General features: G+C 40.9%; 4 protein-coding genes and 1 long non-coding RNA gene across 26 annotated transcripts in view; all 5 read right to left on the bottom strand.

Moving 5' to 3' along the window:
• Window positions 1-27,527, bottom strand: part of HTRA1 (HtrA serine peptidase 1) — a 34,092-nt gene extending 6,565 nt beyond the window's left edge. The window contains exons 1-4 of one of the 2 annotated variants that reach the window (XM_052799392.1): window positions 27,022-27,527; window positions 10,672-10,771; window positions 10,136-10,340; window positions 26-220 (exon numbers count right to left, since the gene is read on the bottom strand). In XM_052799392.1, the coding sequence (XP_052655352.1) occupies window positions 26-220; window positions 10,136-10,340; window positions 10,672-10,771; window positions 27,022-27,487 (966 nt within the window). In that variant the 5' untranslated portion in view covers window positions 27,488-27,527. The remainder of the gene's footprint in view (window positions 1-25; window positions 221-10,135; window positions 10,341-10,671; window positions 10,772-27,021) is intronic. The other variant, XM_052799393.1, reaches the window with a different exon arrangement.
• A 7,803-nt stretch (window positions 27,528-35,330) lies between these two features.
• Window positions 35,331-76,337, bottom strand: PLEKHA1 (pleckstrin homology domain containing A1). 9 transcript variants are annotated; one of them, XM_052798724.1, is made up of 13 exons: window positions 76,150-76,336; window positions 60,371-60,531; window positions 56,929-56,985; window positions 55,373-55,418; window positions 53,210-53,307; window positions 50,470-50,601; window positions 48,651-48,794; window positions 47,569-47,637; window positions 44,333-44,397; window positions 43,442-43,505; window positions 40,990-41,079; window positions 39,808-39,882; window positions 35,331-37,663 (listed from the first exon to the last, which is right to left on the bottom strand). In XM_052798724.1, exons 2-13 carry the CDS (start codon window positions 60,509-60,511, stop codon window positions 37,334-37,336), a joined length of 1,311 nt encoding a protein of 436 aa, XP_052654684.1. In that variant the 5' UTR covers window positions 60,512-60,531; window positions 76,150-76,336; the 3' UTR covers window positions 35,331-37,333. The 9 variants fall into 9 exon arrangements, with proteins under 9 accessions (XP_052654684.1, XP_052654688.1, XP_052654689.1 ...); XM_052798728.1 differs by having other exon boundaries at window positions 39,778-39,848; window positions 76,150-76,335; XM_052798729.1 differs by having other exon boundaries at window positions 39,808-39,848; window positions 76,150-76,334.
• A 23,119-nt stretch (window positions 76,338-99,456) lies between these two features.
• Window positions 99,457-111,541, bottom strand: LOC128146860 (uncharacterized). Of its 3 annotated transcripts, XR_008236869.1 has the most exons (5): window positions 111,482-111,541; window positions 110,243-110,392; window positions 107,259-107,979; window positions 101,886-104,680; window positions 99,457-99,891 (listed from the first exon to the last, which is right to left on the bottom strand). It is a non-coding gene; the product is annotated as an uncharacterized LOC128146860 (long non-coding RNA). The 3 variants fall into 3 exon arrangements; XR_008236870.1 differs by lacking the exon at window positions 99,457-99,891 and having other exon boundaries at window positions 110,243-110,341; XR_008236868.1 differs by lacking the exon at window positions 99,457-99,891 and having other exon boundaries at window positions 110,243-111,535.
• A 9,043-nt stretch (window positions 111,542-120,584) lies between these two features.
• LOC128146794 (CD59 glycoprotein-like) lies at window positions 120,585-124,668 on the bottom strand. Its single transcript, XM_052798566.1, has 3 exons — window positions 124,434-124,668; window positions 123,458-123,574; window positions 120,585-122,840 (listed from the first exon to the last, which is right to left on the bottom strand). Exons 1-3 carry the CDS (start codon window positions 124,486-124,488, stop codon window positions 122,635-122,637), a joined length of 378 nt encoding a protein of 125 aa, XP_052654526.1. The 5' UTR covers window positions 124,489-124,668; the 3' UTR covers window positions 120,585-122,634.
• A 769-nt stretch (window positions 124,669-125,437) lies between these two features.
• Window positions 125,438-280,935, bottom strand: TACC2 (transforming acidic coiled-coil containing protein 2). Of its 11 annotated transcripts, none has more exons than XM_052798555.1 (25): window positions 280,802-280,935; window positions 269,507-269,637; window positions 264,513-264,590; window positions 262,895-262,954; window positions 251,746-251,918; window positions 235,290-241,079; window positions 217,235-217,360; window positions 209,947-210,078; window positions 177,639-177,802; window positions 168,647-169,967; window positions 165,241-165,276; window positions 163,711-163,771; window positions 162,457-162,664; window positions 158,540-158,601; window positions 157,580-157,695; window positions 156,687-156,858; window positions 155,136-155,276; window positions 154,179-154,259; window positions 146,744-146,887; window positions 145,743-145,819; window positions 134,854-134,897; window positions 128,580-128,740; window positions 127,878-127,984; window positions 126,632-126,752; window positions 125,438-125,657 (listed from the first exon to the last, which is right to left on the bottom strand). In XM_052798555.1, the coding sequence occupies exons 3-25, from the start codon at window positions 264,543-264,545 to the stop codon at window positions 125,592-125,594; spliced, it is 9,396 nt and encodes a 3,131-aa protein (XP_052654515.1). In that variant the 5' UTR covers window positions 264,546-264,590; window positions 269,507-269,637; window positions 280,802-280,935; the 3' UTR covers window positions 125,438-125,591. The 11 variants fall into 11 exon arrangements, with proteins under 11 accessions (XP_052654515.1, XP_052654517.1, XP_052654516.1 ...); XM_052798557.1 differs by lacking the exon at window positions 280,802-280,935 and adding an exon at window positions 264,254-264,332; XM_052798556.1 differs by lacking the exon at window positions 280,802-280,935 and having other exon boundaries at window positions 157,580-157,692.
• Window positions 280,936-288,358: the final 7,423 nt, after the last annotated feature.

Below are 288,358 nucleotides of genomic sequence, written 5' to 3'. Positions count from 1 at the left end.
GGACAAGGCTCAGAGCGGGACATACGTTGATGATGGCATCAGTCTGAATATAGTCCATATCGGAGTTGCGGAGCCCCAGCTCCTTCCCTCCACGCTGAGTGGTACTAACGATCCCTGTAGTCACTGTGTTTTGAAGCGAAAATGGACTTCCAATCGCGACCACAAATTCTCCTGGCCTCAAGTCTGCAGACTGACCAAGCAGAAGAACTGGCAATTTACCCTACAAATAAAAATAAAATAAATTAAAAAAAAAAAAAAGTTGTTAAGACACTTCTACATCCATAGAACAAATTCAACAGAAACATGAATATGTTAATAGAGCAGAGGAAAAAAAGAGAGGCTTTTATCCCTTGGGGATTTTGCTCGCTCTGTTTCCTTTCAGTATTTCATGTGGCTCTGTACAGAAACATCTCAATTAACTTCTCCTCCAAAGAGTGGGCTCTTTAGACTGTAGTACTTTTTCCACAACAGGTATCCATTAATCAAAAACAATTAAAAGACCAAAGGAATATTTATGCTCTGCCGTACAAAGCAAACATCTGATGATACTAGGAATGAGTTGTTTCCAACAGCTTCTTGAAATAATTAGCCAACAGCTGCTGAAATAAAAATATAATAAGAGTGAACACTAAAGACTCACGAAAGCAACAAAGTGTATCAAACATACATATGTATAGTTAAAAGTCTTTTATATTCTCAAAAGACACCAGCTAATGTTTCATCTTACTTTTTTTTTTTTTCAATGGAGTATCCTTCTAAATAATTATATTGCCTCCTACATACACTGATGTCTTCTAAAGGTGTTAGGATTTAAAGACTTTATGGGATTTTTCTGTTATGACAGTAAGGGATACCATTATAGTTTCCTTTCAAGATCTTATCTCTAAACATATTAACTATCACATTATTGAAGACATTCCCACTAAGACACAAAACATTCTTAAAATCCAGCATCAATAGAGATCACTGCAATTTACAGCAATTAAAAAAAAAAGAAGAGGGAAGGTTGGATCCACACACCCTTGCCAATGCAATGGATCAAGGGAACCGAGTATGGTTTCTCCAAGACATGTTGTATCTGCACAGGCACTGAACTGGCTGGATAACAGATGATTCAACTGGACCAATAACCTCCCCGCCGCAGCAATCTGAAAACAGCCGGGAAGTTCTTAAGGTCTGCTACTCACCAAGTAATTAAGGGTGTTCTGAAACAGATCATATTTCAAATAAATACTTTGCCTTTATTTATCACCTGCCTGCAAAATACGCATTGAGCTCCACTTCTTTGCTTCATATTTTTAAAAATCAGTCTTTACCCTGCCAGTGATGTTACAAATTTTCTAAACCTCTTACGTTTAACCTGTTGTCCAAATGATCCTGACCCTCTCCAGGTATTTAATCATGTCACTAGACTATTTCTATTAGCATCAACAGACCTGGACATGTATAAATTCAGGTTTCAACTTAAGGATTTGGAGGATTAGGATGTTACTCAACCCTAAATCAAAACAGAGGAAGTCTCAAGGGACGTATCTTTCGCTTGGCAAACCTAACTGTAACACAGCTTTCCTCCAAGCTTGCCCCACGTCAAAAATTCTTTCCTTTGCTCAACAAACCTGGCCCCAAAAGGAAAAAGGCATTAGTGTAAACTTTCAGAACAGGCCAGTGATTCTAGATGCAGCGGAAGCCCCACCTAGAGATTCACTTAAACCAATTTCCAAGGACTGGGTAACATAGTCACTTTATTAAAAATCAGGGTACCTTCAAGGTATTCTTGAGCTGTGTACCTAAAATGGAGGTACAAATTGGCTTAATGCTCCTTCTTGTAATTCATTCCTTCCAGAAAACTTGTAAAGATGCCTTTTTCATCCCATACCTGTTCCAAAGCACACAGATTTATGCACCTCTACTTGACGGGATCCAAAAGGTATATACTGTGTGCTCACGCAGCAAAGAAACAAGGTAATATTTAGTATGCCCTGATTATTTGTATATATTGCCAAGTTAGTGATAACTTTGCTTCAGAAGTTAGTAAGAGCTGAATCATTATTAAATTTTGGCAAAAAAGGGAAATACTACGTGTTTAAATTTGAAATCAGGAGCTAGCTCTTTAGGGGTCTTTTGTCATCAGCTGTTTGAAAGCCTGTATTGATAAGTCACCCTTAGGGACAAAAATCCAGTAACATAAACTAACCCAAATGCCCATCACTTTGTATTTTTTCACCTACAGTTTTATTTCAAATGTCCTAGAAGATATGCAGTGTCTATAAAGTAGAAAGTAAAAAATAAAGGCATCGGTCATCACTATGTGCTGCTGCAAATACAGAAGTTATGGTTTTAATATTTAACAAGCCTGGTCCTGTGTATCCTTTATCCAACTTTGTTACAATTCCACCAGCAAAATTTTACTCAGATGAACAGATTGTTTCGATAAAACTCATTGCCAAATATCAGACAGGATAAGATGCTCAATGGAAACTTATCTTTCAGTCTCCAGACAGCAAGAAAATAATTAACCAACTGCTTGTTAAACAGAATCAGTTGGAAGAGCAACAGAATAGGCAATACAGTAAGGAGAAAAACATTTCCCTTTCTAATTATCTTTCAGAGGAAAGTTTTGTCAACCAGCAATGCCCAAATAACTACTAAATAATAACTATCCCTGGTCCCTATCAGTGCCACAGCCATCGATAAACCCAACCAAGGCTGTGGCTTAATTCTGGGAAGGATCGAACGGTGATACCCAGTTTCCCCATCGCGTTGCAGCGCAGCAGACAAGCAGCAACATCCCAAGGCAACACTGATGAGCGGTTCATCGTCTCAGACCACAGCCCTGACTCCAAGGGACCTCTCCAGTACAGCGGGGAAGAGGCAGCTACGATTAGCTGTGCTGGGAAGCATGCAGTATATGCAACACAAACAGCCCCATATGGGTATTGTTTGGATAGAGGGAGCACGCTGGCCCTTCCTTCTCTCGCCAGATGCTATTAAGCTTACGTAGCACGTGTTTACAAGATGTTGTTGGTCAAGAAGCGCATCTCTTTTTGGCACTGCTTTTCCTTATTTAAAAAAAAAACCACAACCAAAACAACACAAAAAGTGGCTTTTGTTTGTATCCCTGTGCACTTAAAACGGATACTTCATAGAGAAAGAGGACATTTATCAGAAATGAAACATGGACAAGCAAAAGAAAACAGAATTAATTTTTTTTCCCATTAATAGAAAAAAAAAAGACTGGTCGTGTACAAGTTAAAGATTTATACAATGTTCCTGAGTTATAAAAACAGTCACGAAGCCAAAATCGCATTTGGCAGCAGAAAGAAAATACATGAACAATCTCTGACTAATACAATTACTTTTGATTGTGCTGAGTTTTCAAGCCTATGCCTATACTAGCTAGGCTTCAGTTCAAAGTCTAACGCTGTATGGATTGGCTGTGGGTCATCCATGTGATTCAACATGCCTTCTGCAAAGAGTTTGGCTAACCTTCCTTTTCCTAGGAACAAGGATCAATAGCTAAAATTGCCTTGTTCTGCACATATTATGAAACATAGCTTTGGAAAATGTGTTCTCTGTTCCTTATGATTTTGCAGTGTGGTGCAGAGCACACTAACAGCACTGCATGTAAACACTCTCGTTAGCGCCTCTGCAAGTAAATGCCATGAAGAATTGGTCATGATGAGTATATGCATTGTAGTGCCTTTAAATTTGGGGTTTTCTCTCTAAAAAAGCTTAAAAATAACATTGCCACATTCAGAACTAAACTTTCCATTATCAAAAAACCCCAAGCATTTATTTAAATTGTAGAGGTGGTTGTCAAGTGAAATCAGTATAAAACCAGTCAAAATCCCTGGGCATCAAGTGATCGAGCGGGAAGTATGTCCTTCTGCAGTCCACAAGAGGAGCGCTGGAAACGCAGGGCAAGCACTTACAGCAGCGTTGTAACCAGAATCGTAACACCTTGCCTGTGCCCTCACACCCTTCCACTGGCAAGCTCTTGCCTAGGATGTTAAGACAGTCCTTGTAAACTAAGCTTAAGTGCTTGGGTCTAGGGCCCTTAATAACTATACTTAACAAAATGGGCATTCTTCAATTTTTACATAACATCTGGTGGTCATCAGGACGATGTAACTACTGTCACAACTCATGATTCTCTTCGGTTAACTATAGATTTGCCACAACAGTTAATTAAAATCCCAGGCAAACGAGCATGCCTTGCAGCACAATGAACGGGGAGCCAGAAACACCCAGCACCTAACCCCAGCTTTCGCAGTGACTCACTGCATGACCTTGGGCAACACATAACATCTCTTCTTTCCCTCCGATTTTCATTTGATGAAGCCTCAGGGCTCTGCTGGGATCCGTGTTTACTCAATAAAACAAATCTGCAAGCAGGCATTCTGCGAGTACACAGAAATAGGACTAAACATGCAAAACCATAAGTGGCACATGACTCACTGTTTACACCCAGCCAGAGAAGGAGCCATTAATTAGCGTTAATATTTTAAGCCTTTCTCATCCCAAAGAGCTTCAGACATTTTTATACATGGATTTGACTCAAACCCTGGATAAACATCACTCCCACAAAATGGAGCGCTGCACACCACCACAAGAAACAGCTTCATCCAACAGTAAGATGCAGCTATCGTTGCACGAGAGATTAGGACAAGTATAGAAGAAAAGCATCATCAGCTGGGAGCTGGATGTTCATCTGATGTACATTACCAGCGTAGCTCGAGTCAGGTAAAATAAGTGGAGCCTGGATGAATCAGCTCTGAAACTAGAAGAGGCAGGCAGCATGCAACCACCAGCAGGCATGGCCAGCGCCAGAGAGAAATAAAAACCAAGAGACAGACGGCCATAACCAGTAAGTGTTTCAGTTGGAACTTTTTCATCCATGAAACAAGTGAATCTGTCTCTATGTTGGCACAGAAAGCAAGTAAATCCCTTCTCTGCACTGTAATCCCCTTCGTTTGTGGAAGGAAGATCACGAATATGCAGGAAGCAGTTTGCAATCCAATCATTCTTCTGATGAAGAGGAGACAAATGTTCTGTTCCAAGTTCAATTCGTGTTAAATAGCGACAGATTTCCTTCATACTTTTTATTTTTAGGTGGAAAAGAAACAGATGCTTGTATAGTACGGTAATTCAGCTGTAAGAACTCTGGCAAGACATGTAACTTCCCCAGGAACTGCATTTCTGTTCTCATTAATGGAACTATTTAACTTTCAGAATACGTTATGGCAAAATAAAAACGCAGGCCATGAGCATACAAAAATGTAGAGTATCATCTACAATCTAGAAACTGCTTGACAAAACGCCAAAGAAAATTAAAAACCCAAGCTGAATGCATTACAAGCCTCCAAAAGTATTTCATCTATAGTTAGAAAAACAAAACTGACTCTCCTTATCTAAATATGGAGCATGGGAAGCTTGCAGAAAAAAAGAAAAAAGGATGAAGTGTTGTTTTGCTATGTCACCACGATTTCAATTACCTGGCAAGATATTGCTGTTCTCCTTTAAAATAAAATAAAATACCCTGGTGCTGGCAGACCCACCCTGGAGGTGTGTGAGCATTTTGCTGCGTGGGGAGCTGGACCAGCGCATCGTCCCCACAGCGAGGGCTACTAGGAGATGAGGATTGCAGGAAACGACTGCTGCCTAAACTGATGAGTAAACAGGAGTTAACATCCAAGCTTTTTACAAGCTATTTCATTTCTATGGGTCCTGAAGACTTCTGGAACCAATATGTGGGCTTCCTCAGGCTCTCAAGAGGAAGCAACGCAATATCCAGTGACAGATTTCAAAGTAAAATAGCATTTTAGAAAAGCCACTTACATCTGGAATTCAAGTAGTTTGGTTTTTCAAAATGTGGGCTATTAAAATATTGATACATAAACAGGAAAGTTTGCTTTCCTGCTTCCTCCAGTTTGTACACACACGGGAAAAAAAAGCAAATCCCCTCTGACCACAAAGATACAGACGCTGCATTGCCTCACGAAACCACCGAAGGAATGAGGGCAGAAGGTCTTGTTGATTTAAAAGCATCAAACTAAGTGGTTATTACTAAGATGCAGGGAAAACCTTAAGCAAAAGGGTGAAATACCACCGCAAATTAGAGACTGGTCACAAACCCACTACTGCTGTACCATGTAGATGCCAAATCCTGCCTGGGATACAGAAGGCAGTAACTGGTCACGCTGAGGAACAAAAATCTTCAGACCCTGGCATGCCTTCTGTGACATAGGTGCTATTTCAGAGTCGGTGAGAAGTGTCTCATGGCTGGTTTTTAAGCATGTAGGAAGAAGATACACCTCAAAATAAAGCCGTTCACCATGCTCCCCTCTTCTGTACTCACTGTCAAAACATAGGCACCTGCCACAGAGATCATCTCTGCAGGCAGATTCCAATTTCCAGGGGTGAAAGGGGTCTCCAGGCAAAACCCACCTCCATCTTCCACTATTTTTGGCTTCCAGCTCAATTTGGGTGAGGGCACAGGGCTCTTTCATAATTCTGCCTTCCATTAACCCCGACATTGTCCATTAAACCATCCTAAAATTTTCTTTCCTCCTCCTGGTGTTTTCAGCAGCTGCATCACACGTTCTCATTTAACAAGGTAGTTACTTGTCTTGAGATGAATTTCATAAGCAAGCTCTGCCAGCTCAAAAGCATCTGCTAGCTTTGGAGTGTTGTGCAATACTTTTGATGGATTTCAGGCTCACTGCAGTATCACGCGTGCCACACAGGGTGGATTATTTCACCAGCCTCTGCCTATGCTGCCAAAGTCCAAATATTTCTAGGGAAGTTTTATAAGTTTTGCATGTTCATATCCAAATTGTCTGCAACTGCACTGTTTCTTTCTAGTATTGCCGTCTCCTCAAAGCTGTTTCCATTTGGAAGGATAGTTATATTGCATTCACGTTTACCACACTTGACTCCAGTCTTACTTCCTACTTTCAACACTTCAGCAAACTGTTGTGTCTCACTACGGACACAAGAAATACAGTTTCTCTCCTTTACAGACTGTAAAATTAAGCGTATTTTCGGATTAGAAGAACAACTCCAAGATTTCCGCTCCTCACTGACTGCAACATGTTTTTCCATGGAGAAGAATTTAATCAGGGAAACAGTTCATCCTTACTGGTGCCCAGATTTTACCACCCTCTTTCATTTCCTATTGCACTCAGCAAAGCCAAATTAGTTCTAGTAATGTCTTTGGCCGGATGTTCACACCTTAAAGAAAAACAGCATGCAAGCTGCTGCAAAATCTTAACAGTTTTAGGAATACCAGCTGACAGCCTAAACTCGTACTTCAAGCCCAGCTCTGCTCTTAACCACAGAGGCATTCTTCAGCCTTCAGATCCTGCCTTAACATGCCACAGAAAAACAGAAGAAAAAAAAATTTCTGCATCTTTGATATCACCTTCAAATAATTTATTCAAAAAGAACTTCACCTCTTACTTCAGAAAAATTCTTAGGGATGGTTTTCATGCTATACCCAGATTTTTAAAGGGTTATTTGTACCGCCAAATTGACTTCTTTAGTCATCAAATACATTTCAACTTCAACAAGTTACTACCTCTGTGATTTTAAAAAGCCTTTTATGAATCTGGATGATTGCAAGGCATTCCAGTACAAAAAGGAAAGCTCAAACACTGAACTTGAATGGATAAATAAAAACGTCACATGAAAGTTCAGTCTGAAAATCAACTTTTCAGCTGACCGCATTTCCATTTTAACTTTTTGTGAACACTTAAAATTTTGCATTTCTAAGTCTCCAAGTGCAACGCATCATCTGTCCTGCAAACAGAGGTGCCTCAGGACTCACCTTGGATTGGCATTTGCCAGTGCCACGTCACTAGAGCTAACTGGAAAACTGGTCTCCCATCCCCAAAAACCCCCAAGCGATACTTTCCCCAAGTCTTCTCAATATTATCCTGAGATCCAACAGGCAGGGGCCAGGGCGGAACAACATACGAGGTACTGGGTTGTACAACTGACAGGACACTTACCAAGGATATGTCAGACCCAAGTTTATATCCATATTCTACCTAATTTAGAGCAGAGATGGGAAATTTGATCTCCTGCTACCCAGACGGATGTGCTAAGCTGACATTATGCGAGGAAGACAGCAGGGGACCTGCTCACCTCCTTCAGCAAGAGCTCAGCCTCCAGGCACTGAGGCACTTCCCAAAGTTTCATTAAAACCAAGACTTTTTCTCATAGACAACTGAATATTATTAACAGGTCAATCCCTTCCCTCTCCACCTCCAAAAAGAAAAATGTAGCTGATTTGGCTCTAGATAGCTCTAAGATAGAAAAAGTGCTCCTGCCTTAAAGAATTTGCAAGTATATATAAACAAATTAGGTTGCAATGCTGATGTGCTGTTAGCAAAACAGGGTCACAACCACGTTCAAAAATTAAATTGCTGGAAGAAGATGACTATCATTTAATTACACAGCAGTAATTTTTAAAAAAGAAGAGTATCTGCCATCTCGCAAGTCATAACTAGAATCGCCAATTCCAGTCCTGTTTAGCAGTGGTTTCCACTACAGGCAACTCATCTGGCTGCATTCTCTTTTTTCCAAGCTGCTTCCAGTCTTCCACGTTCTCTCTTCCCGCAAGCCACTTACCAGGGAAATTTTGGAGCCGTTTCTTTAGGGTATCAAGTAACATAAAACTCTACATCTGCTCTCTTCTTAAGTCCTCAAAATGATCTGTCACATCAGTTCAATGTCTCCTCTCTTTGACACACCAGCTTCTCTCTTCTCTGAAGCTCACCTTCTATTGCTTGAAGTCCTTTCCTTCTCACCATCGTTTTCCAGTCTACTTTCCCCACCATGTTGTGCAGAATTCCAATTTTAAATCACTCTTCCAGCTGCCCTTCACTCCCTGCCACATCCTACTCAGCCTAATGCTGTCAGTTCTCATCCTGGGGATCTTTCTCTTTGCTTTGTTACTGCAGATCTGCTTTTGCTTATTTTAAGATAACATTGAGAAAAGAAGCAATTGGTAAATGTGTACATAGGTTACCTCAGGAAAACGGAGGTAAAAACAACATGGCAAAAACCATTCTTGGTATCGTTAAGGTTTTCTGCCATGTTGCTGTTAAGAAGCTTTTAAATAAGAAAAAAAGAGAGAGTTTTTAAATGACAAAGGTGGCAAGGGAGCAGCAGGAGCACTTTATATCTTGGGTCATCCAAGAGTTCTGCATTAGATGTCTGGTTTAGTCATGAACTCTGGCACAAACACTTTTGACCTCACTGGGGAATAGGTCTGAACTAAAACAACACTGCAAGATCTACACATTTTTGAGTCATGTGTTTCAAATGAGACATTCTTGCCTGTTAAATTTGGAGGTGATTAACTAATAGTCCAAACAAGGGAAACCAATATGAGCAGCACCCCAAGCAATCACATGCATCTAATTGCATCTACATTACGCAGTATTTCAACACAATATTCCACTTGCGCTACATTGTCGACGTGCGCAGAACCGCATGACAGCTTTTCTGCTGTTGCAGGAGGCAGAGTAACGCTGACAGCCATATGTTTGAGATGGAGTGAGACTACAGACGGGAAGTTGCATTCCCATTTGTTCAGAAAGCCACTTGCAGTGCCACTTGCAGCATCTTTCCAAGCTGGCTTTAATTTGCAAGTTCAAGATACTTCCTAAGATATTTTCCATTTTAGTATCTACATAAGCATAGTACTTCAGAGGGACAAACGCATCCTCTAAAAGCAATTTGTGACTTCAGTATAGGCACACAAGAAAGACTAATACGTCCCTCTACCAACCACAAGGGAACATCCACATTTCTTCTCAGAGGGAGAGTTATATTAGCCGATGCGTGTGTAAAGCAGCCAGCAAACCACGTTGTTGGTTTTTATTTTGAGGACGCGTACCAAAGTGCTACATACTTGCTTGCACTACACTGAGAGGTGATAAAATTAACCAGTACCAACCCCAAACTTGGCTTTTGAAAATGTGTATCCACCTAGCTCAAATATTCTCTGTATACTTAGACCACTAAACTACCAGCCTTTCCTTCAAACATGAAAATTAGCAATAGCTTTTGGAAAAGAGGATACTAAATTAAGAGGATTAAAATGTGTCTTACTTTAACGACTCACCTGAGAATCTATTTTAATTAGTGCAATGTCAGCTTTTTCATCAACATCTTTAATTTTAGCTTCATATGTTTCACCATTCTTCAGCTCCACCTTCACGCGGTTTTTGTTGGTGACGACATGGGCGTTTGTCACTATCAGTCCGTCTTCTGAGACAATGAACCCTGAACCACTGGCAACAGGAATCTCCCTCTTCGAATAAGGAAGTCTAGAAGACATGGGAAAGAAACATTTATCGCTGCAGAAAGTTGAAAGATCACAAATCACTCCAAATAACACGCAGCCAAAAAGAGTTTGGTGGGTTTTAATGCTTTAGGATATCTACTGTTACTTACTATCATTAACAAGACAATGCACATGCATTAGTTTAACTTTTTTTTTTTTTTGCCAGAACTCTTAAATTATCTTTAATTCTTAAGCATGACAAATATTTATCATCTCAAAAACCTCTTTGCTATTACATAGCATCAGTCAACGTTTCTGGCACACTGGCAGCTGTTTTCAAGAATACAAAAATCAAAACTAGGCGTCTTGTTTACTTGCGAAATAATTCAATGTGAACCACAGCAGGAGCTATCTTCTCCACCACATCTGCAATAAAGTTGTATTTGTGCCGCAGGCTATTAGGATGTTCTTGGCCTGAAATAGAAACAGAAAACATGTCATGAGTTCTTCAAGTGACAGGAGAAGGGTCATTGCAAAACACCTGAATCAAAAAAAGCCCCGCTCCTCCCTTAGTGAAAGGCATCTTGTACTTGGATCCCTCCGTTACCGCTCTCGTCGCTTTTCTGGAGCTTTTCTGGATGGCCTATTTAGCCTGTATGGTCTTCTCAGATCAAACAAACGGGGTCTGTTCCTCTGCCAAAACAGGCCCGCTCGGGATTTTTGAAGTCCTACGCTGCTGCGTTTGTAAGATGCCGAGGACAACGAGGTCCCGACCCCGGCGTAAGCCTACAGCAGCCGCTGTGGAAGTTTTAACTCGGGTACGAGGTTTGCGCAGCCTCTCCCACCGGTGTGCCCGCACGGCTTGAACCACCAGCCTCTGCCCGGCACCTAACGGTGGACGCACACTACGTACGCTCTACGCAACCCTGCTCAAGGCATCCTTTCCACTGATACCACCCGTGGTCCATCAACTCCACTCAGGAGCCGATCCCATGTACTTTGGAGCTACCGAACCCCCCTCAAGGCTATAAAATAGATACGCGCAGGAAAACAATGCAACCACAAAGCTCTGCATTCCTGGGCAGTGCTGTAACACAAAAGCTCGTGGTCACTGAGTATTCAAGGGAGGTCAGTGGGATTTTCAAAAGCAACTGGATACCAAACTCCTATTGTGGCCATCAGAAAACCTGTCTGCACCATCAGATGTCTAAAATTTCTGGAAAAAAACTCACAATTCTGACACAGCTTCCCTTTCTCAAGTAGTTTGGGGGCATTTCTTTTTTTTCCAAATTGGGAGCAACTAAGCAATTGGAACACCCCAAAGAGTTCTTTTGTATTTCCCTAGAGGCAAGAAACACCCTTTGTTTTCATTAGTCTTCCCATTTTATCTGATGCTTCCATCTCGTGTTATAAAAGCAAAAGCCAAACGTGCAATTGACTTTCAGATGAGTATTAATGTGCTGTGCTGCTCCCATCCATCCTTGCCATTTGGCTTCTAAATCCGTCCAGAGATTAAAGCAGTAAGCAGCTTGTGGATGCTGTAAGTGCCTGTGATGGTGTAACAGGACGATTGATTTGCAGAATTGTAGGAGACGCAGGACTATCCTATAAAAATATTCCCAACACTGATACCTGAATGACCTTCACTATCTGAAAACCAGACTGGAAAACTATGCAAAGTTTTAAGTACATACTGGAGGCAAAAAGAGATTCAGAGGAACGACTTGGGAACAAAACATTGCTGCTTTTAATACTAATCAGATACCAGTTTGATTCACTGGTGAACAACTGGTTTCAGGTGACTTACCAATGCCAGCTAGCATACACTGCCTTCATGAGAGGGGCGGATGCTCAACCCAAACACTATCTGATCACTCAAGAACATGTTTTATTCCCATTATACCCTGTGAAGCATCTCAAGGGCTTTTAAATGCAATCAGTCATGAACAGCAGCTACAGCAGTAACCACGTAATCCGCTATGCAGTTTCAGATCACAGTTCGGAGACGTTAATCTGCTTTATGAAGCAGGAACGTTGTTGATCAGGAAACTTGTGTCCTCACCTACTCTTCTCCTCAAAAGCATTCTGTGCTTTCTCTGATTTATGCATAAGCTGTTGTCCTTGGACTTTTATGCCAGAAAGGCAAAAGGCCTTGCCGAATGACAAACATCAATTTACCAAAGGATTTACGTTCTCTTTATTAGAAATATTTGGTATCAAATGAACGATGCCATTGCTATAAAGCTGACAATCGTAAGGGGAGTGTTTTGGAAAACTGGTAGGAGAATGGGAACTGCAGCTTGGAAGTATTCCCTCGCATTAAATAGGAGCTTTGACAGATTATCAGATTGGATTAACGCGATGTTGGGATAAAACGCCACAGGGCACTACTGTATCCATCAATATGCTTTTTGATCACTGCTTATAAAATGATTTCATCTCACTTACAATGCTGTAGACATTCAAAGGTCACATCCTGCCCTTGAAAAAGAAAGCTCCCACGGATGAGGGAACTGCACAGGAAACACACAGCTTTTTTTAATGCCTTCAATCTTTTTTGCATTTAGCTATTCAAGAAGAGAAAGGATGCCTAAGCTGTACATGGTAAGACTACTAATACTTGATCTCAGAGAGCTGCCTTCACTTTGAGTGGGAGGCTACAAACGCCAAGATTGCAGAAGTGACAGTATTTTGCATATAATCTCCTTGCGCAGTCCCGAACCAAGCTGCACAGTTAAAAGGTCAAAATTTTATAGTCTGAAAAAGTTAGATAATAAATACTGATTCATGGCATACTGACCTAAAAAGCTTACAACAGCTTGCCACGCCTGTCTATTGCTTATGTATTAGGAATTCTTGCATTGTGTAACACAGTTTTGCAACAGGTCTTGAACAACTGCCCATTTAAATGGAAAACATACCTTTTTAAAGCAAATAAACAAAAGTCAAACTACCATTCAGACAAATTCATTGATGAATGCTAACAAAAAAAAAATCCTACCAACTGTTCTTTACCATCATGGGATGACACAAAATCTGAAGGCTATAGTAAAAGTATTAATATGTTGAAAATTTCTCCTATCAAAAAATGAGACCAAAATGGACACATGTGCACGCATAGCATTTGCCCATTACGTACATACTTAATGCTCACCATAGCTAATTGCTCTTTGGGATTACTGAGCAACGCACATGGGAGCCGAGAGGTGCGCTTACCTTTCCTATAAGCAACCACCACCATGTAAAATTTTATCTTAGAATTGAATTACTATGTGGAAGCCTAAATTGCCATAAAACCGCCAATAATACAAACCTAATATGAGCAGATGCTCATTCCTCAACCACCATATGGTAGCTTCCAGCCATCACCAGCCACTGCAGAAAGCGGTGAAATTCAGAACTTCTCAGGAGATACTTTCCTCTTCAACACATGTATTTTCCACCTGTACTGATAGTTCAGGGTCTTAGTAGAAAATACAGTTTTAAGAGTGGAATGGGTATCATGCAACATCCTCCAAGTTTCCAGGTTTGAAAAGCTGGAGACTGCAGTGGTTTAGTGGACTGTGCTTGACTATTAAGCAACAAAAAAGCAATAGCTTTAAGTTTTGATTGATGATATGGTTTTGACTATTTAATCCCCAGTACCTGTGTATTCTCATACACACATCTAACCACAACATTCACCCTGACTAACAGGCACCCCACAAGCAGGTGGCCAGCTCTTTACTTCCGTGCTTAAATTGGTCCCAAAAATGTAGTTTTCTCAGCTCAAGAATGCTTCTTTGGTTATACTGGTTTGGTATAACCTGTGTTGAATTCATGAGAATAAAGTTTCCCCAATTTTCTGGCCTTTTTCTTTAAACCACACCCTTCTAGAGCTTTGTTCTTAGTAGAGTATTTTCTTTTTTTTTTTTTTTTGTTTTATATTTGGTGTTGGAGATTTTTGTGGGGTTTTTTTGTTTGTTTTGGGTTTTGTTTTTTTTAAATTTTAAATCATTGAGAGGTGGCCTTGAATAAAGCTCTAGCACCTAAATACCATCAGGCTTCAATGTTCAGATCTTTGCAGACTGTTCCTCTTTCTATTTATATGCTGTGATCATTGTGTTTTGTAATGTTTTTACTGAACTATTGCACAATGCCCTAAATGCCCATGAGCATGGTTAAGAAAACTTTATTAATGACATTATAAAGATGATGGTTGTGAATTCAGTTGATGATCAAAAACTGACTTAAAAAAAACATAAATAGGTTACAGCATGAAAAATTCCTGAGGCAACTAATTCTTCAGGGACTTCAAAGGTGTGCTGGCTGTCAGCCCTTGAATGAAAAGGAAAATCTCTGCCAACTGACATTAAGAGGGCTAGTATCAGTAAACAAACTGCTAGGAGGCAAGATGGAATACCAAGCCATGGAAAAAAAGCACACCCGGCTGTAAACAACTGAAATAATTTGGTTTCACAAAGATGAGCCAAAAAGCATATTAAGATCTAGGTGTTGATTAGGTCATTACTCAAAGTGGCATTGATGCTTTAATGCTTACAACTCATACATGCTGCTTTTGGTAATATTTTGAGCTAAACTGACAAGATGCTTTGGAGATAGACATCTCATAAAAGTAACCTCTCCCCTTCAGTTGTGAGAACTGTATCTGCTGTTCTGGAAGGTCTTCTCTCAGCGTAGGTCCACCTCTCATGAGAACAGATCTTCACACAAAGCTTTAGGTACATCTTGGTCAGAAATGGATCTTTTTCCCATCCAGTTTTCTTATGTTTTCCCCCTTTCAAGCAAGGGGGTTCTGCTCCCATCCATCGGGACCAGCTCAGCTCCCTGCCCATTCTCCTCTGCTTCCCAACTGCATCCAACACTCCTGTGTCTCCTTTCCAGGGTCTGAAGTTAGAACCAACACGGTTATCATCGCATTCAATGGGACTTTTTGTCTTAGACACAGGGAGGGGAAAAAAAAGGGACACCCTAGTAAACACCAGCAAGTCTCTCCCTCCCACCCTCACTTGGTGTGACCAGCCCAGATATCCTCAATTCCTAAGTCAAAAAGCTCAGATTCAGTCTGGAATCAAGCCTTCGATTTCTTTAAAAACAGCAAGAAACTTTCACTCCCATTAAGATTAAAAAAAAAAAAACCAAACAAAAAAACAACTTCCCATGAAACAGTAATCATCCAAGACAGCTGCAACTATCAGTATTTGTAATTTTATAACTGTTAAAGAGGATGCTCCTATGCAAATTGCAGGGAGGGTGGAGCACCACCTCCAGGTTCATCATTAAAGATGCTTCATATTGGAAAAGCGCAACGCCCCTGTCCTTCCAGGGGAACGAAATTAAAATACCCTTTGGGTTTGCTTCATGCTTGTACCTGAGCAGCAGCACGCTCGGCCGGGAGGGCTGTTTCACCCCTGCCCCGTTCATCAGACCCAGCGTTACCATCTCAACTGGTGGGGTCCCATGGTCTGCTAACATCAGGCTGATGCCAGTGGAAGAAAATGGGGCTTGGATCCACGATCTATGGTTAATCTAACTTTTCCCGTTAACTCCATAATGATCACAAGCGTGTCTATGAAATCCTTGCCCAGTAACACAGAGTACAAGCAGAGCCGACGCAACCTGCTGAAGTTTATGGGCTAACTAAATGTATTAAGCTACCCAGGTTGCTGAAAATAGATAATTGCTTCCTCCTGTACTTGCTGCTTAACGTTATATTCAGATACACAATCCCAGGTGCATACGCAGACTAGAGTCTGAAAGAACAGCTTGGGTTTGGGTTTCTCTGCAGAATGAAACCAGAAGGGCTTAAGTACTCACGAAACCTCTGGGCTGGCAGAACCAGTGACTACTAACCCAAACCACAAGACTGTAAAGTTTTACTTGGAAAACTTCCACCCTCCCAAATAAAACTCCAACCGCTGGTGTTTGTACAAACTCCTGTTCATGTCATACAGGAAAACGTTAAAACCTCTGACGCTACTATGGAAACAAAAACTGCAGCAAATGTGCTTAGCTCACACTGAAAATGGTGGTATCAGCAAGCTCCACTGGAGAGACACAAGGAAAAAGTGATGTATGGGGATCTGCTGCCACGCTTTTTTTTTTTTAAATTACATAAAACTGCAAGCCTAAATATTCCGCTTCCTATTCAAGGATAAATTGTGTAATACACCAAAAAAGGATATTACGCAATGAAAACACTTAAGAAAACAAGAAACATTCTACGTATCGTAGACGATTTGCTTAAGAACAACTTTTAGGTCAATGGAGGGAATTTTGAGAGGTCTAAACCACAGCATCTTGCTCATAAAGCTATTGCATCAGTTATTTTATCCCTGTATAATCCAAGGAGAAACTAAACACACTTCACAGATTTCTGAGAAGAAAATCTGTATTACTGTGACATGCCTAAAAGCAAAAATATTTTCATAGCACTAAATAATGGAGAGACTTTGAGCATTTTATTCTACCAAATAGTAAACTGCACAAATCTGGTATTCACTTAAAATATTTCCTGCAGCAAGAACCACTGCAAGATTAAAGTGAGGATTTAAAGTAAAATTGCTTTTTGGCAGGAATGCAAACTTGCAAAGGGAAAATAAAGTCCATTTTCGTCATTATAATATTTAGATGACCAACTCTTTCTTGACAACCTTTAACAAGGACTGTCATATACACCAGAGATTTTGCAAATAGCAGGCTTTGAAATTTGTATTTTCCCTGCTAATCCAAAAGCCTGAAGCCATTCATTTTAATCACTGATTTTAAACAAACAAACAAACAGGCTGCCAAGCTAAACAAAATAGAGAATCTATACAAAGTTTGTAGAACAAAACAGCTCTCAAATTAATGATAACACAAAACAGTTTTCAGACCAGCGTGTGGTCGCTCATATAACATAGCACATTTGAGTACAGAAATGAAGGTGAATAAATTGCACGTTTTAGTTAATATTCCCAAGAACAAAAGCTGACTTTACTGATTTTCAGGGAAAAGGGTGTGAAAGAGCAGACAAACCCCAACCAAGCAGCAGGATGGTCCTGCCGGTGGTGCAGAGGCTGCTGCTTGGTCTCTGCACGCATCTTGTTCCCAACTACTGGCCACAAATTAATGCTTACCCTGCTCCGAGTTTAAGAGGGTAAAGTATTAAAAATGCAAATGTGTGAATAAGTAAAAGCAGATATTGGTAACACATGAATGGCCATGCTACATGAACACTATGACACATACAGAGCTCTTCTGCACTTACAAAACAAGAAAACAACAACAACAACAACAAAGTATTTCAAGATAACTAAATTGTAAAACACAGAGTCTTCAGGAAACTTTAGTCCAACCTCTTTGGTCCAGCTTCTTTCTTAGTATGAAACAGACCTCTGGCACCCAGTCCCAACGTAATTCAAGATTTTCTTGTCACTGAAAACGGTCAATGTACTTGGGCAATGTGCCTCCAGCTTCCTTGCAGCAAGCTCCTATACAACTTCAGATATAAAACTTAACATTTTAGTGGAACAGCAACTGTTCCTACCACTTGTCTACGAGGCAGAATAAGGAGTAAATGAATCGGATACAGAGCATCTTCTATTGCAACTCAACTACTGAATTGCTAGACAGATGTCAAATGGTTGGAACATTGCGCAGAAGGAGGAAGACCCAGGAAAGATGCGTGCATCTTGGCGTTACTCGGTCTCTACGCAACTTGTGAAAAGAAATTGGAATCCTCAAGTGTCTTAGATTTACCTTTAAAATGGGCATAACCCCTGTTTCATCTCGTGGGACTAGTCTCGGGCTTTAGCAACCCTTGAAGAACCTCACAGGGAGAAAATATGTACATAAAAACGCTCAGAAATGCCAGAAATTCTTCTATAAACCAAGCGCACTGGCTGCCCCTGCAAAAAAGTCTCACAATTATAGTAGTAGCAAGCAAAAGCAAGAGACTTTCAAGCTGATGAGGATAAAAAGCAATTCGGTGTAAGCAGGGAGGGCAGGAATCCAGAGCGGAGCGACAGCTCCATCTAACACAACAGGAAACTGCGATTCCTTCTGTAAACACCAGCGGTGAGGTGGGAGGAAACCCAACTTCTACATAAACAGCCAGGCTGGAGCCCCGGCCCGGAGGAACGCAGCCCTGCGAGGAGGAACACGCTGTTCCCGGAGCAGCATTGCCATATTAATACAATACCGAGCCCAGGCTCATTGGAGGAGGTGACAAATTAATGGCAAGTCAGCAGCCCTCTGACAAAGATGCTCGGCTCGGGGTGGTCGTGCCAGCAGCGCTCCCCACGCTTGTACTGGTCTGTCTGGGGGATGAGGAGGGAAGGCAGGGTGCAGGCAGATAGATGCTCAGACACACGCACAAAAAAAAAAAAAAAAAAAAAAAGGTGAAGAGCAATTCAGGACAAGGGCAAAGAGTGCTGAGCTCGAAAACATCATTATCAGTAGTCCTGTCTGAACTGGAAACATCAAGAAATGTAAGTCAGGTAGTTATGGAAAAGAGTCTGCCTGATTTCCTGCAGACAGATGAAAAGAATATTTCAGTCAACAGGTTAAAGCAGACACGGTATTCTCTTCCCTGCAGAAGGCTGAAAATACAACAGATGAGTCAGGAATAATTTCTCCTCTCCTTTTTCCAGCCCTGCTCAGTTTACGTCCCCTCCGACTCAGGTCATTACCCTGCTCTACCTCCCAGCTCCGCTCATCACAGGCAGAGAACCAGCAAAACAACCTCAAAACGTCTATTAAGTAACAAGGACGTGGTAATTCCTATATCCTTCGTGTAACCAACAGCTGTCTGATCTTGAAAATTCCTCTTAACATTATAAAGCCATTAAGGTCTCATTTTAAGTATGTGAGAAACTTTAGCACTGCATCTTTAGAAGAAATCCCTGCTTAAGAGAGACTTAGTTTCAACTTCCAGGAACCCTGGTATGAAGACACCAGGGAATAAAAACAAGTTCTTGTTTTCATGCTGCTTAAACATTTTTTTCTCTAACGAGAAACCTAAAAAAAGCCTCTTAAGATGCAAGCCTAAAAAAAGCCTCCGAAGATGCCGCTTCTCTGCAGCTGGAGAAGGCATTGATTTCACCACTTGGCTGTGGCAGGACTCTTCTTACAGTGACACAGAGATGATACGCAAAAAGACCAAATCTATAGGAAAAACTTCAAAACCGTAATAAAACACAAACCTCCCTCCTACTCTGGAGCTTTGTAACTGTGCAATACATAAATCCAGCATAACTATATCGCTAAAGCCACAATATCTACATATTGAAGAAATCCCTCAGCCTCTGACAGTATTTTCTACAGCCATCTTAAGAATCGCTCTAAGACCATCCAGATTTGTTTTAATGTAGACATCAGAAATCAATGAGTGTGTGGGAAACGAACCTGGAGTAATGCAGACGGTACTTCCATCATCCTATTTTGGGAACTACAGAAAGGAGGCGGCACTGCCACTGGTGAGACAGACACCGTCACACAGCGCCCTGCCCCACTGCATCTATAGTTTCTCCCTAAAGGTTAAAAGAAGAGCAGGTTTCTATTTCACTCTCTCAAATAAGCATATTTTTATGCTATTTAGAGTTCTAATTATCATATTCACAGCTCCCCTATCATCATTAGCTATTTACATAGTGGCTTTTTTACCTGCACATCTATTCTTCTTTATTTTATGGATCATCTGAATATTTTTCGTATTTTATTTATAAGTGCTCTCTGCTTGCCCACTTTTACTGTCTGAATACAAAAGAAAACAAGGGTCAGCCAAGCTTTACCTTTATAAATAGAGGTCTACACACAGATCTCTGATACAGAATGGGCAGACATATCAAACGGTGCATATCTTGTCCTGGAAAACAGCAATGAATCGTCCCTTTAGCACCACAAATGTTGAAGTATGAGATTCCTGGGGCGGGGGGGGGGGGGGCGTATTTTGGGGGTGGGATGGCAGGAGGGGAGAGAGTAGTTTGGGTTTCTCTTTCTTATTAGTGCTCCTCGGTCCACCCACTTCTCTCCGTCTCCAAAATTACTGTCTGCAGATTGACAGATCATCGATGCTGTTTGCAGAATGAAGCCAAAACTACAGTCTGCAAGTTTAAGAAATAGAGTAATGGAAAAGAAAAGTAATGGAAAATGGAGCGGCAATGCTGGCAAGGGGCAGAAAAAATGAGCAGGGACTCATAAAACCTCACTTTGCTCTCAGCTCCGCTACTGGCGTACCGGCTGACCTTGAGCAAAGCGCTTTATCTTCCCCTGCCCTAGATTCACTATCTGTAAAATGGCGTAATGACGTTGGCCTCTGGAAAAACGTTGTGAGCTTCTCCTAATGCTCTGCTATGTAAACCATTTCAAATTTTAGACCATTGGATAACTTCTATGCACAGTTACTAGATTTAATGTGCATTTTCAGGAAAAATACGTGCAAATCCAATTGCTATCAGAAATGTGAAGTGTTTCTTTAATTTGATGAGCTCCATCTCATCAATATTTCTGATAAGAAGCCTGTAAAACTAGCTATAGGAACTATTCACTGCATACCCATCTCTCCCATCGCACCAAAAAGGCAGCTTTACAAGAGCGGGGAGATGGAAAGACTGAGAAACCCTGATAGAACTTGATGGGAAAAAATGACGGACACAAGAACAAGGTTTGGTTAACTAGTAACACAGAAAATTTTAACGGGGTGCCTATAGCATAGCTATGCCATGACACTCAGCACAGCCCCAGCACTGGTGCCATTAACACGCCGCTGCTCGCACTGACAGGACCAGCTACCGTCCTGGTGCCAGCCTGCGGAGTTAGTGTGCAATAAAAGCAGAGGCTAATGGATCTACTTGCACGTTACACACACGTATGTATTTCTTTTTTCGCAGTGTGTGTGCCTACACGTGCGCAGGTTTTTGTCTCCAGAAACAAGCTCCAGGCAGAGCACTCGCAACAAACTGCACAACCCAACTGGCTTCCAGCCTTGTGCTTCATCTTATCAGCGCCCCAGCGTACCTGATATTAACCCAGAAATTCAAGAGCTACTCCGCCTGGCTGCCTAATTCATCTCCAGTCACTAAAATATGGTAGCCAAGATCTTCTCAATTCACTAAACTTTAAAAGAAAATAACTAGTCACCAGTGTTCTGTCTTCCAAGTTTAAGATACAAGCGCTTCCTGTTACCTACAGAAAGGAGGTCAACATCATCAGTTAGTGTAAGATCAACGCATTCTTTTATAGCCTTTTGATATAGGGGAGTTGAGACTTACTTTTTAGTCATATTCTTCTCTTTGAGGCAGGCGAACCGATTTGGGAATCACAATGACCTGTATGTATCCAGAAGGCAAAATAAAGTCTTTCTTTTTTTCTATATCCGGAACACAGCCTCCAAAATAATACTAGATATTCATTTGGGCCCAGTTATAAACGCTGTAGGGACTTGCTGCCAAGTCCAGCCAGGGATCCTAGAGGCCCCAGCAGTTTATGGGAGTGAGGAATGACTTTATTTACAACAAAAGTTAAGTTCCACAGTACCCCAGTTTCTATTTCTAACGTTGCTTTCTTTCACTCCAAGCGCACGTAAATTCACATTTGAAAAATATTTTCCAGCTTCTCCTATTTCTTGGACAGCAGAGTCTTTCCTTTAACTGCTCAGGATAGGCTGCCTCCATCACATCCAAACTCTACTTAATAGGACTCCTTCTGCTTACTCATGGCTTTAAGTATTCCTGTCCAGTCCACAGGTACCTTTAAATTTCAAAGCCCAGAAGATGAAAGGACTGAATCCTTCCTTGTTCCAAATCTGTATTTACTGACTTGACTGTTTGAAGTCTAGAGACTACACAGAATTACTGCCGGCTCCCCGGGAAGGAAATCTAGATGCGGAGAGGGGAAAAGGTGAGCTTCTTCAGACAAACCACTTCTTACAGTTCCCTCTTCTCAGAGCTGAATACTTGGCTTTGGAAGCGCTTTTTAATCCCACACTTGGGGATTGGTTCTCTTCTGGAAATATGTTGCTCTTTATTTCCATTGCCTTCAGCTGCCTCTTCCCTCCCTCCCTCCCTCCTCTTCTCCTGCTGCTGCAAAAGAGACTGAGGAAAGTCAGAAGATAATGACTTTCAGACCACCCAAACACAGCAACTGAGGGAGATGAAGGCAGCTAAAAAAAATTAACGGCACCGGAGTGCTCATTTGTACATCCAGTTCCTCAACACCTGGTCCTCCCAGGTCATTTTTAATAGACTCGACACGTGCCAAGTAACCTGCGAAGGTCTCCCAACGTTTCTTCAGCGCACTAACCATCACCACGTGCCCGTTGTTATCTTTCGGGAAACAGCTGAAAGCCTAGTTCATAACAACAGTATCAACTTCCCTCTTGATAAATACCTGGCTCAGTTCCTGACCTTCCCAAATTTCTCAGCTGAGTTTTTCTTCCTGCCCTGATTATTCATTACTGCAAGGCTTAGCGCTGCCAGCCCGTTAGCCCTATCTGTACTATAGCCAAAGGAATTCAGGCAGGTCCACCTACTGCTCTCTCCCATCCTCTGCTGCACGGCTCTCTCATTCTTACGCTGTTTTTAAAGGACTCAATGACAAATGGTTTATTGACCGCGGAGGTCCTTCTCTTCTGCCAGATAATTACACAGAGTCACTTGGATGCAATTCCACCTGGTGCATTTCAAAATACAAAGTCAGCCATTCTGCAAGAAACTGAGTTCGAGGGATGGATTTTTTTTTTCTTCCCTCCCCTCCATCTCTGGAACAATGAAATGATAATGTGATGAAGAGAAATAGCAAAGTCTGTATCTGTTAGTGATACCCACCTTTCCAGAACTGAGAGTTACCCCTAAACTCACCTCCGCCTTCCCCCAAAGCAAGCAGTAATGACCTGCTTAATCTAAACCAGAAGAGCTCACATCAAACTCCAGATACGACATCATGGTGCGAGCACGCCTGTGACAGAGAAGCGTGAACCGCCTGTGACAGATGCTAGCGTGCTGAGGACGGCTGAGGTTACTGGGATACCACATTAGACATGGTGAGCCTCATAAAAATATGAAAACATAAAAATCCGGTTCAAAAAGGGGCAGAGGAAAGTTAGGAACTGAGAGCAACCACGAGGAACTTTGTTATTCTTACTCTGGTTAAAGGCGAAAGGACAAATCCAGGTTAGTTTGTATTTTACAGTGTGAAGAGCACAACGTGGAGAGAAGGGCACACTGTCCTAAAACGCCTGCCAGCATCTGCCGGGGGAAGCGAGGAAGGGAAGGAAGGCTGGTTTAAGTTGTGTGTTGAACATCCCAAGACTTCTTCCCTTGGTCAGCGGGAGGGATTCAAGAGGACCAAAAACATATTTGCAGAAGAAAAAAGAAAACATCCTCCCAGCACACTGAACCTCATCACACAGAATACTGAGGTCTCGTCACACTGACCTCACTCCTGGGTGTGGGATGCTCTTTACACAAGTCATGGTTTCTGCTCAGAGGACGTTCACCTCCTTTCTTCATATTTTCATCAGTACCAACCCACGCCGCACTGCCCCGGCACGCACTTTGCAGGCCCAAACGCCTTCTACCAACATCTCCCACGTCCTTCACGGAAAGGGAAGATTTCTTTTGTGAAAGCTGCAGCTCGGCAGCCCTGCCCAGGCTGGTGCAGAAACAGCTCGCTGGTGCTGCAAGCGCTCATCTGCCAGAGGTTTTGATACGAAAAGCAGGGCTACGTCACCCGCCAGAGGCAGAGGGAAGATCTGCCCAGGGCACCCTGGGGAGGCCGCCCACCACCGCGGCAGGACGGGTACCACCAGTTACACCACCGGTTACACCACCAGTTACTGGTTACGCAGGAGGGGAGAGCTGGAAAGGACGCATCGCCCCAGACGGGGACACAGCACTAATGAAAGGGGTCGATCGGCCGCCGCACGGTGTGTCACCCTGCTCATCGCCTGACTCCAACAGAGGTGAGCCCAAGCAGGGCGCGATTCAGCCCTGCTCCCATCCCGCGCACTCACCGTACTAGTTTAACCGATGTTATTTCCCGGCTAAAAAACACAGCCGGGCTTTCCCCTCTCCCCTCGCTGCTCCTGGGGTTTCTCCAAATAGAGCCTGTTTTGTCCTTTCTGCGTGTCTGGCTCGCAGGGCGAGCTGCGGGACGATCCTGCACCCTGGAGCACATCACCACGGTGCAGGAGACCGGCTCAGCACCTGGGTGCCACACGGCTGCACCCTGCCAGCACCCGTCCTTCTCACCAGTGTTCAGGGCCGAGGCTAGAGTAAGCTCCGAGGCGTGTGAAGTTTTTCTTGATTTTTTTAAGACTCACAAATCCCATTTTCCATAGGAAGACATCCCTCTTATGCATACACAGAGCTAGAGCAACCTTCCCCTGCCTCTCCCGCATCCTCTCATAAACACGCCCGGTATTTGAACAAACGTACAGAGAATCACTGAAGGACAAAAGCAGCACCGGGAGAGGACTGTAGAGGATGAAAATTGAAAAAGACAGAAAGTTTTACTTTATCCAAGATACACAATATCGTACTTGACCAGCTACTAAAACGACGTGAAACTTAACAACAAAAAAGTGCTTTCCAAACACTTTCCCTACATCCCCATTCCCTCGTTTCCCTAGGCCATTGCACCGTATTCACCGATTTATATAGATATGTTGCTATGAAAGCATAAAAATATTTTACCAAAGGTAACTCCATCTCTAGGTAGCAAAAGCACTCCTGGAAATGAACTCAAAATAAAATTAAAAATTAACGACTCTAAGAAGTCACATATTAGGCGGTGGCTTTTCAAAACAGTGGTTCAATCTGCCTCCAGGGAAGAGCGCTTTACAGCCTACTCTCCATTTCTTTTTATTTTAGGTTCTTTACATATGAAAAAAAGCTTTGCTTTCAGCAATGTTTGCTCTGGTCTGGGGATAAACATGTGCTCCTGGTCAGCTTCTCTAGCACCTTCCTTTTGTCCCTAGCGATACAGAAAATAAGCATCATTCCAACCAGAGGTGCAACAGGGCAAAACGATTGTCTGGACGTACACATGATGTATCCACTACAGTGGAGTTTTCCTATACAAGACCTATATGCAGCCTATGCATTTTCTGTACAACCTACCGGAGGCACGTTTTACCCTCCACCTCAAACACAGCCCGAATTCTGCAAATGTTCAGCAGAGAAGACTGAGAGAACAGTATTGGTTTCGTGAACTGAGAATAAAAATCACAAGGCATTATATTATACTGGAGATCAGGAAACCGCAGCGTGAAAGCTTTAATTGTCTCCAACGTCAGTAAATGCCAGCAATGTTCCACAGAGCACAACGCAGCTTTGAAACTGAGGGGAAAAGCAGCGGTACAAAAAATCGATTGTATTGATACCAAAGTTGTAAGTTTGATCTGTAATGCAGGATCAGTATTTTGCCCAAGCTGAACATACAGTCGCTCTGCATCAGAATGTTCTTCTGCTGGAGAGATGACGACTAGATCTAGAAAAAGATTTGCTTTCAAAGAAAGAAGTGCAGAAACGGTGCAACCTAAACCAAAAAAAAACAATCCTCAGTGACACAGCACTGACTTACTATTAACTTCAGAATAAAGGCTTAATTCACGCTCATTTTTACATATTACCCCCTAAACGTGCCAAATGGCTTGGAAACAATATGCAGCCTTAGCTTAGAAGAAGGTTTAAGCCAGCCTGTGTCAGGGGCTGCATCTTGTACAGGTCATCCCCCTGTTCATCCCCCAGCACGGTTTTGCCTTGAGGTGCCACATCCCGCCCTCATCATTCCTGCAAGACTGAACACTTCAGCGGGCTGTTCACTCCGGCAACTCCATCTGCAGAGCCACAGTTTCATAACCCAGCAATGTGTCTTTACATGGTTTACAAATAATTAGCATCCGTCCTGCGCCTCCGAGTACACTCCGGTTACGCCCGACTCGACCAAAACAACTAAATAATAATAATAATACTGAAGGAAAAATACTACTAGCTATATTGTTACCTCTCGACGGCCACTCCCATCCTCCTCCTCAAAAAAAAAAAAATCCTCACCAAAACCCAAACAAACCCCAAAGTCAGCTGAACACGCTGTTTAGTTACAAGCACCCCCCTCTCCAGCGAATCTATTATTAATAATCAGAGCGCATCTGCTCAAACGGGCAAAGGCGGCCAGCTGCCTGCTCTGCCGACACGGACACGCCGCACTCATTTGCTGCCGTCGGGTTTTAACAGCTTCTTACATTCCTGGCTTTATTTCCCGGGGCATTTCTCCGTGACAAAGCGCCTGGGTGGGAGGGAGCGCGCTCATATATTTCTCCAAACTTTGCCGGACCCGGGTCCTCGTCCCTACCGGCTTCTGGAGCTTTGCAACCAGTTCCCCCCCCCCCCCCCCAGTTTGCACGGCTTCTGGGGGGGGGGGGGGGGGGCGTTTAAAGTTGGCTATAGGGCTGTTTTTCCCCTGCCGCTGGGCAGACGAAGACAAACAGCGCATTCTTGCTCTAGTTTCTCACTGGACTCGGAATACCAAACCGGAGCCAAGGCCAGCCCTTTTCTTCGGTCCTCACCAACCGGGAGCTGTTCGCTCCCTTCCCCTCTCCCGAAAAAGGACGCACCGGCGAGGGGAACCCCGGACCGAGGGTCCTCACCCGGGACGACGGGACCAAACCCCGGGGGCCGGGACCGCACACAACCCCCCCCCCTCCCGTCCCCGTCCCGCTCCCAGCCCGGTCCTGCCCTTACCCTGCCCGCAGGCTCCGCGCTGGATGGCGATGACGGGCGGCTGGCGGAGCCGCTCGGCGCGGCGGCTGGCGGCCCGCAGCTGGCAAGGGCTGGCGTAGGTAACGGCGTCGCTACCGCAAACCGGCTCGCTGCTGGAGCACAGGCAGCGCCCGGCGGCCGCCCGTTTGCGGACGGTGGCCGAAGCCGGCACGCCGCCGCCGGGGGTCACGACGCACTCAAGCCCCTCACCGCAAGGCGGTCCCCCCCCGCCCCCGCCGGGCCCGCCGCAGGGTTCGCCCTCCTCGGCCCCGCAGACGCGGCAACAACCGCAGCCGTCCAGCACGGCCCCGCCGGGGCAGGAGGAGGGCAGAGGCGGGCAGCGGGACCGCTCGCAGCGCTCCGGGCAGGCGGGCGGCGGCGGGGGGGCGGCTGTGGCGGCGGCGGGCAGCAGTGCCGCCAGCAGCAGGCTCCAGCCCCACAGCGGCATGGCGGCGAGGCGAGGCGAGGAGCGGGGCCGGTGAGGGCGGCGAGGCGGGCGGGCGGCTTTTAGTGGGGCGGAGGAGGGGAGGGGGACGACGACGACGGGACGTGAGGGGCGGGCGGCGGGGCGGGGCGGCGGGAACGGCCTCCCCCGGGCCGTGACACCCACCCCCGGCCGTGACAACCCCCCCGGGGCCGTGACACCCACCCCGGGCCGTAACACCCACCCCGGGCCGTGACAACCCCCCCCGCACCGCCGGCAGCCAGACCCACTCTCCCCGCCCCCCCCCCCCCTCCGTCGCCTTTTTGGGGCAAATTGAAGGGAGCTGTTAAAACTTGGCCGCGGGTGAAGCCGCGGAAAGGGGGATAACAAGGGGGGGGGGGGGGGTCGAGCACTCTTCCCCACTTCAGGAATTACGAGAAAGGGGCATCGAAAGAAGGAAGGGCCGGTGATTTCTCTGGCTGATAAGAAGGTGGGTGGAAGAGCAGATAAGGAGGGCAGGGCCGCCAGGCGGTCCCCCGGTAGGAAAAGTGAAACGGTCCATGCAAATGTATGCAAATGCCCGGCATCCCCGCCGGGAACGCCCGGTAGTCCCGCCTGCGGCGGCCTGAGAAGTTCCCGGCCCGGGGAGGAGGAGGAGGAGGAGGAGGAGGAGGAAGGCAGCTCCTGCCGGGTCGCTTCTGCTCGCCCCTCGCTGCTCCGGAGGTTCTCGGAGCCTCAGGGCAAGGTGGGTGCTAGCAATTAGCAGAAGGTTAATCAGCCGGCAGGGAAAAAAAAAAAAAAGAAAAAAAAAACCCCAACCTATAGACAGAGGCCTTCTCGCCATATGCTCTTTTAGCACGCACAAGGCAGTTTAATCACACGCAAGCACCTTCCTAGAAAAAAAGACATCATTTCCAAAGCTAGTAGGGAAAGGTATAACAAGAACTAATAGCTGGAAATCGAGCACGGCCGATTTTTCAATTACGAGCCGATTAAACTTTTGAACAGACTACCAACCTGTAATTATTTAAGTGTATCTTTATCAGGCACCCGATAACCAAGGGCCTAACAAACTTTACAAACCATTAGGCAAGATGAAATGCTGTTAACTGTTAAGATGAGCTGCGACTAAGAAACTGAGGGTGCCACTGACTACATTAATACAGAAGGATACAAAGTCTTTTCACCTAGGAAAAGTGGAATAATCTTTAGCAACGAGCCACCCAAGCAGGTGGAAGCACAGCATCCCAAGTGTCAGAATGCAAACCTAATTGTTCCAGGGAACAATATAAAATCTTATCCAACTGTGACCACAAACCCACAAATGTGCAAAACTTACTTAACTGCTTGGTTTAGTACCTGAGGGTGGGAAACCACGTAGACTCCAACGTTGCCAATAAAAGATCCAGTACCAACCCCTTACATCTGCTGTTTTCCAGTAACTCCTATGCTGTGCAAGAAAAGAGATTTCAGGAGAATTACTTCACTTCTGAAGTGACCAAAATAGTAAAGTAGTAATCTGGAACAACTCACAGCGAAAATTCCTTAGTATTAAAATCATTACAGTGTTAAAAAGTCCAAGAAAAAGTTCAAAAATGTTTACAATTTTAAATATTTTTAAAATATTTGTGTGTGTGTATGTGCGTGTGTATATATATATATATAAAATATGGATAGATACCATGGTAGTGTTTCCAAATTATTTATTGTTTATCCATTATTTATTGGCTACTTTTAATGAGCTTCGGGGTTTCATTTCCCCCCCCCCCTTTTAAAAAAAGACAAGTCTTTAAGGAAAGATGAATAGTTTATAGGAAAAAAAATGTATAGGTTCAGAAAAGATCTTATAAGCTCCTATTTAGAAGCAGAAGCAAAATATTCAAAGACCAGTGAATTACTGTGGGGTTTAGTCCTACCCCGCCCAGAAAGGCTATCTGCTTTTCTGTCACATTGCCTTTGTCAGATAACTTACTGTTTGAAGCCATTGCAGCCTTATCTCCCTAGGTAGGAAAAAAATCACAGGTAGTGGGAAAGCTCCTTGTTCAGTCTTCCTCTCTCCATGGATGTTTGTGTCTTTTTTAGCTTGGTATCCTTTGACATCAGTCATTCCAGGGAGCAAAGGCAAGGCATGAAGAGAGGCTCAAAATAGATTAACAAAAGCCCTGTTGACAGAACCCCCCTCGGAATAGTTAAAATTTAGTAAGTCAGTACCCTAGTTCAAAACCTAAATAAAGTGAATGCATCCTTGCCTCAAGAAAGGAGTTTTTAATCCATGAAAGTATAAAGTGGTTACTTAACTGTTCATCTTACAAAGTTTGCAAATCTTCAGCTACATATATAACTACTTCAAGAACTACTGCAAGTTTATGGTGTTCTCGCACAGAAGCTTGAAAGTATATTTATCTTTTCTGTGATGTATGATTATTTTTTTGCACAAATCAGCCAGCACTATCAGCTTCAACCTCTTTGACAGACTACTGAAGACCTGTGATACACTAGCCAATATTTTTTCTTAAATAAACAGAACAGAAAAGGGAAGTACATTTGTTGATAGACAGACAAGGGTTAAACACTGCAAAGGAAATAAAATATATCCCAAGGTCTTAAGTGAAAACCGTCAATTAGCAGTTGACTTCTAATTAATTAGCAGAGACTAGTATTGAGGACCTTCTGCTGTTATGTTTTTTGTTTCTTAAACCAGGTAAGGATGTGAATCGTAATCTGAGTATTAAAATATAATTTTTTTTATAATACTAATTTTATAGGTTTCACACGGGCGCGCACACAACTGAAAATAAACACCTCACTTTCCAGAATAACCGAGATAAGTCTTTGAGGGTTTCATAACTTAATTTACTGACAAATATATTTGTTAATTACCCATCTAATCTGCGTAGAAGTGCGTTACACCTGAAAGGCGCTGTAAACCCAGAAATAATTATTTCTGCCCCATCGTAACGTTTTCACACAGAATGGCTGTCCACGCCAGCAGACATTTATCAATACTCAGAGACACCAAAACCGTGGTCTGAAAAATACTTAACACTTGAGAGACTTACTAGTAAAATATTTCATCTCCTACTTTTCAAAGGGAACTCGATGATAGGAGGCTGCGTCTAGAGATCACATGCTACAAATTCTTCTGAAGGTATGAAAAGTTTGGCTACTGCTGTCGGCGATCCAGAATTTGCCCCGACATTCAGCCTCAGCCTTACTCTCAGTAGGGGTCAGGACAGAAGAGATCAGCCTTTCCTGCAGCGTGACCGTATGCTTTATATTACCTATTACGAAAACAAGTTTTCCTGGATGCCCATGAAGATGATCGCCACGTCACCCAAGATGTATCATTTACTGCCTTTGAAATTTCAGTTTCAGAAAGCAGCAAAACACCTTGTGTTAAGAGCTGCTACCTCCAGTGGTTTCCTTTCTTACGTTGCTACCGCACAGGGGGGTGCCGAGGAGGTGGCTTTGGAGTAAGCACCTGGGAAGGGTGGGAAGCAAGGAGCAAGTAAAGGATGGAAAGAAAAGAGTACACTTGGCAGGAGAATAAGGGGTTAACGTTACAGTCTGGGGCTAGAAGGGTCCTGGCCAGAAAAGAGGATTGGGGAAGTTTGAGATGACCAGAATGCCTATATTCTGAGCAAACTTAAAACAGCTTGGACTTCGCAGAAAGCTTTTCTAGGTTTATTATGACTGCGTTATCGTTTTGCTTCGTTCATTAATGGCTTTCTCCCAGATTTTCTAGGGGAAAATTTATGCTGTCCTAAATACTTTTGGCCAGGGTGTAACACCCCTACCCCCACCTCCCAAAACCCCAGGACTTCTCTACTTTGCAGGACTTCTCTGTTTTGTTAAACAAATATTTACTTTTTTTTTTAATTAAAAAATAAAAGCTTTTAAAAAAAACATATGCTGGATTCATCGCTACATACAGAAAAAGTGCCATTACTTTGAAAGAGAATGGCTGCAAACCAGGGAGTTTAAAACTACATACTCTTTTCCAGATATGAATTCAGCCCTGGTGCTTGACAAGCATAGCTGCTGGCATAATTTACAAAATAAATGAACGATCAGGGTGTCTTCTGTAAAGCCTCACAGGACACCAAGCAACTGCCCCAAGAAACAATTGCTAATCTGAACAAATTAAATATGTATTTGTATACACGTGTTTTTTTCCCCTCCATGTCAGAGGGCAACCTTACAACTAGGAGTACAAGTATTACACTACAGGCAGGGACTGTAGAACAAGCGTTGAAGCTTCATAAATTACTTAATTTATAGAAAACGAATGCACTGCTATGAAAACATGCAGTTGACACCCACCTGTTGAGAAAAGATATTACTTAGGTCTCCTGATGTGCCTAGTTATCATCAGGAGAATGGGGGCATTAGGAATGTAGTCCAACAGAGAGGTTTAAATTCTTAAAAGATGTGTTCACTATGCATAGATATGCAAAATTACAGTGTTGTTTTAAATGTAAATCCCTAATTACAGTGTCAAAAGGTACCACTTAGAAGAGCAATATTCGACTACTACTACACCATTACACAGTGCCTTTACAAATGAGTACCAGGTTCTTTTTCTCAGAGAGGTTGCACAGAAAATCTGAAGCGAAAAAACAAGGCAGACATTTGGGACATGATTCAGTTAGAATAGGACTCAACGCTTAATTTTTCCAGACAGTAGCCTTCGTTACTTCAATGAAAGATCTCAGAACACTTTTAGCAGCTTACTGGCTTGAAGCATCAAATAGTTATATAGATTGTGGTCCAAAATACAGATGAAGATACTAAATAAAACTGATAAAAGGTAAAACTATACATAGCACAGAGAGCTTCTATTTTTTTATTTCATTTTAACTTTTAGACTAAAAATGCTCTGTCCAAATTTCCCCTTTCATTTCTTCCCTCTCCCCCACCTCAGATTAATATGGAATCCTTATAAGAACAGTAATATTTCTGACCCACACCTTCAGAGTGCACCTTTTTGGTGTGCTCACTAATTTCTCCATCCATTATAATATAGACTTCCTATAAAGCCTAAAAAAATTAGCCTTTGAATATCAACATTTTCTACTAATACAGCCATTTTTATGACGGGCGATACTCTGCGATGCCGCATGCACTTTAACTCATTTCTGTATAGAATTTTGACTTCTGAACATATATATGCAATTGTAAAACCTCAAAGCCAAAAAGTAAAATTATTAAAATGGCAGCTCAGTAAAGAACAAAGTTTCAAACTGGTTTAGTCCCCTTCAAACTGTAGACCCAATTACCCTGCTCTACCTCCAAACTCTTTGTCTCGCATTACTTTGCCTACCAAAAGCAGAGACAGTTCCTTTCCAGTCCAGTAGTTGAAGAGACTGTACTCCCATTTTAAAGGTCCTTCTGACCAGCTGCATCGCTCTAGTTAACCAGTTTCCCAGGTACGTTCCAGAAATTTTAAACTGCAGTAATTGAAAGTCAGCTAGCTCAGCTCCAAACCTCTTAGTACAGAAAGTTACTGCCTTCCACTGCTAGACATAGGCACGTCTTTCAAGCAATAATTAATATTTTCAGCCAGCGCATTTTATACAATCATCTAACATACATATATACACATAGATACTTGCTTCTCATTCAAAAAAGGCTACTCTTATGAGACTGAATTACTATCTAGCTATCAGCAATAGGTTTCTCTTGTACTGGTTCATCATAGGAAAACATCAGAAATGTCATTGGTTTATTTTGTTAATGCTGGGGTTTGAGTTTTGCTACTTCGGAGAATTTTCATACTACAAAGTGTCAGTTCTTCAATTTCTTCCGTTTCAACTATTTTTTACTATCCTCTGATTGCCTGCAATTGCTTTCCACAGTCAGTAGCATCACAAGAAGCTTCACACTTGCATTATTCACTGGACAAGCTAACAGATTATTCACTTTTTTCTTATAACATCATCGCTTCCTCAGGAGTAAATCAGTATTGTAAACAAAAGCTGCAGGGAGAAAGGGATGTTTGGTTTTGTCTTCAACCAATTTGCTGCCACTGTTATTCAAAGCTTACAAGGAGCAAGAGTTTAAAACAAACAAACAAACAAACAAACAACCCAACTTTGAGTAGCCCTGCGACTTAAAAACTGCAGTTTCAAGATGGATTTTTAAGATTCAGAAATATACTTAAAAGTAAATGCCTGACTTGAGTAAGTTTTAAAGCTAGAGCACGACCTCTAGGTGGTGCTGACATCCTGTTATTCCATGAGGTTAAGGCACATGCCCGTTTATTAAACTATGTTCTGCCCTTTGGCAGTTACCTTTGGGCACGTGGACTGCAGAATTAGCAGTTACAATTTCTGTAAATTTCTTATTCTAACACAGTGGGTTTAAATCTATAACCATAAAGAATAACTCAATCCCCTCTTCAGTAAAGGGGCAACAGCAAGCACACAGCAAATGAAAACATGCAAGACAGCAGGGAGTAAGACAGAGCACCCAAGTCATTTCAGTGACCACAGTTTAGGTCTCAACTGGCTGGGAAAGGTAACTAAGATTTTTAGGAAAATAATTAGAGGATCAAAAAGTTGAAAGCTAAACAGCAGAGATGCATGCGGTAAGATAGAACTAGAAACGGTATTTTCAGCTCCTTTAAATGAGTTTGAGTTGCAGCCAGTAATTGCATTTTATTCTCACATTTATTACTAGGAAGAATAAACTGTATTGCTGTACATGGATTAGTATCTAACTTGGCGTACCAAGGACCTTACTGAAACTTCAACTCCATACTGCCGCAATTGGGCTGCTTTTGGAACTTAGTGATGTTAGGATAAAACTGAAAATGTCTAGTTTAAATGGAGATGGGCTACCAAAGGTACAATTGTATACACATTTCATACCAACTCTGGCCTGTGGTGCAACTGGTTAAAATGGAAGCTTCAAGACACTCAGTGCAGTGACTCCTCTAGAAGTCGTATGTTACAGAGTAAAAAGTTGGGGACAACGGCATGCACATTTTGATACTAGCTTAACTGGAGATGTGTACATACCTGGAATAATTCACAGTCAGAAGATGTCGCAGTCCAACTGGAATTTGGGTAACTGTGTACAGCCTATATAAAATACCTTATTCAATTACTGTTCTTTATCTGAAGCTTGCGTCCCGTTGAGACAGACCGATTAAACGTGCTGCTTCACAAAAGGGAAAAACGGACTTGAGAAATGCAGTCACTCAAGTGTGATGACGTCACACTGTCTACCATACAGACAGTGAGGTGCTTCCAGATGTCATATAGGTGCCGTTATTTCAGGAAAGCATTTTTGAGGGAGAACCTTTCTTATGCAATGGTATAAAACCAGAAGAGTGCATGTTACATTTTGTCCTCCTGGGGTGTTTTTTTTACCCTTTCAGATGGTGCCTGAGTGTTTCCAAATGGTTAACTTGACATTACTATGCATCACCTCTTCCCTTCCATTGATGCAAAAGAAACCTGATCGATTTCCCTTGCACAACATGTAAAAATTCCACAGAAGAAACTGAGAACAGTAAAAGAAAGACAGCTCATTCTGTTAAATTTCTTAGGCTACACAATCTGATCGGATTTGAAGAATTAAAAAGATGTTAGAGCTGGATAAAAGATAATCTGACCTCTTATATGCTAAAAAGGAATATATTGTTCTGATAAAATATTTAACACGGTGCAAGGAAACTCAGTCAGATGTTATTTTAAGTTACCCAAACTGATTTATTGACAATTTAAATGTGACATATTTACAGCACTGTTTCTAAAATAATTTAACAATTTTCATAGATTTATAAAAGTACTGATAAATAGGAGACCCTGACAATTACCAACCACAAATATTTCCCTGTGCTACTGAACTACAACAGTAGTTCTTTTCTTTTTTCTTTTTTTTTTTTTCCTCTTTTTGTAAGTCCCATAATGGAGCTGCTTTACCTCCACCCAATGTGTAAAACTGCCAATACCAAAATATAATAAAATGAACATGCAGTGTGAAAGCTGTACCAGAGCAAGTGATTTCAGATGTTAGACTACAGTAAAAATATTTCAATGCAAAGTGTCTTCCACACAGAATGTATTTATGAAAAAATAAGCTTTTGAAGAGCTATTGTTTTATCTTTATAGAAGTTAAAACCTACAATACTAGTACAGACATTTACAGTAACTTCCAATTCTGTGGTAGTTTTCACATATATCTAAAGAGTCAAACAAAACCAGTAATTTACAAACACCACTGCCTTAAGACAGTGGTTAGTTAGCTTATGGATAAAAAAAAAAAAAAAAAGGTGCTGATATAATTTAAAGTTTTGAAATTAGATGGTATCTCATTCTTATATGACACCAATTATTCTATCCTTGGATCAACAAATTATTGTGGTAAAGCCATCCATACCTCTCAAGCAGGAAGTCAGTTTGGAAGTTGGAGAGAAGATGGACTTATACGGTATCTATCTTAGGTTCCAGTAGACAAAAAGAAAAAAGTATCGCAAAGCTGGACAATCTGAATCACAATAAGCAGCAGCATGAGATATTTGTGGGGTTTTGATTAAAGCAAACATTTTTCAAAAATGATGAAAAGTACACAATCTAATCCAATACTTGAAATGTAAAGGTTTTCATTTGCATCACTGAAGCCCCATAACACAGTGTACACAAACAACTATTCATTTTTTAAAAACATATTGCACAGCTAGTAGGTGCAATACCAGAACACTGGTATCCCTAGCATAAGTCTTCTATTTTAAATAGCTGTTTCGAACTATGCTATTTAGAACAACTCCAAGCCAACGTTCAAAACCATTAAGAATGGTTTGTGTACATAACTAATTCAAAAGTGTTTCAACAATGTGAGAAAAAACACAGGCACTTAAGATTATTAGTGCACCAAAAGTTATAGGCCACAATTGCATGACTATGAACAGTTCAGTACCAATAATGACAAGACTAAACGAGGAGGTCTTCCACTGATCAATACAGAAACAAGAACTGTTCACAAAGCACTGATAAGAAAACCATTCTCAAAACAGTAATCAAATGATACGTTTAGACATTTAAAAAAAAGATTGCTGCAAAGCCTAATGTAACACAATATAAACCCTTACTTGGTTCAAAAGATCTAAAGTGTCCAAATTTGAAAGTCCAATTTCTCTTCTCCCCCCTCCAAAACACCATTACATGCAGTCCATTAAAATCCAAATGTGCAAAAAGTTATAACCCACCTTTAGGAGTGCATCAAAAATAGGCTGACTATTCAAAATATTATTTTAGTGGAAATTTTACAGCACCATAATTAGAATTCCAAGGGAGTTCAGAATTCTTGTTCTGGTAACAAATCAGTTGACACTGTTGATCCTAAAGAACAGAAGAAACATTTTCTGCATTTCCTGGTATCTGAAAGTCATGGAGAGAAACAATTCTCATCTATGCCTAAAATCTTACTGTAGTTCAAAATGAAATTAAATAATCACATTTGTTGGCAGTAAGTTCTCCACAATATAACATTAGTTGTAAATTTAGTAAATTTGCCAGATTAGGAATGACAAATTGCTGGTACCTTGCTTACTTGCAGAAGTACTTTTTTGTTTTTGTCTTTTTTTTTTTTTTTTCCTAAATTGTGCAGTTTGGCCCCTCCCTAGTAAGTGATTTACTGTCAGGCTTTGAGAAAACGCATAAGGTCCATTTCTGACCGTCAGCTGAAAGGCAATATACAAACATATTATATATACACATGTGTGCACAGAAACACACACATACATATATAAAAATCAGTGTTCCGGTTTTTTGTTCTCATTTCCTATAATTTTCTTTGGTTAAAAGTCCGAGCAAGGAAATCAGAGGACCGAACAAATGGATCATTCTCCAAACACTTCCATCACTACACATCACTAACTGGAAGGCTTGCATCATCCAGATCCACAGGGCCAGAATCCTGTTCCTGAGTGCCATTTTTACTTTGGGGTTCCAAGAGGCCCCGTTCAGTCACTTTGGGAGCTGATTCTCTTGGAGCGACAACCTGGATCTTGTAGCTCCCTGGCTTGGCCTTGGTAAAAGATTCGTGAAATCCTCGCTTCTCCAAGGCAGGGTATTTGGCGTGAGGGTTTGGGACCAGAGGGCTGCCGTGAGTGGCTGTGGAATGTGAGGTGGCTGGGGCTGGGACGGCAGAACGGAGAGCATGGTTGGGTTCGGAAGAAGACTCGGTATGCTCCTGGAAAAGAAAAGCACATGTCAGAAGAAGTAACTGACGTCATGTTGGAAAGATGCAATTTGAGATTTCACTCAGAAAAAAAATTCAAGGCAGAAAATACACAAAGCGAAGCATCAGCCACAGCAGCAGGAGGCAGGTGCTTTCTCAAGGTGGTGTATTATTAAATGTGAGCTTACAGCAGTATGTGACAGCAACATCAGTTTCTTCATTTGAGGAAATTAAATTTCTCAAATCAAGCTCAGCATCTCTTTAGACTTTATAATATAGTCCAGCAAATTGAGGCTTCTCATTTTACTAAGATGCTAAGTAACCTTTTGAAGATAACACTTTAAAGGCCATTGAAAGTGACATCTTTCCAAGAGAAAAATGTATTCAAAGGTATTCATATACATCAGGCACTCGTATCCTAAATCCTGAAGTAATGCACATGTTACAGTTCCCTCTTCTTGGGGTACCAATCTCCCGAATTGTTCCAGGGACCAAACAAAAATAGTAACTATTTTATGCTATCGAGACTATGTAACAATTTCCAAAGTTAATGGAAACTGATCTTTAAGCTATTCCTTCTAATTGTCAAGTTATTTTCTTGTGTTTATTATTAACTGCCATTCTGTTGACCTTTACATAACTCTATTAGATTGATACTGTAAAAATTATCTTCCACCATTTACTTAGTGATAGAAAGAAGTTCCCAGACTACCTAGGAATGATTTAGATGTCTAAAGCATAGGTACAGAGTGCCATTTTAGATGTCCTAGGATATCCTCCCTGACCTCCAGCTGTATCTCCTGAACAAAAAATTCCTCAGGTTCTTCATCATATCTATCAGCTCTGTAAGGATGTATCACATACCTAAGGATATCTAAACCAGCGCTGGATACAGTGTTAAATGATATGATCAAAATGATGTGTGATGATGCAGTAAATACTTCCCTCTGCATGCATTAGGAGCTGCAGCTGCTGCCACTTCTGCCATCACCAGTGTTAGTACGTGAACTAAAGAAATCCGCGAACCCATGTGCGTACACAAATCAAGTCACTTTTCAAGCACATTTGTTAGCAAAAAAACCATCACAGATGTGTGTCCAAGATGCAAATATACATCCTAAATGAAACACTTATTTTTTCACAGCAGTTTTCCAAGTTTCTTTTCGAATGCTATGACATGCATTCAGAAATTTAATCATAATGGATTCCGCTAAGTACTACTGTATTTCTTTTTGTAAATTAACTAATATCATTGGGTGAAGGAGCTGTGCAACTTTTTTTGGACTTCAGTTTTGTGTTCAATCTCAGTGAAGTATTTCACATTTTTTACATTGCCTTATTTCATACTTGACCTGATACTCCACTTTAAGAAAAATATTTGATTTAGGAGAACATATGATTCAGCGATTTCCCTACTATTCTTCTTAGTATTAATAATTTTAGTACAACAAATAGGACAAAAATAAGGGATATTAGGACAAGGTCTCTATAATAAACTTTTTGCTAAATTGAACTGAAGGATGCTCAGATTTTACTACCCACACTGACTGTAATTTCACAGTTAAGAGACTATGCTGCTGCATTACTCCTAAGGTGTACTGCTTCGAACAGCGTACCGATTATACATTATAATGCTTCTATGTTTGAACTAATAATTTCATGCAGAGACTTATAAGCCATGCAAATCAGGCTACAACATTATCCTTCCAATTACTGGAGTTACGACGTGCATTTTTTGTGTGCACGCATCTGTATTAGTTTGTGGGTAGCTTAAATTTAATTTTGCTTTTGCGCAGTTTCAAAAAAATGTAAAGTAAAATGGAAATATGAACTCTCATGCAAATTAGGTTTAATACTTTCCTATTAAAATGACATCACATAACTTACGTTTAAACATATAGTATGCTTTGAAGTATAAATACATGTTTTTGCCATTTTTAATTTCCAATTATTTTAAAAGTAAGAAAAAACAGTGCAAACCTGTAAGTGAATGATATAATTTATGAGTTAGTTTTCAGTAATGGTAATGGCAACAGGTAGCATTATTTTTAGTTTTTTATAGTGCAAATTAGTCTCTAGTCCTAGCCCTCCGTTAAGAAGGCAAGTTTACATGAGAGCCCACATACGTGCTGCATTCACCAGTTCTTGATGTATACCTCTGTATACAAGGATTCGACAGCCTTCTGGCCTGCCGCATCTGGAACACAGTGCAAAGCTAAGATTAGAGTAACCTATACTTGGGGAAAGAAGAGAAGAGAGGGGAAAAAGAAGTGATGCAGACAGTAACAGCTAGATTGCTCAGTTAGCCCCACAAAAAAAGCATATACAAGGAAGAGTTATCTGCATATTTTCATTCCCCCAAAAAGAAACAAAATTTCCGATAGGAAATTTTATTTAAAAGCATGAAGCAGCTCCCAGCTGCAAAAAATAATTGAGAGCTTAGATTGAATTAACAGAAACACAGCACCAATGCAAATGTGTAGTCAAAAGCCAGATTTCAATTATCAGATTTTAGATTATGGGGGTAATGATATATTCAGCTTATTACAAAACATCCCACAGCCAGAAAATGAAAACCATAGCTTGCAACATCTGAACTGTAAAGTATTCCATGTTAAATCTGGACATACTTGGAGACACTGTGACACTACAGTAACATTCACTGTTCACAAGTTAATGTACTTTGTACTGAACATCTAATACAGTTTAAATGCAAGTATGTATGAAATGTTAGCATCCACATGGCTTCACAAATATTAAGATTTGTCACAGTGCCTCAGTTCAGTAATGCTAGATGGTATTCACACTACGTTTCCAACAGCAAAAACTAATTCATGCGAGCAGAGATCTCTTAGAGAAGTTACTTTAAATTTGAATCTGTATCTGCAACAGAATAAATTATCGACAACAGAGAATGACAATTTAGTAGCTAAGAGCTGTTAAAAACAAATCAGGATATTGTCATTTGATTGCAAAATTCAGCAATTAGCAGGAACACCTCGCAGGAATTAGAAAGTTTCAATTTTACTCCCAAACTAGTAGTAGTGACAAAGATCACACTGAACTCAGAAGATTTTTTTTTTCTAGGTTAGCACTTGCATTATCCATGTGTTCAAGACAATACAATGCACATAAAGTTACATACAGGTAAGACTAAGATAAGTGGTCAATTAAAAACGCAAAGTATTTTATGCCAGGCTGTATGAAAGTTCATGCAAAGGTGCTGCATTACTACAGGACAGGATAGAGGACAGGCAAAAGGAAAAAACAGCTAGAACTTCATGTGCACAAATGAATATCAACTAATCACATTTTCTCTGAGGTTCAGAATAACATACGGAAGCTGCTGATCTTCCAGGTCCCCGCTGTGCTACAATGGCCCCAGAAATTGCTTTTATCCAACTGTGCATGTCTTCTGGACTGTCCGCCTGGATCAAACAATATGCATTACCTTTAACATAATCAACTCTCAACTTTCCCGGTGTCCTGACCATCTGCATAAAAATGACAGCCTTACCCTACTTTAGTAGTCTGTTATTTAAAGCCATAGGGACTTCCATTTTTTAAACCAGACATTTCTTAAAATCTTACCCTGAATTTACTATTATATGTATATGGTTCTATAAAATAATAAGCAAGAAATAAGTATTTTCATACTATTTGCATATTCTACACTCAAATTTTTACTTTCAGCAAAATAAAAATCAAATGCCCACAGAAATTCTTACAGGAGATCTGCCGACCCCTCGTAGCAGACTTTGGTCAATGACATAACTTCTGTACTTCTCAGTCACTGCTGCACTTCACTTCTACGAGGTATTTACTGAAGAGTTACAGTCAAATAAAAATCAGTCTCTGTCAGGGGTCAGCTGAACATTTACTTAGAACAACAATCCAACAAAGATGCAATAGATTAACAGTGAATACCAAGGGTGTACGTATCTGGGATAAAGACAGATAAAAAGCTAAAGCTATCTCCTAATTAGGTTGCAGCTTTAATAAAGTAGCACATCCACCCAGCAAGATATATCTGCAACATGTCACTCAATTACGTTCTGCTATAGGACAGCTCAAACTCAGCATCTGGCACCACTGCTTGTATTGGTGTATTGGGCTTGCATGGCAAGGTTTTGGTAGCGGGGGGGCTACAGAGGTGGCTGCTGTGAGAAGCTGCTAGAAGCTTCCCCCATGTCCAACAGAGCCAACGCCAGCCGGCTCCAAGACAGACCCGCCGCTGGCCAAGGCCGAGCCCATCAGCAATGGGGGTAACTCCTCTGGGAGAATGTATTTAAAAAGGGGGAAAAAAACCTGTGCAACTGCAGCCAGAGAGGGGAGTGAGAAGATGCAAGAGCCCCAGCCCTGCAGACCCCCAGGTCAGTGCAGAAGGAGGGGAGGAGATGCTCCAGGCGCCGGAGCAGATTCCCCTGCAGCCCCTGAGGAAGACCACGGTGAGGCAGGCTGTCCCCCTGCAGCCCAGGGAGGTCCACGGTGGAGCAGATATCCACCTGCAGCCCGGGGAGGACCCCACGCCAGAGCAGGGGGATGCCCGAAGGAGGCTGGGACCCCGTGGGAAGCCCACGCTGGAGCAGGCTCCTGGCAGGACCTGTGGCCCCGTGGAGAGAGGAGCCCACGCTGGAGCAGGTTTGCTGGCAGGACTTGTGACCCTGTGGGGGACCCACGCTGGAGCAGTCTGTGCCTCAAGGACTGCAGCCCATGGGAAGGGCTCACATTGGAGAAGTTCCTGAAGAACTGCAGCCTGTGGGAAGGACCCACATTGGAGAAGTTCATGGAGGACTTCCTCCCGTGGGAGGGACCCCACGCTGGAACAGGGGAAGATTGAGGAGTCCTCCTGCTGAGGAGGAAGGAGCAGCAGAGACAACGTGTGATGAACTGACCACAACCCCCATTCCCCTGCACCGCTGGATGGAAGGAGGTGGAGAAATCGGGAGTGGAGTTAAGCCTAGGAAGAAGGGAGGGGTGGGGGGAAGGTGTTTTAAGATGTGGTTTTATTTCTCATTACCCTACTCTGGTTTGATTGGCAATAAATTAATTTTCCCCAAGTCAAGTCTGTTTTGCCCATGATGGTAATTGCTGAGTGATCTCTCCCTGTCCTTTTCTCGACCCATGAGCATTTAGTTGTATTTTCTCTCCCCTGTCCAGCTGAGGAGGTGAGTGAGCAAGTGGCTTTGGTGGGCACCTAGCACCCAGCCAGCATCAGCCCACCATAATTGGACTATACAGGCCTTTCCGATCCTACAAGAGAAACTCAAAACTTATTTCCAGTACTATAAGCATCCCATTCCCACATAGCTAGGAAAAGCAAGTCTGTGTGATTTGTATGATATCCAAACATTTAGAAGGTGACATGGTTAAGGATGCAGTGAATAAAGTACATATGGATACATATTACCAAATAGGTACTGAAATCTAAATGTTGCTGTGCTTTAGGAGATATTTTAATGTGGCAACTAACTGGAATCTGAGAACGCAATTACTATACGTAAAAATTCAGTACGACAAAATATTGAGTTGATCCTACAGAATCTGAAGACCCAAATGCCAACAAAATCCCATTAGGGTTTATTGTTTATTGTTTTCATACACTACCAACATAACACTTGCTGTTATGTGGAATATTTCTTACATGCATCTTTCTGAAATACGAGGATCACATTCCCTCTGAAAATCATGGCATAGTTAAATGCCACTTTAAAAGCAAAATAGCAGCACTTCTTTGTTTTGATTATAGTAGTCTCTTGTTTTTGCCCAAAGTTTAAAAAAAGAAATTACCTGTACATAAAAGGTTCGAGAAGTTGTTACAATTTCAAAGAGATTGTCTCTCATCATTATATCACTGTAAATGAAACACACAAAAATACTTCAACAGCAAGTACGACTTTCTATTTTAAAAAGACTCTAGGATATGTGGAGAACTAGAGCATTTGTTGTCTGAAGACCTTTGTATTTCTTTATCACTCTACTGTTGTTTTTTTGGTAAATATCAACTAGAAAAAGAAAACCAGCATCTCTTACTCATTTTAGTCCTAAGACTGAATTTATCAGTAGCATGCATGCTACTATATATATTTCTAATTGGAACATTCTAAACCATATCATGTTAAGTTTAAAAATATTTAATGTTCTAGTCAAATTTCTGCTGAATTTCACATTTATATTTTTTTATGTCTTCGCAAAGTATTAGTCCTAAGCAGTAGCCTGCTAAAAACAAGAAAATCTACTATGAAGGCCATTAACTCCTTAGTATATTGCCATTTGGTGGGAGGGAAACAGCAGGAAGAAGAGCATTCTGATCTAAATTCAGACATTTAACATAAGGTAATGTCCTCTAAAGGTTTAGAGATTATATAAGCAGAATAGAGACTCCTAAAATTGCTGCCTCAGATCAGACAGCACCCATGCATCTCTAACTCATGATTGCATGATACTCCTTTGTTCCACCCTTATCCAATGCATTTACATTCTACTGAATGTTACAAGTTGAAACACACACTAGTGCAGAACCCTCAAAACCAGTTTTATACACAAAACTACTTGCGCATCACACATGTATACATTAACTGAAGTTATTAAAAAGTTCTCCATTGTTTCCAATGAGCAGTCTGGCCATGACAAAGCAGTGTACTACATCCCATGTAACCACATCGGTGCTTCTGTCCTCACCTTTGCTTGCATTCCTGAACTTTATGGACCTCCTTAAGTGGTATAACCCTGAGAGGTTCCTTTTCCTGGAGAAAAAAAAAAAAAAAAGCAGAAATATTTCAGTAGAGCATATCTAACAACTAGAATATAGTCAAAAAGCCAGAGTTTAAGACAGTTGATGGGACCAGACTTACATAAATGAGACTTTCAAGGCAGTCACTTATGCAAAAGGTGATGTTAACCAAAATTTAATTTGCTTCTGTAAGTATTAAACCAGCCATGGCACTTGCAACGAAGAAGAGGCAAAATCAAGACGTAAAAAACCCAAAAGCATTCATTCACCTTACCATAACGGAGACAACCAGCCCTGTCCCCTTCCCCTAACCAGATCAGAAAATTCAATCTGGTCTCAAGCAGCTTATTTCAGTAAAATCGTGATTATATTAATTTACTATGAAATGCTACAATACAAGATGCTTTGTTAATTGTACTGCGTGACATGGCTTTAAATAAGATGAATTGTATCCTATACTTAATACAATTAAAAATAATCAAAGAAATCAATCGTACCAAAGCCTGTAAAAGAGCAAGTATTCTTAAAGCATATGAAAATTCTGTTACCGTAACAAAAATAAGTGTTACAATTCTGTCAAAGTTTCACAGAACAGGAAAAAAAGTGAGAACATTCAAACAGAAATACTTTCACTTTTGCCATGACAACGTAATGTCATACATACTATTATTTTCCTGTGGTTGTTGCAGTAAAACACAAACAACAACTTACTTTACCTCCTAATGTGTTTTATTTAAGCAATGTTACAATGGACTACTTCAGCTGGCTTCAGCTTATAGACAAAACAAAAGCTGTCAACTCTGGAATGATTACTTTCTCTACAATTTCTATTACATATACTTAAGAGATTTATGTTGTTATAGCAAACAGCGAATGTCACCCAAATATAACCATCCTCAAATGTCAGTTTTCATTAGATCACTTGTCTCTATAGCAGATCAGATGTACAGAGTTTAAAACTCAATGTTTTCAGTTATTTTGCCCCTCTTCCCCCTTTCCCCTCCCTGGTCTTCCTACATTCACTCATCCATTACAACAGTTTTCAAAGTAATACATCAAATGTGAATGGCAAGATCATCCTTGGAATACAGACACCTGTTGCAGGGAAGACCTCAGCTCAGAAATTATAATTTTCGGAGTCTGATATTGCCTGTATTCCACTATGCTCCACCTGAAGACTGACAGGGGTTCTTCCTCAAACTGAAAAGAGGAGATCATTGACAGGAAGGGACGGGCCACGACACCAAACCACCACAACAAAAAAATGCCCAGAATCTACACATTTTTCAATTTTAAAAAAAAACAACCAAAAACCCCAAACAGTTTTTACATTTTTGAGAGCAGAGAACTCAAATTTCCACAAATGCAAAACAACAGCACCTCAAGAGTCACTTGAAGTACTGGTGAGCAGGCTGGCTGTCAAGACAAACTAACTTCAAGAAAGAGCCATACTTGACTGAAGTCTGCAGCTATTGGGAACTGAAGTCCAACAGGAAGAATTTTTCCAGAATTAAATGTCTGATGCTACACTAGCTGAATATGACCTCCATGCCATAGCCACCTTAACCACAAATGCATGACAAACAATCACTCTTGAACTTTTTTCATATCTTTATATTAGTCTCATTAGGAACAGGAGGTCCTACACATTCCTGAAAGAAATCGTTCACCACTTGAAATCTTCAGAAGAGACAACTTTATGCTTTTTGTGTTTGTAGGACATAAATAAAAGTCTGATGGACATACAGTTAAGTTGTTGCAGGTGTTTTCTTCTTGGTGGGCTGCATCCTGTGAAAGTTTTGCTCTTTCCAGTATGGATTAAATGTCTCTCCAACATGTATGTTTCAGAGAAGGCAGATGCTAATTGTTTAAAAAACTATATGAAACATGATTATCATTATTAGGTTTCCTAACCATGGAATTCTTTGGTTAACCAATAAAAGGACACTATATTCTCTATCTATTCAGTACGTATTTCCCTGAAGAGGGATGACTCTCTTAAAATGGAAAAAAAATAATTTCAGTAAAAACTGTGAAGCAGGATCTACTTCCCTGTTGTCTGACAGCTGCTCAGTCCAGTACCTTCCTCAAACTGCAGCAAGGGGATATTAGCCTGAAGACTAGAGGACACTACAAGACTTTATATTGTTCAAAACAGTTAAACTGGAAAGGAGCACGATGAAATTCTAAAAGTGTACGCATTTCTACCATCTTTCTAGTATACTCTCACACAGTACAATTCTTCACTGAATTAGAATTTGCTTGCAAGCAATCTGCACTCAGATTTTTTTTTAATAAAAATAGAAGGTTTATTATAGGCAATGAGTCAGAATTGTGTTATGCTGACAGTTTAACAAAGATAATGATGCAAGATCAAACTCCTGCTATTGTTGTATACTCCCTCATTAAAAGTAAAGCAAAAGTTCTCTTCAGAAACAGCCTGAAATTCAGCTTCTTGACATTTTACATCTTACAGTTTGCCTGTAAACTCAATTTTCCTTAATTTATAATACTCTACAACTCAGACTTCATTCCTTAGGTAGATCTTCTCGTGTTTGTTAAGTGTGGGATTCCTTTTGGGGGAAAATAGACTGTCTCCAGTACCAGCCACTTCATTTTTAAATGAAGCCTGAAGGCACTTAACATTTGGTCAAAATTGGTCAAAAGGTTGATGAGTGATGACTGGGGAAGAAAGATCATGAAACCAAAACAAACTCTGTAAGCGTTGCTTCTGAACAGCAGAGTTCTTTGCCTGCCTTGGCTGCCCTGGTGAAACAAGTGTGTGGGAAAAGATCCCATCATTTGTATGACAAAACACCCCATAATTCTAACTTTAAATTAAGAATTGCAAGATTAGTTTTGTCTCTGCACATAATGATCAGCTGTTTCAAGAACACAATTCATTATATGTGAGTACAAAGTGACATAAGATACTAATACAAAAATCAGGGTGATTGTAGAATATAACCTGTTACTGTTCTTCAGTGCCCTACAGACAGGCTTCCAAACAGAAGATTGAAGTCCGAATTAGCAGCCACCCTATTAATTTTTTGTTCTTCCCAATCATGAAAAGTTATTACAGCACAGAGTTAAGAGTTGCACAGCACATTTTTCAAATACAAGCATATTTCTTTATATTTTCTCACAACTATCACCAGAAAATAACACATATTTGGAAACTTACCAGTTCAGACTTGAAATATCCTATTGTGTTTTCATCTAACTGAAAGTATCTTCTCTTCCAGTTCTTCATCTGTTAAAGGAAAATAAAGAAATATTTATGTATTTTACACATAAAATAAAAATATACTTACATGTTATATATTATTCATGTATTTATATAATTCTAGTTTACATGTATAATATTATATTGTATAATTCCTATTTATTTATGATTATTCATCTATAATATTTATAATTTATATATATTATATATATTTGTCATGTGTATATAGATATATCTAGTGCCCCGAAAAGAATTCTGCAAGACTCTGCCCAGTGAATTTTTTTTTTTTTTTTAAACTGCAAAAATTAAAAATTCTGGAAGCTACTCTTTTCTATTATAAGAATTTTTCAACAATCTCCACCAAAACTGTAGCAACTCAGCAGCACAAATACCCCACAAGAAATGTTAAAAGACAGTACATTAAAGGTTTCTAGTTTATTTTTAACTAATAAAAGGTATGTTACAAAAAGAAGCTTCATAATCCAAGATAAAATGAGTCTGAGAACTCACGAAGCGTGCATATCTTCCTTAATCTGAACTATCTGTTCCTGCTTTTAGCAAGGCATCACGTGAACAGTTCCACTTGTGTTAATCAGTCTGACAAGTTGTATAATTCTTCCTCTGAACTGAAAAATTAGCTTTTTCTAAACATTTTAGTGATTTAAAAAGCATGTAGACACTGAACTTCTGCCTTAATTTAGATGCTTCTAGCAAGTGAAGTAAGGATCTCTACATCAGCATAGAGCAGAATTCCTAGTTGCATGCAGTAACCATAATGTGAAAGTCTGTGCACACAACTTTTCCTCTCCAAAACATCTCCAACAACATAACACTGAAGAAAAGTCATGAAAAGAAGTAATACAGACATAAATTACATGCTACTGGATGATAAGTTTTATCTTTAGCCATCCTTAATATTGTCAGTAGTGCTAAAGTTATTGGTAATTATGTCTTTTTTTTTTAAATCATCTACTTGATAAGTATAACTATCACCATAGAACCTTTGTTCTTGATTAAACACATCGATCTCAAACACTTACCACTGCTCCTTGTTTTACACAGTAGCCAGCTTTGATGATAGCATTATCTGGGGGATGCTTAGCAGTGAAATAAGGAAGGTGACTTTGTGACCGTTTCAGGTAATTCCTATCAGCCCCGTCACTGCACTCACTGATTTCTTCTTTCTAGAAAAAAAGCAGGGAAGTTCAGAATACTCTCAGTTTTTTCTAAAGGTCAAAGAATAACTGTACTAGTTATAATAGGAAATAATTGCATCATCCCATGCTTACAAATCCCATTTCCAATTTGCTTGAAAGGATAAAAAATTTCAACTGATTTCCAGAGACAACTCATGAGACTCTCCAAGGGCTCTGGCTGAGTACTTGCAAGCTCCATTTAGAAACTAAACTAAGAAAGTGCTGAGTATTCTCAAACAATATTGACAGACACTCAATGAAGAATGCTACAGGCCTAAAACCAAGATATATGCATGTATTTAGTGCAAACTTGTTCTGTGTTTTTAAGGGCAAAACACTAGAGGTGGCTACAGCAAAGAAAAAGCTATTTCTAGGACCGTAAAACACACCAGAATTCACCAACTTTTTAAATGCAGTTCAGGTGTATACATGTCATTTACATGGTATTAATCCCATCTGTAACTCTCTTCAGCTCAAGGAACTTCCAGAAACAGATACAGGTCTATATCTTTAATGCTGCATAGATTCTTCTTCCATGAACTTGTCCAATCTCTCAAACTCAGGAAAGTTTCTTGCATCCATACCACCTTTTGGCAAGCACTACCTTATGTTTTATTATGCATGGAAAGAAGAACTTGTTCCCTTTGTTTCACCTGATTACACCATTAGCTTTGTTTAAAAGCCCATAGCTCTCAAACTGGAAAAGACAGTTTATACCATCCACTCCTGCCAATTGTGATTTTGTAGAGCTCTTATAGCCTCCTTTAGTTATTTCTTTAGCACACGGAAGAGTACTAGCCTAGTCAATTGTTCCTCATATGGAGCTCATTCCACATGGACCAATCATGCTTGAAATTTTTCTCTGAACCATTCCAGTTCTAGTTTAAGATGAGAACAAAACTGGACACAGTAATCAAGGTCTGGTCAAAGACAGCATTTATACAGCAACGAAGTTTTTTCTGTTTTGCTCCTTATTCTTTCTCTAGTAACTCCTAATATTTGTGGGGTTTTTCCTTCACTGTTACCAAACACCAAGATGATGTTTTCATAGTATGACTGTAACTCTTACCTCTCACTCAAGTGGAAATAGTTATTTCACAATCTAGTTTTTTCTATAAAAACTAGGATTGTTTTTTCCAGAATCCCTTACATCACATTTATTTTCACTGAATTTCACTTGCTATCTTATTTGTCCACACATGCTATTTCATAAGGCCCTTCTGCAATAATTTAATCTGCTGTCATCCTTACTCCCTCTAATAACATAGTGTATATATAATCAGCTGATTTAATCACCTCCTTTTTTGCTCACTTTTCCTGGCAGTTAAAAAGACAGAACTTTGGCATTGTTAACACCAACAATTCATTTCACACAAACACACAAAAAGACGTTTTAAGCATACTAACCGCTATCTGTAAGCAAAAATCAATACTCAAGTAATTCTTTATAGTCTTGTATAATACTCTATAATCTTTTATAAAGGGAATAAAATACTCAAAAAACCCCAGTCAGTATCAATAAAAGGTGCACATCAAAGTTTAAGTCCTCTGAGCAAGGTGAGAAGCTGACAGCTATATTGTGATACATTACCTATTCCCACCTGTCAAACAACAAAGCTTCCTCTATCAATAATAGCCCATTTGTTTTAAGAGTATTTATTACCTGGGTAGGTGTAATGATAGGAACACCGCCAACAATTTCTGTCCTGTAAGAGACTTGCTTCTTTCCACCTGGGCTTTCGGCTTGGCGGTTTGCATTATCCATTTGACAGAGAGGATCAGACTGCTTTGGTACCTGAAAGTGGAATATGATAATTAACTAAGTTTTATGAAGACCTAAAAAAGCCCTTATCGTTACTCAAGAATTTTTAATTTGTCTTCAGCAGGATTTAACAAATGTTCTTTAATTGTAAAAGGCTAGAAATATCTTACATGAAAATTTGTTGCGATGGCTGTGCTTTAGTTCTAAAAAGAAAACTGGTGCCGATAAAGACATTTCACCAGGTGTCTTGAAATCTAAAAATCAATTCCCAGCTTTGCCGTGCTATACTTGATCTTCAAGAAGCACTGCTAATTTGTAGAAGAACTGGTTCTTTATTTTTCACTTGCTTTCAGTTTTAGTAATAAGTGCTTTAGACTGGAGACACCCCAGTGCCTGTAGAGCTAGCAGTAAGGCCATAAGCAACAGGGCTACAGTATTAAGACTTTTGTCAAATAGGATGCCTGATCAGTATGATATTTGCACTCACATTCCAATACTTGGCATGAAGACTGTGTGTACTGCCTCCACTAACCCTACATATATTGCTAAATTCAACAAAATGACCCTAAATACCATTAACTATTAGGTAATTCTCTCAAATGTGGAACTAAAGCAATCAAAGCACCACAGGAATTGAATTTCCCCAGTAAGTGTTTTGATCTAAAATGTGTACCCAAATTCCTGAGTTTGTGCAAGAAGTAAACATCTGTAACCTAAGAAATGCACTAACTGGCTACCTAAGACATTTTCATTTATAATCTCCTTTCACCCCTAATATTAATATAGTAAATCTGAAGTGACTTCAACAAGAAGAGATCAAGAGACTTACACCAAAATATCCTAGCCAGCAACCTACTGGATATTTACACAGGACATCCAAATTACTTCAGAAAGAAGCGACACACAAATTGTCTTTACACAGTGAATTACTAAGCAAGACCGTGGCACATTCAGAACTTGAAATTGAACCGATCCAGACAAAAACAAAGCTACTTTACAGTCTGCTGTGATTCTAGTTCCTATGCCCAGGACTGCTTATTTAAAAAAAAGAAAACACAAAAACCCCACAAAAACCCCCAGCCTGCAAAGAAGTACAAACAGTCCTGAGAGCACCAATGTCAGCCAAGTGAAGGTGGCACTCAGCATCTTGCTCAGCTATGGCGTCAGGCTCATTCTCTCACCTCCACCATCACCTTAGCCTTGCACAACACCCAGCTTTGCTAGCACAGGTAAAAGGTGACTCCGTTCACAGCCAAATCTGGCACTGAAGGATAAGACATTCTCCTAGTGCACGCAGATCATGGGCCTCAGCCTTTCAGAGAAGGGGCTTGTAGCTACAGCTTTATGGGTGCTTCAGCCGTCACAAACTCCTACTTAAAATGTTACAGACCAAACCCACATCCACCTTCTCGTATGAATGCATCTTCAAACAGTACTCATAAATAGGTACACAACGTGCCAGACTGCAAAGGTTCATAGTTACTTGAAATTATCAGCACTCAGAGTATTAAAAAATGCAACGACTCTTGGAAGATTACAATCTACAGCAAGTAATGCTCATATGAAAATTAATAATTGAATGATCTTAATTATTTGATTAAATAATTGGCCATACTAAATAACCTCTGAACAGATTAACAGTTCAAAGGTTTGTTTCTTCAAAGACAAAATATACTAATGGTTCCACCAGTTAAACATATGATAAAACATCTTTCAGACTAAATTCTAATTTGATGCAATTAATTCTTTATTCACCCTATTTCTTGAACTGGAAACAAGTCAAGTGTGGTTGCGGTATGTCCTCATGAAAAACCCAAGTGAGAAGGCTTTGCATTTCTGGGTTTTTTTATTTATTATTATTAGTAACATTTTTGTAACTCCAAAGAAAGGGCTACATTAAAACAATGCAAACAACTCATAGTAACATGCTTAGATGTTTCTAAAAATGAGAAAGTTACTGACAACAAATATGAATGCGTGCACCCATGCTCAGAACCCCTTCTTCGTAAGGGTATGCTCTCAAAACAGTTCATGCCATCACTTCCCTGAAACTGGAGAGAAAAAAACCCTTAACTTCTGCCTCCTGAAAAGACTGAGGTAATACATGGGTTTTTCTATCATGTGATAACAAGCTGTCCTGGTACAAACCAGAAAAGTAATTCAACACTTAACAGAAGAGTGCATTAATGTTTCTTTGAATGGATGTTACTTGAAATCAGGAGAGAGCCTTTGGAACATGGCATGATGTGTTTGCTCATTATTTTAGTGATTACTTTAAGAAATACAAACTTTTGATGCCAGGCAAATGTATGTGTATCTTTTCATTGCTTGCAAATGTCTTCTGGATATTTCAATTAATATTAAATGTGTATGGTTAATTTTAATTTATTAGAAACCACCATATGCTGTAATGAAAAAGATAATCACATTTTTGTCCAATTTTCAAAGCAAAAATTAAAATAAACTCAAGTTTAGGGGGAGTTCTGTACAGTTTCTCCAAGTCTTGGAAAGCCAAGCCAAGACTTGTTTGTAGAGATAAAAAGACTACTCTAGCATAAAAACTGGAGACAAAGGTTACATTTAAGCACCTTGAGACAGTCACCATTTGAAAGCATTGCTAAATATCAACTAAACCACTTACTGTGATTTTGGTAGCTTTGTTCAGAACATTTACCCATTCAACTAGGTCCTGCTGATCATTGGCTTGTAGAAAGTATTTTCTCATCCCTGCATTCATAACTGTTAAAAACCATTGTGAAAAGTTAACAACACTGAAATTTAAGAGCAAACTTAACACCATCACAAAAAGATTTGATTTCAGATGGAAAATCCAGTTGAAGTATTTAAGCTCTCTGCTGCATTTCTTTTTAGAAAGTCCTAAGATACATACATCTACTTGACAGGCTTGCTTTATTCTAAAAACCCCTATTTTTTTTTTTTTAAGCTCTCCACTTAAACAGCATCATACAGAACTTGTTAAATGATTTTTTTTTATTACATAGAAATAAAGCCTTGAATTTTATCAGAATTTTCTACAGCTCCATTTCCCTTTTCTCAATTTCCCTAAGCAACAACGTTTTATACTTGGGGACTTCTACAGTTACTCCTTTTCATCCTCTGACCAATATCTGTTATCCTTGGCAACGAACTCATTAACATGACTACGACCACTGATTTTTATTCTTTTTTTAATTTGTGGAGAAATTGGTATTGATTACTAAGTATATGATGCTCAGGAACAAACAACTTTATTTTAAAGTTTTATGTTCTGGCTATTTTACTTTAGTGACTTGGCAGAGAAAGCATATTTTTAGTAAGTTTATGTATCTACCTGGCAACACCTAGCATACCTTTATCCAAAAAGGACAAACATATATCTGTGTAACAGTGAAAAAAAAAATCGTGGCTAGTTTTCTCACAAATTCTAAGAACTTATCCTGAAATTAATTTTAAGGTGAACAGCAACTAAAACCTTCCCAGAACTTTGAAGCATTGCAGCTGAAGTCTGAACAGATTTTGCTGCTCTACCCATAGCATAACAGTTCTTCAGGTCATCGCTAACAGCAACCACATGCCAGAAACAGGTACTTTTTACTCTTCTATCATCTTTCTCCCGAAAGTGAATGGTTCAAAGCAAACATTATCAGATGCAAATATAAATTCACAATACAGAACTGTATAATGAGTTGACTGAAACAACTCCCGCTATTTAAATAAAAAGACAATAAATGTAAATTTTTCCTCTAAAAAGTATCAAAAACGCTTTAATAAACCAGAAATATTAAAAGCTTTCAGGCAGCATCTTGGATCATTACGGCTTTATAGAGCTGGCCCACTGACAGGAGCAACTTTACAACTGATGAAGACAAACACCTCTACACATGCATGTGCAGAGGGATCTGTAGATGGCACTGAATTGACACACTAGATACTACTCTAGAATCCCTGATTCCTTACACATGGAGGTAATTTACCAAGTGTTTCATGAGCTCTAACACAGAGACTGCACAAGTCTGGTGGAGCTGCCTTCTCTGGGCCTGTACAACACTGCACATGGCAAAGGACACCTTAACCAACTGTCATAAAACCTTCAGGCATTTTCAGTACCTTCATCTGAGCTAAAACTCTTACGTGAATGCAGCCATAAACAATGGTTATTCATAAACAGAGCAGAGGCTGATTCCAGTCTCTACACATACTTTTGTGAATGCCAACTGCTTGTCAAAAAAATCTGGAATTATGGTAAATTCTGGACAAATTACTTATAAGAAAAATCTACAAAAAACACCATAAGGGGCTTTTATGATTATCTAAAGCTTTCCTCAAGTTTAAACAAGTTTAAGTATCAATAAACCTAGAAGGTACCCCAAGCAAGTTCTTTTTCTTTGGTACAGCAATAGAGCCTGAAATTTAATGTAAAGGCATTGGCTGACAGTATTTTTAGATCAATTAAATAAACTCTTTTATCAGTAATACAGATTAAAATAGTTAAATTACTTGTCTTCATAGCTGACAGGCATGCCATGTTTCTGAAAACATCCATCATTTTTGATTAGCTTATTAATGCCTGAAAAATTTAAACATCTGAAAAACAACTCTCACCTACTCCTCATTAAGCTGTGATACGAAAAGCCACAAAAAACATGAAGAAGCCAACATTTCCCTCATACTAAAGAAGAAACAGTGAATCCAAACTATTAAAAAAAAAAATCAGCTGTAGCTAGTAACAGAATTGCAGAACATTATCTTTGTTTCAAATTTCTGAAGAATGTACTTGATGCACATGCCGCATGCAAGAACTTACCAAAACAGAATTCTGCCTTTGGCCTTAGCTTAGTTGCATCGCTAACCTAGTAGGGAAATTAAGATTATAAATATCACTGTGCATACAAAATATACATCAGCTATCACAAATTTTTTTTCTCTTTCAAGTGGCTAAATTTGAAGATTAGCAGCATAGCAAGCTTGTTAGGTATAAAGATATACAGATATAACAAAAAATACTATATAAAATTCAGTTCAAGACATGCAACCTATGGTAAGAAGACAGTTTAAGCTCTATGTTCCTATTCCTGAAGTTTACGGATTCATTACCAGGCAAATGTTGAAATCTGAAAACATAACACTTCTACTTGCATTCTGAAGTTCTACATCTCAACTGAACTAAAAATTCAAGGACATTTCATACTGTCAAGAACTTCAGTTGTATTTTGGTTTACCAACAAAAAAGAATAACAGCCACTTTTCTTCAGGAGTCTCTAAAATGTTGCAGTGTTAGGGGAGGAGAGAAGCAGGTGTCCCGTTTTGAGATTGTTGAGATGTTGACATTTTTACATTATAGAGCTTGTCTATCAAGGGTGGGGGAGAAGGCAAAACAGTCTCTCACATCAAAACCTTTTTTTGGCCAGAAACAAACAAACAAAAAAACGTACTAACTAGAAGAACAATGGAAAGTTAGACAGAGCGTCCGCACAGGAGGCACACTTGAGCTGCCTTCAAATGTACACACAGGTGAAATGGCACAGGTGACCACCCCTGCTCCCACTAAAACCAACATACAAGATTTCAGATTTCTTAAGATGACAACTGTGAGGGTTGGGGCAAAGTAAGCATAGGAGGAGGAAACCAGGAAGGACATAAGCAGGTCTCCACAGACATTTCTCTACTCATGATATAACCAGCATCAATATCTTTCACAAGAATAAAAAAAAAACCAAAAAAACACCAAAACAAGGAAGGTGGGAAGATACAGTATGACAACAAGAAAAGCAAAGGAAGGATGAGAAAAAGGCAGAAAGACAAGAGAAGGTCAATTATTTTTCTCCACTTATTTGTTAATGCAGTATCTGCTACAAATTTAACCATGGAGTCTTAGTTCACAGTTTTCTTCCAGACATATTTGGAAGTGAGTGTACACAGAGTAATGAACTAAATATTTTCTAGAAATTTTCCGGCTCTATCTATTAAAGATCATTATTACTTGCAAACTATCACACCTAAAGACTTATCTGCTGCTTCATAAATGGCCTGTCTTTTCTCCAAGACCATTGGAATTCAAATACTCATAAAGAACTGAAACATACAGTTCAGAAATATTAATTCTACGCAGCACAAAGAGCTCCCATTTGAAATCACAGAAGAAACCTAGGCAACACCATAATTAGTCTGTTCTTATTTTAACCTGATACTATTGAAGTGTTTGTAACACATCTCTGAGAATCAGGAGCAGCACACAAGCAAAAAGCTTCCCATGCACTACGTAAGAGGCATTTAAAATTGTCTAAAGTTGAGGCCTTCAGAAGCGGCCATTGGTAGTTATCACTAAAAACTTAGCAACAAGTGTCTTAAATATTATCTTACCTTTGAAATATAGGTAAGTTTAATGACTCCAACAGGTGGAGATCCAGAGGGAAGATTCTGAAACAAATCATATGTTACCAAGTGAAACTTGTTTATTCTCACATCACAGTCAGTGTTTACGCATAAAAGGCAAATAATTCCACAAACAAAAAGAAAATCCTACCTGTTTTTATAGACAATACACAATGTATGCTTGAAACAGGATCTAAACTACTTGTTTATTATACACACATCTGTTAATTAACTAAAAACAGAAAGACTGCTAGAAACAATACAAATAGTAATTGTTTCAGAAGTTTATGTATTTTACTAGAGGAAAAAGGATTCTTGCAGGTCTACATCCAGGAAATCCGGAAAGAATACTTTTTCCTTAACAGATGTTGGCATCTTATGTATTTGACCAGAGCAGGCGGAAAGGACAAGAAGTGACATTCATCTATTATGACAGATACTTCAAAGGCCATCTCACGTATTTTCCAAAATGGATTGAAAAATCATAGTATTTTCATTTAATATTAAAGTTATTGCAGGGAAAGACCATGATACTTCCTAACATTGCAGTTAAGCCTAAGTATATTTACAATCCAAAAAGGAGCTGTCCGTTCTTTCTACATCCTTGCTTAACATACTAGTCTTAACATTTACGTTACTATTCACAATCAGCTAGTAGCCTAGAAATACAACAGTTAAAGCACTGAGCATCACAAAACACAGTTAACTTTTTTATTAACTGTTTCTGATGAAACAGTCCTCCTAATTTTATTCCTTTAAATAGAGCATTGTTTTCCATACACTTTTTTTCATTACAATTTTTACTTAAAAAATGGCCCTTTAGGTTACAGTATCATCCTTCCTGCTCCAGACCTCCCTGGAGACCATAACAACGGTACTGCATCTGCTTGCTGATCCTTTCCCCAGCTAGAGTGCTCTTCATTATTCCATTGGGCCTTATGAACTTCTACATTGCAAAGAGAAGCCTAATGCTACCCACAGAGTCAGAAAGGCAGACAAATAATTGGTTTATACTACATTCATATTTCAAAGGTAAGAAGTAGGTTAGGTTTACTATAGACTGCTAACACGGAAACTTAAAAAAACAAAAGGTGTTCCCATTCTGCCCAAAAAAATCAATTTAAGTTTTACTTTATCAGAATGATTTTGATCCCAGCATACACCAGTTTTATAATCTTTATATTAGGATAATAATGTGTGGTTAATGGTCGACTTAAAAACCATTATTTCTTTGAACAGCTGAATTGGTTTTCAGATGCAAATAAAGCACTTCTATCAGCAACAGAGGGCCCAGTGAAGTTCTGCACTGTCGTGGTTTAACCCCAGCCAGCAACTAAGCTCCACGCAGCCGCTCACTCACTTCCCCTCCTCAGCTGGACAGGAGAGAGCAAATACAACGAAAGGCTCGTGGGTCGAGGTAAGGACAGGGACAGATCACTCACCAATTACCGTCACGGGCAAAACAGACTTGACTTGGGGAAATTGGTTTAATTTATTCCCAATCAAACCAGAGCAGGGTAATGAGAAATAAAACCAAATCTTAAAACACCATCCCCCTACCCCACGGGGACGGGGAATGGGGGTTGGGGTCAGTTCATCACACATCTCTGCTGCTCCTTCCTCCTCATGGGGAGGACTCCTTACTCTTCCCCTGCTCCGGCGTGGGGTCCTCCCCAGGCTGCAGGTGGATATCTGCTCCACCGTGGACCTCCCTGGGCTGCAGGGGACAGCCTGCCTCACCGTGGTCTTCCTCACGGGCTGCAGGGGAATCTGCTCCGGCGCCTGGAGCATCTCCTCCCCTCCTTCTGCACTGACCTGGGGGTCTGCAGGGCTGGGGCTCTCACATCTTCTCACTCCTCTCTCTGCTGAAGTTTGTGCTGCAGCAACTTTTTCCCCTTCTTAAATCTGTTCTCCCAGAGGGGCCACCACTGTCGCTGATGGGCTCGGCCTTGGCCAGCGGCGGGTCCGTCTCAGAGCCGGCTGGCATTGGCTCTGTTGGACATGGGGGAAGCTTCTGGCAGCTTCTCACAGCAGCCACCCCTATAGCCCCCGCCCCAAAACCTTGCCACGCAAACCCAATACATGCACACACCGTAGACTCATCCTATATGAAGGGTTTCATCACTTCAAGGATTAAGAATGGTCTCCACATATTGGCTCTATAAAAACTCTGTTGTTCTTCGAAACTAAAGCATTGGAAGAAAATCAAGAAGCTTCAACTTGCCTCTTGCAAGGCACCCTTTCATTTGTACATGAATAATAACACAAAAAAAAAAAAGGGTAAGAAATCCTAAACTAAAAACTTCAAGAGGTGTGCACTGCAAATATCATTAGTCTTAAAACTTCTGAAGAATTGTAATTTCTACAGCATTTCAAGCTTTTGCCCACATGCCCTGGTTATATCAGGAGAAACTGAAAAAAAGAATTGCTTCGTATCACTCACTGAGATCAAATGTTTGAAGTCTCTCTTATTTCCAGAAATTCTTTCTTTTTTCTCCTCAGCAAGGACTGCTAAATGCTTCAGTCACAAGTCACATTCATCAAGCTGCCCATCATTTAAATTTTTTTTCCATTGGTTCCTCTGAACAGTAGACTACTACTGCATTTTAACTCCGGTCTTCCTGGCAGAATGGTACACAAATATTCTTCTGGCAGACAGTTGTCAGCTGACCCAGATCCTATGCTTTCACTGTCTCTGTACCCAAACCTTAAGCAATTATCTGTTGTCCCCTATGCTAGAAAACGCACTGATGTGTGTACATTGTAAAAGTAGCTTTTATATAAAGGATGCCCTCCATCATGATGGATACAAGCTTTCCTCATTCATATACCAATCACGCTGTACTGCAATTGCAAGCATCATTAGAAATTGCTTTTCAATGACTGATTCTGTTGCGGTAAAGTAATATGAAACAGCTAGTTGACCCACGCAATGCAAAGAAAACTACGTACTTCCACATAAGGTTAAAGGTGAATTACAAGACCTGTGCAGTGAAACTAGTACATGATTCGGTTCATCTGCTTATATTACATGGCACTACCTAGTGCCTGCAAGAACCTGTAATGCACACTCAAGACACTTAACAGAAAATAAATATAGCACATCATGATTCAAAACTAATGACTGATCTATGCATGGGATCAAATTCAAATTCCCATCTGATCCCTAAATCTCCTGTCAATACTTAGAATGTTGGCAATTAAACAGAAATATGAACTCTATTTTTCCTTTAAAAGACTGCATGTATTAGCAAAGAAGAAACACTAATTTACAATTATTTCACTTCTGTAACTTCTCCCCTCCCCGCCGCCAGCTTCCAGGTCTGGAAACTAATACTAAATCCCATTTTTCTTAAGTAAATTTGTTAAAAAAAATCTGAAAAAGTGGAAATTGATAGAAGCCAGGAAACTATTACCAAGGACATCTCACCTGTGGGTTATCCATGTACCACACCAGACTGTCTTCTCGTGTGTCCAGAATGAAGTACCGCCGCAGAAATTTCCCACTATTCTCATTTTCTTCAATATCTAGGAAACCACAAATGCGATTCTGACGATCCACATAAGGCATTTCTGACCCTGAACATCACACTGCAGAACAAAAAGCACTGAAGTTAAGCAAAGTTCCTCGTTACTAATTTTAAGACTGTTCTGTGCCTACCCATGACATTTTGAGCAGTTTCAACTAATAGCTTAAAGAAGTTTCTACAGAAGAGTAAGTGAAGCGTAGCTGTTTCCCCTCCCACTATCACCACTGAATTTTTAGATAGGTCTTTCTTACTTCTTTGAAGCATATACTTAGGGTATCTAATACTCTAAGTGCAAAGATACAAGCAGTAAATAGCAGATGAACATTAAGACTAGCTTTTACAGGATCGCTAAAGAATAATCAAAGATTCTTCTTCACAACTTGCACAAAGTTGAGATAATGCTAGGTTTACACTTCCTTCTTTGACATTGCCTTTCATGGTCAAGAAAGGATCTTTGTCAGCAGCTCTACTGTCCAATGTGATTTTTCATATTTTGCTTAGGCAAATACAACAAAAAGGCTTTTAGAAACATTGTTCACTTTTTTCTTTTCTCCTACAAAAAGAACTTCATGTCTAACAATGTCTAAGAACAGACATCTTTTCATCCTTATACATTAAATAGTCAAAATGAAGTTGTATGTGCAGCAACAGATGTGAACACACTTGCTAGTGCAAAACTGAAATCCTCATGCACATGGTACTAAGTTTGAGGGTGGTAAGCTTTTTTTTGTTTTGGGTTTGGGTTTTTTTGTATTTTTTTGTTTTGCTTAAATAAATAAAAATCTGTACTGCTGAACACCTATTTCCATTTTGCCTGCTTCACCTTTTATGGCTCTGTCTTACTGCAGACTATTGCATCATTTTTTTTTACCTCCTTTTATTTTATGGGACAGTTGTTTTACCTTAGGAGCCAGCCTTGTAAGACCAAAGATAAATTTGCATACTCATCTAAAAATGGCAATAAACCAACACTTAAATATGATAAAAATTAGGTCGATGCTAATCTTTCCCAGAGCACGAAAGAAACAATTCAGTCTTACTTACATTTTGTTACAAAACTCAGAAATAGTACATATCCAAAAATATTAACATGAGGCATAGAAGGTTTAAGCATTTCATTTTTTGTAACATCTTCCAGCTTTTCCTGTGTAGTACGGAAGCTTCTTTTTAATATTTCTTGAAATTGTTTACCTTTACTATTTCCTTGCTTAAACTTATTTGTTTTAAATATAGTTATATACACACACAATGAGGCAGACACCTGGTAACTATCTGTAGCTAGTTATTTTAGCAAATACCACAGCAAAACATGACATATGGTTAAGTACATTTTAAAGTATTTATTTTGGGCAATCAGATATACACATAAGTATATATTTATTTGGGGGGATCAGATACACAAACATGTAGATATATGCTTGTATTTACAGTTGTCATTTTATATGACTAATTAGAATACTAGTCAAATTTTGCTTCAACCAGTTTCAGAAACAATTTTTTTTTTAATCTTCTATCATGATTTTGATACCATACTAGAAGAATTTCTAGTAAACAGTTTTAAGTCATTTAACTCAATCTGTAAAATAACTAACCCTTTTTGTGCCCAACACCAAACTAATCCTCTGGTGTGAACTCAAGTCTGATACATTAAGTTTGGCATCAGGGACCAGATCTAACAATCTCAGTTCAGTAGTATTTACAAAAAGTTGAAGAGATTGCAATATCATAGTGATGACGGACTATTAAAAATGTTAGTGGTTTGATTTTTGTAATATAAGCTATTAAATTCTAAAGTTAAATGCATTTTTGTGGAGAAAAGTGAACACACTTTTGTTTGAGATGCAAGACATTTTCTAAATAGCTACAAGGACATTATATGTATATAAGCCTTCCATTAAGCGCTTGACTGATTTGCTTTTCTTTCTACCTCCAAAAGGTAAAAAAGTCTCCATAATTAAGGTATGCAACAATGGTTTAAATCTTCAAAGGCATAGGTTTGCTCTTCAAAAACGTAACAAAATTTACTAAGGCAATCTAAATTTTATTGGTATGTTCCTCACAATTTAAATATAACAGATCTAAGACAAGTTCTGTAACCAAGATATAGTTATAAGTAACAGCAAAAACAAACACTTGAGCACTCTTAAGAAAATGTCATAATCATAACGAACATTCATCAGTAATTCACATGCTGGCTCTTGTGATCACTTTACACTGAAGCAACATCTCAGTATAAACACATCTGTAGCTAAGGGCAAACTTAAGGGTAGCTGTTCTCTAAATTATACCTCTAAGCTGGCAAAACTTGGCATCACACATTGTTTTCATTTAAATGAATATAAAAATTGTCATTTACCAGTATTGTCCTAAGTTGTCCCAGGTGGTCCCTCAACAAAATATACAGCACTTCGGGGACACCATTTCAGCTAAATATCAACAGTTTATGAAGCCCAGAAAAGCCTTGTGCCTAAAAAAAGCAAATATTGATGGCTGGTTTCCTGTGTGAGCAGGCTTAAGCTGTGTTCTCTGCAGATGTGAAGAACATGAAACAAGGAAAACTTGTTTTTGAAACAAGGTACAAATTGATAAAGAATCCTGGAATAAAACCAACTGAATTTTCAAAGCACTTTTTCCCTATAGGAGAAGCTATGTTTCAAAGAAAAATGAAAGGAGGATACTCATAATGCTCCATTATGAGCATACAATTAGCTAAAGTAGATCCACTCCAATACTTCTTTATTTCCAGGGCAAAAGACAAAATTCAGAAGCTTTCTCTTATTTGTCAATAAACCAATTTTCACAGGAAAAAAAACCAAATTCATACAGATTTTCTATTTCTAAGTACTACTAGCTAATTTCTAGCCTACAAAATTATACTATTTGCGGTTCCTATGTCTTCTGATGAAAATACAGCATAAACTATCATTAATTTAAAAACTTAAGTTGTATAGCTGCTGTTTTCTTCAAATTAGTTCAAAATTCCTCACAGGATTACTGACATCTACCAGACTAATGCTCTTAAAGAATAAGAGATAAAAAAAACCTCTAACTTTACTATAAAATTGAAATCGAACATAAAATCATGCAATTGTTTTCCAGTTTTAAAAGTCTGCTTCCACCACATTACACCTTGGCAAGATTCCACTGTAAATTAATACCAATTCTATTCAGCATTCATTAACGAACCACAATTTGTAATGCACATTAAAAAAATAATCAATTTGTGCCCTTCCTCCAGTTACTAAAGCAACTGAACACACATGACAAAACCACTGCTATGACACCCTTCCTGGCAACTCTAGACAGACCAAAAAAAGCACCGACAACGGAATTACCACATTACTTCTAAAGGTTCATAAAAGGAATTGCAGAACTCCAACATTAATTCCTCAGTGTAGGAAATCTGGCTGGAAGACCACCAGCCTAACAGTTCACCAGAACTTCAACTTAGAAGTGTCTTCAGAATACGATCCTGTCTTACATAGATATGATTTATTTTTTCATGAAATTATTATTTCAGGCAATTATAAAATAAAGATCTCCAAGTCTGTGTATGTTTTACAGCTCTTATTACATGCACACTTAGTTATTTTCTGCAGCAGAATCTGCAGTACAAGACAGTGTAATAACTCTTCTGCCCACTTTTAGAATCAAGTATTATAAAAAGATCATGAGTTCTTAGAGAGAAAAGCTGAAGGCATCAAACCTGCACCAGATTACATACAACTTCATTTTAGTTTGCCTTGCCTCCCCAGAGTGGGGGTGGGCAGGGGAGGGAGGACACATGGGTCAATGACATAGTGCTACTTCAGAAAAAATATCCTTGTGGCCCATCTCCTCTTGGTTCTCGCCATAATCCACTAGAAGCTAAAATATTTTTGAAAACCCATTTTGTGGTGTATATTGACATTCATATGTAAGAATTCAGAAAACTCTCAGCTCCTTAAAATTCCCTCTTGGAGGGTTGCGTTATAATGCAAATAGGAGGTCTTACTTATTTTTGAAGTCTTACATCCCTCTTTCCGGTGGTGGTGTACTAATTTAAGTAGGTACATACCTCATCAGCCCAGCTTCTCTCAGATTTCCTCTCTCACTGCTCTTTTCCTCTGGGGTATACCATATACTAACAATCCTCAACATTTGTATCACAAACTGAAGGCTGCCTGGCCTCATGGGCACAACTATAAATAAAAATCACAGATCACCTTCTCCCAGTCTATAACTGTAAATGCATGACTGCACAACTAGAACCTGCAGAGGCACACAAGCATCTCGTTTTCACCATTTATAACAGACTGCTTAAACGCTCCTACATTAATTTCTATTTTTAGTTTCACACCAGCACCTGTTCTTGAGTTCACCTCCTTTACAGTTTGGTTGCAGCCTCCGTATCTTCAAGTACAAAGTACATACAAGACTATTAAAGTGGCATGCAAGGTAACACTTCCATGGCCCAATCTCTCCTTTGACAACTAACACTTGATTTCCACAAGTAGGCATAAACCATGGACCGCTGGCTTACTAGAGAAAGTAGAACTTCGTATGAATAAATGACCATGCAATAGGCTTTGCACTATCCACGTGAAAGCTTAAGAAATAGAGCAAGAGGAGGACTGCTCCTTAATACCTTTTAGCTTTACTTTACGTGTGTTTTCCCCCAGCTTTGTGTATAATTTTATTATTATTTTTATTTCTTTAATTTAGAGTAACACTTCTACTTCCTGCTCTATTACTGTATGGACATTTTGAACTTTGGATTTAATTTACCACTGGAGATGACTTTGGGGTTCTTTTTCTATTAGCTAAAAAGATTAAGAAACATACATTACCTACTTAGTCATCTCTATGAAATGATGAACAACATTCGTAAAACTACACTTGATAAATACAAAATGATGCCATGAGTCATGCCCATCCCTCCTCCCCACCTCCCTTTTTAAGCTCTACTATTTACACTAGCTCCATCACCGCAAAGGGAAGGAAAGCATCCCCAGCAATCTCCAGTCCTCCCTGCAGTTCCAGGGACAGCTGAATTATTGAGTGCTCTTGGCTTTTGCCTAGGCAATTACTATCAGCTTCCTGCTGTAAATCAGCTACTCTCCAGTTGGTCATCTCTCTTACTGGCCATTTACTCCATTTACTGACTCCCAAGGGTAAGGGATGAGTTCAGACTGCCCTGCTTATAACTTGAAGAACACAGCAATGAAAGCTTTCCTTCTTGCATACATCCAGGACAACAAAGGCAGGGCAGGGACCCAACCCTGAGACAACCAGCTCAGAACAGCCTCTGAAAACAAGTCACATCAATCTTCCAGGACAGTTGTTCAAACTTCTCTATTTTCAACCCCTTGAAAACCTTCCAGCAGAGGCCCAACGCTGTATAGATAATTTAAACTGAGAGACAACGGCCTCTGCTCATCTTTCACAAACCGCTTAAAGCCACAACTTCCTAAGCACCCAAAACATGGCAGGAAAAACACTAATCCAGGAGCTGGAGAGATGACTTGGGTACAATTCTGATGACAACCAGAGGTAATTTAGGATTGACAGTTTTAAAATGACAGGCTGAGCTTTTCTATTCCCCAAAGATCCTTCACTGATTCGTTTTTGTTCTGGAGGGCACAACAGACATTGTACACTTCTGTTAAACAGAGAAGTCACAACTTTGATTTGCTAGAAGTGTATGAAACTATTATCAGCATTTTAACTACACCTACAAATGCGAACTGGAAGTCTCCAGGACATGCTGCCCCCTAAATTTAGATTCCTTCTCTAAAGTGGTCAAGAAGGAAAAGAGCAGCTGCAAAAGGCCAGTATTCACCTGGAAGAGAACTCCTAAGCATAAAAAGTTAATATTCAAAATTAAAAAAAATGGAATAAGTACCAGCAGCATTGACCTCTCCTACCCCTGATCAAACTATGAGGCAAATCAAACAATACATCCCACCCCCAGTACCTAATCCAGCTTCCAACCAGGCCACAATATAGAAGAATCATCGTTTGCAGTGATGAATCATCTAACAAAACCAGCAGTCTTATCTTGCAGTTAAGTCTTACTCAGTCATCATTCTGTCTTCAAAACACATCTGATCTGCTGTTTTGCAGGAAGACTTGTTAAATCAGGATAAGCCAACTGTTCCCTTCTTTTCCAGTGTACCTCAGCAAGTCAAATGACTATAATTTTACTCCATACTATCTACTACCTAAATGATACAGCATTAATCCCGAGTGTTTTCAACATCCACATATAACGAACATTTATTAAAATATACATTTTACAACTGAAATGCAGCAAAGCATACAGTTTGATATACCTTCTTTCAGTACAGATTGAATCCAGTAAAACCTGCAACACCCCAATTATACCCCTTGGTATAATAATATGCCATTGAGAAACAGTTGGCTCAAACTGAAGTGAGAAACAACTGAGATGAAGTTAACCACAAAAGATGCATGCAGTTAATGAACACAGACCACTGCCTCCCTCCCTACTACGCTGGCAGTTAAGGTTTTTCACTGCCATTTCGGTCCGCCTCCCAACTCCAGACACACTGCTTGCCAGAAAGCTGAAATCATTCACCACAGACAGTGACATCAATCCATGCACAAGCTCTTCATCTTTAGGCTAAACTGCAGTAAAGTTACCTTTGTCTAGGTAAAAAATTCCATATGTTTTAGGGGAAGATTGGAGTTCTGAGGAAAACGTTCTGAAGTTATCTGAATCCATTGTGCACTGGCCTGTTTCAAATACTGATCTACAAGTTTCCCGATGGAACAGACTGGCACTTCCTCAAAAACTTTTGCAGGAATTTCTGTAAGTGATGTTTCATGCTCTTAATTTAACTACTTTCCTCCATTTTTAGGTATCTACAATAGCAGCCAAAGGCTTTGGGATATGATGAAATGAGGAAATGCACTGCACAAGATGCAAAATCCCTCTCTATCACCAATCTCTTAAGACAGCCAAAACAAAAACCCTCACCTATTAATGGTTTTTGCCTAGCTAAAACAAGTATTTTAATTGTTCCTCTAAATGCACTGAGCTAACGCAAATAGAAGGAAGCATCCTGTGCAATGAGGCCATTCTAAAAGACACTCTTGATATTTATCTATTAATAACTTATGAGTGATGACTAGCCTAGAAAGCAATAAAGTAAAATAACAAAGCTAAAAGACAATGAAAGAATATGTTCAATAACAAAGTTTTCACAACAGTCACAAGTACAGTTTTCATCACTTCGTATTAAGTCTAAGTAATACAAAGTTACTCAAAATGAGATATAACCAGCGATGAGTACAACAGAGGAAAACAAAATATAGTTACATTAATTTACTTTGACTTATCTCGTACAATCCTCAAAAATTTTTAAAAGCTTATTGATTTCAGTTACAGACTAGTTAAAATGCTTAATAATGCAAGTTCAGAGTTGATTATTATTTACAGTTATTTTTAATGTTATTATGGGCCTTTTCAAAACTGTAAGCACATGCTGCATGTAAAACTCCAAACATGACAAATTAAGTCCTTGTTCTTGAAAATGCTTACATGATTAGTCTATAGAAATTGTTCTATTCATGAGAACTAAACCAAATTAAAAATTAAGCAGTAAGCACATTACTTATTAGGATTGCTTATTATTACTAGTTACTCATCAGTAAAAAAAAAAGTTTAACTTCCATTTACCAGTACCGGTTTAATCTAGGCCAACCACTCTGAGAACTCAAATTCCACGCACTGCCAGCTATTTCAAATTCAACCCAAACTCATCTTCAAATATGAAAGGGCAGGAGTCTCAAAAGCATCCCAATGACTTTGAAACACAAAGACTTTCTCCATCAACCTACAAATCCTGATGAAACTTATTTGACTTGAGGAAGTTCAATGCAAAAAGATGATGAGGCTGGTTAAAAAAAAAAAAAGTTTGCCATTTTTGAGCCAGTGTTGCTGATTTTCACTGTGAATGCTGGGTACAAACTCACCAGCACAAACAAACATAGACCTTCTACCTGTGAAGTACACAAAAAAATCGAAAGGCCAACTGGTTAGAAAATTAACAAGTTGAAAATACCTTCTTCAGTTTTCACAGTGTACTCTTTACATTGTTAAAAAAATAGGAGCAGGTACAAGAGTGTGTTAAAGTAATTTTGAAAGTACTACTTAAAAAAAAAAAAAATATCTGCCTCAGTAGCACCAAGACATTGTGCTGAAAACACTGGGTAGAAGCCAAACAGAGGGAAACCTAAGAGAGCATTGCAGTAGTAAAAGATTACATTTTACATATAGATCCAAAGGCAAGTTCCAAATGTAAATGCAAGAATATCATACTGAGATTAATTCCATTAAACTGTACATATTTCAGACATGCTAAAGTCAGCTCTGAATAGCTGAATACCTGTGAACTGTGATTTCACATTACATACATCTACTAGTAGCACAGCATATTACAGGCCATCTGAACACAAACTTAAGACAACATTTAAAAATTTTGTCTACAGTGAGCTCAGAACATAGCAAGCAAGCATATTTTTGAATGCTCGTAACCAAACTGTGGAGTCTAACAAGGACTGTAAGTAACTGATTTTTCAATTCATTTGAAGTATCAAATAATGAAAAGAACACTATCAGGTGAATACTTGGTTTGACCTTTTTTAAAAATGTAAAAGGATTTAATGAAACCAAAGCAAGTAACTGATTATCAAATTTGATTTTTATAGATCTAATTTAGCAAATTCAATGCAGAATAAAAAAATGCAACAGTTCATCAACATTAATACTTTGGGAAGGTAAAATTGTTGCTATTAAGATTTCACCTCACTGTTATTTTAATACGGTGGGACTTGATGGTGCAGACCACGTTCAGTTCATTGCATAAGCCACTACATGGGCCAAAATTCCTGCTACTGTGAAGACTAGGTATCTCCTCCAGAATCCAGCTTGCTTATCAATCATGTTAGTACTACACAAGGATTCACAGAGATTAGGACTAATCTGAGAGCTTATCAGTAAGTGCAAGTTTAGTGAAAGTTCTTTAGGAAGAATCAGGCTTTGTCTGTTTCATGTAAGTGACCCAATACTCATTTACAGAACACATGCCAGCTCCTGTTTACCATGGTGAAAAATTAAGCAGGAAAAATCAAAGGAGGAGAAAATTAAGCTCCCATTAAATGGCAAGGTTTTCAGGTCATTACCTCCCCCTGCTCTGATTTTTTATACTTCTTAAATTAAGAAAATGAAATCCCACTCTGCTATATATAATAAAAGTCTCACCTGACACAGAGAGAAACCCCATAAGATAAAATCTTATCTGCAATGATAGGTTTTATAGAATAGTGCCACCACACTAAAACTTCACTTGAAGCACATACTTCACTATAACTTCTCTTACAATTCATTTCCAGCAGCCTCGCTCCTTGGAAGCAAGCTGTGAGCCCAAGGAATTGTCCTCACACCAGGTACAGCCCATGTGTGGTTGCTGACCTTCTTCCTTACCTTTCTTCTTATTTGTGCAGTGACAAAAAATACCAGTTTACTGCACAGCTGTTGTTCTGCACTGACACTGGTGTTTCTCCAAGCATAAATTACGATGCATATGGAGAATAACAATGCTCCACCTACAGAGTAATCCCAATACTACCAGGAAGTCATCAGGCTCCTGGCACTTTGCAGGATTGCTGCCTGACCTATACACAGCAAGACGGAAATACTCCAGAAGAATCACAAATCCTGTGTATGTGCAACAACATGCCTGGAAATCCTGAACTTGCCATGAGTATGCAACACACTGGTTTTCAACATACTGTACTGCAGCCTTCCCCCAAGAAGGGAACAAATGGATCTCCCTAAGAAATCCTGCTCCTCCACCCAAAAATCAGGCCACCAGCACAAATTAGCAGGACAATATAAATAAATCACAGCACCTACAGTGAACCCGATTTAAGGAAGAGAAAAAAAAAAGATTAATGAGAAAAAAAATTACCAAAGCCTGAAGTCCTGAATAAGCAGGAACACTTCTGAAGCAAGAACATCCTTTAAGCACTGCTACCTAACTTTGCAGCACCAGTACACATACAGGCACTGAGTCTACCAGCTATGGAAATAACTTGCCAGATTAATTATTAGTACAGCCTAAGTTTCCATTTGTTATTATAAGCCTCCCTAAAGAGTTCACCAATATATTTAACAACATCTTTTGAAGTGCAGTTTTAAGAGGACTGCTCAGTCTTACAACAAACCTGACATGTAACTGTTTTAGCGCTTAACAGAAGAACACGTAATTAAGTCACTAGTCTGAACAAGTTCAAACACATTTTCTTGGACATGGGATGTAAATGTGGTGGGTACCAAAGCACCCATGGAGAGCATACACATCAAAACAATTACATATTAAACTAATGAATTTATCGCCTATCTGTCAGTATAGAGAGACTGTTCCTGGGAGTGTTTACTCTCAACAATAAAAACACATTTGCAAAGCTTGATAATTGCTGTCTAGTCTACATTTTCATTTTATAGCAATGGCAATGCCATCTTGTATTTCCACCAGAAGAATTTTAAATCCAAAATACTTTTAGCTCTATAAAGTTACTGAAGACAGTGCTCTTCAGAGGTGACTGCAAATTCTTTTCCCCCTTGGAGGAGTGGGGAGGTAGAGAAGCTATCTTCTCAACCTCTTTCACATGGAAAGTCAGTAAATCGGACTGAATTTAAGAGATTCTGCCTATCATGCCAGCAGAACAAATGAACAAAATTGACAGCTAAAACATTTGGATGTAATGGTTAGCTAGAATTAAAAGCACTTTCCAAAGAAGAGAACAGTCGACAGAGGAACAGAGACAGCTTTGCTATTGTTCCCTGTGTGGCAGAATCATAACAGAAAAAGATTTGCCTGGTTCATTCAGGTATTTCAAGCTTTTTTTTTTTTTTTTTATACTTTGTTAAACAAACAAAGCAATGCAGTGCTCCTTAAAGTTTTAAGGACTTGCTTTCTCTGTTTTTAACTGCTCCAAGAGATTTCCAGTCAGAACTTTTTTTCCCCCCTTATTTTTCTGATTTTACTCTGTCTGCCTGGAGCTTACCCCTAGCAGTCTCTTCAACCTCCTCCTCCTCGCACAACGGAGCTATATGCCCCACATTACTACCGCACCTGAACACATCAAAACCTGACTGACATATCCTTCTAACACTTCAGCGACGCAGAGAGCTGCTACTGCTCTGCAGTTTCAGTATGAGAACGGAGGGACAGAGAAGCAGCTTGTCCCAGGCCACACAGGAAGCTTTTGGCAACACAAGTGAGCTGAACCTGTTTCCCAAGTCCCAGAGCAGCAACCTCGCCATCAAACCACCTTTCTTCTACATAAAATACCTGAAACTATTCAGATTTTCAAGGCAAAGGCATATGTTCAAACCTGAAAACTGTTTAAACTGTTGAATGCCATGAATGTCTACCAGACCTGCAACTCCCTACTCCTGCAGATAACATCTGTTAAAAGTAAGTGGCTCATATAGTTCTGCAACAGAAAGCTTAATAAGTTCCTTCTCCAAGATTAAAGAAACACCTACACGTTCTAGATGCTTCTGCAAGTCCCTGGAGGGAGAAAATGCTGCTTAGTGCTGAGACAATGAACCAAGCTTCCTTCCTCAACAGCAACAAAACCCTGCTGCTTTACCTAGCACTAACAGGAAAGTGTTATTTATAAAATTGAGCCATATACAAATATGTATCTAAATGTTTCTCAAAGTTAGGCTACAGCATGCATCAAGATGACCTTAGACTTACAAATTTTCAAAGTCCTAATTTGAGAGATCAGTGTAACAGTAGAAAAAAAATTTTGAAACAGGTCAGCCATATCTCCCATTCCAATTCATTTCAGTCATTCTGTGCATTACAGTGTAACTTCAAAACCTGAACTTGAACCATACTTGTTACTCTGACCTTTTCAGCAATTTTTTTAAAGCAGTTACATTATTTCTGTACGTCAGATAAGCTCACTAGAATTTTGATGTTTATGTTTCTTACCTAATTTTATACAGCATTGAGAGCAACGCTTCTAGCCACGTCTTGTTGCATTTAGGCTCAAAACCAAAAGAATGCATGTACTGACTGTTGTATTTCTTGTATTGTTTGTCTCCTGGTGACATCTACAGCACTTGCTCCACTTTGTAAAAATGTTTTATGTTAAAGCTGGTTACTTAAATTCCCATAGTTTGGTGCTGAAGTAAGTTACTATCCTGTATTTTCATGCAATTATACAACTGCACAAAGGTTTATTTGGCTCCAAACCCCAGTAAGTATTTTCTAAGAATGTTTCTATTGTTCATAATTATCAGGGGAAAAAAAAAAAAAACAACAAAAAATCCCAAACCATCTTGCAAGAAAGATACATGCTGTTGTATCAAGCCATTGTTTAGACAAACATTGACTTACAGCTGGATACAAGAAAACACACTACAGCATGCAAGGAAACTTCCCACTTACAACATGCACTCACTTCCCAATGCTCCTGGTTTGCTGCATTTTGAAGGAACTACATTTACTATGATAACTGTCAGCTTAAATAACCAGGAACATTTAGTAATAAAGACATCAATGGAATTCTAAATCTACTAAAATAGATTAAGAATTTTGCAGGCCTGGCATTTTGGGCTATGTCCAACACTACACTGGAGACTGCATTACAAGTAGAGATCTGTTCACATTTCAGTAACATCCTCAAGTTTTTTCTAATGTTACAGTCAATAAAAACTGACTTTTGCACTTCCTCTCTTCTACACTAACTCTCTGACATACAGTCAGCCTTTATTATTTCTGCCCATATAGCTCCCTTGCCTTCTTAAATAAGCCACAGCTAGCTGGAAAAAACAAGGCCTTTTCCTGCATTCAGGTCTTTTCCTCATACACCCACCTTCCTTATTCCCCATGTGTTTGTCTGTCTTCTGTCACTCAGTTACTACTCCCGAGGAAGAATAAATACAGGAGCAGAGAAGGAGGAGGAAAAGCATTAAGATGCTTCCTATTTTCTTCATACGCTGGTCCTTCTTTGTCTGTTCTCTAATTTATGTCAAAGCATCTGCTCCTCTGAAACATTTAAACACTGCAATATACCTCTCAGTGACCTAATGTGCATCTTTATTTCTGTCCTTGAAATGCATAGCTATATAACGAAACATAAGGCCAACTGTAGTTATAAAACACAGAAATACCTTAAGAAAATAGATTTCATCTCTGCAATTTACTAACTTGAAATTAAATTTTCTACACTAACAAAATAAAATCTCAATGTTTAATACTGCAAAAAAACCCCACGAGAGTCACGGAAAGTTTTACTTTCTATGCAAAGCTCTTCTCCAGCAGTCTAGTATTCAGCGATATCTAGGGTACCCAAACCCCCATGTATTATCTCTTGAATTACCACCTTCTGCAGCATCAGTGCTTATTTATCCCTGAATTAAAAGGCTCTCTTCCATATATCAACTGGGCTAAGAATCTCTCCCTACCGTGAGAGATTTCAGCCCACTTTTAACACTTACGCATGTGACAAACAGGAAAACAGCACTTCTACGCTTCTCTGACAGTTTTACGTATCGTTACCTGTGTGACTCTGTCAAGTCAAGTAAAAATAACAACCAGAAGCAGGAGACAAGACTGCAGGGACCTAAAAGGCAAGTTCACTGTTCCAAACCCACTGTTAACTTCATAGAATGCAGTGAGCGTCCTGTGAATTTATCTTACAAGAAGCCTCATGAGAACAAGTGATAAAACTTGAAGAAGTCTCTTAGACATAACTGGATTTATAGACCTTCTCAAGGACTACTGAATTTGCTTTGAAGATGCACTTGTAACTCAGTTGTGAAATAAACTGATACAAGACTTCATCGTACTTCATAACTACTTTCAAATCAAAAGTATCAAAAACCCCCACCCTTGAAAGTGCAGTATAGTAAACTCATTAAGACAGAGTAACTCATCACAGAGCAAACAGCCAAAGTTGCCATGCACAGCTCCATCTCAGTAAAGACTGTGTTTGTGCTGCATCATAATGACCACAGCCCAAGTATAAAAAAGAAGTGGACAAATCAAACAAAAGAAACCCCAAACCCTGCTGGATTCAACAGTGAGAAGCTATTCCTGGCACCTCACAGGCCCAAACTGTATGATCAAATATGGCTCTGTCTTCCAGTGTCATATATGGGACTGGATAATGGGAAGAGAACAGAAAATTTATCTTTACAGACATTATGGCCTCTTTTAGGAAAGTAAGCAATTTGTCAGAAGGCAACAAAAAAGCTGATACCATTCAGCTTACTATATGCAGGGATGTCTAGTAGTCTCTTTAAAAGTACTATGCTTTTGCAAGAAGGTGAAGCATGGAGAGATCTAGCTCTTAAGAATCTAAAAAAAAAAAAAAAGTAATTCTCCCTCTCAGCTTTACTCAGATAAGCAACACCGTTTTGCTCATGCCTAATTCGTAATGCTCCGCCTAACAAATTAATAACTGTTTCCCCATTGAATATAAACTGTTCTTTTTGCTTGTTTATAAACTAACACAGTACATTGATTAGTGAAGATAAGAGGTTTTTTTTTAAAAAAGGCCTCAAAACAGGAGCCTGTTCCCCAAAGAGAAATTGTGGTCCTCTTGATGTTACTTTGCAAACGTTTTATGCAATAATACAATGCCTTTTATGAAGGTTATGCATTAGTTACACCTAAGGGAATTGCATAATACATACAGCATTTAAGCCTGTGTTAAGTTAGTAGCACGTCAAATGCCCATCTGGAATTTTACATGTGCTAAAGACTGCAAATATGACAATATCAGTTACAGATTAACGTTCATTTATAGTCAAGTTATCCATTTAAAGACGCTTTAGGTAAATAACCAGCCCAGGTTACAACTAAGCTAGAACACACCTCAGAGGTGCAGGCTTGCACTGCTAACACAGGCAACAGCTTTCCAAAATAGCCCTCTTCAGAACTAGCGCCTTCGAGAGCTGAAACCAAACCAGCCATCAAACGTTAGCCGTCCCAATCACGCTCGGCTCTCCTTGAAGCTGCAGCTTGGGATTTCTACTAGGAAAGGCGAGCACAACCGAGAGAGGCCCGGCTTGGCAGCCGAGCAGGCGGGGTGCTGGGGGAGCCCACACCCTCGCAGGCACCATCATCACTGCAGGGCTCTACCCAGATAAGATCGCTCCTTCCCATCATGCTCAAAGAACGAAGTTGAGAAGAAGGGAGAAGGAAAAAAAAAAAAAAAATTACGGGTAGTGAGATCATCCTCTTACCTCTGGGGATGTGACAGAGCCCTGACTGCTTTACCAGGGCACTTATGCCACGGCCTCCTATGCGCTGCCCCCGAGGTGAAACACGGGGAGAGCCCCCACGCCAAGGCGGCGGCCTCGAGGGAAAACGAAAAGGAAGAAGAAGGGGAGGGAGGAGGGAAGGGAAAGGCACGAAGCGGCTCCGACGGAGGAGCGACACAAAGGCAGAGCCGTCGAGGGGACAGGACGGTGCCCTGCCCGGCCAACCACCAGCCAAGCACGGAAGGGAGAGCATCAGCCAGGCGCCTTCCCCGAAGGGCCGGGCCGAGCCGAGCCGAGCCGGGCCGGGCAGCCCCGCCGCCTCAGCTGCCCCCCCCCCCCCGGCCCCGCCTCAGCGCCCCCGCCCCGGGCCGAGGCACTTACTGGAGTCCAGGGCAGTCCGGGAGTCCCCCGTGAGGAGAGCCGGGCGGCGCGGGGACCCGCCGCCTCCTGCCGCGCTCCCCTCCCGGCCCGGCCCGGCCCGGCTCGTCTCGTCTCGGCGCGGCGGGCGGCCCTCTCTCTTCCCGCCCCCTCCTCCCTCAGAAGTAACTTCACCGCCGCCACTACCGACCGCGGCGACACCGCCGAGGCCCCCGCCCCGCCGTGCGCATGCGCCGCAGCCCCACCTCCCGGGCGGCACCGGGTGGAGGGGCGGTACCCCGGCGCCGCGGAGCCTCCTGGGATATGTAGTGCGGAGGGGGAGGCTCCGGCGGGGCGTCGCAATGCCTGACGGGAGTTGTAGTCCGCGGCGGGGCCTGGTGCGGGGCGGGAGGCGGCTGCTGAGGCGCGGCCGGCGGTGAACGTCGGCAGGGAAAGGGTCGGCCCTCGGGCCTGACGTGTGACACCGCTGAAAGTCGTTTTTCTGCAGCTGTGCTCTTGAACGTGCGGTTACTGTGGCCTTCATAGTAGGTTTGGTGGAGAGGGACCGGCAGAAAAGGAATTAACCGTCTGGAGGTGTGGAGGCTCTTCCCCCACACGTCTCTGCTCGCAGAAGGCTTGTCGCTTCAGGTGTTACCTCAAAGCTTTTTGAAGCCATCGGTCACTGTCGTCCTAGTGGCGAATAACAATTTCCAGTAATGATATTTAACCAGTTGTAATGGGAGGTTACTTCTCTTCTAAGCGTATAGTAAATTTAAACCCAAATACTTAGGGTTTTCTGAACTACTAATAGGGAAATTTTTTTTCCTAGCTTAAAGCAGTGATATCTCTAAAAATAGAAGTCATCTGAACTCAGCCGTTGCCTGTAAATACATCTTTGTTTCAAGCTGGCATTTAACAACCGTACTTCACAGAGAAACAAAAGCTGTAATCAGAGCACAACAATAAAAGCTGAAGTCAGCCGCAAACAATGCCGTACCATTCCCATGGCAACTTTTTCCTATCAAACCCTGGCTAGGTCCCACACTCTGCAGCTGCACGAGCCAGAAGCTTTTCAATCTGGACTCCCATTCACAATTATTTGTACATTTTTTTGATGATTTTTCACTTAACACTGTTTTACTGGAGTTAATGTAAGACAATTAACAGTAGCCAGCACCGCATCCCTCCCCCGCTTAGGTCGCGAGTTGACATTTCTCGTGCTGACAGAACTATCATGACTGTGGCAGCTCATTAAACGACTGCAGGATGTGGCCTGCCATTGTGCTGCATGTGGAAGAGCCCTTTGCAAAAACGATATGCCCTTTTTGCAATCAAAAAGCCGTGCAATCAAAAGCCGTTTCATAACACACGTGCAGAAGGTGGCAGACCGAAAACCATGGCAGTCGACAGTCTGCAAGAACTTTCTCCAGCCTTCCAAACAAGGTTTGAATAACCGTGCGTTGTGATAATAGGACTCAGGAAAGAAGATGAATACATTTAAAAGAGGGAATATATTATACTGGAATCAGGTAGCAAACCTCATATTGTAGTTTACCATATTCTCCACTGTGGAAGACTACTGCAACCTTCCTTTCGAGATGGCCTAATTCTTCTGATGTTTGCAATTTAGTGAGGAGAAAATAATGTATGTAAAGAACTATCTTTGCTTAAGCTGAGATACAGACTTTTTAAAATGGCCAAAGTCTGTTAGTTGCACTGTTCACAAAAGTATATTCACAAAATATGCGTGTGGGGAACCAAAAAATGAAGAGCTCAGCCATTGACCAGTGTGAGATGGAGAAGTCAGCTGCCACTGACACCTGTCCCTCCGTACCCAGTGCATGGCTCTGCCAGTCTCCTCTCCCCAGACATACAGACTTCTGAATGCTTCTAAAATTGGGTATAAACCTTCTATCTTTTATCCCTGTAATGCTGAAGAAGAAATACTCTGTGGCTAACTGGTATACTGAAATACATCAGTTTACTACAGCTGTGCCTGGAACACATGTATATTGATCTCTATGCTTGCCATAAATTTGGTAGTCAATAATAAAAAGCCTTGAAGTCAGGCACTGTGGGTCAGATCCTTGAAGTCAATATCAGCAGGCTAACTTAAAGCAGCCTTCTATCCTGCTCAGCATTTTCTTGTTCGTGAACATTTAATTCAGTGGATACAACTGTGAAGAACCTACTGGGAGTCTCTATACTCTCCTGCAAAACAAACATGAAATTTTGAAATAATAACACAGATTTAATTCAAGTGAGCATTGCTGCTGTTGACATAATCCCTGAGTTTAGTTTTTCCTCTCCCCATTGAATTAGGACCACGGCTTATTCCTTCCTACCCCATGTGGCAAAGGAGCAAGGACATGTCCTTCAGAGCCTCTGAGAGTATTGTGCAGATAAACCAGACTGATCTTACACAAGGCTAGTACAGGTTCACAGTATTTAATACCTCCTTTAACCTTTTCCTCTGTTTTCACATAATGATTTTAAAGGATGAAAAGAAGGTTGAAGGCAAAGATTTTTTTCCCCCGTGAATTACACACACAGTTCAGGTGAGCACAACAGGGCACGTTGTGTATGCTAAACCATTTAGGTATCAATCTTTGATGTCCAAGACCACCATGTGTATAGAAACATAAATATAGTCAACTCTAATGCCTTGATTTAAAACAAAACTTTCTTTCGGCAAGAAGCTGCTCAAAGCTGCAGTGTTATGGTGGTGTACTGTCCACTACTGGCACACAGGCTACTTAAAGCTCAGCTAAGCTCACTGATTTCCAGGCAATCCCATATTTTCAGTATTCTTTTCTGTGGAGTGTGCAAATGTAACAACTGAAAGAAATTGTGGTGACAGACAGATAGACTTCAAATCTGAAGTGATTAGGTCACGCAGATACTTTCCCATTCTTCTGCAATACAAAGTAGGTGCGCAAAGATTACAAAGGACAGAATCTATTTTTTTACCCACCCTGCAATTTCTACAAATTTTCAGGATTAAAATCTGTACTGGCTTCTGCCCATGCAATGCCACTGACTTCAATTTAGAAACTGGCTTGGAGCACAGTATATTCCAGCAGGATTATGAGACTGGCACTTATTTCCTCTCCAGTTGTCTCTATTCATAGTTTTCAAAAGCTGGCAGGTATTCTCACAAGAGTCTTCATGCCTGGCAAAAAATAGTGGCAGGCCCCTTCGTACAGATCCTTTACTCAGGAGCTGCTTGTGATTCTCATCACTGAAATGGGTAAGAGAGTTTGGACATCAATTCCTGCTGGGATTCCAGATACTCAAAAATGCAGTCTATAATAAACATTTGGTGGGTGACCTGCAGCAATATGCACCTTTAAGAACAAGTGTTTATTTCACAAGGTATGGAAACTCCTGGCAGAACATACGTGTATAACAGTAATTCCCACAGGAGTAACAGGTATCTATCTATCTATCTATCTATATGCAAATATACAGATATAAATACGCATATCATACATATACCCTGTATATATAAATACACATCCTGCATGTCTTGGCAATGAAGCACAAATATTCAACAATTCCAAAATATCCCAGTTCTTAACTTTTCTAATTGTATTTTCATGATGGTTAATTTTATTCAGCAGAGGAAGTTCAGCAACTTTATACATACACAGAAATAAAGAACTATGAACAAAACCTCACTTCATTGCTCTAAAGAAATTAATTCTGCCTTAGACAAAACCGTTTTGTTAAAACTAACAGTTATGTTACAGTGGAAAACAGGAAAAAGCCTGGCCAGTGAATTACTAAGTGTAGAGCAAAATACTCTCACTATATTCTTTTTTTATGAGTTCAATATTGCAAATTCCATCCACATGCAGTATGCGTCCTGTGCACTATTTTAAGAGGGGTGTTACTGAACTCAATGGGACTACTTTTCTTAGAAGCTATGATCAGGCAAGGTCGTTACTCTGCTGACACCTTCAGTGTTAGCAACCAAGGAAAGCTTTTCAGTCATTAAACTTTATCCCAGAGGGTGAATGTCTGAGTTTTTGGCCATGGCATGGGATTGATTAGGTAATATTTATTACCTGATTAATTTATTTGCCATAATGTAGAGATAGACAAAAATTCTCCAGGGTTCCTCTCAGTATGACCTGGGGAAGAACCACCCCTTGTACCTCAGGGTTGCCAGTCGCTGTGACTTCAAACATGTGAGCAAGATAGACTGTAAAAAACAAGGTTGTCTTCTCCACCTCGGGAGTACACCCTTGTTCACCTCTGGTTAGGGACAGTTTCTGAAGCTTGACAAGATAACAACACTGATCCCCGAGCTATCCCTAGCTAACGGGTAGTGACGGAAAAACATCCTCTCCATCCCTGCGGGTAATTAGCTAAAGCACTGAAGAAGGAGGTTTCCCTACTGTCATTGCCTTACAGCAAAACTATGTGTGTGATGGGCACCTTGAGGGCAACACAGACAAACCTCTTCCCTTCACGCCTCCCAGGGGGAGGAAAGGAGCAGAAGCATTACAATCCTTGCACGTATAAGCAGAGAGTTTAACTCAAAAGCTGCTTTAAAGCATAATTACAATATGCATTTTAAAGCCTCTAAGTGAGAGCCAAAACATCTCTTCTGATGAAATTATGTTGACAGAGCTTGGAAATTTAATCTCACATGGAGGTTGAATTCATTAAGCTTCAGCTGCCAGTCATTGGATCTTGTTATTAATTTGATACTGAGGTAGAAAAGCGCCCTGATGTAACTGCTGTGTATAAGTACTGACACACAGTGATGAAGTAATTTCTCAGCCTTTTAAGTACTCCATTTCCCTGAAAGTCATATTTAAACACTTCGAGTTTGTTAGCACTAGGATTTTAATATTATTATGTTGCAGTTGTTTTCCTCATTCCTATGTGCATAGCATTATACTAAAACACATATGATGGTTCTTCATTTTCTATCAAACAGTGCATTTTTATTTTTCTTCCATTTTTAGATATAAAGTTTATTACTGAAAAACAAAAAGCCCTTTTCCCCCCCCCTTATTCTATTTTAGCCCAAAGCCACTCCACATTAAAAAAATGTGAATTGTCTTTAAAATATAGTGTCTCTGCGATAAAAAGTTTGAAATGTTTTCTTCACTTGGGGACTATCTCTTTCATTCCAAAGCTTAAAAGACGAGAGCTTAATCTTCTTCAGAAAAGGGCGTATTCTGCACTGAAATATATACAAACTGCCCAGAGGGCTTTCAGCTTGCACGGTTGTTGCAGTCACTTACTCAGCTCAGGACGGTGCTTTGCTTCTGTCTGTCGCTGGGCTCAGCAGCGGCATACCCTAGAGAAAGCCAACATTCAATGCTTTAATGGTCTTGGGATGATGATAGAAGGTCAGGACGCATGAGTTCACTTTCTGGCAGTGTCACAGATGCGATGCTGTTCCTTCAGCAGATATCCTTTACTAGATGCTGGTTAGCAATATACACCTTCCCTTGTAAAGTGTTTGAGGTCTGCATATGAAAGTATACAACAATGTAAACATGATTTATTACTAGAAAAAGTGTTACTCTATTGGAGCACACAGAATGTGAGACAGAAGCAATGAGATACACTATTTTTTTTCACTATATACTATATTACAGAGATAATTTACATTTATATTAGATAGTATGGCGCGGAGCAAAACAGATGGTTGAAGCTGCTCTCATTTGTACTTTTACCCGGAGCCATAACATTATACTTCGCTGTAAGAACTCAGAGTCTCGGAGTGACAGTCTTAAGTCGCAGTCCATGATGGGTGGAAGTAAGAAAGTTGTCATTCAGTTATAACATGATCCCAAAGTACGTTGCAATGCCCTGCCCTCGGCACACCCTTCTGACTTAGCTATGGCTAATCTAATGTTAGATTTCCCATGCTGGGGAGTCACTAGGTGATGACACTCGGGGTTTCTCCATCTGGCTGTGCCAGGTGGCAGATCGAGGAGGTGTGCCAGGCAGTGAGAGTCCCACTGCTGGTGCCACCAGCCCTCGACCCCTCTCATCGGTACCCACTTATGGATGTGCTCCTCCAGCATGGAACAGCCCCCACTGGGATGCCCACATAAGTGGCAGAGTCTTAGACCAAGGTTTTTAATAGGAAGAACAACTCTGCAGGTGGAGATCCAAGCAGCAGCATCTAAAAATGTGCTGTTTAACATTAAAGGAGTAACGACAGGGGCTTCCAGTACAAGGTCAAAAATGCCTCAGCCCCATGACATACAGCACGGCAGCAGCACAAGCTCATTTGATAATTTCAGATGGGGTCAACAATTTTCCCAGCTTACTTCTGCCCTGGCTTGCATCATGCCAGATCAGGTATCACCTGGCACTCTGCGGCGGGCATGGAGGTGGCATTAAAGCCGAAAGCTGGTGTGAGCTCCAGAGCAGACGCCGTGGCTCATTCGGCTGCAACGCAATTGTGTGCCGACACAGCCTAATCCTGACCCAGTCTGTGCTGGCGCGGGATGTGGAGCTCAGCGTGAGGAGCACCTCTCCAGCTAGGCTCGGTCCCACTCTCGGGGCAGCTGGAGAGCAGCCACCCTCTGACATCCCTGGGGCTGGACTGGGCACGTGGGTCATCTCTGCACGCACCCAAATAAACATTAGCCCTGCTCAGGAAGCAGCAAGTGTCAAGAGAAAGGTTGGTCTGGCTTCTCACACCGGGGCAGGTCAAAGCACTGCAGGAGCTGTTCTCCTTTGGGAGCAAAATTCAGCGTTGCCTTCAGCACAGAGGACATCATAGCTCTTTCTGGTTCAAGATCGGTGTGCCAGCTTCATAAGCCTTAAGGATATATGCTCGAAACATGTTTTACTTTGTAAAAGCAAAGAGCTTTCTTGTTTTCTGTATAGTCAGGGAAAAATTTGCAGGGCTGCGAAGTAACTGATATTGGTGGCCATTAAAAAATGTACAAGAATTGAAGTGTATGGAGACCCTGGTTAACAAGTAACATTGTAACATTTAAGGTCATAAGATAAAATGAAAGAAGCAATTATTAAAGATTTATTAAAAGATAAGGGTATCTCTATATAATCCACCATATTACATCACACAACTTCAAATAGATAACAAAAATAACAACTCTGTGCCTACATTTAAAAAGGAAAATAGAAACATTGGTTAACATTTCAGAGTATCTAGAAGGAATGCAAAAATCTTTGAATGTTTAGGTTTAGAAAATGTTTAAAATTACAAGGTTCTAGTGACATTCCCAAATTCCAGCTTTTTAGCCTGTTGATGTCCCCTTCCCAGGTTGTTCCTTGAATGCTGTTTTACATCTCCTTCAGAAAAAAATATTTTGCAATGTCTTAGGTTGGTTTCTGAGCAGAATAACTGAGCTCACTTCAGCACTAATCACTCCTGTAAGTTACTTGGGTGAAATACCTGTCATCCTTCTAGGACAATCCCCGTTTTTCCTACCTCATCGCTTCTGAGGAGCTCCCAGTATCTCCCAGGATGATTTGCTTTTTATACCTCCCTTTGTGACATCCTGCAAACTCTGCTGCCTTCAGTAATGTCACTTTTTATTTACGTTGAAGGAAAGATTAAAATTGACTATTGGGATTAAAGCAGCTGGAAATTTGGTCCCGAACTCTACCAAATTTCAGTGTTTGTAACTTCCAACTGCTCTAATTTTTCATATAGGAAGCCAAAGTCTTTGCACATTGTATACATTATGCAATGGTTTACTGATGTAAACTGATTGTGAATATTTTGTCATCAAAAGCTGCCCAACTCATGTCTTAAACTTAAAATACTTGTGTCTTTATTCCATTCTCTCTAGGATTTACACTTTTATTGAAGTCAGTGCAAGAATAAGGCTTTTTTAGTATGTTCTTACAGTAACGGATGCAGTTATGACATTGTCTATAAAATCCTCTGTTGCCAACAGTACCTATCCAGAAGCCACCCTGAACAGATAACTGCTGATGGGGGAGACAGCCAGAGCCGGAGCCAGAGCCAGCTCCAGCCCCGCCAAGGTCTGGAACGGGGTTTTGCACTGAGATAGAGCCCCTGTGCCTCGGGCACAGCGAGTACCCCCCACGGGGTACAGAGGCAATCGTGCCCTCTCCTTCTTGGCCCCCAAGGATGCTTTAGGAGATAACAATTTTTCTCTGGAGCCCTTTTTCTGAGCCCTCTTGCCATCAAGGAGTACACCCAGGGCTGAACATGGATGAAATTGAACCACTGCTGAAAATTATTTAACTGACAATGCACCCAGCACCACTCCAGATATTGCTCTAGCTTGTCTGGCTTTTCAGCATTTCCTTTTTCTCCATAGATTCTTCCACTCTTGCTAAAACCAGCTCCACAGGTTGTGGCAATAGTTTCAAGGGGTTGTGTAAACAGCAGCATTGCCAGGTCATCTGCGCCTCTGCTCAGCCGGTGGCAACGCTGGCGTCTCTGCTCCCTGCAATCTGTCATCCTAAAGTAGACAGAGGTTGACAGTTGTTCTCGTGCTGAATGCTACCTTTGCCGCCAAGCTACCGCGCTCATCCAGCCATAATTTATTGAAGTTAGCCAGGTGGCTTTATATTTCAAAGGGAGAGACACTATTTCCATGGTAACTGGATTGGATTTTTGTTTCTTCTGATATCTGGAATGGCAGCATTTCCAGAAGGGGTATTGGGCTGCTCTATGACATTTTAGGATTTTTTATTATTATTCTGTAGACAGCTGGGCTATGAAATGCGTCAATCTTTTTTCTATGACTGAGTGCAGTTCTGGTATCAATGATGAAAAGACGGCTGGTTCTGTCAGTCCTGTTTTGTCTTGGAGAAAAGAAAACAGAAATGACTTATCCTTTGGATCATTCGGTAGGCTCATCGCACCTTAGAACCATTTGAAAGCAACCGTAATGGCATGGGCCATGTGTCTGACTGGGAATGACTTCACTACTATGAAAATACCTCTGTAGATGTTAAATAATGTCTTATGTACCACTAGCACAAGAATGAATTAAGATTAGAAAGGAGTAAGGTAGAGCTGATGCAGGGGAAAAAAGATAAATATCTGATGGCTATTAAAATGCATATCTTTCTTTTTACAGAGATTAATTGAGTTATAGTTTTGTTAAAAGCATCTTTCAGTTTTGTTAAAAGCAATAAGAACCCAACAGAAATATCTTATGGTCCTGTTTCGTATTAATTATTAACCAGCAAGAGTAATCAAAATCATTAAATAAATTTGGCTCTCTCCATTACAAGCACAGTAGTGTTGTTCGCAGTGGCAGACCAGGGCCAGATCTGACATTTCTAAGGGAAAAAAGAGTGGGCAAAATAGAGCAGCTGGTTTTTGTGGCACATGCTGGGAGAGAGCAGAGGTGAACCCATGCTGGGGGGCAGCCCTGAGCTGTGCTGGGGCACAAACCTGCCCCTTGGGGAACAGCCCCACGGGGTTGTCTTATGTAGCTGCAAGTAACGGCACGCTTATCTACCAACTTCCAAGCCCATAAATTGTTTTACAGTTTGAGGCCAGTGGGTAAAAAAGTGTCCCATTCGCTTAACAGCAAATTGTTCCCTTGTTTGGAGTTATACTGTCATTTATTCCTTTTGCGCCCCTTTCATTTGAGAAGTCCTCAACCATCGCCGCCAGAGACTGGGGAATTTCAGCGTTGCTTTTCCTGGGTGAGGCTGGGAACACGGTACAGAGCTGGCTCTTTGATCTGCAGGAGTGGTGGTACAGCGATGGGCGCCAGCCTGGACCGGTGCCTGTCTGCTGGGGAAGCATCCTCCTCCTTTGAGGTTAGGGAACCGTCTAAGCACCGACCGCCCCTGGCTCCTGTGCCCTTCATTTGAGTTGTTTAAATGAAGAGACTCCTGTGAATGCTATAAAACTGCAGTTTACTGAGAAATCAAGGACCAGTGGGCTGTGATAGGAAGCCAATTTAGTCCAGAAAATGCGAGAGCCGCGATAAGGAAGAACAAAGGACAAAAGGAAAAAAGGCAGAAATCATGGCTAACAATTATATGACTAACCCTCTCACTCCTCTGCAACGATTAAACATTAAACTCCCACAAGCTAAGTAAACAAAAAAAATACCCTCTGAATTCCCCTAAGGCTTTGTCTTTGTAGCAAGGTCTGGATTCGAGGGACGAGCACAGCCACATCCTCCGCTGAGCTCCCCTCTGCCCTGGAGGTGCTGTCTGTAACAGGACTGTCTCTGCCCTGGCTGTCCTCAGCTTGGGGTGCCGAGCACGCCGTGCCTATAGCTCCCATACCATCCCTATAGATGCAGCAGGGTGTCAGAGGCTCTGTCCCTCTGCAGAGCAAGGGGCTCCACCTTATCTGCATGGGTTCTAGCCCAAAGAGGCAAAATGGTACCTCTTTTTTTTCCTACAAAGGAGTATCTTGGGTTTACCTCTTCTTAGCTGTTATAACCCCACTAGCTTGTCCTCCTTTGGCTTCATTTTATTCATCGGGCGGATCCCAGGCACATGCAGATTGCCTGTAGCCTGAAATTTGGCTTTTGCTACTTATCGCGTCCTCTGTTTGCCTGCCCAACTTTAATTATTCTGACTAACTTCAAAAAGCTGAAAGAGATTTAAAATCGTCCCGGATTACAAAGCAAGGAACCGAATTTACTTTTACAGAGCAGCCTTGCCAAAACAAAGACCGCAAAAGTGGTTCTCTCATAGGTGGACTCAACCACCACTTTTATCAAAGAAAGGAACGGAGCAGCCGGCTTCCCACGCGGCTCCCGTCCCAGCTCCGGCTCCCGTCCTCGCAGAAACCCAGCTTCCCTCGGGAATGCAGCGCGAGCACGCACAGGCATGCCGGAGCGAGCAGCACGCAAACGAATCTTCCTTTCCAGGGTCCCACAATGAGCTTGCTTAACGAAAAGCTCAGCTTTCCACCTCCGCTTTGGTCTGCCGCCTGTGTTTGTGTTGCAGGCTGTAAATGGGGTCAGCAGAAGTTGCTGAGATTGTGATTCAGTTTTTTCCTGTGGACAGCAGTGAGTCACTGCAAGGAGGGTAGGGGATGGATTACTGGCAAGGAAGGCTCTGAGGTGGTGTTATCCCAGAGACGTGTCTGGGGGCAGCTGGAGAAAAGGGGATTGAAAGTCCCCAGTTGCTGACAACGAAAACTTTCCCACTGCAGCATCTCCCCTGCTGTCTGAGCAGCGGTGCAGCAGTCAGGTACCCAGGAAGGTCTGGGGCCAGGGTGAGACTCTGCGAAAGAGCTACGATATAATTCCAAGTCACCACTTTTAGGCATGTAGAGTAGGTAAACCGAGATGCCTTGGCTGCACACTTGTTCACAAATACACCGACTTTGTTAAATCGCCACAATAAATCCACACGCACAAAGGGTCAGACGCGCAAAAAGGATTTCTGTTTGCAAAATCTGAAAATATCCCACCCCTGAAGCTCATCTCTGAACACCATCACTTGGAAGGGAACAAGGCATCCAAAATCAAAATTAGAAGTATGTTATCAATCATTAATGTTTATTTCTTCAATGCTGTGGCCAAACCCACGTGGCGCTTAGAGTTTATGCCTGGCTGATATAAATGGGGCTGTAGCGTAATGGGACTATTCCTCAGCAGAACTAAAGGTAAGGCTAGGCAATTGCAACTGGTCGAGTTATTGTGTCTAATAAGTTGATTCAGCCACATGAAGGGCTAGCTAAAATAATGTATTTTTTAATGTTTGCAATAGGCTATGGGCCTGTTTGCAGCTAGGGAATATGATTCAGTGAAAGAGAAGTGGCATATTAAGCTCAACTCCTTGAACAAATGTGTGTGCAAATAACAGTGGTGGATTAAGGACTTAGTTTTAACAAGTAAAAATGTAGAGCTCTAAGGGAGTTAGAGAGCTGAACAGAGGAAAAGTAAATGTAAAGGTAAAATAGGAGAGGAAAGGAAGAGAACAGGGAGAAGTAAAAAAAAAAAAAAAAAAAAAGAAATAAATTATGGAGCAGACATAAAACCAGAGGAGATTACCAGGAAGAAAACAAAACCAAACGGAGACTAGGTTGTCTCCTTTCAGATAGTGATGGTGAAATGAAAAAACCTCATTGGAACCTAAAGTGGTCACTTCAGTTCAGCTCCCCCGGAGAGCCTCATAAAACCAGCACGACGTACCCAAAGATACGGAAAACGGTGAGTACCACTGCTGTGTAATCTGTTTTCTTTCATTTGATGGAGGTCATGACTTTGACATTTTCCACCAGACTGGCCCAATTTGGGTGTCGGGCTGTTTGTTTGTTTACAAATAGAGAAATGTCTCTGACATCTGTCTGCATTCTCCTAGCAGCTACCTCATGTTTTTTGCAACTTCCCAGCCTTGCCCACGGACCTTTCTTGGAAGGTTAGTTTAGTTTGTGTTCGTTAGAACACCCTTTAGCTGAACTCACTTAACACCAAAATGACAAAATTGCAATGGATGAAAACTGTCTTAGCCTTTACGTAATGTTTCGCTAATTTTAACAGACAGGTTGAGTTGTAGGAACCGGTAGGGATGCTGAAGAGCCATAAAGAGATTACATAGTCAGATATTTCTGGAAACATCTAGATTTCTAGAAATACACATGAAATCATAACGAGATCAGAGTGCAGCTGTGCAGAGAAGAGGCAACTCTTTTTTCACCTCCATCGTCAGGCCAAAATTAGTCCAACGCCAGTTGGAGAAGTGATGCGGTCGCTTGGCTTTACAGCAGCTAAAGCAGAAATCTGTGAAATGGCCACAAGCTGGGGCTGGGGCTGGGTATTAATGAGTCCCTTGAGCCCTTGGAACAGCTCCTGGCTCATCCCTGTGTGCATCCTGCAGCAGGTTCAACCTGCAGCTCACCTCCTGGGGCATCCCTTGGGGTTACCTGGTGCCACTGCAGGAAACAGAATTAATTTGGGAAATACACAGAAACCTCAAGGTCAAAGCCTCGAGCGGAAATTTTGCGAAGAAACAAGCTGTTCTCTGCGCGGCCAAGTAACAACCTTACGGATTTTGTGTCTGACCCTTATCCCCAGGCTGCGAGGCTCCCAGCTCCTTCCCATGTCCTCCTGGCTGTCCCCTGGGGTGGGCTGGGGCTGCGGGCAGCTGCCAGCGGGCAGGACCACAGCCAAGCACCATGTGTCCTCTCCGCCAGCATCCCGACAGACATCTCTCCTCCCTGCCCCCTGCCAATTTTTATCGTATGGGCAGGGATGTCATTATCTTTGAGATTCGTTAGGCTCTCACAAATTTGATTTTAATTAGCCAGCAGGTTCCGAATTATGACAAAACGTGTTTTAGCCTTAATTCTGCTTTAAAATTGGCTTCTGTGTAAGAACACATGAAAAATGATGTGTGTGAGCTTGGGAGCTTACTACCTACACAATTTATCTACTAACGGCTAACCCTAAATGTTTTACATTTCCTACAATATGTCAATGTTATAATTGTACAGCTAATTGAACAGGGGTTTTATTGAACTGTCTCTGGGAACAGTTTACACTTAAATACTCAGCCAACTGTTAACTGCTAAAGCTTTTACAGAAATGATTGCCTTAAATTTACTTTCAAAATTGTGATTTAGTACAAGCACACTGCCATTCTTTTAGCAAGCAAAAAATAAACTTTATGCTGTAGAAATGTACACATGGTCTTTGGCACACTGTTTTCCTGACCTCAGAATTACCATGAAACATGCATTTTAAATACTGAGAATCTTGAGGGTAAATGTATTTACAGGAATGAAAGCCTGACCAGAATGATAAATGAATCAGGCTTAATCAGAAATAAACAGTGACCTATTCATAGCTGTTTCAAAAAGGCAAGAATTTTGCAGATGTTGTTAGGTCAAGTTATATAAAAAGACAGTTTATAATGAGCAGAATGTGTGTGCTAAAGTCAAGGGAAGTCTTCGCAGACACATGTTTTTCCCATAGCTACGTGACTTTATTCCCCAGTGGCGCGGCTTCATTTTGATACATGCTCCTTTTCATCTCTGACCATTGCACCATCCCCTTGGTGGTGGGACTGCTGGAGAGCACAGTGAGAACTTGGCGAGACATGGGAAACTGAAGTTTAGGCTTAAATCCCTTAAGACATCCCAATCCATATTCATGGGAGGGATGCCCAGTGCCGAGCAAAACTAGCCCTGGGAACATGCGCAATGGCCGGCACGGGGGCGATTGCTGCACCGCTCAGATTTTAGGCAAGGTCAGACATTATTCTGACATATGCATCAGTGCCCCATGGTGCCCGCTCCCCGTGTACGGGAAACGCTTGCTCAGAAGGCAGCTCCGGCTCCCACGGGCAAGGTTTCGCCTGTCTGGAAATGCAATTTTGTGAGACCTGTGTCTGGAGTCCAGTGGGAGTAAAGAACTCATCTAGAGCTGGAGCCCATTTTTCTCCCATCTCAAGCGATGGGAGAGTCAGGCAAAGGGCTGCAGTTCAACCAGCAGCAGAGCTGGGGTAGAGCCAAGATGAGCTTTGAAAGTGTTCAGGAGTTGACAGTGATTTTCATTTGAAAACCCTGATTATAGAGCATCTGCACTGAAGCCCAGAACACCAGAACCTGTTCATTGGCTTGGAGCCCAACACATGCTCCATTAAACCACATTTCATTTCTTCTAAATAAATAATCGGCATCCTTTATGGCACCATAATATATCTCAGGTAGTATCTCTGCTGTTATTAAAGTAGAAGAAGAGGGGAAAGAGATTGATAGCTGATGTTTCATGCACTGAAAGGCAGAATTAATCATAACCTGGGTACAAGATGGCAGTGCTGCATCAGTTCTGGCCTGAGCCTGCCTCTCTGTATATCACCGTGTTGCACAATATTTCAGCTGTAACACAGAAATTTTGGGATAGAGTCATCCTGGAATGAACAATTTATACCCAAGATGTGGATCTAATGGCATTAAACAAGATCCCTTGCTCTGAAACGGACTGTATTTTGTCCCCTCTGGAGGCAGCAGGGTTGCATGGGTGGCTGCAGAAGTCAGACCTGCAGGGACCAGAGGCTGCCAAGAGTCGTGCACTAAAATTCAAAGTGTAGAAGTGGGGTAGGAGGAAGGGACATAGGCTGGAGGGTCAGAGAGGGCACAGAGTAGCATGTGAAATCACAAGGACTTACAAAAACAGTTGCACAAGTGATCTAGATTAGGCTCATTCACAGGTTTTGTAAAGTTAGAGCCCACTTGGAAAATATTATTCAATCAAAAAAAATTAGAAAACATGTGTGGAACTGTGGGAAAGCTGAGACATGAACACCCCCAAACTTTCTTTTCCTATAATCTAGAGCCAGGTTTTGTCATCCAAGCCCATGCCTTAATACAGAGGAAATTGCCAATTTTCAGCAAGAACCTATGGGTAGTGGAAACAGGCTGTTGATCGAATTTACCCTTCAAATGAGCATGACACAAGGAGAGGCTGCAGTTGCTTATTTTCACTCTGTGACAAACATTATTAGTAGGCTAAACTGATTGCTCCTGCTTCACCAACCCCATCAGGTGCTAAAATCAGTTCTTCAAGTGAGGAAACACTAGGACTGACTGACTCAAGGAGGTGGAAGAAGAGAAGCACGTGTTGCATGGCTTGGAACAGATGGTAGTCATGCTTCAGCACCTACACCCAAACCCAAACCAGGATCCATTCTGGAGGAACTGATCTGATTTATTAGTAATTTAAAATTCTAAGATGACTTCTGGCCAAGTATTTGGTTTGGCAAAATAGCTGCAATCTCATTGCTTTGAACTTTTAGCAAAAAGACAGTTTCTTTTTAAATGAGGAAGGGGTAGGTCTAGGCACTTTTTTTTCCTGCCGTGAAGCAGACAGGGTGTAATCTATACCTGAAATCTGAGTTTTGCAGACAAGGTGAAAAGAAACACATTTGGCTTCTAAGTGACTATTCAAAAGTCCTGACATAGATGCACGCAGAGGAACCACAGACGGTGTCTCTTAAACAACTTTTTGCAAAAGCTACGCAAGCAATTCACAGGTCTTCACAGGAACTTGGTATTTTGCTGGGGAGCATAATCCTTTCTAATACTGTTAATTTTAATAAGCCCTTTCTTGTCTGGTGGTTAGACCACAGGTCTACAAGTCATAACACAGGCGTACCGTTCCTGCTCTTCGTTAGCCTTGTGTCTCACCTCGAGCAAGACACTTACATCGTTACATTTCTCTGAACCTTCTGCTCTAAAACTATAAAATATTTGCCCATCTCTATTGCTCAACTGAAATAACATTTGCAGAGCACTTTGGGTTGTCAGAGGAGAGACATTATTTATTAGCATAATTTCTGATTTCGGTTACACCCACGCAACTTGCTTGTTCATGTGGAACAGCGTCATTTCTCTGACTTCCTTTCTGTGCAAAGGCTTGGTGTTATCTGCATTAGGAAGTATGGTTAAGGAAAGAAGTATGCTTCTTTTTAAGTTTTTTTAGCTATATCTACTTAGCATGTGCTTTTCCTTTCACAGAAGTCATCTTACTTTTTTCTAAGCTGAAAACCTTGCTTCTGTGAGTTACATTCCTGAGATAACCAATTAGCATTTTCCGTGAGGGCTTGAGTCCACATGCCGCCAACATTTTCTTTGAAGTGCTAAGCATCTCCTTTTGACACCAATGTCAGTAAAAATTAAGGGAACTCAAATACTCCAGAATTGAACCTTGGGTGGAACGATTCTTGTGGAGGCTGTACATGCTTGAGCATCCCTTGTAGAAAGCACTGGTGTTGATGTGCAAAGTATTTTATTTACAGAATCTGTACTTATCAACCCTCTAGCTAACTGTGACCCTTGAAACACCCTGCAGCTTCTAGAAAGAGCCGAGATAGTTAATGGTCATATGTAGACGTGACGATCAATGGGCAAAGGCTGAAGAAGTCTAGCATAAAACCATGTCAGCGGTCTGTTGAATCAGCTCTTTAAACAAACTGCTGGATGTCGATGCAGGGGTTTGAAGTCTTACGTGCTGACAGGCCCTTGTATTTGCCTACTAATGGCAAAGGCATTATATTTGTCATCAACTGAACAGCAATAATTGGAGACAGCATTTTTGTCATGAACTCAATAGGTGTTGCAACAAGCCTGATGTTTCTCTGGTACTCCGTGTCTGCCACCACATTTTAAAATTCATGGACTATGCCTATTTTTTTTAATTTATTTTTTATATGTCATATCAGAGTCCAAGCTCTTTTACTTGCACTAAGCATTTACTTGCCACAAATGCCACATCAGTGTTTAGACATAGTAAGAATAACTGCAGTAGAGTTCATCCTTTTCCAAATGCCTTTTGCAAGAGGATTGTGCCACTCCAGATTTTGGTTGAGCTGATCAGCACTCATCTGTGTATCTTACTCTCTGAAGAGGTAATGAATAAAAATGAGGAAAAAATCTGTAATGTGTATGGGAAAACCGACTGCTAAATATCGTTTGTGTCAACTCGTAATTGCAATTTACAGTAGGAGACTGTAGCCCCTGGTTACGTGTGGCTTTTTTCAGGTATAAACAGAAATAAAGTTCTCCAGGGTGTTTTCAGCAGGAGTGAAAATACTGAGTCCTATGCCAAGGTTTGCACAATGCATTTGATTTCCCTACCATTTTTGCTGTTAGTTCAAATTAAGGGGATGCTGTAGAGTTTTGACCCAGAATCATGGGGTTCTGTAAAATTGCTACATGCAGCTTAAAGAGGAATGTGTTTCTGTGAAAAGTAAAGAGATTCCCTGGTAGGGACGGCCATCCCTGCCAGCAACACTGGAAAACATGTTGGAGAGGACCAGGCAAACACTTTCTCTGACATCCCGAATGAGAGATGCACATTCCAAACTTGGACACCTTGCCGGTGTTTCCAGTGCTCGTACCATACCCAGACTTGGTCCTGCAAATGCAAATTATTAAATGTTTGGGTAAGAAGGAAGATCAATTTTGGTTCAAAACGTATCATCTCCTCCGCGCTGCTTTGGTGTTGAGTTCTGACGGCACCTTTCGAACCACTTCTTTGCCAGCCCAGCCCTGAAAGCCCAACGTTTGCCTCAGTGAGGGCTGAGACTGAGCCTGGTAAGTACCAGCAGCTCTGGAAACCCCCGAGCAGCAGCAGGCTGCCAGCACAACCTGTGTGCTGCAAAAAAAAACCCCTATTCACTACCATCACCAATATTATTAATCGGCCCACGGTTTGCTCAGACAGGAAATTGTTACTGACCACTTTAATTTTACTAAACAAATGAAACCACCCCATTACTCATTCAAATCTAATAAACCACAGAACACAGAGGAGGAAGTGAGCACTTTAAAATGGCTTGGAGAAAAGTTCTCACTTTGTTTTGCCATTTAATTAAAGCCAGGCTCTTTACAGGAAAGGGAATAATTAAATGGCAACAACATGTGTACTATGATAATCTTCTCCATCGGCATCTCAACATGCAACTTGCTACTGAAGGCGGAGGGACTTTTCGCGCTGCTCTTTCTTTACATTCACAGAGCATTACCTGCTCCTCAGAAAGAAAACAATTAGAAAATACACTGAGTGCCAGGACAGATCTCTTCTGTCGTGCCCTGTTGGGTGATACGGGGCTTCGTTACAAAGGGGCCGATGAAATACATTTCCTGACACTTACTGTCTGCAGACGTTCAGAAAGCAAATTCCTGAAGACGGGCCCTGCAGAACACCTGACAACCAGCTGTTTTATCAATACCTTGGCATTTCCTGATCATCAAGTGTCTAAAATATCAACAAAATATCATTGCAGTTTTAATATTTGCAGTTCTAGCACTAGTTAAATACATGATATGATTTGTATGCATATGTAAATATTGTCTTTGCAGTCAGAAGGCAGACAAAGCATGAACATACTTGCACCACAGAGAGCGATTGCTGTAATTGTTTGCCTTTCTTCTCAACATCAAATTACTACTTTAAATGAAGGTAATTTCACAAACAGGCAGAAACACCATTTTTGCTATGGGAATTCTTACTCCAGTGTAAAAGCTGTATGATGAAGCGTCATGTTTAACTGCTTCTACCTGAAAGAAGAATTCATAACTGTGAATTATTCCTTTGTGGTGATTTGGCTCCTAAAGACGATTAAGGAAAAAACCCACTAGTACCAGATAATCTCAATAATAAGGTCAACTATCACAAAGAAACTAACATGCAACATGATTTTGTAGCACTGCAAAGGCTGTGAAGGCTTTGTCAAGTACGTACTAGTTTGTTCCTGTACAACACGTGCTCTTTGGGACTGTTGGCGTTTGGCTCCTTCACGCTCAGGGGGACGGACAGTGTTTGCTGGAAGGTCCTTGCCATCTTGGAGCTAGACCGAAGCAGCTCTCACCTGGTTTGCTGTAGACACTTGATCTACTGCAGCCTTAACCCAACGCATACAGGAGGAAAGTCAACAGGAAGATGTATTAATTGTATTGTGTATTAAAGAAGCCTGCATGCTTAGTAAAATGCCCTTTCAGTCACCACCAGAATGAACTGGTGTCTGATAAGAGAAATCATTTTTATTACCATGCATCAGTCGCATGCTGGGACTGTGTTATCTGCATGGTGCTGGTGTGGAGCCGGCCCCTCTTCCCTTCCCCTTCACAGATGAGCTGCAAAATGCAATCTGCTCTGCTTCCCATTCTTCAAAATACTCTCCCTACCACTTCAGTTAGTCTTACTTAATTTGTTTTGCTATTTGCAAGGAGTTACAGATTTGACATCCTAGAAAACAGCTGTCATTTTTACAGGAAAAAAGTATGTGATTCATAATTTTCCAGAAATATGCACATTACACATGTAGCATATTGGCACCTTCTGAAAAACACACTAAATCTTGAAACTTGTACCGTATTGTTTCCGTTTCTTTGCTTTACATACCTGTTCAAACAACATACCAAATCTCACAGCCTGCAAGGAAAAATCTTTGTGGTCTCTTGAGCCATCACCATTCTCCAGCTGAAAGGGAAGTGGTTGCACCTTATGAAGAAAATGATTCAGAATGGTGTCATTTTGTAATGGCACTTTTCCTGTGGCACAGAGGACTATGGAAGATCCAAGGAGATGGAGTATCGGGAGCTGTAGGACAGACCTTTTTGCTAAGCCAGAACATGCAAAAGAAATTCATAATGTAATTCTGATCAGTGTTTAATTTCAGTAATCACTTTCTGTTTGTTTTTTGGGTTTTTTTCTTTCCTTTTTTAAAAAAGCAGCATCCTCAGCTTGCCTCATCAGGAGCCATGGGTTGAAATGCTGTGATAAAACCAGACTGTCATGACAAGAGTCCTGATGGAGGTCGGCAAGAAATGCAACGGAAAGGTGTCATGGCCAAGATGACCCTCAGCTCCATCTTCCTTCTTTTCATTTTGAGAGGTGAACTTGCACATGTTGTACAGAGTGGAAGAAACTCATGGATACTTGAAAAAATATTAATAATTAAATACAGTGAGCATTTCATAAGATGCTGGTGAACACAGTCTCAGAAGGAATAGCTGGATGTTTTGAATAATGCACTCTTCAGAAACCTCTGGAAAGTCAAAAAATTATTTATGAAGTGCATGTAAGGATAACAGTAGTCTATCCACTAAGCTAAAAATGTCTGTCTTTCTGTCCTCTACCTTTTAGCATCATTTACAGGGTACCTTATAACCCAAGGTGTACCACCAAAGCTATTTTATACATGCGACAGGGAAGTAAAAGCTTTGCAGTTCAGAGGTTGTTTCCGACACCCTTCTTCTGGCCCAAATCCGACCAGGACTTCAAGGCACTTTATAAGAATGCAATACAAAAAGCAGTAATCTGAGTTTCAAGGAATAACCTCCAACATTTTCTGTTTCTGTGCTGCAAAGGAGTCTTCCATCTCAGCGCACGGCGATGCTCGGCTAGGACCCAGCCACCGAGGCATGGGGAAGAAGTCCATCTCCTGCAAGCCCTCCAGCTGCAAGAGTGCTTCAACAGCCGCCTGTCCAGCTCGATGCCACCCTGACGCCCCGTGTTCCTATGCAGGGCGTTATTAAGAGAGTGGTATTTCCTGCTCTGAAACTGTACATTCCTATCGCTTCCTCTGAAAGAATAACTTTGGCATAAGTAAATAGCAGCCCTCAAAGGGAGATTCCACTGCAGCGCCGTTGAAGCTGGCTTGCCACAGCTCTGGAAGTCCCCGAGCGCTCAGTGCCACCGAAGCATCTCACCAGTTTTTTCCCTACAGATCCCCACGCAGCCGTGCTTCCAGCGAAGGGGGACGTGGGGAACCCTGGCCAGGGCTAGTCTCCTCCTGTGCCCACTTTTTTGGCACCCCTGGGCTGCAGGAGCCTTTAGGAGTACAAGTTCCCTGCGAGGGCTCCCCAGCAGCACAGGTAGCAGGCTTACCAACAAAAAACCCCCTCATTATACAAGTGCTGAGGGTCCTTTTCCTCTCCCATCACCTCCACAGCAGTTATAAGCAGTGATGGTATAGCCTTGTTAAACAAAAAAAGCCCCCCCACGCCCCCAACTTTCAGAGCATTTTTAGAATCCTTTCCAGTGTACCTCATCCTTCATGTTTGCTTAAACAACTGTTTAAACAGTTTGTGTTTGCTTAAGCAACTAGATTTATATCCTTCATCAGTAAATAAACGTGTAACTGTATGCTTTCCTACAGTTGCTTCTACCCTGATTATTGCAAAATAAAACAAGTAGGAAAAAATTACATGTATACAAAGAAAACTGGTGTCTTTAATGAAAAAGATCAGAAATTATAGATCTGGTTTGATGTATGCAAACAGACACACAGCGAGTCATGGCTGCTTAGCTCCAGGATTTAGGTTTAGAAGCGTCTCTCTAAGCAAAATGATGTCCAAGCAAAAATGTTAGGGTAGGTGATAAAATATGAATCCAGAAAGTCTGTGAGTTAGGTTTTACTGCGCTTTGGCTGGAGTTGCTGGATTGAGGAGCTCTGTCTCCTCTGGCTTAGACATTACATAGCAGAGCTCATAATTTTTCATCTGTTCTGGAATGTAATTTTGCAATAAATACCAATTCTAACCACTAGGTGCAAAGGAATTTTTTAAAATAAACTTTTATATTATCCACCTGTGCTCAGCGTAGGTAAGAGTTTGGAAGGAAGGTGCCCCCTGCCCAGGAGGGAGGTACCGATAGGAGCTGGGCTGCACACAGACCTGGTACCGGCACTTCAAATCTTTCCATCTGAAAATAGGAGCTGGTAAGGTTTAAATCACAAACACACGATAAAACGTACTTGAAATGAGTCCATGTAAACGAAGGGATTGAAAAACAGCTATGTATCTCTGTCCTATTTCCCTTTCCAGGAAGGAACATCTCTTGGGTAATCTAAAAACAAAACAAAGTAGCAGAAAACTTTACTTAACCTCAAGCTAATTTCCTATCTGGACTAAATTTAGCTGTTGAGATTTTGTTTGGTGTATGTGCCTCCCAACGTACTGACTTTCAGAGGGATGTTTGCCATTTGCCTAGAGCAACCACTCTAGCACCCTGGTTAAAACTGGCTGATTTAATTTCACATCTTAGCATTAATTTTTAACAAGAAATATCACTTTATGTTTGGAGACGGCGGTGCTGGAGTGGCAGAGGAGTGTGGCAGAGCTGATCGCTGAATTTTGCTCACTGGAAAAGCCCAACCACCCACATAGTGAACAGCTGCTGGGAACTGACTTCCAGTGACCTCTGCCTCTCAAAGACCAGGCGAGAGAGAGCAAGAGGATAAAAACATTATCATAAAAGCTTCTCCATGCTTATTTTGAAACAGACAGTCATTAATTCAAGGAAGATCAAGTCAGGGACCAGCCCAAAACACTTAGATTATTTTTCCATGAGTCAAGAGTTATACTCAAAACAAAAAATTAGCTTACAAATACCAAGGCCACGCTGGTGCACTAAGCATTTCCCAGCACAGGTCACTGCTGCCAGCCTCCTGCTACAGAAAAAAAAAATGATCTGACAAATGGTTTGGAAAGTTTTTAAAACTTTATTCATTCCATCTGTCTCTGTCTTTCTAAAACCTTTAATTTTAAGGCCAGAAATTATTTCTACTGCTGTCAGCTCAAGGTGTATACATTCTGGAAGGAGCATAAAAGAGTGACAAGTACCTTTAGAAACTCTCTAAAATTGAGAGCGAGTAGTTCTTCTCAATGTAAGGATTTGGGGAAGCTGGAGACCACAACAAAGTGCTGCTTCTCATACCTAACTGAGAATCGCATCGTCTTCATGATGCGAGTCTTTCCAGGGTAAGAAGATACCAGGTTACCAAACTATCACTGAAACGATGACTGAGTAGTGTCTGCTGCTCACCTCAGTCCAGTGATAACTGGAGGAAGAAGAGGAAGGGAAGAAAAGAAACGATTTTTAAGCAAGTCAATTATGAAAAAAAAATCACAACCACTTGTCCAAGTAGAAAATAACGCCTTTATTAAAGTACTGCTTGAAGTTAATGTTAGAACAAACACTGCCTTTGATCCCATGCAAATAAAGTGATTGAGAGGGAATGACAAATGCCTGGACGGACTGGCTAGAAAAGGTGATTTCAGGTTCCTGCATCGCGTCCCCCCGCAAGACCCACTGGGCCCCCCCGCCACAGCCCCCTGCCCGGGCTCAGCCCTGCCGCACCCGGGGGTTGCTGCGGCTTGTTACAAAACCAGAATTTGAATGCTTGAAATGAAATTAAAAGCTTTCTGTGCTTATAAATCCAGTGGCACCGGCTGCAGCCGTCTCTTTCTGTTGTGCTAAAAGGAGCAGCACCTGGCACGGGCACACGCACCGGGATACTGGGCATCCCGCTCTTGCCAGATCAGTCTTTTTTTCTTGTTTTTTTTCTTGTCTGTGGGCAGAAAAAAAAAAAGCAAACTAAAATTAAATTGCATAAACCACCCCTGTTAAATTGGACCTTTATTTGCTTCATGAACTGAAAGGTATATTTAAGATTTTGCTATTTACACTAATGAATTGTAGCAGCCTGGGATGTAAATGAAAAGAAAGCTGTACTACATGTAATGCCAGCAATTTAGCCTTCTGTAATCATTAACGCTCTTTCCTAAGTCCATAGTTGATTTACTTTGATTTCTTTGTTGGTGCGAGAATGTAGGGCCCTGTCTGATTTACAGACCCATATAGGCTGTGTTAGATGAATGAGACTGTGCCAGATGCAGGCCAGGACTGAAGATGATTTAAGATTTTTTCCACTCTTACAGCAGCAGCTTCTCTTTCTATCTCTGGCATTAACAAATAAACACATTTACAGGCAGGGCAAGAAGAAGCAGCTGGTTACTAGTAGGATACAAAGTGGTAAATAATTAAAACAATTAGCTCTAGGAACGAAAAAAGTAAAAAAATTGGTTTACTGTAATAATTATGTTTTTCATCTGGTGACACCCAAATCTGGCAGAGATCTGTGAAAGCTGATTCAGGACTGGTTTTCAGAGTTAAGTGCAGGTGGTGTCAACGACTTCAAAAAAAAGCTATGAATAATACATAACTAAACTTTTGTTGAGTAATTATTAATAGGCAACACGCAATTCAAGCTACAGAAGGCTCTCAGCTGGCAGAACGTGGTAGAGATCACAGTAACGCTGAAATTGTCAATCCACGGGGCTTAGATAGCACTAGGCAGAAAAGGAAATGTATTTTCCGTGCTATTTCCCCAAATAGTTGTGAGTGGAGCAAATCAACATCCGCAGAAGGCAAGAGAAAAAAGTCTCTGCCTCTGATGCAACTTCCCATATGTTTTCAATCAGAATTTTCCATATGCTGCCTTTTGCTGATGCACTTAAAAGCCATGTAAATGCTCTGATTGCAAAGAAAAAAAAGAATTATATACTTATGGGTTGGCTGAACACTGCCACTGCCACAGCTTCTGAAGGACATAAAAGCGAAAGATTAATCATTTGCTGCTCCAAGTAGCTGTGCATTCGTGGGTCCTGGAAACACAGGTACTATTTTGCAAAGGGATCATCAGAAATGAGAAACGAGCTGTAACTCCATCATATCTCCTCCCCCACATTGTGAAAGGTCACGGTTGGCTGGGCCCCATTGTAGCTCAGCTCAGAAAGTGGTAAAGGAACTCAGAAGTTGTTTTTCCCACCAAAAAAAAAAGAAAGAAAGAAAGAAAAAAGAACAATTGTATGCCACTTCCATTTTCTGCAGAGGAAATGGTGATTTGTCTCAGCCATGCTATTGCCTGGGAATTCAGCAGCTTTTGGTAATAAAGGAGTTAAACAGCAAGTTCATCTTAACTCTGGAAGAAAACATGTTGTTTGAACTGCTTCTTTCCAGGGTAAATAAGCATTAATGCTTCATAGCACCTTTCCTCTTTGAGGTGCATGTTGTCTGTGGCTTGACTGGCTTTTATTGAATCCCACCTCAGGTCTCACACAAACAATGTGCCACACCTGAAAGATGCAGCCACACTGGAAGAGCTCGGCCTAAGAAAAACAAGTAAGAAATGCGCTGAAATGCTCTGAAATTCAGTCTCCTGAGCAGACGTGAATTCCAGGGTGCAAATTAATTACGTTATGTGGGCTCGCTCATCCAGTGAGTCGTGGTGGAAACCCAGACGAGTATCTAGCAAATGGATTTTTCACTATGACCTTTTAAAATATTGCAACAGCAAGGGTGTCACTGGAAAAGCCCCAGATCCTCTTTCTCTTTTGTTCTGAACCAGCCCCTCCAAGCCATACTGCTGAATTTCACTCCGGGTCTCGTGTCCAAACACAAATCTGTTCTGTCTCCTCACCATGAAATTCTATGTAACAGCTGTGCTCTTGATGAGCCTTTCCCATATTTACTCTTTTCGACCCAGAACGTGCGCTCTCGTACCTCTGACAGTGGGTAACGGTACACGTGTGAAAGACGACCCAGTCCCTCCGGGTAGCATCACCTCTCCTCGTGTGGTTATCACAACTAGACATAAGGGAAGTCATACACAAAGGCACATTAAAATATGAAAATGAGTTAAGAATACCCCAAAGGGAACTTGTTCAGCTTTAGATCAGCCTCACGTAAATCAGCCCAATGAACGGCAGTTCTGTGATACTACTTTTTCTTTTTCCTACGTGACAGCTGCCTGTTTCCCTGCAGAGGATGGACCTGTTCCAGGCACGAATCAGGCTTGTTTAGGAAAAGAGGCTGGGTTGCCTCTAACACCTGGTCCCTTAATCAATTCCCCACACAGTCACCAGTTATTCATGGTTTAATTTCTGGAGAACTCTGATTCAGAGCTCCAGAGCTGTCAATAACTCATTGTAACTGGGGTCAGCTAAAGTTGCGTGTCAAATAAATGAAATACTACATACATCTAAATTCTCTGAAAGAACCCCAAGCTGGAGGCAGCAGCTGAGCAGAGAAGGTGGACACTTCGGATGTTCATTTCCCTCTGCCCTTGTTCCCCCGGGGGGGGGAATTCAGAGGAGTTGAATCTTCACGCCTCAAATTGGTATGAAAGTACATTATTAATAAACATCCGCAGTGTTCACTGGGCAAGACCGAGATGAGAACCATCATAAACCTGATGGTGACATTAAGTATCATGATTTCAAGAAAGTGTTTAAACAGCATATTGCAAGATGCAGCAGGCAACAAGAAGACAGAACATGCAGACACCTCATTTTTGGAATGCTTTTCCACTCTGAAACAGGGATGTGGTGACAAAAATGGTTCTTTAATTATTTATTAAAAGGCTTATGCAAAAGGGCCCTGAATTGAGATTGCACAGGAAGTTTTAATCATGTCATTTCACTGGTTTTGCGGACCTGACTTGGCCAGTCCAGTAGCATTCTTCCCTGTAATGTGCATCCTGTCCTTACAGAGCATTTGCTTGTAGCCAACTGTTGGCTTTACAAAGAAAACTGTGTGAAAAGTCTGTATTTTTCATGGCATTAACAATGAACAAAACCCCAGCTCGCAGTAGCAATATATATTCTGTTCTACACATTGTTTGTATTCTGAGAAGGAAGAGGAACGGGGCCGGGCTCCTTCAGACCTGAGACAGAAATGCCATTGAGATCTCGTTTCCCCCGCAGGAGCTTGCGAGAGCCTCAGTCTCTGCAGTCCTGTGTTGGGTTTGAGTAGTGTCATGGTTTGTAAGATCTGCTACATCTTCTCCAAATGACTCATTCGAGATGAAAAAGACTAAAAATGGGCCTGCTTTGAATTAGCGAAAGAGCCCTAACACCTTGAGTGGATTGAGCTGAGGACAGTCCCTTAGAACGGGGAGCAGAGATCCCCTCACCTCGACTCCCGATGAAGAGTGGGAGGGAAACCCCAGGACAGCTCTTGCAGCTAGAACAGCCTCAACGGGTCCGGTAATTAAGAGATCATCCCTGACGTGTCCACTGATGGTCAACAGGGCTCTGGTCTCCTCACCACAAGCAGCACAGCATATGCCCAGTTGGACGTCAAATCCTTCTGAAGTAATTGTTTAAAGCAGTCGCAGCCAAGCAGAAATAGGAAAATGTTAGATGCTGTTTGTGTGCTGGTTGTACACACTGACATTCGGACTCCCAAAATGGTGGGATGGCTTAAAATGTTGTTGTTGTTTGTAAATTATAGTTTAGGGGCTCTGCTTGTTTAACTCTGGCTTACTGCGATGCGAGATATTTTAGGGTGGTACATGCTAATTTAGCTGCTTCCAGGGTGTGGGGCTTCTAAACCCATTCTTCCTCCCAACTAAAAATCATGGGACTTGTGAAAACATTGCAGCTTGGCAACACTGTGCATATATTGGGTGGCTTTTGTGGGAGAAGAGGTCACTGATAGCTTCCACTTTCCTCTGTCTGCTTGCGTGGAGCATAGAAAGGCAATCTCATTTCCACACAATCGTATCTCTACATGGTTGCAAGAATATTAGTTAAATCAGAAATGCTAGCTGCACTGTAAAAACCCATCTTCAAATCCAGAAGCTATCCTGGGAGAACAAAACGGATAATGTTCACTTCAACCAAGAGAAACCATTCTGAACAATATTTTAGTTTATATATTTTTTTAAATATATTGTGGCCTTTTCTGGGAAATTAATTTCCTCCTCCCCTCTTCCTCCTCCTCCCCTCCCACCTGAAGTGATGGCCACCATAAAAGAGACTTCTTGATCCCAGATGTGTTCCATTTCCTGCAGTAAAAATTAAAATCATTGCCTTTTTCATGAGTATCTGCCAAGGATAGAGACGCAGTACTTAAGAACTTTCTGCAACTGCTTTAGTTCGAAATGAATAAATCAGTAGGATTTGATGAGCTAGCCAGCATTTTCTAATTTGTTTCTACTGGCAAAAGTGCCGCAGTGAGTTTTACATCCAAACAAATTTGGTGGCAGCATCTGCTTTATAATGACCTAAATGTCTAAATCTAATTTTAGAAAGTGACTTGCAAAGGGTTCAAGCAAGGCTTTCAGAGCTTGGTCCGGATTTTATTTTCACTCCTTGAAGTGAAGAGCTGATTCACGGCATTCATGTAGTCGCGGTTGATTTACAGACCCATGGTGGGGTCCTAAGCCGAGCAGAGCTGTGACCCATACACAACCTCCACGTGTCCAGAGAAGGACATCAGTGCTCTCTGTGATGAAGATGAAGGAGGGTCAACCCTTCCAAGCCACAAATGGTTTGACATACTGAGATGCAAGCCTGTAGGGAAGAGAAGATACGTTTCAATACCCCAACTGGCAGCGTTGAATTAAAATGGGCAAACCTTGGTGTTTAGCAAACCCTCAGCAGTCGTATGATTCAAGAAATCCTGTCTCTGGGCGGTCTGTGATTGCCTTTGATCCCAGGAGTGACCTTTCCAGGTACATTGCAAATATCCCTACTACAGGCAGCAGTGGTTAGGTTCCACCTTCTTGGCTTCCAGGAAAATTTTGGTGGCTTGGACTGGGCTGGGCTGCCTTCGGGGTCTGCCCGTTGGGCTGGAGCTCAGGCAAATAGCAATGCTGGAATTGTCTGGCAACTGGAAACGGTTATAATCCACCTGGAGTTAATACTAAAATACCCTTTAAAATCCTGCTAATGAGAAGGCCTCTGTGTGTTCCTCCAATTCTTAACCTTTTTGCTGGGGCCCTTCTAACCGTCCCCGATGGAATTGGCTTCTGGCGCTCTGCCTCTGGCTATTACATCGCATTTCGGTCTCCAGGTTTTGGTCTGATTTGCTCTTTTAACATCTGGAATTCTGTTTTATTCCAAATTTGGGGTTCTGAGCTTAGATGAGCTTTAGTGCCCAGGACCGATCTGTTTATATATATCTGTATGATTTTTTACATCCAGGCTATACAGGTGTTTAAAAAGTGCCTTATTATGTTGTATCATACACACAGAAAAGAATATAAATGTGTAAGCAATACCATGTTTCTGAGCCATATGAGAAAATATACTTTTGAACGGTATTTTAAATAACTAAGATACCATTCTGGAATAAAATTAATCACATTAATATTCCTCATAAAATGTAAAATCAATGTCAAATATTATAAGGGGTTATTACTGTATATGATGTAAAGAAACCATTAAAGAGCATGTTTAGTGTCTTGAGTCACATGTAGCTTTGGCCTTGTGTTTTAGGGATTTTATTGTATGATTTTCTTTTCTTTTAAAGCTAGTGGTAAAAACACATCTCAGGTCAAAATAGTAAATAATGAATCACCCACAAATTCAGCTCATTTCCTATCTCTCACTGAAAAAAATGTTGATTCCAGGCATGGGAGCAGAACTTTGAGCCAAACAGTAATTTCTTTATGGTGTGCATGACTCATAGGAAAGAATGCCTCATGGGGATAGCAGGAGAAAAAACTAAATAAAAAAAAAAACCCTAAGTAAATTCACTTTAAAGAAACAGGCAATCAAGTAAAGAGCAAAAGGTCAGAAGAGGCCCTCAGCCGTCTTTGCGTTGTTCCTGTGGTCTTCACCGTGTCCTCCGGCTCCTCTGCCCTGAAATGCCGGAGCTTTTCCCGAGGAGCTCCCCAGGCAGCGGCATCGGAGGGTATCGGAGGGGGCAGCACCCCAGAGAGGAAAGGTGTGTGGCTCCGTGGGACGGCTCGAGGGTCAGCCTGAGCCCATCAGCTGGTTAAAGAAGCCAAAATCAGAATTATGGATTAATTTCACACCGTCTTACAAGACACTGGGAATAGACGTTTTCTTTCCAATGCACGCCCATAGGTTGCCCCGGCGTGAAATCCCACGAGCTGACGCTGCAAGTTATGCGGCAGTGATCTGTGGTGGGATGTACGGCGCAGAGCCATCAGAAACCCTCTGTTCTTTTGGGTTTTTCATGTCCAATACCTTTTTAGTAACTTTACTTAAGTGTCTTTTTTGCATTACTCTTTCCTTATTCACAAATGTGAATAAAAGCAGTTTATCCTCCTCCATAAGTTGCTTTGGGATCTCTCGATGGGCCTTTAATTATTACAAATATTACTTGCCTTCTCTGGGAAGTGTCTCCTCCCTCAGGCAGATTCATTCAGCGGGATAAATCGATATTCATCACGCATATTTCATGAACGCTGATTGTGAAACAAAACAGAATTTCAACTCAGCTTTCAGCAGTTATATCTCATCTGATTTCCATTTCTTTTTTTTTTCCAGAGTGCTAATGGATGATTAATTTCAACAAGCATTGCTATGTATATTTACATAATTATTTATGAGTAATTAAAACATCTTGCCTCCTGTTCCAGAGTCAGTATCACGTGGCCAGGAATACAAAATGAGGCAATGATGCAACTTTAAAATGTAGGGTAGCTTATTCCTGTAGGGTAACTACGTGCTGCTTTAATGTCACATATTTAAAGCCGTGCTCAGGACCAATTAATTTCAGTCTGTGAAGACTAAGAAAATTATTTGTATTATCTCAGTACAGATCATTACTGTCTCCCACGCATTTTAGGAGCTTTCAGAAAAATGCGATTCAGGTTCCAGCAAGATATAATTTGGGGCCTGAGGGTAATTTCCTGTTCAGCACCTTTCCTTCACAGGGATGCTACAGCAAATGGACTATATATTTATATACTATGATTGCTATAAGAAATAAAATGGATTGCTTTGGTTCTCCCTGAACACTTAAAAGATGACATAAAAATGCGCACTTTGGAATGCTTATTTAAGCATTAATTCTTGATGATGGAGGAAAATGCATTACAAAATTAAAATTTGTATTTCAAAAAAAGCTTGAATTGGAATGGAATTAATTTCTTTCCACTCAAATTCACTTCCTTACCTGCTAAAATACAGTAGAACTGTTTCACGAGCTGGAATTATCTGGACAGTTGCATTTATCCCTAGGAAGATCCACCAGAGAGTTGTTTTCCATAGGTAAAATTCATGGTGTGTAAATAACCTGCAGGAAGAAAAGATTTGTTAATAACAGATTGGTGTTAATTATTTATTCCCTATTACCATGCCAGGGAGAGATCAGCCCTAAGCCACCGTTTCCAACCATGCTACATTTGGAAGCGCTAGGAGGGCACTCATAGATTGCACTTCTACAGATATTTGGGAAATCATAAGACTGTATATCCAGAGTGACTTTTGCTCTGGAAGATGTAATACAGATCAAAGGACTGATCTCTCACCGCATGCCTGCTGGTGAGGGTTCCAGGGTAAGGGCTAAACCACCTAAAATTCACTCGCTGTTGGACACAAAGCTCTCCAGCCCCGAGTAACATCTCGCAGACCCCGGGTGAGAGCCAAGCGCTCTCCTGGTTTTGGGTTGTCTTGTTTTTACTTTGCTTCAGGGGTGAAAATGCCTGCTAGAAGACACTGAAAAAGCAAGGATAACAAACCTTTCATTTCAGAAAGCACAGCAGCAGTGTCACTCGTACCACCCCCTTGGTGCCCATGGCAGCACTGGCAACTCATCGACCACTCTCCTGCATTAGAGCTTATAGAGGCGTAAAATACTTGAGTCTTGAGTCCAGAAGCTTATTCCATCAAATGTCCTTATCAAAATGATAAATACAATGGATTTCTACCGTGCCTTCGTAACTACTAGAGACACACTGGCCTTCCTCACTTATTGTGTTTTCCTTCAACATAAGAAATAATTTCTATTTTATAGAGTGGCCACCTGATTAATAGGGAGAAAAAAAGTGGCAGATGATTTACGTGTTAGGGCGTGAGGATTTCAGATCAGCCAGGGAGCACCAACAGCCTGGAGGAAGAGTGCAGGCTACAGGTGATGCATTTTGGCATCACGGGGATACAGGGAACTGCAGAAAAGAGGTTCTGAAACAAGCTCAGGCTGCGGAAGATGGAATGCTAGGAGCCCTGTAGTCCATATCCAGCTCTAACTCGAGAGGCAGAGACGGTGGAACTCATCTGAGCCTGAGCGAGCAGATTTTCTGGGCGAGCAGATTTTCTGGGCGAGCAGTTTGAAGCCAGAAGACAGAAAATATCCCTGGCTGACCATAAAGAAACCAAGCCTTGCCAGAGAAAACATACGTGTCAAGGAGACCGCCTGAAAGGTGAGTGCGTGTGTGGAGGAATCCAGTGGCCATGGGTGTTTGTGATGACAGCTGGTGTAAAGGAAAAATTACTGATTTTCCAGTGGAAAAAGCGACGTCAGGATGAGTTACATCAGAAGTCAGAAAAGCACGCTTTGTAGTGGAGGAGCCTAACAGGAACAGCCATGTATTTCTGGTTTTGCTTAACACTTGACACTAAAATCAGAAAATTTGGTTCGGGAGGGAAAAGACAATTACTATAACTGGTAACTAACACCTTAAAAGTCGGAAAGAAATGGTACCATCTGTAAAGGAAGGATCAGGTGGTGCACAGCAAGTTACAGATAACAACACAGATGTTGGGGCCTTCCGAATTAAACACCTGTACTGTATTTGCCTGCGATCACAGTAACCCACGCTTGATGCCTCCGGTGAGCGCAGGACTGCAGGAGACCCACACCCCTAATTACAGCGAAGAAAGGCAGCGGCTGGTAAATGACAAATGTGAATGAGTAAAGGAGCTAACTTTGCTTTAGCATCAGTCTTCACTCGGGTATCTCCGAGAGATCAGTGAGGATGCTGTATTACATTTTTAGATAAAGTTTTACAGCCTACTCTTTCATTTCAAGTTAATTAACATTAATGAGAATATTACATGGATTAGGGGGTGGCTCCCGTTTTCCAGAGCGTTGGCTGTGTTTATCTATCAAGACTATTCTCATTTTACTGACTTTCAGATCCTCTTTAGATATTAAAACCAGGAACCTGGAGGGAAAAAGCCCTTCAGCACATTTATCCTAAGTCAGTGTTTGTGATGAGTAGGTTATGGCACTCTCTAATCATTGCTAACTTTCATTAAATTTGAGTTTCTTATTAGAACAGAATTAACCAGATGGGATTTTGTTAGAGAGAAACTACACTTAATATTAAAAAAATTGCACTGCAGCTGAAGGTGGAAGAACTTAGACTGTCAATATTTTGAACCTTCTCTCAAAACTACAGACTGTTTCATTTTAAAAGGGCAGCAACAACAAATCTTCCAGAAAATTTGCTTTCATGTTTTCATGCCCATCGTCATTTCTTTGCTGTTTGTTTGTTTTAAAATGCTCCACTCCACTGGTGGCCATGGTATGCTATGTTACAACACAACGTTTCCAGACATGGAAGAATGTTTATAAATCTGTGGGGAAAGATTTAGCTATCTTTTAAAAATAAGCTATTTATGTATCTGGGTGTAAAAGACTGATGTTCAGTTCAGAGCCTCGTCCCATCAGCCTTCCGTCTGCTCTGGGTCACTGTGGTCATGTTTACTGGGTAGAGCTGGAACTATTTTTTTTATGGTTGCCCTTGTAGCTGGAAGACGTGACCATGAACTTCAGAGCCTTCGTAACAAGTAAATTCTTAACGATGCCAATATCACGTAAAAGAGTTACAGGAGTTTGAAATAGATCTGGATAAAATAGCTAAACAGAAAGAGGTTTTTAATTTTTTTTTAGGTAAGATATTACAATCAGTGCAGTGTAAGAGTTCTTACTTTGAGCACAATCATCTCACCTGTCTTACATACCGATGGGTTTTTTTGGCCGTTCAACAGTGTATTTGCCTGATTCTACTTTATTGCACTGGCATAAAGACAAAGTCAGTCATTCTGTGTAAGCAAAAAACTAGAGCATAATTGGTCCAGACACCAGCCTGGTGTCTCTGCAGAAAGCAGAAATTCTGAAAAGGAGCGGCACAAAGCTCACAAGGCAGTACTCACCCCACGGGGAAGGGCTGGTGTACGTTCGCAGCACTGCTCCAGCGCTCCCCGGCTGCATCCCGGGAGAAATGCCATCCTTTCTGTCCCAGGGGCAGGGAGCTGGAGTGGGAATGAATGTCTAGCAGATCTAGTATTTGGACACAGGGAGATCTGGCAAGGGACATGTAACAAAAACAAACCTGCAGGCACCTGGTTTGGGAAAGAGGTCGTCTTCTGATTTAATTTTTGCAAGAGTGCTTGCAAGGTCGCCCAAATTGGTCGATTTGTGACATAGCTTATTATTATCATCCTCCTAAAAAAACCACGGGCACCTACAAATGTATTTTAGGATTTTTGTGTAGAAATGCAACTCGAGTGGGGAATTAGCTCCCGAATTCAGCCCGGGTCCTTGACATTTGTACAGCGCCGAGCACATCCAGGCTTGGCTGGGCCTGGCTCGTTTCATGCTCGCGATGGCTACGGTCATCGCGAGGGTGAGATGCGTGCCCAGCAGATGATGGCTTTTGCAGGACGCAGTGGAAACGGCCAGAAGCACTACTTTTGAGGACAGTAAAATACCATCACACCTAAAGAAGGGGGGGACCTGCGAGCCAGTCCGACCCGAGGGATGGAGCACGCAAGGCACTAAGGCTGGGGGCAGGATCCCTAGTGGGCTCTGGCAGGCGAGCTGAGCAACGAACATCACTTCCAGCCGCTTTTTGAGGTCGATTTCGTGGTTGAATGCGGCGGGGGGAGCTGAGGGAGATGATTTGTACAGCCCGGGTACCATCTGGTGGCGGGTACGGGCAGAGCCCGGCCAAGCCGGGGCTGCGAACCCAACCCCGGGCGGTCAACAGAGGGTTAACCCGTAAGGGTTGGTTGTTTTTTTTAACGTCGAGCTAATTTCATCCCGTTGCTCGTTCTCATAAAATTCCGAGTCCACAGCAAAGGAAGTCGTTGACTGAAAAGACCTCACCCCCAGACAGACGTAAATTGATGGGCGAATTATTCAGCACCTTAAATTTGGGTGGATGCCACGTTTAACAGAGTTCAAGCCCCATTTTTGTCAAGTAACGTAATACGAAGACGTGTACGGCGCTGTTATATGCAAGTCAATGCATGTGAAAGGATTTCCCCAAGAGCTTCGAGGTGTTTAACAGCAGTTTGGAGGTCCCCGAGCCGGTCCTCAGTTTTGTCACCTTGAGACCTCCCGCCCCAAGGAGTTTTCTCAGACCTCAGCGGTGTCTCTCTCTCTCTTACCTGGCCAGCAGCGACAGATGTAGTTGAGCAAACTCCACACTTCATGATGGGCTGACACCTGCGATACAGAGGGAAAAAAGATTTCTAAAGCATATAAAAAGAAATGTTTCTATTTTGTAATCAGAAGTCAAGAGATGTGAGTTAAAAAGGTAATTTTAATAGTTGAATTGGAATGGGGTGAGGACTCTGGTTACTAACAGCTGTTTGCCAATAAAACACTCTCTGGCATTTTCTCTGAGGAAACCTCAAAAGATCTTTTCACATTAACCGTCTCCAGAATGGGTGTTAAGTTTCCTATTATTGTAAGCAAAGCATGGGAAGTTTGATACCCTGCGTGGGAGCCAGATGCCAGGCCCAGCACGGGCAGCAGCTGAGGAACAGTTGAGAAGTGACCAAGCACTGTTGCCAGTTGGAAGAAAGAAGGAATTCCTGAGAAAAAGGAGTTTTCAGAAGGAATCTGAAGATGAGTTGGGGTGACAGGAGCATGAATAAGTGATGGCTCCATTGTTTTAGCATATGGAAGAAAAAGAAAAGGGGGAAAAAATGTTTTAGTGATTCTGAAGAGACCAGAGTGACCAGAGGTGACAAAAGAGGAGCTGAGGAGAGGCAAGAGATGCAGCGCTCCAGAACAGGACGGCTGCTAATGTCCTCCATAATTCTAGGGAAAATGGAGAAAGAGGGAAGAGAGGGTGTTTGAGAAGGTCTGAGCTGGAAGTGAGGTGCTTGTCTGAAGGGTTTCCAAATCCTCAGATGAAAGGTGCTTTAACTGTTGTATAACCTTGTTTCTAAAAAATAATATTACATTCCCAGGATCAAATACATGACCCTTTGTACAAAAATCTGTCTGATGTTGATATCATCAGAATTTACTTCGTCAATTTTATTTTCATCAGTATGAAAAGGTAACACATACTCCAGTTCTTCAGCCTGTTGGGTGGTATCAGTGGGCATCTATGTTTGTACACATATTTTTTGCATTTATATACGTTCCTTTAGAAGGACTGACTTCTTTTTCCTTGACTTGAGCATGAAAGTTCCTCTATTACTCCTCCTGTTTGGAGAACATCAGGCAGCTGTGAAGTAATTTAATGAACTGAAAAGAAGTGATTGCTGATGATCCTAATCAGTCAGTTCTCTATTGCTGTTTGATATCTTGCTCCATCAAAGGAACAAATCATGAATGCGCAAATTAAGTGCGATTTAAGGACACTTAAATATTAACAGAATGGGACTGCAGATGAAATTGTAGTGGCTTTGATTCTTAACTTTCGAAATTCCTATCAATCATTGTCACTGCTGTCATTATTTTGGATGTGCAAAAATGAGGTTTCCAAGCCAGACAGCTGAATAAATCAAATAAGGCAAATACAGATATATGACAGAGAGACATTAATAATTGTCTGTAAAAGAAGCTTATCTGCTTCCTGCTTGCCAAGAGGTTTTTCTACTCTGATAATTCAAGAAAAATACTAAAAGTTTAAATGTTTATGTGTTAATTCTAGCTTAAATACCAAAACAAAAGGGCTTGTTTCATGCCTGTGATCAATATTTGTTTTCTTGTGCTGCAGCCAGGCAATAGAGACAATAATTTTCTGCCGTTCTCTCACTCTGGAGATGCTGTGGGTGAGGCTCTCCTGCTGAGACACACAGAAAATAAACCCCTGAAAAGGAAAGGAAAGTAAAATCTGGGCTGCGGGGTCAAAATGCCGTTCGGTCATCAAGGTCACTACTGCGAGTAAACAGGAGTACGGAGGTGCTAGCACAATTCAAGTGGCAGCAGCCTAGTGTGCATCTTAGGGATAGCAATCTCTAAAAAGCATCATCATGTGCGTGATGGCGGCCAAAGCTGCAGCCTCCTGGCTGCGTTGCAGTTGGAAGAACCGTGTCAACTCAAATATTACATAAATACCGTTCATACGCACTTGGATTTTGCGCGGTTGTGTTGAAGAGCTCCCAGGAAGAAGGATGTGACGGACACCTCGTTCCTCGACAGCAGTGCTGTAAAACGGCCTAACTGTTCTTCAGCCCAGCAAGAAATTTTGCAGATCCTCTAATGATAAGCTATGCAAAAATAGGCTTATTCCCAAACTAATTCAGGCATTACGATAAGCTGAAAGTCTGAAGCTTTATCTGAATCTGATCACTGGATTCAGAGTGCACGGGAGCGTTTCCACTGATACCTTCACACTATAGATCAGCTCATCTCCTTCCTTGTAATGAGATAGTTATTGTAGATCAAGAGAGTTTGACAAAACGCAGATTTTCCTTGTGCTGCTGCTGCTTTTTTTTTTTTGTAATTCAAAAATGTTTTAATTTGAAAGATCCCCAGCTTTCAGAAACAAGACGTTGCATCCCTACTATTCAGGGCATGAGATGCTGAGAGGAACACACCCTGCGGCAGGGATTGCTTTTCCTGCCTGGGATATAGCTTTGTAGCCTGCTTTCATTCCTGGGCTAGCTTTACCAACGTAACAAAGCTATACGGTATCATCGCATATATAAAATGCTATGCTTCAGCTATCTTGAGAGAACAGCTTGGCTGCAGAATCGGAGGTATTGCTAGGGAATCGGTCCAGCAAAAAGCGTTTCACGGATGCTGAGCAGCAAATGAATGGCTAGCACAGCTCCCGCTGCCTGCCAGCCCCGTCACAGTGACGGGTAAGTGAAAACTGGTTATTGCTGCCATAAATGTCCCTCTGTGGCATTTTTTTGTGTGTGTGTGCTGTTCCCTTGCCGTCAGTGAGATCATTTGACTTTTCATGGGTTGACACATTGCTTTGTGTATACTGCTATTTTAGAAAGCAATTAAAAAGCTGAGTGATACTGCACAGCACACTCCTGTCAGTCTCTACTAATTAAGGTGGTTACCTTCAGCTAACTGTAGCATTTTTGATTCCACTGAGATATGCAATTCTAGTTCAAGTAAGCGTATTTGAGCTATATTTTACGGTAAAAAAATACTACAAAGCAAATAGCTTTTCCTGAGAACTACTTCAATTCACCAGAGCCAGCGTGGCGGAAAGCTGTTTTCATTTTCTCCTGTCTTGAAGCCCTGATCATGATCTGTAAGGGCTGCAGCTTCTGTACCACACCTCTCCTTCCCAGCCCTATTTCTCCTGGTTTTTATCACCGCCCAGTGTTGAGGATTAGCAAATCAAACACGCAGCTAACACCTCTGGAGGGTTTTTAATATGTTCTGTGTCCTGTAGGTGTGAGAAGCAGGGCTGCTCCCATTTCTCTTGAAGATAATACAGTACGGTGGGCAACAGTGGGTCTTTGACATGACTTGCAGCCAATATTCCAGGACAAGATGCATCGCGACCCGCTACAGCCAAACCTCCACCAAACCCGCGCTTGAATGGGCCTTCCCAGACCACGGTGAGCTTTGTTAGACAAAACACATGGCGATTCCTCCGTAGGGACATCTGTGTTCATAGTGCAAATAAAATAGCGTAGGAAAGCCTATGGAAGTATGGGGTTTATGGGTGGTCCTCCTCTCCCTGTCTTGTCCAGGGCCAGCCGTTAGGTCACTTGGTCTGCAGGGTCCCACGGTCCCCATCCACCCCTCTCGCTGGCCTAAGAAGCTGAGACTGAGATCAAGCTTTCAGGAACATGTCTACAAGCAATGCAAAAAGCTCCGACAGTTTCTGGATTTGAATAAATAGATCCGGTGAGGATCCCGCAGGAAGCCCAACACTTCAAGAACACTTATAAGGAAAAAGGAGAAACTTGCCTTAAAGTGCTGCTACTTGGGTCAGGGAAAATAAAGTGCAATTTCCAAGGAACATCTTCTCTCAGGTCACTGACTCAGACCAGCGTCTTCTGTGATCATCTGTGTGTGGGCAAAAAGAGTTCCTTTGGATGGGGTTTCTGAGTATATAACCTTAGAGAAGAAAAAACGAGGAGGAAAACTTAAATATTAAGAGTTTTCAGATCTGCAGAAGGACTTATGTGCCTGTTTCTTTTTCCAGTTTTCTTAGCTGGCCTCAGTAAAGACTCCCCTCAAACCTTCCCTCACCTCTGCCTTTAGTCCATCACCGCTGCAAGAACATTACCCAAAGCAAAACATATTTGTACCATTTTTTCTACTGTAAATTTCTACTGGTTTTATGCAATTTTTCTATTTTTACACAAATAGCAAAACCATTAACAAGCCCCTGATTTGGCACTGCAGCCTCTTTAGACTTTTCATGCAGAACTAGCAGAGTCTAATCCGATTTAAAATGCATCCAAATTCCCAGCAGCAACCGGCAGGAGCGCGGGACAAAGCTGACATCCAGACGGCCAGCTCTGAGAGGGGACCTGGAGCTGAGACAGGGCTGAGATACCTGCGGGTTGGTGTCTGTCTGCAGGCACCGCGCTTCAACCAGGGCAAAATTCCAACGGCAGCAACATCGCTAAACCTTGTCCTAATTTCAGCCATCAGCTCCAATCCCATTTCCTTTGCCTGACTGGGGCTTGTGGCCACCTTGACCTTAGTTTCCCAGTTATCAAAATAACATGAATGAAAATGCTTCTGTAGTTGCTGGGCAAATCTAGAGCAAAATTGTTTAAGGAAAAAGAAAAAAAAAAGAAGAAAAAGAAAGAGAGAGAGAACTATTTTAAGAACTATTTTAAGTGCTGTGGCTGAATCTGTATTTCTGGAGACCAAAGCAGCCCGCAGGCCATCTGTCTCCTGGAGAACTGGTCTCCGAGACTGGGCACAGAAAGATCCTCAAGCACACGACTGACTTAGAAATCAGCTCCAAGAAGGGGAGGACTGTTTTATTTGCTGGCTTGGGACACCCTGTCCATGGGCTAGTAATCCTCTCTTCATCCTCCTGAAGAGAGCAAGCTGAAAGAGAGGTCACCAGGATTTGCCCCAAATAGCTCGGGTTCGCAGCGCGGTCCGGAGCCAAAGTTTGGATAAGCATAAAAAGCTTTGGATAAGCCACATTAAAGTAAAGGTCGGATGAGATCACTAGACTGCTGATCATTCATGAGCAAAGTATTATTTTCGGTTTCCACACAGGATCCTGATATTTGAGCGGGCAGAAAATGGCTTTTTCAAGGACTGCTTCTCTCTAATGTTCACAGGAGGCGTCAAATCAAAGTTTTCTTTTTCTTCCCCTACCTGTCATCATCCTCAGAAGAGTCTCATCGAGGCCAGCTCTGAAAGCCTTATTGGCTTGCACAGTTCCTAAAATATCGCAGCTGAAATTGCCAGCAATTGGTGAAACCCACTTGACTGCAAAACCGCCCTCATTTCAAGATGACTGCGCCCTGAACACGCACAGCTTTTTTTCATGCACACATCCGTCTCGGGGCCGGGGTTTTGACCCCGCGGCTGTGCTGGGATTCAGAAAGAAGATCTACTAAATCTAGAAAAAATCGACAGAGCAGAGCTGTGTCGGGAAGATGCTTTAGCAGAAGCTCCTCCCCGTCCTAAATCTTGGGGAGAGCTAACCGAACCAACGCAGGGACAAACCATTCGTTTTCTTCTGCGGCACAAACCTCACCAAATGCAAAACAGCCTGGTAGAGCTTTCCACGAGCTGCTCCTACGCTTGATTACAGGAATGCTAATAAACCCGCTGCCAATGCCCCACGGGCACAGCCCTGCTCGGATGACTTCCCAATGAACATTTTTCCTGGCTCAGTTAACTGCCCCACTCATGGATTTGCTTCATCCTGGTGACTGATTTGCTCTTTCCAGAGTCATATTCATTGAAACTGAATATTTAACAAAACCAGACATGTTTATCCAATACGAGGAGTCATAGCTGGCTGGGAGAGTATGGAAACTGAAGTGATGGAGACTGCCAAATACTCATAAGCACTGTTAACGGTACAGTGCAAAAGAAATGTCCAAAAAGGCAGCTCCCAAAAGTTAAACTTAACCCTCAGAAGGACGAAAGGAAGGGAGAGGTGAAGACAGGGCTTGTCACTAAGTGCTCTTACCTGCCCACGTACAGCCGGAGTGGCAGCTTTCGCAGATGCAGTGAAACACAGAGGTGAGACCAAAAAAAGCACCGAGGCCGTTTGATACTGCAGAGGTGCTTATTTCTCTTCTGTGACAGCAGATTGCTTTAAAAGCGTGTCTTAACCCCCGGCTCTGCAGCCCCAGCAAGGCTCGATGCTCACAACTGGCTGTGATTTAAATGGATCCTGCTTTAAACACAGCTTCTGGGTTTCTGGCATGCCTGCCGGTGGGGCAGCAGTTTTGATCCAGAGTTGGCTTGTACAGGCCTTAGCCATTAAGTCTTCATCCACTCAGCATAAAATAAAATAGAGTGAAACTTATCATGCCAATAAAGACTGACATTAGTAGTGATCGTAGAGTTGGGAGAAGCAATTTAGAGATTACGCTATTAGAAATTTAATTCTATTGACACATATATATGAGAACTTGAAATTAATAAATACACACTTTTGGATGTCTTCTTTTCATTCGATAAAAATCCTCCAAAAGCTGCAAAGGGGGATAAGAACAAGCTGTTACAGGGAGACAAAGAACATCCTCAAGATCACAAAAGCTCTGTGAAGGTTGGGAGAGCAGAGGAGCAAAACCATGCATCAAAAATTTGTCTTTGAGCAAAATCAGGCTCTGACCCGGCTGAAGAGGTGCCAACCAGGCCGTCTGAGCTCCAGGCCAGTTCTGCAGACAGTGACCTTTCTGCACTGAAAATCAGAAACTGAGGGTGACCGGCATTGCTTAAAATAAGATGACAGACGTCTCAAATGAAGGCGGTAGGAATCAGTGACTGCATTTGAACGCCAGCCTTTATTTTTTGGCCAAGTCTCTGCCGGTGTTCAAACACCTCCCCCCTTGAGTGTTTAAGGCAAAAAATGAAAAACAATTTGGTGAGGATGAAGGGCAGGAAGTCTTCAGAAAAGGCAAACGACTTCGAGTGAGAAATTCCCCTTCACCTTTCAAACAGTATCTCATACTCACAAGCCTTTTCAGCTAGCAGCTAAAAGGGTAGTTTTTGAAAGAAATATTGCCTGCTGGGCTAAATTGCCTGCTAGAAAAGGTGTAAGTAATTTTAGTAATGGTGTATTCCTTCACAGACTACTGGTGCTAAGTGTGGAGCAGAGGAGGGTTGGGTGGCTACAAAATGCTCAGCCCCATCCTCCCACTCTCCTTCCTCTGCTTTAGTTTTGTTCCAGAAAAGTGCATTACCTGTCTCCATGGGAAACCTGTCCCTATGGCAACATATAGGGCGACATATAGGACTATCTTGATGCAGACATGCTAGTACTTTGACAGCCCCTTCTTTTTGTGACACTTCTTATGGTAACATCCTGAGATCGTCAGAGAGATGATGTGAGATTGCCTGTGTCCAGACACATTTGGATGATTTTCTGCCGAGGACTTGGTTTTGCAGTCCTTCACTTTTCCAGCTCTTGAACTCTCCGCCTCTATATCACCACTGCAATTTTGTCTGAAATGTGTTGCAAAATCTATGTATTTGCTTCTATCAGCAAAAATCTGTAACCTCAAAAGAGATGTTTTTTGACAAGACCTACTTTCCATAAAGCCATGCTGCCAAGTATCACATGCTGCTTCTGTGGTTCTTTCTGAACTGAATCCCACATTGGCTCTTCCCTTGTTTTGTTCAGATGCTAACAAAGTTTACTTGTACCTACGCCACCACCGTGATGAATTTCTAGCTACACTCTTTACATCCGCTGTTACTTGGATTAACACTGTTACCATTTTTTTCCACTCTGTTGTGAGTAAATATGCTACATCTAAGCACATCATAAATTTACCAATTAAAAATACCCCGTGCACTGCTGGCTTTGGATGATAAGAGGGAGTGTATGTGTATGCAGGGTGATAACCTTGAGCTCCATGAATTGCAGTCAGGACTTCTGATTTCAAAAGCATAAAGCTCCTCCCCAAGGGCAGTCACCAGCCACAGCCAAGAGCTCTGGGCTACGTCCTAAACATCTATAGGGTCCAGAAAGATTGAGACCCTTTGGAGTGATGCTCACAGTGAAACCTGTCACAGTGGGGCTTTCGTTGCACACAAAGACATGACAGCACAAGGTACGAGGGTGTTCTTTGCTTTAATCAGAGCCACATGACTAACGTTTCACATAAAAAAAGGTTAAAAAAGAAACTGGTCTGTGACACCCAGATGTACTTAAAACTTCTTTCATTACATAGCGCAGCCGGTATTGAGGTAATCTTCTTTGATCTAGATTTTAAAGCTCACGAGCCCCCAGAGTTGCTTATTCCTCACCAAAAAGAAAGGCAGCTTGGAACCTTGCTCTCACTGTGGGAAAATTCAGGCGTGGATGAATATTGACACAAATCAAGTCATCCATTTGCATGTATGCTCTTTGAGAAAGTGCAGGGGCACTTTGCTCAGACGTGCCCTCCTGGCAGGTCGACGAAAAAGAAGTCCTATCATTTTTTAGTTGCCGCAGAAGGCATTTCATTATCAATTTCTGCTCCTTTTGTCTGAACTGTCTGTCAACATTAAGGAAGACAGAAAGAGTACGCCACTGCACCAGGAATGCTTAGACTTCAGAACAACCAAACTAAAGACAACTACTTTCTGTTTTACAGATGATTGGGCGTAGCTCTGCACAGTCACGGCAACTTTCTGTGTTTTTAATGGGGTTTAAAAAAGATTCCTTCTAGTTTGTTCCAATTTTTCTGTGCTTGTCTTCCCGTTAATGTTTATGCCCAGAACCATTGTGAAACCCCCATAAATACGGTTTATCATTTCTAGACGTATACATGCATGCACACTTCAGGTTCATAATTAGGCAGGAAAAATGTCAGACCCGTAAAAAGCAAAACACAGCCCGTTACGTGCTGGGTGGCAGAATCAAACGGAGGCGGTGGGAGGCTGTGAGCCGCCTGAAGATCTGAGTCCTGGCTGTAGTCAGGAGCGACAGATGGTGTTTGTCAAGAGGATAGAGCCTTACCTTCTTATTTTATCATGGAAATATCACAGTAGAGAAAACTATCAACATTCCCTATTTTATCTAACAGATTTAAGAAATACATCCCACAGAAAAAAAACCAGAATTCCTGCTGGAAAAGAGACCACCAGATGCAACTGGAAATCCCAGTTAAAAGATGCAGTTTTGTTTATCAAGAGACATTGTTAACCATTGCATGTATTTTATTTTCTCATTAAGGAAATGCACTGAGCATATACAGAGATTACATTCAATACTGATTTATCCTTACAGAACAATCAGAAGATAAAGATACAATCAACGCACATTTCCTGTGGCAGAACAGATTGAAGGAACTGATTCAAGCTGAGAATGAAATGAAAAATACTTAAACCAACTTAAGTGATTTTTACACAGATGAGATATTTAAGTCTAAATTAACATTCTCAGCCAAGACCTGTTGCATTGTTGCAACCTTTATATCCAACAGCTTTATCAGACTTGTGCCTAGCCACTAAGTATAGACCAGAACTGCCTTGTCCGAGAGCCCATTCGAACAAAACCCCAGCAGAATAGTCCCAGTCTGAAGCTGCAATCTACATCAGATATGAAAGGATCCATACAGAGGAAAGAGTACAATAAGACAAGGAGACAGTTTGGTCCATGTGACAGGCAACAGCTACAAGGCAGGCTCGGGTTATACTCTACGTGGAGGTTTCACTGGTTTCACCTGAAGAAGCTCTCTAGAGTTTGCAACCTTAATAAAATTTTTGTGAACGTGCAGAATTCTATGACGCACTGCCTGGAACTGATTTTTCAAAGAATTATACTGAAAAAAAGTCACAACACAAAGCTAGTGGAAAAACTACTTTGCCACGTATTTTGTGAGTTCCATAAACTTGATGACCAAATCTTTTTCCAAATGGGGAACTAAAACTTGAACTCAAAAGACGACCTCTACTTCAATTACACCAGCTGGACCTTAAGCCAGTCCTATGCATGTTGTGTGCCAGAAATTAGACCAGATCATCACAGTTGGACATTAAAATCTACAAATATCACTCATCTGCTTGTCTGTCCCTCTCAGTTTTGAAGCGAAGGAGGTACCACCCTGCTCTCCAGTATCATAGACCTAAGACCCTGCTTAGTGCTATCACATCATGCGTTATGTCACTTCTCGTCTTGCCTAGTTTCACAATATAACCACGGTTCGAAGGACCCTCTGCCTACTAACTAGTGATGCACAATGCCTTCCACGATGGGGCCCATTCTGGATCATTTACTTGGTAAGACTGCAACAAATGGGATTATTAAAAATGTTGATTTAGCTCCTTACATCTCTAAAGATCTCCAAGTCATTTTGTTCACTTTGCAAAATGAAAAGGATACATAAACCACCACCGATCAACTCAATCACGTCATTGAAGGGGGAGATACATACTGTTACTCTCAAAGAATAAAGTTTAGGACAGTGAAGAATTAACTACATAGTTGAAACTGCATGAAGAATTTGGATAAACAAAAATGTTATTACTCAAGTCATAATTTGCCTACAAGACAGGAATGAACCACTTGTTCTCAAAACCAGCAGTAAAGATAGAACGAGCTGATCTTTGGAGGGAGCCTCCTAGTTCAAAACAACTTCCAAGCTCTTTTTTTTCTTCTTCTTCTTCTCAAAGGATCGGAAAAGAGAAGACTGGAAGGGTTTTTTTTTCAGGAAATATACATAATATAGCGTACCTCCATGCATTGTTCTCTTAATGACCTTCTCTTACCAGTTTGTATTAATACTAAATCATCTTTATTTCAAGTTTTCTGGCTTTGTCCAGTTTGCAAATGTTCTCTGAAAGACTAATTTGCTTGCTAGAATTTTCAGTCACTTTGTGTTTGAAAATGTTAGCTTGCTTTTGAATGTCTGCCAACAGTAAACAGCATTTGGAAGATAGTGGTCCTTTATCCTACTACAAGGCTATCTGCAGCTCTTTATATGTACTATCCTCTAAAATGTAGGAAAATGTTACATATTTGCACGATCAACCCCTTACGATAAACAAGAAGAGGGCAGCGTTTCTTACATATAGGTCAAGACATATTTAGCAGATGGAACAATTTTTACCTGAACATCTGTCAGGCCTGCCTACTGCTTTTTGCCTACCGAGGAATATGGTACATGGAGTAACGTGATTAGGAAATACAATCATCCCTTTCTAAGAAGGCGGACTTGTTGCTTCAGGATACTCTTTTTTTCCCCCCTCATGTCAGCTTCAACAACGGGTGCCACAGCAACGTGAAGACGAGGAGAGAGAAGTAGCTCGCGGAGGTGGTGACTCTTGAAGCCAGGCTTTTTGCATTGCAGTTGTTTGAGTAGCAGCAGTGAACGCTCACGCCAGGCGCCCTGGACCCGTCCCTCCTTGCCCGCTCGCAGAAGGACCGGAACGAACAGGACTTCATAACACCACCTACAACAGAGCCGCGCTGAACCCAAACGGACCTGCAGGTTCGGGGTCACCCGCTCCTGCCTGCAGCATCCCCTCAGCACGAACCTGACCGTCCAATACTGAGCAACAACACTAGGTTTGGCCGTTCCTTACAAGTAAATGAATACAATTGCATCAGATTACAGCCCACTAACACGTTCCCACTTACGTTAAATAATTGTAATTCATCTTAGATGCAACTGATGCAGCTTAAGTATCTCGGAACGTGCTCAAGTGCAGTGCCTCATTAGCTTCTTTTCCTTCCTAATTTCCAGGTAAGTCATTTCACTTAAATTTAGTTTAAGTAGGATTTAAGTAAGAAGTAGGCAATACTTAAAATGCTTTTTTACAGTTTTCACATAGTGTGGATACAGCTCATCATGGCATACTGACAAATCATACTCACTGGGATTTTGTACGGGATTGCTGCTAAACCAATAAAATAAGGAATTGAGATTCATTAATAGGGTTTATTTTGCGAGGAAACACCTACCTTTGTTTTTCTCCTTAGCTTACTATATACTCTTCTCTTTCCAACACTGATTATTTATTTCTATTATGAAAAATTTAATGAGTCTGAAGTGTTTGTGACTACTTACTTGCTTGTCCTCTAATGACCGCACACGCATCTGAATGCCCTGGACATTGCTGAGTTCCTTGTCTGTTACAGTCTTCATCACTAGAACCTACACAGGTGTAACACTGCAGTGCTTCGCCTGGCATTAAAGAAAAAAAGACCACTTATAACAGTAGCGTTTAGAGTTTACAAAAAATATTTTACAGTATCAGCTACACAGTCTTTATAATTCTGTTTGAAGCACATGCAAAAAATTGCAAAAAGGCTTAAAAAAACCCTAAAGATTCTGCAAATCCTATAAATTTTTCTTTTTTTAGAAGTGGTCCAGATACCAATTTTAAAGATTAAAAAAAGCAGCCATGTATTATTTAGTTGTTACAATTTGCACTTAAAATAATCCAAGAACATCTGATGTTCTGTAACTGCATCCACACCTTCTTGCAACATTTTCAGAGTAGAGTCCACTGGAAAAAGTTGGAGCATCACGGTTTTTCCCCCCGTCCGTCATGATCTTTGGTCCACAGTACCAGGAAAAAGGACATTGTAAACACATAAAATCTTACTATGATCCATATTTCATCTTCTCCTAAAGTATCAATTCAGCTGGAAGGCACAACAGTATATCTTAAAGAGTTTTGCTTTTGTTTAAACGTTACAACTGTAACTCAATCCTCTTTCTTTTCCTTGGTTCAAACGACATGGTATTTTCAAGGGCAAGCATGAATTTGGAATATATTTAAAATACAATACTTCAAACTGCAGAGCAGAAGGCACACTTGCTGTCCACAGGGACACGTGCATTGAAATTTGTTAGCATACATATTTATGTTTACATTACACAGCAGAGGTGAAATTCTGTGCTGCTAACCACATACACAAAATAATCTGAAAACAAACAAACCCAGGAGAGAAGCCCAGAACAGCAAAGAGGCTCAGCCATGCTTGAAATAGGAAATGAAAAAGTTGTTAAAAAAGGAAAGAAAAGGGAGTTGACTTACTTTTGAGTACAAAAAGGGAGCTGACAAGAACCAGGCTGACGACTGTCCACATCATGGAGATACAAGAGATGTACCATTAGTCAAAGAAAGCAGTTTGTTTGCTATTAAAGCCTTAATGCTTATCTTACATACCTAATCCTCAGCAGAGGATAACTTACAGGATAAAGAGGTGTGCGAAAACGCTACTTATCTAGCTTATTCTGGTTGTACTTCTAATCACACGTACTTCATCTCCACAAACCTTGTAGGCAAGTTCTTCCAGTAGCAGAAAAAAGAAAATGTATTCACCTTTCAGTGATAGATATATGCTTAAAAACCACCATCCCATCATCACATGTCACAGCCTCCAACTCATGCAAACAGTCTCATTACATTTGCCTATGGGATTTGCTGGATCAGGGTCAGAGTATTAAACATTTTTAAGGGTTAAGCCTATGCTTGAGACCCGAGTGGTCCAAATCTAGCATATATATATTTATAGAGAGCAAGATATAGACATAGGTATGTGCACATAAGTAGTATATTCTTGTGACCCACGAAGTGCTCCAAGCAGTGACCCATGAAGTGCCTTCTGTGAAGGAATTCATTAACGAGAGCTGCTATATCTCGCACTCCACATGAAGTAAGCAAGTGAAGTACATAAAATAGAGCCATACTTATCTTCAACTTTCAACGAAAAAATTTATTTACAATAGAGAATTTCATTTAAGTGACATGCATTTTCATTTTTTTTTCATTTTTGATTTTATTTTACAAATCAGCAAATGCAGATAAAGTTTACACTCCTTAAGGCAAGAGTCCCCATGCAAGTAATACATGTTTATATTAAATCCAAAAGACATCCAACATGGGAACTCATGTACAAAGGGAAGGCTAGGATCAGCAATTTGTAATTTCTTAGAGAACTTGACAATCTCCCTGATACAGGAACTTTGAGATCAACTTGCTATGAATTATACTATGAAAATGCAAACAATAGCAAGAAATTCTGATAGTCATCTTAGTACTGCATACAATTAAATCAACTTTATTTAGAAAGAAAATACAGTAGTGCATACGAAAAAGTGAAAATATAACCTGTCCACATAAATGTATGGACATCGGTGTGCCAATGGTCATATTGCACTCAATATCGAAGTCCAGAAATTTGGTTAAAAGTTAGCTTTTCCCCATTTTGGCAATCAGTTCATCACAAATCTTTGTTAATTCTTCTATCTCCTTATTCTGGAAAATAAAAGGCAATATTAAGTATTATGAAAAATATTGTTGCATTACGATGAGTGGGTTTTTTTTTAAATTATCCAACCTTTGGGAGAAGTGTGGGACAATTAAGCTTTCTCCAGTACTGAGAACAGAATATCTATACATATAAAGAGAGATATATAGGCATATATATACATACATAGTACAGCTACATATAGTGCATTCTAACAATATGCATACTTATTTCACATACAGATCCTCCAGCTTCAATAAATACAATTTAGCACTAAAGCAGACAGCTTTATAGCAGTCGTTCCTAGCACACAATAATAATACATAGTGTAAATTTGTTTCTAGGCTGCACTTTTATAGCATTATTTTCAACCTGTTTTCCAGGGGCTCTAAGCAAGGACGAGCTGTACTATACTGAAAGCAAGCTCCTTTGCTGAGCTAGAGAACACAAGATATAAATAGGGAATTCCTACAGTCACTTTTGCCCTAAGCTGTACAGATCTGCATCTGATCATTTTGTCTATGTTAACAGTGGAGGCACGTAAGCTAGCATTGGAATTACAGCTAAAACTAAAAATGGAAACGAAAACCAAAAGAACTAAAACAAGAAGATCTGAAACCCGAGAACCAAAGCAAACCACGGGCCCTGCTAAGTACACAGGTGCACACTGAGCTTTGACAGAGCCCGAATCAGCCCTGAGCGCTGGCCCGTGGCCGAGATCAGAGCCTGGCAGATGGGTCCGTTTGCCTGAACTGGCCAGTGCTTGCAGCTGATTTTGTTATAAGGTTTGGGCAGTGCTGCTCTCCCCGGGGCCGGGGAGCTGCCCAGCCAGCTGGAAGTGAGGAGCAAGACAGGTCCTTGGGCAGATCTTGGCTGCAATCTGAGGTCCAGAGGAGAGCTGGATGCAGCCACTCTGGGGAAGTTTCACCTAACTTTGGTCATCCCGTTGACTTCTGCATTAAAGAGCTGAATTGCTATTTACCTTTTGTTCCAGTGTTCTTTCCAATGCGTCCACTTTCAGCTGCTCTTTACGAAGGCTGGCCTGATACGCTGCTTGCTCTTGCTGAGCCTTGCCTCTCACTTGTGCAATTTCAGCATTGGCTCTAGAAAAACACAGATTTTTGTCACGTCAGGTTCTCTACAGGAAAGGACAGTGGGTACCAAAGGATGGACTGCATCTTAACAGATGGGTGGTGAGGCCAGGGCTGCTTTCTGCATGTCTTTGAAAGTATTCTGAGACTTGTCCCTAGAGACTTTTCATGACTCCCTCTCTTGCTCAGCAGAGGCTGCAAAGTCTTTTCTTAATGTCTGTGTCATTCCCTTCACGCTTCTCTCGGATATCTGTGCTGGGTTCACAACTATCACTTAGGTAGAAGTGTTTTATGACCGCTTCTAAACTTGATCTCCAGCTCTAACAGACTAGACTCACAGCTGGGACAACAGCTGGAAAGCAAACCCAAGTCTTACTTCACTTTAGGCACTGATCAATCCTAGTGACATTTTGGAAACATCTCTTGGGTCTAGGGGACTGTAATATGAGTCCTGAATGTAATCCCTAGAAATGCTTAATTTGTCATTACACGGAAATATCGAAAAAAAATTCAAAAAAATCAACCAGAGCTGCCTCTCTTAAGCCACAATCTGATGTTCGCTCCTTAACGGTGGCTTAAGGAGTTACTATCCGTGCACATCTGGCATGATCTTTTGTGCAACTATTCCTTGTCACCCTCAGCACAAGTTGGGCTGATCCAGCTTAGATAACCGGTGTTACTAGGGAGAGACCGCCTGACTGATTCTGCACTGAAACAGTCGAGCAGCACTTACATGTTCTGTTCTGCTGATTGACGCAGGGGCAATAATACAGCACAGGGGCAATAGCAAATCTCTGGGGGCAGGAATACTGGCTGCAGGTGCAAATATCTGAGCATAGACCTCCATAGCTGCATAAACCTAGCTAATGGCTTCTTTCTTGTTCTTCCCTGGAAAATATGTTATAGAAACATGAAGACATTTGATAAAGACAGAAATTTAAGGTGTTGCATATGGTCAGGAGCTGGAAGAAACACCAGCACGTTACAGAAGTTCTCATTATGGAATTTCATTCCACCCTCCATCACAGAGCAGCCTGTGGTCTGCATATTGAAGGAGCAGGTTTGAGATGCAAGGTCCAGCCACAGGAATCCTCCTGCAGCATGAACTCCTGAAAAGAGATGTGTACAATCAATTACCTGTCCAGTTTTTCCTCGGCATGAATTTTGAGTGCTTGATACCTCTGCTCTTCCTTCTTCACTCGTGATAAATATTCCTGCGCACATTTCTTTAACACTTCTTCATTCTTAAATGAGAAGATTACATTAAATTTAATCCGAGAGGTTGAAGTGTAGGACAGGCACCTATTTGCAGGAGTCACATTCAGATATTGCAAAGGCTGCAGTCTAACTAACACTGACACCCCCACACAGAGGCCATCTGAAGCAATATTACACAATGCAAAAAGCTTTACAATTCTTCTGTTTGCATTTGATACATGGCTGCAATCCTTCATCTGAGGATTACGTTATGTCACGCACTTTAGACATAACCTCTAACCTTAGGAATTCATGTCCTAGGTTTTAACAGAATGCTCAGTCCAGAAGCCAGCCCTGACATGTGCTCAAGTCCTGCGGTTATGTGACATCTATTCAAATCGCAGTGCCACACATGGGAGCATTACTCTTGTGCAAAATCTTCATCATTTTAAAGCTATTCCAAAACAAAAGCACAAATAAATGAGCATTCACGTTCTCCCCCCGCCCCCAGCACACTGCACTCTAATGTAGTACATCAGATTCAACTGGAAATGAAGATGTGCCTTCTGTTAAGTAGCACTGGTATACATGACAGCCTGCTCAGCTTTGCTCCTTAAAGGAGGAGACTTTAACACGACTCACCTTCCGAAACCCCTCCAATACTTCTTTCATTTTTTCATATCTCCTGAAAAGATCTGCCAGTGATTTCTCCACTGAGTTCAGATCTGCCAAAGCTTGCTCCTTCTCCACTATCAGTTGCTGAACAGTGTGGTGGGAGACAGATTTCTCTCTCTGTTCATCCTCTGTTAGAAAGAAGAGAGGGGGAGGAAAAAAAGTGATTTTCAGAAGGGTAATAGTAATAAGAACACTGATTTCACTATCATCTATAGTTTCTACTATACGGTGCTCTACGTTGTGTATTAGTAAGTTTGCAGGATCCAGAAAACTCATTCTTATATAAAGACACAATCCTGTTTTGGAAAAAGGTTGCTAAATACAGTGATATTTAAATATTTTGATGTTGGGGAAAAATGTGAACATATCTCTGTACTGATGATTTATTTCACTCTGAACTCAGCTGTTCCCATGAAAAAGGCAGGTGTTGGATTTCCCTTGTTTTCCTGAAGGTGCACTAGCTGAAGGAAAGGACATTTATGCATATTACTAGCACTGGCAATAAATTATTTGCCACTGATGATATGTGCTTGTCATCTCCTGGCATCTCTTCTAATCCTGTACAAACAAGGCACTTTGTTTAATGGAAATCAACTCAAATTCTTCCCTTGGAAATACAGTGTTTTGCGAACTCTCATTCTTAGGATTACTGTAGCAAGTGCCAGAAAGGAAATCAAACATTAAACTGACTTTCTAAGTTCTGGTCTGCAGAAAACATTCCAAGATTCTCCTGTGTATAGTTAAATTCGAGGCAGGGATGGTGGGAAGAACACAACAGGAATCCAGGTCCACATGAAGAGAACTTTTCAAAGGAATTGACCCAGTAATAAATTGGAATACCCATATAACACTGGAAGAAAAGGTCTGGCGTTGTCTTCCAAAATGCTTCCTCGTTGTTTGCTTCATATCCTAAAATATGATTTTTGTGTCCATGTTTTAAGGGCTACTTTGAATGATACTGAAATGAAACCAACCCGCAAAACATAGTGGTTTTACATTACCATTCGCCTATGTCTATGATGAAAACTAAAATAAGGCAAGAAGTTCTCGCAAGTAAAAAGCACGGGCCATTTCAGAATCTACAACTTTTCATTCAGGCCTTTATATTTTGAAATATAAAGAACTAAACAAGAGTTTATTTTTTTATTTGAATAGAAGTCTTCATCTGAATTAAGTATTTCATAGTGCTGGTCAGCACTGAAATGTCAAAGTTGATACTGTCAATTGCCAAGCTGAGATTAATCTCTTCCTTTTGCATATTTCGATCCTTTCATACTCTTTTTTGCTAGCCTAACTAAGCCCAGAGCAGCAACAATGCCACGCCGTGTGTCAGCTCATGTTGGCTATGTTCCGTGCTCCTCTGCATGCCCCCTGACAGCATCTTGCTGGGGCAGAGCCTGATCTCAGGTTATTTTGCTCTATATGATGCAGAAGATGGAACGAACCAGAGAAGCTCACAGGACCTGCACCGAGTTTGCAGCACTGGAAGCTGTAACACCTTTATTTTACTGATGAACAAACACCTTTGACATGGCAGAACTGAAAAACCCAGAGCCCTGTAATGCCACATCAGTTTGATAACATTTAACATTTCATAAAAAGTAAATATTCTTTTCTATTTTGCCTTCTTAAAGATACTCTGTGGTCATCTGCAATGTCAAAAGAACATATTCTCAAGTAAAATGAGAAAACCATTTGTCATCTTTCATTTACTTTTCTACATCTGAGAAGTTGTCACCTGGTGTTCCAGCACAAGGTTTATTTAATCACGCTGGAGATTACACACTGTCTAGCTTAATTCCAAAACACTTACTGGCAGGATCCTGTTCTTTGGCAAAACCTCTGTTGTCGTAACTCCATGCAGGGGAAAGGATCCGTTTGCATGATCACGTAATGTACTTAAATGCATTTAATGTCAGAACTCTACTTTTTCTGAGACTGCTGTCTGCGGTATTTTAGCAACTTCCTTCTTATTTGTTTCTAGGGCAATCTAGAAAGTTAGTAATTCGTGACTCACTCCCTCGCAACTACCGAGCTCTCCCTGTACCTCCCAGTGAATCGCTGTGCCCTCCTCTCTCCTCAGCTGGACCTCAAACACTCATTCCCAGCCCCACTTCAACCTGCACACGGGAATTAGGGGCAAGTGATATCCGATGCTCCTCTCCCTCCCACTACATGCTAGAGGTGTCCATGGACCGGGGAGCGAGCTGACGCCTCGTTCGACTCCAAGGGGAAAACAGGAATTTATATTGGGGAAGGGAGTGACATATAAATTGAAAAGAGGGAAAGTTTCCAGTGAGCTTTAGGAAAGGGGCATCCGATAATCTCAGATAACAGTTAAGATACATTTAAAACCAAAGTGGCTAAATAAACAGAAACTGGAATCTGGCTGGAGGGGGCCTGGAAGAGCTACTTGATATTTTCTAAAACTATGAATTAGCTTTAATGAAAAAGCCGCTTAGTGGCACTGCGCTGCTAATAGTCTGCCAGTCAAATCTTAGTTAAGCAGTTACAGATACTTATTTCTAAAGATATTTATGAGGTTATGTGATTAAAATATTTTAATTAAATGGCTTCCATGTCTGCAACACACACTGTCCACGGCTCACCAACAATAACAATAGTATGCTCAGGACTAACACTATCCAAATTGACAGAATCAGAGCACCACCACAGCAGATCCGCTTTCAGGCTCAGCTCAGTATTACTTACATTACTTAATGGGAATGCAGCAAACGGAGAACAAAAGCAAAAGAAACTAAAAATGCAAAATGCTGGTGTGAAAGTTGGTGAAAAGCTTTACTTACCAGGCTTGCCTGATTTGTTTTTGCAAGCAAATAGCAAGAAGCAACAAAAACGGAAGCAAAATAGAAAATCAGGAATTGTTAGGAAAGCAGAAAGTAAGTAATGCAACAACCTGTAATGCACAAAGCATAACATCTGTTTTTCAGAATGAGAATTTAATTATGTATTTAAACGTACAAGTATAAGGATACATTTTTAACAGAAAAAAACCCAACATTACAAATCCAACAATAAAAAGGAAATTCACGACAGGGATTTGGGAAGGGAACAGTGGATGGCTGTGATCAAGGGGTGTGTGTAGGGTGGGGTGCAGCGAACATCGGGGTTACGCAGGCTCCGCTCCATACGGCTGTCAGTGCCACGCAGTCGTGAGCTGCAAAACTTGGGCAACAGTCAGCAAAGCAGTATCAGAAGCAGCAGGCTAGCCTGGAAAGCCTGTTCTTTTTTCTCCCCCCTCCTCAGTATAAACAAGAATGTGTTAGGGGCTGAGGCAAGTGTAAGAAAAAAGGAAAAAAGGTTAAAGCGCCAGGAAAAAATATGCAAAGAGACGCTAACAGGGATCTATACACTGACAGCTTGCAAGCTCTAGCTGTACGGAGTGTGGCATGAAGCTAATTGCATAAGCTAAGTTGGGTAGTATTGGGTTCTATAAGTATATGACAGCAAATACTAGACCTGCCACAGCCCTTGCAATCAAAGGCAATTACTGTTTGCAATGCATGTTTTCAGTGCCTTTACAGGCAAACATACACAATCACATATTGTGAATATGGAATATTTTCAATACTTATTATACATACACATGACAACCTATAAAAAGCTGAGCAGGACCTATCAACCACACTGAATATTCATTAAAGGGATTTGTGAAATTGGTTCACTTGTAATGCCCTCCTAACAGGGCTGTATAAATAGCTCAGAAGGGTTAAATCATAAATAGAAACAGCACAGGCATTTCTTTTGTTAAAATGTATATTTTGCTTTAGCAGCAAGGCATTGTTGTGATAGTAGTTCAGCGAAGTATATGCAAATAGCACACACACAATAATTTTCCTCCACAACGTGGCATTTGGATGAGTGAATTCCTTTATAAGAAGGGACAGTAATTTATGACAAATGACAGGAGAAAGTGTGGCAATTAGATAAAAAATTTACATTAAATGCAGGGAAAGGAAGCCTCGCATTTAACGTATTACCATGCTGTAGAATTTGCATACTGCTCTTAATTAAAGCATGCTTTCTGTGTCACTGTTGTTTCAGTTCCTTTGCAAATGGACAGCAAATTACGTTATTTATAGCCATAGCTCTTAAAAACTTGCCATAGATCATTTGAAAGACTCTGACTGATACTCTGAATTTGAAGTTTAAAGATCTTTCTACTTCCTCAGTGCTCAGTGGCCCGATGCTTTAGTTATCCTTGATTTTTTTGCAACAAGAGGAAATGGCAATTGTAGAATTTACTATGTACGCAATGGCTGTGCCTTTGCCTTAGGATCCCTATTCCATACCTTCTTGTTGCACCACAGTCTCACAATTTTAATTTTTTTTTTTTAATTCTGTTTCTCAAAAATATAATTTGAATTTGTTATCAAAAAGAAACTTCTGTTGCTAACTATATGCATATGCTTGGGAAGACAGGTCCTCTGTTTGTACATATGAATGGCCAGGTTCAGGGACAAAGCCATACCAGACTATGTTTAGTGTAAACCAAAATGAATTCAGTTCTTCACATAATCTGGTCTCTCCTATTTTAACACTTGCATGATGAGCATGACAGACGTCAGAAGGCAGGCAAATTTGCTCAGTTGTACACACAAAAGGCAACAGAGGCATAACACCATAGAGAATGAAGCCAGGCATGTTATTATTATATATTATTCATTATTATATATTATATTACCATATTATATAGATTATTATAATGACATTTACTTATTCATTTATAGGCCCATTTTTCCCTTCACTTGAAAGAAGGCTGGGGTATCTCCCAATGGCTGAGAAATGCAGGAAGGCAGCAAAAGCACCAGACATGGAACTATTTCCCCCCGGTCTCTTTGGGCAAAAATAAGCAAATTCACTACAAACGTATGTAAACACAACTCAAGCACTAATTAAAAGAAAACAATTTAAAAGAAACCAAAAATATGGGGGGGTCACACAATACAGACTGTATATGAGGGGACTGCCATTTTAAAAGGGGCAAAACAATATGATATGTTGAGAGCTGTAATAAAAATCCTTACTGGTTAAAAACCTGTTAGAAAGATGCAGGTATGCCTGTTGTGTTCCTGGCACACTATACTCTCTGTGACAGTTCTCTCAGGGGGAGTAAGAAGTAAAATTAATTTCTTTTTATTTTTCAATAAACACGGTGCGAACAGGCTGGATTCATAACACTCCCTGCTCACAATTATCATTAGCTAGGCTAGCCTTTCTCCTGCATCTCACAGCCCAGATTTAATTGCAAGGCCACTCCTAATGGCTTTTAATAATATTTCACAGTTCTCTGCTGCTTTACTCAAGCTTGTCCAGACAAGCTTGGTCCTGCTTTCTCATCAGCCACTGCTTCTTTTCCTGCTCTTCCCAGCAATTTTGGCCACAGAAGACCCACAACCCCGCTCAGCTGTTCGCCCTTCTGGGAGACAGCTCGAGCTGAAGCAGTACAGGGCAGTACAAGCCACTGGTGCTTTCTATAGCCAGACTAAGAAAAAGAGCTTTGGAAATCTTATGAGGAGGCTTTAAAATCACATCCCAGGGGCCAGACCTCCCACACTAAGGAAGCACATGAGTCCCGCAACCTTTGGTTTTGAAACGCTACTGCATGTAGCATTTTTCATTTGTGGGGCATGCTGTTAACAAAGGCATTTTCTAATTACTGTGAGGCAAAACATGTCATAATTTAGACCTTAAAGGAGACCCCTAAGTCAGTAAATAACTGGGGAGGTGGACTGGCCACTTATAATCTCTCAGCTGGGATTGGAGTTAATCTAGGTTTTGGTCTGACCAAAGCACTTAGCACAGATAATCCCTGTTGTTGTAAAGAGCTAAGTTTGATATCTCCCACGAAACAGTTGGGAGCGGATGACTAAAGGGTTTTTAGGTCACTGAAAGTCTGTCCTGGAGATACCCATGAATTCTGGGCAAAGTATTTGAACATGTTTCCTATGGGACAGTTAGCTTTGATGCAGAAGAAAAAGCCCTGACCTTTCTGTATTACCTGGAATGCCTCGGGGGCTGCTTTCTGTAAAATGAAGCCCTAGCTTTTCATTACAACCTGGCAGCACACACTGGTGTCCTCAGATGCATTCACAATTCCCAGCAGCATCAGCAGATGTAGCTAGCATCAAAATTAAGCCCACAGACTTCAAGCATGTTTCTAGGCTCTTTTCAGAAAATCAGAGTGGAGGATAGCATCTTTCAGAGTAGAAACACCTACCTATCATCTGAGCAATCGTCTTCTCATATTCTGAAACTATTTTCCTATAAGAGGGAAAAAAAAAGAAAAGCTTTTGGCAAACATCATAATTGCTAATGCTTACTTAGCAAATAATGCTACTCAATAACTGAACGATAGTATTTTAAGAGATACAAAACCCCTTCACACTTTTATATGTTCCTTATTACTTGAGTAACAAATAAAACTGGCAGTTTAAACATTGCACCTGATTTTTAATTCTCCATGTAAATCAATACAGGTGGAGGAGTGAAAAGGGATTGCTTTGAAACAAATTCTTATATTTGAAACATGCCCGAAATACATTACCAATCATGATTTAAATATAAACATTATCACATAGGTCCTAATTCAAGAGTTACAGAGAGTCTGATTTTTCCATTACTTTCTGCCCTCTTCTCCATGTATGTGTTTGCTTACTTTTAATGTAAACGTTAAGTAAAGTCATAACTGGTAGCAAGTAAACCTAACAGGAGTATAGTTGGCCCTCATCCAAAATATATCTAATCTTCCACTCTCCAAATGTGACTAAATGATCCATTAGCACTTAAGAGAACAAGACCAAAATATTCAATTATGTAGCACAAAATCCATCATGTCCTATTTCCCAAATCTGTTTTTGAAACAGAGGTGGCAAAATGTTACTTCTAAGACTATTTTATTTCATATACTCACGGTAGGCTTTGAATTTCCTTCTTGAAAAAACGTTAGCCAAAATAAGCAGATTAAATGTGATTTAGAAAGATGATCTATCCCTTCCCAGAGCCAAATAAAGCTAATAAAATGAGACTAGCTTGATCTGCGCTTTGATTCATGAGCCACGTAGGACTGTCTACGAAAACCAAAATTACCCCACACTTCAACTGAAGTGGATATTCAAAATAGCTCACTGGTATTTGAATACGTCTCTTTCGAAGTCTTAGCTCACTTTCACTTGCTCCATTTAGAGAAGTCTGCTGCAGTTGGTGAGGTTACAGAAAGGATGTGGGAAAATCCTGAGACAAAAGTCAGTAAGGAAAGGAGAAACTTGTGGAGCTCCCAGAAAACTAATGCAGTACTGCCTGTCTCAAATCTGAATCACAAACAGAGCCCAGGAACCCCTGAGAAGGCCACTTGACCCAAAGGTCAGTGGCATCTCACTTGCCCTGGTCCTGCAGAGCACGCAGCAGAGCAGGGGCTTTATAGCTGCGTACCCCACTGACCTCACTCAGGCTTCAGGTAGAAACAATTTTTGGTACTGGGGCCAGAGCCTGTTTCTGCACAGCTCGCTGTGCCTCCAGCTGCTGCCTCCGCTGGGATCTGCTTGGATGCTGCTTTCCCTGCTGTCAGTCCTGTTGTTTTAATTGCCTTTTCTTTTTTTTTTTTTTTTTTTAAACTATGAATGACACTTTTGAGAGCAAAGATAGCTGCAAGAATTCTCCCCTAAAAGGAAGGGATTGGTTTCATGTCCAAAGAAGATTACCTCAAAAGCCTGCTGTAAGCAGTAAGGATTTTAAAGCCATGTCATATCCTTTAGGCACCTTTAGAAAGTTTTATCATCCTAGAAAATGGAGCCAAGGACTCAGGGCAACAAATATGACATTAAACACTGTTACAACACTACAGCACTTCCCAACCTAGACGGCACCGTGGAAGTTGGCAGCAAAGCGAAATAACATTATCTGTTTCTTATTTTTACCAGCTTAGACTAGTTGAAGTAGGTACCACATTCTCTGCATTATCCAGCCGTATGAATCATGTGGCAGCTGTTCAATAGAAATGGATACTGCAATGACACATTGGTTTTAATAATACTCAATTTGGAAAGCAAGGTAGTCAAGTGAAGTCTTGTTCCAGATTCATGTCAAAGGCCTCTTTCAGTCAAGCAGCCTAAATAATGGTCATTATGGCTGGGGAACTAAAGGATGCTGGCCACATCATTCCTCTCTGTGATGGTACATCTTCAACTCTAGCTTAACATTCTGCATAGGTATTTTTGGTATTTTAGAATGAATCCATATTCAGTCTATTTATTGACTTCCTGCAGTTTCCTAACTCATAAAACCACCAAAATCCAGGGCTACAAAGGATCTCAGAGGTCATCTGCTTGACTGCCCTTACTGAGGCATAATCAATTAGACCCCCAAATAACCATATTTAAGTATGCCTTGCCTGCCTCTGGTTGTATCCTTGAGTACAGAGCCCAAGGTATAGCCCACCTTAGTTTAGCTCTTTGATCGTTATTACATTATTACAACTTCTCATCTTGGCTACTGTTCTCTAGAGAGGAATTTCCTCCAGTCTGACATTTTTCTGGAAACTTAGCTGAACTCAGGATATTCCAGGTAGAGTATGCAGGACTTGGGTAAAGGAGCATTGCTTCTCTTTCTGTGGAAAGTGATGGTTTTGTGTTTGCAACTCTAGTTAATTCCTTCACTCTTTTCTTATCATTATGTCATATCTAATTGCTGCATCTCTAATTTACCACACATGAACTGTTTCAACATTTAATCCTCCAAGAGAAATCTTTCTTTGTGCACACATGCATGTTTTATCATTTTGTGACAATATTAGTCAGATTTTTTTTCAGCCATGTGTTCTAGGGATGTGCCTGTGGGAAATTTGGCTTAGATAAAGTGGGTTTTTTTCAAATCAAATTTTATTGAGGGTGTAGACACACAAGCGAATTACTGTGAGGAAGATGAAGGTACAGATCTACAGTGTGCCAGCTGCTCGGTGTGACCCCCTGCTCTCCTTTCATTAAGGAATAAGCAACCTCTGTCAGTGCCCATTTGCAGCCAGCAGGCACGTGAACCCAGGCAGTGTCTAGAAAACAGACCAAGTACCGCACTTGAGCGTGTGCTGAACGCAATTCCTCAATTTGTTCATTCCTTGTTTTGCTTCCTCAGTTTGACTGCTTGCAGCAGCTCCTTTCCATTTTGCCTCATTATGCATTTGAGGGCTATGCCAGGGTTTTGTTTCCTTTCCCAAGCAGAGCGCAAGAGAGGTGAGAGAACTCAGCTGGGCGCTGGGAGATGGTTTTTTGAAAGAAATAAAGCGGCTGCCCTTGCCTTTTGCAGATGCTTCTCTTAAGACGCTTTGGCTCAAAGCCCTGCGCTGCCGCTATTCAAATCTGTCATGTGCGACTCCTGGCACCCATGCTAGCGTTTGCCGAGGTCTGCACCGCAGTTCCCTTTTACCCTTCCTCCCCAAGCACAGTTTTCCTGGATATAAGCAGGAATTGCATACGCAGGCCATCACGTGATACAGCTCATTGGCTTTAGCTTTAAACTACTGAGACATTTAATTCTGGGAAGAAGCTGGTGCTAGAACAGAAGTGATTTTGAAGAAAATTCAGTCTCAGAAGTGATTGCAGAAATTATTACTCCAAAGAAGGATGCTAAAATAATCTGACAATTTCCTTTTATTTATGAGTTAAGGAGCGGTGTGGTTTTTCTATTTGTTTGAAGGTAGAAAATAATAGGCTTTAAAGACTCCCTGAAATATTTTTATACATTCTCTTTTGCAGTTGATGACTTTCCCAGATTCAGATCGATGAGCAGGTCAAGCTCATTGGTATGTTGTTCTTACGGTATTACCACTGTAAAAAAAGAAAGGCTGAAACTTTCAACTGACTAAATGGGAAGCAATAGTGATTCTTTGAGCAATACCGCTCACCTCATCCACTACAGTGATTTTGTTGTCACCCTTGCAAGTGGTAGGACCTCGGCTAGGAAGGAAGGTCAAACCAGTTATGTTCCAGTATACAGATATTTAATGTAATAGAGGCAGGTTTGCGAGGAGAAATAGAATAGAACAAACTCAAAAGCTCAGGGTCCTTCTGTCAGCTCTCAAAGGGAGCAGCAAAATCCAAGATAACAATTGCTTAACTAAAATCAAGCCTAGTGTGTGCAGCAATTAAAAAATGAGCTCAGTTCAAAGGAAAGGGTGTAGAATCTCCTTGGAAGTCAACACTCAGAGGCCAGAGTGGTTCCTCTGCAAGAAATGTTTTTCTACTGGCAACTGGGGTTTTGTTTTCTATTGTTAAAGAAACTTTTTACAGTAATGTCCTGGAGGGAGCCTGTACTACTCATACCTGTCTGCAAACCTTCACATTCTTTATTCTGTTGGCAAAACTATTTGTGGAGAGTGAATTTTAAATTAGCAGGTTGTCCTGGTTTCAGCTGGGATAGAGTTGACTGTCTTCCTAGTAGCTGGTACAGTGCTATGTTTTGAGTTCAGAGCGAAGAATGTTGATAACACTGATGTTTTCAGTTGTTGCTCAGTAGTGTTTAGACTAATGTCAAGGATTTTTCAGCTTCTCATGCCCAGCCAGTGAGAAAGCTGGAGGGGCACAAGAAGTTGGCACAGGACACAGCCAGGGCACCTGGCCCAGACTGGCCAACGGTGTATTCCATACCATGTGACGTCCCATCCAGTACAGAAACGGGGAAGTGGGAGGCAGGGATTCGCCGCTCGGGGGACTGGCTGGGTGTCGGTCGGCGGGTGGTGAGCAATTGCACTGCGTATCATTTGTACATTCCAATCCTTTCATTATTGCTGTTGTCATTTTATTAGTGTTATCATTATCATTATTAGTTTCTTCTTTTCTGTTCTATTAAACCGTTCTTATCTCAACCCACGGGTTTTGCTTCTTCTCCCGATTTTCTCCCCCATCCCACTGGGTGGGGGGGAGTGAGTGAGCGGCTGCGTGGTGTTTAGTTGCTGGCTGGGGTTAAACCACGACAGTCCTTTTTGGCGCCCAACGTGGGGCACGAAGGGTTGAGATAACGACAAACCTGACCAGAGCTTGTTAAAACAAATTTGTTATAAGCATTCATTATATCGGTCTAATAGTTGCTGGTCATTATGTTGATTTATGTGTTCTTAGAGTTGTTGCTCTGGTTTTTAAAGTTCTGTTATGTATCACCTCGCTTGCTGTATGTAGTCCCTCTTCTGCTGCTTATCATCCGTGGGAGGTGGATTAAGGTTTTCGCTTTGATGTATTGTATAACACTGGTTTATGGTATGATAAAGTCGTCGGCTGTGGGATTAATCCGGTACTTGCACCCAGCATTGTCACCTTTATACTGTGGAAGCCATCTGTGGGAAACTATTAATAATTATACCATTTACCTTTCCTCCTTGGAAAACCAGTCTATGGGTGGGATACCTTTCTTCCCCTCTCCTTTCTCCTTCAGTCCAGTTACAATGGTGTTTGAGAATTTTGAAAAATTTGAATACTCTTGGGATGTTGGGACCAGCACGGTCCTAGCCCTACTGCTAGGAATTAGCATGCTTCTGAATGTGGTTCAGCTCTCATTTAAGGTTAAACAACTATTTAAGAAAATCACCCAGAGATCTGCCCCAAGGCTGGATAATTATGAGTGGCAGGGTGTGTGGGGTAGTATGGGCAAGTACCTAGAAAAGTGGGCACCTCCAGTGTTTTGGAAATTCACCCCTGAACAAGTGCAGAATCCAGAAGAACTAGTAAAATATTTGGAAAAGGTATGCTGTCACCCCGGCAGCTCCAGAGAGATACAAATTACTGCAACGTGCTGGGGCCTGGCCCATGCCTATCGAGCCCTGTTCGACACCACTCAGTACCCTCAAGGGGAAGAGAAGGTCTCTGGACCTAACAACAAAACGATGAGCACTGTGGCTATCCAAACCTCAGCGACAGGCACTGCAGCCCCTCCAGCCTCGGCAATGAGCACGGCAGCTACCCAAACCTCGGCAACGGGCACTGAGGTCCCTCCAGCCCCAGCAACGAGCACAGCAGCTACCCAAACCTTGGCAACAGACACTGCGGTTATCCAAGACCCGGCGAGCGGTACTGCAACTGAACCAGTGGACCAACCTGCACCAGTATCAGTTGCCCCCGTACAGAAAAAGAAATATACAAAAAAATCAGTTCGCTTAGCGAAGGATGAAGGCGAACCAGGGTCATCACGGGAACAGGAGGAAGAGGCAGAACCAGAGGTAATAACCCGGTCCCTATCCTTGAGTGAGCTGCGGGATATGCGAAAAGATTTTGGCCGCCGTATAGGTGAGCATATTATCACCTGGCTCCTCCGATGCTGGGACAATGGGGCTAATAGCTTGGAATTAGAAGGTAGGGAAGCCAAGCAGCTGGGATCGCTTGCCAGGGAAGGTGGCATTGACAAGGCAATTGGAAAAGGGACACAAGCCATCAGCCTCTGGAGGCGACTCCTGTCAAGTGTGAAGGAAAGGTACCCCTTTAAGGAAGATGTTATATGTCAATCAAGCAAGTGGACAACCATGGAAAAAGGTATCCAATATCTGAGGGAATTAGCTGTGCTAGAGACAATTCATCATGATCCGGACAACCCACAATTACCCAAAGATCCAGACGAAGTCCAATGCACACGACCCATGTGGCGGAAGTTTGTACGGAGCGCACCATCGTCCTATGCCAACTCACTGGCAATAATGACCTGGAAAGACGAAGAGGCACCGACAGTGGATGAAGTGGCTCGCCAACTCCGTCAATACGAAGAGAATCTCTCCTCCTCCCTACAAGCCTGCATTTCGGCTGTGGAGAAGCTGTCCGAGGATTTCCAGCAATTCAAAGAGGAGATGTCCTGTTGCCCACCTGTAAGGACCAATGTCTCAGCTATTAGGAGTGAGCGCTCCTCTGCCCAAGAGAAAGAATATAGAAGGTACACACCGCGAGGTGCCCTGTGGTTTTACTTATGTGATCATGGAGAGGACATGAGGAAATGGGATGGAAAACCTACCTCGGTCCTAAATGCACGGGTACGTGAGCTGCGAGGAAAAAACACCACAAAAGGGGATTCTACCAGGAAAAATGCCGCTCCGGTTTCCAAACAGAGTAGAAGGGCTGATCTTATTTCTGATCCTCTTGAAGGGACTTCTGAGCCAATTTTACGAGAAGTGAATACTGGATACTCTGACCAGAATTAGAGGGGCCCTGCCTCCAGCCAGGTGGAGGAAAGGGATAACCGGGTCTATTGGACTGTGTGGATTCGATGGCCTGGCACGTTAGACCCACAGGAGTATAAGGCTCTAGTAGACACCGGCGCACAGTGTACTTTAATGCCATCAAGTTATGAAGGGGCAGAACCCATTTCTATTTCTGGTGTGACAGGGGGATCCCAAGAGTTAACTGTATTGGAAGCTGAAGTAAGCCTAACTGGGAATGAATGGCAGAAACACCCCATTGTGACTGGTCCAGAGGCTCCGTGCATCCTTGGCATAGACTATCTCAGGAGAGGGTATTTTAAGGACCCAAAGGGGTATCGATGGGCTTTTGGTATAGCTGCCTTGGAGACGGAGGGCACGGAACAGCTGTCTACCCTGCCTGGTCTCTCTCAAGACCCTTCGATTGTGGGGTTGCTGAGGGTTGAAGAACAACAAGTACCAATTGCTACCACGACGGTGCACCGGCGGCAATATCGCACCAACCGAGACTCTCTGATTCCCATCCACAAGTTGATTCGCCAACTGGAGAGCCAAGGAGTGATCAGCAAAACTCGCTCACCTTTTAATAGTCCCATATGGCCCGTGCGAAAGTCTAATGGGGAGTGGAGACTAACAGTTGACTATCGCGGCCTGAATGAAGTTACGCCACCGCTGAGTGCTGCCGTTCCAGATATGCTAGAACTTCAATACGAACTAGAGTCAAAGGCAGCCAAGTGGTATGCTACAATTGACATTGCTAATGCGTTTTTCTCAATCCCTCTGGCAGCAGAGTGTCGTCCACAATTTGCCTTTACTTGGAGGGGTGTCCAGTACACTTGGAATCGACTGCCCCAGGGGTGGAAACACAGCCCCACCATTTGCCATGGACTAATCCAGACTGCACTGGAAAAAGGTGAAGCTCCGGAACACCTGCAATACATTGATGACATCATCGTATGGGGCAACACGGCAGAAGAAGTCTTTGAGAAAGGGAAGAAAATAATCCAAATCCTTCTGAAAGCCGGTTTTGCCATAAAAGAAGGTAAGGTCAAGGGACCTGCACGGGAGATCCAGTTTTTAGGAATAAAATGGCAAGATGGGCGTCGTCAGATCCCAATGGATGTGATTAACAAAATAGCAGCTATGTCTCCACCAACTAATAAAAAGGAAACACAGGCCTTCTTAGGTGTCGTGGGGTTTTGGAGAATGCATATTCCAAATTACAGTCTGATTGTAAGCCCTCTCTATCAAGTGACCCGAAAGAAGAATGATTTTCAATGGGGCCCTGAGCAACAACAAGCCTTTGAACAAATTAAACGGGAGATTGTTCACGCAGTAGCCCTTGGACCAGTCCGGACAGGACAAGATGTTAAAAATGTGCTCTATACTGCAGCTGGGGAGAATGGCCCTACCTGGAGCCTCTGGCAGAAAGCACCTGGGGAGACCCGAGGCCGACCCCTGGGGTTTTGGAGTCGGGGATACAGAGGATCCGAGGCTCGCTATACTCCAACTGAAAAGGAGATATTGGCAGCATATGAAGGAGTTCAAGCTGCCTCAGAAGTTGTTGGTACTGAAACACAGCTCCTCTTAGCACCCCGACTGCCAGTGCTGGGCTGGATGTTCAAAGGGAGGGTCTCCTCTACACATCACGCGACTGATGCCACGTGGAGTAAGTGGATTGCACTGATCACACAACGGGCTCGCATAGGAAACCCCAGTCGCCCAGGAATTTTGGAAGTGATCACGGACTGGCCAGAAGGCAAAGATTTTGGAATGTCGCCAGAGGAGGAGGTGGCACGTGCTGAAGAGGCCCCGCTGTATAATAAACTGCCAGAAAATGAGAGGCAATATGCCCTGTTCACTGACGGATCCTGTCGCATCGTGGGAAAGCATCGGAGGTGGAAAGCTGCCGTATGGAGTCCTACACGACAAGTTGCAGAAACTGCTGAAGGAGAAGGTGAATCGAGTCAGTTTGCAGAGGTGAAAGCCATCCAGCTAGCATTAGATATTGCTGAAAGAGAAAAGTGGCCAGTGCTCTATCTCTATACTGACTCATGGATGGTGGCAAATGCCCTGTGGGGCTGGCTACAGCAATGGAAGCAGAGCAACTGGCAGCGCAGAGGTAAACCCATCTGGGCTGCCGCACTGTGGCAAGATATTGCATCCCGGCTAGAGAATCTGGTTGTAAAAGTACGTCACGTAGATGCTCACATACCCAAGAGTCGGGCCACTGAAGAACATCAAAACAACCAACAGGTGGATCAGGCTGCCAAGATTGAAGTGGCTCAGGTGGACCTGGACTGGCAACATAAGGGTGAGCTATTTATGGCTCGGTGGGCCCATGATGCTTCAGGCCATCAGGGAAGAGATGCAACATATAGATGGGCTCGTGACCGAGGGGTGGACTTGACCATGGACACTATTGCACAGGTTATCCATGAATGTGAAACATGTGCTGCAATTAAGCAAGCCAAGCGGTTAAAGCCCCTGTGGTATGGAGGGCGATGGCTGAAATATAAATATGGAGAAGCCTGGCAGATTGACTATATCACACTCCCACAAACTCGCCAAGGCAAGCGCTATGTGCTCACGATGGTGGAAGCAACCACTGGATGGCTGGAAACATATTCTGTGCCCCATGCCACCGCCCGGAACACTATCCTGGGCCTAGAAAAGCAAGTCTTGTGGCGACATGGCACCCCAGAACGAATTGAGTCAGACAACGGGACTCATTTCCGAAACAACCTCATAGACACCTGGGCCAAAGAGCATGGCATTGAGTGGGTGTATCATATCCCCTATCATGCACCAGCCTCTGGGAAAATTGAGCGATACAATGGACTGTTAAAGACTACATTGAGAGCAATGGGGGGTGGAACTTTCAAACATTGGGATACACATTTAGCAAAAGCCACCTGGTTAGTCAACACCAGAGGATCTGCCAATCGGGGTGGCCCTGCCCAGTCGGAATTTTTACATACTGTAGAAGGGGATAAAGTCCCTGTAGTGCACATAAAAAATATGTTAGGGAAGACAGTCTGGGTTACTCCTGCCTCAGGCAAAGGTAAACCCATTCGTGGGATTGCTTTTGCTCAAGGGCCTGGGTGCACTTGGTGGGTGATGCGAAAAGATGGGGAAGTCCGATGTGTGCCTCAAGGGGATTTAATTTTAGGTGAGAACAGCCAGAATTAAACTGTATATTAGTTGCTATATAACCCTGCTACTGTATATTATCCTTACTATAATTATGTGCTATATCCATAGTACTATAGTAAGAATCACTTAGATCAAGCAAGAAAAGAACTGTGATAAAACTGAGCAAAGCGCAGTAGTGATGGAACCAGAACTGACTCCAGCATGCAACAATCCAACGGTGCACACCATCCTCCTGCTGCGCCAAATGTCACCTGCTTGTCACACTGCACTGAAGCCCAATTCTGCTCTACCGACTGGTTTTGCTTCTTCTCCCGATTTTCTCCCCCATCCCACTGGGTGGGGGGGAGTGAGTGAGCGGCTGCGTGGTGTTTAGTTGCTGGCTGGGGTTAAACCACGACACAGGTATATACATCTGCCAGCTCTGTAGGCAGCCTCATTCAGTCAGGCAACAGACACATTACTATGCAATCCATGTGAGAATTCACAGCACAAACTGGAAGAAATTCTTCCCTTACATTGACCTAGATTAAGACCTCTCTTATCTCAGTATTTTGAGAATGTAAATGAGATTAGCAATGGAGAAGTTGTCAATGATTAGCCTGAACAGGGGTGCCCACCATGTAGAGCAAAGACAAAGTATCAGTTTAGGATCAATCCAAAGCCTGCAGTTAAAAATAACAAAACAAATTCAGCTAACTAGAACAGTTGTACAATCAGGGTACTCTGTGTACTGTCCACAGGCTGAAATGAGACTGTCTGTCAGCGTGATTAGCGACAAGTTAATAACCCACCTCATTTCCATCACTTCCCTTCTGCTTTCTTCATATTTCTCTTTCCACTCAGATACTTCTCTTTCCTTGGCCACAATCTGAAACAAAGAAAGCAAAGGAAAAATACAACAGTAAAACCAAGTGATCTATTAAAGAGGAAATTAAATAACTGTATGATATTTGATTTAATATCAAATTCTAATTAACAAAGGTATAGTTTTCAAGTGCATAATGGGTTCAAATATAAGCATCCCCAGTGATTTTTTTCTTTTTCAGACTGCAAGGTGCAATTAAAAAAGTTCAGATGTGGAAATCATACTCAAGTTTTGAAAAACTAACTTAGGAAAGCAGATGCAATGTTCTTGTTTCATGATTCATTCCTGATTACAACATGGACACTTCTCAAGAAATACCATATTACACTACACTGTGTCTGATTTGGCCTGGTGCCAAACCTGAAATACTTCTGTACGTGGGTTTGGAACATGGTCCCCTGGTTTGTCCTCTAAGGGGGTTCTACTGCTTCTCTATGCATATTTAGGGCTGACTGTCCATGAAATTTTACACCCAAAGGACTGTGCTCCTTTGTGCTCCTTTCGTTCACACAATCCATCATAAAGTTTGGGATACTCTAACACTAGATTGTACCCGTTTTTTAATTGTTATTATTAGCCAGACTAATCTCGTATGTAGCTTTGTAAAATCCATAATTTTATTCCTATTTCTAGCATCTTACAATTTTTATATAATTATATAGCAATGTCGAGATGCACAGAGTACACTTGAGGTTAAAAATAAAGATTTATTTTCATATAATGTCTGCTTTTCACTTATGTCAAAAAAAGTAAGACTTGCAGTGTAGCACCTTTTGCTTCAGTAGCCTCTAGCATGGCTTTAGCATGGCTGAGGATGGTTTCAAGAATAAAACAAGTGTTCATAATATGAATCATTTGGGAGAAAACAGGAAAGAAGCAAACCACAAGGGGCACATATTTCCTTTTCCAAATTCTGAAGAAAATTACCTCTGCTCTGGCAAGTCGTAGTGCAGAGTCTAAGTCTTGCTGGGGGTAGAGAAGACCCGTGGTGCTTTCTGCATCTGAGGTGCCGATCCGGGAGTACAGTGCACTTTTAGAGATGGAAACATCTGCTGGGATAGCAGGTTCTCTCTGTGTGTTTGTTTTTTTAAATACAAAGAAATGAACCATTAAATATGTGTTTAGCTGATATGTTTTCTGGGTGTAGTGCTAGGCACCAGGGTCCTGAGCTAGGACTAGAATCCTGTGCACTACTAAATTATAACAGTAATAACACTGACAAGGAACTTTGAATTTAGCAATCATAAAATATACATTTAAGATCCATAGTAAACACCAAGACAGCCATATTACCCTTACAAAGAGAAAATAAAGACAGCACTTTGCCACCAATATTATAAGGTCCTATATTAGAAAATTTACTACTTTCTGATGCAGAAGTTTCATCAAAATATCCACAAGAAATGCATGTCAGCAGAGGAAATCAGAATTAGAGGCAGAGAGCTTGTTAAGCTGAATTCTGCTTCCATAAAAACAGATCAAGAAACCAGAAGCAAGAGGACAGCTCACTTTCTTAGGTCTGACCTGCCAATATACTGTATCTATCATAAATGGTATTACATAAAAAGTGTAAATATACAAGTGATATTGCCACCCCACTGGTATTTAGCATGCGATTAGTAAGTCAAATGAGGTTTTATTTGCAGCTGCCCGTGTTGCTCCTGTCAGCAGCCCAGATTAACGCAGGAAGACAACAGCATGTGAAACGAGTAAGAGAGCAAAACAGAGGCATGTGACACTGAGATGCACGAGATGTCTTGCCAACAACTCTAGATACAAACAATCCAAGTTACAGCACATTAAACCCACGGAGATTATAAAAGACAGTTAGGAAAATACTAAACAAAGAAAAACCCCAGATTTTTAGACACCATCCGTAGCAATGCCCTGAGAGCAGACCCCTCTGCAGCAGACACACCACCACAGCTGTATGTCCCTGTGTCCCCTACCTACGCTTTGCATCTCGCCACCAACCAGCTAACACGCACGTGCTGACCGCCTGGCTGGGTATTGCCTCTGGCAGTCTGGGAAACAAAATGTTCTTTCTCTCAGCCGCTGGTGGGTCACAAAATCATTCTGGGGGTGGATGCGTCCATATCGCTGTTGCTGGGGTTTAATGTTCCACTCCTCTGTTAAATATACATGAAACTGGCCAAAGGAATCAGGATTACTGGGGACAGGGAGAAGAGGGGCAGATGGTACAGATACCACAGCCATCACCAAAACACTGCTTCCTTACAACACTGGACTAAAACAGGCTGGAGAATCAAAATGTCACAAAAAATTAAAATAAACATTTTAAAAGAGGAAGCCCTCATGGAAACCAAACAGGGAAGCAAGTTAATGGTAAGGGGCATCTCTATGAGCTCTGTTAACGTTTCCAGGCTCCAGAGCAGAGAAAGGGGATTCCCTCTACCCGTGCAGTGCTGGGACCCCCACGACTACACTGCACAGGCGCAGGCTACATTGTCCTCGGGATAATTCTGTGAGATGGAGCCAGAGCACCTTCACTTCACAGGCTGATGACCTGCTCTGGTCCCTGCATCGCCAAGAGGGGTCCCGGGGGAGCCCCACTGTGGGGAGCACCCGATGGGAAGATGGGCTTAGCTAGCCCTGGCCAGGGACATGATCTTGCACTTACTAAGTATTCTCCTTTCTCTTTCTCTTTATATGAAATCCTTCCACCAAAAGAAGTTTCATAGGAAAGATCTTGTATCTGAGTATGGCTGAATTTCCTTGAATTTCTGTGACCTAACAAGATACTTCACATAGTACAGAACATTCAAACACACTGACTTCACTGGGCAGGACACAAATGCCCAGAAATCCCTCTCTCACTGTGTATGCATATACACGTCACTTGCTAAGCCAGTGTCAAAACTGCATTTTAAAATATGGAGTGATTTTTTTTTTTTTTTAAGCAGATTCAGTAGCAGAATTTTTCAGTGGGCTCTCATAACAATTAAAATTGTCTCTTGTGATGATGCTACATGTAGCCACAGAGAGGACTGGACCATGGCCCACAGTTTGTGTGGGTGGAGAGGGAAGTCAGGTTGATCAATGCCTTTTTCCATCCACTGATGGAAATGGGTATTCACATACAGCTTTTCTGGTACAGCAGTTCCTTGCTGCTGAAAAGGGGATAACATATTTTTACAGTTTACTTGTTACCTTTGTGCATAAAGCAATATAATCTGTTCCTTTAAGTTCACTAACGCAGTACCTTAGTCTTTAGGCTTTATCTGCAATAATTAAGAGTAGCAATCAAGATCTTTTTAATGAGTTTTTTTAGATAAAAGAGAAGAAAAGATTTTATTTTATTGTAAAAGAAGGTTGGATCTTTTTAGTTGCTTGGGTGGGGTTTTTTTAATAAAATAGCAGAGACACATTCTACTGCTTGAATCCCAGGAATGTGAAAGTGAGTAGATAATGTTTGAATCAAGGTTCAGTCCTCGTGTACACAAAGTGCACACAAATACACCTCATTAATTTCAACACCATATGCTCTTGTTTCAACAGTTACAGGAAATTTTGTCAGATGCTATTCCATAAACCATTCACTTGCTCACAGTTCTTCTCGCATAGCCTAGAATAATAGAAAGGATCCAAACCCACTGTTAATTTTGTTGCAATCCCTTCTGAGTTCTCACATCAGACCTTACTGAAGAAGCTATATTAAAAATTACATACAATGCTCACTCGAGATAAACACAGGACTAGATGTTCTGGATATCACATCTGTAGAAAACATGAAGAAACCACACCGGCTACATTAAAAGACTAGGCAAGAAAATTTAATTAGAGCAAGAATAAGCTAACCAGTACTTACAAAACACTATACTGCATCTTTACATAGGAGAGTCTCACTGATTTGCTTTTTATTTTTTTGTTCATTTTTAAACACAGGAGTCGATTGACTATTACTTCTAGCATTTATGGAGCAGGCCATCCCTTCCCTTTTTTGCTACATTTAACCATGAACACACAAAATAATGATCAATTCCAATTAGGAAGTGCAACCACAAATCTGAATTTTCCTACCTGAGCAAAAAGCACCGCAAGATCTATCAAAATTACATAGCCTGTATTCCTGAAAATATCTCCCAATATGCAACAACTACGCACGAAAAAATACATCTGGGACACAAGCTCAAACATCTGTGTAAATGCATAAACACAAAAACACATGGTGCCGTCCACAGATCTGAGTAAAAGTAAAAAAGTCAATAAATAAGACTCAGTATCCCAACTTCAAAAAAACATTATTTTAGTTCCTTCTCAAACACAAGGCAAGAATAACTGAGAGATAAAAAAGAGCCATTAGATCATCAAAGCTGTCCTCAAAAGAAAGGCCATCCTGGAGATCAATCTGTTGAACTGTAGGTATCATATTTCAAAAGTCTCCTGCAGCTTAATATGCTGGATCTCATAAAAAGATTGCTGGAAAATATTAATTGTGGCAAAAGAAACATGAATCTCCCCAAGCTCACATAAAAACGTGTCAAAGTAACTGCCAGGATGATGAAAATTTTTAAAGAAAAAAGAACACTTAAAGCATTTAATACATACTTATGCATATTTTTTATATAGTGCTCAACGCCTCACTAATATAGTTACGTTTTCTCTAGTTCTCTCTTGCATTTGAGTAAATTTACAAAAGAATAGTAATAATGACATGCAAAACAACTTAATATTTCCAAAGATGACTGTAAAAACTCTTGGAATTTAACCACTGAGCAGAAATGCTTGTGGTAGTGGTCCGACCAGTATTGTCCTAACTCTGGGAACACCTCACATGAGTCACAACCGGGGTCTTTGGCAGGAGCAACCGGTAAAAGCCCTCATGGTTTTACTTCAAAAGCTCCAAACTGATGCACAATTCAGTAACTGTTATTTGCTGCCTCCAAATATTCCTATCCTGAGAAAATAATATAACCTGACCAACAGGATGACGGTATTACCCAAAATAACTCTGTCAATGCTTTAAGTTCAACACCTAATTGCTGAGAAGGTAAGCAGTTAATTGGGGTAATAATAAGCGTAGGGATTTGTAAGTCACTGAACCTCTCACAGAAAGATTTGAGTTTGGAGGGAAATTACTACTAAATGTAGGTCACTGCAATCTTAGTGTAAATATTTGAGAGCTCAATGCACTTCCTCTTCTCCTCCCAGCATCTTTCACAGAAACCAGATATCTGACCAGAAAGGGAATAAATACACATTGATTAACCAGCTGCAGTTATCTCGCTTCAAGAAGGTCAAAGTGAAAGAAAATAGAGAAAGGCACTGGAATGGAAATGAAAACTAGTTTTTATCATACTGTTTAGAGGAATATGTATTTAGCCCTGCCGAAAATTAGCTTGCCCTTTACAAGCGCTCAAATACTGCTTGGGTGTGTATCAAATGATCTACTCTTTTAACTAATTGATGTGCATGCAGACAGGTCAATGGAAGCAAAACAAGACCTATTTGTGCTTGCAAATATACTGAAAAGCAAGTGAAATCCAAGCATAAGTTCTCTGCCTGTAAAGTTTTACTAGAAAAAATGGTGTCCCTGTTTAAAGGAAATATTCCTCCTTCGCTACCATGAGAGCCCCCCAAAGCCATGATGCACTAATCCATTTGTGCCGATGCTTTTACTTTCAGTTTCTCTCCTTTCCCTGGATTTTATTTCAACACCCAACTCTACATCGCTTCAGCATCCATAGGGCGGTGGACACAAACCCTATCGGCTTTCTGTTTAAGTTGCACCTATAAAAAATGGCCACAGGACATCCTAACGGAGACTGTTCAATAGAGAAGTGTTAATTCATCTCAGTGCTGGAAGATAGAAATCTTTGGCAATGTAAAAGTAGATGACTAGTCCTGCTGTTGTTGAAGTCTGTGACAAGAAGTTTCAGAGTAGCCAAATAACTTCCCTCTGTCTGAAAACAACTGCACATCCTTATTGTCAGGCCTAGTACTAGCAGAAAATGCTTGCATTTAATCTTCATTTTAGGTGACTTAACTTTCCATAACAAGTGCTTGTGTCTTTAGCATCCTATTCTTGTTACCCATCCTGTAATGGTTTAGCAAATGTTAAATGTAATTATACAACATTAAGAAAAGAACTGAGGCCAGCCAACCAGAAGGGAATTCTGCTACTTAGCATCCGAATTCAAGTCACTGCAGTCATCTCGTGGATCCTATTATACTTAATCCAGGCCATCAGTCACTGTAGGTCACAAGGGTTGTCATCATAGGCTAATTTAACATTAGCAACCTCCCACTGAAATAGTAAAGTTATGCAAGGACAAAAGTCCTTCCCAGCCTAACATGACACCCACAGTATTCAGCTAAAAGCATTCCTATGACTGGACCAACATGGGGCTTTGTGAACGTCAGAATGCTACCGATGCTCTGTCAGAGGGTGGAGTTTTGCTTATTTTTCTCCCCTCATCTCTGCTTATAGTTTTTGCTATCTTTGTTATACAGATTAATGGCGTTTTCTAAAAAATCACATGAAATCCATTCCCTGTTTCTAAGTTCTAAGGAGTTCATAAACTTGTTCTAGATAAAAGAAAATGCTGTTAAAAAGCATCTTTAAAATATAACTCAACATAATCAAATACATACTATAACATTTTTGCAGCTCAGAATCTTCCCTGGGTAACACTCAAGAATTCACAAAAATATGAACCTATTCTCTTCAGTCTAAAATAGTACAATTTGAGAGTTTCTGAATTGCTGGCCGGTAAGAAAAATGCAGATGTCTAACAGAAGTTTTTTGTATAACCCGTGGAAGAGCATCTAGGTATTGTTATGTGTTTCATCTCGAGTGTTTCCTGGTGCTGGAGAGCCTGACTGCTGCATGTTACAGCAAAGTGCTGGGAGGACAAGGAGGCAGAGAGAGAATAAGGAGGTAGAGAGGATCTCGAGAGGATCCCATCTCACCCTCTTCTGACACCCGCCACTGAGGGTAACAGAGCAAGGGGACACAGTCAGACACAGGCTAGTACTCATACAGGAGAATGGTATTTATTTTATCCTCCTTTGTTCTTTCCGTTCCTAATTAGAAGGTTATGCTTGGTTTCTAATGAAGACAATGGCACATCTTTCTTGATTAAATAAAAGATTATAGCTACATACTTTAAAACACCCATAAATCTGTAAGGAATTAGTTTATTTCGGTAAGTATATGTGCACCATGGAAACAGCTGGCTCACGGGCTATTTAAGGTAAGCAAAAGAAATCAAATATAATAATTATTTTTTCATAAAAGTACAGTTAATGTGAAAAAAACATCTTTACTTTTATGAACTAGCTATTTTATGACTGATCTTTAAAGCACCAAGAAATTCTGCCCTAAAACCAGCCCAAATGTTGTTATGATGCAATGAACTCAAGATTATACTGGATAGGGCAAAAGACTTGCCCCTGACTTATTAATGGACAGTATAACAAGAGGAAGGTCCCTGGAGAAAAACATTTCAGAAGCACATTCTCCTCATTTGGAATAAATGCAGCAGGACACTGCCATCCCTTCAGCATCCCATTCAGCTGATACCACCTCCCAAGAAAGCCACTAACATTTCTGGCTTGACTTTTTTTGTTAAAAGTACCATGAAGGCCATCATAAACGGGCTGTGCAACTGGCTAACCACGAAACTTAGCGCATCAGAGCAAGCTTTTCCATCTCGTTCCAAACACAGTGAGGACGATGTGCAACCCTAGAGCAGTGCAAAGCATCACTCTGAGGCAGAACTACCCAGCGCAACCTGGAAGTAGCAATAAAAAACAAGGTTCAGATCTTCATGAATAAAGACACATTGTGTTGGGAGGCCTTTTTATCTTGGGAGCTCTATCGTCCTTCCAAACCTGCTGTAGTCGCTTTCTTCAGATGCCTGAGGGCAAGGTTGATTGAATTTCTCACTTCTAAACTCTGAGGGTCAAGGTGCCTGATTTCTAGCTGAAAATACCAACAAAAGGCAAAATGTCCCTACAGTCAAAATCTATAGCAGCTTTACAAGAAGTAGGTTTGGTACTGTTTTGCCATCAAACATTTTAGAACAAACCTTGCTTAGATAAATGACAAATGGCCACCTGGATTGCAGAATCTGTCTCCTGTGAAAGGCATGTGCCTGCTTCTTGCCTTCAAATTCGCCTTTTGTTAATTTGGATGTAGTGGTACTCTGTGAGTGGAGCCAGTGACAGCACTTCTGTGTGCAGTACTGCTTTCAGCATGCTCTTTGATGTCACACTGAGGCGCGCACAGCTTAGCACTGCACTCTGAGAGCCTTAGTTACCTTGTTAAAGAAAAAGCAGCACTCGGTTGCTTAGTCTGTGCACACTCACACACACATGGCAGGCACAAAACAGATACCTTGGAGCAGAAAGAAGACAGGGTAATCTGCCTGGCTAACTTCAGCGCTTCTATCCTCATTGCAGCAAACTCTAACTCCTCCTGTCAAGTGTTTGGTTGTGAGCAATCCACAGAAAAAAATGTATTAAGAACATAGCAAAAATGTTTAACACATTCAAAAATGGAATGTTGTATTTTAATGTATAATTCTGACAATTCCTGGGTGACAAACGCATCCCGTATTCCTTTCATGACTAGAACATCAATACAAAACTCCAGTTTTTGGTTAGTTTTGAGGTAGCCGTATAGGCAATTTTTATTAGGGGGTAAGTATGAACAATTCTTTGGGTGAAATAAAAGTTTTCTGAAGCTGTTTTTCACAGACTCCTTTCATTTTCATTTTATGTGAATTTATGCCAGCTGCTGCTCTCAATTCAACCTTTGTTGTTTTAAAATTTTACTATAAATATTCTAGAAAATATGCCTGACATACAGAAATGGTCTACAGATCAATTTGCTTTTCCTAGAAGAAGCCATGCCAAATTCTGCATTAGATAGATTACTAGAAAAATTTTCATTGCAGCAGAATTAGGGCCTAAATCTCTGAAAATGAATCTATGCATACAGACCTACTAAGGCCAGGTGTCAAGACAACTCTCCACACATCAAGTCCTGTGTTCAAGCTTAAAAGATTTGCTTTATAAAGACTTCTGCAAAATATATACATCAGTGATATAAGATAGCTGGAAGTGTTGATGAAATTTAAGTTAATGTATTTCATGAATTAAACTAAAATATCTCTGTTCCTTAAGTTCCTGAAAGGCCAAAGTTACTTTGGAAAGAATCAAATCATTATTTTGCTTCTTTCCCACCTCCCATCCAAGCCTCCTCCCACCCCTTTCAGATGAGGCAAACCATTCCTCTACCTGTGTATAGACAAACTTAAAGAAAAGTGACATTTATATTTCTGCTACAAACCTGAAGTTTCTGAGCAAATACTGGGGGGTTCTTTTCTGCTAAGTCAGGATCTAGATATTCAGGCTGATCACATATTGAGGTTTTCTTAGATATCCTATTGAGAAGAGCATCAGCAGAGACAAAGGAGTCTTCAGGAGATGTCTGAAGGGTAAGGAGGATATAGAATAAGCAACAGAGATTTTGCCCAAGTAGTTCAGGCCAAAAGCAACATACGTGTCTGCAAATCTTTGATTCCTAGTAATTGCACGCCCCACTGATGATTACTTTTGAATACACGACTCATAGGTGTGACAGGCAAACATCAAGAACAATTCTTCCTAATTCAAAAGCTGAGTAAATTTTCGAGGACTAACATGAAGTAAGTAATATTAGGACCTCTAAAGCAATGGCTTTGAAACCATAGACCACAGCCCACTCTCAGTACTTCTACAACAGTTTTCAAACAGTTACCATAGGTTTTGTTCATACAGCAGCTTATGTTTGGTTCAGGCATCTCTAAGGTAGTGCAAAAGCTTTGAAGACCACCAAAACTGAGGGGAACCTCAGCAAGACTCTTTGCAGCCTTTCCAAAGTCTGTTGCTCCTTACTGGGGATAAACTAAGTCATGTTCACAGTTATAACATCATCAGGATAAATGCACAGTATGAGGGTGGACAGAATTAGAATGACAAAACCAAGACCACTGGGATTTGAGTACCCAAGAGTCCCTGCAGTGAGAAAGTATTCAAGCTCATAAAAAATGTTTTGTGAGATGGTATCAACAGCATTGTTAATATAAATTAAGCATAGTATTAAAGTGAGCTGCTTCTTGTTTTGACTCCTCAGTAAATATATTGTCATATAGCTTAGCATGCCTATTGGTGTAGGCATTCGTGAAACAAGTTTGCCTGGAAATGCAGAGGCCTTGAGGGAACCTTCATGAATTTGAGAACCAATGCTCTGAAGTCTGTATGTAGCGCAAGCTGGAAGCAAGGAAGGGCTCATCACTAATTCAAATCCAACCCAGAGAAGCCACTAAAAAAAGTGATTTAACTGGAAGCTGGAATGAGTTCTAATGATCAAAAAAGTGAATTTTACATCATCAGTATCAGATGACAACAATACAGTTAACAGTTTATATGAAAATGTGAAAGGGCACCTGTTCTTTACCAACAAAATTTTGAAATTTCACAGTACATGCAACAGAACAAATCATGTCTATATTTATATGAAACCACTTACTTTATATATAAAATATTTCTTCAAATATTGGGTTAAAGCACAGGGTAAAAAGGCCTGTGTCATAAAAAAAGCACTTCAAAGTATCAACTTGGAATAAGGTATCACAAGAACATGTTAAGCTACATTAAGAATTCAGAAAATTCTTCTGAATTCCATCTGTTCCATCAACCTACCTCCCTCATTTGGGTCCTACCACATGCTGCTACCAAGATCTTCAAGTATCAGGTTGAGTTTCACTCTACTTTGGAGATCCACCTTTGCTACCTCTTATATGACATGAGAAATCCCTGCAGGAAAATGATTCCAAAACTCTTATCATAAATTACTTACTATTTCAATAGCCTCTGGAGTTGTTCCTAGGGTCATGGGCTCTAGGTCTTTCTGCTTTGACTTATCAGGTGACTGTACATGTGCCTCTTGGCTGGCAGCTAGGACTCGGGAAGCTGGATGTTGTATTTTCATTCCAGAGGATTGCTGGGCTTCAGGGTCTTCAAAACTTGACCTGGAAAAAGATTGTGTACATGCTTTCAGGGTGGAGCACAAGGCCCTTACAATTCTGCTTTTGGTAACAACTAAGCAAGTCCTCTTTGTATCCTTATATCCCATAACACTTTGCAATATCCTTTCAAAGCAATGCACCAGAGTCATCTAAATAAAGCCAGTTCCATCAGAAATGTTATGCACATTCCTTAAATATTTCTCACTTGCCTTTTTACCCCTTTCTCATTGTGACCTACATCTCTCCCAACAAACAACCTTTACTAACAAGAATAGATGTCCTTAACAAGCAAAGTTTTTGGAAGTAAATACAACCCCCACATCCTGTTCTTATAAACCAGACTCCTTGTTCAGAAAATATATCTAGGAAAGGCCAAGTGAAAAGTTGCAATTAGGAGATTTCTAGATTGACATGAAAAAGACCTCAGTATCTGAGAAAAAACCTTTAAGTAGGAAGCCACTGTTTAGTGAAACAGTTGCCACTGTGACTATTTAGTAAGAATATGAGGGAGAAATATATGTCCTTATTCCTTCCCATTATAAAACTTCTGTATCTTTGCCCTCTATTCTCTATCATATGTGTACACAGATGGGAACCTATTTTTAAACAAACAACTCGGTAACACAGAGGCAGAGAGAGGAAGAATTGCCTGTGTACGTGCTATGATGGTAACCCATTTCCCTGACATACTTTTCCATTGCTGAATTTGCTTGCAGTAACATACCCTGAGCATGGTGTTGTGGAATCAGACAGTCTGATGGGAGGTGATTTGACTGGGCTCTCCTGCTGTGCATCAAACATTAGGTATAAAGATTGTTTCTTCAGGGTGCTATCATCCTGCTGGCAACAAGAAAAGAAAGACTCATTAAGCAACTCAACCATTCTCTATTAAAGCTAATTCAGGTCACTGAAGCCTTAAGTGACCAAATGACTTGACAGGAAACTAATAATATAGGACTGTAATATAGACTATGCTAACTGATATTGAGATGATCCCTTTAAGGGAGAAACCATTAAAGAACAAAACCTAAACAGTTCACTCTTTGTAATGGCTCTTTGTCTCCCACTTTGGGGTTAATCAGATTTCTGGTCCTGTCAGGTAGGAGGCATCCCTTGACTGAAAGTGTTACTAAAATATTCACTGAAACTTCTCATCAATTTAAGCACCTGACATACACGCTTGATTTTTCTAACCTCCCCTGTGGATATACACCCATTGGATCTAGTCAAGCTATCAAATCCATGAATTAAACAGAAGTAAGGCAAAACAACTGATAATGTATAGTACTGCATTCCATATTTCACATTCATTCTGTATTCTCTCCTCATTCCCTCCATCTTCTTAAAATTTTTACTCTCAGTTTCTTAAAATAGTTCACTAGCTGATGTAGACAGCTCTGTACTCTACACTGCTGGAAACAGTGATTTGCTTTTAATCTCCAGAAAGAACTACTATGATGCTAGCTTAAAAATAAAATAATAAAATGGAACAAGCTCTACAGGACATAGGACAACAAAGCACATGCAATTTACCCCAGTTATGCCAATTTAAAGGAACTGGCTTTGCAAATCTGCTGCAGGCACACTGTAATTAATTTAAGGGGTAGCGAGGCTGATGGCATTATCAGGATAGTATATTATGACAAGGGAATGCAAATGAATGGAAATGGAAGTGAGAACTTACAGGCACAGAGGAGCCTATTTTCTCCATATATTCTATTTCATATGAGTTGCCATATTCCAATTCTGTAACAGAAACAAAAAAGAGCCATTAAATACACGCCATGAAATGATTTTTGCAGAAGTAAAAGAGATCTCTTCTCATTTACAAGGGCCACTCCCATTCTGCTCAATACTTTTCTATGAGGTATTAAAAACAGACTACACAGAGAGAAAGCAGAAGGTGCACTGATTTTCAACAATGAACCTATGACACATTTCAGGCAAAAATTTCAGCTTTATCAATTTGCTGAAGATTCTGCCCCAGGGGCCAGAATATTAAGAAAGTTTCAGAGTGCTTTCAGAGCACAGATAACTTTCCTCTATCATGTTATCTTATCACAGAAAACACATTTTTCAATAATTGATAATGCTGATACCAGTTTCCTTTAATGTACACAAAAAGATTTTAAAAGCTGTTGAGAAATGAAGTAATCTCTATTTCTTAATGTTTATCACACAATTCTTAATTAAGAAGGACTACTGTGGTATCACTTAAGATAAAAAGATACATAAAATACTTGTATGCTCATTGAACAAGGGGTGAGAGAACAGCCCAGCTTACTGGGCTGTTTTCACATTTTAGTTTCGGAGGAAAAGCCTAAGGCAGGAAGATTTACAAAGAACCCTAAATCTAAACCCTAATCAAAATGCAAATCTTCACTGGTTCTCTACTTCTAATCTCCTAATTACACTGGAAGGAATAACCAGCATTTCTTTCCAATCCATGGTCACCCAGTAGCTGATATAGAAGCAGACAGATAAAACACAGCAAAACGGAAAAGAGAAGATTCCTTCCTGCACCCAAAAAAGGCAAAGACTTTGTTCAATGACACCCTAATTTAAAAATTAAAAACATAATTAATTTGTCCTAATGCTGTATTTTACTCTGTTTCCATGAGTTAATTCAATAAACCACTTGTATAATTTAACTTCCGTTATAGGTAAGTTCTAATGAATGGCACACTAGCATTTACATTATGATAGAACTATGTGCTAAAATTCTTATAGATTTAGGCAGTTTTTGAAAAGTAGGGCTTATATCAGGAAGATGGTAACCATCATTAAAACGTCTGTTCTTTAAAAACAAACGAACCCTAAAGATAATCTCTTACTGTTTTGTAAAAAAAAAAAAGTTTCAAAGGGTACAATGGGAGTTTACAACGCTCAAAATATTTTTATAATAAAAAGCAACATAGAGTACAAGCACCGTAATTCCACAAGTCTATGTATTATTTTGTCAAACAACCACTGAAGAGGAACAGCCACAAACTCTCAGTACCTGACATGTGGGAGATATTAATAGTAAAACGTCTAAGCGAAGAGAATGCTATTATAGCAGGCTCCTCGCGTTTAAATTCCTAGCACCGTATGTTTTTAATGGTAATAGGGAGGCAGGCAAGATGGACAGCCTCCTGGTATCAGATACAGCCTTCTTCCTAGTGAAAGCAAAAATAAAACTGAAACGATGAGATCCAAACCACCTACTAGATGCAAAACTGCAGAAGAAAGCATGAAATACCAGACAACAGCACCCAGCGTTTAGTAACTGCATTTCTGTATTTCATTTATCTACACATAGCCCAATGAGGTGCATCAGGAATGTTCATGGGGCAGCTTTATGACCCCAGAGAGCGATCCATGAGTGAGCGTACAAGCATGCTCATGGGCAGGAGACGTACCGGCACTGTCCTCTGCTGGCACAGCCAGCAGTGATCTTCCATCTGCCTGCAGGGCTGGTAGCGGCTTTGCAATTGCAATCCAAACTGACTTTTGGGACAACACGTATTTAACTTTACTGAATTAAAAAAGGCAGGACACAGATGGAAATACTTCAGCTAGAAACGAAAGGAGTAACATGGCTCGCTACACGCAGTTTGTTTCATCTCATTGTTCTCAGAAGTTTCCAGCATAATTAGACTCTATCTCCTCCCCTAGGTATCTCCTCTAAGACATCATCTCCCCTCCAAAATCTTAGGCTCCGGCTATCTCTATACATTCAAAATTACAAATGCCCAGGATATCCCATGAAGTAAGATATTTATCTTTTATAAATACATACAACAGACTTACTAAGTGATGTCCTCCAACTCCTCCTACAAATAGCTGCAAGATTACATCAGAATTTTCTGTTAATAATTACTGCTTATTTCTGGTCTGTGCAACACGAAAATGGCAGCAGTTATAAGCAGCACATGCAACAGATGAGAGCTGGATGTATTGGCTGACTCAGTAGTTGGGCTCTATCTGTACAAAAGCCATGTTAGGTTACAGGATAACACTCATACTAGTATCTGGGAGGGATAAAAATATTCGCACTGAGAAAGAGCCCTGGAATTACTCAAAAATTTCTCAACGCCGCAGGAGCAAGGCTGTCAAGGGAAAAAAATTATTATTTTTAAGAGATCTGAAAAGCGGAAGCATTGTTGATTATAATTAGCATGTAATCTGAAACTCCGACTATACCATGCAGCACACATGAGACAAGACAATTAGCATTTAATTAGGAGCTTTGCTCACTTTCTTCTACCCACTTTGATAGCTAAAACAATTGCCTTAGAGTATCTCTCACTATTCTTTTGTTCCATTTCCTTCCATATAATTTCCATTTTCCCAGATTTGGGGGGCTTATTTTCTAAAAAGTATTTCTTTAAGTTATTTTTTTTTAATACAAATGAAGTGAAGCCGATGTCTAAAATTTGTAATTTTGTAATAAAGCCAACGGATTTATCCAGACTGAAATACTTACCTGTACAGGAGACTCAACAGATTTCCAAAAAGCCCAGGCCACGCAAACATATAAGCACATGTATATGAACATGTGCAGTGCCATAAAAAACACTGTGATTATTTGTGCCTTTTAATGTCAAACACATTTGACCTAAAAGCTTGGCAGTTCTTAATTAAGCAAAAACTCCTCAGACCCAGTCTAAAATGGCATAAAGTAGCTTTAATGGTAGATTGGGACATGGGTTGAAAGGTTAGGGGAAAAAAAATAAATTCTGATCAAAAAGAAAAAGTTTAAGCCAAGTTAAACTCATACATTCTTCCCACCCACAAAGCTGAAAATCTGCCCTTGGAGCAGATGTTGCAAAGCAGTATTCCCTCTGGTAACCCCAAGGAAGGCCACACAGATTTTCTAAATTCTGTCTCTTCCACATTTCACAGACCTGGAATAACAGTTCTCTTAACAGAAACTTCCAGATTTAGCTCACGACTGCTTATAGGAAGGTACGATAGGAAAAATCTTAATAAGCTGATCTAGAAGGAAATGTTATCTGGCACGTGAATGATAACTATCTTACACAGGGGGTATCCTGGACATTTTTATGCATAAAGATACCTGGATCCTAGGAACCTGGAGTACAGACAGCATGCTAAGGGTCTTAATGCAATACACAAACTTTGAACAGAATTCTAACCTGGGATCTTCTCCCATTCAGGATAGAGGAACAGGCTCAGGCAAAATCAGGAGTTCAGTGACTCTGGATCCAAGAGCACTAAGCGAGAGCAGTATCAGACCCCCGTCTCCCGTGAAGGCACAGAGAGAACAGGTAGCACGCACAGAAGAACAGAGCATATCTACAGTTAATCATACAAAGGAAGCAAAAGCCTTTCTCTGAAGTCGCCTCTTTCAATTTCCGTTAAGCTTCCTCTCTACTCTTTCTTGAAAACTCAAGGTCGGACTATTAGGGTCTTACATTCAGCTCCCCATAATTGCCAAGCTCCCCAGACTGGTCCAAAGAGCATCATTTTTTAGGGTTCCCAAATAATACAGTTTGCATTCAGCAAAGTACATGCCAACATCCTTGAACAAACCAAAACCCCTTTCTCAATAAACACAACATTAGCTGGATGCAGACAGTACTTTATAAAGCATACCCTCTGTAGGAGAGCTGAACTTAGTCTCATTAACAAATGTAGACAGATCAGACGGTTGTGGGTAATCCTGCTTATCCGTGTTCAGGTCCACAGTCATGCAGGTCCATTTCTGACTGGTCACTGAAGATGCCAGTTTCTCCTCATCTGTTGCATGAACCACCGTGGATATGACGGGAGGTGTTTCTGGAGTAGGCAGTGGAGTGGGATCCTGCAGAAAACAAGTGCCAATTAATTCTATTATCTTTCATTAACATGGTGAATAGTTAACTGTCTGAATTCCTTTGCATGACCACACTCATCTTTTTAATTCCGTATTCTTTGCTGCAGCTCTGTATAAAATACTTAATGAAAAATATTAAAGTACTTCATTTAGAATTCTACTAGCAGCAAGTTTTCCCAGTACAACTAAACTCTTTGATGAGAAACACTTGCATTGCAAAGCTGCCTTGATAACAAGGAAGAAAGAAAACCCAGAGCCACTTACACCCGTTAGGCACTTGACATAAGTGGCACACATCACCCATGACTGAAGTCTTTGACTACCCAAACCTACTTTTTAGGCTTCCCTCATAGGAGCAAATGTTCATAGGTCTGTGAGGTCACGAACCCTTTCTTCACTTCTACACTGTCAAGCAGCACAAATAAAAGGGTGGGATGGATAACAGAAAGACAAACAGCAGCATGGAAGGAGCTGTGCCACATCAAAGCAGTTAGGCCTTTGTAGGCAGAACAGCTTTTGTTAACTTCTCTTCCAAGAAAACCACCTGCTGGCAGTTTACAACAAGGAATAAAACCATTCAAGCACATGTTCCTGGTAGATCAGCCCACTTGTTTTATTTCTATTTCCCTTCCAGCCCACCAATTTGATGCATTTAGTTTCTTACTTTCTAATCTAAAAATGCCAGGGAGGATAGTTACGTCTAGTTTTTCAGACAACTGATTGAAGATATTTATTCATATTGTCACTCCATTGCAACACAGGACTTTCTGAAGTACATTTACTAATGGTCTAACTGGAATTCCCAGAGCAAATATTAGATCTAATAAACACTGTATACATGCTTCTAGAGACCAAAAGGTTAATACCTTATGATTATAGCCCAATGTGCTAACTGGACACCAATATGCTTATATTCTTTACAAAAACCTCTTCTATTATTAAAAGTACAATTTGACAATTAAATAAATCAAATATTCCTTTTTTGCCCCTACAAGAACACAAATTACATACATCAAAATAAGGCAGTACTTTACCTGAGAAGGAGGATCAGATAGCGGGGATCTTTTTGGTGATTTTTTCACCCTAAATGTATCACTGAAAATAAAGTTAAAACAGTTAATGGTAATACCAGAAAGAATCCAGTAATTTCACACCTAGCAAGAGACAGCCACAGACAATGCAACCTCTGTAAGCCCTTCTGCTTTAAAATCCCATCCATTAGGCAGCAGCACCACAGAGAAACATGCCATAAGTACATATTCTGGTCATGCACTTGGAACAGGCCTTGATTCCCCAAAAGCTGAGACAAGCAGGATTGCCATATTTTTCATGCTAACTACTGACACATTTACAGAACAGAGTTGCTGCTCGATTGGAATTCAAATCTCTGCTCCACCACAGACATCCTCAGTGGCCTTAAGCAAATCATTTAGCTTCTGTCTGCTTCAGTTTCCAAAATTAGGTCTAAATCACATCTTTACCTGAGAAATAAAACTGTGATAAGCTTGGGCAGTAAGTTCCAATGACCCCACAAATAATTAAGAAAAAAATTGGTATGCTTTGGATGCACTACATAAAAACAGCTGAGGCAGACGCTGTCCCCAAGATGCCAGAACAAAGCTCTATCGTTACAAACGTATTTCTTTTAAAGAGGGTCTGTTGTGCACAACAACAAATATGGCAATTCTGCTTCCAGTTCCCCTGACAGCTCACAGTGCAAAATGGGAGCATGGACATTGAAGCCCTTCAAAATCCCATGGGTTTCAATCAGGCAAAAGGAATGAAGAACATACATTATGTCTTGGTGTATAATTATGAATGTTGCCTTTATGTTTGTTCACAATTGGTTAAAAATATTTTCTAACCAGGAAAAAACCAATTATCCACCTGTTCCCTTGATGCATATTGCCAGAGTTATTCAAACACATTCATATTACTAACTAGAAGAGGGAGAAAAATTCACAGCAAACTCACTGATAAAGACTTAATGTTTGAACTGAGATGCAGTGGCAAAAATTACTGCCCACCAGCTCATCCCTGATCAATGATAGCAAGATCAACATTAGAAATTATAATGCTGGGTTTCAATTGGTAGAGGGTAAATCAATACCACATCTAGAGGGGAAAATAAATCGGACAGCTGAATATTGGTGTGTTCAATGCTACTAATTATCTAGTTATGATGCTAGAAGTAATCAGGATAACTTATCCTTTAAGAAGGAGAAAGACTTTATGCAGTATTTACGAAAGACTGATTGTACAATGTTGTTGTACAACAGAAGAAATACAACTTTCGTATTTTAACTCAAAGATACAAAATCCATACAGTTTTTAAAAGAGGATCTTCTTTGATAGGCAAACAGATAATGAGGCAATAGATTCCTCAAACTCATTCACGGCCAGGCATCTTACTTAAAATAGCTTTCATATGTGCCAGTGAAGTGAAATAGTTAACATAAAAGCTTCATGCTGAATAACTGATCATGCTGCAAAATAAATTAAGTAAAATTAAAAAGCCCATAAATCAAAGAGGAAACTTGAATTGTTAGCTTAGAATTACTTACAACAGAGAACATACAGACATCACATCTTCTACCATCCTAAGACAAATAAGACAAAGAAAAGAGAGACAGACAGAAGGAACTGACAAAAAAGATAAACCTACAAATACTCTGTTAATGTTAATGTGTTAAGGCAATCAGATCATGCATATTTTCTACCTGTATAATCTTAACCCCTAGTTTTTATTGTGAAATACATGGGGAGAAAAAAAAATTCATCAAGTCCTTCAATGTTTTCAAATTCAATAGTATACTTTTGACACGCTTTCATCTTACAAAACACATTTTTCAAAGCTGATGCCTCCGAGTTAAGTTCCTTTCAACATACTAACCATCCTTGCCTTCCCTGATGGTAGCCACCTGCTTTCTTTTCAAAACACAGTATTTGTTATTATATGGGATGTAAAACTGTTCTTCAATAGCAGCTAAGGTTAAGGAAAGAGCACAGTTATGCAAGGTTTTTTCATATCTGCTGATTTGTTACAATAGTACAGAAGAAGCTACTTGACCATTTCAAACCATTTACCTAAGTCAGGAAAGAAAATTACATTTCTTTAAATCTCTCATATTTTGGCTGTCACTCAAATCTAACTTTGTGTTCTGACAGAACAAGCTGATTGCCCCAAAACCAGAAGCAAACCTTGCTAAACAATTAAGGCTAAGAAAAGTTTTCATCTACTTATAAGCTTGCCAGCTTCTGCCTGGCTCTTCTCACGTGGAATGCTCTTGAAAGCTAGCGCCTTGCATTTCTAAACACAGCCTCCAATCATCCAACAGTTTTGACAGCAATGTCTACACAAGCCACCTATCTTTACTCATCACTATAAGCAGGCACTCGAGAGGCATCAGCTGCTCTTTGCTCAGGATCATCTGAGCAATATGATCTATCTCAAAATGGCTCAGCACTTAGGTATATGACCAGAGAGTAATTTGCGTCGAACTGGCATCTCTTCTAAAAATCTTATCTTTTCACACGGAGGTCAACGCTTAGACTGCTACAGGTTTCATTCAACAATAAAAACTGTTTGTTTTTATTGATTTAACACAGGTAAGACCTAACATATGGCACAGATTCAAAGTAGCACAAGCTTAGCAATGGCTTAAGCTCCTGCCTGGCTGCTTCACCTCCCATAGGTCTAACCTAGAAATCGCTGTCTTTCCATATGAGGAACAAATTTTCAAACTGGTCCATAGAGTTTTATTTCTGCACCCCTCAATAATGCTAATAAAAACTCCTGGCTTTGCAAAATTGTCCATTAATTAGGTTGGAGAAGCCCTGGTATATTACAGTATCATTTCCTAATTCAAACACCCTCCTTTCTGCCTCTTGGAGCTGAAGCATTTTCCACTGGCTTCTCTCTCCTGTCCCACCGTGGGAGCATTGCCAAGGAGGGTCCTACACCCCATCTCCCTGCCTGGCCAGGGGTTCTCCTGCACTGGACCCCACAGAGGAGCCATGCCGAGTGCCCCTTCCATGGAGAAGAGAGACCAGAGACAGGCAGAGAAAAATAAAGCCACTGCTTCCCCTGGCATCCCCCAACAAGCCTTAGGCTAATTTTCTTCTAGAAAGTATTATGGCTACAGGCTGCACTGTGTATTAATAAGCATATTGTCACCTTTGTTAGAAACCACTTGCAAGTGCAGACACATAACACAACGCAGTGAAAACAGTCGCAAGCAAGGGCTGGGAATTCCTGCAAACCTCCTGACCAAAGAACCTGTAAGCCCTGCTCTAGGCTAGTTTCACTTCTTCCACAATGATAAAGACCAGGAGTGAACTTTGTAACTCTAGGACAGGGCCTTCCTGCGATAGATTTTCCCAAGGACGAAAGTGGTTTAGCAAACTCTTTGTAAACTCACATTGCCCTAAATTAACACCTTGGGAATTCATTCTAATATTCACAGCAGACGGGTGGACCCAAGAGGTTTATACTGGACCTCTGTTAACCCCACTGCAGCTAATGGAAGACACAAGGAGACTCTGGCTGGCTGTACACATCAGATTTAAGGATCTGGCTATATTAAAATTCCCTTCTCTTCCTCTGCACTTCCCCAGTAAGATTCATATTGTTCCTCTCTTGTAGTCAGACTTTTAAGTCTTCTTGGTTTGGACCAAACCAGTTTGGACTGCAGGCTTGGAAAATGTGCCAGCTTAGCATGCCTCTTAATTTGCAATAAATTTGAGGCATAACTCAAAAAGAAGCAACATCAGAAAAAAACAGGCTCCTCCCTCAAAAAACAATTCAACTATACAGTGGTCTATACCTTCCATAAGTCAGAAATGCCCTAAAAAGAAAAAAATGGCACAAGCTTCCTCAAATCTGGCAAGGGATGTGAACTAGAAGCCTAGAGGGCAGCAGGCTGCTCAGAAAAAACTGAATCATCTCCATCTCACTCTATAAGGGAGGTAATTTTTTGTACTGTTTTACATTAACCATGTTATCTTCAAATTGCCAGGCTTTTTAAATTTTTCAGTCACGTTTTTGTTAGCTAGCTGAAACATTTAAACCATAAAGGGACAAGCACTGAGGTATTTTCTTACAGATACAAACAGGATATCAAGTTCAGATAAATGGGATATAAACTTACTGATTACCAACTCAAAATATCCATTTCTGAACAGATAAGGTAACATGCACACCAGCAAGTTAACCATGGAATCAATGCAACTAGCCATGGAGGTTTTTAACCAAATATCTAAATACAACAAGCTAGAAAATTTATCCTGCAATTTGTCAATGGTGTATAAAAGCTGGATATTTCCCTAATGTGTAGCAGCCTAGGAGATTTAAACCCTTCTGCAGAGTTGTAAGTTCTTGCACAGAAAGGAAATTTTTCACATTTTTTAGTCTTGTATTTAAAAAAATATATTTCAATAGTGCACTCTTCTGTTTCAGGTTACTTTCTTTTCAATTCCATAAGTCACTGGATAAAACCATCTTCCTGCTGTGTGCAATAGCAGATTTGTCATTGCCTTACTATTTCACATCCCACTCTCAAAAACTATGATTCATAAAATAGTCTTTACTGGTGTGAATACTTTGATCATCTTAGGCAGTATCAAATTCCCAAGGTGAGGTCACAGAAAAGTTTGGCACAAAACTGATAAAATTTGGACTTAATCAGATTCAAAGATACACTGAGTCCCAAGATTTCAAAAATCCAATTGCCAGACCAGTGGCCTAATCTGGCTTGATCTGGTTCTCCCCTTCGCTCTGGAAACATCAAGCTACTAAGGAAAGACGTTGAAGGAGAGCACGGACAGACCCCCAGCTTGAGTCCAGTTGTGTGGCTACCAACACTCAGCATCATCTTCTTTTCTCTATTCAAATATAAACCCGGTGTAAGTCTGCTAAGGTGTAGGAATGTGCTGCTTCTAATCTAGAAACATCTGTGCCCTTTAACTTACGTTTTTAGTGGCGTCTTCTTCTTTTTTGCAGGTTTATTCAAGCTGTCTCCTTCAGCTCCGTTTGTTTCATTGGCACTGGCTGGTATCTCAAAGGAAGCGGGAGATTTTGAGGGCGAGCTGGCTATCTTAGAAGAAGACTTGAAAGGGTCAATAGAGTCCTCACACATGTCTGGCTCAAAACTGTACGTTTGTTGAGCCAGTTTGGGCGACTCTTGCATTTTTGTACTAGATGAGAACGGGTTAAAATTGGGATCATCCCACTTGTCAATATCAAAAGTGTAAGAGCCTTTTGTGATAGGGATTTCATTTGGATCAGTGGGTGACTTGGTCGGTGTGGTTGGAGCATTGTCAAGCTTTTCCACTGACTTTTTAGTCTTTGGCCTCCGTAGTGGCATTTTAGCACCAGGCTTTTTACCTGCTTTTTTGGGAGGAGGAATACTCTCCTGCTGGTCTTCACTCACCCCTTTTTCTTCAGAATAATCAAACTCCAGCCTCACTGCAATGCCTTTGACCGGAGGGTCTTCTTGTCCTCCAGTGTCAGGCGGAGTCACCTCCACAGCCTCTGGTGCCGTTGTAAGAGGTAGTGTTTTCTTATTGGCAGGGGGAGAGTTTTGTACTTTGCTGCCTCCGGTGCTAAATGCACTAATCCCTTCAAAACTGTCTGGATCCAAAGGGTAGGATCCTTCAGGCACAGGTGGGGCCTCCTGTTTCTCAGCAGAGATTTTAGAAGGTTCAGTACATTCAGGCTTTACTGAGTCAGCCTTCGCTTCAGATACTGTTTTATCCTCACCTGGGGCACAAGCTGCTTGGCCAAGGTCAGAAGGTTCTTGTGGTGTTTCCTTCACCAGTGGTGCATCCAGAGATTTTTTTGCTGACTGCTTCTTTTTTAAAGAAGCTGGTCTGGATTTCTTTGTTCTCTTAAGGGTACTAGAAGCACTACTTGAACCAGTACCGTACACATCTGCAGCAGGCGCTAATGTCTCACTGTTGCCAAGATAAGATGCTCCATCAAAATCACTAGCTTGCAAGCTAAGAGAACGAGACAATGTAGATTTGGAAACTGGGACTGAATCAGTAGATTTTCTTCGAACATTTGCTTTGGGGTCACGATTCTTTGATTCTGGAGAGCTCGGTCCTAAGGCATGGAGAGAATCAACCAACTCAATGTTATCAAAGTCCAAGTTGTAAGTTCCACTGCTGGCTATTGGCTTGTCCTCATCGAAGACGGTGGAAAAAGAATGGGAAGGGGGGCGGAAAGGGCTTTCTTCAACTGATTCACTGTGTGACACATCAGTTACAGGTACAGCTTCTGAACATAATCCTGTGGGAACAAACAGAAAACTCAGTAACTTTTAAACACATTTCTGAAACTAGAGCTTAATAGGTTTTACTATAATCTAATATTACTACAAGTAAAAGAGTAAAGGGTTAAAATCATACAAATGGACTAAGCAATGATTAAAGGACATACAAACCAAAGTGACATTTCCAATATATGAACTAGATTAAGGGAAAAAATAGTTCTGTTCTCCCCAGAAAAGGATTCAAGGCAAGTTTCATGAAAACACAAAATATGTATTTGCAATAGCCTCTAGAGCATCTCTTCTAAACTAATTATGACTTAGTTAAAGAGATGGATATTACCATAACATGCTAAATATGCCAAATACCAGAAAAAACTGAACATCAAGCACTTTATTACTCCCGTTTTCTACTATTACAAAGAGTTCACACAATTGTGTCGGAGCTCTTATGCAGTAAATTCCCTGTAAACTGACTGGTGCTTCAGCAGTTACATGTTGATCTTAAGTTTTGTTTCCCATGTGCTATTTTTACCAATTTTCCCAGAGGAACATGGCTTCATTTCCACAACCCATCAATGCTGCTCCTCCATCTGCCCCAAGCAGTCAATACACTCCACTTTGACCTCATAATTCCAAGTTTATAATGCGACATGAATCACTAAGAACTTCATACGAAATAAATTATGGTAAAAGTAAAAAAATTAGTCAATTAGAGAACCATACAAATATTCTCAATTGAAAATCTTCCTTAAAAAAGACCACTAGAAGCTCCCTACAGATTATTTAAAACAGATTTCTCCTAGTTCTAACTCATCGATGAAAAGAAAATTTTATAGAAAGAATTATATGCTAAAACTGTTCATCTGAGCAGCATCTCATTGTAATTGAAGATTTGCTTATTGAATGGAATCCTAAAATGATTTATAGAAGTCTCTTGACTTGGGACATAACAACTATATTGGACAAAGTAGAAAAAGATACGGTGCATATCAAAAAAATAGAAAATATATAGGTCGGAAAGGATTAAGATGATGGTTCTTGCTGCCTTCCAGCTCATTAAAGTTGATTACTAAAATGTTTTACAAATCCTGAATATGGTTTGCTCCTGCTGTCATTGTGCTGCTACCTATCCAAATGTAACACAGTCACCTCTGCCTACATATGCATGTTCCAGTCAGGGTATCGGAGACCTGGGAAATCTCTCTCCAGCTCACAGTTCAAGCTGGGGTAAGCCAGCTGCTCTGAGCTCTCACTGATACGTACTGGAGCAAAACGCCCCAGTGTTTCCTATTGAAGCAACGCAGCATTCTTCACGTTGTCATTTTTTTAAATTATGCAATTATAAAGAAAAACAGTCAAACAAAAATTAATGCTTTGCTCATCTTTAAATGATTTCAGAGAAATTTCTACACGTCTTTTTCATTCCAATCCTGACATGTTTTGCAAAATAATTCCCATTTTGTCCAGCTACATTCATTAACATTATTCATAAAAGCAACACAGACAATCAATAATTACTTTTAGTCAGAAGTTATGAATGGATTAAGAACAGAAAAAAACATTTTTTCCTTTGTTTCAGAGCAAATTATATGTCTGCATAGAGATTACAAGAATTATTATTTATGGATGTAGAGGACAGAAAGGATTTAAGGAAATTGGACACGTTTCCCAAAGCAGTACCTTAGAGTGGTACCACGTATTTCCAGAGATTGTCAAAGGAACGACAGCTACACAGTTTCTCTTTTAAGACTGTGGAAGTTTACTAAGTTACATCAATTAAAATAATATTTTAATGTGTTTTTCTGCTAAATGAATGGTAATAACATGGCAGTACTTCAGGACAGTTTATTTTTCTCCTTAATCTCCACTGGGCTGGGTTTGGTTTCAGCCTGGCTGAGAGGTCATTAATTAGACTTGATTTGCCAGCTGAGCTGGTGCTCACTTTGCACACACATCACTTTCTGCCACTGATGGGACTTCTGTTCGGGGGACTCAAAGAGTGCCATAAAACTCCAGCATTAGACTCATCTGTACATTTTACTCTGAAACGGGAAGGGAAGACGCTTAACGGGAATACATTACAATAAACACTCACGTAGCTCTAATATGTCAGCAGAGTACAAATGTAGGTCAGCACGAAATAAAAGGGGGATCTGAACAAGAAATCTTCTGCAATTATGCGTTGTTTTCATTCCAGTGTGCGCCAAAGGCCTCAACAGGATTGAGGCCCCTTGTTCAAAGTCAGTACAAACATGCATTTAAAAAAAAAGAAAAGAAAAGAAAAGAAACCCAATGCCCTGCAGGACTTGGACTGTAAATGACAGGCGTGGTAGAGCTGAGGTTAGGGATGCATCACAGCAGCAAAGAGAGTGTACAAGGCTTTCCAGCTACTCAAAGCAAAACAGCGTTCAAATTTGGTGTGCTCCACATAGTGCAGAGCTTTAATCTTCTTTAATTGCTTATTTCACAACCTCCTCCTAATCAAACCCTTTACTTAAGAGTACAGATTTCTGCAGAGTGTTGGTCGACTCGCTACTATGACTATTTTTATTGTTTCTTTATGAAACAGTATGTGAAACTGTCTCAGAAAACATGGCTTTTGGTAGAAGTGAAATGCTGATGTTAGACTCTTCTGGCATTACAACAGAACTGGCTCAGTATTAGTAACAGCAGAAACGCTGGATAAGAAGATATGAAAGGTACTCACTATTGCAAAACAGCACGCTTTATTACTACAGAGAGATATGAAGACCACGCTTTCCTGACATTAACAGCATATCCAGAGAGCAGTGCCATTTCTCCTTTTACACCGCAGAATTAAGCAAATCAGTATTACTAATTACAGTATTTTACTAAAATGCAATTTGATCACAAAGGAACATACTACAATACAAGCTAGGAAAACTAAGGCAGGACTTGCCCTACAGAGAGGCCAGAACAAGGTTTTAAATAAGGTTTATGCCTTTCAGTGGCGCTGACAGTCACCCACGAATTATACTGGTAAGAGCTGCACACAGGTAGATATTAAGTTTTACAAAGCATTCCAAGAACATGAGTGATAGCAGGGAAACTTACATTGCCATAAAAACCAGCCAAACCCCGAAAGAAACCTCCCATTTCATTCATTAAAAAAGAAGGTCCACGTTCTGCTCCTTCCACAAGGGAATTTCTCTGATTTCAGAAAATTTTTGCATGGATCAGGTATGAAAAGCAAAAACAATCCCAAACTCCAAACCAACAAAAACCGCCAGACTTCTTGTATCTAGGTGATGAGACCTCTAAATGAGAGCTGCATGACATGTTTAATGCTTGGCATTTTCACCTGTCATCTATTATAGCAGAAGCAAAAGTTGCTAGAAAGGTATTATAAGACTGTTTGCATTAATAAACAAAATAAATTTCTGTTAGTATCAAGAAAAAGGAGCTAAAAAAATCAAAAAACATTTCTGTCAACTACAGAAATTTTTTTTTGTACATTACAAAATACCAAGATTTTGATGGCACTTCAGATGCTAGTAAAGCTTCAATGTCCCACAGGAACAGTGAGGTAGACACATACCACGCTTAACTCAGCCTTTTTAAAATAAAGATCCATAAATGACCTGAACAGTAACAAATCCCATGCATGTGGTCTGAACTGTCCACTGATGAGGCTATCAAATTTTAATTAAATTGCTACCACTGATTTATATTGAATATGAAAGGATAAGAGGCATTCATAGCTTTAGATCAGGATGGGTGTTAGGATTTACATCTTTTTACAGCCTTAGGAAAGCAATGCAGAAACTCAGTGGCAGTAGTTGCACAAAGAGCTACAGAAGTAGCCAAGGCAAGGGCAGACTTGTTTCATTTTGATGAAGTATCACCCATCTCTTCCTCACCTGCGGAGCTAGCCATGCCTTCCCCGCTCTGAGCACCGCGGTACCGGGGGGACAGGATGCTGCAGCCCAGGGAATGCCCTACCACAGCACAGGTAGTGCACGCTCTGGGGGTGTGTTCACAAAAAGAAACCTTTCCAAAAACTTCGGAATTCAGGTTTGTTTTAAAGATATTTGAAAGAAGAAAATGAAATATCTGCACCAGCTATGAGCTTATAGAATCTAAATCTGAACTATTTCTTTATAAATCATGAAAATATATTAAGGATTTAGAACATATAAAGTACTTCTAGGTATTTTAAAATATTCTTCCCTTTAAATTACAACAAATTCTTCTAGAGGGGGAGCTGCACTGTGCAGTAGGACAGTTGAGCACTTTTTTGTTGTTGATGTATCTCTAAAATAGGAGGAAAGCCAATAGGCTGAAAATGTAGGCCTTAACACTGCTGAGCTGGAAACAAAATGGAACACTATTTTGAAAGGCTTAGAAACAAAACTTAATCGGTTCTAATAAAGCAAATATGGAAGAAATTAAATTCTAGTTGTGTTTTTTAGACAAAAACAAACAAAGAGAAACACTGGGAAAATGCATACAGCATGCACCCACATACTCCATTATAATAAAACAACTCAGGAGACAAGTACACTTCATCTACAGCATATAGGAATTGGAATTCCTAACACCAGAAATTTTGAAACACAGTTTATTTCAAGTTCCTGCTTGTTATGAGAAGCCTTTGAAGTTATGAAATCAATTAGTAATGCTATTTTAAAAATTACCGTAAAAATACTGTTGCCATTTATACTGAGAGAAAACTTTGGATATAAATTTTACTTTAAATTTTTCTGTGTTAGTCTTGAAGAGGAAAAGCACTGAAGAAGAATGTTTTCCATCCCAAAAATTCAGTTTGTTTTTGTCTGGGTCATCATCTCTCTACTAGAAAGCCTGACCTCAATTTCCCTGGCACAAGGACTGGAATATAGGTCTTCCATATCCTGATTGGCGGGCTGTAATGCATAGAGGGGACTCCAGCTCTCACATCTCCCCTGTGTATATAATCTGAATTCAGTAATTAATTGGGGAAGGCAGCAGGGGGGCAAAAGAAATGCCCCTGCCTAGGCAGGAATTCCTGGCCAAAACCAGGGGTATTTAGGAGAAAGGGTCTGGGGTACTTTCTGGTGCTCAGATGGCTGGAACAAAGGACAAGAGGACACTGCTATGAGAAGCTGATGAGACAGGCAACAATAATTTAAAATACTACCAAAATAAAAAAACGAAAAAGCACCCTCGAAGTCATTTGCCTCAAGAGTATAACCCACATTCCCCACAACAAACAAAGTATTTATGGAGAAATGGAAGGGCTCATTAGTGACACTTTCTGGGGTTCAGAGGTAGTTTCTGTATATGCTCTGTTACTCCTCTTCTCCTCCAGACTCGCCTGCAGACTGACTCCCCTCTTCTGCTCTGCTGCTGATGGACTGGAGCCATGCAGCAGGTTTTACCCCACCAGGAGCTGGCATAAACCCAGGGTAAGTCTAGCTATATTTCACTTTCATCATATTTATTAAGCTAGTGTTGAAGTCAACCTAATTAAAACCTCTCCTCTTGGCTTTCCAGCAGTGGGGTCCAGCTGTTGCGCTAATGATATCATGCAGCACAACTGCAGCCGTCTGCATAAGTAATTATTGTCAGATATAGATGAAATAATCCTTTAAACACTTACTATGCTTCCTCCTTCCATCCAAACACACGCTCTGTCACCAACCTCAAGTAGAAGACAAAGCCATGCAGCTGGTGAACCAGAAACCCAGCTGGACATCGCTGTCTCTCCCTCTGTGTGTGCCAGGCTCTCTGGTTGCCCGTATTCCTTACTCCTCATTTATTGAAACCTATTTATTTAGCCGTATGGTACCAATGAGAAACTCTGCTTCAACTGCCCATAACCCCTGAGGAAGGGACTCGTTCTCTTTATGTGCAGCCACATGCATAACCTATGAGGTAAGTAAACTACAAGATAACTGGTACTCAAGTAGTTTATAAAGTACAAAATGTTTAACTGTTCGCATTTCTGAAGAAGCATGCAAACACCTAAGCTATGGTCTTAGTATTATTAATTTCTTCTGAAGATTTCCAAAACAAATGAATGCTTTGTGTTGCCCTCCTACATTTGGATTCTTTCTGCATTACACATCTTCTTTCCCTCACATAAATTATGCTGTTGTATAACTTCATTTTGCATAATTTCGGAATGCTGAACATAGCTCTGTTAGTTTGTGGTAACTTGCCTCCCATGGACAAATCTTATTTGCAAATGAAACGTTTTCCTCTCTGCCATCCAGTGGCCTTCAATATAGTTCACACTGGCTGTGAATAGATATATTCAGTTTCCTACCTTTCTTCAGAAATATCTGAAAGAAAGGAGGGGGAGATCTGGGCTGTACGGAGAAAAGAATCACATGTGCCAGGGAAGCACATGTGTAATCAAGGGTTCGAAGATAATCTACTGCAGTAATTAAAAACACACTCCAATCCTGTTTAGCATATGCGTTCTTTTGTTCTCTCAGCACTTATTTTGTAATCATTAGATTGCAAAAGATTAGAAAAAGGAAAGAAGATGGAGAATGAGTAATGTTGTTTGTTACAATGAAGGGGGAACTTTAACAGCAGAAAGGAAAAAGTGCCAGGATGTCTCAGTATTTAATTTTTATTTTATGGAATCAGTTTGTTTAACATCTTTCTAGTTTCTTATAAACTTGTTTCATAAATCATGATCTTAAAGAGCACTCCTTAGTGCATAACTCCCAGAAATGCTTTAGGTGGCTCAAGACATTTGCAAGACTTATTTGTCACTTTCCTGAAGGTTTAAATCAAAGCTGGACAGCCTTTATAATACACACACCAGCCCTGGACATTGCTTTGCCCACTGCTAAACTCAGACACTTCTAGAGTGGAAACAGAAGCTTTAAAACACTGCCTGGCAATGCTATACCTCTTTCCAAATAAAATACAAGTGAGCTTTAGTTTGCTGAGAGTAAAATTACCTTTATACAATTTAGCCAGGTGATCAAGATGACTTGACTTTTGGATGGGAAAAAAGACAGCATAATGGGGAATTCAATCTTAAACTGTTGAGCTGTCATCTGACAGCCCAAACAAAGCTATTTTGGGCTAACAGAGTGCTTTCTACTCCCTCATATTCCATTACTCAATTTGGAGAACAAAGAACACTTTTTGGGCATAAAGGATTTCTTTGGTTTTTTAAACATGGTATTTCCTTTTTAAAGGTTATTTTCCCAGTGTGTACCAATTTTTATATATGTATATTATACATACATTCACACATACTCCCATGTTCCTCCTATAAAGCTAATATATTTCTATTGTTCTAATGGACTTTTTGTTCACCTTCTGTTTCAGGTGACAATACATTTGAAAATAACATTTTGTTAATTGTCACAGTTAACAGTGCTCACCCAGGTACCTGCATCTGTATCTCATACCTCCTTTTTCTACTCATCTGACGCTGTAAAGATCCTACAGAATGAAGTTTGATTCAAAAGGAAGAAAGGTTTTTCTAGAAAGCTCCTCTTTTCTTTAACATTTGTCAAACGTTATGGACAGATTCTCCAATATTTTATGCCAGGAGGCGACAGGGTTTTTCCTCCCAGCATGGATAACGCCCAACATACACTAACTAATCTTCCAGAAGACATTTTATTAGCATCAGTTCCTTGCCTGTGCTTACCCAAACACCTCCCTGCAGCTTCACCTTCCTCAGTAACCTGTCCTGCTCATTACATGCTCGTTACCTGTGTCTTCCAAGGGCAGCTGGGGTTTTATTTCTTGTTCTGCTATGTCTGCTACAACTGCTGCTGCCGCTGCCGCTTCAGGGGGTGGCTGCGGAGGTGAAGGTGGTGCCTTTACCGGTGTAGTGGACTCCGGGGTCTCAAATGCTTCTTCAGAGTCAGAGCTCCTGGTGAAAATCAAATGAGAGACTGGTGAGCAGAGTGAAGATTCATGTTTGCAGGTCATGCTTGGAAATGCAGGGCTTTCTGAGCTGATGGCGTAGACCTCAGCTATCAGGCTACCTCTGCATTTCCCAAAGGATATTTTACATTGCAGTATGGTTTCCAGAGCAGAATATCATGCCTATGGTCTTCTCCATATATAAGTATTTATGTCAGTTAAGACCTCTTTGTGTTACAAAAGTGAACACACGCTTGGAAATAAATCCATCCTGCAAAGCCTGCTTTCCAGTGTGAAGGTGGCTCAACCACACAGACAACAACACTGACGCCCCTGCTGTGCATCCTGCTCCCACAGAAATACTACATTCTATTTTTAGCAGAATTTTACCATAGCCCTTTTCAAACAGTAAGTACATGGCTTTGTTACACAAGGTAAGACAACCTGTAAAACACACGGAGTCCTGGTATTATCAATAATCCTCTTCTAGCACCATGTGCTCACACAGACAGAAAAACCCAGCGAGAAAACAGCAGCACCCAAAATGGAGGCAATCAAATGAAACACAAGGTTCAAAGGCTGCAAATACACAAAATGATGGGTAACCTAAACATTAAGTGAAGATCTAAACCACACAAAGACACACAATTTGCTCTTACAGCAGTACAGCCTTAGGAAACTGTCCTTCTAGATCTGAAAACTATGGATCTTATTTGTTCTTAAACCAAACTGAGACCAAATCTTAGCTTTTAAACATTTCTTCTTGAAGCCTTTTTTTGGGAGCAAGGAACGCAGTAACAATGGTGTCATATTCAATATGCAGTGAACATATGTTCAATATACGTTCAATAAGCATTTCTGTTGGTCAGATGCAGATTTTTACTGCTGGTCTGTAAGAAAGTGAATTGAATACGACAATTTCCTAAAGGACAGGACTGATTTGTCTATTTCCAGCGATTCTGCGTGTGGCTGTAGTCTCCACTGCTCCTCACGGCTGTCCACACCACACACACCAGTGCAACAGGGACAAAATCTGCCATGAAATGGAAAGCCATTTCATCCCCCAGAAGCACTCTAGGAGCCGTCCTGAATCGAGGACTCTTCTCATTTTGTTCAAGTTAAAAGATAACTCTGAGCTGCCAGATTCTGTTTGGTTTCTCAAAGCTCATGATTATTTTAAGCAGCTCAATGTCAGAAGTACAAGTACAGGATTTGCATTCGATTACATTTGCCTAAATCTATCACAGCATGAAGCCTTCGGCGAGCTGGGAAGAAAAGGCCCCGGTGTCACCCCTGACAGCTTGAGGAGCACAGCGGACCCGATTCTTCCCAGCTGCCTCCGCAGAATCCCAGTGAGAGCTCCCACCTCCTCGCACGCCGTCAGGGCACGCACCATGGCCCAGCACCGACCCCTGTCTCATCACCTCTACTCTGCAAAGCAAAAAGAATTCTACTAGCTAATAGCTTTGGATGTTTGCCTCACTTGGAGATTATTTTTTTTTCTCCCCAAAGTTATGTCACTGCCCGGGGAACTGCTCAAAAATAGAGTGCCTGGCTTTCAATTATTTCTATTGCTGCAGCTCCTCAAAATACCTTCTTTGTGTTATTGCTTAAACCGTACTCATTCATCAGGCCACAGAACAGTCGAATTGGAAGAGGTAGGCTGCAGCCTTTTAAATTATATCCCTTCAATGATGTACAACGTTTTAAGTTCAAAATATTTTAAGCTTAAGAGCAGCTGCAAAGAGCTTCTGTAAATAAAACTGCACAACAGGTATTCAACAAAATAACACCTTCTCTTCCTTCCACAGAGCTGGTTCAGGAAACTTTTAAGTTGAAGAATCAAAAAGAAACAGAGTTGTCTGATATTTTCCCAGTAGAGAAATGTTTCTTGTGTCATAAAAACAAACCTAGAAAGTTATCATCACCTAAACCAACAAAATGAAAGGTAATCCATAACTCTCAGGCTTTCACGTAATTCTTCATTGTGCTGTACTTAATTAACGTTTTACTCCCTTCATCTTGAACTCAAAGTGTTACTCTCTAATACTGAAACAATAATGTTTAGACCCCTTTTTCCCAAACTGTCTGTATACACATGTAACATATACAATACATATATAGATATAGTAATATAACTGAAACGGAAAAAAATCTCTATTTTCATGTCCTACTCATATTTGTAACTGCTTTGTTAAACTGGCTTGTTGGAACTGTTCTGTGTCCTTTATTTAAATGATGGAAAGACTCTGCGCATGTTTATCTATCCCTTTTAAATGAGCTACCTTTGTTTACTTGGTCTCTTCCTTGGATGAGATGGGCATAAGCATTTGAAGTAAGGAGAAACGTCTGTTCTTTTTTGTTCACAGTATGAGCTCCTCGCACTCTGGAGAACCTCCCGAGTCTGTGGACAGACAGTTGTGGTGCCTGAGCTCCAGCACAAGGCTTTGTTTTGCTAATATTTAATAATTCCCCAAAGATTCTGATGCAATACTAATTTTCAGCTGCACGCCTCCATAAGCAGCAGTATAATCAAGTAAGAACTGTCTTAACTGTAACCCAAATGCTGCTGAGTTTGTTATGAGAAGCAATCGTGCTGGCAAAACATGGTATTTGACAACAAAATATGAAGGGAAGCTCAATACCAAAAAATGTTCTTTGTCATAGACTGGGATCTGGGAGAGAACATAAAGCCTGGAAGCACATACCAGAACTACACTCCAAGGTCTATGCTACTTATATCCTGGAAAAATTAGATCCTGTGTTCAGTTTTCCTTAGTGAAAATATGGATGGTCTCTCTTGCATAGGATACTTCTTTTAAGACTACAGTCCTACTTTCAAACTGTAAGAAAAGATTTTCCCAGAACAACAGGATTTCCTGTGAAAAGGAAATTACATATTTCAGCCAGTTCTATTCATAATGTCCTTTCTCTGAGAAATACAGGGAATACACAGAACAAAAAAAAAAATGCTGCTGTAAAGTTCGTGGTGTAAAACAGATTGCCAAATTGTGATATGCCGTGAGAATCGGCACCAATTCAAAGCTGCACAGGGAGCAGCCACCACGGATCCAGCTGCGGGCAGGCTTTCATGAAAGGAAGAGCCCCTGTATCATCTAGAATATTATTCTGAAGCTCCAGCCAAGGATGAAGTAGGATGAGATGGGACACATGGGTTTTAGAGATGGAGAGCTCATTTGCTGGCCCATGCTCATAACGTTGTAGAGATGGGGTCTGCAAGTGCAGAGTGGGGCAGCAATGAAGTAAAAGCTACAGGAAGGAACATACATTCATGTATCCAGTTAGCCAGCTTGGGAAATTAGTGGGAGCTTGCCTTTATAACATATGTCATATCTTTCCATCTGTATCCTTTGGTTTTTGTGCAGAACAGGCAAAAAAGGTATAGATTGTAGAAGCTACAAAATGATTAGGTGATAGTAACAGAGTACAAAATGACTAGAAACATTCTCTCAGTCCATCTCTTTCATCTCCCTTCTCAAAAGATAGCCACTAAACAATAAATATAACACATACAGATGGGGTCGAGAAGCAGGGGAGAACCGAGAAATGCAAGAATCATACTAGACCAATACAAATCTGGCAACACTGCATCAACTTGTGAAGCAGGAGCACTCCCACTTTCATCTGGAAACTTTGAGGTCTTGCCCAGCCTGTCACATAAATCTCCAGAGGAAATACTGAAGGGACTCGCTAGGGTCAACTTCTCTTCTTCACCTTTGGCCTTGCGGAAATCCAGCCTTATAAGTTACATTACCTTATTTTGTAAGCCACAGATGCTTATAATTTTAAGTCCTCCCTGATTTGAGAATGAAAAATTGCCTTTTTGTCCCTGTAGCTGGAAAGCACTCCGTAAGCAAGAATGAGATTTCTTCGTTCCACTGCTTCTCCTCTCTGTTTGCCCTCTTCAGGCATGACAGCCACTGAAGTGAGGTCATCCCAGCTGTCACTTGGAAACTCGATTCATTAAAAAGTAGTTTGCAACAGAGCTGTGGCCTTCAGCTGTACCGGGAACCCTGCCATCTGTCTCAAGTTCTTCTAATATTTACACTACAGCAGTACAACCAATGCGAGTGTGCACTCTGGTTTTATTTCACAGGAATGAACGGGATGTCTGATATATAAAAGAAACTTAAAAGCAGGGCTTTGACACGAGGACTGAGGTCAGCAGCATCACCTCCTATGGAGGGGCACAAGGGAGCAAATCTGGAACCAGTATGTGCCGAGGGAGCATCATGGGCTTTTGTAAAGTTACTTCACTTAAAGTCAAATCTATATAGAATTTTTATTTAGTGTATAGCTTGCTTCAGGAAAAAAACCCCCACGTCTAACTACTTTATGGAGCACTGATCTATAGGTTTGCAATATGGACAGTCTGGAGAAGCATGGGTGTCTGATATTTTGAAGTTTTGAAGCCAGGAGCTAGAGTTGCATTATCAAGAAGCACTGCCTGTGCTGGGAGTGGCGAGAGGGGGATGGAGCCAAAGGAGCTGCTCTCCCACCAGCCAGGGTTGTGGAATCACAAGTAACAACACCAAGACCAGTTCAGGGGGATCTGCTCCATCAGAGCCAAGGTGAACAGCCTCCATCCGCCTGTATTTAAATTTGTCTATTTTCTTCCAAACTTTGCACGTAGGAAAAAAGTATATTAAATTTGCCTTATTAGTGGAACATATCCCACATTAATCGAGGTCTCTCATACCTGTCAGCGATATCATGGATGCCCAGCTAGCACTCCATAAACTCATCCTCCTCGCTGGTACTCAAAAACCTCTATCTGCTCATTGTTTTGTCTCTATGTACCTTTGTTTTATTGACATCAGATCAGAGGCAACAATTTCCTTCTCATGGTGTATTTGGAAATATGACATATCAGGAGGAAAAAAGTCAGGTAATCTTACAGCACGTATACAACAACAACAAAATCAAACTGTGCTCCATTACCACTCAAGAGTGCTTGGAGGGTAATGAAACAAAAGCAAGGACTCCAAAGCTTTATTAGAGAGCTGTTGTTTACAGATTTCCACCTAACTGTAGTGTGTGGGACATTTGGAAACATACAGAGAAAATGAGGACTGTCTCAGAAGATGAGCAATTCCTACCTGATCAATTTTAACTGGCAATAACTTCTAAAGTCTTTTCCTGAGATACAGCTGTACTCCCTGAGGGGGAGGAGACAGAAATGGCTATTTTGTCTTTTTTTTTCCATCTCATCTTTAGATCCACATGTTCTTTACAACTGGCTGGAGCTGCAGTTCAAGGGGAATATGGCTGCCCAAGTACATCCACCACCTCTAGGCCACATAAAACCACACTAGACTTATCTGCAGATCTGTTTCCCTGCGCCTTAAGAATCAAATGACAAATAAGAGCGCACAAGGCACATGCATCTGTTACCAGAAGGACATCACTCAATGCTCGTTTCCCGTACTGAGATTTCTGTGCACCAGAGGTACTAGCATAGCAGGGCTCCGAGACGAACAGGGAGTCCAAAGCCATGCATTGGAAGGACACAAATGAGCAAACCCTGCAGTGCTGATATATAAGCACTACCTGTGGCAACACCTAAAGGCAACACACAGATTCCATCAGACCTGGCCCTCCAAAGCATCTGTAGCTGTTATATCATAAAGTTAAGGTATAAATTTGACATGAGTATTTACTGAACAATTTATCATACACTGTGAGAAGAATCTAAATCAGAAAAAAAAAAAAGGCAACTTCTTACAGTGTTCAATTTAGTACTAAAGATGAATTTTGGTTTTCATTCTTGTAAATCCCACTGGGAGATGAGCTGGAAATAAAAAGGAGAAATAAGTTCTGTAGTCTCACCTCCATCGATCATTTTCAGAGATGATCCTCATAAAACCTGCATGAATAATTCAGGTCTGGTTTACTGATGAGATCAGAACCAAGAATGCAGGACTAGCTGTATACTTCTGAGGTCAATCTGTTTTGCACATTATTTAAGCAGGCACATACACTGCACTGGCAAGAGACACACGGGCTGACAGATTTGAAATGACACTCAGTAACTTTAAGCTTTAGAGTTTCTAAAGAGGCAAGGCACTCAGAGATGCACATTAATTTCAGTCATAGCTCTTTCACTGTAAACAGTCTTTTAAAACCTTTTCAGATTTCCTGGTGCCATTTTCAATGGCTAAACTGATTTTTCCATATAATTCTTAAAAAAACCAAAACCAAATAAACAACAACAAGGTCAGCGAGGCAGAATGTTTCAGCAATACATCTCTCCAGGCGAAGATCAATCCTACTCTCAAACATTGCCACAGAACTGCTGCACATACATGGTCTTGGTCAGTCCACTTCGGCATCTACCTCCTAGTCTGCCTTACCCACTCAGGCTGGGATCTCTTAACGGCATGAACAGCTTCTTGCTGTGGATGTATGCAGAGTCCAGAGCGGGAAAAAAGACTGCTCGGTACACATTACATTTGAGGGTTTTTTCCTTCTGTTTATATGAAATTCAGTAACTGACAATCTCTTATAATTCATCTTGTGGTATCACTCATGTTCCAGTTACACCACAGAGATACATACAATCTTTCCTCTTGTTTTTTCTTCAGCTGTATTTCTTTACAAATACAGCTCTGGATCATAATTCAAAATCACCAAGGGAGCCCAAATGGTAATTCCTTTCCTTGAGATCAAGTTACCAATTTAGGCCAGCAGCCATTAGCTGACCCGAGGGCCACGGAATATTCCACAGCTACAACACAAGGACCAAGAATATTCTATAGCTACAACAAAAAGTCTTTTTTTTTCATCCCAGCACTAGGTTAGGATAATATCAAAGATGTGTCAACTTTGTATGCTATCATTTTTGTACAGTATTTGCCTACTCAGTGACTTCCAGCTAACATGACATTCCACAATAATTAGCTTCTTTTAATATGATGATTGTTAGCTAAGTCTTTGTTCACGTACATGTTTTGAATATGAAGCATCCCTACATATTTTAAATTTTAATATTAAATTTGTACAGCAACATATAGAAAACATGGATGCAATGGTTGATTCATCTGGTTATTTTAGGTATTAAATATTAATATTTGGTGTCTGAATTAGGCTACCTATCAAACCTAGCACCCAAGGATCTGCTAAATGCATGGTATTAAAAACAACACAAATACAAACCCTGATAGGCATAAACCTCACAAATGATATTTCGCTTCTCTCTGATAAAATACACCATTGAAATGATAGAACTTCTCAAAAGAATTCAACAGTACAGATAGCTCTGAAAATGTTTTGCCCAGAGAAGAGCAAAACCAGTAACCTTAGCCTAGCCTGCCAAAGCTCAAGGGTGGGTGACTTTTCATGGACCACTGAAAGCCATCTGCCTTGCTGCCTCTCCCCCCATGGGGAATGTTCTCAGTGCTGGATCTGACGCTTCTATCATTGAGTCAGGAGCTGGGGGAGGTACAAACATGTCACTTACATGTCACCAGACTCCATTTACAAGACAGTTCCTTTAGGGACACATTTCTGACCATTAACTATTAATGGACTTCTCTCACACTGTTGTAAGGGTATTTAGTGACAACGTCATCTATCCCATGATTAAATAAATTCACAACAAAGCTATACTGTGAGGAGACAAACCGCAAACTGGATCACAAGAAGAGGATGCCGAGAGGGAAAGTCAGATCACCAACCTTGTCTTCAGCTCACATCCTGCTCCTACTAGCATGATATCATTGTCCCACTAGAACATTACTACTGATTTGCACACACAAGATGAGAATCAAGCCTTGCAAATAAAAGAAAATAATGTTTGGTACCCCCAAGGTAGCCATACGAAAACTGGAGTGTATTGGACTCCGAGGGTCTGCTCCAATGAAATGCAAAATGCCTCAGACTACACCAGAAGTCAGTGGGAATTCACAGCTTTCTAGTGCTGGGTCTGTACTAAGCAAGTACATCACCTTAGGGTGGAACACTTTTGCCTGCTATCCGATATGTATGGCTTATGTACAGAATATGTATCATATGTGTACCAGAAAAGGCAATTAGGCCTTGTGCTACTCACCTGCATTGCAACATTGGTGCCACTATTTTACAGGTTTCTGACTTGCAAAGTCTGATCACCAAAACAAAACCATAATTTCATCACAGGATTATTTCAGCTTAAACAATAATGCTGGCAAGCAATTTTAGTCTTACCTTATAACACTCATCATTGCTGGCCTGTAGATCTTCTCTCTTCATTTTTACTTTAAAACTGGATATAACTCAATGAAAAATAAGTACAATTCCAGCTTCTTTAATCACAGCAATTTAAAATAATTTTATAAAAGAAATCCCTGAACTGGGATGAAGTTAATTTCCTAGGTATCTTCATTCTTTATCCTGCTATCTTTCTGATGCATTAAAACCCTAATAAAAACAATACTGTAGGACAGAAAACCAGACATCAATTTTTTTAAAAAGGTTTTTGTGAAAGAACATATCCAATCAAAGTTGGAAGGTTTAAAGAGGAATTATGTTTTGCATTCATGGGTTTCTGCAGCTAAAGTAATATTCTACAAATCATCTGCAGTTTCTTCCTCAGCAGAGGTATTCTGCTCAACATAAGAGAAGGATAAATGTCACGTGTTCACTTTATGGCCTGAGCTACAACGCAGCAGAGAAGCATCCTTTGCAGTTCTCACTTAAGAAGAAAGCTTTTATCAAATAAATCCCATTCCACTGAAACGACAAAGACCTACTTTAGTGCAACACAATTACACAAGAACTCATATTGACACTGATGTGTGCGGAAAGCAGGGCAGGCACTCCTCTCCAGAGAAGGATTTTAATATTATTTCGGCATAAATATTCCTACAAGACCCAGGGAAAACATGGCTCCCCAGAAAAATAATCACTATTACATCGAAGGTGATACTTCCCAGCCCACAAGTGATGTGTCATGACAGGCACAACGTTTAATTTCGGGACACAAGGGAGGAGGATCATTCTGCATCACGCCCAGAAGCAGCCAGAGTCGTTCCCCTGCTTTGTGCAGCTTTCTGCTTCTTCCATGCCAGGAGCCCAAGGATGTAATGTCCTCTGCTGCCCCAGCGCATCACAGACACTTCAGCTGAAGTGTTAATGATTTACACCAGTGTAAATTTGGTGTGAATGGGTAAATATGGCTCAGTTACACACTGCTGCTGATATAATGCTACTGAGCGAATTCACCGCTCTTCCAATGACATTCGACCTCCAACATCAAGTCTTTGGACAACTCAGTGTCTGAGCTGAGATACAAGAACCTGCATTTTCTTTTTTTACACAGGTGAGGTAACAGAAATAAAATGCTATGGCTTTCCTTTTCAGATCATTATGTGGGGCTTTAGCAATGGAAAATAATACCTTGTGTGTTATCCAAACCACACAGATCAGTTTGGAAATGTGTCTTCTAGAATAGACTGCAAAAAGAAAGTTACGAATCCCTTAAACATTGATCACTTGCTATAAAAAGGCCAATTTTTCCTCACAGGATGGTTATATTTAGAGAACAGGATTAGAACTGCAGTGGAGGGGAATTAAAAGGGCATAATCATCTTAAAAATAATGTTGATTTTTGTTTTTTAGCCTATTGTATTATAAGTAATCTTTCTACCACAACTGATAGGGGAAGAAGGAATTATTTTTTCCTGCTTTTTCTGCTTGTTTATTCAGCGATTTTGAGAGCATTTTGTGCAGAAGCCAAATTCACACTCCCCCAACAAAAGCTATTTCCTGCTTTCACACAGCAACCAGAAAGAAATGTCTCAAGCTGTGGGAAACCACATCTGAAGCAAAAAAGACTGAGGGATATAACATGGCATACTTAAGCAGCACTTCAAACTACTTAAATCATTTTTCTAACTGATTAGCAAGAAGTTCCCCATATTGCTTTAAATCATGTTAAATTTTTCCTTTTAATTGATTTCCTGAGATCTAATAGGGTATGTTTTTCAACGCTACTGATATAAATGAATAATGAAATGAACACCCATCCTCTCTGGCCAGCCTGCTTTCCCTTTTACTTGCTTCAGCCTGAATAATGAAAACATCTATGTTACGGAAACAGGACTCAGAATTGAAGATTTTTTTTAATCCCTATGCTCTTTTCAGGCAGATGCTTTATTCTCAGAGGAACAACAGGAAAATACCATTTAATTAAAGGCACTCATCTTCAGACATCACAACAGCAAATACACTAATGTGTCCCTAAATCACCAGAGGCTGCTAAATACTCAAACACATAAATCTCTTAAGAGATGAGAAGAAACAGTAAAGATGCAGGATACCCCAATATCCAAGGTAGAAAATACTTACCACAAATATTGTTATAATCAGTTAATACATAATAATCCCAGTCAGTGTCGCACTTTGTTCACCCTAGTAGGTTAGGGATTGGTATTTGAATCAGTAGTTGATGTTTAAGTATTTAAGACCCATGGCAAATATCTTTCCTCTGCCTTTAGTACCTAGCTCTAAAGTTTTAATCCAGGAAACAACATCCTGTTAACTACCTCCTCAGAAAGCCCCATGTGCCTGTGCTCACTGCTATACAGCATCATGCAATGGCTTCAAGGGAAAACAATCAATAATTCATTGGGAGCCAGAGTCATAGGTTTGAAATTGCTTTGTTTATTGGAACTACCTTTTAAATGCAACAAGGCATTCCAGAGACACATCTCTGCTCTGCCACACTGCTCAAAAGCAGGACTCGGGGACAAAACAGCAACTGTGAAGTGCAAAGATGAATATATGACACCATAATCCCTGGGGGACCAGTTTATCTTGAGAGGTATGGAGAGTCGTGAAAATAGTGAGATGTGGAAACAAGACTGCGTTCCTGCAATGCTTACAGTCCTTCCTTTCAGAAAGGAGATAAGGACTACACGGAGGGTGGAGAAGGGGGGAGTCCCTTTGCTAAAAGGGAAAGAGGGGAGAAAAGAGTCCCTCTGCCAACCTGCTCCATATTCTTCCCGTTTTACCACTGCACAGCCTCCGTAAAGCTGCGCAGAGCTTCGCGCAGATCTTCACTGACACTTATTCCTCTACTTCAACGCATGAAGCAGCTGCATGGATAGAAACATGGCCAGGAAGCAGTAGGAGCAAAGGACAAAAAACATCTCAACCTCTTAACAACAACAACAAAATCTCATCGGGCTATAATAATTTCATCTCCTGACTCGGGGGTGGGTGTGATCCTTCTGCTGCCGCTCCAGCCCGCTGTAGCTCTGGGAGATTTCTCGTTGACTTCATCAGAGCTGCAGCTTTACCTCTCCCGTGGGCACACTGTGCTGCTCCAGCTCTCGACACAATGAAACCGTGCCTTTGGGTAGGTGCTGCGTGAACGCCCAGCTCAGGGAAATGCCGACTCAGCACAACAGCGTGCTGGAAAAAGCAATCCCTGATTTGCAGTGGCACCTCACCAGCTGGCACCCAGCTGGACTGCCCACAGCTCTGCTAGGTGAGGAACAACGGTGCTAAACCTTCCCTTCCCAGGGTCCCGCTTTGGAAGGGGACAGTCCTGCGCTTGGGAAGTTAAACAAAGGGATTCAAATTCCTTGCTCATCCTCCCTCTCCTTTAGCAACCAAACCCTCTTCCCAGCACAACACTGGACTCATTTCTAATGAGAGCAATGAACTGTTATTAACGAGACCAATAAATGCAGGTTTCTGTGCTGAAGGAAATCAAAACTCAAAAACAGGAGTTTATGTGATTCTAACTACTACTAAGTTTCAGATACAATCTGGTCTATATTTGGCCCTGGAAACAAGCTTCTTTTGTTTAGGAAAACCTTATCTTGTAAATTTGAACATAATTCCAAGGATTCTGTTTAATCAAAATCAAATAAACTTGAAATGGAAAGCCCCAGATTTTCCCAAAGTTTACTTTTCATCCCAACAGAACCAATGGCCTCAGTTCTTCCTCCAGAAAGCAAGAGGCTTCCCAAGCACCCATTCATCTCCTTAATCAGTCCTCATAGCAGAGGGAGGGGAGCTGTAGCAAACAGTACTGTGGGGAAGCAACAAAATTAATACAGCTCTACAATTACCTTGAGGTCTGCCTTGGAGATATCTACAGTTGCTTAAACCAAAATTCAGTTCACATGCTATATGTTTAGACAGTCTACGTTGCAAACTCCACTTTGGTTTCTAGAGCTAAGGAGGAATCTTACTACCTTGTCTAGTTTCACCATCAACGAAGGCTCTCAGGCCAAAACGTGCCTTAAAAGAAACCTTTGAAACCTCAGACTGTGGTGAAAAAAGGAAACTAATTCAATTTTTTTCCCATTAAGCTGCCTCTCTGGTGCTAATGGGAGTACAAAACATGATATCTACAGCCTGCGACTAAATTCAGATAGTTACTTCAGAGCATTTAAGGATCTGAAGGGAAATGACACCTTTTTTTCCTTAGAAGTTTTTCCACAGTAAAAATATATTTGTTTGTTTCTTACAGCAAACATGCCCACTTTCTCAAAGAAAATGCAAACTGCATTGGAATTCTAGCTATAATTAAAACTTTGCCTTTGCCACTGAAAAGCCTGCTTACCTGGACTAAACAAGAAGTTTGTTACATAGCTAAATCCTTAACAAAGCATCAGAGATGGATAAGGAAATGCTATCTAAGACATTAGCAAATACAAAAACTCTCTATAGGTGTAAGGTCTTAAAACAAAGGAAATGTGTTTATAATAGACAGAACCACTTTTCTATGTACTATAATCATGTTAGAGAAACATTAAAAGCACCCAGAGTATTACCTCTTGAAACACATAGGACTGAAGAGCATCTTTGATTTAAATTTAACAAGCAGTTACTTTGACTGCTGGGTCAAGCAAAGCAAAAAGCAAAAGCAGACAGGGAAGCAGTTCTGACTATAAGTGACAGCCACAATGCATGTGCAGGAACGCCTTTTCATTCATGTTTTTACTACCTCACATCAGTTTGTATTTTCCAATTTGCCCGTATGTCATAATACATAATAGATGACAGCAGCTCCATTATGCATGGCATAGGGCATACCATTCACTACAGAGAGCTTTATAATATATACTTATTTGCCAGATGTGTGGCATGCCTTGCTAATAGAAGGGTGAGTGATTCTGGGGTCTTTTTATTTTGTTTTCAAGTTTAAACGTGACCTGCCTACTTCTAGTGACAGATGTAGCAGTTGATGTAATAACCTCTCATATCAAAGGAAGCGCTGTCATTGACTTCAGAGATGAGATCCTTTGGACTCAAATAAAGAAGGCTGGAATAAAAGACAGGGGAGCTTGATAGAAGAATTTGCTCGTTACTTCTGGTCCATTTTCTCTCAAGTAAAACACCCCCACGTCTTCCAGCAATTCACCCTATTTAGTAGACAAATCTAGTAGATAGAGTATGCTCTGCTTATTGATGGGGATGCTTACTGATGACTGGCAGTAAGAGGAAGAAGAAAACAAATTTACGTAGAATGCTGACAATAGGCAGAACTATCTGTCAAGGGATTAACTCAGACTAAATACCAATTCAGTAACAGAAGCCTCCCCTCATCCCAAGACCCAAATTCTTTTCAATACTTTATATATATATATATATATATATATATATATCTATATATATATCCTACTCTTCCATGTATATTTTCATTAAGGTGATTTTCCTACGTATGAGCATATAAAGCTGGGCCAATATTTTACCAGACTAATTCTATTCAAACTTTTAAGAACCATATAGTGGATCCTTTTCAGTTTGGGAGATAGAAAAATAAAAAACGCGGCAGCAAGCAAGGGCTGCATTTTTGTACGTATGAACAGATAACTTTTACATATACATGCGTATATATACACACGTACACACAGAACAGCTGCTCACATCTCTTATGCACAAGGCTGAGTCAACCCAGTTTAAATTTTTCTGAGTCTTCCCAGCAACCAACAAACAAATGAAAAGACGATGCAGCAGAAGAAATATTGAAAAACAACCCACAAGGGCACCAACATCTTGGCCTGCTACCAATGATCAGTAACATTCAATTTTTTTCTTGGAGCCTGATCCAGCTTCGACTGAAATCAGTGGGCATTTCACCACCAACTTCGGTGGGAGCTGGCTCAGTCTTCAGTCATTTTCCTCTTGGATTGGCAAGGGATGAAAATGTTAGAGGCGCAGCATGTAGAGCTCCTGATGGGAGGAAATAACACATCATCAGCCCTTTGGCTGATCAAGAAATGGGAACTGCATGTAAATCCTGCCCAGTTACTGCAAGGACAGCAACCATAATGCTCCACAAAAGGAAGGTGTGGTTCGTGCTCAGGAAAAAGGAAACCTTTCCATCAGAGAAAAAAAAGATTCAGAGATGACAACTGGCTAAGAGCTACCAACATTGAAAAACCTACCAACATTTCCAGTTTACTAATACCTAAAAAGTATTACCATGAGATAGAAATATATTACTATTGAAAAGAAAACCACTAATATGTAGGTAATAGAACTTGGCAAGCTGAATTCTTTTCACATCCTCAGTAGGACAAAACTGGTGTCTCAGCGTAGCACAAACAGCACATGCAAGGATACTGTCACAAGTGCACTAGATGTGTGTACACACCTGAACAAATTCATGCACACTTAACATCATCATACTGTCATTTGCTTTTATTTCAGCTGAGTCCATTCCTATTATGTGAATGAAACGTGCCCTTGATTTAGCTAAATCTGTGACCACCAGGGTTCCTGCTGCAATTTGCAAAGCACATGACAGTGCTTATAATGTCAATTGCGAGGTCTGAACCACACCACTTTCATCTGCAGTTAACTTTTATTGTCACAGGCTTCCCTTGGGCTTTCCCTTTTTTATCATTCAAAATTGACTTTTTTTTTTTCTTTAAATAAAAGGACAAATGTCTACTGCCAGTGACTGAGTCACTAACAAGCCACAATGAACAACAGAATACCCCAGGCTGTCGGTATCAATAATGGCTTTATTACAAATACTTTTATCCTGGCTGAAACAAATTTACATTAAAATTGGGAATTTGGCATACACATGCAAAAAGAGTGTATTTAATCATGGATACACTCTAAAACCTTAACCTAGACCCCTTTTCAGCATCAATTCTACTATCAATTTCTTTCTACGACTTCCCCTAGTGTTTAGCAAAAAAGTCCACCATGGGACACTTTGGAGGAACTCCTAAAACAGCAGCTATTTAAGGAATTTGTCTCTGTACTTTTTTGATGCTAACATAAATCTATTCTAGTAATGATTTCTGATTTACACCCCTCTAATCTAATGAACTCAGGGCAGCCAAATCCAACCCTGCTTTCCCTTTGTTAAGAAGCTGTCTCCATTAAGCAGTCAGCCTCTGGTGATGGCTAAAACGATGACTTCGGGGATGCTGTAACTGCATGGGCAGTTACCCAACTTGCCTGGGACACGGCCAGATGTTTTTGCCTATGAACTATTACTGCCATTAAGGAATTTGCTTCTGTGTGCAAAGTAAGTTAAATGTAACCTCATTAAAAAAGTGTTGGTAAAAGTTATAGTGATAAGGGTATAAAGTCAAAACCTCAGACCAGAACTGATTACCATGACATCCTATGAGGACATTCTTGTTTTCGGAAAACAGGCCCATACTTTCTCAAGGATAAAGAAACATTTCCATTCTTATCTCATTTTAAGTATTTAGTTGGAGTGAAGAAAATGGCACACTCTTTTAGTGATTTATTTAGTACAAGATTAGTAGTATCTTTCACAAACTCTTTCCAAGGACATCAACAGTTACTGAATGACGCCTGTGCTGAAAGTATACCTGTTGATTATGTCGAGCCTCAAAAGATCATATTGAAACCCCACAGGAATGACTAACTGCAAAAGATGAGTGTATTTATATATAAAAGGAGTCATCAAAAGAGATGACAACATAATTTACTCACATGCCCCCAAAATATATACATATATATACACACACATCTTGATCAGTATGTTCTTCAACAGAATGCATTCTTAAAAGGCTGTGAAGATTGTAGATAAAAACGCTCAACCCTGCTTTAGCTACATCTCTTTTATTGCCCAGTCTAGGATCACTGTTAAAAATCAACACCAGTTTGTGCAGGTTAACATGTAATTTACAGCACTTTAAAGATAATGAGGCATCAGCTTATTCTACCATATCATTAAAATAGATGCTGTATATAGGAATGTCAGTACTATATAAGATGGAACTATATAGAAAAAAATCTTAATTGGTGAAGCTATACATCAAAGGAACAAAGGATGCAGAAATGCTGTTAGGCCTGTATCTTACAAATGTAACAAGACAGTATCAAGCAAAGCTATCTGCTGATATACTGGAATATGACAATAGGGAGCATACACCTACTTGTAAGGCCTATTATAGAGGCAAAACTATCAGTTACTGCTCTATCATTCCCCAATGACTCTGAAGCACTTATCTCAAACATACAAATGATGTCTCAACTATAATCGGATCTGCCTTAATAAGCAGACATTACATTGAAAAATTTTTGAAAAGACCTATATGAGGCTCGTTTATAGACTAGCCCTAGCGGATAAATACCTAAAACTTACCAAAATACATGATCAGAAATGAACTCGGTGTTCAGATGTGTTGGATAAATGTGATTTATGTAACTGAAATGACAATAGGAGACAAGGCAATTCTTCCAAAATCCATTCAGAGGTAAGGTCCATGCTCTAGCATGCAAGCTGAGTAGTTTGGGGTGGAGGGTACGGGGAAAAGACTGTTGGCTAAGTAAACTGATAAATCTTCAACCAATAAATGACAAAATCCTATTCACAAATGGGAAATGACTCTGCTATTTCTGCATGCACATACCTACTTGTGCACTTTCATATATGATTTAGCCATCTGAAAAAGTGATAACTTGTTCTGAGCCAGCACTAATTGTTTGCTTTTTCCTCCCTCCCCCCAATGAATCTTTCAGAGTTGGCCTTCAGTGAGAAGAGATCTAAGGACACCTTGCTTATGATTCATCAGAGGATATAATACCATGACAGGGACGGATGCTGACAAGGGTGATGTGACCTGAAAAACAGTATCTGTATAGAGAAAAGCAAAAAGAAGCTCTGAAAAAACAGTGAAATGCAGCTCCATGCTGTGCATTTTAAACAGAAAACACAGAGGTGGTAGGTTTGGGAGGGGGAAGGGGTTGGTTTTTTGTTCGCTGGAAATGGTCATTGTGTTTGATTGATTATGCATCCAAAACATGAAAAGACAAAACATATGGTACACTGCTATTGATCAACACAAGTGAATCGAGGTGGTCAGTCCAACCGAGATGCCTTCATACTAGGAAAGCATTATAAAATATAACTCACGATATTCAGCAAAACCTTAACTATGTCTCCAGCTGAATGCAATTAGCATTAAACAAAGGCCTCAGACACAAAAGTCAGCCCCTTAACACACCGCTCAGGTTAAGTGCAGAAAGGCTGCAGGCCCAGCAGTACAGAGAAAAAAAGAGGAGAGCAAAGGGAATCCACACTTACATGGCCTCTGACGGTTCCCGGTTCAGGCTACCTGTCTGTGCCTGCTGCAGAGACTGCGACCCTCCCATCCTCAGCGTGCCCTTGGGTTGAAGCTAGACGAGAGCAAGGCCAGCTTCCTCCGTAATTCCACCAGCAAGGAGCCCTGAGAGCTCTGACTGTGTAGAGGCTGCAATACTGCAGTGCAGATGGAAACAGCTGCTTGCATCAGTGGCAGCACAAGCAGAAACACTTCAGCAGCAGCTTCTCTTCTCTGAACTGTTGCCAGTTATTTTTTTTTGTCCAGATGAACACTATTTATAAAATAAAATAAAATCCCAGCCACTGTGACAGGCTAATCATCTGCTAAACATCAGTGGTCCAAGCAGCTATGGTGCAAGCGCCTCTAACACAGGACTATTGGCTATTGAAACTGGCTCAAAAAAAAAAAAAAAAAAAAAAAAAGAAGAAGAAGAAAAGCAGACCCTCCCTTTAAGCACACATTGTCAGCTACTGTGGCTCCCTAAGGACCTACAGGCAGGACCATTATATTGTGTTGACTCAGCTGATTTGAAATGCAAATGCATGTGTGCACTGGATGCCATGCATACATTTCCCTCTAATAACAGGCAAGTTGTGCATATCAGGATGATTGCAAAGAGGATTAATAAGCAGAACGGCTGCTTTTTTCCATTTAAACAATCGAGCTCATCCCTCTTGCAAAAAATGGAATCTTCCATGAGGAACGTAGGGAGAATATGAGCAGCCAAGGTAAACAAGCCAATGTGGGATCGGACCCTACCCGGCGCAGCTCCATCCAACAGATCGGTGCACTTAACCATTTTGCTTCTGTCTGCACAGACCCCCTTGCTGGATGACGAGGTGGAGAGCCATGGGGATGCTCGTCATCTAATACTGATGTGATTAGTGGTGAAGATCTTTAAGTCCAATAGTACAAGCCCAAGCAAACGGCATTCCAAACCTTATGAATAAGCTTATCCTTTTGCCATCGTGGAAGTACCAGGGTACTGGGAATTCACGTGCATAACAAGCTGGAAGGGCTGGGCACCATCACTCTCCACATCACTGTCTTTAGCAAATAACAGATGCTCCACATACAAGTTAGGTTTCGCATCACTAAAGGAGCAAAAAAAAAAAAAATCAGTTGCACTACTGTCTATACTAGGAATGAAACTCTAGGGACACAAATGGCTTGAAGCTGTGTAACAATTCTGGATACGTGACAGGGCAGAGAGGTCAAAAGGATCAGATAAATTTAACAGAAATATTAAAACATACTAACTTCCAAGCACCTACCACAGCATGGCTTTCATGTTTCAGTGCAGGCCTCACTAGGCTGACACCTTAAACAGCTCCTGCTTTTTTCTTCTCTGCTTGCAAAAATGGAAATCCAGTAGGGTTTGCATACTTTACAGAAACAAGGACTGCTGTATACATGTGCAAGGTTCTGTCTTTCTGGGTGCACCCACAATAAATTGTTCTTGGGATAAGAAGAAACAAAGATGCTTAGTGAACACAAAGCACATTTCATTTCCAGAGACTGCCTAAAATGAAATTCTGTTCTATGAACAGCATCAAAATAAATGTGCCTTTTTTTCTCTCTATATTTTTTTAAACTAAGGGGAAGAGCTAGTGAGCCAGCACTTTGTTTAGCCACAAACTTCCAAGCAAGTTACAATTTTGGGGTTGTTTCGTTTCTGGTGAAAGCCAAACCCTCACTTCTAGTGTCTCATTGCTCAACACTTGTCTCAAGTCCCCCAGAGAAGCAGCAGCACTGCCTCCCTCAGGGACCAAGCTTCAGAATTTCTGGTGCCCAGCTGGATGACTGAGCCACGCTTAACCCCCAAGCTCCACAGCAGAGCCCAGCTCTGATGCTCCCTTGTCAAGGTGGTGGCAGCTCACTATGCCTTCTCTGTATTTGCCAGCTCCCAGGGAAAGGCTTTCACTACTTGGGCAGCCCGACCTGCCTGAACAGCCATTTCCAGCCGTCACTGCACAAGAAATGAGGAACCAAACTCATCCCAGGCACTGTCACAACTCTACAACTCTCAGACTAAGTGTTGAAAATACAGGACGCTGTCACTTGACAGGTTTGCACCTCTTCTGTGCTAGAGAATACAGGCTGCTTTTTAGTCCTTTTACAGCAGTATTTACTTCACCAGACATTTACCAGGATAAGTGTAAAACGCCATGAACTGGACAACTTTGTTAGTGACAGCGAATCAGCAGAGCCAAATAAAAACACAACTCAGTGTGCAAGATTTTAACATAATGTCAGGTATACACTTGTCATGAGCATTCCCAAGTAAGTAAAACACAAAATGTGAAGAAAGTGCATGAAAAGTCCCATTTACACTCTGGCAGTAGATTTGAAATCGTTAATAACTCCAGTACTTTCATCCAATATGGGAAATGAATTACACGGCTGTATTCAGAGACCCTATTAGGTTGAGGTTACAGCTCAGCTTCAGTTTTGCATGTGGTATCCATACTGAACTAGAGAGGACTGGTCTTTTGAGTATCATAAGAGCTCCCTGCTGGATTTCATTTGTTACAGAGAAAAGGAAGACACTGAGAAAAAAAATTTCCTTAGAAAGGCAAACACCATGTTGAGAAAGTAAAGCCCTAGCAGGTACCTGGAGGTCAAGAGGAAGAACACAGGCACAGTTTGTCCTGCCAGTGGGGAAAACGGGAATACTGTTGCATCCTCCTAACAAGTGTAAAGAATACACTTAAAAAGCCTGTGTCAACTCCCTAAATTTTCACATGTACATCTATTAAATAAACAAAGGCCCAATAAAAAAAGGCTTGGATTGAATCCTACTCTGAGGCAGCATGGTCCTTTCAGGAGCTGTACAGTGGAGAAAGTTTTTATCCCATTCCCCAACACTTCCATGCAACAGACATTTGAGTTCCACTAGAAATTGCGGGTCTTGGCTAACATGTTCACTGACAGTCTGCAGGATCAAGGGCTTCAGCCTTTCAAGCCCCACTATGCCCCTGGTCTCTTTGCATGTACTGTCCAGGTTAGCAGGGTGCTCTGGTCTATCATGAGGGGTGTCACAGACAAAGTATTGCCTCCTTCCCCCCTCTGTCTCACTCCTTTTCATGTGCACAGCTCACGGCACGGCTGAGAGATTCACCACGAGGACAGCTCACTGCCTCTATGCTGCTCCTGCTTATAAACGGGACAGGATTTAACTCTTCTCTTTGAAAAATAACCTTTCAAGCACCTTAATTACAGCAGTGTGAACTGGAGCACCAGTAAAACAAGAACATGGGCTATAACACTAGTGAGACCTTGATGGATGCGCTACTGTCAGTTTAGCGTCAATACTTCATTGACTGGCCAGAAGAGAGCTGCTTGGAGCCTTAGAAGAAGGTTTCAGACCAAAAATGAAGGAACTCAGTCCATTACACCCAAAGGCACCTGCACAAAGAGAAGTTACATGCTTGAAAGCAGTGGCAGCTCTGACCAAGTACTACATCAACAAGATCCAATGAGAGAAACTAAAATTAGAAAAACAAAATCAAATCAACCTTTACATGCAAATTCCTAATAGTGACTACAGTTACCTCATGGGGAGGGAACACATTTAATAATTTTAAAACTCCAGACTGTGATGTCTTTCAAGAAAAGATGTGCTGTAACTGAGCCTTGGACTTGAAAGTGTTTGCTGAGTAAGGTACGCAAGCGTAACAAATAATAGACTGCAGTCTCTGGGCAACACTGTGCAAGAAGCCAGACTGTAGATTTACTTCTGATTTGGCCATAAAATCTGTTACACTACAAAGCTGTCTGTGGACCAAGCCTAGGTTGAGGTTTGGAGAAGATCTGTCATTTTGCTTGTTGCTACATTCACCTAAACCCACGTATTCTTTAAACTACTCTAGACGCTCAGAGGATCATGTCACTCATTTCACTTCTTGCACTTCAGAGAGAGGGGACATGTAATTAAGCATCATGCAACTACAGGAGTAAGCTTGCAAAGCTAGCTCTGGCCTTTGATTTCTCTGTGGGGCAGAAGCACAGAGTCTGATAGACCTCGAGTCTGAACACAAACATGGTGTGATCAGCAGCATTGGAAAGTTTTCCCTGCAGCCTGCCCTGAACGGTAAGAAAGACCTTGGATGAGAGGGAAGCTCTCCCTCTCCTGCCTGGCCCCAATCCATCGTCTGGGCCTGCCAAGAAGCATCACTTTAGTACTAAATTTAGTGCTGGCTTTTAAAAATATAGGAATCGTGTTGATACTATAAGTACATTTTGCAAGAACTTCTCTGGAACCTGAAAAACACACAGACGTAGCTCAAAAAGAGAAAAATAATTTTAAAAATCCCACTGTGTCTTCGAAGGACTTAAAGATGCCCTAGGCATTTCAGCCTAGGGATGAACAGCCACATAACAACTTATTGTGATCCCACTGCTCGAAAGGACTATTTAACTATTCAGTACCATCCTTCAAAATTTATCATTTTCTCTTCCCGTCTGTTTCATCCATTTAAGCAAGAGCCATATTTTGGCCTACACTAAATTAATGTTTTATTGTATCTTGATGTCTATTGGTTAGTCGTTTAAAACGCTGTGCAGGCTCCTAAATATTTGGTCTTATTACATTTCATGTTTATATATAAATTCAGACTTGGGTCACTTGCACCCAATTTGAAATTTTTGGCTTCCATCACAAAACAGTGCTGGACAGGAGAGTGATAAGGTTTATGATATACTGAAATTTATGTTCTGTTTCTTTGCTCTTGGCTTCATTGTCCATCGTGCTAGGCTTTTACGCTAGTTATAAACATGGCCACACATACACACATGGAAACATCAAAGAGCCTACTGAAAGCAAACCCTCCCTCACTCATCTGTCCCTCTTGGGAAAGAGTGGGTGAATATTAAGCTATACCTCCTAGCTGCAATGTATTATTGAGGTACTGTGCAGAAATGAGCATCATATAAAGCAAACTGCATAGACAGAGCAAACCCAAACATCCCAATAACAAAAAAGGTTTCTCTGGTATCCTGAAGGCTGCTGCCAAAGCTCTGAGGAACAGTACTGTCTACAAAAAACAAACAAGCAAAAAGATGGGAAAATATTAAAAAAGGAGATATTATTGTTTAAACATACCCCTCCCCCATTATTATTATTTTTTAAATTTAGATGATACTGCCTTTGCATCCCAAAGACTTGAATGCAGAAGTTTTCACCGCAAGGACTCCCTTATTTGTAGGCTGCCTGGTATCAAAGGGCTCATGGCTAGGGCATCCACAACATCAGACTGCTAAAAAAGAGCAACATCATTCCTAAAGAACTAAAAGCACCAAACTGCTCAAAAAACCCAACACTGTTCTGTATAGACACAGTTGCAAGGCAAACCAGTGCCTCCGGGAGGCTGGCTGTACTTTTGAGAACACATTAGCACATAAAAGCATTGACATAGTTTGAAGTGCAGTGGTGACAGCCTTTTTAGGACACCCAAGGCTGAAGACTCCAGTACTCCAAAACCCTTCCAGGAGCACCAGCCCTCCTTGACCTTTGCTGATACGCCATCTAAACACAGGCTCCGTCTGCTAAGTCCTTCCCAGAAATACGGGTCTCCCAGGACCAGTGTTGATCCTTGTGTTACAGAGAAGGTCAAGCAGACTGTTTTCAACCATGCGGGCACTCAATGTTTGGCGTTCATCTTTCTGAAGGTTATACAGTAAGCAGTTTTACAGGCTTTTAAAGAATTCAAGCATTCCTTATTATAGGCTGCACAAAAATACATGGCTCTGGACATGTTACTCATATTCCTGTGCTAATTTACTCGCCATTCATTTTTTCAGTCCTGGGACATTTAGGATTTCTGGGGTTTTTTTCCCTTTATTTATTCTCCAAATCTCTCTCACTCCTGCAGACAGATTTTTGCTCCTTAGTCTTACCTCCATCTCTAAAGTGACCAAGAGAGGATCTATCTTATAATTTCCCCTTGTCTTGAGGAGAATCACTTAAAAGACCTCTTCAAGCAATGAGCTGCTGAGGCTGCCGGTTGAACGCTACAAGGCATTTGCTACCCTTCACTTTGTTCTTTACCTTATCCAGTTAACTCTACTCTTGCGTTACGCCCAGAGATGTACCAGCAGAAATCTTTGCAAGACCACAGTGATCTTGCATTTTGTTTTTCCAGCCAGGTCATTCCACGATCCAGCTCACTGCCTGCACTCCTGCGAGACATGGACAGTGGCAATACTTAGCACTGGTACTGTCATCAAATCCTTCAGAAAGTCACACCTAAAGCACAGAAAGCGACCCTAACCCTTTCAATCTCTCTCTCCCCACAGGTGGGATTCTAATGGGTTTTTTTGCTTTAGGGAATAGCCACAGTATTGCATGTGACTAGACCACCATTTAAAATTAAAAATGTTTGCTATTTTGAAAGATGATATCCCAAAGAGAAAACCTAAGCAAATGCCACCGCCAGGAGAGCCATGCAAATTGTCAAAGAGAGGAATGACCTCTTGCTGCTGCTATCAGGTAGCAACAGCAGTGGAAGAAAAACACATTTCTTTCTTTTTCTCTCTTAGGTTTATGGGGCACCTTTGTGCTACAAATGAAAGAGTAAATATGAAAAGTTACCTGAAATATGCAACAAATTTATCCCATTTTGGTTTACTGGCAAAAAACAGTAAAGCATTAAAATAAATTGTAACACCTATGCTTTAGTAGTGCCTAATAAATAGGCATTTAGTGAGTTCATGTCCACAGTATAATTAAGATATGATTATAGTCTATAATTAGCAATTTAAAGGCACATTCATCATCATCCTTCAAAGATCCAGTTGTCCCTAATTTGATGCCACTCCAGTACAGATAAATCAGAAATTCAGCCCTAAAGTAAGAATGACAGACGTTCAGATTGAGACCACAATCTTGCTGGGTTTTGGTTTTTTTGGAGCTATTTCTTTTTTTTTAATGGGCTTAGAGTGGGGTACTGATTCATGACTAGAGAGTGTAAATGAAATCTGAGCAGTAAAATAATTAGAGTGTTAAATCAGTGGGATTTCAATATTGACTTCAAGAAAAATAAAAGAATTCATTCAATTGCCTCTGTACAATACCTGGCATAACACAGCCTTATCTATGTTACCGTGATATAAAATAATACACCACAAAATAACATGAGGAGATACTAGGTGTAAAGCTTCAGAGATTTAACATACTCTTACAGAGTAAATACCTTGATAAAGACATTGCCTGCTCCACCACTTATCTAAATTAACAGGGTGTGAGGGCTTTATTTGCATTGATACATTGTTAGTTCTTGAAAAAAAAACCCACTGTCTCAGAACTTTAAGCCTGAGCACACTTGCAGAATATTTCCATCTGACAAGTCAAAGAAAAAAATGGAGTGACCAGTGATGATGCACCCAGAATGGATACTGCAACTCATAGGAAGCAAACAGTAGAATGGGTCTGTAAAAAAAAAAAAAAAATAAAATAGAAATAAAAATAAGAAAATAAAAATAAATAACTGTGCCCCCCACCCCCATTGATCACTGTTTGGTTGCAAAGGTCACTACTTAACCTAAATTGCAAGTGAGATTAATGACATTAAGAGTTATGAATAACCAAGATGCCTACTTAGTTATTGAAATTTCCCGCATGGGAAACCCACTGCAAAGATAACAAAAGGGGCCTCTGCACGGTACTATTCAGGATGCCAGGGGGGCTACAGTCTTTCAGAGGTCGGCAGTGAATTACAATCAGTAACGTGAGAACTAAACACACCAGAAGATTCCGTGTACAAAAGCATTTTATGAAATTAAGAAGCCACACAAACAGGGAGATTGGGTTTCCAAGAGCTGAGCACACCCTCAAGCGTGGAAGCCTCCATGGTGGCCGTGCAGAGATTTCACGGAAGGAACAAGGGGGTCTGTCTACAACGCAGATCTACAGAGCAGACCTACGTTAAGGCTCAAGGGCAGCCAAACCCCTACAGAAAGCTCTTCATCCCACATCATTTTGTGCAGCCTCTGGCCTGTCATTTCCTCCTTTGCTTTCCCCTCCTGCTGAGGCACAGACACTTCAATTTTGTATTCCATTTGTATCATGCTACTACTGTATGAACAAGGCCTGAATTCACTGGATCACAAACAAAACTTTAAACCCCTGTTTTCCAGATTTCTGGCCCAGCCTTCAGAGTGGGACCACAAGCAAAGGAGGCTTTTTGTTTTACTGCTGAATATGCCTCTGCAGACCACATCCATGAGCTAAATGGCCAAAGCTTTGTTGGCATTTCCATGCACCAGAGTTACAAAACCACCATCATGGACCATGGGATCTTTTCTTGCTTCCATGCTTCTTTCTAAGCCTTTAAGCATCCTGAGGTGTAAAGATCCCTAAGACAACTGGAGCCAGGCTTGTTAGGAAAGAAGCTGCATAACGCCGGGAGGGGACTGACATTTTTAAGGGCTTTCATGCACCTGCCCTCAGCTGACAAAATCAGTGCAAATAACACTGTCCAGGGCCACCTTATTGCATGAGATTTCAGGAGACAGAATCCAAAGGTCTCTTGCCCTCAGGGCCTATGTGAAGAATTAGATTATGAAAATGCAGGATGAAGATATCAGACAAGAACAGTATTCCTGCCTGGTGCAAGTCTTTGCTGCGACTGCCAAGGATGGGTGGTCAAATGATGACTGGGTAACTTCTTAAAGAAGTTAGCTTACAGCTTCAATTTGATTTCAAAAGAGTTAACAGAAAATTGGTTTGTAGTATTTTAGGTATTTTTCAGGGGTTTCTTTTTGCTTTTGGTTTTACAAGATTTAGCATTTGGGGTAGAGTGCCCCAAAAGTGCAGGCCATATTTAAGCATAACATTGATTATTGAGAAATACAAAATACACCTGACTCGACAGTTTTAACCCATGCATTACCTGCTCTAGGTGATCCCCTCCAAGTCCTCCACCCTCCTGGCAGTGCCAGGCTCCTCCGGTGCCCTTGGAGCTGTCATGGTGCATGCCACAGTGCCAGGGAACTGCAACCCAAGCCAGGTGTATTATCTCTGCCTTGAATCTGTACTGCCAGTTTTGTAGGGTTGATGCAAGATGATTAATGCCATTCTGAAATTCCTTGTGGATGGATTAATTAGTGTAATGATATATTCATTTTCACGCTGCTGAACCTACTCTAGCAGCAAGGAAATTACCATATATCGCCTGAGGGAACCTGTAAAATACACAGTAATAACAAGCAAACAGAGGGCTACCATCGCCCTTTTGTCCACTGCCACATACAGAATGAAGCTTTACAACACACACAAATAATTGCTCTCTTTGAGCATAAACATGCAGGCAGAACATACCCTAGAGAGTCCAAATTCTGAACAAAGATATGGTTAGAAAACCGGTGAAATTTCCCACTTCTGTCAAGCATCCGTTAATGCTGTGACTTTTAAAAATGCAGTTACTGGAAGCTATTTGTTGAATTGCTGCTGTTTTATGGAAGCTGTCCTCTGCCAGCACACAACATGGGGGTCCCCAGGCACCCTGCCCATCACACACAGGACTGTTGTGTCTGTCCCCCCCGCCCCCATCATGGGTTCACCAAGAAGTCTGCAGGATCCAGTCCCTAGTCTGGGGACCCCACCATAGCAGTCCCACAATCAACTACAAGAAAATGCACTTAGTCTGCAACATTTTTGGCTTGAAACACAGCAGACATGCCAGGATTTGATGCTATTACTCAGTAATAGGCTGGAGAGATCCACACTGAGCAACACAAAGCATCCTCCTGCCTGGGGCTGAGCAGTTCTGAACGCATCACTCAGCAGACACAATCTCTTTTAAAAACCTGGAATGGAGGAAATGAATGAAGAGCAGGACTGTGGCTCATTCCTGTCCATTTGCTGCAGACTGGCTGATTACGTGGAAGGTATCTATTTCTTCTGTTGTGCTTCAGAAGATGGTGAATGGTTTTGGGGATATCAGCCACAAAGCCTCAAGAAAATCCTTGGGTTTTAGTTTCCAAGACCTAAGCAACTTCATTTCAATGCCTTCATTCTGTTGCTATTGTAAAAAAAACATCACTTCACTTGTGCAACAGACAATCCAGACACACGTTAGAAGTATACTACTATCCAGTTCATATAACACATGTAAAAAACCCCAAATCACTCCCCCCCCACCAAAAAAGCCCCCCCAGCCCCCCAGAAAACCAAACCTCAAACCCACTGACTTTGGAAACAATGAGGCTTTCAGACTGCATTTGTATCCCTCACTTGTATTTCCCATTTCTTCCTTGTTCAGTGCACTTGTGAACTTAAGAGTAATGACACCCCTTTCAAAAGGGTTAAATTCACTCAAGGAAAAAAGCCTTGTGTTTTTGAACCCCATTTAATCCCTTCTTGATTTTGATTACATCATTAAAAGCAACTCAGTCTAGGATTATCACTATTGGTCATAAATGAAGGCAATACATTGATTTTTCTTTAATTAGTTTTACACTAACCCTCTCCAAAGGTGGGCAAAAGGAGAAAACTTGTTTTCAACACGTGACCAAGCAAATAAAACCTAGAAGTCATAAAGCTTATCCTGTTTTTCTGTGTGACACCAATCATTCAGTTTTGCTTCCTCCCAGGGAAGTATTATGAAACCACCTTTTGGAAACCAACAACACAGAAAGCGGAGCTTTCTGCAAAGACTGTTGTGACTTTTTGCTTTTGACAGAAGATTTGTTGCTGTGCTTCCAATTGGTTCCAGGCTCATTTCAGGAAAATTAGGTAAGACAGAGATGTGTATTTAATTTCAGAGATTCAGAGATCAGCAGAAGTTCCCTATCCATGCAGAGTCTCTCAAAATGATCTGACTCCAGTCTGTTTTGGTTTTGAAAGAAAACTGAGCCCATATCTGACAACAAGGAGGATTCACCTCTCCAATCACATTAGCCACATTTATCATCACAGGTGTAGCTTTCAAAGCAGGTAGTGAGGCTACAGGTGAGGACGTGCACAAAGACAGCATTTGCCTTTTGCTCTACAGAATGGATTATACTCATCTCTCTTCCTTATAGGACAATCAAAGGGATGGATCAGCTCTTCAGAGCCTTTCCTATCTGTAGGGTTTCCATAAAGGACAAGTTACACTTACTAGCAATATTTCAGCTTCTCCCAAATTATGAAGTGTCTGTGATGCAGTTCATAACGTGATCATCATAATCACAGAGGAGATCGAAATGCCTCAAGGATCCATTTTGCAGAAAATTGTGCAGTGGCACAGCATTTGCAGAAGTTTAGCACCTTGCCATCCAGGCAATTGCCATAAATGTGACAAAGTGAAACATAACCCAATTTGCATGCTATTATTTTCCATGGCTGATTTGACTTGATACACACGAATCACATAAAAATGCAAGATAGTCCAAGAAGTATTTACATAAGGGGCTGATTGTAACAGCAAAGAGCTATTTGGACAGTAATGTATTTCCTTTTCAAGAGGATGCAAGGATTATCTTTCGTCCCACAGATATCTCTAATTCTCACCTCTGTATGCATCTTAATTTCCATTAAGATCTGTGAAAGTCTGTGTTCATGTTACAAAAAGAACAAACACACAAATTCAGCTTTAGAGAAAGAATGCTGTGGGTGATAGGACTGCTATTCTCAAGGTGTAACAAGGATGCTTGCCTGCGTACATTTTGTTACTGACATCCTAGGCTGGATTTTGATTCTGCATTAAGCAGTTCTACTAATAGTACTTAATTACACCATTGTTTACCCCATCCAAGAGATTCTTATGCATACATAGACATTTACATTATTAAACACACTACATCATTATCAAAACCAAACAGAAACTTGAGAGGCACAAGCCAATCTAAATATGTGAGCACAGCATTTCCACTTGTCTGCAGAGTTCTAAAATTATTTCTCCTCTCTTTGATGCTGAATTCTAGTGAAAAGGAAAAAAAAAAAATCACCATGTGTTTTGGTGGTTTCAATTTGGATTTGTAAACAATTGTCATCTGTGACTACACTAAAGCACTCACAGAATGTGAAATTCAGTCCAGGGTATCCATAAAGTTCAAACAATTTTGGATGATTCTCTGGAAAGAGCCAACATCTTGGGGTGAATACTTTCTAACTTACAACCTCCCCTGACCATTTCTCTCCATTTTTAGAGAATGACCATGGTATCTACCCTTTATTCAGAAAATTCTCTCCAGATTACAGAACTTGCATACTGGTGCAAAACAGTCTTTCGAGCATTTCTGTTCCACACCAACTATACACAGGTTAAAAAGCATGGGTCCAGTATCACGGAGGAACATTACACAGAACACTTGGCCTGTGTTACACCAAACACATACAGTAGAGGTGAGGACACCATTTTCTGATGAAAATAATCAGAACTTTAGAAAATAGTCAACCAACATGTTTCCTAGATATTATACTGTGGATGGTTTTCTGAATAGCAAAACACATTGTATTGGGTTTGCATGGTAGCAGGGGGGCTACAGGACTGGCTTCCCCCATGTCCAACAGAGCCAACGCCAGCCGGCTCCAAGACGGACCCGCCGCTGGCCAAGGCCGAGCCCATCAGCGATAGTGATAGCGCCTCTAGGATAACGTATTTAAGAAGGAGAAAAAGTTGCTGCAGCACAGAAAATGCAGTCAGAGAGAAGAGTGAGAAGATGCGAGAGCCCCAGCCCTGCAGACCCCCAGGTCAGTGCAGAAGGAGGGGGAGGAGATGCTCCAGGCGCTGGAGCAGATTCCCCTGCAGCCCGTGAGGAAGACCACGGTGAGGCAGGCTGTCCCCCTGCAGCCCAGGGAGGTCCACGGGGGAGCAGATATCCACCTGCAGCCCGTGGAGGACCCCACGCTGGAGCAGGGGGATGCCCGAAGGAGGCTGTGACCCTGTGGGAAGCCCGCGCTGGAGCAGGCTCCTGGCAGGACCTGCGGCCCCGTGGAGAGAGGAGCCCTCACTGGAGCAGGTTTTCTGGCAGGACTTGTGACCCCGTGGGGGACCCACGCTGGAGCAGGCTGTGCCTCAAGGACTGCAGCCCATGGGAGGGACCCATGCTGGAGCAGTTCATGAAGAACTGCAGCCCGTGGGAAGGACCTGACCTGACGTCCCCTTGTCTCAGACCCATGCTGGAGAAGTTGGTGGAGGACTGTCTCCCATGGGAGGGACTCCACGGTGGAGCAGGGGAAGACTGAGGAGTCCTCGCCCTGAGGAGGAAGGAGCGGCAGAGACAACGTGTGATGAACTGACCACAACCCCCATTTCCCCTCCCCCTGTGCCGCTGGTGGGGGTAGGGAGATAATTCAGGAGTAAAGCTGTACCCGGGAAGAAGGGAGGGTTGGGGGAAAGGTGTTTTAAGATTTGGTTTTATTTCTCATTATCCTACTCTGATTTCATTAGTAATAAAATAAACTGATTTCCCCAAGTCAAGTCTGTTTTGCCTGTGACAGTAATTGGTGAGTGATCTGTCCCTGTCCTTATCTCACCCACAAGCCTTTCATTGTCTTTTCTCTCCCCTGTCCAGCTGAAGAGGGCAGTGATAGAGCAGCTTTGGTGGGCACCAGGCATCCAGCCAGGGTCAACCCACCACCCATATCTATTGTTTACGTTTTCATGCGTGATTCAGAGTATCCTCCTGCTGACAGCAGCATTTTTTAACATTTCTGAGCAGAGCTTTAATGGAATAACTGTATTTCCCGTGGTGTCTCCTGTCTTGTATCGTACTTGTCACAAGCTGCCAATCTGTATTTGTGGGGTGGAGAACAGTATTCTCCAGGGAGTGCCCATTTAATATTCTCAGCTGTGCTGTGACCTTTTCCATTAATAGATGTCACAATAAGGGCATGCCTTTATTGCTGAGCCACAACAGCATATTGGTTAATCACCCACAAGACAGGCGTCATCTGAAGCTCTGACATGAATATCCAAGCACATGCCTCATCTTGACTATATTTGAGATGGGAGGACTCAGTTTGGGGGTTTTCCAAGCAAAAATGCCCTAGACCATCTATCTAACACTATGGCACCAATCAATGCAAGTCTGAAGGAGAGAAACACTTTGAAATCAAGATAATTCAACATTTCTTCAGCAAGAACAAAACCAAGCTGAACTTCTTCCTTCAGTACTGACACAACTACAATGGAAATCAGTAGTGTGGGGTGGGGAAGATGCTGGCAGCACCTGAAGAGGAATGAGTAAAACAGTCCTCTTGAATATGACCTCATCTTGCACAGTTTCACCAATGCCCCCTCCCCCAAACAAACAAACAAAAAAACCCCGAAACCAAAACAAACCCAAACTTGAACTTCAAGAAAGGAAAATATTTTGGAAAAAACCTAAAAATTTATTAATTTAAAAATAGCAGGAAAGATCAGCATAGTAATAACCAGTGTAGTCCAAGCTCCCTCTTCTGGTCTTTTGGAGTAAATATTCTGGAGTAAGCAGGTCTTGATAGTCTACCATCTGGTTTCAAAATCCAGCAACAAAATGTTCATATAACTTAGACAAAACGCCTGTTAAAGTTATTGAACCTCTTCCACACTAGTTATGTTTTCTTAAGCAAAGGATGTACAGACATGGAAATTTGTTGTAATGTATGACAAACATTGCACAATACCTCCTTTCTTCCCTTGTGAAACCTTCAGTTTCTTGAGCAGGCAGTTCTACACCATCACCAGGGGCTGCAGCCAAAGGTACATCCTCAGAAACAAGGTTATCAACTTCTTTGCAGCTATCAGGCTTGGAAGCGCTGCAAAACAATTATTAAAAATAAGATGACAAATTTCAGAAGTGCCCATGAAGCTTTAGTCAAGTCTCCTTAAAAGATGAACTTTGGCTGGATCTAAACTAAGCAGCTCTAAGGAGCACATCCTGCCCTTCCCAATTCCATCTCCCTCCCACCTCCCACAAATTACTTCTTCCTACAAACCCTATTTCACTTAATTTCTCAGATGACCACATAACCAGTGATACTGCAAAGTTTTGACAGGTCTTATAGACCATAACAATAACTGCCAGAGGAATTTCATTGTACATGAAATTAGCAAAATAAATAAATCACTAATGACTACTTTCCAGTTCTCACACAGCCCTTTCTCATCAGTGTACAATACAAACATTCAACTAAGTGACTTGTCTTTTAGAAAAAACTAAGATCCAGGACTAAAAAATTCACTTACTTTAAAAGCTCTCCCTATGCTGTAAAACTAAAAGCACAATAATCCCTGAACTCATGACATGAATGTTCAAGATTACAGGACTGTAATACTGCTGTATTTGTTAATTCCTACAAGTCCTTCTGCTCAGCAAAGCCCCACAAGACCCAAGCTCAGAAGCACGACAGTCATGTAATCATTTCCAGAGCACGTAAATATAGATTGGAAAGACCGAGTTTCTTCATAGCAAGGAAATTAACTGTGGGGCACTACGAGGAGGCATGCCTGCTCCTGGTCCCTGCAGAAAAGGAGTTCTTGCACACAGACACCAACCAGAGTACAGGAGGAAACTGCCATCTGCCTAAATCCCTGGCATGCAGGGGAGGGTAGTCTTGCCATTCCCTCTCCTCAAGGCAGACTAGAGCAGAATGCACCATTACAGCTCCCTTAACTTTCTGTTTTCTTAAGCAAAACCCAAATTAGAAAAAAAGCTTTCAACAGCAGCACAAATAAAACACTTCTCTCCTGAGCCTTCTCATGATTTTTAAGAGTGTAAATCACCCGTGTATCTAAAAGATCACCCCACAAGAAGCTCACGTGCATTCTCCCTCACTTTAAGCACACTGGTAACCACACTACTCCCCCTGCTCTTGGCCACACTCATTAAACTAATGACAGGAAAGGAATTAAATAAGCAGTGACTTCATGTCTCAAAAGCAGGAGCAGCATAGCATCTTGTCACACCACACTGTCCTTTCCAGGGCACCTACGACATACCAGAGGGACACAGATGTCCAGGGGTAGCAGTCGGACACAACAGCCTCCCCTCACGCCAGCTCCTGCTTCCAGAGATCCAAGACACATGCGTTTAAGGAAATGTTGGTAGAACCAGGTCTTGCCTGAGAAGTTTCTTTTAGATTTCCTGAACTAAATATAAACAGCTATCTTAGCCATTCCTTTTAAAATTTCCTCTGCCCTCCCCCCCAGTAATTATACTGTAATTGTAGACGGTAGATTAAATTGTGTTACTGAATAAGAGTTGGTAAAGTTCAGGGACAGATTGTTCCTTTCTTTAGAAACATGTATACAGAGGACAAACATAAATCACATCCCTAACTTTAGCTACAATATATACACGCATGCGAACAGTTATTTCCCAAAGTGTTTATCCACTAACCTACCAAGATCATGAAAGCTCTTTCTGAGAGTGGTTTACCTTGATTAGCTCATATCCATGAAGTCACTGTGTGCCATATTGGATAGCTACTCATAATTTCTTCTAAGAAATTATATCTGCTTTATGCAGTCCTTCCTTCCTTCCTTTTCCCCAGTTTGTCCAAACTGGTCTGACACAGACATAGACTTCCTAAATTTTCAGTCACATCAAGTTAAAATAAATAAATAAATAATTAAAAAGCAAGATGTTTCCTTTTTCATGCAAAGGACCTTTCCCTTTACTAAAAATGTCTTTGTCCTAATATAGTAATAGCATCAAACATATACAAAGGCAATGTGACTATATAGGGTCACACGAAGATTAGAGAAAGTAAGATTTTAAAGCAAAAAGTAAACTGCTAAAAATAAGTGAATGCTGAACATCTGTTTGGACAGTAAACAAAGAATTGCAAAACCCAAACAATTCACAAGAGGGCCCAGCCAAGCAAGAATACCTAACGCACATAAAATTATAGACCTTGTGTTACGCACACATAAAACCGTCCCAGTTAACTGCTTATAGTAGCACCTGGTCCCCTCTCACCCGCACCCTTCGCACAGGCCCCACTGCCCATCTACAGCCCTTCAGCTTCCCCCTTTAAGTCTTTCCACATAAAATGAAACAATTTTCAGAGATACACTTTGACTAATGTCATTCCTAACGCTCTCTGCAAAGCAAAACTAGCTATTAAAATACTGGCATTTTTGGAAGAGCTCTGCTCCCTGGCCTTCACAAAGCACAGAGCTTATTTTTATGAGCTATAGTATTTCTTTGTGTTAAAATCCACAAATAATTTCCCTTCATCTTTCCAAGCTTCATCTAAACCATCGAGTACTGGATTCCCATGAAGACCACGCCTGCCAAGTATCAGCTGCCTTACTCGTACAAGTGGACTTGTAAAGGAACATAGCAAGAGATGCAGTTGGTACTTGCATTTTCTCTGACATCTTGCACCAACGTGAGCTCCAGGAGGTATCCACCTGTGTGCCGTGGGTGGGCAGACTGTAGGACAGGCTACCATGGGCTGCCTCCACTCTTTTTCCCCTCTGCTGTTGCTCTGACAAGAGGTCCGCAGTACCAGGGAGTGTTGAGCAAGGCCATGAAAAGTAGGTTGCAAGACTAATCACACCAGGTCCGGGGCTAATATTGCCACATGATCATTTTGGCACCTTTCAGTATGGTTTGCAGATAGAACTGCAACGGCATAGTGCTGCTGGTTATTGCCCATCACCAGATGGGCATTACGTGCAGATGGGTGCTGCCCGCTGGTGGCATAATAAGGCCGCAAGGGACAAGGCAGAAGCAGAGAAGCTCAGAAATGGTACAGACTGCACGAATTGAGGCAGGGTAGCACAGTACAGCAACCCTGTCCAAAACACAGACTCTGTGTCCACTCTAAACTCTCCAGCCGAAGTCTGCATCAACTCAGGTACAGGTATCAATTCACGCTATCAACTCAGGGTACTTGTATCAGCTCAGACATGAAGCGGCTACATTAAAACCTCTGCCTCTCCACAGCTCTTACTAAAACAAGATTTGCCATTAAACTTATTTTCCAACTAGTAATATTCTAATGGTTGTAGCAAGGATACTACCAAAAGGGCCAAGTTTTCTCAGTGCACAATAAACTATACATTGGCCAGTCTTTATCCTGCAGAGTCCAGGTGATTAGAAAACAAACATTTTTCAAGGTGCATCTCTGTTTAAGTAATTCTCAAAAGTAACTTTCTGACTGTCTGTATATACAGATAACCCTGAGTATTCCTGCCTGCTTGTGCTGCTAACACTGAGGAGCACACCCTGAGAGCATCACAGTTCCCCAGGCTGTGAACTGTGTGACCAGGAAAGGTCCATTGGCAGATAAAGCAACACAGCTTTTAGTGCATCCGACATCACTCACCTATCACAAATTCCCTTACGACAGCTTAATGTGCCCTCTGCATAACAGGAGCTGGCAAAGAGGCTGATGTAGGGGAACATGTTTTCCAACGCCTACTCAGCTTTAGCACAGCTTTCCTTCTCTAGTATTCATGACAAAGCTGTGACAGCTCTGTTTGGTCTGGACTAAACACCGTGCTGCAGCTCCACAACCTCAGCTGGAGATTAAATGCAAGAGCAGAAGCTTTCCTTAGCACGTGGAAGGGACCAGACTGGGTTGCCCTGCCTGTTACCTATGGCCTGACGCTAAAAGCACCTCATGCAGTGAGTACTTTCCAAGCTGCCTTTTTTTCCTAGGCACTTACAGGTTTTTTTTTTTCCCCACAAGACAAACAGCAAGTTGCAGCAAACAGATAGACACTGCTCAGAAATGTTTAACACCTCTAACCATGGAGCCCAGCTAAGCTGCGGTCTTGTACAGCCGGGGCACTTATCTGCCTTCTCTGCCTTTCCAATCCAAGCATTTCTCATATAAAACAGAAGTCCTGTTGCACAGCTCTGCACCTGCAGCATAGAGAGAAAGATGTGTCTAGCCAAAATTTCTCCTACTGCAACGTGTACTGGCAAATCAGAGTGAACTTGGCCTTTCAGTTTCATTGCTGAACAAAAATGCTTGGCAGAACAGCTAGTGAACTTTTTACCTAATTCTTTTCAGGGCACTCCTCTGTAGATACAGTAAAAAAAAATCTACTTACTGAGCAGATGATACCATGTTGTCCCTGATCAATATGTTATCAGCAGGGGAGGAGAGAGGCAGACAGTCATCCTCAAGAAGCAAAACAAAGATACAGTTTCTTGACTGGACAGATGGAGGGACAACCTGATCTCTTATTATGCACTGCCATCTGGAAGACATTTAGCACAAACTGACCCCTACCTTATATGCACCATTATTTTTCCCTGTCAAAGTGCACACCATCTGCATTATGTGACACCCCTGACGGGGAAATACATGGAAACAAAAGGAACGTATTAGTAAATAACTAAATATATTGGGGGAAAAACACTTTATAATTGTACTTTACTGCAGACAGACTGGAATAGCATCATGCCATCTAGTAGCCCTGGTAACGTTTCAAAAGTATAGTGCAGAGGTATAATCAGTAGGCATCAACACAGTGACATCACTTGTGTGTGCATTAGAGAATTTTTTTGCAGTCACATTGAAAAGCAGTGCTGCAGTATTTCTACATAAAATGTGAAAAAAGCAGTGGCTTTAATATGATCATCTTACTTATATAGGCAAGAATCTTCTCCGCATCACAGAAGAGGAGGGATAAGGCAATGACATGAAACAACAAACATCACTGAGACTCTTCCCTTGGATAAGAAAAGCCCAGTCCTGCTATTACTGATCCTCATTGTGAGCATAATCCCATGCATTTTAAGAGTACTGCTTTCATTTGCTGCTAACATTATGTTGTTACCAGTTTAGGTCTGACCAAACCACAGAGAAGTCAGCAGAGTTTGTTAGAAGGGTTGCACCATGCCTGTTTTCAGACAGGAGCTAAAGCAGGGGTCCAGCTGCATTGATATTAACCCCTCTTCTGGCAACCACCTGCATCTGTGGGTGGGCACATGTGGGAGCCACTGCGTTTCTACTGCCGGGACACCAGGGAACACCTCTGCAAGGCTTGCAGAGAAGCTGGCAAGCAATAACAGCCTGGACAGGAAAGACGGGTGCAAGGAGAACAGGTAGGCTTTTATGTCTAAAGCTGAACAAGGATGCAAAATAAAGGAGTAAGAAAAACAAACAGTACTGACAAGAGTTAACTGGTGCAGCTTTTTAAAAAAATAAACAAAAAAATTAAAACCAACAAACATAGGAGAACTATCTGCAGCCAGATTCACTCCAGTTGACCACAGTATATTTCTTTCTCACTTTCCTCCGTTTCAGGAACTGAAAAACTACCTACTTCCACACTGAATATCCCTGGTTTGCAACTTTTTAGCACTGAACCCTTGCAAAAATCCTTGCACCTTCCTCCAGTTCAGGATATGGAAACAAGAGGCAGATCCTGTGGTTGCTGCACTCTGTGTGCCCTCAACCCTACTGGGCTCAGCCACCCTGTATGGGGTAACTACAGCTCAGCACCAGCACTCGCAGCCTACGCAACTGGGGTGAAGCAAGGAACCCCAACACTAACTTTCGGACATTAACGGTAAAAACATTTTAAAGACAGAAGTTATGAAGAAGGTCAAAAGAAAAGGTATAATAAATACAATTAACTTGAAATTCCAGATCCAGATAAGAATGTGAACAATGTGAATTCATGAGGTTTACAAGAAGCAGTAAATTAAAACACTCTAAGACTGTTCTTCCTAAATGTTTCCTAAGGTGACATTTAATCATAGACAGCTTGTGTGCCTTTTTCCCTACAAACAGCAAACTATTACCCCAAGGGCAACAGAGTCTTCTATTTCAGACTGTAGTCCAGAGACCATGTATAAATCTTCCTGGCACTTCTGGTGTTAGTCTTTTCTTCATTCCTCTGCATTCAGAAAGTAGCTCACAGCTCTACCTCAATTACTGCTCACTCTTTTCTAACTGCCGTGCTACTATGGCCAACAATCCATTAGCAAGAAAAAACACAATCCATGAAAACCCATCAGTAACCCAATTACATTTGTTAAAAACAAAGAAACACAACTCTTTGAGTAAAAACTTACAAGAACTGGAAGAAATCCACATCATTAGCTTCCCACTGTAAGCTTCTCTAGATGATCTTACCCCGATTGTAGGAAAAAGTGTTTCTAACACATTCACTCAGCCAGCATCAGCAACTAACCAGCTTGGGGACTGATGGAAGACCAGTACAGGCTAAACAGCAAAGTCACCCAGCTTTTAAGGTGGATTGAGCAAACCACACAAGCTCCTTTCTGCCTTTGATAGCATATTATTGCTACTTCAGACAACCAATTTAATGCTAGCTTAAATATATTGTGTATGTTTACACTCCACCGAATTCACAATGATTGAAGGGTAAACACACCCTACATGGCTTCCTCTACCCTTGGCAGTTAAGACAAATTCATGTGCCCGAAGATCCTGACAACCCAACTGCCACCAGCACAAATAAAGCAACAGTTTCTCTTCTGAGTGCAAGTAAAAGCACACAAAAAGCCCAGTGTCCAACAGAGATACAATGCTTTAATGCTTTTTAATCAGCATTATACTGTTAAGGAACTTCTCAAAATCAAAGAAAAAGCCCAAAGGATCAGTTACCTTGTACTAATCCAAAAAAAGTATAAACACCTAAAAAAATAAGACACACATTGCACCTTCACATGGCATGACCCCCCTATGTTTCAAAGTGATTCAGTCTCAGGGAAAGGTAAAACACATCTTTCTTTGAAGGTTTTGATAGAGAGAGATTTCAATTCTGATAAAGATTTCCACTGACAGATGCTCCCCTGACTACAGACAGACTCGGCAAACCTATCAGCAACTGGCCATACCAGACATCTATCCATCCACGAAGAGTGATAGCAATTTCTTAGCTAGTGCTGACCTCCGTGGTCCTCCACCCCCCCACATCAGTAAGGACTTTGCAGCTGCTCTCCACCACTCCAGCTGCAACGGCTCTGTACAATACCTTGCTGCAGTCAGCTCAGCAGCATCCACGGGGTCAACATTTCCATACGCCGCAGAAACAGCTAAGGGTTGCTCAGAAGGATCGAGGGGAGAAGCCAACTGTATATCATCACCTGGCCCAGGAGGGCTGTGGAGAGAAGAGACATGGAAAAAGGCAGCCTTAGAGGTCTGAGTTATTGCAAAACTATTGTCATTTGGCTGTCTGAACCCCTGTACTTTAGCACACGTATGCTAACTTGTGTGTTAGGGAACGCAGCGAAAGTTGGCGGTTTTAATACAAGTTGCTTTTGTGGACAGCTCTACTGTTCCCACCGGCCTGAAGTCACTGGATATCGTCTGTGTTACAACTGCAGGAGCAATGAGATAATACAATCCAACAGCATATTAACCCCATTTTATGATTTTAAAAAGCAAACAAGAAAACAAACTACTGCTTAAACAAGAGAAACGGCAAGACTTCCTTGCTCAGAAACCACGTAACACACAGGGAGCTCCAGTCCGGCTTTCACCTGCCACGGAGCTGCACAGGTGCTCATCGGTGGGAGCACAGTCAGACAAGGGTGTCCCTGGCATTGCAGGGAGCACACGCAGGGAGACAGCCAGCTTTGTCCCATACCCGGTGAAAGCTGGGTGCTGCCGAGTACTAAGTGGCTAAAAGAAAACAATTTGGAAACACATCCTTGAATCAATAAGGAAAGGAGCCTCACTGAAGAAGTGGGTTTCGTTTGTTTTTAACAAAGACACCAAACCATAGGAACCCCCTGAAAACAATGTTTTTGTTGCTTACTTCCACCTGACTTTCCCATGTGGCCACCCAGAGATCAGGGCCCTGGAAGTGTCAGTTCTCCCCAGAACTCACTGAAATCCTTAGGTTTTTGTAAAACATAAAACGTGACCTTTAATTGGGGTTCCAATTGCACATCTGCAGATTCACCCAACTGGCTCGGTTTTGAGGTGCCGCTTTTCTGAACACCCTTCTGTTCATGTCGTTTCCAGTACTACCAAGTGAATACAACCCTGTACACAGATGGATGGTACCTTACGCAGACAGATTTGAGCAGAGGTGTATAAACTTAAAACTCTCACTCCGTCAGCTTTAACATTTTACAATTACTTCCTCACCTAACTGCAAATCCAATGGATCAGTATGATTCTCTATCATAGTCTAATTTTGGTTCAAAGAACATAACAAGAAGTTAAACTGCACTATAATAATGTCAATATTATTCTGGTAACTTCACACTTCATGTGTCTTATCTAAAGGATTCTGTAAAGTAACATGTTCATTTGGGAATAATCATTTGTCAAGATTGTTTTCTCATTTTTTTATTTTATTTTTAATTAATTACACCTGTGATCCTTTATAAGCCAGTGTTTTTGCTTTTCATTTCTAGTGTTTTCACAGCATCATTCCGACTCGGTCCACTTCGTTTGTCCATGGCATCCCTGGCAAGCCCAGTGACGTTCTCTCCTCTGTTACACCAACACTTAACAAGAGCAGGGTTAAGCCACTGCACCGAGTGCAGTTCTTAGATGACAGCCTAGAACATTTGATTATTTTTTAAACTTAAAATATTACGTTTATCTAATTACAATACTAAGCAATTAACTGTCCACATGTTCTCTGGTTTAACCACACCTGAGGGCTCAGCCTGTTGCAGGAAGCTTTGAGCTAAGACATTTACAAGTTCTAAAGTCCTTTAGCTTATTAGCATAAAAAGACAGGTTTCCACTCACGGTTAAGAGTTGCATATACTTCCAGCACAAACCGGGGTGCCCCCTCTGCTTTGCCTTAAAACGAGTGTTTAGAAAGCAGATCTTGACAACAGGACATTGCAACTTCTTTGTTATATACATAAGGAGTCAAACGCAGATGGGCAGATCTTGTTCTGGCTACTGACAGAGCACTAAGGGTCTTTCCTGTGAACACACAGAAAGTACAGCACAAGCCAAAACTGCAACTGAAGCTGTTGTACTGGTGTACCCCAATCTGGCGAGAAGCGCAGTGTTCGCCTGCCGCCATTCACATCTGCTGTACCACCAACTCCCAGGCTGCGATTTTCAGACATTCTATGGCCAACGTAACTTGAAACTCAGGCTTGGGGAGGTGATGGCAAAACTGCTCCTTGCTAAGCCACCTTGCTCTGTGCAGCACAAACAATGAAGTTATCTGAAAGCTGCTCAAACTAGTTCCACAACTGACATTCCTGGGCATCACAACTGCCTTCGCCTTGCAGGCGCCAGCCACCAGGTCCCTGCTGTAAGTCCTCTGCAGCAACCAGCCTTTTAGGCCAATTTGTTTCAAGAATCGAGCTCTGTAGAAAGGCCACGAGCTTTTTCCATTCCATTGCCCGAGTTCTGGGTCAAGTCTGGAAGAGGATTTACTTAAAATGACTTCCAAATTCAACTTATGACAAGCATGACTGAAATACTTTTCAAAGGAAAATACCTCACAGTTTAACAAGCAGTTGCTTACTAACAGCTGCAGCGAGCACACTAAATTCAGCCCAAAGACCAAGGGGTTCAGTCTGTTATTAGTGTGTCACAAGTGAAAGATGTTGCTCATCAAGTGTCCTTAGGCTCTTGAGTTTCATAATTTCACTTTTAAGGCCTCTACTTATCCTTGAAAAGAGATTTTCCAAGTCACTGTTAGAAGGCAGATACGCAAATAGCAAGTTTCAGACAAAGCTTGATCCATACTTGTCATTAAATGAATGAGAAATAACTGCATAAACCTATGTAATTTCTTCTGTTTAAACATAGGAGGTCTGACCTCTGGCTATGTAAGAAGCTTTCAAACCAAGGCAGGAAATGTATTTAAAATCTGTAAAAAAGCACAGCTTTACGCACACAGACACAGAGGCAAGCAGGGTCAGGTCCTCGGCGCCAACCTTGCGAACACAGCGAGCACTAGGTGCTCTGGTGGGTCCGTTTGTTGCTCTCCTACTGACATCGGTGAGATGCAAACCCTAAAACCCCCATTTCATACTAAAGTTTTAAAATGTTTTGACACTGGTGCTGGAGACAGAAGGCAGCTACGGGTCTTGGCATTTTCTCCCTGTCCATGTTTTTCCAATCAGGAGAGCTGGATGTGGCTCCCTTTGAACAGTCAACAACAGCTCCAAGTTTGCTCCAAGTTTACTCCAAGGGAAACCAATATGCATTTCAAGCCCTGCTATCTCCTAGTCCCAAACATTTGGTTGCTTTTAATGAGATAACGGTAAGATTTATAGATCCTGCTCTTACTCCAGAAATCTCTGGAAAATGGCACCAACAACCACAAGGCAGGACTGAGCTCTCAGCACTCTCATCACCCGCTATTTCATTTTCTTCAAGAAACAAGATGTTGCTCACTGGGTACAGCAAGGCTGATAAGACAAAAGCCTCTAGATTTCATACTTGGCTTTGTAATAACTTGAGCCAAACAGGCAACTTTTTGAGCCTCAGTTTACACACGCATAAGAAAAAATACTAGAAATAGCAAATTCTCTCAATAAGTTCTTACATGGCAGTTCTTTGCAAGGGAAAGAGATCTAGCAGCACCTACATCAGTTCAAATTCTTTCATTGGAACACATTGTACCTCGCAAAATTTCATCCACTTTATTAATTCCTTCCTTCACAATATTCATTTTTACCTTCTCATACTTTATTTTGTAGCTTATCATCTCATACATTAGCCACATTCATTGAAATAAACTTCAGGTATAGAAAATCCAACACTAACCTGCTATAGTAACACTATGCACCTTTGGTATTTCTGTTCCATGTATTTTCATGATTATTGGGACTCCTGCCAATATGATTTAGCAGAGTAGGAGGTAAGAAGCTATTAAGAAGCTATTTCTCAGATCAGAAATCAACATTACTGGTATCAGAAACCAAAACTAATCTTGCTGAGGAAACAACTCAGAAGTGCTTCGTAAGATACCAGCACAGGATTAAAAACAAACAAAACCCTCTTCCCCCCACCCACCCCCACCCCGTACTACTTCTTGTGAGGTAATTTAAGACCAATTTAAATATTAACAGAATTTTAGGAAAAATAGGAGATGCTAAGATTGAAACGGAAAGTCTGGTTTTATTTCCCAATGAACTAAGGAGACATCCATACAACCAAATGATGTCCCCACAGGGTGAGTCCATATGCCAGCAACAGTTTTAAAAGCTCAGACACAGCAATGACTGGGGGTCACCAGTTACTTTTGCTGGTCACTATGCATAGATATAGCCAAGGTTTTACTTTTACCAGCTAAACATATACTTAGAGTCAAAAGTTCAAGTTTTGGGAAATATGCTGCCTTTTGTAAATGCAACAAAGAATTACTTATGCATTTAAATATGTGATTTTGGAAAAATCTCTCCGATTCCTTCCGTACTCTGAAGGAGAAACTATGCCTTAAGTGCCTCGCATCAGCACTTTGTATTTACACTGCAAGCCCTTCTGCGCGCCTCAGCCAGGCTGAGTCCTGCTGAGCTGGGCGCTGTACAAACATAGTAATGAAGGTATCCAAGAGATGAACTGGTATGTGTTAATTAAACAAATAAAATCACTGTCATACAGGGGACACGTGAGTTTGATGTACAGTACTGTGCATGGCAGCATTTCTTCTACACTTACGGAAAAAAGATATTGCCACCAACATACCAGAACTGGCTCCTGGGGGAATTATTCCAGTGTTTGAGATTTACATGCTCTTCCTCTGAGCCAGACTCGAGCGATCAGCAGAACAGGTCTGGATGCTGGGTGACCACGTTCAGAGCACCTAGGAAGAGCCAGCCCACCACAGCTTGGGCAGCACCTGAGTCACGCCTGTCCCCAAGGAAGGGAACTGTCATCATCCTGGCAGAGCAACAGGAACCAGCTGCATCTCCCAAAGGCTGCGGGCTGGCTGCAGTCCATGCGGGAACGCACGACTGCCCGGCTCCGGACACAAGGCTGTGCTTACAGCAACAAGGGAGTCCCTTCTCTTACTGCAAATTTCCATACTAAGAAAGTAAGAAAGGAAAACAAATGCAGAAACTGCATTCTGGAGAAATGAAAGCATCTTTTAAAAGACTTCCTGAAGGCAACACCCCACCTATGAAAAGCAACCCTAGAAACCCAGGTGCACAGCAGCTGGCAATCCCTGCAGGTAACTCCAAATTACCCGGCCAAGCAGGATGATAGTGCTATCGCTGTCAGGCAATCCATGCACGTGATGATGGAGAGTAAGTCTCAGAAGCCATACTTTTCTGGCAGTGCTTGTGGAAATCCTGACAAGATAGATAAGTTATCTTGGCAGGGGATGGTGTTTAGTCACACATTACCTGAGGGCCTGGACTTCCTCTCTCACTCAACCAACCCTTCTTGCTTAGAGGTCCCTTAATTTTTGTAACACGTGTATCCAGATTGATCATTGGTGTAATTAGTCATAACCATGACATAGAAAAAAATAATTTTGGTTTTTTGCCCGACTATTCTACATTACTGTGGTCGCATTAAAACCTAAAAGTTACGGTGAGTTATTACATTAAACAAACAAATACAATTATTTTAGATTAAAAGACTTAAGGGGACCGAAACACGTGTTAGAGTATTACCTCCTTCACAAGCTAAAAGAGGGACAACAGAAAGCCACATTAAAGTGTTAGAAGTATAAATCGTGCCTGCACAGAATGAATAAGCATATTTGCTGTAATAAGTGTCAACCATTATAAAAAGCCCATAACGTCACCACCGTGCTTTTAGAGCCTCTGAAGGGCTCTCAGTCACGTCCTGATGTCCTTGCTGCAGAATTCAAAAGTTTCCAAATTCCAGCTAGTAAACCTGAACCAGAAGTTTCCCAGCGCGACCAACACCCCCCCTCTCCTCCCGCCAAGCCTCCTCACCCGCTGACACTCCGGCCGAGCAGAAACCCAACCACAAGCCATGGCAGAAGCCACAAAACCATCCAGTCTCTTCCTTGGAGGTACGGACAGTTAATCCTCTCCCAGAGCTGGAGGCAGCGCTGGGTGAGCAGGAGAGCATTTTACTCGGTAGAAGTGTTACTTTCCGAAAAGTTGTTCAAAGGAAAAAAAAAAGGAGGGGGAAAAAGTGCAATAATCTTTTGAGAGAGAGAAAAGCAGCGGTAAACAACAGCTAACTTTTAATTTCTGATACAGGCTGTAACTGCACGTTGCTTTTGTTATTCCCTTGGCTAACCTTCCCCTCGCAAGTGTCTACTTACCAAGGCCAGAAAATAATCACCAGCTTTGCTATTCTCAGTCATCCTCGGTTCCAACACAACAGCCCGCAACAGGCCCTCAGTTTAACACGAATTCCCTTTACTTCCACCATCCCGGGTCGGCAACAGCAGCTCTTGCCCCACGCCAAACCCGACCCCCCCCCCCCCCCGAGCCGCGGCAGCTTGGGAGAGAGCTGGAGCTTTACAAAAAAAAAAAAAAAAAAAAAAAACCAAAACAGGCCGATGAGTTAGGAGCCTGGAGCTGCTTCTCGGAGGCTCCTCCCATGAGGCTCCCTGAGGAAAGGCCGCAGCCACCGAGCCTGCCGCGCCCCGCGTCCTCCCCCGCCGGGGTCGGATGCCTCCGGGGCGGCGGCTGCCGCCCCGGAGGCATCCGACCCCGGCGGGGGAGGACGCGGGGCGCACCCCGGTGCCGGAGCGCTGGAAGCTAAACCGAGGTGGAGAGACACACGCACGCACACACACATAGAGGACCCCGCATGCTGCCCCAAAGCCGTGTCTCCCACGTGGGTTTTGTTCTTTTTTTTTTTTCCCTTCTGGTTTTGCGGTGGAATTTCTTCCAGGACTTTTTGAGTCATGACAAGCCGATGGCTGCTCGGAGTTTCCATCTGCTGCGGGTGGGGGGGGATGTGGACGGATTAAATTACGACGTATGTAACCCTTAAAGCGTACACAAATACCTCCTAACATTTTAAAAACCGCTGAAGCAGAGCCTTGCTTAATTGGTGGTGGTTGGCAACTTTTTCAAGTTTCAGGATGCAGGAATGATGTTTGGCCCAACATTAAAGGTAATTTTTCTAAAGTTTCAGGATGCAGGAAAAGTTTTTAATAACTTCCACTGAAGCTTTAGTTGTTTATAGCTGTAAATTTAAAACAAACCTTTTTATTGCTACTCTAATTCTTGTGTTAAGTTCCAGCTCCTGAAGTCACACAGGTTTTCTTATAGGTTTCCTTACCTATAAGAAAATGGAGCGGTTTTAATTACTTGTGTGCCCTTATTAATCTCTTAAGTTTCCTATGGGTTTATTACAATACAAAAGAATGGCTTCACAGGTAATTAAGTCTTTGCATTGAGATACACCAAATTGCATATACGAGCTGCCAGCACCCACGGAATTAATTGAGTGTCTACCCAGGGAGATCATTATCATGTATATAACAAGTCATACAATAACTATAGACTAAATGTCTATAATATCTATCCCACAGTAAGACAGCTGGTAGATTCATTGCTTATCAAATGCCCAGTCGAGGTATTTCAGATAAAATGCTGGGGCTACAGTGCCTTAATTTAGCCGAGTTAGTTTCCCAGCTGATCCCGTGTGCATTCTGCCCAAACTCTGGACATTTAACTGTGGTGCCAGCTACGCCTGCTTGGCTGACAAAACTAACATTTCCTCTTCTTCGGAACTCAGTCCAGCTCTTGGCAGGACTGTGCATCTCCTTTTAATGTTAGGGTACAGTAATGATACCACTTGGACCTCTCAAAGCATCAGTTCAGAACTAAGCCTCAGGTGGAAAAGGTATTCATCAATTTTTAAATATTTTTTTTTTGACTCTTGAACTGTTTCTCCTTCTACCCCTTGTTTGATTTTATGAGCAAAAGAACGGAACAGATTTTTGACCAGGTAAATTTGGTGTTACAGGAGACCTTTCTTTCACATCTAGTCTGAAAGCAGATGACAGACATTTCCCCTAGATGTGCTCATTGCTGCTTTTAGCAATTCAGATACCTGTACAGGAAATAGAAGAATATACCAAATGCCCCCCGGAGACCAAATCAGATACTTAATGGATGAAAATGCTGACAAACATGTAGACTACCAACGTCACCTGGGCTGCAAGGTATGGCTTGTCGAGAGGTGAACATCATGTACGTACGGTACAATATGCTGTGGAGATTTCGCTTAGTTGCAGGACTGGGAGCCAGTAGCATCCGCTCTGACAGCAAGAATTAAGGTCAAGCTGAGAGTTTCTAGGGAGAGCAGCTCTCTCATATCCTGCCTCCCAAGCAGCAGGAAACCAGGCATGGAAACGGTTACCGTGATTTCTGGTACAGGTACAGGCATTCAGCCACCCTCTCATTGGGGCGGGGAGAACTAAACTCTTTTGTCATCTGGAAACCATTTCACAAATAGCTTCTGCAGGTATAACAGCCCGGTGCTGGGGGGGGGGGAGACCCCGCAGAGAATAAGATTCATTAAAATAAATTTTTATTTTCTTTGCAAAGAGCATTTCAGTCTGGCGCAAAGCTGTGGACACAAACTAGCTACGTTCCCACTAACAAAACCAAAGTTAGCATTTTTGGAATGAAACGGTCATTTTGCTCAAATAACATATCTCTCCCTGTTTATTCATTAGCCTCTTGCTGTACCAACCCCCTTTCACCTACCGCTAAACAATCTCAACGCACCTTTGTCACAAAAACATTTTCACCTTCCTGCCAGTGCCCTCTACTCCTTAAACATAGGAAAATTGATACGCAGTAACTCCAGGAACACGGTGCTAAGGTGTGCTTGATTATCTGATTTTCCTGTGAGAATTAATTATCCTGCGTTAAGAGAAGGCTTGAGGGAGGAGAGAGGAAACAAGCTGAAAAGCAACAGGAAAACAAGAGATAAGCAACCTCCCAGCAAGGCTGGGGAGACAATTACAGGACAGGGGCTGACTTTCAGGCTGTAGCCTGCAGTGACACGCTGTCTGGCTGAGGCTGGGAGCCCGCAGATCAAAGAGCCGCGAAAGCAAGTGTTGCAAAAGATTTCTCCGGAGGGTCGGAGCTGGATTGGAGCGGTGAGAGCCCTGATGAGAGGGACTCAGCGGCTGGAGACGTCCTGCGGGATGGCCTCGCTGGAGCCCGGGCCCTTCCTTGGCTCCCAGGGAACAGTTAGCCTCAAGGAAAGGCCAGAAAGCATCAGGATGGCTTATACTGGGGGAGGATTGTTGTTGGTTTTTTTTTTAGTGTAGATCCCAAACGTTTTTAAAGAACACCAGTATTTTGCATTTGGGTGAAGGACTTTTATCTTTGCTAGATCTCCACTTTTTCCTTTTCGACATACATATGTGTCCATGAAAATAACATTTACCAAGCTACATGTGCGAAGTTACGTTGCAGTCTTAGGGGTGGACAAAACCCTAAAAGAAATAATCGTCTTTTTAGTTTGGCAATGCTAAGTAGTTCATGCTACAGGTACAATTAAGTTCCTGTAGCAATACTATAGTTACCTGACATTACATAGGTACGTGGTGCTGGAAGGCAGGGCATATATATATACTTCACCCCACCTTCCACATCCCACACCGCTCCTAACTGCGGGACTGACACATGAATAATCTCAGGCGTGCAACATTTTTACCCTATGCTCAGGAAGATGGGAAACTGAATTACAGAAAAATTAAAGGTACTTAAGTTCAGTACCTCCAGAAGTGCTGGATTCCAGGACATCCTTTTAGGTTGCGTTTTCAGAAGTCTAGACTATGACTTGAAAAATGTCATCAGGGACCCCATCCTTCAGCCTGTGCTCCATGGTCATGCTTTAAGGCCGTGGGTGGACACCTGGTGAAAGCTTCTGATGGGGCACCGTACTGCAAGTGGTGACCCATTCTGCCCAGCTCCTGTGAATTCGATCTGAGGGGTTTTCCCATAAATGATGTCACTTTTGCCAAACCAAAGCGCTTGGGGGGAGCGTGGGGAATGAGTCAGCCCTCAAAAAAACTATGAAAAACCCATGAAATTGACTTGGAAAGAATATTACATTAAATAAATGTAAAAAAAAAAACCCAAAACCAAAACAAACAAACCCCCCCCCCACAGACCCACACAGTTTTCCTTTTAAATTTGCATTCTGTTTTTTGAAAATACAGGATGAACTCAGATTAGATTGTCAGGTTTTTCTCTGTAAGCATGAAAACAAGGCTCTTTCTTCTCTAACTCTTTAAACTGAGGTTATCACTAGTCTATCAGCAAATACAAATATTACAACATTTGTGATAAACTTGCAAAAAAGCTGGCAAAACAGCAATGCCTATGTTTGTTCTGAACAATAGGGCTGCATCATGTGACTGATCTTTAAGAAAATCTGCATGTGTGATTTTAAATTGTTCTTTGTGAAAACTTAGTGCCCATTTTTAAGGCCATTTGCAACAAAGAAAACCATATAAATATACTTCAGTTTGTTTAAAATTAAAGAGGGGTTGCTCTTTTGCATTTCCTAATCAGAGGTTCATAGTCATACCCTCTGCAAAACCACAGACCCAATTAGCTGCAGAGCAGCCTGGCTGAGATTATCCAAGCTGCTTCTGTAACAAACACCTGAACTTTATATTTCCACTACGTTCCCCATACAAATTGCCCACAACCGTCATTTGTGGTGGTTGAAATTCAGGTTGTGCAATTCCTAGCAAATTTTAGTGGCCAGGCTTTGGGAGGGCTGTCTCTTTAAATTCCCAGACTTTTACCTTAACCATCTGCTTTGAAAAAAAGGGAAGTTTAATGTTAACCCATAACATTTTGGAGGATCAAAGTGATGGGAACCTGCCATTTCGCAAATTTCCAAATAAGTAAGATCAATTTTTAGAAAACTCTAGGCTAGACTCAAAGCCTCACAAATTCCAGTGAAAATTTCTCTAGCAAACCAAGTTTATTTGGAGTTTCTACCAGAAGAACAAGATTTGAAGAATGCTGCATGCAACAGAAGTTTCATGTACCGTCACAGCATTGAAAAAAAGAAAAAAAGAGAAGATGTGGAAAATCTTGGAGACTTTTAAATATTCAGCAAAACTAACTCTACATTTTGAATCATTTAATGACATTGTTAAGAAGGGGAGATGGGAGTTTTAAGTGTCCATTTATTTACATGACAGCTAAAATTTTTTCCTTAGTTGTTAGAAACTGAGCAATGCATACATACATGCTTTGTGCTTTCATTCCAGGAAACAAATCCAATCTTCTCTGTCTGCTGCAGAGTTATTCTTAGCTGGCTTTGATATTTCTATCAGCTAGGAGAGCATAACAATGTTATCATACTAACAAATTCCAAAGATTTTACATAAGCTCTTGACTGCCTTAAAAAAAAAAAAAAAGGCTTTATTGATTACACCGTTTCATTAGCCAAAGGAGCTAGGAAAAACGGGCTGAAAAAGAATAAAAAAGCAGTTTGATGAGTTTCAGTTTCATGAAGCAAGTGCTCTGCATTTTTCAGAGCATCATTTACAAAGAGAAACCAAGCTTTACAGGTTTGAGGTTGGAAAACACCAGGTAGTTCAGGCCAACAAATCATTTAAATCCTACTTGTCTACATACAGCCTATTTTCCTAATATGATTTTTTATCAGTTGAAACAACTAGACACCCCCCTTATTTAAGCAAAGCAAGGATAACTGGGCGCATAGTGCTCGTAGGATGGTCTGGGTGAAAAAGGATCACAGGACTGCACAGCATTCTCCCTGGCTGATCTGTTAGAGGCTCGAGGCCAAATTCTTTGCTGGTATCCCTCCACTGGCACAGAGATTTTGGCCCAACATTTACTGACTTTAAGGGTAGGCTGCAGTCATAGCCGCCTCTCACACAGCTGTCTTGAAAGGAACATACCAAGAGGTAAAGAAAGTAAATTAGTGAAATCAAATTGGAAACAACCTTGCAGGGTTTTAGGACGCTGTTGGACAGCTGGTTATTTTACTGAGGACCATGGATGAATGGGGCAGGTACTGAACAGGGAGAGTAGGGAAGAGGAAGGATTAAGCCTGGGTGAACAAAGAAGAGTTCATCAGGAAATGCTCAGTCTGGGAGGAGATCCCAAGCACATTTCAGCAAGGAGAACAAGATTAACATAACATACTAGGGCTGCTTCTTGACAACAGCACAGAATGGTGGCACTCAGCATTTCACAGGGACCTTAGAATCCAGAACAATTAAGGCTTTGATTGGAGCAATTAACATTTCTACACTTACTGCAATTTGAGATGAAGAGCTTCTTATAGGCCAAAGAGACTCTACTGTAAGAATTAACCTGTCAAGGTGACTGTAGATGAACAGGCTCAAACAGATCCACATAACAATTTTTGACCTTTCAGAGTACCCAAATGTTAAGGAATAGCAATATCTAAATGAGCCCCACCTGCTATTAGCAATGCACATGTGGGCTTCCATATACCTGGACCAGTATTGATAAGACAGGCTCCAAGGACATCAACATAAAAGATAGCTGGAGGAAAAACAGAAACCAAAGGATGAGGCAAGTACTACAGAGTTCTGGCTCTTCAGACATGTCTCCAGAGGAGTCTCTGTTGAGAAGCACTAGTGCAATGCAAGCATGCCAAGATGCAGAAAAACTGGAAGGACGCCACATCCAAGTCATGAGAATATGCCTGTATCTGTAATTGCTGTTCTCAGAGCTGCCCTCTGTGGGGTTCAAAGCTGGGGCTAATCCTACTTTGCATATCCTATTAGAAACAGGGACAGTGGAACTAGCTCCATGGTATCCAATGTTGCAAGAAGCCAGAAGACACAGGGTTGGAATAGAGAAAATACGGGGATCTGTAGGATATGCAAAAACAATTTTGAGAAAATAGGCAGCTTACTTGGAAGAAGCAAGGTTGACAAATACATCTGGGGAAAGCTAATCAGAAAAAAAAGTAATCTGAAAGTAATTTCTATCTTAATGAAAAAAGATGACAAAAATTGATGCTAAACTGCCTGTCCAGATATTGGACAAAGTATTACAGTGTCCATGCTGGATTTCTTTAGCAAATGCCTGTATTTGATTGAATAAGTGTCATTTATTGAGAAACATAGAAGTATGTGTGAAAAAAGCAGCTCGTGTATCATCCATTCATGTCATTCTGTGTTACAGAATGTTTTCAATGCAGCAAGAAGTACGAGCAATTTGGCAGGACCAGAGATTATTTACTTCTATACTTTTGTGTAGCAGAAGCATACATAAATAAAATAAAAAAATAACCAGCATGGTATCTCTTACCTAGTTTTCCATTGGTATGTGCTTGAGTACAACAGGGCATACTATCAAATCAGCATTTTATAAATACTTTACACTGACTTAGACATTGCCTAAAACAGTGGTCAGTTCAGTCAATGGCATCCATTAGAGTAGATGGCAAAACTCCCTTTCACTTCTTAGAAAGCAATGTGAGATACCCGTTGGGTAAGAGTGAAGTTATCTTAATTTTACTCTTCCATGAGTAGAAAAATACCAAAATTAAATATCACAGACTTCACACAGACAAAATTCCCACAGAACTCCCCATCCAGTTAATTTACTTAAGGACTGCTGGCTGAGCTGCTTGCATCTCCAAAAGCACAACTGTACTAACAGTTGCACCTACTAGGGATAACAATGACAGTAAGATGGGAGGGAAATAAAGAATTCAGATGCAAAGGGAGAAGGGCAGGTGAGACAAATAGCCTGATTAATTTTGTGCATTTCATTTATGTGTAAATCACCTTCAGCTGGTTTTCCCTTTATTTTGTGATCCTGAGTTGTTACACGCCCGACTTAATTTGGAGTTAAAAAACCCAGGGAAATAAGGCAAGCTGCATAATCACTGTTTTGATAAGTTTCCTTTTAACTCCAAACGCTTGTTTTCAGATGCTAACGACACAAAGCCTTAGTGCTCAAAACCCACTTGACTGATCTGAAAAGCAGTTCTACATTCCATACCTCATTCAGCAAGACTGTTAAAATATTTAATACTGTATTTGTTATGCAGACAAAAAAGACCAAGTCTGTATTTACTAAGGAGTGATCGTTCTTTTCAGACTTCCCGAACTTGCCAATTTTTGATGGCAATAGCAAAGCATGAAGCAAATCCAAAAGTATGTCTGGACCTATGCATAGGACATAAAGAATATTTTTCAAGTAGCTTTGCTGATGCTAACTGCTGCAACATACTTCCCATGTAAGAATATTGTTTAGATTTATAAGTGATCTAAGTCAATGCAACAGAACTCTCCATTCTCTAAAAACCAATGGCAGCAATAAGAGAGTGCCTACAATATGGTGCTATAGCTGGGAAAGGGCCCTCCTGGTGGAGTTTCTGGGAGTGTCAAAACTGTTAGGAAACTTGTCCCCAAAGCAGCGCAGTGCCACAGCCTCCTTGCCCTTTACAGCTAGCTTTATGTGCCACTCACATAGTGAGGAGCAGGTCAAGGTACAGCCAGCAAGGAAGGTTCAGGCAGCACAGAGAAAGAACGAGGACCTGCATGAGTACAGCTTTGAAAGCACTGCATCTTGTCTATTGATTTGCATAGACAGGCTGGAATAAGGATTGCTTCTGCAGCATAAGCTCCAGAAGACAACTCAATCTGCAGTAGCACCAGAAGCTCTGGGAACGCCAAGCCTGCACAGTGCCCTCCTGCATTCAAGGCCCGTGAAGGCACTGGGTGTATTGCTTGGCACTGCAGTGAGCACAGCCCACGCTGCTCTGCGCAGCAAACCGGTTCTGCTAAGGGGTGCAGAGGAGAACCTCACCTTACTGCAAAATGAGTGTCATTGCTTGCAGCATGCTTATGGCTCCTTACCCTCTTCCCTCAGTAGCACACCCAGCTCCAAGCCAAGCCTGTGAGCATCTCCGCAACCCTGGAACACCCAAAGGCCTGTAACAAGCTGAGTGTTTTGCCAAACCAACAAATCAACGAATGATGCAATCTGTTCTCTGTACCTTACAGATGCACATCTGGGAATGACTTCACAGCCTGCACTTCAAAAAGCTCCCTTGGCACTTTTTCCAAGAGACAATGGCAGTTTGCATGTCCCAGCCAGCTGAAGTACAGGAAGTTATCAAAGAACTCCACACCACCTCTAAACATCCCTACAATTTTGCCATCATTTCCAGTTTTGTTCCGTGCTCTGCTCAAAACCTGCCATAACCCATGATGCAAACAGGAGCATTTCAGTGGCATAAAGCATAAGGACTCCCTGTACATACATGAACCTCCTTTCTCCCTCCATAAAAGAATGAAAATGAATGCCTGTAGACACTACAAAAGGAGAAAAAAAAACCCTCAAGTCCTGATCTTCCTTTCCAAATAAAACAGCAAAGTGGAGTGGCTGGGTGCCCAATAGTAAGTGGAAGGATGACATTTTGATGCCCAGATGTGGCCATCACAAACACAGGTTTTCAGTCACAGATTTGGTAGAGAGATGGAAATGTCAAACCATCAAAGAAAGGGTTATTTTTAACTCCTTTTCAGTGCTGACAGACAGGTTTGCCAAAATCCAACCTTTCCCTATTTCTGCTAATAGCACAGCCGTACTTCCACAAGAAAGTGGGGCTAATGCTTCAGCCACCGCCTCCTTTCCAAAAATAATTGTCCTTTTTACTGAAGATTTGAAGGGAAGATTTTGGTGCTATACTACTGCCTTCAGACATAAAGGCTCTTCTTACTAGTTGACCACTGTCCCACTCCTAAAGGAGGTGGGGGCAGGAGTCACTGCACACAGTTCTTGGATCTACTGTTCATCACAAGTCCACCCTCCTACCAGTGCCATAGCCACGAAGGAAAGAAACTCCTCTGCTTCCTCTACAGGAAGAAATCCTAACAAGGATTTAAGAGTCAGATCACACAACTTTGGCCCCTCATCCACATTTCAGTGGGGTTTCAACATAAGAGATCTTGTAAGAGATGAAGCTATACAGAAGCAGTGGAGGGGGGAGAAAACAATGCTGAAATAATTCAGAACATGCCGTTTCCTTCTCCTAAATATAATATGCTTCTTACTACTATGTATTTTGAGAGCTGAGGAGGATTCTTTCTCCCTGGAGTTCTTCCCATCAGGCCCAAATGCCCACAGTCAGCTCTTAAAAATGTGCACCTTTTTTGCATGGCTGTAGTAGTTTATCCTCTGTAAGGATTATAGGGCAATAAACAACTGGAAACCACTCTGCAGCAACAAGTGTTGTGACCAGAGTACACAGGGTATGGGCTACAGCTTAAAATTCAACTATACAAAGCCAGTTTTAAGCTCAGAGGAAAAAACTGTGTTGGACCCGCTGAAGACAGACCAGCCAGCTCAACTAATGCTTTCTACTTCTTTTTTGCATTATACATGCATATTCCTCTAAGAAACGAGCCTGATCAAAAGCAGAGACTCCTCTCTACCTCTGAGAGTCCCCAGTGTTTAAGTCTGCAATACCGCAATCGCGTATGGCTCTGCACGCAGTATCTCCTGCGTGCGTATGCACACTTGGTATGTGTGTGACACCACTTACAGCTGCAGTCCAAAAGTAGCAGCTGCCTGTTGATACAAACCCTCACGCTGGAAAAACAGGTGATAATGAATTCTTAAAGCATATGCAAGTATTAAGCAACTACTCCACGAATTGCCAGCAGCTGTTTCAAGAACCCTGCCCTGCTTGCCACAGGTATTTATTTAAAGTATGATACCCACCCTGATATAAAACACATGTGTAGACATATGCATGTACTGCCCCATAGTCCCTCAAGGCTTCTGAACCAGGCCATGCCAGCAATTTGTTTGGTAATTTCAAAGCTACCCACTATGAAGCTTCCCATCATATAAAGGGAAACAAAAAGAAAGGAAAGGAGCTAGAGAGAAATAACAGGGTCTAATTGTCTTGTCATTTTATAGACAGATCCTTAAAGACAAAGTCATATAGCTGTTCAGACTTCCAATACTTCTAATATTCTCATAATGTACATTTTACTCACACAATTAGATCATATTCAGTCCCTGTCCCAGACTCACATACAACAGGAGGAACTCCCCCACATTTTCACAACAGAAATACTTCAGCTATTTTCACTTACAATATGGTTTTATCATTTTAACCTTTAAGGAATGTGGCACTGAAACATTTTCTCTCCTTATTCAGTTAGTATCATCTAATTTCTTGGTAATACGTATAAAGATTCCATCTATGCAGACTATTCATTGATGTTGTCTGAAATAGGTCAGCTTTTCACTGTACCCTTCTGCTCTGCTGCTGTCTCTTAGCAGTTACAGCTATAGCTGCCTCCTCCGGTATGGGAAGGAGAGGGTCAGCCTGCAAGAAAGTTGCTGAGGTTACACAGGAAGCAGTGACATGACTAGATAAAGGGAAAGCACCTGTTCTAAGATCATAATTCTTTTGAATTAACTGCACATCAAACTGAGAATTCAGACAGCAAAGTAGAAACTCACAAACAAAAAGTCTTAACTTTATTAAAGCAGTTACTGCTAAGTTTGGAAAATAAAAAAGCCAACAACTCTTAGGCTCCACAAATCCCAGCTAAGAAGAATTCACATCTGAAACAACTCCGTGTCATTAGAAACACTGAATAACACAGTGATCAAAGGCACTGTCAATACAATTATATTATACAGGAGGATAAGTGGGAGGCCTAGACAACTAACAGTGTGAGTAATTGGGTTATACTGTAGGCTTGTTTTTAAATACTGCAATCCACCATGTGAATGCTGTAGGTCTCATTTAACTGGGTCACCAAAACTGAGGCAAAAGCCTGCTAACTTAAGGCTAGGAAGTGCTATCTGTTTGCCTAACTTTAGGCTATGAGATGTGAACACTGGGAAGCATAAACAAATCCACACAGGTAAGGGCAGGAATCTGTACCAGCAGATGGAACAGGTAAGAACTGTGCTCCTCAGCTTTTAGGACCCCTCTGCCCTTACAAATTATTTCAAATTTCTTTCACATAGTCTACATTTAGAAGCAACATAAATTTAATAGAAATTTAAGAACAGCGTAAGTGCCATGCCCTCCCAAACTGCCCAGACAATGGGTATCCGCCTTGAAAATTGTATCCCTATCAAGCCCCAGGGTCCTGACAACCATTTCACATAGTAATTTAAAGTAAATACCTTTCAGTAGGTAATCCTGCTACAGCCATGTCTTGGAGTTCATTGAGGTCAATGTTCTTAGGCTCAGTTAATGCAAGCGGTGATAGCTTTCTTTTGGCATCCTGAAGTGAGCTTTCATGTTCTGAATTCATCTTGCTCCGCTGATTTTCAGCAACAGTGAGATCTGTACATGCAGATTGCTCACCCTGCTCCATCACAGGAACGGTTGGAGAGTGATTTTTGTACGGGTCTGTCTCCTGCTCCTCAGTGCTTGTGTTTATAGCTAAGTCACCCTCACCACTGACTAACATCCTTGCAGTACCTGTTTCGGGGATGTCTCCAGCTTTTTCGTTACCTGCCTTTGCTGTGCCTAACACTATGTCATTGTTCTCTTTTACATCTCCCTCAGTCATATTGCTAGATTCTAGTTTAGAGTCAGTTTGCAAGCAATCATCCTGGCTTACTTCGTTTTTTAAGTAAGCTATGAAACCATGCACGGTCACTTTCTTTTCTTGCTGTGCATCTTGTGAATTTTCCAATGTTTCCAAGCATTTCCTGTTTACTGGATCATTCTTTATCATCTGCATGTCATTCTGAGACTTAATGTCATGCATAAAATTGCTGCGAATGTGTGTCTCCTGATTTTCCCCAGGTGACACAGTAAAATTGTCTGTCAACTTTTCATGATTGTAAGATCCTCCCGGGACAAGTGTTGAAGCTGCCATGTCAGAGATGCTCTTGGCAATGTCTGGATCACTGTACTCACTTTTCTCCTGTTCATTTGGCTTAGGATCCTGGCACTGTTCAGTAGGAAGACTTACATCCTCTTCAGATGAAACTGGTTCTGCATTACACTCTGTAATTAAGTTATTTCCCTCTGCGGTAGCAGCATCTTCTAAGTCCCTCTTCTGTGCATTGCCTATAGAGATAACAGCTACAGTGGGCTGTTGCTTACTGTCAGAATATGCAGGGAAGTTCTCAGCTGCTGCCCCATCAAATGAAGCCGGTCCTTGCTTCTTTATCTCTAAGCTTATTAGCGATTCAGGATCAACGCCACTAGCACACATGCCTTCCTTTCTTTCCATCTCACTCCTCTCTGGATGCTCAGTGGTTTTGTCTGGCTTGTGCAGATTTTCCAGAGCACATTCAGCAGGTGTAGTGCCATCCAACCTAGGGACCACTTCTGAACAGCTACTGGGCTGCCTATTTTTCTCAGTGTCCTGGTGACTTGCTGGTGGCAGCTCTGCCACTGTGCTTTCTTGTTGCAGAGATTTGCCCTTGGCAGCTTTGCAGGAAGCCTCAGTAGCTAAAGACCACTCTTGCCCCTCTGCTTCTGAGGTGCCCTCGGAAGCTCCTTTGCTCGTCTTATTTGATTCTGAAAAGTTCTCAGCACCGCACGGTTCTGCTGTATCCTTGGCCACTGGACTCTGCTTGAAGCCTGCATGGTTTTCAGACAAAAGTTGGGGTAATTCAGCACACAGTGTGCTGTGGACAGTTTTTTTAAATATCTGGCTGATATGCTCCCTGAAGTCTGGGAGGCTGGAGCCAATGTCCAGAGAGCTGCAAGTCAGAGCCTCATGCTCCCTTCCAGAGTTCTCTGCAGACTGCTCGGAAATACTGATCTCTGCCCTGGTTATGTTATTATTCTCTTTTGAAAGCTCTTCCATTTTTTCTGAATTCCCAGGTTTCTCTAAGATCTTACTGTACTTGTCATCTACGCAGATATTGGTTGCAATTTCCTCATTACAGCCTTCTTGTTTACCAACAGATGAAAGGCTCAGCAGCTTCCCTTCTAGAGTAGGGAGAGCTAAAACAGACTCTGCTGAACTGTCACTTTGCTGTTCTTTGAAGTTTACCTCACTTTTTGTTTCTTTGGATTTAATTGCAGATACCTCTTTCTTCGGCTTCTCAGAATTGAATTGTGATAAGTTTCCAGTACTCTGCCCCACATTTAAAGTCTCTAGCAGGGCTAAACTTCTGTCTCCATCACCCTGAAAACTTTGGTCTGGAACATCTTTTTCATTCACACGCATACTCCCCGCAGAGCTGTTTTCTGAATTTGCTGTTTTACCTGTGCTTACCCTGGGTGAAGGACCTAAGTGCACAGGCACCTGAGAACCTGCAGCAATCTGCAAATTAGAGTTACCTTCTAAGGCATTTTGGCATGCTACAAATTCCAGCTCATTATTTAGTAATTCCCCCCCAGTACCATTGTTCATATTGTTTCCAGGTTGCTGGCTAGGATGGCTGAGTGCAGAGGTCTGTGTCGAGAGGGCTGTAAAATTTGCTTGACAATAACCAGGCTCCTCTGGTGTCTTTTGAATGCAGCTGGATTTATGTGACTTATCAGTGGGAATTACTTCCTCATGTGCCTGTAACGGTGAAGGAGATCCTTGTGCCTCTGGACTTTTATCACTTTTCATGTTGCTTGTTTCTGCGACAGAAGCACTGTTCTCACAACTTATCTCCATGTTTCCATCTTTCCGGATGATTTCCAAATCAGCAGTCAGACCTTCAATCTTTTCTGAATTTTTTGCCATTAATGGCATTTTCCCTTGAGTTTCTGGATGAGATATTTGAGGATCATTTTTCTCAGAATTATCAGAAGTATGTGCTATTTCTGTATCACTTGGCAAAGCCTGTGATATGTTAGTGGCACTTGCTGAATTCTGCGTCCCTGGAAGAGCGTTTATAGCAGCAGCATGGCTTTCACCAGTATTATCCTTTATCCTGCATACGCTGCCTGGCTGTTCATTCTTGTCAGATTCTTTAGAAAATGTATCGCTATGACATGCTGCTTCATGCTGACTAGCTGAGATCAAAGAATTATTATCCTGCTCGGGCTTGTGCGAGTTTTGCTTACTGCGGCAGTTTTCTTCTGCCTTGAGATCAGTTTTGTTTTGCTCGTTGCAATCTTGCAGATTAAGCATGGTCACACCAGAAGTATTTTGCCCATGTTTGCTGCTGCACATATCCTCTGACACCACAGCACTGCTTTTATCCTTGTCCTTTTCTTTTGCTGTGTCAGAGTCACATTGGATCGGTGCTGTACCTAGCACAGAACGGTCTTTATTAAGGTTGTTTGAAATGTTTAGAGGTATTTCTGGTATGTTGCTGTGATTATTTAGGTCCAATGGCCGTTCAGGTTTTAGAGCCCCTTCTTTGTGTTCCTGATCATCTGCTCTTGTGACAGTTGTCAGACTGCTTTGCTGCTTCTGTTGTTCAAGTCCTGTATTTGAAATCCAGTCACTGTCACTAGCAACAGACACTGACTTCTCCATTTGTTCTGCTTGTGGAAGAGCAGTTGGAACATCTGCATTTTCCTGCAATTCTCTGACACTGCCCTCCAGGGTCTCTGAAGAGCTGCACGTGTCACTCTCAGAGGGACAGTTGTTTTCACTGACGGGGCTGTCACCCCCTTCCTCCACATGAACTTGCTGAGGAGTGAGTCCTGAAGTACCGACTGCAGCTTGGGAGCCTTCTGAACAAGCCAACTGCGTATTTCTGTGACTTGCTGCAGCCACTTGCTCCAGCTGAGCTTGCACCAGCACATCCGATTTGCAGTCACTTTTCAGCGCCAAATCTTTGTCCTCCTTCACCGCAGTTTGGTGTTTCTCCTGTTGAATACTCTCATTTTCTTTACCATTCACGGCACTGCTTTGTGCAGCTGCAGCTGCAGCTGCAGGTCCTTGTTCTGGATCGCTGTGAGGAACTTCAGTGATGTGACCGTTCTGTTCTTTGGTTTCCGAAACCTGTGAGGCCTCCTCAGTTTGTACAGCCATGCGATCCGTAGTCCCTGCCAATTCATTTAAGCGCTGGAGCTTGAGTTCCGATTTGGACATTTTTGCACTTTCTTCTGACTTGCTATAGCTCTCAGGCTTTTCTTGACTCTCGGTTTTGCATTCAGATTCCAACACAGATTCTCTAGCAAAAGCCTTTTCCCAGGACTCATCCTGCTTACTCTGCTTAATATTATTGTTCTCAGAATGGAGGAGCGGTGAACTGTGTGCACTGGCTAAACAAACCTTTTCAGTCCCGTTACAGCCTGGCTGGCCCGAAGTTTTGTCTCTTGCCTCAGTGTTAAAGCAATCAAAACTCAGTGGGCATTCCTCCCTTGGAAACTGTGGTGAAGCCACGAGCTTATTCTCCAGGTCATCTGTGGCAGCTGTTTTGTCTTCACTCATTTGCTGTTCAGGTTTACAACCAAGAGACTGTGAATTGTCTTCGGGTGATTTAAAGTTACTGTCTAAATACAGAGGCTTTCCCCCAGCTTCTTCCCCTAGGTCACCCGCTGAAGTCTTTTCACAAAGACTGAATTCTTCAGGATTGTGTCCCAAGTGGGTATTCCCCATGTCCTGGTGGTGGCTACTAACAGAGTTCAATAGTTGTCTTTCTGCCCCACTTGACCCCTCAGGTAATTCACTGGTTTCTGTCACTTGTGCCTCCTCTGTTCTGATTTCATTTTTTTCTCCTGTTACACCCGCTACGGTTTCTTTTTGATTCAGCTCTGTGGATCTGCTCAGAGAAGTACTTAATGCATATTCTTCCTGTAATATTCTTTTATCTACAAGGGAATTTTCCTTGGTGGGATTGATAATGCTTTCTGTTTCAGAAAGTGTGGTGCTTTCTCCAGACACATCATCAGCTTTTATAATTTCATTGCTACTGGCTTCATCTTTTGGGCTTTCAGTTGTGACAGCTGATTTTTGTTCTTCCTTTTGCTTAAACGATAAAGGCACACTGACATGCTCGGCACTAACAAGCTCATCCTCCTTTTGAAGCTCTCTTTGAAAAACGGGTTCAGTTTTTTCAGAGGCTGTTTTCACTGCTTCACTCCTCATTGGATCTTGAGAGTCATTTCCAGGCACATATTCCCTCGAAGGCTCTTCAGGCTTTGGTACCAGGAAGAGACTTGGAGGGTTAGAAGGCAAATCTGACATTAAAGTACAGGCTTCTGATTGCTCCTCTTTGCTTCCAGATAGAGCTAGATTTGCCTCATCCTCTTTAGCTGTTGTTACAGCCTCCGTTTGTAGATTACAAACTTCGCTGATCTCAGTGGAGTCCTGAGCATCCACAATTGCTCCAAATTTTTCACTGTCTGAGCCTCCTGTTGCTGGATAATTTAGGATTAAGGTTTCCTTTTTCATTAGCAGACCCTCTCCACCATCTGTGTTCTGTCTACCTTGCTGCATTACAGTCTGCGGCTGACCTACTTCCAAAACTCCTCGCTCCTGCTTGGCCTCCTGAGCAGTAAAATAATCTGCTTCTTTACCCTGGGGAAACATGCTGACATGTGGTTCCCTCATGCCACCCAGCTGTTCACTCTGCCAGAGTGATCCTAATTCACTCAAACTCATTTGTGCTACTCCTTGCGTTTCTGTAATTGCTGCAGGAGGGCTGGGCTCCAGGCTTGGGTTTCTGGGATCATTCTCACTGTTTTTCATAGAAGCAGCAGCAATATCGTAACATTTTGGGCCTCTGTCCACAGATATGGCATGTGCTGTTCCCTCTTCTTTGTCATTCAGTGGACCTGGTGATGGCACTGCTTCATTGCAATTTGAGGTTGGTAACTTGTCATTGCTTCTTGTAAGATCCGCTGTGACATGTTCCTCGGCACAGTCTGCAAAAGGCATTGAGATAGGCAGACTTCTCTCTCTTGCTTCTGCAGCCCGCGTTAAGAAATCAGAGCCTGTTTGTCCTCCATGTTCTTGGAAGATACTGTTCTGTCCTGTCACCTCTGAAGACACCATGCTTGAATTTGGATTGGATAAATCTTCAGCACTGTAGCTACTGATGCCTTCATTACTGATGCTGCCAACAATGGAAATGTTTATTTGTTTCATGTCAATAAAGAAGCAAAGAATATGAAGCAAATGAAGCAAAGAACAAAAACAATTTGTGCCACTGATGTTTCATAGCCATGCAGTACATGCATTGAGAAGCTGATAATCTGCTTTTAGGAGCCAAACCATCGGACACACATTACAGTGATATAAATGCTCATTAGTCTGGAAAATATGTCCCCAGTTTTACCTGACAGCCACCATGCTCATGGCATGCATTTTAACCATTCCAAAATCTGTCTTAAGCGTGGGGAGAGGGGACACACATCTAACAGACCAAGGGAGCAACATGGGAAAAAGTGGCAAAAATACTGAAAAAAACCATGAGTAGCTCAAGGAAAGGTTTTTAATTTCTGTTTCTATGAGACTACTTTGTGCATAGCTAAAGGCCATGCAATCCACAGTAACTGCCGTTGTATGGCTATACTTTTATTGCAGATTAAGAAGGGCCCATCTGTTGAATATTTTCTTCAACTAATCAGCACAGTTGATTCTCACCAAAAAGTCAAAGGTCTCACCCTGCCGAAGGACATTGCCATACAATGACACACGCCCTATGAGGTCATTTTATTGCACTGTTTGATTTCAGTGCATATAAGCTATAACCATTTGTATGATCTCTCTCCCCACCCAGCAAAGATAAGATAGAGTAAATGGAAGCAGAGACAATGTGGGTACACTAACTGCAGAGAAGTAAAGTTATTTTTAATATTTTTCATGTGCACTGTGTGGACCTCAGTTTCTGCACTTAGGTTCGTAGGTGATGAAATAGATTAACCTTATCCTCTCCTTCACCTCCCTGGGAAGCCTGGGCATATTTTCATTGCCTTAGGGAACATGGAGTGAAATATCAATTCAAAACTGAACGTAGAATTGTACCTAGGAGCAAGGGGCGTCATTTACTTAACATCTCTCGCCCCTGCCCCCTCCCATCCAAAGCAAGATATACAGGCAAGACGTTGTCACATGCTCAGAAGTCAGTGTGACAGCATTGTGCTCTAGTTCCATAACTGCACAGAGAGAGGTCATTCGTGGTGAGCCCATCACTGGAGTTTTGCCACAGCTTAGCAGTAACAGGCTGCATTTCAGAAATTCAAAGTGCCCTACAGACTGGAGTTATAAAAGCTGCTTAAAACACCTTCTGTAAGGCCAAACATAGATTGGATTTTAAGTAATCTCCAGAAATCTGAGAAGCCTCTCTCCCCTTCTCTGCCCAAGTTTTATGCACAAAATACTTGACTGAAAAGTGAGTCAGTGACCAGCTCTCAGGTCCCTCCAGTTTAGGTCTGTGTTTAGGTGCCCCTTCAGTAACCATTGAAGCAGCATCGAAGCCCCATGCTCTTGTGCTGTGCTACAGTGCACAAAATGCAATTCCAGGTGGGGTCAAAACCCCTCCTTATACTGAGGACTGCCCAATGCAACAACTAATTTCTTTATGAGAGGGCTGCATGTAAAACTGAATATAAGTCCATCTTAGATCCTAAAAACTTTCTTCAGAGTCACTGCAGTGGAAAATTAACTAGTCATTAAAGACCTATTGAAATTTGCCTATATTAAGGGTAAGCCTCAAATCCAAGGTAAAATATCTGTAACATACAACTCGTATATAGTTTATACACGTTTCAGCTATGCTTGGCATCAGTTTGAACATTTAATTTATAACACCAATACCTTTTATTTAAACTTCTAAAAATTGTTTTGCCCAAAGGAATTTTTCTTTTCCTAGCACACTGAAAACACCTATCCATATAAAACTTACTGACACTGGGAACGACAGAGACGGCAATGCAATATTTGGTATCTGCTGGATCACTGACAGCATGGGGCATGATGGGACATGAATAAACAACAAGAAGATGCCAGGAGGCTTTCCCTAAGGAAGGAATAGACTTTACCATTTGACATTAATTTTGCACTCAGGGAAGAGGAGGGGCAGAAACTACAACACTGCATTGGGGAGGGGATGGAAAAATGGAAGTCGATTGCCATTCCAGCTTTTCGTTCGTTTTGCAGGTTTATCTTCTTACTGATTAAATTGCTCATTAGCAGTTGTGTGCCCAGGGTTCTTCAACCTGGAAGCATGCTCCTGTCAGAGGTGTGGTGGTCAGGGGAAGAACGAACATGGGTGGAGGTTGGGGGGGAGAAGCCCTCTAACCTCTATGAAACTGAGCATTGGAAAAAGTAGAAAACACCACCTACAGTTACTGTTTCTCTTTATCCCTTATCTTTAACCTCTGATTCTTTACTCATTGTTAATCCCACCTGCCAACTGAGTTGTGGAAAGCATGGTAATAAATCTGGGATCGAAATGTTGGTACTGTTCATCATACAGGCCATACAACATTACATATTTATATCATTAAATATAATTTATATCATACATCATTATATATTTGCATTTTACAGATTTCGGCTGACTGAAATTTCTCTGAGACCTTTGCAGACATGACTTCTTTGTTACATTAGACTTCTATGTGCAGCTATCAAATATGAAACAGTTCCAAACATGTCTGAAGTGGTTAAATTTTCTTGAATACAATTGCTAAACCCATGAACTATCTACTGCCATGCTGGTAGCAACTTTGTAAACCTGTGACTTAGCAGGTTCAAGGGCAGATGACAGTCCCATGACCTACGTCCCTAGACGTAAAGCTATTCAGCATTACGAATCAACTACAACAATTTTGCTGGTGTTTGATAATGCTGAAAACTTGTTCATTTTACCCAGGAGTAGATGAAGGAATTGGGACAACTTTGTAATTAATGTACGCTGAACAGAATTAAAATGACAATGCTGGCATATGCTGTGATAGCAACTTAAACTATCACTTTTTAGAATGAAATAGTACACATTCATCATCTGTGCTACTGCAGCTTGCTTCAATGTTTTATTCAGGACATAACATAGAATTGAACAGTTCGAGTTTTCAATCATAATAAGATACGTCCAGACTGACCTCTTTGGATATCTCCATTTATGTTTCTCCTTCTGATGTAGGTAACAAGGACAACTATATAGGGAACATATCCTACATATCCTTTTCATTTTTTGTAATCTTGCTTTTCTGTCTGCAAGACACTGCTGGGGTTAGACAAACATCTGTGAGGAATGACTTAAGCACAGTTGATCCTGCAGGGCAGAAGGATGGACTAGATGACCTCTTAGGGTCACACCTAGTCCCATTATCTTCCACTCTTTTTAAGGGGAATAACACTACAGGGAAATGACACCACATGCTGAAGATAATTCCCCTGAGTAAAACCCAATCTACATGAAAATGTACTAGCAATCAATAATTACCTGCAGGGAGCATGTATTTTCAGACAACCCATTCAATGCAATCAACATGAAGCTATAACCCTAAAAGCTGGTTTTTTTAAATACAGGAAAACAAAATGTGTTCTCTTTTGTGGTTACTTGATCTCTTTTGTTTGTAATCTGAACTAGCTTGATATTATTAAGGGAAAGTTTCATTCATATTTAAAACAAAACATGCAGATGACAAAGCATGAAAGAACATTAGAGTTCCTCATAGTTTGTGTTGAACTTAACGCAGAAAGAATAATTTTGCTAGGAATAATTGCTGTATGTAATGGATATGTTAAAAAAAAAGAAAATGCAGTCATACAACGACCTAGGTGCATATGTAACTTGAAATATCCAAGTGCCCCACCGCACTCAAGAGTGATCAAAGGGAACTTTTCCCTTGTCTTAGAAGTTAAGCACACAATTAAGGATTTGCAAGTTCAAGGCCCTAACATACTGACCATCTGAATGCTATCCTTCCAGTTACAACATCAAATAACAATGAGTTAAATCTTTGTATGTCTAAAATGTTTGTTTTGCATAAATAATTACTGAGAAATTGCTTGTTTGGAAGCACATTGCAAATTTACCGATTAATTTTTAATACCTGTAGTTAACCTCTTCCACCTTCAGAATATATTGTGGCAAGTTTGAATTATCCTGAAACAATTTAAGAGTACTGCCCAGTTACTAAGATGTTTATTAGGACAGCACTGCCTGGTTTGTGTTTAGGGTGTGAAGCTATAAAGGATGTTAAGAAATCGATGGCTTATGGTGCATCTCCCATAAATACTTCCAGATTAAGAGCCATACCCAATCTACCAGCCCACTTGAAGTCCCACCTTCCATTACTCTGTTTTGCCATCCACAGCAAAGGCAAGGGGACAGAAGATAAAACCAGCAGCAGCTAGAGAAAAGCGCTCTGACATTTACTGGGGGCCGGGGGAGGGATGGGGGGTAGAGATGCCCAAATATGTTAAGCCTACTTGATAAAAAACAAGAAATGATGATCCAACAACAGAAAATCATAGATAATTCAAAATTTCCCTTTCTTATTCCTTTGCTTTTCTTCTAGAACATGCAGTAGTTGTTGAAAGGACAGGCAGCCTTTCCAACCCAGTCACACTTGTGAGGGAAAAACACCAAGTGCTGAAGCCTATGAAACCCAGAGGTCACATACGGTTGCCATCCATACTGACATAACTTAGAGCTTGAGTGATTATATTCCCAGGAGCACAAGAGCCTGAAATCCGAGGATGAATTTAGAAAGCACTGAAAGGGACAAATGTACAGCCAGCTCTGCAACCATGGCACACGTATAGCTGCTTCTCAAATGTTTCTGTTCTGTTTCCCCTGACACATGAGAGATCAGCATCTACATTTTGAGTTTACGTATTTGGACACACTGTACTGGAGGACTTGAGTTAACTTAAAGAATCCTGCACTTTAATATGTCCCTAAGAGGTATTGGAAGTTAATTAGGAACATGGAAATAATTTCCACATTCCCTTTGAAAAAAAAAAAGTCAGAGTTTTAGAGGCAGAGCAAGTCACTATTTGAACTCTTCAGTGTAAACAAAACACATGAGAAATCCATCATCGCTAAAGGGCTGCTAACAGCAGCCAGCTTCCCCCACCCTCCCTGTATATCTAAGCTTTCAGGAAAAAGTGAAGAAGGAATAATGATCTACATGATCCTCCTGGGAACTGTCCTGCCCTTCTCCCCCCACCCCCAATCACTTTTCACCTCCTTGTTCCATACACAGAATAAAATGCAGGGCCTGCAATATTTTAAGTATGACCGAACTAAATTATTCTAACATTTAAAAAGTAAGCTGTACTACTGCTGCAGCAAGCAAACACGGCCAGATCTTCAGTTCCAGATCCACAACCGGCTCCTGGTCTCCATCCGAGATATCCGGAGAGTCAGCAGGAAGCATGGCACTGAACAGACAGTCCCACAGGATGTGTGGCAGCTTCAGCTTGTCATTCTGCGGTGGCTCTGTGTGTCCCACAGGATCTGTGTGCAGCACTCCACGTGGGAGAGCAGCCAAATTCATCCATGAAGAGTGCTTACTCCCCTGAACTACTTCTGGGTGTGTACCTTTTAAATTGCTCTATCTGTTTCTTCCTAAACCTGCTGGAAAAAAAGCCTCTATGGGGTAGAGCTGTCCAGCTAAGGATTCCCCAGGCATTTTCCTCTGTGTGTGCACCAGGAGAAAGGCATGGTTACGTCTTGCGCAGACACCAACGCAAAGCCTGAGGCTTCCTAACTGTTCTAGTTCTTTGGCATTTTTATTTCACATGGAAAGTTTACAGATTAATTGCTGACAGTGTTACTTTTCAGCATACAGGACTAGTGAGAAACAGGTAAAAAAATTGGACTGAAACAGTATTTTAAAATAAGAATCACAGATGTTTTGAATTCTAAACCATAAGAATTTAAAAGTGATTGAAACAATTTCTGAGAATTTGTGGAGGATGGAAGAAAGCCACCCAGAAGACTGGAAAAAAGCAAACATGGTAGTTTTCCACACAGAGATACTCCATCTGAAGATGGCAGGTCATACGCTCTTAAGACTGTAAGAGTTCACTTCAGGGTGGAAAAGAGGCGTTCAAAGTAGCATACGGGAGCGAGTTAAAAATAAACAGCCTGGAATCTGAAACTTCAAAGATTTTCCGTTTATTGTCTTCATTTCTATTTTGGCAGGATATAACTGAGAAGCCACCCAAAACAGGCATGTGCCAGCAGTTTCAGGAGTAAGGCTAAATAAGAAGTAATTGCCCGAGCTCCTGCCCATCTAATAAGTTTCCTGAAACAAGAACCTTATGAATCCCTTCAAGCTGACTCATCCATGTAATGTTCATCTCACAAAAGTCATAATTTTGCATGCTGAAGTGTAAAGCTGTTTTAGCCAGCTAGGATATAAGTCTAAGTGTTCTTGGTACTCACATTTTGAAAAGGAACCCCTAAAGAACTGCAGCTATGTGATTTTTGAGCAATGCATTTTAAAAAATGCAAATTGGTCACAGAACAGTATAAAATGACTATGCTAATATTATAAAAAAAAAAAAAAAGCAAGACTGCACTTGCTGCAGCCAAACCACAAATATTCAAAACTCAAGATAAGAGACCCCACCCCGCAGTCTCCGTTACTACTGCTGGCCCATTCTAACACCAGTTTGGACAGCTTAAGGTGCTGGGTGGGTGACAGGATAGCCTTGCGTTAATTAGCTGTACTCAGTCCATTGTTTCAAACCACATCACTGTGTAACTATTTGCTTCTTCAGTTAACACAGTCTTCCAAAAGGCCACATGCAAGAATTGCTGATGCTAATGTAAACCATCACACACCGCACCTCAGCTCCAGTGTTTGTTATTTTTCCATTCATGCTTAATACTCCTATACCTGCTTATAGCTGGAGCCTGAACTTGTGCCTCCACTAAAATCCAGACCCACACAGAGAAAATTATCTGGCCCACTTGCTTGTCGGATGACTTCTGGCTTCAGATCAGACTCTGTTAACCAGTTATCTCTACAATCACTACAGTACGAAGAAGAGAGGTACTCGCTACTTTGAGATTAAAAAATAAGTATTTTGAAAAGCTGCTGTTTTGAGTCCTACAGTATGCTAAAGCATCGTTATGAAGAACGGCAGGTTTTGAAAAAGAATAGCATGGATACAATAATTTGAGGGTTAAATTCTGCTACACCAAAGCCACCGAACAAACGGAAGAACAGAACTTGCTTTTAAGTTTTGCAACATGTTCAGTAGATTTCTGCATTGTCAAAGGAGACTCCACCAGTAAGACAGGCCATTCCTTGTGTTAAAAGCCATGGTGAGGTCTTCAGCCAAGACCTTGTAGCTTTGTTTCCCACAGAGGCCATTTTCAATGGCAGAACAGCCCAACCTTGCCCACAGGATGAAGACACAAAGGTCCACCCATATGAAGACGTGAGACTGATGGGAAATTCTACAAGTCTCAGGTCAAATATTCAGGTGATGAGGCTCTCAGAAGTTTACCACGTCCTTCCAGTACCAACAGTGATGCAGATCTGTCTGTGGTCTGCATTAAATGGTTTCCTATATCTGAGTGACTAGAGAAACTTGAAGCTGACACTTTCTTCTTCACACCACCAAACCCCCCCCCCCCAAATTTTCATCCCTCTTCTTTCCTAGCTGTGCCTGCACACACATTTCATCAAGAACGGTTTTCACCAGATGACTGGGTGAGAGTGGGAAAATCCTGCTGTGTGGATGAATACAGCTTCATTCCTGGCTTCTTGATATGATTTTGCCACCTACTATTTTTTTCTTGGAGACAGAAGTAGAGGAAGATACTGCTGACCAGGGTAAAACAAACTGCCCTCCCCAAAAGCCCCGTCCTTGTTTTTATGTATTTTGAACTTTAAAAATGAACCAAACATCACAGAAGTGATGGAGAGCTATTTTCTCAGGGCTCTTAGGTGGGGCCCTACTGATTTCATGTACCTGAGTTCCTCACATTTCCACAAATGAATGGAGCAAGAGTGTCAGAAAGTTTAAGTCTCTGCATACTTCTTGCTGCTCTCTGGCAACATCTAAGAATCTCTTACTCTTTAGTGGACTACACCATGCATATTCTATACCCATTTTGCAGGTGCAGAAAATTAAATTCAGAGACATTAGTTGCTTTGAGAAGGTTCACTCCTGGGAGTTAGTGTTAGGTCAGGGAGTTGAAAGCACATTTTCCATTTTGAGTGTTTTGCAGTGGTATTGCCCCTACCAGTTTCCTCGTAGCTAGTTAGAAGGGTCTTTACAGCAGCAACTGGAGAAAGTTGTGTATATATCTTCCTTAAAATGTGGACAAGAAAGTAATCATACAGATATGCTTTCTGAGAAACAAGAAGAAAATACAAAATTTAAGCCCTCTGAGGTGAGTTCTGCTGCTGCTTCATTCACAGGACAGAGGCAGTACATGAGACAGGTCTTAGCAGTTGGCACAAACACTGTATTAGGTGGATGCTGGTATAAATGCTGTCAATCAGAGGGTGTACGGGTGTTGCAGTTCTAAGTACACAGTCTAATACCTGTCATTTTGCAGTTTCACAAACAACTCTAATTTGCAGGAATGTTAGTCACGATAGGCCTACTATAAAATTCAGCAGTTAGTAATACTCATAATTTCCTCTCTAACTTTTCCCTCTTCCCATAATATAACCTCCATACTGGTAAGAATAGCAGAAAATGACTATTTTACTGTCCCAAATCAGAATGTATCATGTTTTAAGTAGCTTACAAGACATTTGTATTTTCTTCAGCTAGGACAGCATGGTTACTCACCATTACACACATACAATATAGTGATTATGCACAATCCTGTCAAGAGAAACTAGAAGCTAGAGGATACATGTAGTATTTGTTAACTGAAATAACAAAAGAACAAAATATGCATCTAAAATTCTCACCCTGTCCAAGTTTACATCACAACTCCAAACTCAATTTTTTCTAACTAACTGGTGTGAATGATATCTAACACTTTCCTCATTTCGCATGAAATGGAGAGACACTCTCAAAGACATAAGGAACTCATCCAAGGAAGAGCTGTTTCATGTATAGACCTGGTGCTAAATAGTAAAGTGATGCCACATTACAAAAGAAATAGTCATACATCTCTAGGAAAGAAGTGCAACCTTTCATCACTTTAAACTTCAAGTCTACATACCTTTATCACCGTAAATTGACTTTGCAGTCAGTCTTGCTCAGACTTTATTATTTTCAGTAGATAATTAAGATGTGCTAGTGGCAGTCAGAAGAAATAGAATTAATAGTAAATATCCTCCTGTGTGTGTACTGAAGTACGACAAGCTACTGAACTGTAAGAGCTCCATAGCACAGCCAAACTGTCCCTTCCAGAAAGTAAGCTGCTTTTTCTTGGTAAGTCTTTTTAGATTATGTCATGTCTCTAAGTTTCCCTGAAATGTCCCTGATGCGGCCAGTTATGATCTTACTTGAAACCTGTATTTGGACTTAAACTGCCACAAACTGTTGCACGATATCAATCATTTTAGAATAGAATAGAATAGAATAGAATATTGGAAGGGACCTACCATGATCCACCTGCCTGACCACTTCAGGACTGACCAAAAGTTAAAGCATGTTATTAAGGGCATTGTCCAAATGCCTCTTAAACACTGACAGGCTTGGGGCATCGACCACCTCTCTAGGAAGCCTGTTCCAGTGTTTGACCACCCTCTCAGTAAAGAAATGCTTAACCTTCATAACTTCTTATAAAAAAAGGGAGAAGAAGAGTTTACTGCCTAGGATAGCATTAACTTAACAGCATTTGAAATATTTTACTTGACTACGTTTGTTCTTGTTTTTAATTTCTCAACTTTACATCTTTCAAAGACAGTGGCACTCAGAAATGGTAGCCAGGGTTGGTGGAAGCAGAAAAAGGCCCAAATCACACACATTCCACTTGAAAAGGATGCAGCAAATCTTTCTGCAGCAAATTCTCCAATCTTAAAGAAAATTCATGAAAACACTTAAAAAGGTGCCCACAGCCTAAAAATCCTACACATTTATCAGCAAGTTACTGTTACTCCTTCGAAGCTGTATTTATCATTCTATCCCAGATAACACTGATGATCTGGAAAGTATTCAGCCCTATGTTAAAATCATGCTGGTATTAGATAATTTCTTTGTTGCAGCAGATGAAAACCCTAGTAGCATGGGAAAATTCAAGTATTCAAGTAAAAAATGCTTCAGACAAAGTACTGCCTTTGGGATATTTAATAAAATCCAGATTATGTTACCTTCTGCCATCCTTAATAGCACTGAAGAATACCTTAACTCTGAAAGTAGTCCTATTTATTCAGTCAGGTGAATTTTAAGACATTTAGAAGAGTGCAATACTAATAAATATTACCTTGGTTGGTACTTTCTAGTAGGATTGTTATACAGAGCTGAGCATGGCATTTTGCAATTGTTTACAATTACATCTTACTTCACAATCATATATGACTACAAAAGACTCTTCAATGTTTCTCTGTCTCAGATGGGAGTTTATTAGTATGAGCAAAAAGCATAGGAAGTTTAGGTCAAGGGTTACTACAACAGCTGGAGTCTTGTTTATAGTTACGTAGTAAGGCGAGAAAGTTAGTTTGGTAAACAGTAAGTAGTCTTGTTTGTCAGGTTATTTTGAAGACTGCATCATCATCATCCATCGGGATGATAGATTTTTAAAATCAGTTACACAAGAAAAGAAATTTAACAAACAGCCTCCAACTATCAGCAGCAGCAGGGCTTCAATTCTATTCACAGCAACAAACTTCATTTCTTACCTTGTAGGTCCTGGAATTGATGGGGATATGCTCTCAGCCAGTTGCACAGCAGTAGGAAGAAGATCTGAGATGTCCTGACCTCCAGATCTTTCTACGCTGTTTTCCTGAGGGCTCCTCTTTAAACTGTGCCCATTACCAGGAGGTTGGCCTAATTCTGAATCTTGTGGAGCGCTCTAGAATGAAAACAGAACAATTTAAATAGCTACTGCTATTTTGGAGAATACATAAGCTTAAGGAATTTTGTTTTGCCCACTGACAGACAACTTCTGTGGTAGATTTCACTACTTTGATGAAACTTGTAGGTTCCAAAGCCAAGCCATTTTTTTTTCTTAATGACAGAAAAACAGAAGGAAGTGGTTGAGCCAAAAATAAATACTAGGAAAAGAAGAGGGAGAGAAGAATGCAACAATTGTTCTAAAGCAGCCAGGGCCTTTACTGACCCAAGGAGGGTATCATCTTCTCTTTTTCCAAGCCTGGCAAATGCTTCCTTGCTAAGCAAGTTTAAAATGAGAAAGGATGGAAACAGGCTATAAACTTTGACACTCATAATATTAGCGGTATCTTTGGAGTCAAGTTAGAGATAAAGCCAATGTCAGTCAAGACCCAGCACTTGAATCCAAGTCCAGATTCTTTCCCTCCCACTTCAACAAAGCTCAGAATGCCTCTGAACTGAAATGGAGGGCCTGATTCTTCACCATGCTGCCTTTCTATAATATTAGATACAGGAAATGCTGCAGTTTCTGTAGTAATAGCTACAGAAATGCTGTTCCACAAATGTGGTGATGCTGCATCACCTCTTCTCAAAGGTAAATATTTACCCTGCATCTTCATCCACGGAGACATGCCTTTACATGAGTGGGGTTTTTTGTTCTGTTTTGTTTCTATTGCAAACTGTTGGTTTTGCTCCAGGGAGAAAGAGAGTCCTGTGCAAGTGCCAGGGCTGCCACCTGTGGTGTGCCTGCAAATCCCTGGGGTTCTACAACACCCATATGGGGCTGCTTACAACAGGTAGTGGTACCTTCCTGCTGAATTTTTTTGGCAGAATTATCTTTAGAAGGCAAAGAAGAGCTGGTAAAAGCTGCTTTGAACTGTAGCTGAGGATGTTCCTCAAGTACAGCAAGAGAACTGGAGAGAAACAATTAAGTGTAAAGCAAAAATGACATCTAAATGAAGAAGCTCCATTTCAAATCCTTTGGCGCATCAAGCAATAGTGAAAGAGAAGGAAAACTGCTTCATCAGGTCACCCTCAATATACAGTCACTGTTGTTTTAAGTCTTAATTGTAATTGTAAAAAGCCTAAGGCACACAACATAAAGACACATAAGCATATGTACTGATGACAGGAGAACTGCTTCAGAATAATGTCATAGATGAAAAGCACGGTACACGATTCCAGCTAATCTCTTGGGTTTTTACACTCTCAATTTTTAGGTTTATTTTGTTCTAGAAGTAGTCAATAAATTGGAGATAGCTAGTGTTTGCAAAATTACACTTCTCTGTGTGAACATGGTGTGCTCTCTCACAACCAAAGGCTTCTTGTGATCAGAGCCAGGAATGAGAGACACCCAGTGGACAAGAAAAGCCCATGTAATGAGCAATTGAAAAGGTCAGGGCATACTAAAAATATAAAAAGACTTCCTTTAGACTTAAGGCAAATTTGATTAACTTTCATATCCTCGGCCTTTCCCTGGAGGAACGCCTTCACTACAGCTTTGTTTGCAGATGTCTCCTTTATCACACTGCTTTCCGCTGGGATAGACCAAGGGCTCTTGGTTTCATGATTATTAAGCACTTACCCAGCATGTGCTGACATCTGGCATTTAGAATATTTATCTAAGTATATATGTTGGCCCCAAAACCACAGTATATGGCAAAAATATACTAGAACATCAAGATTTATACAAGGAAATTTGTTTCTTCCAGCCAGAAAAAACCCCATAAAAATAGAGTTTAGTTAGCTTACAGGGCTCTGTTTTGCTTTTTGTCCTATGTTTTGGGCAGCCTTGCTTTTGTTTGCAAGAGAAAGTTTGCATGGAGAATTTATTTCGGCATGCATACATGTGTGCAGAAAGAACTATGAAAAAATGTGTTATTAAATCAATTATCAATCAGGAAAAAAACAAACAACCGAAACGGTGACCTCTTGGGCCATATGTGATCGTGCTGGAGCATGTCCATGGCCCCGTCGCCACTCACAGACCACCACTATACCCACACCCCAGAGCCTACCCCACTTGCCAGTTAGCATTTAGAAAACACAGCAAGCCAAGGTGGGGGTATTTACGTCTTGGCAGAAGAGGAACTCCTTCAACTAGATGGGCCCAACCCCACAGAGAATCAGTCTTCAGAGCATGCACCACATTTTACTGCAAGTGCTACAGCTGGGTCAGTCTGGGAGGTGGGCCACAAATGAATGCCTCACAGTAGCAGCCAAATGAAGAATAATTTTCAGGCCACTTGCAGACAAAAAAGACCTCCTTTCCTTTCTCAGCAGGGCAGGGAGGGTAGGGAGAACCACACGAAGAACCCCAAGAAATTAGGCCAATTTACAAATTTGTCCAGATGCCTCCAGCAGTTGGCAAGAGCAGTGAGAACTAATTCTTTATTTTTCCTCCTTTCTACTACCACCATCTCAAATTTTCTTCAGCTGATTTGGGTGCTAGCCAGGAGGAATACCTCACAGCTCTCTTCAGAAGACGAAGAGCTGCATGTTTTGTCTCCTTCTTCTAAAGCCTCTGTCATCTTCCATGGCAGAAAGGAACACAGCAAAGAATTAAGTCATTAACCTACTGCACTCTTTAGTACCCACACATTGCTTCTAATTAATCTCTCTTTCACAAGATCAGCCACTTGATGCAAGGGGCTCCTTTAGGTTACAATCCTCTGTTCTACTGACCTGCAGTCATCCCACTTTTGGAGCCACAGCATAATAGGAATGCCTCTTGCACACAAATCTCTAAAGCAAAACTCCTTTCTGTGCAGAGAACCAGTATCCTTTGGATTGCCATCCAGAGCCACGAATCCCACAAGCCACATGATAACTGATAGTTAATCAGCAACATGGGCTCAGTTATGGCATTAGAAAGAAACACTACTCATCAGCCTGTCATATAATAAATCCAATAGCACATTGCTACCAAAGCTCAAATAGCACTAACAAATGGAAGGAGACCTAACTCAGTGGTTACATCTGCTAGTTACTTACAAGCTAGTGGTACAATTATTTCAGGACAGTTTGAAACTGTAACATGGAGTCAGGCTGATTTGTCATTGACTCTCTGAGTCCGACACTTCTCAGAACACTTTGGGGCCAGAATAATTTTGGTAGAAGTTTGCTGGATTTTACTTTTACTATTCATCTCCATAATTCACAAGTTAACTACATAATATAGACATTTATGTGCCTGCTGTACCTGAACACCTCATCTCATCAAAACTAGGATGTTTCCACATTAGACACAGAGAAGGGCCCGTGTCCCAGTGATTTTATCAGCTGTTACATCAAGTCTTAATATCTAAATAAAAACACACTGGGAGGGGCAGAGAAGGCAAAGAGAATGATCACAACAAAACAGGTTAGTTATGTGCACTATTTTGAAGACTACTTGTAACATTTTCCACAGGTTGGTTTTTTTTGGGGGGGTGGGGTGGGTGGCGTTTTTTGTTTGTTTGGTTGGTTTTTACTTTTTTTGGTTTTAAATAGTTTTGTGCTTTCAGGGATCTAATGTTTAAGAAGTTACAGCTCATCTCCCAGCTATCCCTAAGCTACTGTCATTAGCCACAGAAAAAACTGACTGTTGTTCTTCCAGTTCCGAACATGACCAAATTTAACATACATTAAAACAATCTTTGCAACATAGATCCTGTTGGATCAGAGAGGATTTTGAATTGTTGACACTCTTTTTTCTTTTTTTCTTTCCAGGCTGTCAGGTGTTTGAATGATCAAAAAGCAAGTTGCCCTCTTACCTAGTAAGGCAAAAGCACACATGGCCAGGAAAGTATATTTTCAAAAGAAGCTCAAAGGATGATTTTAACAATAATCTAAAATAAATCTTCATGTAGATATTTAAATGTAAAAGGAGCTACTAATATTCCAAGATATAGGAAAGCTTTATATATTGGTCTTCTACATTTAATGTATTAATTTAATCATCACAAAAGAACATGCTCTGTGAATCTATGCCAGCCAGCAGAAAAACATAATTCAATTTCTCTATCAAGTTTTTCAAATTTAAGCTAGTTATGCAAATCAGGTGCTGAACTAGCTTTGCAGAGCATGCTTTTTTATTTTTAATTAACATCTGTGAAAACAATTAGAAAGTCTATGTTTTGTTCACAAGTATCATCAGAAAGCTGCTGTTAAATAAATTACTTCTGGAGTTTCAACACATACAGCCGCTGAAGTGATTTACTACAGAAGCTTCCAGCTAAATTTGCTCTATATTTGTTTCAAATGTAGCACGCTCCTTTTTGAAAAGGACTCTGAGATTAGAAAAAGTTACTTAATTGAAAGACTTGAAAAAATAATTATATTAAAATCAGAATACACAGGTTCTCAGCAGTTTTTTTCTGTAAGTCTAGGATAATTAAAAAAACCCAACAACAAACAAAACAAGTTTGTCACAGAGGGAAACTACAAACAACAGAAGGAAAACTAAACGTCCTATACTTTTTTCCTTTAAGCCAGCATACTATTTAAATGAATAAAACTGATTCTCCTGAAATATGCAATGTAATTTGCATTAAACCTTTCCACAAGCACTGGACTCTGCAAGAACACTAAGTAAATCTACAGGATCACTTTTTTTTCCTGATGACTTTGAACAGGAGCTTAAAAGTTAAAAAAAAAAAAAAAAAAAAAAGAACTCCATTAACACTGTAGCCAAAAGGATTATGTGCGCGGCTGTACTCTGGCTAAAGTTATCATACCAGAAAGAAATTCCTTTAATGCTACATGGGAGCCTGTTCACAGCTCAGCTCCCAAAACACTGACTCTCCCGTCCTGGTTCAAAGCCATAGCAACAGCTTTAGGCACTGCCACAGCCTTGTGTTACAGCGATTCAAGAAGCCTCGTGTTTCTCAACAAGCCACCAGGCTCCTGATCACAAAGCACAAAACGGGTCTGGTTTTAAAACCTGGTGTTCACACTAAAAACCCTCCAAATAAGTGAACTTCTTTTGATTCCCCTTTCTCCTTTCTCTCAATAAAAGTTGCTTCCTTTTACATCTGCCCTCTGCAACATTCCTCCATTAAACACACATCCTTTTATAGCATTGCTGGAACATGCCATAGCTCTGACTAGCTGAAAGTAATCTTTGAAGAGTTACATTAAGTTTCCATTCCCACTAATTCCCTCTGGTTATTGGAGAGGAAGCTGGAACAAGCCTTTACAAGTCTCAATCAATAAAACAGAACTTACCTTTTATTTTTCTCCATGTCTTCCATTACAAGTTGGGGTTTTTTTAATAGGGTTTTTTAAAGTCTGCCTGCTAGAAATGTTGGTTCGTGCAGTCCCAGCCACCACCTCCTCCGCGGGAACGGGAGCAGGCAGCGGCAGCGCAGGTGAACGCCGGGACGCAGAGCAAAGGTCGGCCCTGCGGCACCCGGGCTCCGGTTTCAGGATCAACCGCCACGCTGACCACATCGGGAGGACGGACACATGGTCCCCGTCAGGGACAGCGGGCCACACTCATCCTCAGCCACACGCCTCGCACACGTGTGGCCGGGCAGGCTAGCATCAAGCAGAAAAGCGTGCACATGGCGCTCTTCGGAAAGGTTTCACTGCAATGCTTTGCAGCGATTGCTCATTTCGCTGCACGACTGGCTGCAGAAAAAGGGAGCGAAAAGTTGTTCATCCATAGCCTTAATCAATAGGCTTTTCCTCGTTGTTTTTATTGTACTTCAGCATTAAGTCCATTCCTTGAAAACGGAACTGAGATGCCAGAAAATGGCTTGCTGCAATTCTTAAAACAAATTAACAGCTCCTGAATGGGTCTGCTAATACCCTGATACCTACTAGAAATCAATACGAATGAAATATGAATAACCCAGCCTATGTCAGGAAAGTGGATAGAACAGTTTTAAAGCTTTTTCTAAAAAAAGAATTGCGCAGGTCATATGGTTGGGAAATCATATTTTTAAAATGGCTGTTGCAATTTTTTAAGACAGAGCCGGTTTTAGGAGCTACTTTTTTTCTCTTTTGGCTTTTTTTTTTTTCCTTGCTGTTCTGCAGATACAGTAAGTGAGTACTAAATTAGATTTTTCAGTCTTTATATCCTTGGAGAATCATTGTTTCTCCATTGTTTGGAGAAATGGTACCAAAATAGATAAAAATTACACAGTGAGTGGATACTGTTTTAACAACCAGAACTTTTCAATCAAATCAGCAAACACTGGTCAGCAAAACTACTGATCACGGGCCAGTAACAAATTGCTACCTGACATATTGGGTCAAGCTTGAACTCCATGTGACAGTTAATCTGAAGAATTACAATAAACAAGGGAGCTAAATTTTAATAAACAACTTGTGCAGCAATCTGCATTATTCAGTGCCTGCCCCTTATTAAGAGTGGCTGGAGTACAGCAGTTTAGAGAAGGGGATGACCATCATGACCATTTCTTGGTTTTTTGCCCAAACATCATGACCATTTAATTAGCTGGATGTAATTATGACATGAGCAGATGCAAAAAGCAGACTCTTTCCTTAAGGGAGATTCCATATAGAATTTTGCAATTACAGTAGATTATTTTAATCAGTAATGGTGTAATTTGCTATTGCTTCTGGCTTGGTTTATTTGTCTCTCACAGGAGTAGAATTTTAAGTTCACGTCTTTTCTAATTAAAATCCTCAAAGGGACATGAATGCAAAAATTGGCGTTTTGTGGAAGTCTCGTTTAATCTGCTTTTTACAAATACAAGAAGCAAAGCAAAGTGTGATATGGTAACAACGGTATTTGAAAAATTCTGGTTACAACATTCTAATGTAAGTACCTACGACCTTTTCTTAGAGAAAAAGGGTTACTTTGCCTCCTGAGAAACACCTACTGAAATGACTCTGGCTGTGAATGTAAAAATAAACACCGGTGGGGGGGGGGGGGTGCATGGGGGTGTGTGTGTGTGTGGGGTGTATTTATATATAGTCACCATCTTATCCTTGGTTTAGCATTCTTCACAGAACACACAACTTCCTCTTGGCTACAGCAAGGGCAATTCAAACCTTCGGGCTTCACTGTTCGTGTTTATGACCCTTCCAATCCACTGAGGGCACTAAACTGTTTATCTTCGGATCCTTGTAATGTCAACATAACTGTCTTCTCAACAACTTGGTGCTATGTTTGAGCCTTAGTCTGTTTGAACGTACGTAGCACGAGTCTGCACTGGGCTAAATGAAGCATAGCTATATAACTGGCTTCATGGTTCTTGTCAACCTAATCTTTCCATCTGTTTATGTGATCTATATTCAGTAAGCAAAGGAAAATTCATAGTTATCCTTGTAACTCCACTAGTCTTGCTGCAGCTTCTTATTTTCCTTTGTTCCTTCCTGACAGTTGGATGAAGGCCTGACGAGTACATACCTTATTTTCTTAAGGATGGCAGGTGTATGAGATATAGCAGGAGACAAAGAGAATACAGTTGATGATCTTGGGGAAAAAAATCTTCATCACATAACTTGCAATTTTCAGTCAATGTAATTTTAGCTAAAGTAGCTTTCTGATGAGTGGTTCTTAACAGTCTAACAATAAAACACTTGAGAAGATGCTGTTAGAGTCATATGAAGGTCTATTGGGAAAATCATCTCCAAGTTTAGTTCTAACTCTGTTGTACCTTGTAATTTCTAAATACCCATAGCTGTGGAAAATGTAGGTCCAACATTTTTACACTATTTCTAAATGGAGAAATGCAGTAAATAATTATAGAGGTTCTTTATAAATATAAAATATTTTTCCTTTTCATCTGTACGCATAAATGTACATTTCCTATTAGCGATGGGGGTGGCTTTACAGATGCAAAGGAAGCTTTAACCATTAATTCAGAAGACAAGGAACAGTCTTCTAACTTCCTTTTCACTATGCTTTCAAATTAAGAACTCCTTCACAACTTTGAATCTTTATTCTTCTTTCATCCCGCCTCCTTCATTCACAGGGAAGATGAGAACAAGTATAATAATCATTCTACAGTGAGAAGTGTCCCAGAATTTGCTGCATTTGCATAAATGGATGTATAATTCTCTGAAAACAGACAAAGTTCTTTTTGTGTAAACTCAGACAAATACTTGGCATTATTCACCATAGAATATTGGACCAGTAGTAATTATGATTGGAAGTAAGCATTAATGAATATGGTGACTGGAGGTATGCTAGAACTATGTAAGCATCAGTAATGGGCATGCTGGCCTGTAGCCAACTGCCATCAACACCCTCTTGTGGGCAAATGTTGACTGAAAGGATGTGGAACAGTTCTGCTGTCCAGTGCGCTCCTGACGTGCAATGGATGAAATGGAAGGAAAAATGAAAGAAAATAATAATTTAGAGAGTAAAATTGGTGAATCACGGTGGATACAACAAACCCAAAGAAAAGTCTGTGTAGAGTAACAGCGTACCTCATTAAAATACTGTAGGCAAAATTATTATGCAGAAAATTGGCAATTCATTTTTGTTCCCAACTGAATATAAACAATGGAATGTATACAGATGTTATTGCACTATTCAAAAAGTATGTAAACACACAGTATGAGCACCAGAGCTCAGAGGAATTTGCCCACTTATCATCTGTGGGAATGGAGACTGAAGGCTGGGAAGCTGCTAATGTTCCCAGTGCATTCTCTGCTGATCCCCATAATACTGGGATCTGAAAGAAGAACCATGCCAATTAACTAGATCCATCATTTCACATAGGCATAAGGAAGTTGAAATATGGGGAAAGTAATAATGCAGAATATTAACTGCAGAATATGCAGCAGTCAGATTCATTCATAACAATTACATGGATAAATCCTAGCACAAACACAGCATGACACTTCAGACAAACAAATAGACTCTTCAGAAGTTATGGCCCCTCTGGCAAGTACACATGTGTTGCCTATCTTACACATTTCACAGTAGAAAACAAACAAGAACAGAAAAGATAACCACACATTAAGGTATATGTTTAAAGAGAAATGGACAATAGTGTAGACGTGGAATAACCAGCTTTGTTTGGCTTTTTACTTATTCAGAAAACAAAGAAGAAAGGATAAAGCAAAATATATAGAAATAACTTACTTATGTGTAACTGACTTTGAAATTCCCTCTTCAACTGTGGGGCAAAATACACGCTGCTAGAATTTGAATTCAGCAGCAGTTTTCACCTTCAAAAAGCTTTACAATTACTCAGTAACTTTGACTTTTCTGTAATCACAAGAAAGGCTGTGAAAGATGACAGCCCTCCTCTTCAGAAATCTGAGTGGCAAGAATTAAAAACCCGAGTTAAAATTATTACGTATGAGAAAATCCAGCCTATTCAAGCTTTAGAAAATTTTGTGCTCATGTTTCCAATGATAGAGAACTCCTTCTGGTTTTTACATCCTCCACCCACCCCTTTAAAATGAAAGCAAAGATGTCCTGGTAATAGCATAATTCTGGTAGATGGGAGACCATGATAAAAAACAGTCATGAAAATCAATAATAATCCTGTAACGTACAGTCAGTTTGGGAACCGGTCTCTGAGTTAATTGCACAAACCTCTTGAGCAGCATGGACAAGGCTGGGCTGCAGAGCTGGTACACCGGGCTCACACTCCTTCACACAGACCATGGGCCTCACACTGTCAAACTTTTTAGATAGCAGATTTGTTGATCCTAGTCAGCTTTGTTTTGTTTGTATGTGTGGCTTTATTAGCTGGCATCTGAGCCCAAATTATCAAGAGGTCAACAGCTGAGGAAGAGCACAGATACATCAGTCTCTATGAAGCTATGAGCCTTTCCTTTTTATTACAGCCATGTAGATGATTTTTGAACATTTGGCTGTCCAGAAAAGTCAGGGAAAAGCCTGAGGACAGACCTTGCCATTCCTCTACACCACCCAGTGCATTTGGATGGATGAAGAAATATGTGTCTGATGGGCGGCACAATGGCTGAGACCTTCTACAGTTCCATAAACTGTAGTACATTTCATAGCTTCCCATTAAAGAATACCTCCTTTACTTCCCCTGTATTTTCCCCTCTAAAGGCTGGATCTCAAGGGTCAAACTGGGTCAAAATATCTGTTCTTCTAGATTGTTGCTTTTTCAATTTAAACACATTTCTCTTCATGTGGAGTTTTGCTCTTCAAGGAAAACGCATTTTAAAAATAGCTTATATTTAATTCAGCATAAGCTCAACAAGCTGTGTCACTGACAGAGACCCCTGTTTGGAAGGAAGCTTTGCCAGTCTAATAGGGCAGGGCAGAAACCTAAAATCTCTCAGCAGTTTGGACTTCGTGTGCTATTACAGCAAAACAGAACATGGTTAGTATATGTAAAATCACTTTGTTAAATATACTGCTGGCCCCAGCTTTGTTTTATCCAAGCATTATCTTTGCTTATTTCTACTAAATTTAGACTGTATTTTCCTCAGAGGCTGGTCTTTACAAGACAGATTGGATATTTACTTTTTCTCTAAGTGTCTACTACATTCTTCATAGTAGTGCATTTATTCCACAGATCTTCCCTTTTATTAAATGAGTTCTAAACTTAGCACAGGCTCTCCTGTCTTTAATGCAAACCGTGTGTATGGCTTCCAAGTGACTCAGCTGAGAGCTAGAGCTGGGCAATGGTGTCCTCTGATAAATACATAAACAAAACCAACAACTCATGTCAATTGGTACTGAGTACAAGAACAACACCCATGGAGCTATTTTAATTGTGTTAGAGTTGGAAGGAAAGCCAGCATGCAAAGGGGGTCAAATACAGGCTGTTTCTTTAAAGCATAGATTACTACCAAAGAAAAAAGTTAAAAGAAACCAGATTTTTTTTTTACAACTTGCTGAAAACTTAAATGTAGCTGCCTTGCAAATTTGCTGTCAGTGTCAAAAAAACCAAAAGCCAGAAGCAGATGCATAAGAAAAAGCATAGCCAAGCCTGATGCTAACATTTTGAAATGCAAACCATGCAAACCAGTTTCATCATCCACTACCTGCTGTGTTCCTTGGCTTGGTGGTATAAGGATGACTTTATTTGCATTGGGAACTTCTGACTAAAAATGAACATATTTAAACATTTCAGTGACTCTATGAATTTTGACTACTCATTAAGCAATATTTTTTCAATAGCTGTTCAGCAGACTAAGGGGCTTTTAAGATTTTATTACTACTTCTTGTTTTTTCTCTGTTAATAGTGACTTTTAAAGTAATTTGGTTTTCTAGCATTTATTTTGTTTTGCTTTGGGGCTTTGGTTGGTTGGTTGGTTGCTTGGCTTTTTTACAGCATGAAATGGAGACCAGAAGCTTACTTTCCTTATTAGAAAAGAAGAGCTTTTTATTAAATTTCTTAATAAGAAATAAATTAAATAACTTTTATGTAAAGTCTTCTCAGCCTCAGGAGGACTCCTGAAGAAATGTATTTGACTTTCAAAAACTTCCTAACTGAAAGTTGTACACATTGGAGAAAAAATTCTCGTTACTTAGTTATAGCAATTAACACATTCCCCCCCTCCCAAACCCTGAAAAAAGTTGGGACCAGATCTTCGGCTAACATTACAACTGGGTCAGAACAACCAAGAATTATAGCAGATTTTTCTTCTAAAAAAATCTTTATGAAAAAAATCTGGCTAACTTGTAATACTAATTCTCTTAAGAGGCTCCACTTTGCAATGCACAAGGTACAGCAGATCTGCTGAGACCTGAAGTGGAAGCAAAATGAACCCTAAGGCATTTTATCATCTACCACAACATTTGGAAGAAGAGAAAATTAAACACATTCTGGTATTTTAACTGTTGAAATTAGATGAATTAAAACCTTTATTCAAACTTATATCAACATAGTAATGTCTAATGTAATTGTACGCAACCAGCCATAGCATATGTGTTCCCTTCATTTCAAGAATTTAAAAATAAATCGCCAAACACCAAGATGCATTAACAAAGCACCCTTCCAAAACGGGTGTAAATTCCTGGATCAGCACACATATGTTCGTTTCTGAACAAGGAGAAGCTACTGTGTGTCAGGGCTCTGAGGGCACCATAGGCATTGCCTGGCTCCCAGGGCCTCTCCCCACCCTGCTCATGGCCCGGGACCCCATTTCGGCTCCCCTGGGGACATTATCTCCAGCGATGCCATAGGATGTTGGTCTCCTGCTCCATCACAGTCCTGCCCTGCTGGCCCCACTGAGCTGGACTGACCCACGGGCAGACATCCTGGACCCCTCTTGGCCTGTCCCATTCTCCAGGGATGTGCCCAATGCCTGGAGCTGGAGCTGTCCCCGGCTACTCCCCAGCTGCCCCCCCAGCTGCCCCGATCCCTGGCTGGGGAGGTGGGATGAGCCAGCCCTGCTCACCTCGTGGGGATCCTCCATGACTCCTGTCCCCCAGGGAGCAACCACCCGCACAGTGCCCTGACGCTATGTAGCAGTGTTACTGCCAAAGAAAAAAACAAACAAACAAAAAGTTGCCTTCAATTACCATTAATGACACTTAAATAGGAGTGTAACTGGGAGCAGAAGATAAATGTGGGGTAAGTGGCGCGTGAAACCAATTTCTGTAAGGTTTGCTCTAGGCTAGTAGGGAGGGAAAATGCAGTCACACTGTCACACTCACCTGATTTTCTGCACTACTGTTCTCATTGCCCATTTTGATGCTGATGTCCAGTATCACACAGCAATTAAAGAAAGATCACTGGAAGAAAAGAAAAAGCTCTAAGTCTTCAGTAAAAAACCAAAACAAACTCCCCCAAAACCCTGGAAAATTTGGAGGAATGTCATCTCAGCCACCGTATCAGCTGCCCCTCCTGACATTCAGTCTTACAATGATTTTAAGTCATAAATCAGGGGAAGACAACTCCTAATGCTTTTATTTTTGTAATGTCCCTCGGCTGTCTTCCCTACACTGGCTCCACTTATGCTGAAAGACACTCCTTGAAACTCAGCTTTGTTACTCTGTTTCTGGATTATCCCATGTCACTTGGGCAGAATGGCATTTTCCCTGCCATAGTTACTTTGCATGGACAGCCCATACGAAAACCTTATTGTTTTAAATGTATTCAAACCACTTGTATTTCTTGGAGATCCTGCACTGACCTGCATGCTCACATTGTTAAAACCACAATGTTAAACCTGACTGTTACTGTAACAGAAACAATTTTCCATATATGCACTCAGCTTTAAGAAAGAGTAAATGGATTTTTTTGTCCTTATCACTGGAGTCGTACCCTGCTTTTCCTAGGCATTATTCTGCTTACAATGTTATGATCTAAACACATTTTCTTTACACTTAACAGGATCTGCCCACCTTAATTACTATTGGTTTTATACTAGTTCAACTCTAATTATTTAATTTCAAAAAAATCCTCTGACCATTAGAACTGTAACCAGCATCTCTAGAATTAGTGTCTCCCCAGGCATCATTCATTTCTGTATTTTTTTGAAAAGGATACTCAATAGTAAAAGTACGGAATAGAGATTCACTTATAGACTTTTACTTCTTGTTCTAGACATTTTATTTTGGGGCTCAGGCATTTAAATTCACTGTATTTATTGTATTAATGTATAGGTGAAAATTACACACTCTCTAATTTTTTTTTTCCAAAGAATGTGAGATTGGTCTGCGGCATATGTCAAGAAAAACTCCATTAAAGTCAGGCTGTAAAAGAAGGATCGCACTTTGTTAGCCAAGGAAACCATATAAACTTTTAAGGAATGTTATTACTTATTACCACAGTACACTTTTTTAAACTTGAAAGATTATCTTTCTTCACAGGAGGCTTGGAGAGAGAGAGAAGTTCAGTATTGTGCTTTTAAGCTATGCTCTGTTTAAACTTGAGTGTCTTCAGGGGATATATTGGTGCTTGAACTTGCTCCTGTTGAAATCACCGGGGCCAGCACTGCACTTTTAGTGATTAATTAGCAACACTAGGTTTTATCTGCTGAGATTACTGCCAAATCATCTACTGTTTTAAAATAGTACTGAACTAAATTAAAGACCGTATATAGTATTTTCAAAATCACTATTCCCCAAGTATGAAGTACTCCATCATGAAGTAGTGTGCACGACCAAATTTTTTCAGGCCCAGCTCAGTGAAATGTTCCAAGACAACAGATTAAGATTATAATATTTTAAGTGTGTATTGATATAACAAAATATTCTCACACTGTTAGAGCAGCTAACTAAGGTTTCAATGCACAGGAGAGAAATAATGACTTTGCTATAGCAATATGCTTCTCTCAACAGCCAGCACATTTCCCTAGGACTGAATATACTGGCATTTCTGTGCCACTGACCTAACGAGCTTTTCTCTTCCCAGCTCTTTTTCTGTTTCCACAGACATCATGTGAAAACACCAGGAAATTCAAAGCTCTCAAAACTGTCCCCTCACAAGCACTTGCAGTAATAACATAAACTGGGGAATGAATGAAATTTGCCAAGTCTCCATGGTTAATTGGGCTGGGGTCTTGTATATCAGTTGTGGAAAATGCAAATTTTGTTGACCAAGTTCTTAAACAGATTAGCCAGCGTATGACATAATGTTACTCTATTTATTTTAAATTCACTCCAGTGCATAATATACTCTCAGTGCTTCTGCACCAACTCAGCAATACTGTTAACAACAGCAACTGCTAATACAGGCCAAATTTGTAATATTCAATTGAAAGAAAAAATACTTTACTTACCGTTTTTTATTAAAATGTACAGGAGTCAAAGTAGAAAATTACAAAAGCACGGCAAAAGTACTAGCTATCACAAATCTCCACTAACATATCATATCACACTGTCTACTTACTCTTTTCTTTCCCTAGAGTATGAAATTCCACAACTGTCACACAATTTTCACATTACCATCTGCTTTATAATGAAGGTAAATGTCATAAATAGGGAATAAAGTCATTATAGATTCTGCAATAATGAGACAAGTGATAATAATAATGCATGAATTACATTGCAGAGTAACTAAGATAATTTTTCAGATTACAATGTTATTGTAATCCTTTTTAACATACATTATTTCTAAAACATTTTCTCAGTGCACAAGCATTACTTAAGTTGCAAGCTACAAGTGCTTTATTATATGTATAGAATTTCAAATAAACATTAAAAACATGCTAAAAATCCATTCATTAAATAAACATAGGTTAACCAAAAGATAATCTTTCTCATCTTTCTATACTATCTTTTACAATTTACATATTATTAAAATTATTTTAATGCTACATATCTCAAAAATTGCTCACTAATACCAAATTGGTCTGATTAGCCCATAGAGACTTTTGTACTTTCCTGAAAGCGAGCTACCGAGAGAATGTTTAACTTTACACTTACATTCCAGGATTAATCTGGCAGCTTTGGATTCACTGACACTTGCATGTCTTCAAACCATTCCTTCCATCTTCACCTCACAAGTTTTCACTTTATTTTCCTCCTACTTCTCCTCAGACTGACATGAAATGTAGGCACTCTTTCAGGGACCCACCTTCATAACCTGCTGAACAACCAACTTGCCTCCACCCCAGGCAAAAATGAAAACAAGTTATACTTCCTCCACCCGGGCCTCCCCCGCTCCTGGGACACTGCTATGGCTCTGCATGTCATGAATTGAGTACTAATGTTTTTCACAAAAGCAACCCCAGAGAAAATGGATTTTGGTTAAAACAGATTTCCCTTCTACTGTTTCCTGGCTTATGGTATGCTTCTTGCACTACAAAAATTGTTCAGTGAAACAGTATCAACAATACATTGAAATTATGCACATTTTCAAGGGAAAATTAGTATTGGGGGCAATATCTATTTAGCATTTTGTTTTCAAGTTTGTTCATGTGTTTGAGTTTGTCTTTCATTTTCTTGTATTACTCTTGAAAGCTCTCAGAAATACCTGCTAAAAATGTTGATGTTCCTGTTCAGGTTATACAGAAATCATTTCCCATTTACTCATCCTGAAGGGTGGAGACATGACAAAAACCCTTTGAAATGTGATGTTGCAAGAAGCACTGGTTTATGGGTGAGCTAATTGTTATTATTAATGCTCATTGACCGTTCCAGCAATGCTTCCACAAAGGGTTGCTCCGAAAGACAGCTGATAACAAAAGACAGTGTATTTATCATTAGTGGCAACTCCAAGTGATTAACAAGTTTCTGTAAACACCAGTGGTGCTTGTTGGTGCCACACAGCAAAGGAACTGTCAACTGTTGGTTTACTGCACCTTGAAGAGCTGCTAGGCAGCATTACTGACTCTAGCATGGACAATTCATATCTGACATGAATAAGAGGCAGGATTTCATAGGGTAGCTACATGCTCTCTGTTGGCTTTCCTGTGGTTGTTCTCTGTTCCACAAAATCTTGGTCTACAAACATCTGGCTTGAAAACATTAGGAATATGAAGAGCTGGAACGAACAGTTGCAAGGCCAGGGACTACATAAGTAGCCCTGCCTTTTTAACCTTTCTTTTTTTATAAAGTTGGTGATCCAGCAATCTAGGCCTCCAGCATTATTATACCACCTTAAACCACTGTTACAGATCAAAGAATTCCATAGGTCAGAAATAAATTACCTGTATTCCCTGAGCTTTTTCAGGTTATAAAATAAAGTACATATGAGTGGGTTTGGTGGTTTGTGTGTAATACACTATGTCAAATAAATCTGTGCTATACCTCTAAGAGTTCAAGATGGAAAAGTCAAGATCCATAGTGAAGCTCAAAAACTAAAAGATGTGAAAGTGGCTGTTACATCCCCTTTTCTCTGGTCTCCTCAGCCTACTTCAGAATCCAGAAAAGCTGAAGTTCATGAAATCAAAGCTTTAGTGTGCTCTTCCTTAGAAAACAAAATAGGGCCATTGTAAAATTCATTGCCTATAGACAACAAATTATACTGCAATGTTTTTGTTTAGGCTCTCTGCCATGAATTTAAGAACAGGCATCCTGTGGGAGCTCAGGAAAACACAAGCCTGGTAATATATCCTCACTTCTGCTAGCCGCATTATTTCCTCATAAACAGAAACTGAACTCATATTTGGTGCTATTCCATTTCTAAAACTAAGGCCAGAAAATGCCACAAAGTGAAAGTGAAGAAGCTGCCTTGCAAAACAATTGTCCGGCACATACTTTGGGTAAAACGACCTTGTGGTAGTTGATCATGATTTCTGATTGTATATTTTATCAACATGTGCAGAAGAGAATCCCTCTGTTTGGCTAACCTCACGTAATATTTGCAAAGCCACACAGACAACTTCACTACTGCCAGAACCTTGAGTCATGTGAATGAGGGGAGCAGCACACATGCTAACAAACAGCAACCATGCTCTCTGATCTCTGGACCTAGAACAACTCTGTCTGACAACACTGACATTACATCTTTGGGTCAGTTTTCTGACCCACTTTCGTGTCTAAACTAGGATATACTCAGGTCCTGTCCCAACTATCCCAAGTAGCACCTATTCACTGCATGTTGTTCCCACCTATGCAGATGCTGCTCTTCTGCTCTGTTCCAGTATGAAGTCAAATCAGTTTGCATAAACCACTAACTGTTAGAGCATTCCTCATCCTCTGATGTCTCAGTTTATTCTCTTTGATTTTATGATAGAACTGGTGGGAGAAGAAGTACTCACATCGGGCTGCTTTACTGTTATTTGCTGGAATTCCCCTGTGGTTCCTCATCCATGGTTCACGCTCATCCAGGGAGAGACTGTCTTTTCTTGATCAAAAGAGGATCTAACCCAGGAGGACTGGAGGACTCAAACTAGGAGAAAACACAGCTTAGACTTAAAGGTAAGCTATGTAGCGGATTAATGAGCTAGGCATTTCAGTAAGATCCAAATAATTTCTCATAAGTGATTAAATTTAATCCTAGTATATACAGTATTTGGTATACTTACCAACCACATACTACTCAGATACATTAGCTTCTTACATGTTGAATACATGCTACCTTAGGTATTTATATAACACAATTTAGTTTGAGCTCATTTTACTTTATGGTATAAATACTGCCAAAATAAGACAAAATGTTTTTATGTTCCTTACTTTCACATGATTGATACTACACATAAAGCATTGCAAAGCTCTGCTGAAGCACTGATCATACCATTACACACCAGCTATTCTCGTAGGTTAAGAGAAGAACGGGGGAGTGTTCAGAATTTTGCTCTTCTCTGCTCTTGATGTAACTAATGCAAAATCATTCTTAGTTTCTGCATATTAGAACAATATTGTTGAGATCTGCAAGAAAGACTGACTTATGATAGTCCTTCAGCGCTTGTTTTCTCACAAATTCTAACAGACCAAATACCAAGATCTGGGAGGGAAAACATAATCCTATAATGAGAATTAGTAAACACGTAATGATTTAAAAGTGCACAACTTGATGGGAAAGATGTTGCTTAGCAACATCAGCAGCTGGATCTGCTGTAAAATCGTGATGTTGCTTGGCAACAAAAAGCTGAGCTGGCCTTTTGTGAGAGTTGTAAAATGGTATTTTGCTGCCCTTCCCTCAAAGATAACCAGAAATTGCCTGTCAGGACCGCACCACTGAATATAGTACAGGAGTGAGGATTTAAAGGAGAGCAAATGACACAGCTGTTTGATGCAGCCCAGCTTTGGCCGATTTGTTCCACTTAATGTACAAGTATGAAGGAAAAGAAACAGGGAGACTCTGTGTATCTGCTACTAATAGACAAAAGATTTTTAAAAAAAACAGATTAAGAAAGTTAAAAATTATTCTTCCCATTTCTGGCTAATTTCCAATCAGTAAAACAACCTGGCCAGGAAAAATCCTATGTATCTATGTATCTATGGCATACTTTCATTGCTTCTAATGATGCCAGTGCAGCACTTCAGGGCACTCCTGTGCCACGGGGGTCAGTGCACCATGGAGGTCTAACTGTGGCGCCAGAGGTGGTCAGGCTGCAAAATCACAATGTTCAGGAAGTGAAAGGGAATTATTTTGCTACAGTGTGAAACCTGGAAAAAAACATTGTGATGCAGAAGTGTTTTGATTTCTCATGGGGTTCAGCATCTTCATATAGCTAAGGTATTTGGAAGTTTTATTCATGCTCACGGTAATGAAGTATTTGGATATGGTAGTGATAACAGTTATAGAAAGATATGACCACCTTATTGTGCATAGTACCCTTAGAAGTGATTTTAGAAACAAGTGCCTCCAAGACTTTACATCTTGTTTTAGTCTCTGTATAGATAGTCCCTCCTCCCTCCTTCAGATCTTTTAGTCTAAACATTCATGGCACAAAAGGTGTAGAAGACGATGCATATTTCTTTGGAGATTAATTGATTTTCCCAAGGTAAAAAAACCCCACCAAGTGGCAGAACTAGGATGTCAGCACTGGCTTCCTCAGCAAGCTCCAGTTGCCAGACTGTGCTGGATTTTGAGTTCATGTCATTCAAACCTCCATCAGGAGGTACCCTTCCTAAAGCAACATGGGGGTGCTAATTAATTTTATTTTACATTCTACCTAGGAATATTTTCCCAGCTGAAAAAAAGAAGTTTGTCATTTCGGCTTTTAACAGAACTTTCATAATACTAAATAGTTTCATGCAATAATAAATAAAAGTGGTTCTGGAAATCTTAGGTGTGATTCTGTTGCCTAAAAGAGACATCTAGTGTCACACTGGACACCTTAGGGTATCCTGCTTATCCCTTAACTGACTCTCTGGAAGACATGGGTCTCAGATAAGTTTTGTGTTTTATCTGTCAGTCCCACGATGATGTCACAACCACCTCAAGGTGTCTAAAATAGTGCTCAGTGCCTATATCTGTGGATCTAAGTAATCTTTCTCTTGTGCATTGAGCATTAAATGTTTTGAGCACATGTATATTCCCTTTTGTTTGCACTGATTGCAGCTGTCAAAGTAATGCAGAGGACCTAGTCTTTAAAAGCGATGCCAAAAGTATTTCACAAAATATATATGATCCAAAAAATAACATCCAAGTATTGGAGCATTTCTCTTTCCAAACCACATTTATACCAGCAGTTTTTCACCAGATTCCATATGAAGCACTTAAGTCAGTGGGAAGGCTGTTGATCCAGATGAAACACACAGCTCTGTGCAGTGGCACTGACTCCCTCTCTGTCCACATGGAGTATCTGGCTATGGAGAGCTGGATAAAGGCTTCATATTTAAGTTCCTAACACCACAACCAGCTAACAGGGCTTGGGAGCTATAGGGGAGGCTGACCTACATAGCTCACCTGGTCAATCTGTGCCTATAATTGTGCAGGACTGTAAATTATTTCCTTATTACTACTGCCTGCCTTTTATAAACAGCCGATTATGATTTATGAAAAGTATCTCACTCATATTTGTGTTACGAGACATATATGACTGTGTATTTCAGGTCCATAGCCAACTTGGCAGAGTGCATGTGTGTTTTCACACTCTAAATGCACACAGTCATTCACTCAAAGTGCAGGATCCCTGTTCTAAAACTCAAAGATGAGGCAGGAAGACATTACTTTGACTTGGGGCAAAGTTTTGGAAGGAGTGGTGGGAGGTCTGAGGTGAAGAGTGGATTTTCAGAACCTGCTGGCTCTCTGCTCCCTGAGCTTCTCTGCCTGCTCTGGTATCCAGTCATAGCACTGGGGATGGTGGGACACAACTCAGAGAGACAAAAATCCATATTATGTTGAGGCAGAAAAGGAGATATAAGCAAAGTGGGGACCAGTCAGTTTAACATGTCTCTAGAGGCACATATAAAGCATGGGAAGAATGCATGACAAGGTGAATTATTTCTTGCCTCTTTTCAGGTTCTTTCTCCTTCAAACTATTTTCCTTGCTGTCCCCTCTGTAGTGTTTACCTGTTTCTTCTGTCCATGCATTCCCTTTTTTCTCCTCCCTTTGGCCAAGATACTCAGTGAAAATACAAGGGAGAGTGAAAAGTTGCCACAAGGTCTCGTTTGGTGAGAGCTGAGGAGAATGGCAGAGAAACAGCAGGGTGTAAAGCTGCTCAGAAGGTAAGAGAATCCTTCCTTCTTGTTCTCCTTTAGCTGTGGAGTCTGAACAAGCTGTCAGCAACTGTCTCTCCCTAATTGCGGATGGCAGCAGTATTTCATCTCCCGCTTTCTTGGCCTGAGGTGTGTGTAGACATGGCAGAGTTGGCAGGTTGCAGCTGCTTTCTGGGCTTTGTGCTAACACACCCTTCATGCCCCCACAAATATCACAGGAGAGGAGGACTCATTCTTGGGCTTCTAGAAAGCCTCCAACACTTGGAGACTTTTCCTCGGACTAAGGGAAGGATGTTTATTGATTTTTTGTGCTGGCCCAACACAGGTACATAATCATATATACACACACTCACACACATATGTACACATGTATATATTACTTATTTTGTATACATAAATGCATATATCCTATACATGTTCTATCCTTCATCCTCAGTTAGAGACCATTTAGCCTGAAGCTGTTTTTCATAATTTCATGATAGTCGCTTGGTCACTGTGTGAGAATAAATTAGATTATAAACTCAGCTACTGAATATTTAGCAATGAACAATACTCTCACTCCAGATATGATGCGTTTTATCAGTAGTGAGGGCAGGCTATGAAAATAAGTCTCTCAGGAGACTTGCACCTCAAGACAACTTGTTAATAGCCAGACCAGGTTAGGTTTCAGAATCTAGTCCAAGCAAGTATACTAGATCTTTGCAAGACTAAGTCTGGGAACTGAGTGTCTGACCTCTAAAATAATTCTGTAGTCAAGATAGTGTTCATAAAGCCATGAATCCTTGTTTACAAAGATGCTGAAGTTGGCTGAAAAAATATTTACTTTGAAAATAAACTTGTTGAGTTTCTTCAATCTTCTGCACCTTGTAAGTAGTTATATTGAGTAAGCACAACACTTACATTCATGTACTGTAAGCATTTAGATAGAATTACTTATGCAAGTTCTTCACTGATTCACGAAGCAGGATAAGACTGCTGACATTTTACAAAAGTAGAAATTGAGGCACAGAGGGGTTGAGTGATTAGGCCATTAATATATTGTGTAATCCTGGACTAAGCAGGAAACTAGGGCTAGTGTTCAGCCCTCAGAATATGAGTACAGAATGAAAATTATTACTGGTTTGATTTAGCATTGCTGTTCTAAAAGAATAGGTTGTATCTTACATGGAATATGTACTGGATTAGGGACTTTTCTCAAGGATGTTACACTGATCTAGCCCTGCACAAAAAGACCCCATCACATCTTAAGGCTAATCAGGATCAAAATACTTCCTTAGGTTTATTTGTAAGGGCCAGCCAAGAATATTTTTGTGCACAGTAACATCACAGAGGTATCATTAAAGATATCATAAATAAAGAAGAAAAGAAAAAACAGTAAGGCTAAAATAATTTTTACATGCTTTTTTTTCAAACAATAATAATTGCATAATAATGGAAATGCTTCCTTACTGTCACTACCATCATTTCATCACTGTTATAATGTTTAGAATGAATATGAATGTAAGTAAGTTATACATATTATATTTTCCCCCTTGACTCCTTTGATTCAGCTAAGCAGGCATGCAAAACAAGATTGAGAAGTCAGTTAAAGACAGTCCTTAAGGTGTTTATGATGATCTGTTGACAATGACTGGTGCCTAAACTGCATTTCCTACTCTAAACTGGAGGACCTGGTGTTTGCCTTTGTGGTACTGGCTTTTTTAAAAGATGATCTAATGCCATGTTGGTGGGAAGTGGCCCTAGTGATCCATGGTAGTTGGTGGAGATAAAGTTAACTAAGCTGCTCACTGTTGTTACAGATGGCACAAGTCTTCATCCTTTTGACAGACATAAACCTAATCAGCTTCTCCCAACGACAGATTTAAACTCATATAACACATTGCCTTGTCCAGCTGGGTCTACACTATTTATATTCATGTTATCATTTTCCACTAATATAAACAATATCCAGTTTCAGAAGTTCACTCTTAATTTACAGGTATATTTTTCTATTGGTATTTGTTCATCATTAGTGAATATATTCGATGCAGGCTTTGCAGTAGTTGAACTCAATCTCAGTTTTGATTTGGGGAAGGTTCCCTGGAGACCAGGCTCACAAAATAACTGTTGTTATATGTAATTAGGCACTATATTTACATTTTTAAGTAGGGATTGTAATACTGAATGAAAATTTGGGAAAAAAATCTTCAGAAATCATCTGCAAATGGCTGCAATATTAGCTTCCTGAGTCTGCAAACAGCCTGGTTCTTAAAGATGTGAATATCCTCTTTCATCTAGATAAGATTTTAACATCAAAATCTAATTAAGTTTTTTGAACATTGGCTATAGTTATTTTGGTTTTGGTCATTACAACAGATGGAACTTGACAGATGAACAGATGAAATTTTGATTTTGCAGTTGGTTTCTATTTATCTACTATTTATCTATTTGTCTACTGTCATTGAGCTGTTCTTTTCATCCCTAAGAAAGTAACGAAAGGTAATAAAGCGAATGGAAATAAGCAACATTGCCCTAGCTCTCCTCCAGCTTCACCTATGATGTCTATAACCTTAGCACACAGTGCTATCACTGCAATCCAGTGACTGGATTCCTATTTGGATGTGGACTCAAAAGTAAAAATGGTAGGTCATCGGGGTGCAAAATCCCAAGAGTCAGCACCCATATCTTAAATGATGGCAGAAGAGCAGTGCAATGGGAAAAGTAGCACTCAAGTTTTTTAGTCTGACAGATTTTTTTTTGAGATTTCATCTTTCAGATGGAAATACTACATGTTTATGCAACCATTATGACTGTCTCTTTTGGATATTAAAGATCCAAGTGTCTTTTTGTACTGCACGTCCTTGACTTGCTGGCAAAAAAACCCCCTTTTCCTGTTAGAGCAGGAGCTAATATTAAAAAGAATGCCTGGGCTGATGCTATATGCAAGTTCACAGATGGCACTTTTGTCTCGCAGTTACATCAATTGTTTTTAATCACAAAGCACTGTGAGATATTAGTAAACGAAAAAATATAAAACTTCTTATGCTCTTAACATGAAGCCATGATAGAATGTAGGGAACTAAATATCAGTCACTAGTACCCAAAAAGTGGACACGAACCATATTCCAAGTCAATGGCATGAGCACAAAATAAGGCCTACAACTGTCTGTCCAATGTAAAGTTCATGTACAACTGGAGTATATACAGTACCACCTTCCATAATTAAAAGGGCTAAAGTGAATCAAGATTGGTATCTTCTTGTATCCAGATGCGATTCTTTTTTTGTTGTATGTGCAAACTCTTAAGGGTTACTTGGTGAAGTCCTGTACATCTAGAAAGGAATAATATTCTTCTCTGAAAAGTGTGATAGCCTATAGGTCGAATCAAACCTCTTTAAACTTCAGACATAAGAACAGAACTTGCCATAGAAAGATATGATGAGACTGTAGGGTATGTTAATGCAAAAGGCTTAAGCGCAATTTCCAAAACTCTTGAAATCCTTTTACCAATAGAAATGGTTTAATAGTGCCATGGTTCAAATATTGGTTTTGGACTGGCAAGTCTTCATGCAGGGACTAAATATTGCATGTATGACAATTACGAAATGTTAAGGCTAGCTTATTAGAATGCGAGAACATCTCCATGCTCAATGCTCCTGACACACATCACCTTTTGATGTGAACAGTGCAATGAATTAAGAGTCTACCAGAGAAACTGAAAAAAACCCAACCAAACCTTTATGTAGACCATGAATTTAAACCTCCTGCCCCCTTGCATCGTGCAGAGATTTTCATATGGGTTCAATAAAATTGTGCAGTGCTCCAAATTTGTGGGTAAAATCAGCTATTTCTCATAAAGAAAGTGGTTAAGTATAATTTTCAGTTTACAGTTGGAAGTGGCATGGAAACTGTGAGTAACAGACAATGTAACAAGTAGACATGCAACTTATTCCAACAGTTAATTACTGTAGTTTCAATTGTATCAATATGCTGTATATATAATACACAGACATACAGAAATATAAACCAAAATCTTTAGTCTAATGAAAAGCTTTTTCATAAGGATGAAAAATAGGTCAACAGCTCACATTATACTAGGGTAATAGTAACAAAAGTGAAAGACAGCCATGTATAATACATCACACATATCCCACTGAAGTGTTGGAGAATTCAGTCTATACCATGCTAAAACCAAAATGGAGCACATAAAAATCTAGGCATCTAAGGTCCAAACCTGCAGATTTACTAAGCTGTGCTGTAAAAATTGGGATTTTTATACTCATGAACTACTTTTTTGTACTTTTTTTCCCTTCCCTTACTGCAGCAATCTTTGTGCTTCTGGCTTCAGCTAGGAGTTGCTCATGATGTCAGAGTGTGTTAACATCAAAAATTATTTTTGCTCCAGAAGGTCTAGAAACATCCTCTCTGCCTCTTTTGGAGGATGAGTGAAAACTGACATTGAACCTTAAGAGCACAGAAATGGTGCTGTTTGGCTGACACTTCATAGAATCATAGAAAATAGGGCTGAGGGACATTCCTGTCCTCTATTTTAGTGTGTATCTCCCCCAGATAGCTATATTTTTTACAGGTCTCCTGGAGGAAGCATGTTTTGGGAATGGGAGAAAATGTTCTGAAATCATATTTCCCAAAGAACTCCTTTGAAAATATATGCCATTTGGTCTAATGTGATCAATTCCTTAGATCTATTCTGTAGAAACAGCTATAGTGTTGGTTCACTAATACAGTTTCCTGTTTTCTTTCATTGCCTCTAGGGACATTATCTCGTGGTCCTGCTTTCTTACTCACAATTATACTGGTCCTGTTTCCTTCTAAAATATTTTTGTTGCAAATATGGCAACTGTTCATATAAAAAAAAATCAGCATGATATCTATCACTTTATGTTTTGGTAGCAAGAAAAAGCGTTTACACTATACACCCAATCAATTTGCCAATCAGTGAATCTATTCAGAAAAGCACATTTCATCTAGGTGACAAAATAAATTGTTCTTACCTTTTATCGATGTACAGTCCTATTACAGTCCTACAAAATTCCCTGCAGCACAATACTGTTTACACATGAAGCAAACAAAGATATCCTAATCCGTTTGCAAGGACTCAGAGCTGGCTGAGTCTTGGGTGTGACCAAGAACCAAGAGTGCTAGCTGGATCATATGCTTGCTGTGAAACCAGAGAAGTAAATGAGTCTGTCAAGTCCCAACTAGCATTTTATGACAAATTTAATTGGCAAGAATACATAGTTCAGTATTTTGTCAAACTTGCCGAGCCTTGTATGTTCTGTATATGTATCTATCTTGATCAACTGATATATTTTCATATTATGCTGCATTCAGGAGCTTCTAATGAAAACATACAAAAATTGAATCGAACTTCATTTCACCATGCAATTTTTAGAAGCCAGTACTTAAAAAGGATTATGCCAAGAAAAATAAAAACTATAACCTGTGATGGCTCTACTCTTATACTGGCTGTCAGCAGTGCAACTCTTCAAACCATTAGTTGCTGCAACTGAATGTAGAATCAACTGGATTTAAGCTGTTCATTTAGCTTTAAGCTTAGATCATAGATGTAGGGTAAAATCAGAAAACACAAAAGCTGATCTGAAAGCCTTCTGCAGCCTGAGTAGTGGCTCCCACCTCCCCCAGAACGAAGGCCCGTCTTTCCAGAAAAAAGGTCAGTGGTCAGTATGAAAGCTTGGTTTGACTTCCCTCACTGAAAGAAGCAGTACAGCACTGATTAAAAGCTGCCCAGTATTACAGGTCAATCATTCTTGAATACTGCCATAAGTGATGATAGATATAAGAGAATTTTAAAGAAAGCTTCAAGTGACAAGAAAGGAATATCCTCAATATTCTTCAAAAATACCTTCCTCCCATCCAGCTGAATGAAAGTTGCCAATGAAGACAGGGACCCTACCACAGCCTGCAGGAGATTTCACAACCTGAACCTTCACAGTGCTGTCTCCCAGTCAGCCCCTCTCCATTGCCTACTCTGGAAGCTCTCCAAACTATTGTTTCTGTTTCTATTTCTATCCTGCTTGCTTTGTATCAAGTCCCACAAAATAACTAGCAAGCAATTTACAATGTAAATGATTTTTGCATAAGCGGGAAACAGTCTACAGGCATACCTGTGAGTATGAAGTATAACATTGGAACTGGGGGCATTTATTTTATTTCTTTTTTGCAGTAGGCTCTTTGACCGGCTTTGAACAGGTGTACTTTCTAAACAGCCCCACAAACCAGTGCCCATGTGACATCCAGTCATTCACAACTTGCTTTACTGATAAAATAACCAAGCTATAATATAACTTAGATTAGTGTTTCCTAGACTAGGTTGCTTTCCACAGCTTGCCCTGGGATTGCCAAAATTCTTGATGAAAAATACGAACTAGATAATTCTGGAGCATGTGCAAAGTGATTACTGATCTCCCTAAGCCAAGGTATCCAAGCCTGTCATTGTCACAGATCTCTGTTTTAAAGAAGGAAAAATGCATGGATGTAGATGTAGATGACATAGATGTAGATGTAGGTGCAGATGGCAGGGTATGAATACTAAGCCAGTGAGGATTAGATCTTCCATCCATAGGCCCATCTGACATTTCTGGCCAACTACCAGCCCTTCTACCTTTCTCATTTCCAAAATCCCTTTAAAATAAGATTTATGGATATATGTATTAGCATCTACTTAATTAATCTCTGAAACTATAATTAAAAAGTTTTGACACAAAGGGATAGAGATTTTTTTCTTAACTCCTACAAGTATAGCAGGTTTCTAACCCATCTCTTGGGCTGTGCAAAGGGAAAAAGGTCTACTCCTAGATAATTAGCAGCTTGATTCTGAATAGCTGAATCATGAGAAACAAATGCAAGCTATAAGCACTCTATTTTTTGGATAAGATCAGATTTTGTAGGAAATACCAGCTTTATAATACAGATAGAAGCATGTCTGCCATTGTCATCCTGTGTCTGTCAATATGATTTTTAGTTTCTGCCTGAAGATAAACCTATCTTTTTAAATACAGATTGCTTGAAAAATAGTTTCCAAAACATATAAAACATACCAAAACATTGTGGCAATATAAACCTCTTTCATTAAAAAAATCCAGAAATAATTGAAGCGGCCACGGTCTTACCTGCTGACAACATATTTCAATATAATGTCATCAACGTTCAAAATAATAACATAATCAAATTCTTGTTAATCTCAAACTAGTGAAGTATTTTTTTAATCTGATTAGTTCCCCAGTGGTTAAGGCTAGAACTGACTTCAACTACCTGAAGATCTATAAAAGGTTTGGATCACCAGAGGCAATATTCTACCTACAGATGTTGTATTTTACAGCCTGAAGCAAACTTCATTATGCATGAAAGGATGAAACATTGTAGTCAGTTCTCACTTAAGAACATTGTCAAACATCTGCATAATCATTCTAGTGACTAGCCAGCTAATTTTATCTCTGAAATTCTGCATGAGGAACACATTCTTGTTGTTACATGGCAACTTAAAATCAACAAGCAACCCTTTCTGAAACAAATTCTTAGAACTATTTCTGTAAAAAAGAAGAACGGTGGAAGAGAGCCATATTTAAGAACTCCAGCATTTGCAAATAGCTATTACAGTCTGTAATGTTGTAACATGTTTTTAAAACAGCTCTTTTAGGACATGCACACTTAACAATCAGTCTCTCAGTCTTAGAAAGATACTGACTAAATAGACATCATCCTGTAGACTACTTTATAAGTTACGTGCATTGTAAAACAAGTTATACAAGAGATCATGAAACTATAAAGCCTCAAAGAAGCCACTGTTTTTTTCTCATAAGGAGAAAAGTTTCTTTTACTTATAAGACACTCCCTTTGCCTTTTTGTAGTGTCTAAAGCATAATTAGTAAACTGTTTCTGAGTCTAGACATTTTTAAATTTAAAGAACTAATAAAAAAATTACTCACCCAGTTCTCCTCTAGACTAAAAATGAAAATGCACCACTCTGTCCCTGATTTTTATAACCTTCTGCACTCCTTCACTCCTAGCTGGTGTATGGATCCCCTTTCTCCCTGGATCACATGAAAGCGTTCTATTAATGTGAATTGGCTTATGTTTGAGAACACTATGCTGGATAGCTATGAAGTGTAAGGAATCTGACCCATGGAGCTGTAGGGCTATGACACATCAGTTCTTCACAGGAATTCTCAGTTGCTGGATGAGAATAACACGAGATAGGTCTTGTACACTGGGTGCAGACTGCTGTTATTGTTGTTGTTAGTATACTGTTTGCTTAAGGCAGTGAGACAAGTTCCGTGATACTCCAATGTAACTGGAATTTTACCCTCTGGCTTTTCACTCCAGGACTATAACTACTAAGTATCAGCCTGTCTCTCTCATCTGACTAACTTAGTAAGCGAAGTTTGGGAAAATGAATCAGTTTAGCACATGACAAATGTATATAACCACAGCATGGCTAAAAGTGATAGCTGCCTTAAGAAAACCATTGCAAGTCAGCACTGCTCCACATATTTCATGAGGAATGCTTTGCTGGAGTTCAGAATAAACATTCAAAGTCTGGGAGTGCTAGTAGATTACCTGGCAGGAGGGAGAGAAGGAAAAAGAAGTCTCCTGCCTCCGTTCCATTCTTCATCCCTTTGCCTGTGTTCAGCCTTCTCTTGCCCACACGGTCAGAAAAGAGGGAAGGCAGCTTGTCTCTTCTCACGATGGATGAGACAGAATTTTCAGCCCACTTGTTTGAATGTAGTGGTTGAAGTTAGAGCGTTACATCTGTGATCCTTTCAGGAAAAAAACATGCCATTTCAGTATACAGTTGTCTTAACGATAAGCTCCCAAAGCACGTGTCACTGGAATAGGAAAGCCACACCAATCATAGAAATGACTTTTAAGTAAAGCGTGTTTTCAGTTACATGGTACTTTTGGAAAATCCCCCCTTGGAATATATTATTTCAGAGAGGAAAAAATTATTTCTTTTGTAATAAGTTGTGAGTTACAGGCCTTTAAACACATATAATAAAAATATATTCACGTCAGCACAAGATATGAAGAAATGATCGCTGTGATAGGATTAAACCTATCACAGAAGTGCTTAGGTTTAAGTCATTGGTTTGCATGGTGTTGGCAATGTCTAATAGGCGATAACATCTAGCGATTGCTATAAAGAAAAGTGAATTCCTATGAATTTTCTGGGAATACAGAAATTATTGGCACATTAAAATTTCAATGTCTAAAAAAGTGCCAGGCAGTCATGCAAAGTATGGGCACAACGCTACAGAGCACTAACTGCCTTTTTGTTTTGCAAAAATCTGACATTGTTCTACATTTGCTTTTAATTTCTTTGTTCCTCCATTAGAAATGTACTGGATGGACCACCAAGGCAGCAGCTGTCTGGCTATTCTCCACTCTGAGGCATCACTGATGTATGTGTATATTTCCTGCTCCTTCTTGCAAAGATTTATTTTTTATTTTTCCTAAATTGCTGTTTGATTGTAGGGAAAAAGTGGAAGGTTTTGAGGATTTTAGTCTCTGCCAGCATGACTTCCACCTGTTGTTGTAGCAACCTTGTGTCAATCTTTCACGTAATGAAACCTTCCAAGTCATTAAAAAGAAAGAGTGCCAATGAGGGTTTGTTTCTGCCAGGGTTTTTTCCCTGACATCCCACCAGATTGGGCCCCAGGTTTTTTTCAGAATTCTATTAATAATTTTTCTTATATATTCCTCTGAAAATACTTAGACTGGCACAATGCATACTGTGATTTGATGGGCTCTAACCTAATCCACTCTGCTGAAAGCATATCTGGTGCCAGATTTTTACCTCCCACAGGATTATCTGTAAATATGGAAATAAAAGCTTCTGCAAGAACCAAGTATATGAACTTATAATTCTACATTGCTAAAACAAATTTAAGTTAGCTAGACTCATTAAAAGAAACTCCCCTCATCTGTGTTTGCTTGCAGAGCTGGCAGCTGAATGGCAAGTGTCTCAGATGTTTTGCTTCTGGTGTTTTCAATTAGTCTAGGCCCCATTTCAGATTACCAGGATTATCTTTATGGCAGGAACAGCCATCACTGGGCAACAGGTCCTGTGTTGCAGTGTTCTTAGACAATTAATTTCTCACTTTATCTCTTCATCCTGAATAGCAGCATTTATTTTGGTGTATTCAAGGGAAATGCAAAAAGTTTATGCTTTAAAATCATAAGCAACACTCCTGGGCAGCAACTAAACTGTCTCATTTAAAAACATGTCTTTTTCCATTAAGGCCTAGGAACAGCTGCTAGCAGATTGGGGATCTTCACACCAGGAGACCAATCTTCTAGAACTGGACAAATTATTAGATTTGATATGAAATTGAATGGTGGTAGATCCACAGTTTATTGGTTCTAGGTGAGAGCACCTGCATTTTGGGCAGCTCCCGAGCTATCCGAGATGCACAGTCAACAGCATTGGTAATTCACTTCTCAGCACTGTAAAAAACCCCCATTATTTCTCTGTATTTGATGAAAATAGAGACTGCCTATTGCTTGCTGAAATACAGTACCCATTTGAGCTGCTGCATATCATGGTATGTATATATGAAGTATGCAGCGTTAAGAATTAGAATTCAGTTGGAGATCCTCTGCTAAATGCCAGAAACTTTCTGTGCATTTCTGCAGTCTGAGAGGAGCAAAAAGAGGGAATGGTGAAGTCTGCACACAGTGAATCTCTGCTAATAAATTTGAAATATTTATTTTAAGATTCCTCTATGTGAGTCTTCTCATTTCAGTGAGAATAAGGTTTTGCATATATGCATTTATGAGAACTGAATGAACGTCAGATGAAAAAATAGTCTTGGTGAGTAAAAACAATGCGAAAATCTCACAATCAACTGAACATGGACCATTTTCTTAAGTTACTGTTTCCACTGTTGACAACAACAATTGGCATATATACACAATAATAGTCAGGAAAGTAGAGATCTGATCATCTGGGCAAGCAGAACTCTCAAAATATAAATGCAGGGCAATGTCTGGCAATATTGCGAGATGTTTAGTTCATATTAAGCATAGTCAGATAATATTAAAAAAATGTAACTCACACATACTCACATCTGTTAAGACTATATTTGCATCCTGACATCTGGACTCACTGGAAAGAGAAAGTCCCCATACGTTAAGGGCATATATGGTAGTTTCTTAATAATATCTCCCTATACTTCCCTTCTTTCCGAACCCATGTGTTGTAAGTCAGCTTACAGAAGGCAATGGCATTATTTTGGAAGGTGAGGTCTGGGACATGAGAGGTGACATTGCATGTGTTGTAAATTAATTTGCAGATAAATAATGTAATTCTTAAACAGAGTTAGTGGCACAGGAGGCAGAGTCTGCTGGTTGCATCATGCTGCTTCTGGCTTCCAGCTGTTAAACTATGTTTGAAAATCGGCTTACTGTACAGCCTGCTCATGTTTTCCTAAGAAAATAATTGTCAGTGGAATGCCATATCACTGTGAATGGGGGGGAACACTGCTGTGAATTCTCTTGAATAATGCACAGTACGCCCTTGCAATAGCTGAGACTGGTAAGAGTTCCTCACAACCTGTCCTATAGCCTGAAACACTGTTTTTAGCCCTCATTCTTCTGCTCTTCTATGCCACTCACTGCCTGTATCAGGAACCTGCTGCCCACAATACTGACACAGCACAGGTCAAAAATGATTCACTTGGTAAGATAGTTTATGGACAACTGTTACAGCAAGAGCTGGAAGTACAGGATCTAGTTAGCGCATGATTTAGGCACTTCTTCCCACCGAAATTGGCAGGAGTCAAGAACCTAGACATCTTTGCAGATCTAGGGCAGGCTGCAGAACGTATGTGCCTACCTACATTCAGGATAATCCGTGCTGGCATAATGGCTCTCTGTCACCCTCCAGTCATGAGACTGCACACTGAGGGTTGTGCTGGCTGATACTCCCACCCCTGAAATTCTGTCCTCCTGCAAAAAGGTGAAGTTACACCTTTACCCTCAGTGCTCCCAGATTCAGTTTCTCCAGATGATCCAAGATGATGTGATACTTGGTTACACTGTCTGAAACTGCCAGTCTGTTCTCTGCAACAAGAAGATGGAATAGGGATTAGGAGTCCTGACAGCATCCACCTTCTGTCTCACACATAGCTGCATGGTGTGTGCTGTGACAGACTGGTCCACACGACAAGCAGCAGCAGGTTTTTCCTCTCATTCCTACCACTCCCAAGTGACATGTGTAGCTTCAGTGAAAGAGGTTTTTGTGATGAAACTGAAAACTGAATTTAGATTAAACTCCACTAATCTATGTGGAGTCATCTTATTTCACATATAGTACAAGCTACTGTAGGAATGTGACAGTAATTGCTGAAATCCTTTTATAGTGCACAATATTCTTGTTAAAAGTGAATTTATATGCTGCGTGGTATTTCCTGTACTATTGTGCTTTTTAGCGTTTAATTTTTGGTTAATTTGGGTCGCCTCTTTAAGAACACTTTTTGCTACTATATTGTGTACTTGGGACAAAGAGCAGTCTGTGGGATATTTTGCTCTTGCCCTCAATGAGTAAAAGGCCCTGCTTGTCTAAGCACCAAGAAAGGTCAAACACAGATTTCAAGAAAGCAAGCACCATCTTCAGAAACACAAGATTAGTGTTTGTATGAGACTGGATACAACAGAATTTCCTCAGCAAGGTATTGAACCTTTCACCTCATGTTGAACCTTTTAGTACTTTGACTCCCACCCAGCTCAGCATTTTGCATTTTGTACTGTATTACAAAGTCTTTGGAACAGGGAATATTTCTTGCTATATGTTTGTGTACTGCATTGTACACAATGGGCCCCAGTCTTGTTTGGATCCTCTCTTGAGACTTTCTGTGTTAGGGTCCAAAAGCATATTACTCATAATGAATTTGCAATGCAAATTTGACAGCACTCTACTAGTCACACAAAGTGTAAGAATAGAAAATTGTTCAAGAGCCCAATAATTTTGTACTGAAAAATGAAATATTTTAAACATATATTTTGAAAGATAGCTTAGGCATAGTTGTAGTCTGTAGTCCAGCAGAAGTAAACATAATGAAGTACTAAGTGTTGTGTATTTATATTTTGCACGATTAATTTGAACTTGAAAATTAAGCAGAGAAAGCTGCAAACAAATTGCTAGATTCCTTGCAATGAAAAGGTATGATTTTTAAAAAGTCATTAGGAAAGTTCCTAGAAATCAACTTTTAATGTACTATATTGTTATTCTACTCATGTATTATAATAAAACCCTTATATTGATAATTTGGAATTATATTAAGTGGCATCTGTTGTCTTTGAAACAATGTATTTGGTTAAAATCTTCCTTTAGGATAGCTGTGTTGGAGTCAATGGATTCGCACAAGGAATTCATTTTGATGGGCAGTACTTTTGTATGGATCAGAGCTTGTGCAAGCTTGTAGGAAGTTTCATATTAATTGTACCAGCCTGTGGTAAGTCGTGCATTCAGATTTTACCTCACGTTTCACAAGTATGTTAAGTTCTCAGGAGAACCCAACACACCTCTGGATTCATGCTCCACTGAATTATGAATGTATAAGAAAATTTGGAGTTGACTGACATGCACTATGAAGAAAAGAATATTGTGGTTTTGGACTTCAGGAGGATGGAAATCCCTGCTATTGAATGTGTTCTTGTAAAATATCTGGGATTCATTAATGCAAGTAACAGTATGTTTTTGTTTTTAATGATGTGCCCTCTTAATAAAATTACTTTTATTTTCTGTTAAAATTACAGAACACTTCATCCCAATGCCTTTTCTGTAATACAGTGTATTTCATCCTATATAAATATCATGAAAGATTCCCAAATTTGAAAATCTGCTATGCTGCTAGTGTTCATTACACCTAGAATGCCTTCTAACTGGTTACATAAATACACATTAACAGTGAAAGAAGAGTCAGCTGGGAGATAATGTTTTGCAATAAGAGTCCTGTGTAATAGAACTTGCTTTAGAACCAATACAAAATTGGACTTAAATTATCCAAATTACAAAGAAGCTACTTCTTTTTGTCTCTCTGGCTGCTTCACCAAACGATTTCCAGCCTACTGAAGCCCTCAACAAGTCACTGTGAAATCCTGAAGGTTCTGAACCCTTGCCTCCTGTTCCACAATTTACTGAGATTGTAAAAACTTCTAGGCAATCCTGTCAGTATGTTTGAACACTACATAGTACACTGAAGCAGAAAGCATATGCATTACTGTAACTATGAACTCCATGATTGAGGGGAGTTACATGCTGTAACCAGGAAAGCAGGAATTAAACCTTTAGCATATATGGCTGTTTTAAATTTCTTACAGGTTATAGCAACTTGGTATTAATACCTTTTAATTCTCTTTTCATCAGAAACTTGTGCAAACTCTATACTCACAACTGAAATAGATTGCTAATGATTGTTTTATCTGATCAGTGTGGTAACATAAACTAAAAGTCTATTTCAAGGAACTCTTACAGTAGGATCATCAGGATTTTGGAAATAACCATTCAGCATGCTTCCTAAACTACTGATATTTATACTACTTACGATGAACTATGAGAAAATAAGGGCAATGAGGGACATTACTTGGCCCACTGCTCCAAATTAGAAGCCAGATCCACTGTTACACTAAACTCAACTCTAATGATACTGGTACTGGGAAATGAATAGAAAGAGAGGAGAAACTATGTGTTAGAGAAATTTTTTTAGTCTGTAATATAAAATGCTCATCATTAAATGACAATTTGAATATTGTTGAATATTTTCCAGACATGTAATGCTTGGCTGCTGTGGGTAACTTGAAAATACTGATATTTCTTCCTGGTAAATTAATAATACGTATTCTTACATTTAACTCAGCTTTAACTTTGTTGTCTTTCGTATAAACAATGCCACCGGTCATGATTAACTAATTTAGGAGTCTATTCCACTTCAAAGTATAAATTTGTTACTTTATTTGCCAGAGCACGGATCCCTGCTTAGTGATCAATCGACACATATTATATGGAAATACACGTGTTAGAGATGCTCGGTCAAGTGTTGTCATGCCTTTGTCTCCAATTTTCACCTCTTCTGCTCCTCAGATGTTAGAGAAGCTTAAAAGTAGATGAAAGGCTTGTTACCAGCAGGTTCATCGTTACATTTCCACTCCTTAATAAAGGTGAAAGTTCTCGGGCCTTTCTGCTCAACTTTCCTAAAAGCGGTTGAAAGCAGAAAACTTGCTTAATCCACGAGGTAAAAAAGTCACGCCGCGGACGCGCGTGGGCGCACGTCTCGGGGATTTATTCGAAACGACCGACTGAGGCGCAACTTATTTTCGACAACTAACTACCTGCGAGGCTCGGCACCGCCTGGGGGAGGCTGCGAGCGGTGGTCGGTCCGCCTGCTGCATTCCCGCCCCGTGACGAGGCCGCCGTTACCTCAGAGAGCGACCGCCGTTACCTCAGAGAGGAGCCGCTTCCCGCCGGCGGGCTCTCTGAGGGAGGG

Source organism: Harpia harpyja, chromosome 10 (genome assembly GCF_026419915.1).
Source record: "Harpia harpyja isolate bHarHar1 chromosome 10, bHarHar1 primary haplotype, whole genome shotgun sequence".
NCBI classification, from domain to species: domain Eukaryota; kingdom Metazoa; phylum Chordata; class Aves; order Accipitriformes; family Accipitridae; genus Harpia; species Harpia harpyja.
This window is presented reverse-complemented; position numbering and strand designations above follow the sequence as displayed.

Bases quoted from the DNA above. Each gene is read 5' to 3' on its own strand.
- LOC128146794 (XM_052798566.1), bottom strand. From the start codon at position 124,488: ATGATGTGGACAGTCGTCAGCCTGGTTCTTGTCAGCTCCCTTTTTGTA. The intron at 123,575-124,433 runs GTAAGTCAACTC...CTTTAATGCCAG, and splicing joins CTCCCTTTTTGTACTCAAAA to GCGAAGCACTGCAGTGTTAC. The intron at 122,841-123,457 runs GTAAGTAGTCAC...GCTCTGTTGTAG, and splicing joins GGTCATTAGAGGACAAGCAA to GTGGTGTTATGAAGTCCTGT.
- PLEKHA1 (XM_052798724.1), bottom strand. From the start codon at position 60,511: ATGCCTTATGTGGATCGTCAGAATCGCATTTGTGGTTTCCTAGATATT. The intron at 44,398-47,568 runs GTAAGTTTCCAA...TTTTTTCTCCAG, and splicing joins GATATTTCAAGTCTGAACTG to GAAAAGGAACCTCTCAGGGT. The intron at 43,506-44,332 runs GTGAGGACAGAA...TTTCATTTACAG, and splicing joins GTTCAGGAATGCAAGCAAAG to TGATATAATGATGAGAGACA.
- TACC2 (XM_052798555.1), bottom strand. From the start codon at position 264,545: ATGGGCAATGAGAACAGTAGTGCAGAAAATCAG. The intron at 154,260-155,135 runs GTTTGTAGCAGA...AACACTTGACAG, and splicing joins TATTTGCTCAGAAACTTCAG to GAGGAGTTAGAGTTTGCTGC. The intron at 146,888-154,178 runs GTATCTGTTTTG...ACAAACACACAG, and splicing joins TGTCTTCTTTCTGCTCCAAG to AGAGAACCTGCTATCCCAGC.